This window comes from Pipra filicauda, unplaced genomic scaffold (genome assembly GCF_003945595.2).
Source record: "Pipra filicauda isolate LSUMZ 115617 unplaced genomic scaffold, ASM394559v2 scaffold275_size1018216_pilon, whole genome shotgun sequence".
In the NCBI taxonomy this organism is placed as follows: Eukaryota; Metazoa; Chordata; class Aves; order Passeriformes; family Pipridae; genus Pipra; species Pipra filicauda.
In genome coordinates this window covers 1-231,043 of record NW_024104393.1, presented here as the reverse complement: position 1 = coordinate 231,043, position 231,043 = coordinate 1, and the positions used below count along the sequence as shown (strand labels likewise).

The following is a 231,043-nucleotide window of genomic DNA, read 5'->3' as shown; positions in this document are numbered from 1 at the left end:
GAAGAAAAAAGCACACACAAGAGCAAACCCAAAACTTCCTGCCCTGCTTAATAATCGAGTAATGAGTCCAACTCGGCTGGGAAAGTCAGTTTATACCGGGTGAGCTCTTAATTAAAGAAGGGCCAAGCAGCAGCTCTGCTGACTTTTACAGCCACACACATCTTCCTGCTCTGAACAGCCCCTGCGAGAGGCGCTGGGAGCTGGACGCCCACGGGCTGGAGGGGGATCAGAGCTGGAGGGTGCCTGCTTTTATTCCCCGGTTGGAAGCAATGTCTGGGAGATAGCACTAAGGAAGTGCAGGGGGAGAAGGACAAAACTGCATCCCCTGGGGGAGGCAGGCAGCAAGCCCGGCTGCACTGTCCCTGAAGCACCCCAGATTTGTAGGAGGCTGGGAAGTTGCAAGGCAGGTGCTTTGGGGCATTGGGAGTTTCATTATGGAAGTCCTGGAGGCAGGTATGGAGGGGGGATACCTCGGAGGACCCACCCCTTGGTGCCCCCCATGTATGGAGGCACAGGGACAGCCCCACCTGTGCTTGCTGAAGAGCTCTGGTGACAACAGGATGGACACACCTCTGCTGCCCCACCACCCACATCGAGTCGCCCACCAGGAGGCTCAGCTCCCTGAGGCATCTGGTGCTGGAGCCATCTCTGGGGAGGCTCAGGATCCTGCCAGAGGCAGTCCCATCATCCCAGCAGGGGCACAGACCTGCTCCCCATGCTCAGAGTGCTGAGGCTACAGGTGCTCCAGCAGTTCCATGAGGAAGCTGGCACCCACCTGGGCAGGCTGGGAGGGACAAGGCAAGCCATTGTACTTTCCCACACAGAGCCTGGGAGATCCTCTGCACCCCCAGCCCACATCACTGCACAGCTGCCCCAGCCCTTTGGCAGGAACTGACTCAGCCTGACTTTTCCTCTCCAGAGAAGCAACTGCTCCACAGATCCCTGCCTGCAAATGGCACTTGCCAGTCACCTGCAGCCAGAGGTAGAAGGAGAGCTGAGCCCAGCCCCCTGGTCCCCAGAGCACTGCCCCCTCACAACTGCACGTTCACCCCAGGCACCCACAAAACCCTATTATAAATTAACCATTTTATTGAATATCAATAAACTGTATATAATTATATAAAAAGTTTCATCATTACAAAATTGTGGCACAAAAATATAAATACCAGTGTACCTTTGAAATGTAAACATCCTCTTTGTAATGATTCCATGAAAACAATGTCCAAAGAAAGATGCATTCAGGAGGCACCTGTCAATACCCATAAATAGGGCTTTTGGCACACACCTGTCGATGGGCAGCCTTGGGACAGGCCACCATTGTATCAGCTGACAAGTGCCTGCTATTAGTCACAGTTCTCTTGAAAAGCAGTTGTTAAGAGTCATATTAACAGGTGCTTGAGTGCATAGCTGCTCTGTAAACAGGGCTGGGGTTTGAAATGGCTACCCCTGCCTTTCATGGACACTGTTAATCTCGCAGGCATTGCAAATTGTCATTGTGCTGGGGAGAAGCAGCTGCTTCACAACTACTGGGATACTGTATTATTGCATAGTTACACCTTCTACAGGCAGTGTATATACACTTGGGGTGGGGGGAGAGGCAACGTTTTGTCCTTCATTAAAAAAATATTGGTTTTTAGAAGTTACCAAGTGGTTACGATGTTAAAAAAAAAAAACAAAAACAAAACAAAAACCCAAAACAAACCAAACAAAAAAACCCCCACCAACAGAAAAACCCCAACCCCCCAAGCTACATGGTTGCAGTGTAAGGTACCGGCGTGGGGCCAGGGTGCAGGTCCAGCCCTGAAAGGTGCCTCTGGCAAGAGGGGGCACCTGCTGAGGGGCTGTGGCAGCAGCAGGGCAGGCTCAGGACTGTGCCCCCCGAGTTTCACACACTTGATTTGTCACCCACACTTGCCACTGAGTCCAGTCCTGCACCCCCAGACGCCAGGATGGGAGAAGTGGTCAAAGCACCAAGCCTGTCTGAGTTCAAGAAGCATTTGGACAATTCTCTCAGGCACATGGTGTGTGATTATTGGGGTGTCCTGCGTGGGGCCACGAGCTGGACTCGATGATCCTGATGGGTCCTTTCCAACTCAGGTTATTCTGTGATCAGGCTCTTGGATTGCACTGGAGGCACCGAGCGAGGAGTGTGAGGGTCTCAAGGGCCAGAGGAGCTGCGTTCAGCCCGGTGCACACTGCAACGGCGATGGAGGAATCTAACTCCTACAGAAACTAGTTATAATATAGGTATTTGTGATGCGAGAGGCCGGGGGAGTGGAGTCCAGTCCTCAGCGAGAGCCGGAGCAGCCTGTCTCCTCATGCTTGTGGAGCAGCGACATGCGGGAGAAAGTCCGGGAGCAGGTTTTGCACTGGTACTTCTTTACATCTGAATGGGTCTGCAGGTGGGCACGGAGATTAGAGCGGTCAGCAAAGGCCCGATTGCAGTGTGTACAGGAAAAGGGCTTTTCACCTATGGGACAAAGAGAAACGCTCCCAATTAACCAGTGCATCAACACATGAGGAATATCAAAGAAGGAGCCATTCATTAGCCAAAGTTTGTGCAGAGCACAGTGAAAAGAAGTGCTGGCTGTTATTGTTCAGAGGGAAAGACTGGTATGTACAGCATTGCTCGGGGAAGAACCGCCGGCTTGGGAATTGCCTACTCCCAGAAAAATCTCTCCTGTGAACCACGGAAAATTAATGCTGGAAACATCTGCAAGCAGCAAGGCTGTTGCACGTACAAACGAAGACACGATACTCGTCTCCTGCCCGGAGCCAAGCAAGGAGTTTGCAGCGAGGCAGGAAAGCCAAGCGCTGTGTGTTAATTATATCATAGCAGGCAGCGGCTGCGAGGCGCCAGCCCAGGGTGAGTGGAGCTATTTCCTCCGCGCTCCCCCTTCTCCTGCCCAGCTCGCATTGAAAAGCCTGGCCAGGGCGAATTCCTCCCAGAAAGACTCTTTTGGAGGAAACAAATGTGTATGCTCAATTTGGAAAGCACAATCAAGTCTACCAGGCTTCCTTCAGCCATCATCTTTAGCACGTTAAGAGGGTGTGAAATCAGTGCCAAGTCACAATTACACTGTCCCGCAGCCCCACAAAGGATGCTCGGGAGATGCATTGTCGGGGCAGCGGGGTGGGCTGCAGCTGCGGCACCCGGAGCCGCGCCAACAGGTGCCTCCAGCACCTGCCCACAGGCCTCGCCCAGCCCTGCACATCTCGGCAGCGGGTGTGCTTGGAGCCGGGCTCATCGCTGCCAGCGGTGGGCAGCCGGGACTGGGGCTCTGCCCTGGCCGGGAGGGCTCCACCACTCTCACAGCTCGTTTATGAAATCATGGTGAAGCGTGTGCTGTCGCACTGCGGCCAATGGGCCAGCTCCGGGGAGGCACTGCAGCTGCACAGGTTTACAGGCTGGGCCTTGACCCTGCGCTCGGTTTCAGCCAAGAGGATATTTAAAGGACATTTTAGAGAGATGTGCCAAGGGGGTCTGGGAAGCCCTTATCTTCCCAGATAACAGCCGGCCCGCCGATTCGCTGGGGGCAGCGGAGCAGGGAAGCGGGAGGCGATAAGGGAGGGAGGGAGAGGGAGAAGAGGGGACCTTACCGGTGTGTGTCCGGATGTGGCCCTGCAGCAGCCAGGGCCGAGAGAAGGCCTTCCCGCACATCTTGCAGACGCAGGGCAGCGTGTGGCTCCGGATGTGCATCTTGAGAGCCCCCAGGCTCACATACTCCTTCTCGCAGTATTTGCAGCTGAAAGATTTCCTGGCCTGGGCGTCGCAGTGCAATTGCTTGTGCTTGGAGAGCCCGGCGAAAGTGGAGTACGCTTTGGCACACTGGGCGCAGCGGAAGCGCTCGGCGGCAGCGGGGGCCGAGGCCGGGCTGGGGGGCCCCGAGCTCTTGCCTTCATCCTCCTCGCTGGAGAGCGCCGTCAGGTCCAGGGCGGGGGTCGCGCCTCCCGCCGCCTCGCTGCCCGGGCCGCCCGGGAACAGGCTGGAGAGCAGCCCCGCATCCCACACCACCGGCGGGTAGTAGGCGCCGGGACCGAGCACCTCGGGCGGGGGGATGACGGGCAGAGGGCACGTCTCGTACAGCAGCGGGGCGGCCAGCACTGCGGGAGGCGGCGGCGGTCAGTGGGGCCCGCGGCTCGGGTAGGAACGGCAGCGAGGGGCCCCGACCCACCGCCGCGGGCTCCACGCCCAGGGGCGCAGGGTGCCCAGCCCACCCGTGGGAGGCTCAGTGGGACCCGATCCCAGCCCATCCGTGAGAGACCCGCGCCGCACCCCGGAGTCAGAGGGGCAAAGGGATCCCAGCCCGCCCCATGGAAGCCCAGAGCCCCCAGCCCGCCCCGGGGCAAAGAGGACCGACCTCACGTCACGAGGGTCCGCGCCCCTGCCCGCCCAGCCGCGAGGGATGGGGCGAAGGGGACCCCATGCCCCTGCTGATTCCCAGCACGGGAAGCTCCCAACGCACCCATGCCCAACCCGCGAGGGAGTCCCCGGTGCCTCCGCCCAGCCCAGGGTACCAGGAAGCGGCTCAGCATCCCGGGACAGCAGGAAGCGGCTCAGCATCCCGGGACACGGAGGATCCCGCGCCCAACCCCATGCGACGTGCACAAAATTGAAAAAAACCCACAACAACACCCACCCCCCAAAGTCCCACAGCTCCGCAACCCTGCGAAAAGTCGGTCAATCCCAGCCCGTTCCCGTGTGGAGCCTTAGGAAGATTCCGCACAGGAGCCCCCACCCCACCCCGCGGAGCGCCCCACGTGCACGGCCCGTCCACGCACCGGCCTGGCTCTCCAGCTCGCTGTAGTTGGGCTTCTTGCTGGCCGAGAAGTGCTTCTTCACCAGGAAGGAGCGCGGCATCTTGCAGCCCCGGAGCCGGCGCCGCGGGGCGGCCGCGCTGCCGCGCCCGCTGATATGTGCGCGGGGCCGGGGGGGCGGCGCGGGGCGGGGAGGGCGGGGCGGGGCCGCCCCCGGGGGCCGCAGCCAATGGCCCGGGCGGGACGGGGCGGGCACCGGGCAGGTGTTGGTCCTGCCGCCGCCGGGGGCCGAGCCGAGCCTTGGGGAAGGACCCGGGGGCTGCTCCCGCGGGGCGGGCGCGTCGCCCGCCCGGTGCCGGAGTACGAGCGCTGGTGCTGATCCAGATGCAACGGGCCGTTCCCGGCTTCTCTCCGAAGTGTTTCCCCGTGCCGCGCTCCCCGCGGGTCCGGCCGGTGCTCCGGAGGGAAGCGGGCAAAGAGCCGTGCGGCTGATCCACGGCCCATGCCCGGTCCAGGCAGGCCGGACGCGGCGGGGCTGAGGAAGGCGCTGTGCTCAGGGGGGATTCCCGGGCCCCCCACGTTTGCCTGTCCTTCCCATGCCCCACGGCTGGGGACTGCGGTGCAGGTTGGGACGAGCCTCCGCCCTGCCCCGCTGGGACACAGTCCGGCAAAGAGCAGGCTTCGCCACAGGTTAATAAAGGTTAATAATCATCCGGGAAGAGGCAATGACTTGCAGAGGAGCAGGATGGATCCCGCACGGCCCTCGGTGACTCCCTCCCTCTGGCAGGGGTCAGGAGCACCTGTCCAGACATGCAGGGAAGGTTTCGAGCAGCAACCGCCCAGCAAGCTGCCCTCTGTTCTCTTCCCTCCTGCCTTCACCTGACTCCTTCCCACGGGCAGTGTGGGTCAAACAGCCCTGTTGAGGCACGCGCTCTGTTTGGCTTCCCCCTTCCCAGGAAACGTGTGCTCACGGGAAGGTGTCCAGGCCTTGCTAGCAGGTGCTGGGGCAGTGGTGAGCAGAGCTATACCAGTCCCCCGAGCCTGGCAGTTAGAAAGCTCAGCCCAGGCTTCCAGCTTATCCCATCCCTCTGGCTCACGTGGGGTTTCCCTGCTGGAAGGGCTCAGGGCACGGGTCCAGCCACCTGCTGCAGGAGCAGCACTCAGGTCCAGGCCAAGACAGCTGCTGGCGGCAAGGCTGCAGGAGGAGGAGGAACAGGTCCTGCTGGGAATGCCTCCTCTGGCCCTGCCACTCGGAAAAGCACCGTGTGCTGGGCCACTTGTGACTCAACCCCTGCTGACCACGCGTTACTCTTCAGCCACAACCACATGAAATGCAGAAGTGGGAGCAAAGCTTTCCACTGGCACGGCTGCAGCACTGAGCTCACTGTCAGCTTTTCCTCAGGGCAGGAACAGCTTGGAAAGCCTGTCCTGCCAGCCATGCGCATCCTGCCCAGACCAGACGCATTTGCAAACTCTTACCCTGCAGCCACGTGCTCTGGAGCTGGATCATCCCTCCTTGGCTCCGGAATTGCCCGTGGCTTTCAGCAGGTGTTTATCTGCAAAACTCATCCCTGAATCAGCCTGAAGTTCAGGGGAAAATGTGCCCCTGAAGGCTTTGGGGGATGCAAATCGCAGAGGCGAGGTCCCCCCCTTTTCTCTCGGGGGTCCAGAGGTGCAGCAGCCCCTGGGGCAGGGGGCAGCAGTCCGGGTGTTGTGCAGGTGCCTCCCCCAGCCCCTCAGCAGTGCCCCCCCGCCATCCTCCACCTGCCACGGATGTGGTTACACTGGGGACACTCATACAAGGAACACAGCGAGGTGGTTTTCTTTCAAGAAGCAAAGCCTGCTCCTCTGTTCTTTCTGAAATGGTAATAATCTGTTCCAATCACTGCATGTGGAAAAAACTTGCCTGTGCTAGGGGAAAAACTGAGACCAAGTGACCTGACCTGCCTGTGAGCCAGGATGCTACAGGACAGAGAGCAGGACACAGAGGGGAGGGGAAGCTCTGCAATGGTTCATGGGCTGGAAGTGACAGTGGTTTCTCAGCTGTCCCACCCTGCACTGAAGTACTGGGTTGTGGCAGCAGCTGAGCCTTAGGGCAGTCAGAGTAGACTGGCCACCACCCTGTGGCACAGCTCCAATCCCAGACCCACATGGACTGGCCCAAGGAGCTAACATGTACACTCCAACCACCTCCAGAGCAACAGATCTGCTACAAATTACTTATTATTTATTACTTCTTATTACTTTCTTTGGCCCCATGGCTCTGTGAAGCATCTCGAATATCTGGCTGCAGAGCAGAGCACCTGGCACCAAGGGAGGCTGTGGTGGGGTGAAGGGAAGCTCTGACCATGAGCTGTGGGGATGGGGTGTGAAACCTCACTGCAAGGCTGGAGAAGCTCCCTGGAACCCACCGCAGCCCCTGAGCCCGGTGGAGGAGGCCGGGGCTGAGCACAGGGCCGGGAGGAGGGAGCCTCGCTCTCTCCAAGATGCAAGACCTCCCTCTGCTGTCAGCGCTCGCCGAGCGGCCACCGCTGCAGCGAGGCGGGGGAGCTCATCCCCTGCACTCGGGTTGGGGGACGGACCGTCACTCTCTGCAGGGGGGACTAAAGCTGCTCCCAGAAGCTCCACTGAATTCTTTGTTTAAACCAAAACGTCTGAGTACCGGGTAAAGACAGAACAAATGTGAGAAGAACTAGACCCAAGTCTGTAGCAATGACACTAATTTTTCACTAAGTGCTAAGTATTTTCTGGGGTTTTGGGGAAGGAGTGAGGAAGGAAAAGCAAGGTTTCATAGTGGTTTCAACAGTCCTGTAGAATAATGGAATTTGCCCATAAAACAGTGAGTTGCTTTTGATGAAGCACAGACCAATGCAACTGTGACATGAAGCTCTGCATTAGGAAAACAAATAAAACCCCAGCCCCAAAAGAGGTAAATGCCCTGTTATAATTTTTAGTATATTAAAAAAAAAAGAAAAAGCTTTAGGACTATGAGCACATCCCTCATTTGCTTTTCCATGACTTAACACAGCCTTGGTTGATTAATCCTTCCTGCATTGGTCTCACCAGTACCTGTGCAGGATAGCTGCCCAAGGGCCTCAAAGGAAATTTGCTATTCTCTTGTCAATCAGGTGACATGAGGACCTGGAATATACCACCAGTGCTTTATTATGAATAGGATCCTTGACAAGATCTCATCCCCACAGCATAAGGAGACCATGGGGATTTACCACTGTAATTCCAGATGAAGCAATGCCTGTGCGTTAGGCAATTAATGCCGACAACAATTTGTCAGACCTATTAAGGCCAGTCGTTAGCTGGAGAAAGATGCACTTAATAAAATAACTCAGCTGCTAGCCTGTCTCCTCCCATCCTGTCTCTCTGTGCTAATTGTCCTATTAAGGCTGACTCCTTGTGCCAGACTTGGGGAATTTCACAGGTCCGAGCTGGCCCGATTGCATTATCACCCACAATGGGCGCTCAGGGTTTGCGGCAGCACGATCAGGTGCTGACGAGGCGACAGCAGCTCTGGCAGAGCACTTCACTCTTCCGCAGGGACACTCCAAGGGTTTGGAAGCCCAGGCCGGCTTGTTCTATACTAAGGATTTTTTAATGACCCAAATGAGCTGAACGGCTTTACATCAACCCACAAGTATCATCAGTAAGACGTACCCCAGCGAGTGCAAACATGCCTGTGTGTGTTGATGGAGTCAGCAGCGTGGAGACACAAGGCTCCTCAGCAGCTGGGCTCAGTGGAACTCTATCTCAGGGCGGCCCGATGGGTGCTCAGCAGATGGGAAGCAGTGCTGTCCACGCTGCTGTTGCTCACTCCTCACTCCTGGAACCAAACCTCAAGCACAACTAGCATGCATTTTCCAGCCAGTACTCAGCTATGGCAGCTGCAGTGGTCTCCACAGAAAAGCCCTGCTGGACTCTCGAGAGGTTGTTTCCATGGATTACAGGAGGATCCCACCCAAGGCTGCACCTGCAGTGCTCTGGTCAGCTCTAGCACAATTTTATCCACACTCAATCTGAACTGTTTTTCATAACCTCCATGGTCTGCTCTTTGAAAGATTATAAATAAAGTTCCAACTAATCAGTACAAAATATTTAATGGAAGCCAAAAGTTAAAGTTCCTGCATTTCTCAACATCTACTGTGCTCTCTGTAGAGTTATGCAGCTGGCAAGAAGAGTTTTTCAGGAGGTCTTCCATGAGGAAGAAATGACAAGGGGTGACACAAAGATAGGATTTTATAAATTAAATGGCCTTTATTTGTAACTTGTCTCCAAAAGTCAAAAACATGACAAAGTAATTGCTCGGAAGCTCTAACTGCTCCTTAAACATTTTACCAGAATTGCGTGGAAGTGCACTTAGAACAGTAGCAGGAATCTGGATTCCTGGCAATGGGCATCACCAAACTGCACTCTAGCCAGAACCCAGAGATCCCCATCCAACCCCCAGTAAATTGTCATCTCTTTGCAGGTCAAGCATTAAAATAACCACCTTCAAACACAGTTCCTTTCCCACAGAACCATGAGATCCACAATTCCCACCCTCCAGGACTGAGCTTCCAGTCCCCATGCAGACACTTAGTGATAAGTCTGTAACAGCCCATACCAAGGGGAAAAGACACTAAACCCAAGTTCAACTGATGCATGTTAGAGGTCTGGCTGGACACAAAGTTTGATCAGAGGTTTTCGGTGGGGTGGTTTCATTATTTTCAGGGTAAGGCTACACTGCAGTCTGAAGAGCATGATGAGTAAGGTTACTGCTCAAATAAATTAATTAGTGCTCAGTTCTGGGGTGGTGCAGGTCCACTGCTCCAATTGCAATGCTTACATTAGACATCTCAACACTAAAGTGATTTACAAGTTCTGGTCGGGTGTCTTAGACTGTTACATCTCAACAGCTTGTCTGTGAAGTTACTGAAAACATCAAATTAAAACTAAGGAATCTCTGTGCTAAAAGTGTAGGCTTGAAAACAGAGTATCCATTGACCACAGACTGGAATTGTCATCCTGCTTTCAGGGTTATATTTTAATTTTTCTTGAAAGCTAGACCTGACTCTACACACATACTGCTAGCTAGATGGAAAACCATCCAAGTACAGCTTCAGCTGCTGTGGGAACATTTATATTAAGAACAGGAATTCAAAATACCTGATTAAATCTGTGATGCAAAAAGAAAATGCTGTGAACTACTGCTAAGTTTTGCCACCAGCTTGTCTTGAGAGATGGAAAAACTAGGCATATATATGAAAATTTTAGTTTAAATAGAAAGCAGAGGTATTGAAAAAAACCTTCTGAATTCCCCTGTCAGGATAAGGCTTAAAATCACTAGAAAACCAGTTTCAAAGCCACCAATTTAATCATAAAGCCAGCAATTATGATTAATATTTGCTAATATAGTTAAAATTATGTGTTTTAACTAAGACCAACAATTAAGTTAATTTTACAGGCTAGAAATTATAGTAAGAGTAGGGAGGAAAGTAATCATCATGCATAGAACTGAAGTATTTTGGACTAGTTGATTACACAGTGCAAAGATTTGCTAAGAAAGTTTACAGTTTGAAGATTCATACTGAGGATATGTTTTCCATATAGTTGGGAGGCTGCCTGTAAGGACTGAAACACTGGGAAACATTATGGAATCACAGGTATCAGAGGTCACTTTAAATGAGAGCTGGTCTGACAGTTACAGTTAGCACCTGGAAGTCTCACTAAAGGGAAACAGAGCTACAAATACACCTCACATACTATCACTTGGGATATGTAAATGAGACTGGGAAGAGATATTTATTAACTAGTTCAGGCCACTCCATTTGGAATGTTTCTGTTTTTAGACAGTCAAAGGAAAACAACTGCCAAAGAAACCAAGAAGTGGGCACAGGGAAAGGAAAAAGATGTGGTTCCCACATGGTGATCTACAATTAAGCTTTGTGTGAAGCAAGTAGAAAAATGGGGCTGATAGGGCTGAATGGCAAGAGACCATGATACCAAAATACTTGAGTGGTACAGAAATATCAAACCAGGATTTGAAACTGAGATAGGATTAAAGTCTTCCATATTTCTGGACGCCTGAGTTAATCTTGGGATGTGCAGGGAGAAGTGCAAGGATGCTGGGCATTTCCCCCTTGTGGAAGCTTGGTTTTACAGTTAATCTTCTAGCTGGATCATTTATCCCTCAAAGAACGCATCAAAACCTGTTCCATCATATCATCTTCATCAGCATCATAATCCTGTGAACAAAGGGCACAGAAATTCTTTATTGCAACAGCCACGCTGGTTAATACAACAAATAACAGCAGCAAAAGCTGTCCTTCCCTTTGACTCTCCAATTCCTCCCAGGACACCATGTGCAGGGTGGGGTTTCACAGCAGTGGCCATGTCACACAGCCCAGGTTTATGAGCCATCAGGCTGCATTCCAAGGGGGAGGATACACATACCACAAAGGTGTCATAGGAAAAGCGGTGTCGCCTCTGCAGATGCTCCATGAAGTTAGCACTCCTGTAATTTGGATCTCCCCACGGCATTGAGGCACAAATCGGGCAAACCTTCAAGAAAAACCCAAAAAAGCCAATTAGGCCCCAATGGTTAAATCCTTTTACAATGGCAGCATGGAGGGCAGGGCAGGGACAGTGTGGAGGACTGAAGTTCAAGGTTTGTGCTGCCACTATTTTATATGCAAAGTGCTGCCCAATACCTTGCTGGGACATTTGGTACAAAAGCCTCAGACAATTTTAATTGATGTCGTAGATCCCTGAAATGGAACAGCTTACTCTTCTCCCACATTCAGAAAATCAGAACTCACTACTCTCCAGGAGAAAAAAGGAACTTTTTTTCCTGACTAATTTGGAATTCCAAAAAACTTCCCAGAAAAACGAAAGTTTCAAATTCAGTTCCACGTTTTGCAATTCCTCTTACATAAGAGGAAGTATCACAGAAAGACTACTAGAACGGTATACTATTTTTTGCAAGCATTTTCCCCAGTGGCTTTTAGTATCTTCTTGCTGAAAACAGCACAGAGGAAAGTCAAATGTACGACCTTTTTGTAAATTATATTTTATTAATTTGCTGTGTCCAATTAACTTTGAGTGTCTGCCATTTTTCAAATATGAAAGGAGGATGTGGCCCAGCTGCAGTCAGAGTAGAGACCAGTCACCTCCAGAGAATGCACTGAAAGCCAACAGCAGAATTACGTGAGAGTTAAAGGCATGACCAGCAGAGCCACACTGGACTTAACAGAAATAATTATATGCACTTAGTTCAAGACTTAGTTCAAGAGTAAGTCTCTAATTCACTGTTTCAAAGGGCTTTAAGACTAGACTTCGTTGCAATTCTTGCACCAAGACTCTTTATTACCACTTGTTTTGCATCCATGCTGTGCAGTGCTTTGCAGTGTTCAACCAGCCCTTCCTGATCAAAGTTTTTCTCGCTGCAATACGGACAAGGAAAGGTGAAGCGATTTGGGAAGTTCCTGGTTGAGGGGGAGGAGAAAAAGAGGTTATTTACACATACAAATTATTCAAAGCAATAATCTTACTTATTCAATTAGGACAAGCTAATTTTAACAATCAGTTTGTAAACTCCTAACAATAGCTTAAGGAACTCAACGTTGTCCATATTAGACTGATCTACAGTTCTTCTACAAATGTTCCAAGTGCCAAATGTTCTCTTTAAATGCACAGGGTACCACACACATGAGTGCATTGCAACCAATTCCTACTTCCCCTCATCATAAGTGAGTACAACTAAGAGACAGACAGATAGAAGCTTCTTTTAAAAACCCAGCCACATTGTACAGAATACCCTGATCTTAAAGATGTCCTGTGCATGGACTAAGCAGAAGCAGCACAGCTTGCCTGGGCACAGTCAGCTGCAGGATTAAGGCTCAGTTTTTAACTATATAAAAATTAACACCCAAACCGAGCGAGGAGGTAAAGTCTGCTCGTACTTTAAGATTCCTTTTTGTGACAAAAAAAGCCAAGCGCTTCAGAGCAGAGCTGTTACCTGGTGTTGTGGAGGGGTTCTTTAGTCACAGCTTTCACACCTTCCATGATGTAATTCTGGTACTTGGAGCATGAGGCCGCGTGGCTGCGCATCTTGGAGAGGTACATCTGTGCAGGCAACAATGGCACAGCACATTAACTCAAACTACCTGCACTTCCTGCTACACTTCTAAGCAGAAGCAGCAAACATGTAACCCAGAGCAGCTTTCTGTACAAGTGTTAAAGCAGAAAATCCAAATACTTCAGCTGGTGAGGTGGAAAACTTTTGAGATACAGATTAGTTAACCTGTAACTTTGCTGCCTGTACTATGTTACACACACCCCTGCTCAGGACAGCTCACTTCTCTTTACCTATACTACATACTATTTTATATACCATACTATAGTAGATAAACAAAAGCTTCCTATAAAGCCAGTTCACCTGGTCACTGAGGAGAACAGTGTATGGAAAATAACTCGGCTTTTAGGACAGCTCTTGGTATAAACTGATTGCTAATTGTTCAATCCCATTAATGAAAACTCAGATTTACAACAAGGGAAGCTGTAACTCAAGACACTGCAGTTTTCTCTCAGCTGGAATGAAGACAGAATGAAGAAATGACCCAGAAATAAACAGTGAAACTAACTGAACCCTTACCCTCACCTTAGTTTGTCTAATTATCCTTTTCCTGTTGCTCTGTCATGTGCTAGGATATTTTCTTATACATTCACTTAATGTATAAGGGGCTAAGCAGCTCAACTTCACCAAGGGAAAGGGAAGCCCAGGAAGGATGTCACACAGGCATTCAACATGCAAGACACAACAACCAGTAAGTCCATGGAATACACCAGCCATGCAAGACAACTCTGACTCGTGACTATTGCAAAAAAAGCAAATAAATTTCTGTTAAGGAGCCAGAGCTCACTCTCTAACCCCCACAGGCACTGTTTCATTACACTGTTTCATTCACAAGGACATTGCCACAGCAGCAAGGTTTTACTGTAATTTTAAAATCAGCCTCTTTCATCTGAAATTCACTTCCTGAACAACAAAAAAACTGTGGAAAGAATGCCAACATTTGGGTGCTGCCTTTATCAAATACCTTTAGAACATATCAGAATGAACATTTTGACCTGATTCTGCCGAAAGCTGAGGAGCAAGCACTTTATTTCCCTCTAAGCAGTGTCGCTGAGCAGGCACACCTCAGGCACTTAACTCCCAACCACCTTCATACCTTTTTGTTGCAGCCATTGCAAGTGGTCTCTGTGGTTTCAATCTGCTTTTCCAGGTCCAGAGCTCTGCTCCCAGGGGACAGGGTGCTGCGGCACACACCACACACTGGCTTTTTGGGCTTGAGACACTCCTGCAGGCACGGCGTGCAGAACCTGTGGGGGAGAAAAACCTGTGGTGGGCACCAGCACCACACCCACTGCCCTCCCTGCCCCCTGCCCGCAGGGATAACCGAGTCCTGAGACATGAGATCGGGGAAAGCAGCGGCCCGTTGGCACTCGGGCTCCCAAGGGAGGAGCAGGAGGATCCCAGGCCATCCTGCCCAGCGTTATTTGCTGTCGGACAGGGCTCTGTGCCCTCGGTTTCCGCTGAGAATTGATGCCTTAAGCCCCTAATGTTTTTATTTTTCTAATACTGGTAAGCCTTATAAGTTTTATAAGTGGATTTTGAAGGCAGCAACCCTCCCTCCTTTGTCCCTTGTCCCTTTCCCTTTCTCTCTAGCACCCTTGTTTACGCATTCCTTAACCCTCTTACCCCATTCTATGCTCCCTATATCAATCCTACTCCTGAAACCAGTACAAATGTTTAGTCTTTTGTCAAGGCAAGGCCTAGATTGTTGGCAGAACAGCATATCAGGGCCTAAACCACAGAATATGGTCAAGAATTGGGTAACTATGTACCCTTTGTGCTCTGAGGGAGAGGAAGATGGGATGAACAGGGGGTCCCGAAAGCCCCCTGATTCAATTCTCAGGGGGTGGACCCGGGGCGGACCATTTATTTATTTATTTATTTATTTGAGATAATTTTTTTTTTTATTTTTCTAATACTGGTAAGCCTTATAAGTTTTACAAGTGGATTTTGAAGGCAGCAGAATCATAAAGTGGTTTGGTTGGAAGAGACCTTAAAGCTCATCTCGTTCCTACCCCTGCCATGGGCAGGACACCTTCCACCAGCCCAGGTTGCTCCAAGCCCCGTCCAGCCTGGCCTTGGACACTTCCATGGATGGGGCAGCCACAGCTTCTCTGGGCAACCTGTGCCAGGGCCTCCCCACCCTCACAGGGAAGGATTTCTTCCCAAAATCCCATCTAACCCTGCCCTCTAGCAGCAGGAAGCCGTTCCCCCTTGTCCCGGCGCTCCGTGCCCGCATCCTTCAGCAAGGTGAGGAACCGAAAGTGGAAGAATAGCGGCTTTATTTCTGCCTCTGCTTTTCTTTAAATCTCTCTTTCACGGACGCTCCAGGTCACCCCTCAGCCGCTGCCGAGTCGCAGAGCAGCCCGCGGAGCCCCTGCCCGGAGCCCCTGCCCTCAGCCCCTGCCCTCACACCGCCGCCCCCCTGAGCCGCCCCTGCCCCCAGCCCCCCCCGAGCTGCGGCTCCTCCGGAGGCCCCGCAGCCCCCGCGGACCCAGCCCCGACACCTTCCCCCCCGCCCCGTCCGCCGGCGGGCGCTCACACGTGTCCGCAGGGGACGCGCATGGGGCTCTCGAACACCTCGAGGCACACGGGGCAGGTGAGGCGGGACAGCGGGTCCTGCCGCCGCTCCGGGACCCGCGACGAGCCGCCCGCCGCCATCTTCCGCCGCGCCGCCAGGGGGCGCACTGCGCACGCGCGGCCCCGCCCCGCCCCGGGGCGGGACCGGGCGCTGTGGGCGTGGTCATGCAAATGAACGCGTCATGGCTGGTGGGAGAGGTCACACACCCTGGGCGTGGTCGCTGCGATAGGCGTGGCCCGGCGCGGGGGCGTGGCCCCGTATCCCTATTCCCGTTCCTGGCGGCGGCCGCGGGGCTGCGCTTGGGTCCCCAGCGCGGCGCGAACCTCGCTCCCGGCACCGCGTGGGCCCCACGGCCGGTTCCGCCACTGCCCCGCAGACATTCCACGGCCGCTCCATCCCCCGCAGCCCCAGGGGGCGCGGCCTTGAGGGCTCCGCCCCGTGACGTCCCGCGGCGGAAGCGCCGTCGCCGCCGTTCAGTTCCGGGTCGCCGCCGCCGCGGCCCTGCCCGAGCCGAGAGGGCGGGCGCTCCCTGTTCCCTGCGGGGCAGCGCGCCGGGGGCCGCGCACGGGGTACCGGGCGCCGCCGACGCAGCGGAGCGGTGAGTTTCGGGGCAGGCCGCGGAGCAGGGGCTCGGCCGGGCGGGCGGGCGCAGCGCGGGCTGTGCGGGGCGGGCGGGGGCGGCGGCGGCTCCCGGAGCCGGGGCTCGGCGGGCGCTGGGGAGGCCCCGGCGGTGCCCGGGGGCTCCTCGCCCCGGCTCTGCAACAGGTGACCGGGCACCAACCGGCCCCGAGCGGGCCCCCGCCCGCCCGTCCACGGCGGACAGCGCTCGGCGGGGCTCGGGGGCCGTTGGGAGCCGTTGTGTCCGGGAGCCTTGTCAGGTGTTCGGCGACAGTCTGGCGTTCCTGGTGCTCTCGGCCACGGTAGGAGCAGTGTGTGTGTGCCTCGGGAGGAGGGTGTACCTCAGTGCCCGTCTCCTGCTGCTCCCGTGCTGCTGTCAAGGTTTTTGTGCAGCCGAGTGATCCAGCGTGGTCGGACAGTTGGTTCCCTCGGGTGAGGTTTTGGCCCTGGAGATGGGTCGGAACGTTCTCTTGTCCCACCGGCAGACACTGGACTTTACTGTTCTTGCATCTCCAGGAAATCTTGAGGTTTTCAGTCAATAATTTGCAGCAGAAAACAGCCTCGTTCCTCGCTGTGCTCTGTCACCAGTGCGCTGTTAAGCCTATATTTATCCGTGCCTGCTGCACCGCGCGGCTCTCGAGCCTGTAACCATGGCTGTGCTGCCGGGGGGCTGGGACGGAGCCCGGGGGGTTTGGTCTGTCCTGATTTGCAGTTCGACCCTGTGAGCCCTGACCTGTGTGCAATCCCCGGGGCAGAGGCAGGGCTGGCAGGGGCTGCCATCTGCAAGGCCTTGGTGAAGGACTTTTTATCTGGGAACTCTCCTGACCCTGACATCTCTCACGTGTAACCGAGTGCTTTGTTTGGTGGGTAGTGGCAGTGGGGGTGGTGGAACTCTTATTCTGACTCCGGTTCCTTGTCAGCACGGGATCATTCAGTGTCCTGGGGGTGTTTCGCTGACGTGCCAGACAAAGATCTCTCTCTGCAAGTCTCCTGTGCAGCTCTTCTTGCCAAGGAAGAGGCTCTGCTGTCTTTGTCCACAGATCCATCCTGCACAACTTGGGGGAGGAACGTGGAGAGAGGGGGAACTGCTCCTGGCCCTTATGCTGAGATGTAAACTTAGCACTCCACATTTCCTGTGATTCACAGCCTGTCTTTTGACACCAGCACCGTGTGCCTGGGAGCAGAAACCGAACTGCTACTTAACTTTCCCCCTACGGGGCTGGCATTGAGCATAGCCTTTCATCAGGGAGTGTTAACTGCTAGGCTGGTGGTTTTGTTTGTTTGTTTTCCAGGCCTCTTGGTTGTTGGTATTTTGTGTTTTGGCTCCTTTTGTTCAGTTAATTTTGCTCTTAGCAGTGATTTTCACTGTAACAGAAGTGGGGGGAATTGATCGCTGTTCTAGCAGCTATTAATACTGGGTGAAAAGTCTTCTCTGAAGTGCAGTTTCAGACTGACTACAATTGAAACACTGCACTGATTTCTCCCACCTCCCATCGGTTCAAGGGCTGGGTTGTCTTTTTAGGTGAAGAACAAAGCCTGTGGTCTGCTTTTTGATCACAAGTTCCTCGGGCATTCGAGATGGAGTCACTTGGCCTGTTAATTACCAAGGTTTTGGTAAAGCAGCGTTTGGGAGCTTCTTTTGTTACCAGCTGCTTCAGTGCAGTGTGTGAGCTCAGTGAGGTGAAAATCTAGATCAGTGTGCCCATAAAAGCAACTATTCCTGCCAACAAAAGCACATGCTGGAAACACAGAAATGGGTTTTGCTCGATTTCAATAAAGCCGTTGAAGGCGGCAGGTGTAGCTTTTTTGCCTAAAAGATGTCAGTTGTGTTTGCAGCTGCTAGCATTCAGCTGAAGCTTGGGCTGTGGTTTGCAGGGGAGAGGGCCCTCTGGAGATGGCTGCAGAGCTACCCCAGCACGGGCCTGGACTGGGAGTGCCAGCACAGGGAATGTCAGTGGCCATCAAAAGCCTAGAAAATGCTAGAAATCGAAAGGCAAAACCCTCTCAGTTTAGGGGCAGTCCTGTGCCACAAGAGGGGAAAAAAGTAGATGCTTTACCAAGATGAGCAAAGTGAAACTTCGTTGTGGAATTTTTTTAAACTTTGTATCACTGTGCATGGAAAAAAAAAAAGGGACAAAAACCCCCCAGGGACTGTTTAAAATAATGTTTAAGTTTTGCGAACTGAAGGGGAAAAATAAAATGGTGAGAAGAGACTCTAAAAATTCATCCTTCTCCTTGCAGTTTTTTGCTGTGAGTTACTTCTCCCTGGGTTCCCAGAGCCAGGGAAGCCTCAGTGTGGGCTGGAGCCTGCCCAGCTCTGCTGTACCGAGCTCTCGGTGTTGCCTGGTGGTGCTGACTTGGCAGGGACCCGGGAGAGGAGCAGGGAATGACAGTGAGAAGCAGGACAGCAGCATTTCTGTGGCCGCTCGCGCTGTTCTGGAGTCTTAGAGAGGCTGTTGTGGGAGCTGCTGCTCTGTGAGAGCAGGATTACAGAGCTCTGTGGGGCAGGGAGATGCTGTGGACATCTGGGGTGTGGGCATCTGGGGTGACCTGTCTTTGTTTTCGGTTTCTGCTCCAGGAGAGTTGCCACTGCTGAAGATTCTTGATGCCAGACACTCAACCTACTGCCAAATAGCCATGACAGAGACGAGGTAGCTGCCCCAGCGCGAGGGAAACACTGATTTCAATGGATACAAAATACAAAGACGATTTATTTCGGAAGTATGTACAGTTCCACGAGTGCAAACTGAATGCCTCTGACAACAAGCAGCGTCCTATTAACGATGAGTACTTGCGAGTGGCAGCAGCGGCCTTACTTTGCCTTCCCAAAATCGATCCCTTTTATAGATTCCGGTTGATTAAATTTTATGAGATGGCTGAAAACTCACTGAGATCTGTGAAATCCTCGAGTTTACATTGCCTCCACAATGCATTCAACATGCTCGAGACAGTTGGAATTAATCTCTTTCTGTACCCCTGGAAAAAGGAGTTCAAAAATATCAAGGTAAGACATTTTTTGTGTAGCTGTAGTGAGAACATGATTTGTTTTCCTTTCTGTTAACACATTTCATGCAGTTCCTTTAAAGCCTTCTTTTTTTTTTCTGTTTGTTGGCATGATATATATGTTTGTCTATATACAGTTGGTGAACAGAAGCCATAGGAAAGTTTCTGTGTAAAATAAGTGAACTTGTGCTGGTGAGAGTATCCCAAGAGCAGAAGTACAAGTACTACCTGAAGTTATAATGTGTATAAAATAGAAAAAGAGCTTGTTTAAGGTTGTTGTTCAGTCTGCCTTGCTACACTGTTTTATTTCTACTTGGAGATGCTTTCACGAAGCTGAGCCCCTGAGCTGGGTTTAATTTCACTCAGAGTTAGATTTCTGTCTTGCCACAGCTGTTACTGGACACAAGTACTAAGCCCAGTGCATGTGTTCAAGTGGATGCTTTGCTGAGCTTCACACAAATTGTATGATAATGGTGAAGGAACATCTCCAAAAGAATTGTTTTCAGAATATCTTTTATCTGCTTGTCAGTTCTCAGTTCATGAAGTTTTGATTTTAATGTAGTTTCAAATGTATCTTCCTATGCCAGGATCTCAGAGAGAGAAGAGGGAACTCACACACTGCTGGACTTGGGTGCTGGAAATCACATAGGGAGCTCTCTGCTGCCTAGTTTTCTGTTTTATCTTTTACCTGTTCTTAGATGCTTATTCAAAGCTGCTGCGATGTTTCAGTAATGAATGCTGCACCTGAATTACAAGAACAGTTTTGAGGCCTGAAAGCTGGATAGACAGACTGCTGGGATTGGTGTCTGCAGTCCTTGGCAGTTGTAAAAAGACAGTTTCACTGTTTAGCAGAGAATTTGGACATTATTAGAACATTTGAGAGTTCTCTGTTTCCCCAAGGGGAAACTGTCTTTCTTCTGGATCTCTCTGTAAATCTTCATTATGATTAAGTTCTGGTGCTGCTCCTGCCTACAGTCCAGAACAGGCTGAAGTGGGTTAAGCACGTCCCTCAGGTGTGCCAGGTGCTGAGGGTATTTCAATTTGCAGAGACTTGTGTCTTCGCTTTTGGGGCTCTTTTAGTGGAAGTTTTTTGAATTAATATTAAATTAAATAGAACTGATGTTTGAAACTGTTTAGTAACAGTACAGAAAAAAGTGTGCACCTCAAGTCCATTTAAAGCTGAACTGTAGAGAAGTTTGGCCCTCTTGCTGTAATTCTGGGTTCCTCTTGCCTCCAGCTTGCCCCTGGCTGGGGCAGTTCCCGAAATTCCTGCCTTTTTGCCTTTCATGGTAGACTTCCTGTAATGCAGACATGTCCGGTATGCATAAAAGTTAATGTCAGTGCATAGCAGAGTGATTTAAATCACCAGGGAGGACATTATGCTAATCAGGATTTTAATTTGAATGAAAGCTCTCCTACTTTGAATTTGCCTCATGTGGAATTTCCATCTGCTGAACAGGAGGGCTGCAGAAATCGAGCTCATCTTGCCAAGGGAGTTGCATGTGTTCGCAGTCGTTATTATTCTATTTAATTATAATGCTCTCTGTCACTGAATTATCTGAACATCTAGTCCACCACTGAATTTGTAACCTAGTTTTCCTTTTATTCCCCTCCCCTCCCCCTTAGACCTACACTGGACCCTTTGTTTATTATGTAAAGTCTGCTCTAACCGAAGATGATGTAAGGCAGATTCTGAACTACATGGGCTATGTCCCAGAACTGGGAACAACCTATAAGCTCAAAGAGCAGGTCGATGCCATCCAAGTGAAAATGATTTCATTTGAACTCTTTTTGGCCAAAGTGGAATGTGAGCAGCTTCTTGAAATTCACTTGCAAGTGAAGGATAAAGGTTATTCAGAGATCGATGTCATAAACGAGCGGAAGAACAGCAGCGAGGACGTGCGAGGCTGCTCCGAGGCCATGAAGCGGCGTGTGGAGTGCAAGGAGAACTTGAACACTTCCATGGCACGGATGGTGCTCCAGAAATCGGCCAGTGAACGGGCCTCTAAAGATTACTTCAAGCCAAAGGTGAGCAAGCCTTCCAAGTCAGTGGATACGTATGATAATTACTGGGAAAGTAAGAAACCACCTTTGATGAGCTCCCTGAGCCTCAGGAAAGAGCCGATTTTGGTCGATGCGGAAGATGACATTAAAGATGAGATTATCCGCCCGTCGCCCTCTCTGCTGACCATGTCCAGCTCCCCACACGGGTGTTCAGACGAGTACTTGCCAACTTCATCTCATCACAATGGCATGCTAAGAACAAACGTCCCTTACAGCTCCTATTTTTCTGCTCAAGAGGACTTAGATTTATATACTGATCACGATTCTAGAGGTATGTTAAATTTTAAAAGACAAGAATCTATTAAGCCTGATGTGTGGCTGTTAAGAAGCGATGCCAACCCCGTTTACCACAAACGCACCCACCTAGCCAAAGAGACAGCTTCCCCCAAGTGCCAGAACTGTGGTGTACCCTGCGGCACTTCTGTTTGCCAAAAGTGTGACAATCTGTTCAGCTCGAGGCAGGAATACCCAGCGGTGAAACAGAGCACCTACTCAATCAAACCACTCCCGAACGACAGCTTGTCACCTGCGTCTGCTCTGAGGGAGAAGTCACAGTACACATCACAGACTCAGAGCCAAGACAGAGCTGCTCAGTTCAGCTCCAAATCCAAGCCTTCGGGCACTTCCCGCTGTGGCTTCTGTAACCGCTCCGGAGCTGCGAACACTTGCACGTTCTGCTCAAAAGTCTCCTGTGACTCTTGCCTCAATGCTTACTATTATGACCCCTGCTGTAGGAAGAGCGAGCTCCACAGGTTCCTGCCTAACAACCAGTTAAACTATAAATCATCCCAGCTGTCCCACGTGGTCTATAGATAGACCCGCTTAGTCTGTTTGGGAAGGAAAGGGGAAGGGGAAAGGGCTATCCTAACTAATGTTCTGACTCCACACTGACCTCTTACCAAAACCACACGTCCAAATATTTGGAACCACGGTTCAGTGATCAGGTGCCAGTTCTTGGTTTTTGTGGCTTCATAGATGCTGCAGATCCATTAGATTTCATGCTGCTATAATTTAGGTAACTCCTAAATGATCATCGCTTTTCAATTTAAATGGGGGAGAGAGCACATTTTTCCTTAAAACTTGGCAGCTGTTGTATTTTTTAAAAGTGACATCACACTTTTCTATTACATCGCAGTCATCTCCTGGCCCGAACAAAGCCAGGTAGGGCTTGAAGATAAAGCCAGAGAATTAAGATTCTCATTTTCTATGAGCGACAAAACTGCCGGTTTTTGATAAAGTATGACTTCAAAATGTGCAGGAAATATGCGAATGGCTTGTTTTGCCAACAAGGACTATTTTTTGACATGTGTCTGCATTTCTTGATCTCCAAAATGCAAACACCACAGCATCTCTTCCTTTTGTCTTTGTTTCCTCCTTCTCCCCTTCTCTCCCAGTTGTTTATCTCAAGTTTATGTAATCTGAATCTGGGTAATACGTGCTTTATTTTCCGGTGTTGCCAATATCATCCTTCTGGATTTTACAGTATGGTATTTTAAAGAGGTGAACGTGTATCTGTGTCACTCAGATGATGCCTGGAGTGTTGTCCTCTCAGATGAGTATCCATTTTCTTTACTTTCTGTTGCACATGTATTAAGTACTGTTCTTTGTACTGTAAATAGGTGATTTGGAAACAGTTTATTTTTAATAAATATTTAATATGTTGAGTTCTTAAAAGTGGTAGAATCATTATAACTATGAAGTCTCTCTGGGTTATTTGTTCAGGTGTGACCTTTTGTTTTTCCTTGTACTTTATTTCATAGCTTATTATAGCCACTCTGGCAGACTGATGTTCTTGGCTCTGATCAATTCTTGGTTTTAATCTGCCTTTTCTTTTTTTTTTTCCCCTCTGATAAGACTAGCACTAGTCTGAGTGGAGTCTTGTCTAAGAATTGCAGGATTTTGCTTCTCAGTGCACGCTTTTTCTTTGTGGTTATGGAAATTGTAAGTATTAATGTTATGCTTGCTTCCAAATTCATTGCCAAGTCCGTAGTGTAGTCCAGCAAGTAAAGCACTGGCCTGGTTAAAAATCAGAGCTCGTTTGTGACTCCTGTTCAAGTGAACCCATCAGTTATGGATGTGAATCAGATAATAACCCTTGTCTATTGCTACAGTACTTGGGAGCCCTGACTGAGAATCAGGACTCCCTGGTGCTGGGCTCTGTACAGTTTGACCCCCAAACAACACCTGGTTATGAATAGACTTTAGTTTTTTATTGAAAGGAAACCCATAAGAATCCTAACTCCCTTATTCCAACTAGCTAGTTAGCACAAAGTATCAGGCAACCTAATCTGATGTGCAGAACTAAATGTGTTCAAAATATCTGTAAAGAACTCTAGCTGAGATGTAAACTATGTAGTCCACTTTGCACTGAAATTATTCACTTAGGGGTTTTTAACCACTGTTAGAGTCTAGGCTTCTCAATTCAGTGTCCATCAATCCCTGTGTGACACAAACATGCATGAATGATTGTTTGTCTTACATTTTTTTGGGTGGGGGGAGGGCTTCAGATAGGTAGAAGGGGAAATTATATAGGCTAATATTGTAAAATAGCTAAAATAATTTTAGCCGTAAATGGGTGTCAGAAGCATAATGGAAATAAGATGGAACCTGGGTCTTACAGAGGGCTGAGAACAATAAGTTACTGTCCAGTTTGCACTAAGAAACAAAGTGAATGGTGTGTGTTTAACAATCAGGGACTGCAACTGAACATAATGTCAAGGTCAAGTACTGCCTTGCTGACCCTAAAGGTTGGGGTGAATGTTGTTTAGGTGAATGATTTTAAGGTTTTCAAACTCTTGTATGTTTTTTATAAATATATATATATATATATAAATATGACACAAATGTAGATACATTATGTATATAGTGAAGAATTTAAAAAACAATTTTACTATTACAATGCAGTCTGAAGGTGGTTTTCCTTTCGGTGGTTATTTTGGTTTTGTTCACCTTCTGCAGTGTCATGCCTGTTTGGCTGCTCTACAGTGTATCTTCTAGTTCACGAGTTCAATTTCCATATGGCTACTCACACTACAGTGAATAACTAAAACTGTGATGCCACGTAATTTTTACGGTGACCAGAGCAGGGACTATGCTTGCTCTGAAAAAAGAAAAGTCCTCTGTATATATGTCATGGAATCCTGTAGTACAAACCTGTGTTGAATTGAAGTGATACCATGCTCTATTTTTGTGTATCTTACTGTATGAGGTTGCTGTGATTGATACAGTAAAATATATGCTAATTTAAAATGCAGGTGTTTTGCATCTGATTTGTTTAAATTAATTTATGTTTTGAAGGAATTTAAAAAAATAAAGAGGCCTTTAAGAAAAGGCTTAACTCTTTTCTTAAAGTCGAGTGCATGTAGCTGTCTGTTCACCACTGTGTTTGCATGCAGCCACGATGAGTTGGTGCACAAAGGGGGTCTTGGGCAAACGGGCAACAATGTCTGTATCGTGGGCCTCAGCCTCCCCAGACTGGGTGTGCTGCTTGCAGAATGCAGAGCTTTTTAAAACCCATTTATTTTCCAGCCTTAGCAGCATGACTCAGAGCGTTCCATGGAGCATGTGAGCCGGGATGTCAGCAGTCTGCAGCAGACTGAGGTGGGGTGGGAGCAGGATCTGTGTGCCATGTGGAGCTAACCTCCATGGATTCCCAGCCTTGGCTCTCCATGACACTTATCTAACTAGCTTCCTGATGGAAGCTGCATCTCCCAGAAGATGTGTGATACCACTGAGGTACATTTTGGCACTTGAATTAGGCCACCTGGCTCCTTTTGCATCCTGCTAGCTCCAGAGCAGGATAATTTCTCAAGTTCCAAACTAGATCATTCTTTTTGTTTGTTCCTTGTGTTAAAGCATGTCAGGTGAATGCTGAAATGCCTGAAGTGCCTTTTCTACAAGTCCTCTACTCAGATCTGCCGAGATTACCGGAAGTACCAGGGAGGATTATAAAAATCAGGCTCAAGGTAACTAAAATATTCTTGCAGGAAATCTTCCCTCATGCTGTGATGCTTCTCCTGCTGACGTGTTTCTGGTGCATATAAAACAAGCCTTGGTGCTGCCTTGCTGTCTGACGTTTCTGATTACAGATCTATAAACTTGTTTTCTGCGTCTTTTGCTCTCAACAGAAGCTTAAAGGTTCCATACACCGTTAAGTAGTTTAGATTTGGTGGTTTGAACCCACAGCTCCTTGAAGTTGTTTTTTCTGGAAGATGACTCTGGATTACAAGCGTTTAGTACTAATTATGTGTTTAGTGCTAATTATGCTGTAGACCCTCTTTAGGGAAAAAGATTCACCTTTCCAGTATTTGTTGAAACGGGAGCTATTCTGAGCATGGTGATAAATGCTGCCAGAGTGACTGAGAGAAAAGCAGGAGGTGACTGCAAGTTAAGGTACGTGTTGATGAACCTAGTTCGGCTCTCATTTAGTCGCTTCTCTTAATCAGTGAGAGTGAATTAGGCCTTTTAGCATAATATCTAAGTATCTAAGCAGCAACCGAGTTGGGCTGCAAATGTCTCTGTCTGTTATTTGTGAGGGGTGTTCCGTGATTCCTTCTGAACATCATGGAATGTAGTTGTGTTTATCTAAGATTGTAAGTATGTAAATGTCTTAGAGCTCTTGTGTAACATTAAGTAAAATTGAACGTTGCAGTTACTTTTAAGTACTTTTCTACAGTTGATGTATTCCCCTAGAGAAGGTTTTCTGTAACTTGTCTTGCCAGTCTGAAAATGTAGGGGCAGGGAATCAGTAACTAAGTAGGTTTGTGGTTTTGTACTCCTACACCCCTGCTGTGAAAACCAGACTCTGAGGGCAGCCTTGTGCACTGAGCCACCACATGAAAATGAACACAGTGCAGCACATCTTCCACAGTGCCTGGAGGAAGGCAAAGGGTTAAAGCATGTGATGTGGCAGCAGCTCTTTTACCTCCCAAATCCTGCAGACATGCCACATAATTGAAGCTCCTCCATCTGAGGAGAGGTGTAGGAGAGCCAGGGAGCAGCTGCTCAGTTTGACAGGCTTTCTGTGCAGATTTCAGTGTGCTCCTGTGTGTGAAGCAGGGCTGGTCCTCACGGCACCAGAGCTCAGCACTGAGGAGATCCCAGCATGGTTTGTTCTGTGTGGATCAGTTTGTGGGTCATGTTTGTTCCTTGGATCAGATGGGAATGTAGATCCCTGGATAAGGCAGATGAGGTGCTGGTGGGCAGCTGTGGGCAGCCAGCCCTGTGCCAGAATCGGGAAAGGCAATTCTGATCCCAGGCTGTCCTTGAAGAACTGTGGGGATGACTGACCTGTAACCAGGGATTAATGGCACATAGCACTGCCCAAAGTGGACCAATCCATATCATTCTTTGTTTTCCCCCTCCTGCACTGCTTGTGCTGCTTTCACAGCGTGGGACAGGCTATGGGAGCTTTGGCTTTGCAATGGGTTGTTGCCTTTTTGGAACCAGCTGCTTCGGTGCTCTGACCTCTGCAAAAGGAAGAGTCTGCCCTCCTTAGGAGTCCCCGAAGGGACAGCCAGTTGGTTCCTGCCATTTGGTAAGGCAGAGTCGCTCCAGGGTTTTTCAAAGGCAGGCAGGATGTTTTTCCCATCTGGGCCGTGCTGCCTCAGATGCCTCTGGAGAGCCGGAGTTGCTGTTCCCTTACCCTGAGGAACAGCAGGGTCAGAGGCTTTAGTTACTGCTGGGCCACGGCTGCAGCCAGCCACCCCTGCTCCCCATTCCCTTCCAGCTGGCAGCTGGAGAAAGCCCTGGCTTTCTGCTGCTGTAGCAGAGCAAAGGGGCCATGAAAATCATCTTGACACTCAGCAGCTTCCTGTGTCACCTGTACTTAAAGCCAGGCATGGACTTGCACTGAACTTGGAAAGGCTTTGTGCAGAAAAGAGGTGGGCAGGTGGAAATGTTCCAGATAAAAATGAAACAACCTGCTCTGATTATTTTTTTTTTCCTTAGCCTCAAGGAGAAATCTCTCTTTTAGCTTTCAGAGTCTGGGAGGCACTGAAGTCATATTGCAGAGAACTTCACATGAGGTTAGAGATTGTTTTAATTACTGATATTTCTTATTGGTAGGTTCTTTTCTGAGTGCTGCAGATCCTGAGTGTGAGTGGTGGTGGTAGTTCTGTTGCTTCTGCTCAGACTGGGCTCTGTCATAGGAGTTCCTACTTTGAGATAAGCATGTGAAATACTTTCTGACTTGGGTAATACCACTAATTTGTTTTTTTTCTGTCTTATCTAGGCTTTGAGTTAATTCTGCATTGTGCAGTTTTCTGCATTGAAGAGAGTGTCAGAGCTCCAATAGCTTTTAGTAGTGCAGGACCAGACCTGCAGCGTGTGGCTGACAACTTGTGTGGCAGCTGCTTCTGCTGTTGTGGGTGTGGGACTGTCATGCTTCCTGCTTTAGAAATCATTCTCATGATAGTCATACTGTTCTGAGATTTTTCATCATCAACCTGCTTTAAAAAAAGAAAAAAAAAAATCAACCCACAACTGCTCATTAACTCCTTAGTGAAAAATGTTGCTTTCTCCCAAAGTAAGTAAAATCTGCTCTGTAGCTTTGTGTGCAATGTGCTCCAATTTAACTGCCTTACCTGAAGTCTTCACAGACCACCTTTTTAAAGCATGGCCAGTTCTGGTGAGCTGTCTCTGCCAAAGCTCTGCATGACTCTCCATCATTGCACACATGTAAGCCCCAAACACTAAGACATGAACTGTCAATGAAAATAGGTGCTGTCATCCAGCAAGTCTGAAAAGGAACAGCCTGTTTACATGTCTCAGTGCACTTATGCTCACCAGTATGTTCATGGTGAACCTTCCCACAGGGCAGTCTGGGGGGGGGAGGAGAGGCTTCCTCCTCTCCCGTGTCCCTCGTGCCCCTGGGAGCTGTGGGGGTGTGTGTGGTCCCAGTGGGGCCGTGGCAGCTGGGAGGAGCTCACTGATGGAGAACAAGGATCTGTGTGGTCCCTTGAAGGGTGCAGAAGAACCTGTTAGATACCCATGTTAGCACCGGGTCAGAGGATCTCCTGAAGACCTGGGTCCTGGCAGAAAGACCCTCTGTGTTCCTGGGTGGAGCATGGCTGGGTGGGAATGCTGAATGCAACTCCTGCCAGTAGAAGCCAGCAGACACCTGACAGTGCTGTGCTGGCTTGGTTGGGGCATGTAGGTGGGCTTGTCCTGCTCTGGAGTGATGGGGTCTGTTTGGCTGGGTGGTTTGGAGATGTTCTCCTGTACAGCCAAGCGTTGTAATTCCTGTAATTCCTCTCATGGAGAGGGTTGTGCTGTGACCCCGAAGGGGTGGCCGAGAGGATCAGCTGAGTGCCACTGACAGCTCTCTGTGCCTGGCAGCAGCAGTTCCCAGATGTGCCCATGGAGGAGGGGGCTGTATGGATTTACTGGCTGTACCAGTGCCCAGGTGATTTCATGGAGGTGGGGGCTGTATGGATTTACTGGCTGCAGCTTGCACAGGCTGACTCAGTGGCAGAAGCAGACAAAGATAGCACCTGCCACATCACCTGCTCCAAGCCTCTTTCCTCAGCTGCAGGGCCAGGGTTGGCCCCATAAGCCTTTCTTTCCAGAGGGGTCAGCTCAACACCGCTGTGAAACACCTCCCCAGGAACATGGTTTCCCTTGGGTGGCCGGTTTCCCTGGTGGAGGTGGCTCATTTATTGGTCCTGGGATGTGCATTGAGGGGAGAATGCCATTTCCATCTCTTTTTACTTTATACTCGGTTTCTGACTCTAAAAATGCTAACGTGCTCCAGCCTCATTTCACAGGTACCCAGCCTGGTTTATACGCTGGCTTTGGGCCACCTCAGCAGAAATCAGTGGGCTGTGTGCATATGTTCTGCTTCTCCTTTTTTGGGGAGAGTGGGGGAGAGGGGCTTAATTCCCCACGCTCTGCCTCTCCCTCCAGGAGAAGTAAAAGCCCTCTTAGGGCAGCTACTGTTGCATCTGCTGCTGTGACTAAATTCTCTTCAGACCTTAATGACAGCAGCTTTTCTGAGGGATATTCCTAATGCCAGGAGGGGAGATGAGCGTGCCTGTGTGTTTTCTGCTGTGCTGTGAAGTCCTGTGAAATAGCCATAGATGGCACTCTGGGGCTGGTCACTGCCTGTGCCCGACTGGTTTGTGCTGGAGGACAGAGCACAGTGAGACTGTCCTGGGTGGGGTAAGATGTGCTTGGCCAGCTTTTGAGAGGAGATTCATGTACAGCTGCTGCAGCAAACACGGGGGGGTGAGCAAGGCCATAGGTAAAGGTAAGAAGGGTAGATATTCGGTGTAAGGAATAAGGTGAAACCTGGTGGCAGAACAGCATCATGTTACAGGAATGCTGTTTTCTGCTAAGCAGATTTTTACAGAGGGTGCTTCCATGCAGATGATCTGGCAGTTTGGGTCTTGTGTTGATAAGGATCTAAGGGGACTTTTTATACCTCGTTTAAGGGCGTGTTTTGTTCAGTGTCTGCCCGGGCAGATACTGTGTCTGCAGGGGTTTGGGTGTCCTGCGGCTGCTCCAGGACAGAACTGGGGAGGTGTTAGCTGAGCAGAGGATGCTGCTAGACTCTGTCTCCCACTCCTAGATCTCCAGTGGAGAATTTCACCTTGAGAACATAAAACCTCTTCATGTAAATCAGTAACAGAAAAAAGATTTAGAATGGGTGAGTACTTGAGGGTATAAGGAGGTGTTTGGTCTGTGTGTGGCCCTCATACCACCTTGCATCTTCAGAGCTCAGACTTGAAAGGTCAGTCTCAGGGATCCTTTTCTTTCCCTTTCTTACTCCTGCATTTCAGTATTCAGGTGGAGAAGCACTGAGTCATTTGAAATGTGTTCTCCACTCCACACATCACTGCCAGGCTCTGGGAAGAGTTGCCATGTCTAGTCTTTCAAAAACACCCTTCACTTGGACTCTTCTAGTGACTTCTGCCTCTTTCAGGAATCAAAGTCTGATTCACTTTCCACTGTGACTTGTAAAGTCTTGGACTATTTAGAGGCATATCCAAAATTAAAATAATCTCTTCTGACAGCACCAAAGCCTGTGGTGCTTGAATCTTTGATATGAAGATTTCTCCTGCTTGGAGAATAGTTCATTTTTAATGCTGTGAAATAGAGCATGATAACTGTGCTGCTGTATATACTACAGTGAGCATTATGTGCTGCTTAATAAAATGATGCTTATGTCCAAGAGCTTCCTTTCACAACAGAGAAAGGTGCAGTATTCAGATGCTGGTAACTCACACTGAAAACTTTTGGCACAAATTTGTCTTCAGTGCAGATCTGCCTGCAGCTGGAGTTAAATTATTTCTCCCTGGTTCAGTGCTTACAGCTTAAAATATGGCCTGTTAAATGTTGCAATGGTCTAGATACCTTTGGGACCTGGTGTCTGTCTGGTCTTGCTCTGCAGGGAGTTGAGACGTGAAGACGTGGTGTGTAGCCATCATCCTACTTGGGCTTAGCTGCAGTACAATGAAAAGCTGAGGAAGAAAACAACCTGTTTTCTGTAAAATAATTCTTGGGATATGTTGAAGCACTGTGAGATCTATAAAAATGATTTGGGGGAAAGGAAGTTGAGGGACCCTAGAAAGCATCACATAGCTGCAGAAGTACAGTGCTTTGCCACCAAGAACTCTGCTTGCTAGGAACCATCAAACCCAAATGTTCCTGCTGTGGTACAAGGTAAAATCACTGGATTTTTGCCTCTTGGCTGTTCCTGAGTCTGTATCTCAGGGCCTGTTGTGGGCATTTTCTGGTATGTTTCAGTGTTTGATTTAAAAATCCTCTTTTTCCTTTCATTGTACTTCCTGCTTTTCAACAGGCTCAGAGCCTGTTGGCAAAATGACTTTTACTGAGCACAAGTAGGATGCTCACATGTCTTTGGAGTGAATGTGGATTTGACACTGATTTGATTCTGCTTTTTCTGCCTGCAGCTTATCACTCAGGCTCTCCAGTGAAGGACACTGTTTCCTCAGTCAGATATTTTCCATATGACTAGATAATGGCTGTGGGCTGTGATTTTTTGTGTCAGTGCTCGGCACTGTGGGTTTCTGTTCAGAGTTTGTATGGCCATGTGAGAAGGAGCCCTAAAAACAAGCACTGTTTTGTTCAGAGTGACAGGATAGAATGAAGTGATGGGGTATTTTTGTTTCCCTGGCACTTAGTATTTGTCTTTTTTTTTTCCCCCAACAAAGCTTGAAGAAGGTTCATTCATTGTCAGCAGGCACCTTCCCTGTCAAACTGAAAGTCGTGTCCCAGATTCTCCATTTGTACTCCCTGGAACGTGGTGCTTGTGAAAAGCACCAGCTCATCTGCAGGGGTGCTCAGATCTCCCCTTCCTCCCCCAGGGGCTGTAGCTGAACAGTTTTCCCCAAGCACTGACATCAGGACACCCAACAGCTTTGCCCCAGGAGCACCTTTGCGAAGGGGAGCCCGATTTCCAGCTGTCTTTGGTCAAGAGCTCTCCTGTTGCCAGCAAAGGCGTTTGTAAGTGGGTTTCTGGTTAGGGAAAATGTTCAGCTAGAAATCTGATTGAGACCCCAAGCTGGTTATGCACCAGTCCCAGGGCAGTGTCTTTAGACCACGACTGACACAGTTTTATACCAAAAAACAAAGGCTGGTACCGTAATCTTTGTGCTGGTTTAGGCTGGGCAGGACCACTGATTGCAGTGTGGTTAAACCTTATCTGTGCAACAGGGAGAGGAACTGAGGGGACAAAACCACAGGTGTGGAAGGCTCATTAAAAACTGTCAAGCCACGAGTAAAGAAATGTGGGAAAGAAATTACACCTGTGCCAAGGAGTGGAATGAGTAGGAAGATAAGGGGAGAAAGTTATTGGCCTGACAGTCCTTCAGAGAGGAGGAGGGAAAATTGACTTAAAAATTGAGCCTGATAATGAAGTGGTGTCTGATTACTACATATAAAAGTGACTTTTCTTTGAAATACTATTTTTATAGTCTAGTGCAGAAAATGTGGCAGCAAAGAAAGTTGATAGATTTCAAAGGGAATATTAATTAGGAACAATTTGAAAGTCCAGCTAAAGATCTATTTAAATTGATGCATTTTAATGGAAATTAGTCTGCCATGTGTTTTCCTGAAATAAAATAACTTGATAATATACTACCTGTTTTCAAAGTAGACTTTGAACATTAGAAAAGAATAGACCAAAAATTAAAGGAATTCACTCCAGAGTGTGAGGCATGTATTGGTCTGCCAGTGCTGGGTGAACTGGTTCCACTTTGCAGTGCACATGTGAGCTGGGGTGGATGTTAATGGATCTGCTTGTTCACTTGCAGAGATTTTTGCAGAAAATTATATTTATTGGTCTAATGTGTCCAGTGTATGATGGGAGCCTGAAGGTGAGCCATTCTTTTTGGTTTTGTTGGGAAAAGCAGGCATAAAGGAGACACCACAGTCGAAGGCTGTGCTATGTTTGGCTACAACTGGCTGAGCAAAAGTGCTCTTTGATCTCAGCACATCTGTTCCCTCTGAGATAACTTCAGGAAGCACAGGGACCCTTTGCAGTGTTCACACCACCCAGCCCTTATCATGGCTGTGGGAGAGCCATGAGCAGGAGTTTTTTGTGGTGATGTTTAAAGGCAGGTATCCCACTGTGGCTGGGATAACTGCAGTCTCTGTGGGTGGTTCTCAGCTGCTCTGAGTGTAACCTGCTTCTATTTGGGGTTTATGCCCTCTGCTTTTCAGGTTTTTAGCCAGGCTTCCTCCACAAGGCCAACCCTTGACTCTCAGCATCAGAGCCTGCTTGAGGACCATGAGCTTATTATTCCACATTTCCCTGCTTCCATCTGCTTCAATCTCTTCCCTGAACTTTGCTGTGAAACCATGGCAGGAGGTGAGATGCTCTTCATGGCAGGGGAGGGTGAAAAGGGAGCACCCTGTTTGCTGAGTGGCTGCTGTTTCCTCCCAGTGTGCTGACCCTGGGTGGGATCCAGCCCCCACAGGGCTCCCAAGGATACTTTGCAGTGTCCTGTCAGGCTGTGGAGCTGAGCAGGGCTGACTTGGAGAGAGAGCCTGGGAGAGGATCCTGAAAGTTAAGGGTTAAGCTCTGGCCAGCTGGACTTTAAGTAAACAGGCAGCACTCAAAGCACAGTGGACAAGTGGGATGTGGGAAGCCAGAATATGCAGGCAATGGGAATTGTGGGTGGCACTGAAAAGCCAAATACAAGAACAGAAACATACATTTTAATATATATTTCCATTACAGTCACAGGCACAAATTGTGAGGGGGGGAAATGCATCTCAAGAGCAACATATGTGTTACCTCATGCCTCCACCTAAGTATACAAGCATGGGATTAATGTCTATTGAACATAAAGCTGAAAGTTTGGTGTACAGATGGTAGGAAGTTGGGCAACAGCATGTGTAGCTTGTAGCTTAGATCTGCCTTACATGAATGCCATCACCCCTAGCGTTGCTTCTCACTAAATATTACCCTTCAGATCCATCCCTGACCCATTTGCAAAGATGCTGAGCCGCCTCTTCAGCACAGGAGTGCTCAGGAAATTATGCGCCAGTGCGTGTGACCTCAGCTGGGCTAGGTGAGAATCTGGTGATGATAAAATCAGAAGAGAACATAAAGCAGTGGGAGAAATGTGAGTTGATAAAAATCAGCTAGTGGGGCTAAATCTTGTCAGACAAATGTGGTGGGGTTTCTCCCCTCCCTTTAAGGTCAGATGCAGGAAGCGATGGGCACAGACATCTGTGAGTCACTTGACAGGCACAACAGACTGATGGGTAGGATTAGTGGGTACAAAATGTGCCTGGGAGATATACCAAAGGAGAAAATGTGACTGGCATGCTGAAGAACTTGTTGTATGCAGATTTCAGAGCCGTACACAGACAGGTAATGAGCAGAACCTCATACCACGCTGTGTGCAAGACAAATACACTAATGCTGTTTGCAGGTGAGAGACAGGGGCCCAGTGAGATGACATGATTTGTGAAAATGAGCACAACAGAACTGGAAGTGATGCTTTCCAGATTAATTTCATTAGTGTGATATACTGTGACTGCTTTGGTACATCCCTGCTCCAGAGGGTAGTGAGAGAAGGGGGATGAGGCTTTACAGAGAACCTCACTCTACATTCAGGCAATTTTGTTTCAGAATTTTCTTCTGTGCCTATTTATGGTGATTTTTTTCTTTGTATGTGTGCGTGTTTATAAATCTGACCAAGCACATCTTTCAGTCTGTTGTTACTGAGGCCAAATATTAGGAGCATGCTTTTAGGGAAACATTTGTGACCTCACTGATTGTGTTGAGATCTGTTTGTTCTAAAGCTTGGGATGCTGTCTGCTTTATGAATGCAATTGAAATCAGTGCTTTTAGTCTATGCTGTCTGTTTGCTCTCTAAAATTAAATGCTCTTGTGGCCTGAGTGGAAGCCAAGAGTGGTACTATGCAATGCTTTAGTTGCAGCTGGGCTGACTTGGAGACCTCTCAAACTGGTCTTCACAAGTTTTCTGCCAAGTGGGGACAATAAGGCTTCACTAAGACACCCTGCTCATGCACGGCAGTGGAGCTGGGCTGAGACTTACAAAGTATCTGCTTTGTTTAGTCTGTCTGGACCTCTCTGTAAGGGGTGTAAACCAGCCACTTGAGCAGCATCCAAAGCCCTCTCTTCAGTTCCACACTTTTGTGTTTGGTCAGTACAGAAATTCACTTCAGTTGCACCACAGGAACAGTCTGTGAGTAGGTGAATGATTGTTTAGGATGGCTTATTTGGTCTCACGTGGCCTTCTCTACACATACAAAGTGCTGACAAAGGAATGAGTCCTAAGGATCCTACCCAGAGCCTCTCCATTAGTTCCAGCAGGTTTGGGCTGTAGTTGTGCTGGTGGCCATGCAGGGAGAACATCAAATGAGCAGAAGTGAATCCCTAGCGAGGATGTGGTGCAAGATCCACCCTTTGGTTTGACTCTGGGCAGTGCTGTGCTGTGTTTGTGACTGGCCAGGAGGGTGAGCACTCCCACCTGCACACTGGGCCTTTCTACCCCACATGTGGCAATTTCGTTGCTGCTCATCATGTTTAAAATGGAGCTGTTTCTTAGGGATCTCCCCTCCCTCTGGCCACTAACACTGACCTGCAGGGTGGAGATAGTGTTTGCATCTGGCACTGAGCCTTCTGCTCCTGCAGATATCCTCAGTGCCAGACACAGCTGTGTGGACTGGTCTCTGAGTCATTAACCCAGGCGAGTATTGAGATTGCTTCCTCCCAGTTGTCTCTGTGCTCAGTGTGAATACATCCACGGGCTAATGTCTCATTTGGCTGAAGGCTGAGGCTCCTTTCAGCTCCTGGACAATGCTGGGCACAGCAGCCTTGGCTCAGGCAGCAGAGCTGGCTCATGTTCCTGTGACCACCCAGCGCTGATGATGGGATGCTTTCATGGGGCTGGGCTATTCATAGTCACTCTCAGACTCATGACTGTCCCCTTTTGCACAGGAGCTTGAATTTCCATCTCCTGCTGACATGGCCTGCCAGAGCACTTTCTCTGGCTCCTCATGCTGTTCCCCGAGCCTCCCACTTCCCAGGTGAGTGACTGTGGGGCATAACAGCTCTAATTCCTCCTCTCCATCCCATTACCGTGCTGCTCACCTGCCTGGGAGATGATGGTAAGGACACAGCTCTGAAATACCATGAGGACAAGGCTGTCCCCAGAGTCTCCATCCTCCCTGACCAGCACAAAGTGGTTATTAAAGCCTTTCTCTTTCATGAATAGTTTTGATAGCATGTCTTTTGAGCACAATATCCTCAGAGCTGTTTTGCCACTTGAGCCCTGGCACCTTGCTCGCTGTCACTTTATTTTTGCCTCTCCTGGCTTGATTACTGATGAGAGCAATTTGCAGTCCGTGTTGCTTTATGCATCAGGAACAAACCAGGGGTGCAAGAGAGAAAAGTATTCCCATCCTCTCTGTAGGAGATTGAGCAATGTGCTTCCAAATCTCTGCACACCTGTGCTGTCACTGATCCATGTTTCAGCTCTGTCATTTGCATACAAACGACTGTGGTCCTTCAGGCTGCAGCTGGGCTCCATGTTCCTGCCGTGGAACATGTTCCCAATCTGTGTCTGTCACTGCTCCTTAATGAAAAAGCTGAACATCTCTTCTCTTGAAGGCTCCTCTAATGGTTCAGTTTGCACTTGCGTGTTGCTGACTGATTTTCTGTTTAGACTATGATAAATAAAAATGAAGCATTCAGAACAGATCTCTACCTAGTGATGTCAACACATTTTGGAAATTTAAGTTGTGCCTCATAACATCCCTGCGATCTGCTTTCTCCTATGAGGGAAACTGAGGCAAGCAGAGGCAACCAAGGAAACCGAGAGTCCTAATGCTGAAAGCTTTAGAACTCTCAGGCTAGACTTTTGGTTATTGAGGAAATTAATGGCTAATTAAAGATTTTTTTTTTTTTTAGTTAGATTAGTAGCAGACATTTCACAAAGCACTGCTATAAACATCTGTCCAGCTGCCTTAGTGAATCCAGTTGGATAATGCAGACTCATGCCTGTCTTCAGTTTTAAAAAATATGCTTGGCAAAGTTTTAATTTTTGGATGAAGTTTATGTAAATATTAAAAGACTTATCAGGTTAATAGGACTTCACAATAAGCCCAGAACTATTCTACTTCATGGATACAAGTACTACCTTTGTATCTGCAGCAGCAGCCTCTGAAAATGGATGACAGCTCTCAGTGTGATTGTCAATTACATGTTTATACTCTGTTTGACAGATAATTTTTTCATGTTGATTTACTCTTCCTCATAATTAGATGTAGCAATTAGAATATCTTATATATTATGCTTGAATTTTCTTCTAATGCTGCTGTAGCTTGATGGTCTCCCAGACACCTGTTCCACAGCACAGTGAGCATGGGAATTAACTCTCCACCACACCAATCTGCTTATTTCTTATTTCTTCCTTTTATTTTTTCCCCCTTTTGAATAATTCCAGTCTTCTGGTATTGGGGAACTCAGAGTGTTTTTCCAGGATATTCTCTATCCCCAGTTGATATTTACTTGTCTTATGAGTATCTTAGTTAAGTTCTTACAGATCTGATTTGCTAGTTTGCTATCTCAGAAACAGATGCTTTGCTATGTCCCTTTGGTACCCCAGGAGTGCTTTTCATTTTGCCAGCAGTGCAAAAAAGTGGCCAGAGATCGTCCTACCACCAGCTTTCCCTGCTCACTGTCCCTGAGCACAAGCTGCAGTGAGGGGAGAGTTCTCAGCAGACATCACTGCGGGGCAGTGTTGGGGCTGGGGGGGATACACAGGACAGAGGCATCACTGTCTGTCTGCTTTCCATGTGCAGTTATTACACACTGAAATGAACTGCAAACACACGTCTCCACAAGCAGCACTTTTGTGTCAGTGCCCCTTTTGTGTGGAAAAGGTGGTGGTATTTGCACATATGAGTTGGGTGCACAGTTGTTGGAGTTACTTACTGACTGCACTGGGGCACTTAAAAATTCTTGCAGCCAGTGCCTTCCAGCACAGGGGCAGAACCACAGGGCAGGAGATCTAAACTCAGCCAGACTAGTGGTTCTCAAAGTCTCATCTCCTCCTTATCTCTGACGCTGCCAGAGCTGTGCTGCCAGCATTTTAGTGGTGTGGTCCCAGGAAAGGGTCCTGTGTCTGGTGCTGAGCTGGTGGTTTCTCAAAGGCAGAGGGATATGAGTTTCAGGTTACTTCCCACCATCTGGAGTTCAGAAATGCTAAGCTGAGGGTGGGCAAGGACACTCTAAAGCACCTCTGACAGGGAGCAGCTGGGCTGCACTGTCCCTTCTTCACCTGGTGCTAAAGTGATACCCACATCCTCACAGAGCAGCTGGGGAACAGGAGAGCTGGCAGCGTGTGGAGGAAACAGCCACCTGCCCTGGGAGGGAAAGCCTGAGCATCCAGCACTGAATATAAGGTGCCATTGGTGCAGCTGCACAGCCAGGCAGCTCTCTGGGGCTTTGTCACTGTGTGCAGAGCTGGCTGAAGGCTTTAGGAGGTGAGCTGGGTTACCTTTTGGCTATAACATGACTTGCCAGGTTCCTCGGAACAGGTTTGGTTTTCTGTCCCTTCACCTCCATCTCTTCTGAGAAATCTCTTGCAGACAAGAAGGGAGGCAACAAACTGTCTGTGCCTCCTCTGTGGCATCTCCACTGAGCTTTCTCACCTTCTCAGCCAGCTCCTTTGAGTCTTGCCTCATTGCATAAACCAAGTAGGAACCAAATTGTCTCAAAGACTTCAGTCCCTCTTCCAAACCTGGATGAGATTGGCTGACAAATGAAATGCTGTTGGGGAGGAGCAGTGTTGCTGAGGAAAGACAGACTGACAGGGAGGTCAGTTTCCAGAGGAAACTATGCTAAAGAAATAATGCAATTGTGCAAACATGCTCACAAAGTTTGGTAACTGTTGGCAGCACAGTGTGGAGTGGAAAGTGCTGCTGCTGCTCTTTGAGCTTGTGATGCTACTAAGGACTCTCTGTTCCTTGGGGTGTCATGAATGTCGTCCCTCAGGTCCATTCTAGGTGAAAGAAGGAAAAGGGGCACATCCCTGATGGATGTTGGGCTTTTTGGGTTAACTCTGGCCATGTGGGGGGGGCTGTACAACAGAGCCTCAAACTTGGCTGAGGCCTTTTGTATTTCTGGAACACAAACAACAACTAACTTTCAGTTTATAGCAATCTCAGTATGTATCTATTTACATAGCTGGTGAGTCCATAAATGATTCTCAGGGAGCCTCTTTCCAAAGCACACAGAGGACATAAGGCTACTGCTGTGCATTTCTCCAGGTTTGGGGTTCCTTTCTGAAGTAAGTTTAAGCACCTGAATCCAAGCTGACAGTATTTGGAGCTCTAAAAATGAATATTAAGATTTTGATGCTATTCCCATTTCTAACTGGCAACCAGGGGAAAGCTCCTGGTGTGGAGAGAATTGACAAAATGCTCGTTTAAGTGATGGTTGTGGCTTGTGCTTTGCCAAGCAGAGACAGGTAAAATGCTTTGGGTGGAAAGCAATACCCAGCTCCAACGGCAACAGGCTCAGTGCAGTGATCCCCCTCTCCTTGTGCCCCCTGTCACTCCGAGCATGTCCTTGGAGCACCACACAGGGCACCGTGAGCTCCTGCCCGGTGTCCAGGCAGGTCTGCAAGGACAGGTGAGTGAGTTACCGGCTTGCCTCCCTCGGGAGGAGGAGAGGGGGCAGCCACGGGGAGGGAAAAGCGAGCCTGGAGGTGCTGAGGCCGTGGAGTGCTGCCTTAAACGACGCTCCTCGTGCCTCAGTTTCTCTTGCTGGGAAAGTCGCGGCTCCGAGGCCGGTGAGTGCGAGGGGAGCGGGCTGGGCTGGGCTGGGCGCTGGTGGGAGGGGGTGCGGGGGAAGGGGGTGCCCGGGCTGAGCTGCAGCGCGGGGGCCGTCCCGGATGCGGGGACGGTGCCCCACAGTCTCCCCAGCACCGCGGGCAGGGCGGGAGGGACAAAGCGCGGTGCGGGCGGAGCGCGGTGCGGGAGGGACAGAGCGAGGTGCGGGCGGAGCGAAGTGCGGGACAGAGAGCGGTGCGGGACAGAGTGCGGTGCGGGAGGGACGGAGCGCGGTGCGGGAGGGACGGAGCGCGGAGCTGTCCGTCCCGGCGGTGCTGAGCGCTGTGGCGGATCCCGCGCCGTCCCGGTAAGTTCCCGTCGGCGGGGAGCGGAGCGGGCGGCGCCGGGGGCTCCTCCAGGAGAGGTGAGGGGGACCCGGCCGCGGGGGAGCCGCTGCCCCGGGGGGACGCGGTGCCCCGAGCACCCCTGGGCGGGGGGAGGACTCGTTCCCGCGGGTGCCCCGGGTGTCCCCGGCTGCAGCAGGGCGGGGAGCCCGGCCCCGCGGGCCGTGGATGAGCCGGGGCTGCGGGGACATTCCCGGGGGTGCTGGAGCACAGCGTGGGCAGGGGGTGTCCCGGGGATAAGGGACCGGCAGTGGCAGCCCGGGGTGCGAGCGCTGCTCCCCGCCGGGGCCACCACGGGCACGGTGCGTGTGAGTGAGAGACACGCTTGGGGTGTGAGTGGGGTTGCACCCCCGCAAAGGAGCTTGCAAGAGTCCCAGGTAGGGAACTGAAGCAAAAAGCAGATTTTACTGTCTGTAGTCGGTGGGGATGGGCAGCCCCGGCAGAGGAGAACTCCGTGATTTTGGGTAGGGGTCCGAGGGCTACCTGTCCTTCAGATCCTGAGCAGTTCTCGTTTGTGCTCTTTTGCTCTTTTGTGACTTTTTAAGCCCTACACTGTTTACTAGGCTGGCAGCAATGTCTGAGCTTCCCCTGTGCTGGGAACTGCAGAAATCGATTCCTGCTCTTTACTGTTGAAGGAGTCTGGAGGTCAGTGGAGTTTCCAGGCCCATCAGATTTCCTTCTCCTCTCCAAGGCAGACATGGCTTTGTGGCATGTTGGCTGAAGAAAAGCAACTGTCCAAGTCTGAAGGGGAAATGGGCAAACTCGATAATCACATGAAATAAAATCTATGATCTTTCACGTAGACAGAGTGGCCAGGATAGTCCAGCCATGCCAGTGCCCTCCCAGGTGCCAGACATAGACGTGGGATGTAAGTCAAGGTTTAGGTTTGATTCTTCCTGTGAACACAAGAATAAGGGCTGGGATGCAGAATACAAGGGTTTCCTGGTAATGTACCTGTGGCAGCAGCTACTTGGAAAACTTCATCTCATTTTGAAGTCTGATTAAATTGAGGGGAAAGCAGCTTTCACAGTCTGTCTCTTCTCAGAACAGAGTCTGAGCAATGGAGCTTAAATCAAATTCAGCAGCAGCTCTGTATGCCCAGAGACTACGTGGCTGAGCAGTTTGATGTTAAAGGGCTGTGCTGTGCTGGCTGGCTACCCTGAGGAGACAGTCTCGGCTGAATCCCTCCCTGAGGAGCCACAGATCCAGTCTTCATTGAGCACAGTCATGCATTTGAAATGTTCCTGAGTTGGAAGAAAACTCCTGTAGCTGTTTCTGTCAGAAATTATTGTGAATGTGTTTAATACCTGCACTGATATTTCTGCAGCTTGTCACTCCATCCACTAAAGTTGACAGCAGAGAGGGAGGCCTGTGCAAGCTTCCCCCATCACATGCTCACCTGAGGGAGAACCTTGGTGGGAGGGGAACGTTTGGGCAGGTTTTCAGTGGACAACAAGAACCAGAACAGGTTTGTGAATTGCCAGGGAAGCAGACTACTCACTGTCTTGCTTCCACAAGGAAGAAGACCGTGTAAGCACCTCCTGGGGCCAGGTGAGAAGAGGTCCCAGCACTCCCCCCTACAAAGGAGCTCAGACAAGTGCACCACCTCCTAATTTGTTGGGGGGGGGGGGGGAGGAGGAAGATTTTACAAGCCCTCAGTGAAAGCAGCAGGGGAAAGTCTGAGATTTTTCACTAATTTCTGTACTGATCCCAGCTTCACTTGCCTGTCTGCTGCACAGGCAAGTTTACAGGATCCAGTTTATGATTTACTTTCGGGCACAAAAGTGATAGCTCTCCATGTTTCTATAAAACTAATTTATTGTCTGTGTGTCAGTGACATCAGCACATCGATCAGTGCAAGAGGTGCATTTTTATCAGTTCTGTCTTACAGGGAGTGATGTGTGCTTTACAAGTAGCTTAAGCACAATCATAAAAATAAGGCCTATCCCAAGTAATGTCAGAAATAGAAGTTCCTCTCCTTCAGATTATTATCCCTTTTTGCCAGCTTGATCTCACAGGACACTTGCAGCTCCCCTGACGTATTGCAGGATGGAGACCTGCCAGGGATCTGAAGGAAATAAAGACCTACAAGCTTGGCCAGTTCTCTTCCTTTTTGCGTGTGTGCCTGCATGCTGAGGAGCAGGAACAATTCCTTCCAGACTGTTCGTGGTGGGCCTTGCCCTGTCTCGTCCCCAGTGCAGCTGTGTGACCACAGTCCCTCCTTTCTCCCTGGCTCTGTATTTATAATGGATGCTTTGCTAAAGCCTCTCAGAGAGATCGTGTGCATGTGCTGTGTTCAGCTCATCTGCTTCTAAGGACTCTTGAGGAAGATGAAATATGGCCTAGGGAAGAACTGTGCATTATGAGAATTCAGGAGTGATTTGCCCAGCCCTAAATGAAGGTTGTTTCTGATTAGGTTAATGAAGGACGTTGTCCTCATGGCCAGAGTCACTTGGTCTGTACAGGGAGGTATAAATCACCTGTCCCTGCATGTGGAAAATCTCTACCCTCTGAACAGCATAGGAGAGGAAAGGAGGTTATTTCTGCTGGGTTGTGAAGCATTGAGCATCCAGGATGCTCTGTGGAAGAGATGAACCCAGGAGCCCCCTTTCACCCCTGGGACTATGTCCTCCTGCCCCCATCATACTTGGGGTGTGCAACCTCCAGCTCCTCCACCTCCTCCTCTCCTGCTGGACTCACTCTCCTCTGCACCACCCTTGCTCCCAGGGTGAGTGGCTCTTCGGGGGCCTCCCTGGCGTCTGGGACATCTCTGCAACCCTCTGACCCCTCAGTTGGGTCTCACCCAACTTGCACCATTGCAGGGCTCTCATCACCAGGACCTGCAGATCCCTTCCTTGCAGTCTTGCAACAGAGATGGGCAGAGCAACAAGTGTCTCAGTCCCCCAGACAGAGCTATAGCTGCCCAAATGTGTGTGTGTTTATCCCAAAGGCACAGGCTGGTATCTCAGTGCACACATCCAAAATGTGCCTGTGGGAGCTCTGCACCATTTTTATCTGTTTGTTGTTGAGGGGAAAGAGTCACTTTCTCAAAGAATTTTGAAGAGAAACTTAGAAGCTGATGAGTAAGTAGCAAAACCTCCTCCCTCCTTCCCTTTCCACAGGGTTGGTGCCACAGGCAGGGTTAGCTGGGGCTGGGGTTCCACACAGCTGACCAAGAGCTGTCCTCCCAGAAACCAAGGGAGCTGGGCACACCTTCATTTGCCAGAATTCACTCTCACTTGTATGTGTACCTTGCTTTGCAGATGGGAAATGTGTCCAACATCTCGGTGTTCACCTCCACCTTATCGGAGAGAGAAGACCTGATTTTTGGCACACTCTATTTAGTCTTTGGTAAGGAAAGGCCTGTTATCCCTGTGTCCCTGCTGCAGGCAGCCCAGGTGCTGCCTACCTGCCTTCCAGAGACGTCCAGGCCTTTTCAGCCGCTGATGCTTCCAGAAGTGTCCAGTCGTTAGCAGAATAATTAAGCTGACCCTTCCCACATTACTCAAAATGATGATCTGGCCAAAGCTTGGTGACTGCATTCCCCTCTCAGGGGAACTGCAAGTGCCTGCTATGGTTTCAAATATTTGGAAAGTTGAAGAATAACTTCTGAGGAACGTGCTGTAACTCCTATCACAGCCACCCAATGTGAGATGGGCAGGGACTCTGTTGGCATCACCAGCTTCATGTTTGTTGAAGGGGATTTGGACCTCGAGCTGGCCCTTGCTCTCAGCAGAAGCTGCTGGTGAAGGTTCTTTGATTTGGAGTTAGTGGCACTGAAAAGCCAGCAGGCAAAACTGAGGGGCTGGGCCTCGCTCTGAGGTGGCCCAGACCTGGTTGGTGTGGGCCAGAAGTGAATGATGGACAAAGAAAAGCCTCCCAAGTCTTCTGAGCCCTGAGTGAGTTGTCTCCCAAATGCTAGAAGAGGTTTTTACGTCTGTGAGGACGGGGAACCCAAAGGGTTCACACCACTGGACTGACAGCAGTCCTGTAGGCATCTACAGCTGATAAAATGTGCTTACCACAGATGTGAGACTCACTCTGTGGGAAAAATGCCTTGTGAGGCTAGGAAGAAGGGTAAACATCTCAGCATTCTGCCCTCCAGCAACTCCAAAGCCTCCAAAGCTCTGTATTTGGCCAGGTCCCATGTGAGAATCCTGTTCCTGAGGGGAACTTTATTGTTGGCCATTCAGCAGCTTTGGAAGCTGGTTCTTACCATGAGATTTAATTTACAGCCTAATCCATTAGGGAGAAACTCTTATCCTGCCCAACCTGCCTAAAGAGCAGCAAAGATTCCCCTTCTGAGGACACGGAAACCTCTTTTCCATGAAAGCACAATTACATAATAAAAAGAGAAAGCCCTTGTTATAAAACTTTAATCACCACTGTTGATTTAAATACACTAATAGCAAACAGAGAGCCTTCTTTTGTTTAGTCTGGATTTTCCTTGATCTTCATAGTTCCTTTCTTCTTGTTTGTTTTGTTACCATGATATTGGACAGCACAGAGTCACAGGAGTGACATTGCCAGGAAGAAATTACGAAGGGGAAGGGGCCCAGCTCCTTGGCCTCACATCAGAGGACAATTGCACAAAGCCCCTGTTATTTATCTAGCTGGAAGGAAGTGTCCCCCTTGCTCCTTCCAGCTGGAAGAAGTGACTTTGGCCAGATCCTGCACCCGGAACCCACTGCAGTCCCATCCCATCACTGCCCTCCTACCAAACGCCTCTGTAGGATCTCAGGAAGGGGAAGGGATCAGATCCAATGTAAAGCAGCTCCAGATGTGCTCACAGAGCTCTGCGGGTCCCATGGGCTCCCCTGTTCAGCCCAGGGTCTAGAGAGGGAAGCCTGGAGCCCTTTCCAGGCTCCATAAAACTTCTCTGGTATTTGCTTCCAAACATCTCAAGATGCTCCTTGTTCCCTTCCTGGCTCTGTTACACACAGCACTATTCCTCTGCCTTCTCCACAGGCATCATGTCCTTCTCTGGGAACTCACTGCTGCTGCTGGTGGCCTATCAGAAGAGGTCCTTGCTGAAACCTGCCGAGTTCTTCATCGTCAACCTGGCCATCAGTGACCTGAGCATGACGGTGACGCTCTTCCCCTTGGCCACCTCCTCCTTCTTTGCACACAGGTACCTCATGGAAGTGGCAGGGGGCAGTTTGCAAACCTCGTCTGGAAGTGGGGAGATCCCTTATAGGGGGCGCAGGGGGGCCCAGGCCTCAGCCTGGTGGCACTGGGGCACTGTGTAAGCTCCCAGACATCCACCCCACCGCGGGTGCTTTGCTGCTCCCCGTCCCTCTGGTTCCTCACACAGACCTGCTGTAAAAGGGGGGGGGTGGATCTCTGAGCTGGCACCACGTGGCACAAGCACTGCAGTGGTGTGTGCCAGCATGGGGCAGGGCAGCTCCTGCACCTGTGGCTCCATCTGTCCTTGTCACTGGGGTGCTCAGAGAACAAATTAGCAGCGAGATCACGCCCATGTTTTCTCGGTCAGGTGCTGGTACCTGTGCAGCCCATTGGAGCCACCCCACATGTGCCCAGCTTTGCTCCTGGTGTGGGACCAGCAGCTGGGAAATTCCCAGCCTCCCTGCGGAGCAGGGCCCATGGAGATGACTCCTGTGGCAGGGCTGTCATCCAGCTGCCCTGGGCAGGGGGAGGGATGGGTTCACTTGCAGCTCTCCTCGCAGGTGGCTGTTTGACCGGGCGGTTTGCACCCTCTATGCCTTCTGCGGGGTCCTGTTCGGGCTGTGCAGCCTCGCCAGCCTGACGGTGCTCAGCACGGTTTGCTGCCTCAAGGTCTGTTACCCAGCATATGGTAAGTGCTGGGATGCGTTACCTGATCCATACCTACACCCCTCTCTGTCAACAGAGCCCCCTTTCTTTTTTTTTTGCAGTGAGTCAGATCCACCTCTTCTGGAAAAGTTTTGCCCGGAGGCAACCCATTCCCAGTCAATGCACTGAGTCTTAGAATCACAGAAACAAGTTTAGATTGGAAAAAGTCTTTAAGATCACAGAGTCCAGCTGTTAGTCCAGCACTGCCAAGTGCATCACTAACCCATGCCTCCAGGTGCCACATCCACACAGCTGTACTAGAGCAGGTTGCAGATTTTTGAACAATCGTTCACAGACTTGAGCTTAGACCAGGGCAGACTCTACATCTGGGAAGCCACAAACTCTGGCAGAGCAACAAGAGCTGCTTTCCCCAGTCCCTGGTGAGAGAGCCATAAGCCAAATGTATATAATTCAGTGAAATAATTAATACAGGAGGGCTGGGTTTGCAGTGTTGTAGCTCCTGTCTGTAGCCCTGTTTCCACCTGGATGTCCTCCACAGAGCTAAGGTGAATGTTTGCACTGCAGAGAGCACCTGAGGAAGCAAGGGGGCCCAGGGGTGTTCCCTACTCATTCCCTACACAGCTCCTCCTCCAGTTTGGAGTTCTTAATTTCCTCAGCTCAGCTGCTAATCCTCCTTCTAGCATACATCTTCAGAATACACTTTGCATGAAAGACCAAAAATAGAAATAAAATGGGAAATCTGATGCAATAGTTTGATTTGCAGCCCAGCACCCAGGGTCCATCCTCTCCCCTCTCTCCCAACTCACTGCCAGTCTGCCCTGAGCCAGTGGCCACTGCAGGCCACCAGCATGCTTTGTCCCCAGCAGCTTTCAGTGCCTCAAGGGCGATGCTGGAGCAGAGTCACCTTGGTTATGTGCCAGCACAGCAGCTCAGGAGGTGACTAAAAAGGTGGGAGGAAAGATAAAGATGAAAGCTGGCTATTGAAAGGTAGCCCAGGTGCTGGTGGCTTTTCCCTGAGCAGCTTCTGCTCTCCATTGGCCTGTGCTGGGCAGTCTGACGCAGGGGGCTTATCTACAGCCCAGCCCACCTTCTGTGAGGAAATGCATAATCAAAATGTGCTTTTAGTTGCTTAGTTTCAAATAAAAATGTTACTTCTATGTATGGTAGAAGATTTAGCGCTTTATAGTGAGTTTTAGAAGATCAGAGAGTTTGAGATGTGATGGGGGAGATGGGGGGACCAAAAGTTAAAAAGTTAAAAAAACCCACCTCTGCTAGAGTTTCAGTCTAGCCCTGCCCCTGCCCCATGTCCCAGGCAGGGGCAGCTGCCCAGCCACCCTGCTGGCTGCCCGTGGGCTGTGGGTGCAGTGTGTCCCCACGTGTCACATGCAGCCCCTTCCCAGCAATTCCCCCGGAGGCTGAAGGGGCTGTGGCCAATCCTGCTGCTCACTGCTGGGCTGGGGCCAACCCTGACATTTGTCCCGGCTCCTTGTGCCAGCACCTGCAGGTGTGGGTGGCTCGGGGTTGCAGTCCCCTCTCTTCACCATGAGAAGCCACCCTCACCCCAGTCCCTCTGCCGCAGGGAACAGGTTCTCCCCGAGCCACGCCGCGGTGCTGCTGCTGTGTGTGTGGGCCTACGCCCTGACCTTCGCCACGGCCCCCTTGGCCGAGTGGGGCAGCTACGGCCCCGAGCCCTACGGGACAGCCTGCTGCATCACCTGGGAAACCTCGAGCAGGGAGGCCACGCTCTACATCCTCGCCCTCTTCATCTTCTGCTACCTCCTCCCCTGCCTCCTCATCCTCGCCTCCTACTCGCTGATCCTGTGGACGGTGTGGGTGTCCCGGAGAGCCGTCCAGCAGCACACGTCCCCCCGGCGCAGAGCCCGCAGCCTGCACAGCCTGCTCCTCAAGGTAGGGGGGATTGGGGGGCTGCAGGGCCTCGGGGTGCCCCAGCCCCCCACCCCGTGGGCAGGTGAATGCAGCAGGGCCCCTCCTGCCGCGTGTCTGCTGTTCCTGATAAATTCTCCAGGTGTTTGTGTCAGCGTGGGTAATAACATATTTCTCATTTAAAGCCATCAGGTGGAGGAGTTTTCATTTTAAATTACATTGGAAAAGATCAGAAAGGAGCTTGCATGAGTCATTGTTCCCCAGACTACAAGCTAATACTATAATTTACCAAGGATATGTCAAAAAAAAAAGTGAATACCCTTTTAAAAAAAACACAGCATGAAAGAAAACAGCTTGCAAGCCTGGCAAGACTGGCAAGCCATGTCCGATCAGGGGAGGGGGGCTGAGCACAGCCCATTTCCAGGCGTCCCAGTCAACCCACATGCCAGCACACAGATTGCTGGAGGGATTTTCAATGCTTCCAAAGGCTGTTGGGGTCCAATGCTGACCTGGTCCCAGCAAGGTGTCTGGGTCCTTTGTACCCATCTCCTGTGGAAGGCTGAGGCAATTCCCAAGTTTCCCAGGTGGGACAGGGTGTGAGTTGCCTGAAGTGAGAGGAGGTTTATGCATGGGGTGTGCTGAGTTGCTGCCCTGATGTCTGACATCACAGTGCTCCAGGGTGACAGGTGCAGAGGTCCTTTCCCTGGGGATGTGAGCACTGTTTGGGGTCCAGCTGCACATGGCTGAGTTTTGGAAGGGGTGTCAGTGTCCCGTGTGTGCCACAGGAGGCTCCTGGCACCACCATCTCCATTTCCTTCTCTTCCAGCTGAGCGTTGCCGTGTGCCTGGGGTTTCTGGCTGCCTGGACCCCCTATGCCGTGGTTGCCCTGTGGGCACTGCTCGGGGACACCAGCCAGGTGCCAGCGCTGGCCTTCGTGCTGTCGGCCGTCTTTGCCAAGTCCTCGACACTCTACAACCCGCTGGTGTACCTGCTCTTCAAGCCCAACTTCCACAAGTTCCTCTCCAAGGACAGGGTGCTCCTCCAGGCCCTCCGCACCCTGCTCTGCTGCGGCTGCCCGAGCGCGGCGCTCCAGCCCTTCCCGTCCCCGGGTGTCAGTGACCACGCCGGGGCTTGCAGAAACTGCAACGACGCTTTTGAGTGTTTCAGCAACTACCCCAAGTGCTACAACCCTCCCCAGGCGCCCAGCAGCTCCCCCCTGCACGGTCCCCTGGCCATCCTGGCCGATGGAGCTGCTTGCCAGCCGGGGCTGAAGAGGACAGTGCAGGTGATGGTGCTGGTCACACGGAAGAGGTCGGGCCTGGGTGCTGTGAACGTGGCAGGGGAAGCCCTGCCATCGGCCCTGGTGAAAGACCTGCTCTGAGCCTGGCTGTGCCCAGCTCTGTCCTGCCAGCACGCCGCAGGACAAACCCAAACACAACATTCCTCTCACCCACGTACCCAGCGGGTCCCCAGATGTTCTGTAGGTGAAGTGATGTGAAAATGTAAGACCAGCCTTGCCTCCTGCTCTGGTTTGGCTCTTGCAACTCTGAGCCTGGTCTTTGCACTTGAGAAAACAAGGACGAAACCAGACCCTGAGTGCCTGAGATCTGCTCACGGTGCAGCCCAGGGTAGTCTCTCCTGTCGTTTGCTCTCTGGGCCCTTGGCCTTTGTTTTTCATCCTGGTGCTCTGATGACCAAGTAGGAACTTGGTTGTCTTAAAAACTGTGCCTGGCAGGGCAGGCTAGGGGCCAAGAGGCCCTGAGGGGCATCTACCTTCAGTGTTGGCTCCTACAGCCCCCACAACCATATCCTCTCCTGCTGGGGAGCAGGACCATGTCACACAGCTACCTCACTTGGGATTATGAAGCACCTCCCTATAGCTCTCAGGGACTGCTCTCTGTGCCCGCTGTGCTACCCCACTCCCTCCATTTGAATGAAACCCACCACTCTCATGTGTTTAGAGCAGGGATTTGGGGTTACAGTAATCCTGGAGTGACTAATGGCAGTCCCAGGTTGTGGTCTCCAGGCAGGGATTGACAAATCTGTGGCTGAGCAGCATCCTGGAGATGGGGCTGTGGCCACAGGGTATCCCTGGCACAGGAACAACAGGGCAGCAGCTGCCAGGGCAACAGCATCCTGCAGGATTGAGTTGGCCCTTGGAGGTCAGTGTGGGCAGCACACCCACGGGGAGGGGTTGGGACAAAAGGGACCAAGAAGATGTGCCAAGGGCCTGATGCAAAGCCACCCCCACAAGAGCCCCCCCAGCAGCTCCCCTGCCCCGTCCCAGGCACTGTCACACGAGGGGATCCCGTGGTGTCCGTGCTGACCAGTCACCGTGTCCCAGAAGTTGTCCATTTCTAAAGTAAATTCACTCATGCAAAACTGGCATTTGGCTCTGTTCAGCTCTGTGTTGGCAGCCACGCTCTGGGATGGATGGGAACAGGGATGGGAACAAGGATGGAACAGGGATGAGGGAATTGCTGCCGTGGCAGCCGCAGGGAGTGGCCCGGACTGGACCGTGGGAGGGCTTGGGGCCACATGCGAGTGATCAGAGGGACAGGGCACGGGGACACGGGGCAAAGAAACCTCCCCCTGCCCGTCAGCCGAGCCTTCCTCCTGCCGAGGGACGCAGCGACGGCGTGTCCGGCAGCAGCAGGACCTGCTGCACCCCGTGTGCCCGGGCACCCGGACTGGCTGTGCCCTCGGGCTGCCCGTCGGCCATCCCCGGCTGTGCCTGCTGCTGCCCACCGAGAGGAGCCTCCAGAAAGGGACCGAGGGCTGATTTCCCACCGCAGGAAACGAGCACGAGGAGCTGCTGCCACCTCCTGGGGGCTGTCGGGGCATGGTCACCCGGGATGGACGGGGACCAAGGACTGACCCAGCCAGGCCGGGGACTGTGCTGGGCTCAGGGACACGGCGGGTCCAGCCACCTCTGCTGGTTAAAAATACTGGGGTTCAGAGATCACCTAAAGGAGACAGGGAAAAAAAAAATCCTCGGATCGCCTCAGGTCCTTTATTACTCCCGGAAACCCCCAGATCAGTGTCTGCATGTTCAGCTCGATGTGAGAACAATGCCCAACACTGAGAGCACTAATGATGGGAGTGCTTTAATCTCCATTCCCGGGCACTCCTGCTGCCCGAAAGGGTAGAGGCGCTGCAGCCATTCAGCAAACCCCAACCAGTTTAATGAACTCCCTGCGTTGTGGCCAGGACGAACAGCAGGTCCGGGTACTCCTCCCTGCCAGGCTAGACCCAACCCCCGGGGCACGGCACGGCTGTGGGTGTTTAACCAGCTGGGAATGGGGCCGACAGCTGCCACCAACTACTTACCTGAGGACTAGAGACAAGCCCCTCCCTGCCAGGGCAGCCCCGGTGGTGGCTGGTAGGGGGTGAGCCTGCGAGCAGGGTGGAGGTTTCACCCTCGAGGCTGAGGTAGGATCTGCACCAGCTGCTGGGTTGGGCAGGATTTGGGAGGGGGTTCCTGGTTGTGAGAACCAATTTCTTTGGATTTGGTGCTGCTGACGTGAGTGGGAAGGGGGTTGGGGGCTGCAGTGCTGTGTTGCTGCTCGGTGAGAGCCTGGTCCTGGTGCAGAGGGGATTTGATGTGTGAGGGCTGCGCTACAGGCACTGTGTTTCCCACTCACTTGGGGGTCTGAGGGCACAGCAACACACTCCAAGGTGGCAGGGAAACAGTGTGTCCTAGAAAGGAAAAATGGGGAATAAGGTGACTGTGAAGGAAAGCCAGCAAAACTATAAAATGAATGTGAAAATCAGTGGTTGACATAGCAGCTGAAATTTCTTCCAATGGTTCTAAACCATGGATGTTAATGTGTAGTTTGAGGGAAACTGAAGTCTTAACTTTAATTGTGTAAATGTAGCGATGTTTTAGTGCAGTTGTTTTTTAAATAACTTCTTCCACCCCCCCATTCCTCCAGCTTCTTTGCCTCAGATGATTTAATTCCTTCTGGCTGTGGTGGTTAATTGAATGTATAAACCCCTCCAGCTGGGGCTCTTGTCTGTTATCTTGGTGTTATCCAGGGGCAGGGCTGGGAGGAGGACCAGCCTCTCCAGCAGCTCCATGCTCCAGCAAGGCCCACAAAGCTCATCCATCTCCTGTTCAAATCTGAAATGAGAGCCCCTGATGAAGGTCCCATCAGTACAAACCAGAGCTGCCCTCAATAATGCCCAGTGACCCCTTGCATCCAGACCCTTCTGTACCCCCAAAACTGGCTGTTGCACAAAGGCAATGGTGCACGTGCCCCTGTGCTGTCACCCAATCTTCTGGGCAGCCTCAGCCTGTGCCACTGATCCTTACACGCAGCCCCACAGGTAAAAACCTCCTCTCGGGTGGGTGACCTCACCTGTGGGGCTGCACAGCCATGGAGGAAAAGGTGAAAGGTGTTTAACCAGCACAGCTTGGAGCCCTGCTCTGGCTTCCCAAAGGCTGAGCTCCTAAAGAGCAGGTAAGGACTGTTGTTCATGGCAGCTTTAGGACTGGGCTCTAGAAACAGCCCACAGATGCTTTAGTGTTTAAAATAAATGAGCATCTCTTGGTGTGGTTGAGGTAAAAATAACGTCTTCACCGGGATGGAAGGGAGGCAGGAGAGCCGGCGGGTCCGCTCCCGTTGGGTGGGTGAGTCACGAGCAGCGGGGCCGGGGCCCACCCGGGGCATGGGGGGGGCTCCGACCTGGGCAGGTGGAACATAAACCAGACCCTGTGGCAATGCCCACTGTGACTGTCCCACAGCTGTCTCGGGGAGCAGGGTGCCCCCAGCCAGGCCGCTTGGGTGGGACAGGAGGGGTGTTTGCAGGGGACACACAGGAGCCCATCGCAGGCCCCGCCGTGCCTGTGTGAGCCCCAGGAGCTCTCCCTGGCCCAGTGTGTGTGGCAGCTGGCACAGGGAAGGGGTTGGGTGTCCCCCTGATGAGGGACAGGGAATGGGGTAGGCAGGGGCACCCCCGCCCTGCCTGGCACCTCCTCCCTGCCTCCTCCCTGACTGCTGTCACTCTGGCCAGTCTGATGTGGCTTTAGCAGCCCCCAAAATCAAGCTGGGTGGCTCTGCAAAAGGCATCTGGGCTATGAGGAAACTGAGGCACAGAGCAGGCCTGAGAGCTGGCAGGGGCCACACAGCAGAGTGGGTTTGCTGTCCTCTGGAGCAGTGGAGCGAGACCTATTGGTTTGGAGAATGGGATGGGCTGGACGAGGTGGAATAACTTCTGTGAGCTGGTAGAAGCTGAGCTCTGGGTTCCCCTGCCCCTTCCAGGCATAGCTCCTGGGCCGGGAGGAGCAGCCAGAGCTCACAGTCCAGCAGCACCCCAGGGCTCTGCAGTCACCAATGTCTGTGTTCAGCTTTGGGGGGTTCCGTAGCCAAGAGCATTAAAAAAATCAAGTTTACTCTTGCACTGATTTGCAGATGAAACAAAGTTAGATGGGGCAGTTATTGCTTGTACAAAGAGGATTAGAGTTTTATATTGGTCTGATAAAATAGGAAATTATCCAAAGTAACTGCCAAGCAAGTCAACAGATAATTTTTCTTTTCTAAGCATATTAAGTGAAGAACTCCAACCTGTGAAACGACTGAGGGAAAAGCCAATGTATTGATAACTGAATATGAGAATGGGTCACCTAGGTAAAAACTTCTTTTTGTTCTAGAATAAGGAAGTCAGACAGCTGTCTTCTCTCAGAATACGCACTTCATTCCAAGTTTTGACAAGTGCAGTATTTTCTTAAATTTTGGAATAGCTGCTTTTAAATTAAGCCATCCAAAATGTCTTCGCCCGCATTGCTTCAGAGCGATTTCCCCCCGCTCCAGCTGCACCAGGTAATTGCTCCGATTCCCGGTGGAATCCCTTCCCGGGATGTCCCGAGGGGCCGGCGCGGTGCCGCCGGCGGCCGCCAGGGGGCAGCAGCGCCCAGCGCACCTGTCGGCAGGTGCGGGGCCGGTCCCTCGGAACCGCCGCGATCCCACCGGGAAAAACACAGCGACCGGCGGCATTTGGGACTTCAGCGTGGCCCAGGCACAGCGCTAACCCCGGTCTCACAGCAGCTCCACCCACGTACCCCTGCGGGTGACAGCAGATGCTCCCAGGGCCCTTCCCACCAACTCCTGGGCTTAGGGGCTCAAGCTGAGAAACCCGGCAGGGCTGGTGGGTAACTAAAGGGTAATTCAGGCCACCGGAGTCTAGAAGGGTGCAAAAAAGCACGATTTTCACACAGATTCTCCCAAGAATAAAGGAAGCCCTGAGTGCTTTCATGCCCTGCTCAGACCCACCTGTGCATGTTCCAGCTCTGGGATGAGTAGTGGGGCCCTTTGAACCGGCAGGGAAAGGGCAGCAGGAAAAACTGCTCAGACAACACGGGGTCAGGCTTCTAAGCACATTTCTTAACTTTTATTCTCCCAGCAGGTAAGCAGTGGTTAAAAAAACCTCAGTAGCAAAACCAGATCGAAAGTGAGTCTCACACTTTCAGAAACAAACATGTGCATTTGCATGTCAGATTTGGGTGCTGAACTACAATTCACATCCCCACAGTGGATATGCAAATGACCAAGGAGGAATTTGGCAGTGAGAGCAAACTGCTGCATGTGTCACCATGGCGAATGTGCAACTAACACGTGTGTTCAAGTGTTGGCAATGCTGAGCAAACACTGGGCCGTGGAGAACCAACGCAGTGATACCACAGATTCTGAAACGGTGTAGGCAGAAGAGAAAAATCTCCTTAACAAATGGGACAGCACAGTGGAAGCTGTTTGGCACTTCCCGGCTGAGGCTGCTTCAGCCACGTGCAATATTAACCTTTCTGTACTTGGATTAGATTTTGTAGACTCTTCTCCCTCATGTACGTGCTGCTTTTGCTTCCACAAAAGATTAAAAATTCCACTGGTGAATTCTGGGGGGTTAGGAACACTTCATGAATTAGGAAATATAAAAGCTGCTCTTTTTTAAGATTTGAAGCCAAAGTGCCAGCAAGGAGCAACTGCCAATTACAGAAACCCAACTGCAACTGGCTTTAGCCAAGGAAAAGAAACAACAATTTCAAACACAGTTCTGCACTGTGTCACAGTACCCACACTCCCCCAAACCATGCTATAATCAGTACTGTGGATTAGATTCCTCAGTATAAAAACAAGAAATCCCACAAAATAGAAATCAAGAATTTCTTAAGTGACAAAACTATGTTTTCAGAGGTGCTTCCCTGTATGTGCAACATCTGCTTTTGTCAAGGTATGCATCTTCTCTGGGTTTATAATGTGCAAATCCCATAAATTATAGATTTATTCCAGTCAGATTCCCTTACTAGTGCTGAAACAAATTCACAGTATAAACTGTCAAGACTCTCCATGCTGTGAAGGAATATATATATTTAAAAGGTAAAGTGCAATTTCTTCTGTTTTGCAGAGCCACTCAATGGCTTGGAGTGCAGCGTGTGGTCGCAGCAGGTTTTGGAATGGGAAGAAGCCCTTCCATTAACCAATGTCATCATTTCATGGCAGATGGTTCAGCTTCTCAACAGGCTGCAGGAATTTGCTATGCAGTAAAGTCTGAACGAAGGGTTCTTCGTTCAGGCCATCCAGTGTCCGACACGTGTGGGTTTCCCTCCCTCACCAGTAACAGCAGAGCTGTGGTTTTTACCTAAACATGTAGCACAAGACGTGTCTGAAATCTGAAAATTCATCCTTCTCTTTCCAGCTTTTGTGCAGTCGGACTCTGGGTACTGGACCCTCTCTGTAAGGCTCTGACACGCCCTCACCGCACTCCTGCCCCGCTCTGCTGCAGCAGCTCTTGCTCGTCATCCTCCGACCCCGAGGGGCCCTGTCGTACCTCCTCATACCACTTGTTTGTCAGGGTTTTCATCTGGATGCGCCCATCGTGCAAGTCCTGAGGCAAAGGCAAACCAGAGCACTTTGTTATTTGGCCACACCACCACTTGTGTGTTAGAGCAAAACAGAAAGACTAGTTGGACGTATTCCTCAGGAAATAATCTGCTCCTGGTCTCTACACATGCAAAGCCATTCTGCTTCCTACTCGAAAATATTTATCAAGTGCTCAGTCAGTAATTATTGCCACAGATGATAAGTTTTGATGAGGGGTATTTTTACCTGTGTTTTTAGACAGTCCTGCTCTTTGTGTTTCAACAATCCTAATGCTGTCTGGAGGACCTGGCTTTGACTCTCCTCCTTGTGTTCCCAGGCACACTGGGAAGCTTGTGGCCTACTGTGTTGATTCACATGCTTATTTTTCCAGCCTTTGGTTGCCATCTGGATGGCAGCCTGTGCTTTTGGCTACCAACTACAAATCAGACGCTTACTCTGGTTTCTTGATTCCTTTTTGGTTTTGCGAAAAATGCCTTTAGTTTTTGTGGGAAAGTGCTGAAAGGGTACTTTTGAAAAGAAGGGTACAAAACAAGAGGAAAAATAGTACTTTTGAGAAGGCTAGGAAGACGAAATGTGCACACTTTATGTAAAATTATCAACTCCACAGCCAAAACGCTTAATTCTATGGCAAACTGGAAAATGGGTGAATTATGTGGCTAAGGAGTCTAAGGTTTCTGAGGCACGGGAGTGAAAATGACACAGCATTTACACCTCTGAGAGCCACTCAGTGTTAAGTTACACTTTCAGTCAGGTGTCATCTAGCACTTATGGCCTCACAGCTCTGGTATCCCAGTGGAGCAGTCTGAAAAGTGAAGGTTGTAATGCTGGTGCGTATTTCCAAGACAGAAACTGCACAGTCCCAGAAGTCACAGGACCATTGACAGTAAGAGGCAGGAACTGTGTGTGACAGCACTTTAAAAACTCTGCCTGAGTTGCAGCAGGTTTTTCTAGCAGCAGCAGTAACCAGTAACTCCTGATACCCTTCCTGGTTCTCCACTTGATTAAAGGCGAGCTCAACAAATCCATACACTGAGTTTAACTGGGGTAGCCCTGAGATGCTCATTTAATCCAACCTGTGCTTTTACAGTGCAGCTGTTCATTACAGCTGCTCTATCTATGCATGAGCAATACACAGATGTCTCACTGTCCCTAATGCACAAGCTGTGTGCCTGCATGATGAGCCCTGCGTGATACCGAGGGAAATAACCAACTCTAGTTTCTTTTCTTCAAGAAAATGAGAATGACTTACTTCTTGCGTGAGTCTTCTGGTGAAGAAAGGATTCAAATACTCAACATCAAGCCGCATAAACCCTTTGAGGTTCTGGCGTTTTATGTACTGGGCTTCATATTCCTCCTCTGTGAGCTCTGATAAATGTTCGGATTCTATGGTGTTTCCCTAGAAAAAACACAAATATTGGAATAACCTGAGAAAAGTGCCAGTCATCCCTCCAGCCTGCTTCAGCCCTTGCCCAATGCTCTCCCTTCTCACAACCAGTTCCCACTCTGGAACAATACAGAAAAGCCCAGCCTCCCTGGGCTTAGGGCTGTCTGAGTCTGTTCAGCTGCCGATTCCCAGAGCCCCTTGGCTTCCCTTTCCACGCTGAAAGGGAAAAAGGCCTCAAATGTTCCATGTTTTGTATTGTCACTATTGCTGAGAACAGGTTTCCAGTGTGCAGGTTTTCTCTTGTGAGCTGGACAATGATTTTATCCAGCAAGCACCACTGATGTCATTGTCCCACTGCAAACAAGCTGTGTCAAACACGGCCTGTCCCTGCACTTTTCCCATGCACATCCCTGCGTGGACAGTGCAAGGTAATTCTGGAGACTGCAAGCAACCTCATGCCACGAGAAAAAACGAGTTCTGAAGATCCTACAGAACAATACTCTGCATATATTGTTCAATGGTTTGGGGAAAAACAGGCAAAAAATGGTCTGGGATACATTATTTTCTCCAACCTTTTGCACAAGACGTTCCAGAAACTGGCTGTTGGTTTTGTCAGTTCTGTTACTTTGCCAGAAATTGCTTTAAAATAAAGTCTAGTCAGAGGGGGGCTGCTGTTACCACCTTCTCATGGCCTTTGCTTTGACTTTTTCAGAATAATTTCCATCTGCCTTTCATGATTAACTTCTGTCTCACACTGTACTAACTACTTTCTCGCTGTATATGACTCAATCCTCTATCATCTGCTTTATGCTTTTGCAGGGATTACTTTAATTTGTATGGATCAATTTATAACTGGATTCAGTTAAGAGACTATTTCTCCTCCCTTTGTCCAAACAGTTATTTTGTGTAAACATTAACCAAACTCTGTCTTTGGGACATTTTAAAATTATATTGCTTGGCTTTGTTCTACCACCTTGGCTTTTTCCATCGCTTTTATTCTACTTTCTTGTAAAAAATTATGTACTAGCCCTGAAAAATGTTTAAACTGGGGAAAAAAAACAACCAAACAACCAAAAACCCAGCGATCCTCTCGGTAAAAGAGGAGGAACAAACCATCTTCTCTGTCTTGCTCAGATTAACGTCCTTCTTGTTCCTCTTGCGTGGTTTGGAGTCCTCAATGTCCACGAGCCTGATGAGGGGCATGGTGCCCCCTCCCAGCAGCAGGATGGTGAACAGCACGATGATGATGGTCGTGGTCCCGATGAGCTGCCGCTTCTCTATGGGCTCCAGGCCCAGGTGGAGGCTCAGGGCGTAGGGAATGGCACCACGTAAACCTTATTGGAGAGAGCAGCACATCAGTGGAGAGTGAATCAGCAGCAGCACTCTGTCCTGAGCACCCTGAGAACTCAACGGGAATTCCCCAGCTTCAAACGGTGTTTTTACAACCCTAGGGCGTGTGTTTATCGATCACTTGGTTCCCACCCTATAACGAGTCTAAGAACTTCAGGCACTGCTGTTCAAACTGTGAAGCTGTTAGGCCTAGAAAGATAAGCAGCCTCTTTGTAGAAAAGCTTTGGTGGGCTCACCACTGCATAGTCCTCCAGCACAAAGGGGAAAGAGGACATTTCTGTCCCATTTGGGTTTGAGAACAGTGCAAGTGTTCAGTTGAATTCTCAACTAATGGAAAACCAGTTCCTCTTAGAGTGGCCCAGACAATGGAAAAGATAAAACATTTTTTTCTGGTTCTCTATATTTTGAGCTTTAACTTACCACTAAACCACATGATAAACATCATTTTGGGGGTGATTTTATGATCACGGAAAAAGTTGAGTAGGTAGGAAAGTGGAAAAATATTCACTGCTCTACCAAACAGAACCAGCACCTGAAAAACAGGAATAAAAGCAAAAGACCATCGGATGTGTTACATGCATGAGGCCCCAGCTGCAGCTGCCTTTAAAGGAGAAGGTGAATATACTTTTTGCTCACAGGCAGGTGAGCTGCTGAATGAACACAGAGAAACTTCTCAGCATAGGGTATTGTGGAATTTAACTCTTGAAAAATCTTGTCTGCTTAACTGAAACTAACCCAGACCTGTCACTAATGGAGACCAGGTAGCTTTACTTACAATAACTAAATGGAACCCAAGAGGCATTCCAGGGACACTAAGAATTACTTTGAGTAAAAGTTCTCTCCAGTTCAGTCTGTTCAGCTCCTTTAATCATTCCCTTGGCACAGCAGCAAAGAGGAAATAAGATATTTCTATTCTCTCCCAGTGGACCGGTTCCTCAGAGAGAAAGGCCAGAAGCCAAACAAAAAGCACACATGCTGATTTCTCAACACTTCACTGGGTATGGCTATAATGCATACCACACACTGAAGTAACATTTTGAGAGGGGAAAAGAGAAAAAAAGGTACTATTGTTTTAATGGCAAACTATTAACACAGTGAAAACATTAACTCAGAAAAAGGCACAGTTTCCTCAATGCACTGCTTTAAGCTCCACCACAAACAGACCTTGGTAAGGTAAATATCCCAGAATTAGTCAGCAGGATCCTTGAAGGGCTGTGCTGTTTTCCTTTATGAATCACCCCAAAATTACACAATTTGCATTATGCCTGAGGGGGCAGTGCTACACAGGAGGAAGTGTCACACCTTAGACACATAGATAGGGAAGTTGGGTGTAGTCCAGGGAGAACAGTTCCCTGTGCTGATATCCCTATCTGTAAGTTGTAGATAACAATTCTTCCCTTGAACTATGCACTAAAAAGGGCCAGTGTATGTTGCTGTAAGCAACTGGAAATGGGTCCCCATTTTGTTCATTTGACTCTACTTTTGAGATATTAAACAATTATAATAGCAACAGATGTAGGGAATCCCCATGTGAAACATAATTCACTGTCACTCCATAAAGCCACAGTGAAATACAGATTCAAAGACAAAGAATTAAGAAAGGAGTCCAAGACTGAACACACACTGGAGAAGGTCTGAGTAAGGACTTCCTCTGAAGAACTCAGAGGGAAGAAGTGATGCATGGACTAAATTAGTTTATGTAAACCAACTGCAATGATATAGGAGAGAAAACTCAAAAGCTGCAATACCGGGGAGATGAAAGGAGCAGAATTTGATACTGGTTTGCACTGGAGTTGCTATGAACTGTCCATCACACAGACCACTCATGGGAACCTAAAGATAGGTAAAAACTCAGGACTGTTCTGATAAAATGACCATTTTAGATAGAATGGTTATGGATACTAATCTCAACATCTTGTGAGACTTAATTTAATAAATCTAATAGTGTCCAAACAAGCAAGGTTCTTTTCCTTGTTTTTACCAATCTTATACAGAAGGGCTTCAAAATAAGAGCTGAAGGGAATTCCTTAAAGACTGAAGTATTGTACATCAAAGTGCTGAGAACAAGAATAATAATTTCATGCTATTAGAGAGAGTAAACTTTGTGCAATATACAAAAATATAGAAGTATTTTTATAAAAACCTATAAATCATAACAATTATTGTAAAATCTTTTAACTGTAATGTCCCTTCCCCAGTAAGAAATATTGCAAAATGCATCTAAAAGGTATGGAAGAAAGTAAATACCTACTATGCACCAGATGACAAAGGACATTTCAAACTTGTGAGGAAAACTAAAAATTGACAGGCCAAGAAATGCAAAAACACACGTTTCTGAAAAAGAGAAATCACACCTTAAATGAACAATTCTAGAAAACCTTTTTTACTCCTATTATAAATTGCTACATACAGTACATAAAGTGGTATTTCCTGACTTTTGAATGCACAAAATAGGCCCAAATACTGTGATGCAAAAGGCCAGACTCTTACTCTTGCTGGCAGAGGACAGCACTTAGTCCTGTGTGTAGGCTTTTTTCAGCTGTAAATTACCAAGGAGTGAGAACAAAGCCAGCAAAACCTCATTCTAAAGACCGAGGAACTTTTAAATTGAGCAATATAAGACCTATATTTTATATATATATATATAAAAATATATATATAAATATTTATATAATTTATAAATTAAGCTGCTGACCAGGAGCTACAGAAGTTGCACAGTTATTCATAAATAATTCCTTTACAGTGACTTGACTGAATGCAGGCTTTTTTAGCTTTTGTAATAGATTCAGACTAAACCCTGAAGAGCTGCTGCTGCTGCTCAGGTAAGGAGTGGTTAAGTTCGGTTTGCAGCAAAGCCATTCCCTGACCACATTGAAACTGCATCCTCCAGCAAACAATATGGAATTCATCCGTGGCATCCCCCCAAAACACAGGGATATGTTTGTAACACAGAAACATGTCGTTTCTTCAAAGGTTTGACTTGCAGAAGGAACTGGAAAGGCTCTGGGACTGAGCTGCTCGTACCACTACTTCCAAAAACTTCTCCATTTGTGAAGCTATTGTTTTTGCAAGTAGATTTTTATACACAAAACCATTAAAAAAATAGTACTCAACCCCCATTCCTACAACTAAAAATAGACCAGAGGAGTACAGGAGTCAGAGATCTCTATTGGGTCATCAATCTTGTGGCAAATCTTAGCAGGAGCCTGCAGGATGGGAGAGAGAGATTTACTGCACGTTTTATCCAGTGTGGCAGGAAAGGTGACTTTCGAGTGCCTTCCAGCCTCCACTATCAGGAATTCTCTTGAAGACAAGCCCCATGGACATACAAATGCCTAGAAGCAAATTCACACCTCTGCTGCTCCCCAGAGAATCACCATTTCACGTGAATAAGATTTTACACTATTAATACTAGATATTAATAGTAAGCAGCACCTACCACACATGAAAGCAACAGTTCTCAGTGTCTGCTGCATTAAAATCTGTGTGACTGGGGACAGGTTATGGTGTGTGTAATGAGACATCACGATGCCAGAGAAGAGGATGGCCATGATACCTGTAGGAAAGAATGTGGCAGTAAACAGAAGAAACCAAAACTGAAATCACAACCCAAGAGAAAAAAACCCAAACCAAGCAGAATCCCTAGCTATTAGAATTACACTAACTGTGGCATCCCTTCCCCCTTTCCTTTGGGAAATCAGACAGGAAGACCATTGCCTTAAAACTCCCACTTAAATCAGCAAAGGTCAGAGACATTGGTCATCCAGGTCTTTGTACTTGCTCCTACAGAATGCTGGGAGAAGTTCACCTCTTCTCCTGGCCTTCAGCAAAACCTCTGCCAAGTATTCAGAGACACACACAACACTCTGGTCTCAGCTGATTTCCCCAATGACACTGAGGACAGGCAGAAAACCACCACAGGGCAGCAGGCTGGGCATGATCTAAGTTTGCTGAGGTGGCTGAGATCTGCAGCGTGCAGCTGAAACTTTAATTCTGTGTTGGGCAAAGGTAGCTGGGGACAATACCAGTATTTACAGTGGCTAATTAATGCTGATGAAAGCTGCAATTACCTCTTTTAGCTTCTGTAATATGAAGCAGAGAATAGTGCTTTTTTAAACCCAGTCAAACTTAAAAGTAAGAACAAATTAAATGACAAAACACCAAAAAAAAAAAACAAACGCCAGGGGCCCTCTGAGACATAAATAATTCCTACTCCCTATCAAAGAAACTTGCACAGACTCATTTTGCTAGTCACCTGAGAGTGAGATCCCTTCTGCAAGTCCATAAGGAAGGTAAGCAAAGATAATCATCATCCCAAACTCCAGGGAGGGTGTCTTCCTTAAATCAATGTGCTTTAGCACGTACACAGGGAAATGTTATGGAAAAATGTAAATTAAAACAAACAAAAAAATCAAAGAAATATTTGCATCTGTGTCATTCCATCACAAAACAATGATTATGTACTTCTCTACTGAATAGCCAATAAAATCTACACATTGGCCTTCAACTCCAGTATGGAAGGATAAGTAATTCCTTATGAGGAAAGTTTGATATAGAAGCTACTGCTGGTAGAAGTCTGTCAGAATGGACAGAGATAGAGACAAGAAAGATCTGCTACTGATGTGCCTCTACAATACTGATAATAACTGGTAAATCAAATATTTTGAGGCACAAATTACAGTAAAAGGGCAAATAAGCTGCTTTTCTTGAACATCTGTCTCCCTCTTCTGTGGCGATATACGGAATAATTTAAAAGTTTGTTGAATCAGGCTGCTGAACCAAGAGGGAAATTTCTACATTTAATCAAACATTCAGCTCTTGTTGCTTACAAAGTGCTTGCCAGTGTGTCCCAGCTGACATGAACAACTGTTGTACAAGCCCAGATCACCTGCAGTGAAGTCAGTGTTAACATTAAAGCCCTGAGAAGTAACAAAGGTGTCTGGACTACAGCAAACAGCCTTCCTGACCTCAGCAGAGAAGCTTCTGGGTTGTTTAGCAACCAATTCATGGAAGTGGAAGAGGCAAAATATAACCCAGTGTAAATCCAAACAGAACAGTGTCTGTATTCAGCTGCCTGTACATGATCCATAGGGACAAATGAGCTGGGCTGACTCAAAGGCCCTTGGGAAAAGGAGCTTTTTTTTTTTTTTTCTTTTTAATTAACTGTTTTATGCATGTAAAAAAAAGGAGCCATATGCTTGTAAAAATGGCTTGGTATTGAAATGGAATTAATATATTTTGAATTTACAAAACAATTACCATATCTTATAACACTCCAATGCACAAAAGCTATTATACAGCATTTCAGACCTTAATTATGTTCATAAAAATTTGATGTGACTTTTTAATGCACATTCATGCACACTAACATAAAAATAAAATGAGCATGACAAATTCCTCAGCCAACAAAATAATGCCTCATAAGAAATATCCCCTAAGAAATGCTGCAGAAGACGGGAAAGAAATATACTATTAGAATGTTGAAGTTCACCAATTTATACATATGTATCACCAAATGAAAAAAGGATATTAATGCAGAAATAAGACCAGTAAGTGTGCCAAGCGCTGCAGAGCCAAAGAACATTTTAAGAAAGTATCCCAGTGCCTGTAGGAAGGTTTGCCATCCACTTACATCTGACATATTTTCCCTTGTCAAACCTTCTGCTGTGCTAGATACAATTAAAAGAGAAATAAAAAGAAATGGTTATACATTCCAAGCCTGGATCCAAAAATATCAAACATCTTTTGAGCACAACAACAAAAAAGACTCCCATTTCTTTGTTGCTACCACTCTTAAAAGGCTTTTACTGTGATATATATAACAAGAGGAATGTCAAAAGACGTTAAATCAAGCCTTAGTGTAATCCCCAAAGGGAAACCTAATTCTGCTAAAAATCCAGCAATGCTCCTCTGAAGAATCCCAGAATGGCGTAAATAGGCTATGGTGATGCCCAGTATTTCAAAACAATGTTCCAAGTTTGAAAAGGGAAAGAAAACACATTTTACAGAGGTAAAAACTCATGTGATCCTCCAAGAAGAACCAATGAACAGGAAGAACTCTCATCAAATATTTAGGTGTGGATGAGAGACAAGAAGGTCACCGAAGGAAAACAAAGCGGCCCTCAGGAGGAAAGGGGAGAAACCTCTTTGAATTTCAGGGATGTATTTCATGGAAATTCTGTGCAAAGAAGACATGAATTCCAACCAGCGTTCCTTTCGGCTGCTGTTAGCCTTCAGGGTCTTCCATAAAAGCACCACAACTGTAGTCAAAGCAGTTAGTTCATTGGAAAATGACTCTGACTTCACTACCTGCCCGCTATATCTGCTCCTTCTATACAATCACAGTCACATCTGTTGACTTCAGCAACAACACGAAGATTTATCCATCCATCTTTCAGCCCCAAAGAATTATTGTGGGCAAAAGACAAGGATATTGGATGTCCTTCTTTCCTGTGACAGCCCCCACATAAATATGAAACCATTGCATGGATGTGGATGTATTCCCCCCCAGCTGCAGTGGGACTCTGGGCATAGGCCAGTGACAGAGATGCAGCAGCATATTTGGCAAGGGGAACATTTCTGTGCAAGCCTGAAAGGTGATGTGTTGGTTTGCTGTTGTCAGGAAAGCAGACAGACAGAGAGCTGGTAAATGAATGGAATTAGATAGCAATCAATTATCTGGGATCAGTGAGATAAGGCACTGAGGCAGTGGTAATAAGGCATCCATTTACTGTCTTCTGCCTATGCAGTTCATGCTTTTAACAAAGAAGGACCACACAAAATTCCGTTTCACACCAGAAATACGTGATTTGTTCTAAATGGAGGTGGCAGAATTACTGTATGTTTGAATAACTAATCAACAGAAAACAAAGTGGTTGCTGTTTCCATACACATGTGTAGTTCCATAGCACTCACTTGGTCAGGACAATCGAGACTGCATCATTGAGAATGCTTTCTCCAAAAACCAACATGTTAAGCACAGGATCCACATTGAGGGCATTGAAAATGGCAATAGTAGCCACAGGGTCAACTGCAGATATCAAAGAGCCGAATGCAAAACTGGGAGAACACAAAACAAAAGAGAAAACTAGATGAAAGAAAAATACATACCTAGTAAGTTGTGTGAACAACATGTAACAAAGACCTTTTGTGTTACAGTTTCTACACAGTGGTAAGTAATGCTCTTTTTCCGTTCCTGAGAACTTGAACCTTTGCCAAGTTCTTGGAAAAAATCTATGTTGATACTGAAAACTCAATCTGTCTTTTAAGAGAAGATTTAGACGAGGAAGTTATGCCTTTATATTTATTAATAATACCAACTAATCAAAGTTTACAAATCTTAACTTTAAAGTTTGGTTAAAATACCCAGTATCTGTCTAGAAAAATCACTGAGAATAGAATAGAATAGAATAGAATAGAATACAATACAATACAATTGGGAAATAAGGGTGTAATAAATAGGGTACAGAAGTCTTTGATCTATTTATTGGTTTCATATACAGTGTTGAACCTCAGCAATCTAAACACCAACCAGAAGTTGGCCAACTGCAGTGCATTTCCCATTTATAGTTATCTGGAAGAAAGTTTCATATACTACACCATTTCCCCAAGAGCTTACCTGTCCGTCATGTTGAGTTTATAAATTACATCAGCCTGAAAGAATAGGTAAAACATAAAAATCACAATCAACTGTGGTTTTCTGCTGTTTTTAAAAATGAAACTATTTATCAAATCCCAAGTTCATTATCAAGAAAAAAAATCACAGTAGTGATGTTACTCAGTTTAACACTGCCCTCCAACAGTGATTTACTGCTGCAATTCTGGTCAACCAAGATCAGGGAAGACCAGATGGAACTGGACCAGATTCAGGTGAGTAGAGTAACTAAGGCCTTCAAAGTAATAGAAATCTGAGGGGCAAAGAGGAAAGTATGGAATGCTTTGCCTACCAGAATGAAGTCTGAGAGAAAAGATAAATATCTGTGTCTATATGTAATCAGTGGGAAACACCAAACCACAGAATCAAAAAAAAATATAGAGAAGAACAAGTAAGTTTAATATTGGAAAGCAGAAGATGGCTCTAGAGAATACAGGTTTTGGAACAGCCTTGTGATAGGAAGGCTGTGTAAGTTAAAAAAAGTAATTGCTTTCCACATGGAGCATGCTGTGTCCCAGAATCACAGAGAGGTTCAGGTTGGAAGGGACCACTGGAGGTCACCTGGCCCACCCTTCTTGCTCTGCAGGGTCCCCTGGAACACAGTACTTGGAATTGTGTCCAGACAGCTCTTGAGTACTTCCAGGGAAGAAGACTCCACAGCCTCCCCAGCAATATCCATGGAAAGGGTTGTAAAACATTGCCTTTGTGAGAGCAGAGAATTGGACTTTGTGACTCAGGAATTCGCTTTCACTATGTTTGTCTGCTCTTGAAAAATAGACTTTCAAATAACAAGCCAGATATACTGAAGTGCTTCAAAGCAGTAAGTCTTACCCGGCCCAGGAAATAGATTCCTCCACCTACAATGAAAGCTGATATTGCAGTGCCAAATACAGAGAACAGAATGATGGAACCAATGTTCTGAAAAAAATTACCCTGGAACATAATAACAAGTAAATTAGTGAAAATTGCCGGAGGGAAATCTCATGTTTGGGTTTGCATCTAAATTAGATTCTGATTCACAACTGGGTTTCCAGTAATAGCCCCCTTGGCCAGGACTAGTGTTGTGAGACACGTCCATGGAAACACAGGTTCCCAGGCAAGGGGTGAGAACCCTCGGAAACCTTTTCTTCTCCTTTATCTGTGGAATGACGTCACCTTCCCCACTTCTGATCCTACTCCTTCCCAGTCTGGCTCCTTCACAGCAGCCCTTGTACAGCTCTGCTGAGGTAAGAAACCTCTCCAGCCAAGGAAAAGCACAAACCCAACACCTTGCCAGCAGTCAGTTATCAGTAACAACCAATGTTCTCTGCACTCGGGGTTGAAGAGGCTTAAATTTTGCACTCTCAATTCCCTAATGGTTAATACAATGGAATTTAATGCAATTATCCTAAACTTCATGAAGATAACTAAAAGCAGAATGTGTTCTAAACAAAATCTCAGCATGCAAAATGAGTTTCTGGCAGGGGCTGACCTTGTGCAGTGAATATCCAGATTCGAATATAATAGGTGGAAGCAAAAGCAGAAAAAACATATTTGGACGAAACATTTCTTCTTCCTGAAAAACAAAAATGAATCATAATTTCAATGATATCATCATCATTATTGAAATAATACCAAATCTTCCAAAAGGTAAATTATTAAAAAATATGTTGGAAAATGAAAATGGCATTAATCTTTCTCCCTTCCTATCACAAAGTAAAAGACTGAAGAACAGTAAGCTATTCCAGGGCTGCTACTTCTATTGTTCTTTTTCAACCTAGTGACAGAAATCTAGGAGTTACTTATTTTAAATTACTGCCTCCAAATAAGCCACAGAGAAAACAGGTTATTTATGGCAAACGAAAAGTCTTTCTGTTTCCACAAAAAGTATTCCCATTTTATCTCACAGTCTCGAAATCTGTACAGACTGCCAAGGAACAGTGACTTCTTGGACACTGTTTGAACAGAACAGGTTAACTGGGACCAAGGAAAGCTCATCACACCATCACCTCAGTGCACCTGCAGGAGACCAGGCTCACACCACTGGGAGGAGTCTGAGGCTGGACTCTTCTCAGCAAACACAGTTTCTGTCTGAAATTCAATGGTGCTATTCTTGATGGTTCCTTTTTGCCATCACAGTGATATAAATGGCACCCAGGATGAGGCAAGATGTTATTTTTCGGTGCCCTCACTCTTTGTCACCTATTTCATCCCTTGGCTAATGCTGCTCATGGAGCTGAACCCCCAGCCTGGCACACTGGTTTTTCTGCATGCAGACTAAGCAAAGAAAGCAAATTATTCCCAGCTGAGTGGGCCTCTCTCTTTACCCGCCTGTTGTCTCCCTCCTGGCCTCCCAGCAGAGCTTGTCACCTTTGCAAGCACCAATTAACTTGTTTAAATCCAGGTTAAACAGCTGATGGACTGTTCTGTTCAAACCCCAGCTTTCAAAACAGAGGTCCTCATCTCTTTAAAGTCTCGTTCCTGCCTGTACCACAGATAATCATCTTAAAGGATTTTGGGGGCTTAGAAAACAAAACTCATCCTTTAGACTGAGATGCTCTAGTCCAGGATTCTGCACGCACAGCTCCGTGCGTGGATGGCTGACACTGCCTGGTTCTGTCAGCACAGTAACTGCACTGGAACAAACTCTCACCCATCTGAGCAACTATACCTGAAACCAGAGCTGGACAAGGAGGCAAGAACAATGGAAAGGAAGGACTGCATTTGTGGTGCATGGAAGCAGAGACCAGGAAAGTACAACATGAGGACTGTGATTATCAGCCGTGGTAGCCAAGAACCACCAGCAAACACAAGGTCTTAGTGATGAACTTGAGGAAACACTGAGTAAGGTATGATCATTAGAAATTACATTACAAAGTTCCTAGGGCAGGGATATGATCCAAGCTTTGCCTTGTACAAGGACATAGCCAGCAGTTAAATATTCTATTTTTAACCATGTCCGATAAACAAAAAGTATCTAGTAAATTTACAACCATTTAATAAAGTTCATAATTACTATTGACTAGAACATTTCACATCTGAAATTATGGCAGCCTCTGTTAAAACCTAAACTTGATTACAGTGAAATTAACTTAAATAAGCAAATAATAATGTGATATCTGTGACCTTTTACCTTGGCTGACAATGTGAGCAAACCAGACACAGCTCCCCAGTGCTTCCCAAGATGTGACCAACACTTCCCAGATAATCACCATGTAATTCATCAGCTGGGATCAGTATTTACCATGTTAACAGAATGAGTGCTCAGATCAGAGCCACATTTTGAGCTTTCTTCTTTTTTCCTACATACATGATCTCAGTCAGATTATTTTATTTAACAAATAAGAAAGTATTTTAAAATGCTGATTTTGTGGCTGTTTAACTGACAGTTAAACAGTTCATTGCTTTGACAGTATGGATAAAATGTAGGAGGCAAAATCCTTGTTTCACTGTAGACTTCACCTCTTGGAGACACTTCTGCCAAGACACTCTCTCTAAAAAATCCTACTATTACAAGTAGTCTTTTTTAAATGTTTAGGGATTGTTCTACAATTAAAAATTAATTGTTTCAATTATACCTTCCAGTTGGCCAGCTTTTGAGCCTCTATGATTTTTATAAAAGCTCCCATAAGGATACCTAGGAGAGAATGAGAAAACATTCTGAAATAGCCACAAAACACATCACTGTTTATCAGCTCTCTAAGTTTTAAAAGTGCAAACAAGGCAAACCATAAAGCAGCAAGTCTTTAACTCCTAAATCACAAAAACACAAGGTTGTTTTGGTTTCCATATCCAAATACCCAGTTTTCAATACATTACATAATTCCAGATTTTTCCTGACACAACAGATTGTCTCTTGGGATATCCCAACCCAAACACTCATACTGAGAGTGTGATGCTTAGTGATGCAGAAAGACAACAGGCTTAACTACTCAAAACCACTTCTCATCTAAGCTGCATTCAAATAAAATTCCACCCTTCTTGCTGAAGAGTCAGGAAGTTATGAGTTAGACATCTGTGCTTCATGTCACTTCAATGCTATTTGCAGTGTTAAAGCAGCTTAAATGACATCAGTCCTCTCCAAAGAAGTGAATTTTGTTTGAATGAAATCACAGCACTTTCTGGCAGCAAATTCCGATCAGGGTGGAGACACTGTCAGAACTATTTCCCAAATGAATTACACATCTTTTAAGTCATGTAGAAATACTAATTTGAGTATAAAAGAATTTTATCAAGGCTGCTGCAAACTCAATGGTTAAAGGTTATCATGCTCTTTCCTCCTATAAATCTTCAAACATGTAAGATGTAAGACAAAGGTTTCTTCTGGAAGTCAAGAAAATAACTCACAAACTGTTGTTAAAATGTTTTCAAGTAGTTACGAGGAATTTGTCTTTAGTCAGATCCCAGATCTGTGTTTCTGCATAGCTGTGTTTTATTATTTACAGAATGGAGACTTCACAGTCAAACACTGTGATGTAGAAGAGAAATACACAAAATTAAAGGTAAAAAGCGGCTGAGAAGCTCTAAGTACACTTTCCTGTACCTCAGGAGCCTTTATTCTCTCATGCTGCAGCTAACAAAGGAGTCTTACGAATAGAATCACATGGATTACTCCTGATGGATGTGTCACACACACAAAGCCATGAGGCCTAAGCCTTCTTTCATACAAAAATCTGTGAAGGCATCAGTCCCTGAGGATAGAAATAATTGTTCCATGAAATTGTTTATATGGAAAGGAAGTGCAAAACATTAATGAAGGAACATCAAAGGCCTGCTGTTCCTTGAAGGACAGAACGCAGATACAGCCACTCACATGCCACACAAACATGGGTCTCAGTACTAAGTTAGGCCTCCCACCCTGGGATGGCAGCTGGGCCAGAAGCCAAGGCCTAGAACATTCCTAATTTTTGCAGAGCAACAACACTATCTTCAGCTGGTACAGTCAGTACTTGTATCACTTAACAAAAAGTCTGTGTGGGGAAAAACCAAATGACAAGACCCAGAGCCCATACACCTGAAGGCATGGATGTCAGGAAGTGTGTGACTTCCTGAACTGATGCTCACTGTGGTGGGACTCAGTATGGAGAGCCCTCACACAGAACCAGGTTTAGATGGGATTTAAAAGAGAATCCCTTAACTCACTTCTTCTGAAGTGGAAGGGCTCCAGCATGACTTTGGGTAACTGGAGCCCTGAGTAGGCCACCCATGGCCTGTGGGCTACAGGCTGAACACCCCTATCCTGAGCCAAAGGCTTAAGCTAAAGGTTGGCTCAGTCTCTTTTTTCAAGGAAGAGTTAATCACAAGATGATTCTAACAGCATCACAGACAAAAAAGGTCCTTGCATGATATCAAAAATGAAATAACAACAATTTCAGTGGAGAGCAATAGTAGAGTTAAGGGGACAGGATGGGCCTGAAAACAACTTACACTTTTACATAGCAGAAGTGACCTCTACCTGCGTATTACACACAGCAGTACTAAGATTATGTCAAGCAAAGTCATGAGAGACCTGCACAAAATAATGCATCAACAAGAGGGTTTAACAGCAGCAGAATCAAAGTTTGATGCTGATTTTTAAAACCTGTCCCATACATCTTTACTCTTACTTTATTACTAGACAAATGAACACAGTTTTTGATCAGCTGGTTCTATTAAATCAGGCAGATCAGTTTTGTCAAGGAGCTAATTGGAAAGTTAAGTCTGTAAGAGTTAATCTAAGCCTCATTCTTTTGAAAATTTTACAGGAATCTTCTTATTACAACCAACCTTTATTTTTCCTGAGAAGTCGTTAAAACTCAGTAACAAATCAAAGAGAAAAAACTTTTCTGGCAACTATTTTTACCAATGAGATTCCATCAGCTTTCAAGGATGAAGATCAAAATCCAGCCTCAGAAAATATGTTCCTGCCCTTTCCACCAGGAGAGTCACACGCCCTAGAAACCATAAACCAGAAACTTCCGAGCAGCTTAGACAATGGGAGGAAAAGCACTTGCGAAAATCACACCTATCTTCTCTGCTGTCACTTTTATTAGCTTTTAATAACTTCCTGAGAACATTTGCATAATTTACAAGCCAAAGCAGGACACACCTCACTTCTGGCACTGCTCACAAAACTGGATACTTGAAACTCAAGTTGAGTGCTCTTGCAGCTGTGCAGAGCATTCCCAGTCCCAGGGGAACACCGAGCAGCAATGAGCTGCAAATTCCAGTGATTATCCCGATGCCGTGTCCTGTCACCAGCACCAACAGTAGTTCAAGTGAGTCTATAAACTAAATAAGGCTGAAATGACACAGGACATCTGGGCTGCTACTGGGTATAACACCCTGCTGACTTCCAGGAACTGCATGTGCTGGTATCATCTCGCCTGGCTGGGGGACAGACTGCAGCTCTGCTGTGGTTCACCCCAAAACCCACACGGGCAAGTTCCTGCACGGCCTCTAGGTGAGAACACAGCAGGTGCAGCTGCTGACCCAGCCTGAGCAGCAGCAACAACCCTGGTAAGAAACCTCCCTGTTTCATAAACAAGCTTTGGTTGGGACTGACAGGAGCGCAGGACACACCAACGCTTAAATCCAACAGCTAAAATCCTTCTCTTGCTTCTGAGATGCCAAGAAGAAGAAACAGAAAGAGGAGAACGTCTGTGCCTCTGCTGCTCTGCACAGCTCAGCAGGAGCAGGGACACAGGCTGGCCCAATACCTCCACTCTGCACTGCCCAGGACGTGGCTTGTGGCAGGATATACAGAATGATAGCCAAGAGAATCCAAAACTATGCCAGCAAGAGCAATCAATACACTACTGAATTTTATATTGGGAATTATGCTTAAATTTAGAATAGCTGTGGTAACTAACCTGATTTGAAGCCAAATCAACACCTTTCACCTGGGTTTTTGTATACAAAGAGGACGGATACTGAAGGGATAGCAATGTCCTTTTGGAACCTTTTAGGACACTGGGAGATACATTCACCAGACACCTCACCTGTCCACGGCAATAAAATAAGGAGGGGGAGAGAGAGAAGTGTGTCAATAGTGAATCAGGTGCTGGGAGGTTTCTGTGGGGATGACAACATGAATCAGGTGAGTTGCAGCAGCTCTGATCCATGTCATGGACAGAAGCATAAAAGCATGAAAGTCTGAGGGATGCTGCTGCTATAAAAACACCCAGGAAATCCACACCAGCACCAGGACGGGTTTCTTACAGGTCTGTTTGTTTTTCAGCTGCACAGAAACAGTGGAACTCATATAGGGCCTTGCAAGTGAATGTCATTTGAATCTTCAAAAGCTTCTACTATGTGAGTAACATGATGTGGTCTGCACCACATACAGTCATCTACAAATGCAGGGAGTTATGCTGCCAGAAAATATGCTTCTCTTTCTACTGAGTAACACCTCCAAGATTTTCTCAATCTAGCACGCAAGATGCAAGAAGATCCCTTTTTCCCAGAAAGCATAAGTTACTGACAAGCACCAGAAAGCTCATTTCCTTCCACTGAGAACTTGTGTAAAAACACACTCAGGAAAATATGAGAGAAGACACCAGCCAAGCCCAGGAGAAAGTAAAAAATCTACCTGCTCGACTGGTTCTATGCTCCTCTGAGCTACACTGGGATTATAACTAAGCATCTTTGTCTTCTTGTGGTATTTTTAGAACAGCTGTCAGTGAAAGTGTCACTAGTAATAGAAGCAAAAATATCACAGAATCTTGCAGACAAGTCGGAGACAGCTGAAAAACTGCTGCTGGGAATACTTAGAACAGGCTCTTCAAACATTAGACAGCATGTAGAGAAAATGGTAAATGTATATGGCCTGATTTGCTCCTCATTCACAAAATCAGGAGCATAGCATACAAACACATGAAATTACCCTAACATACAACTACAGGCTTAGGAATACTCCAAATTTAATTCAAACAAAATTAGCACCTAATCTCCATGAAGGGTGCCATTGTTATAGCTCAAGTCATAGGAAGAGCTCTTACCATGGGTACTGCTGGGATAGTTAAGGATCTGGCAGTCCAGGCAAGTTTTCAGGATAGTTGCAGTCCCCAGCTACATTAAAATCACACACAGAAACATAATTCTAACAGCACTAACACAAACACATGTACCACTTCAAAGGGAAGGCTGGAGCCTCGTGGCCAGAGAGTGCTGCACACCTCCTACAGTAAGGATGCAAAATCAGAGGAAGATGCCAGGTAGTGACATCCCTGTGGGTGTCATTTTCCTGGGCCAGTCTCTGCCTGTATGCTCATTTATTTCTTCAATGAATTCAACTCTATGAATTCATTGTTTTCTTCACTGCATGCAGTTTGCTGCATCTTTCTAGTGATGGTTAACACACAACAGAGCATTATCTCCACTACAGGCTACTGACAGTCCCTGGATTAACACAAGTCCAGTATAAAAATGTCATGGTTACTCACCTAAAGACACAACAGCCACGCTCTCTGGTAAAAAATGAAGTCGGTATTCTATCAGTAAATGCACCAATATGATGCAAATAGCTATGAAGGGGGAAAAAAAGTAGATTTAGATGTGTTAGAGGAGAATAAAATATACTTTTAAGTAGTATTTCTAAAATACACGCAGCAAAACTTCTCCCAATGATTTAGCAGACTTTGCTTTGGCAATAAACCAAAAAGCACCACAGTCTCAGCAGTAGCTCCCACCACCATAAATATTAAGGCAGCCTGGGATGTTCCTGAGCTGTTGGTCTCCATTCCTTGTGTTTGACTGCTCTGCTTGTGTCTGGCAGCACATCACATGCTCCAGGCACCTGTCAGGGCTACAGTGACAGGTACAACTGCTGTGCCAGGCTAAGGGACACCTGAGTGTCCCTCAAGGGAAAGTAAAAGCACTACGGCAGCAGGGAAGCCATGGATCACAGGAATGTGGCACAGCAGGGATGTGACCCTAACAGTGGTATCTGAACACACAAACAAGCCATAGAAACACAGGGTTGGAGATCAGGAACTTCAGGCACTTTACATCTGGGGCTTGGCTTTGACACAACACAGAACCAACCTGCTTCTGGGGCTGTTCCACTTCAGAACATTCGTAAAGGCCACTTTCCAGAGTGGGGCCCCACACATTCATGTTCACCTTCCAACCCTCTTAAATGAGAGATTATGAATGGGAATAATGATGAACAATAAGCTTTCATACTGGCTTTACTTTGTTCAGGGAACCCCCCTGTCCCCAGGGTGATGCTTTTAAGATCCATTACGTTATCAGACTGGCATACAGACTGGAACATTGCCAAAAAAAATCACAGCTTGTTTGGTAATTCCCAGGAATGCAATTTTACCATGAATGGTCCTTTTAAAATCCATGAGACACACATACTCTGAAATACTGCATTTTGCTTTGGTCTTTCTTTTGTTCAAACCCAGTATGTCAGTGAGCTCTGGGAACAGAGGAACCCTCTCTGAAGACACACAGGTACCTCAGAAGTAAGCAGAAGCCTTCTACTTTTTGCTGCCCTTAATAATAGTCCTAAATAATTGTCTTAAAAATAGACATTTTTTTTTAACCTTAAATGACCTGCAGAAGTTGGCACACTGCTGCCAACTCTATACCTTTTATTTCCTATATTTGCTACTGGAAAAATCACCAGTCAGAAGACGGGGTGACCTGTCTGCCCCAGCAAAGTCTCTAGTGCTTTGGAGGAACCAAGAACAAGCACAGAAAGGAAAACAGACAAACCTTTCACCCTCCTGAGAGTTCTGTTATTGGTACAGTTCTGGCTCCAGCACTGCTCTAAGCAGAAGGTGAGACAACTATATTCTCTTGAAGAAAGACAACAGCCCAGAATTACAGAAAAGTCTGGTGAGCACATGCCACCCAAAATGCCTCTATCTGCACAAGTGTCAATGATGACACTCTGCACATTGTCATCACATCCCTGCACAAGTGTGAGAAATTGAGGAGACCCCCAAAAACAGATATCGAAATGGAGTACTTGTGCTTGTAAATCTGAGTGTCATCCACTGGCTCTGGGGGCTTCAGGAGGGCAGGACTTGTTACACTGACACCTACCAGTGCACTGTTCTCAAACTCTGCCCAACACCATGGGCCATCCTGACAATGTCTGTTCCACACATGAACAGTGCCAGGTGCTTGGTAAAGAAGGTAAAGACAATTAAAACATGTTGTTTGCACTTTGAGACCATGGTGAGAATATCTGCAATGGTCCCCAGCCTTCCACAGGGTTGGGAGGGTCAGGCAGTTACACACCAAACTTCTCAAATCCCTGTGCAGTATCCCACAGCACAGAGAGAACCAAACTACTATGCCTGTGAGTTGGCCTCTGTCCTCAGGCACAGAACACGTTAACAGAGATTAACAGACTCTCAGTTCATCATTCACCTATAACAAGAAGACTAAAAAAAATCGTCATGCCACTAGACTGCTCCTCTTGCTGTGCTTGGACTCCAGTCTGGACTGGCAGGATGGGCTTGGGAGGTGTGGGTGCCACCAGCTTGGTCGTAGCAGCCAGCAGAGTGTGGAGGGTGGCATTGATGGCCTCATGGGTGACATTTGCAGACCTGTCAGGATAACAGAAGATGTGATCATAGTGGATGGGAGCAACTCAGCCTACTGAGGACATGCACAGACCAACCAGCCACCAGATCACACCGAATCTGTGCTGCTGACCAATTCGCTAAAAGTTATTAAAAGCAGTCTACGGTCACAAATACTGCAAGGCCAGGTTAACGGAGCTGATTACCGCTGGGTTGCCTCGCGCACTGCAGACACCAAACCCTCGGCACCGCACCCGGGAGCGATGAAAGCTGACACAGGGCACGAACAGCCCGCCGTCAGACCAATCCCACCGCGGGGCCCGCGGGCCCGCACCCACCGGCTCCTCCCGCCGCCCTGGAGCTCTCGGCGCCGCGCGGGGCCGCTCCGAGCCCCTCACCGCACCCCCGCAAGCTGCTGCTGAAGGAAAGGTCTCCCCGGCCGGCACGGCACGGCCCGGCCGTGCCTCGCAGCCCCGCGCTCGCTCAGTCCCGCACTCACTCCGCCATCTTGCCGGCCTCAACCTCCCGCCGCAACCCGCGCGCCGCCACTTCCGGCGCGCCCGCAGCCGGCGCTCTGGCGACCACCTCCGGCAAACTCTATGGTGGGTACGGGGATGGCCGCGGGAGCGCGAGCGGGGAGGGAGGGAGTCACGTGACAGCGAGGCCGGCCCCGTCACGCGCCGGAGACGTCACGGTTCCCGCGCTGCGGGGGCGGGGGGCGCGCGGGGCGCCCCCTGCCGGCAGGGGCGGAGACTGCAGCGCTCCCTCCGTCAGGGTCGCCATTGCTGCCAGGGCTGGCAGTGCTGCCCCTGCTGCCAGTGCTGCCCCTGCTGCCAGTGCTGCCCCTGCTGCCAGTGCTCCTTGTCCCTCAGGGTTGCCAGGGCTGCCACTGCTGCCACTGCTACCAGTGCTGCCACTGCTGCCAGTGCTCCTTATCCCTCAGAGCTGCCAGGGCTGCCATTGCTCCTTGTCCCTCAGGGCCGCCATTGCTGCCGGTGCTCCTTATCCCTCAGAGCTGCCACTGCTGCCCCAGCTGCCGTTGTTCGTTGTCCCTCGGGGCTGCCATTGCTGCCCTTGCTGCCCCTGCTGCCAGTGCTCCTCATCTCTCAGGGCTGCCATTGCTCCTTGTCCCTCAGCCACTGCTGCCATTGCTCCTTGTCCCTCAGCCATCGCCACCAGTCACCATGTCCCCCAGAACTGCCACCCCCCAGTGCACCTTGTCCCTCATTCACCATGGCCCTGCACCTTGTCCTGCTGCTGCTGTTGTCTGCTGGCTCCTGCTTTCAGCCACCACCGCCCAGCAGCATCTTTTGTCCCTCAGTGCCACCTCCCAAGCTCACCAGTCACCCCAGTGTGTTTAAGGACAGGCTGAGGTCGTGGTGGCACGGGCTCGTTTTGGAGGGTGCTCTGGAAACAGGTGTAATGTCTGCAAAGGTGTGCTGAAGCGTCACGCCAACACGCTCTGTGGTGCCTAAAAGCAGGAAATGGGTCCTGATTTTTTAAATTAGACCTGTCAGATCTGTCCCCTCACCCTCTCCCACTGGCTGGGCAGACCTGGGTGAGGGCACAGCTGGTCCATGCACAGCTCTCACCACTCAGCCCCACTGGGGGCCTGGCCTTACAGCAGGGAGAAAGTGTCAAATGAGCCCCCGTACCACTGAGCTGAATCAGAAAGCATCAAAACTTTCATAAAAATGCTTTTGAATGAAAATATCAGGGAGTAATTAATTAGCGATTTTGATCAGTGAATTAAAATAAAGCTTAGACTGGCTTTATCTGGTCTAAGTTCAAACGCCCTCCCGGCACAGGCTGCTGTGGTGCTTTGGGTCTCTAAGCTCTCCCATGCACCAGTTTTTACCTGGGAAATGAGGCTAATTAGCACCTTCCAGCTTAGGAAGCCAGTCATGGGCATACATACATCCAGTCTGTGCCAGTTTGAGGAGCTGGGATGACAGGGACTACGGAAACACAGCGTCTAACAGCATCACATGCATTTCTGTTTATTTCTCGTTTGACTAGCTCAGAAAATAAAATGGGGGTTGTACAAACAGACATATTGATTTGAATACCTCAGGTCGTTTTAAAGGCCCTCTAGAATATCAGCAATGAACTTAATGAAAATGAAATTTTAGACTTGCGGCAGACGCTGACACTCGTGATCCATTTACTTAAAGTGAAAGCCACTCGAATAAGTGAGAACATGCCTGACTTTTAAAAAGCAGTGATTTGAGCAGCAGCTGTTTTTTTCTCTTTGTGTCACAGACAGGGCAGAGCTGGAGAGCGCCTGGTTTCCTGTCAACAGGCTGAACCTACACCTCCTTTGCTCTCATCATCTGATGTGGTTTTGTTGTGACCTACTTAGATAGTCTTACTACAGTTATGACCAAGAGGTTTTTTCCACACTAGCTAATTTCCAACAATCTGCAGTTTGCTAATCCCCAGCTGCTTTAACTCATTTTCTCCATCCCAGTAGTGTTTGGGACAGAATGCATGGTTTCAGCTCATGGGGGGCACTTAGAGTTCACAGGTGCCAGTGAAAAGTGAGGCTGGACTTTGAAAGGTGGTGCATGCTGATTTCCAGAGTGATGTGCACATCTTTCTCCACAGGGAACCTGAGGGACTGCAAGCCTCCACCACATCAGAAACTCGGGCACTTCTGCTTTTTGATCTCAGTTTTCACGATATACTGGAGTGGAGATTATGAACAACACTTCATCTGTAAATAATAAAGCTTGATCCAGAACTTAAGCTGATGAAACACAGGAAATTTCCTTGTGAATACTCGCTTCCTTTTTTCTGTGAAAATTAAAATTCAGAGTTTGCCAAGGATGTCTGGAAGTAGTTGGTCACTAAAAGGTGAATCATCAGTGCTTCCATTGCGAACATGTCTTAAAAGAAATCATACTTCTGCAAATTTGCGTGTTTTTGGCTCATAATAACTTTTGGCAGTTTTCCTTGCTTTTCTGGGAAGCCCCACGAAAAAGCAATAAGTTATATTGAATGGGATCGAGGGAGAGTGGGTGGGAATGTGGCAGAGAAGGATGGGGGGGCCTCTCGGCTCTGTGCAGTATGGCTCGTGCTCTGGGTCACAGGACAGGAAAAAGCTCCCCAGCTGTGCAGCTCAGCCCTTGACTGGCCCTTATCCTGCCCTCACAGGAATCAGGAAAAAAAAAAAATCATTGAAAGGCACCTCCGGAGAGCTCCAATCCAACCTCTGCTCCCAGCAGGGCCAGCTTGAAAGTCAGAGGAGGTTGCTCAGCGTCTTGTCCAGAGAAATTTTGAAAATCTCTGAGGATGGAGTGTCCCCACTCCATGGATGGAGCATGGTGGAGCTGCTCTGGGAGACCTGTCCTCATGCTGCCCCACTCTTAGGGTAAAGAACTTTTCCCCTGTTGAGCAGCTGGAAGCCCCCTTGTTGCACTTCACAGCTGGTGCCTCTTTTGCTGCACAGCTCTTGCAGGAGCCGGCTCTTCCTCCCTGTAGCCCCTCTCCTCCACACCTTATAGCTGCTCTGAGTTAAAAGGAGTAGCTACATCTATTCTTGATTTCTTAAAATCTGCTCAGGCAATGGTGGAAAAGCCATTGCAGCAGAGTTGGTCAGGGGAAAGGGCATGGCTGGAATCCCCTGTGAACTTCGCCTGTGGCAATGGGCTCCTGCCTTTGTCACCAGAGCAATGTTCAGTTCTGTACCAGGCTGGTGCAGAACGTGGAAAATCTTAAAACTCTCTTTCCTATTCACTCGAGTTGTGCTTGGCATGAGGAGCAGGTCATCTGGTGTAAGAATGAAGGCAAAAAATTGTGCTGGTTTGCCTTCTCTTTGCTTTTGTTTTGTTTCGGGGTTTTTTGGTTTTGGCCTTGGCCTCGACCTCATTTTTTGAGTTGTTTTTGTTCCTTAAATCTTTCAACTGGCATGATCAGGAAACTCCACACTTTTGTTTTACTGGCCTTGTAGCTGTCATGTGCTTTTAATCACGAGGGACGGAAAAGGGATGACTGCAGATGTAACTCTTCAGGATGTGAGCGACCTTCTCCTCTCTGTGCCTGCTGGCCCCGGCCAAAGGGGAACCACAGATGGATTTTGGGAGCCATGGGAAGGGTTCAGGAAGGGATGTGGAAGGAAGGAGACTTGAGCCAGGAAAGTAGAGGCCTGGGAACATAGAGAAACAGAATCCTGGGATCAAACCTCACAAAAAAAAGCCAGGATCCAAAGGGAAAAAAAAGAAAAGGAAAAGGGAAAAGATAGAAGGAGGACCAGGGTCCCAGAGAGCCCTGTTGAAGGTGGGGGCATCAGAGGCACCAAGGGCTGCTGAGTCAAGTGAGTGTGTGAGAAGTGGAAGCCACAGGAACCAGGGGGTGCAGCTGGTCAGCTGCTGTGCAGTGTGTCCTTCCCACTGAGTTATAGTGCTGTCCCTCGGAGCAGCGCACTGGGGGGGAAGTAACCACAGGTGATATCAAATTATAATGTCTCAAACGTTCTGTGCAAAGAGATGGTGATTTTCATGTCTCATCTCTGACTCATCAGCAGGAAATACCACTGCTTGTTTGACCTGTTGGTGCCAGTGAGAAGGGGCAAGTCCATCTTACTGCCACTGAGGTAACCACTGAGCCAAGAATCGCTCTGGCATCGCAGTGCAGAGGGGTTTTCAAGGACTTGGTCACAACAGAAAGTAATCATTTTGGCAGGAGGCTGTTCAGGCTGCTTCTCACTTGTGGTTTTCTGATGCACGGCTACTGAGCATCTGTTGATTAATGCATGCACTGAATGTTGCTTTTAATAGATCCCAGGAATTTCACAGTTGTTTAAGCTCATCTAAGATGATGTGGCTGTAGGTAACATAGTGTTTAGTTTTAATTCTTAAATTATACAGAGCGGCCTAAATAGATAGCTATGTAGAACACTGAGGGCAGGCACAGATGAGTAAGTGACCAGATGTAACCTTGTGCTGGAAATGTAGGGGAAGGTGCTAATTTACAGCCCAGGACTTGGTTCTCGCTTAGGAGTGGAGGCTGTCAGCTCTAAAGAGCAAGGGCATGCCAGATTTTCTCTAGGGAGTTGGTTTAGCTGTTGTGACAGTCTTTGGCCTTGGAGACATTTGGGTTTGCCTTTTAGATTATCTACAAACACAGTGATCTCAGGCAGGTTGAAGTCACCCTTGAGTCAATTCTGTCTGAAACACTGAACTGCCTCCTGCAGCAGGGCGCAGTGGACAGTGGGAGGAGGCTGGAAGCTGGAAGTGCTTCACCTAGATTTACTGTAGAACTATCCTACAAGTGTTTAAATACATCAATCACCTTTATAGCTTGGGTTTATAGTAAAATAAAATATTTCCTGGGGTGTGGAGAAGGTTTCAGCTCTAAACTCACCTGAAGCCAGACTCTGATTCTGGCATGGAATATGGTACAGGCCATAAGTAAGGGGATTCAAAGACAAAATCAGCACTATTAAGAACACCAAAATCAGCACTGGCCTTAAAATGGCAGTATCTGTGACCTGCACGTGAGAAGGAAATGCCTATGGCTGCAGCACCAAAGTGCCAATAGGACAGTTACTGCTTACAAAAGACCTGCCTTCTGGGCACTTCATCATCCCCCAGGATTGGTCCCATCACAGCTTTTGAAGATCTTGGCAGGCTGGGATGTGAGTGCCGCATCGGCCTGAGAACGACTTCTGTGCAAAAGGATCATCTTCTCCCACTCCCTTCTCTCAGTATGAGACTGAGACAGAGAGAACTGATGGCAATGTCACAGGAAGGATGAATGACCTTTGTTATCAAACTCAGGACAATTTCTGTATTACAGAGGCGAAGGTTCAGCTGCCACTAAGAAGGCAGGGAAAGCGTCAGCGTGTAATTTGCTTGCTTTATTGCTTGGGGGCAGATGGGAAGGATTCTCTTAGGCTGACTGATGAAATGCTGAAAACTCTTTTTAAACCCTTCACTGTATAGATTTGTTTTTCTATCTTCTTAATGTGCCTTAGTATATATAGCATTTTATTCTCTTGTTCTCTAGCTACGTGCAGTAGGCATATGCCTGGGTACATATATATACACACACTAGCATGTATAAATATAAACAAGTACATGGGCAGGCAAATTCCAGGCACTCATTCTCAGCAGATAATGTCTCTCCTGTTGCTTTGGTATCTTCTGTTTGAAACTATTGGATGCTTGGTTTGTTTGCTTTTCATTGCGTGTTTAGTCTGGTTTTGACATGCTCAATCTGGAGTTTATCCAGGAGGAAGCAGTGACAGCGGAAATCACATTGTGTGCCCAGCAGGATGTGCCACTGTAGCCAGGCACCAAAGGTTGTGGTTCACCTGCCATGCAAATGGGATCAGCCCTTGGAAACAGGGACCCAAAGGGCACTGGGACGGAGTGTTCCCAAGGACACTGTCATGTCACCTGCTGGCACTGCTAGTGAGTGGTGGGACTGAGCTCCTCCCTTGCCTTGGACGTGGGGATGGGGTGAGGAGGACCTTGTTGAGAAGCGACAGCCAACTTCTCTGCCCCTGTTTGCTTTTCAGGGAAATGCAGTTCTCCTGACCCCAACCCCATGTCCTCATTTTTGGCACGGGATGCTTGTTCGTGCTGGCTTGTGCCCTGCCACGCACCAGCAGCTGCTCTGCCAGGTAGGCAGACACATGGGGCTGTCCCCATCCACAGAGCTCACTGGCTTCCCAGCAGACAGGCTCTGCTGGATGCATAGTTCAGACACTGACAGGTAGGGCCAGGAGGTGCTACCCCAGAGACAGGACATAGAGGAATTGTCCCCTCTTGTTTTTGGTTTTAAACAGTGAATTTTTTTGACTGCGAATTCAGGCATTTCATGAATTTCAGAGCTGGTGCTGTGCCGTGACTCATCGAGTCCCCTCTCACAGCAGTGTGTGATGGGCCTTCTGTCTCACAACGTGACTCTCCCAGCACAAATGGGCTATGTTTAGTGACAGGCTTCGGCAGGAGGCAGTTGCTATTTTACAAATGCCTAAACTGAGGAAGAGAGAGGCTGGAGAAATGGCCCCGAAACAGACAGCAAGTCAACGGGTGAGTTGGGAAGCATCTCACGTGGTCCCCTCCACCTGCCCTCTGACCAACACTTCATCTCGAGACCCGCAAAGACTGGGGAAATCTGCTCCCACTTTTTCACCCTGGTGTCCCAGTAAAGAGATTTTGGGTTGTTTACCAGCACAGACGACTCTCACTAACACCACTTACTTATCTGCCCTTTCTGCCCGCTGCAGGCAACCAGCCAGATGGGCTGGAGCTCCGTGGTGCAGCTCCACAGCCATGTCTTCTGCCAGCCCCAGGGACACAGCCACATTGCACCAGGCCAGTGGGTCCTGCAGGCCCTGAGTCTTCTTCCCAGCAGTGGCCTCTGAGTGCTTCTGCACACCCAGGAAATGAGGTAAGAGAAGGCTGTGATGACTAAGTGTCTCCCTTTCCCATTTCTTCCTAAATGTCTTCCTCAAGTCAATCTACTTTATTCTTTAAAGGGATGTTCGATCCTTCATTTCCAACCAGCATTGCTGGTTCAAGCCTCCCCCATCCCCCAGTTTAAGTGCTGAATACCTGTTTCTTGAGGGCAGGGTTTAGGTATTCTCTGGATTACATTCTTGTTGGTATATAAATCAAAAGTTCTTCCTCCTTCCTTATTACAGACTATCCCAAAAGTCCTTTTGTCAGAGGGAATTAACAAATCTTTGTGACAACTCTGATAAACAATGTTTGGTTAGCTGGATTACATTTACTGGTGCCAGCCCCAAATGAGTCCAAGTATCTGTGAGGTGCATCTGCTGTGACATGTCTACAAACAAATGGCAATGGGAAAAGAGAACAACTGAACAAACAACTGCATTTCTCGCTCACGGCAGTAGCCTGGAGCTGCTGGGCACTCCCAGGACTTGTCGCCTCATGCTCACGTGAGCAGTCTGCTCTCAAGCTGCCTCCAGAGCTGCCAGCCCTTGCAGGAGCCCTTACAGGGTCCTTCCAAGAAAGATGCCAGTCTTCTCTGCCCTTTGCCAGTAATGGGATGGCCTGGCAAAGGTAGCTGGGACACAGGGAAGCACATGGGGTGAGCACTCCAAAGTGTGATTTAACGCCAGTGTGCACACAGATGTCCCAGCTCTGCTCAGCAGCCCTGCTGCAGCCAGCCAGAGATCTCTGCCCATTGCTGTTTAGCAGATTGCTGAGAATTCAAGCAGTAGGACCTAGAGTTTTTGGGAGGCTCTGTTACCCTGTCCATGGTGCCTCTGCTGAGAGAGTAAATTTCACAGCTGAAGTGATGTAGGTATCCAGCAAAGTGAGAGCAGAGAGAAAAATTATCACCTGAATGTGTTGCCTCCTGCTCTGCCTGGTACACCACACACTCTCACTTCTCCTTCCTGTCAGAGGCTGCTGCTGGTGGTTTTTATGGGCATTCTCTGAAGTGTCTCCCTAAAAGAATGTTCTGCTGCTTCTGTTATCTCTGCAATCCCTCATCGGGACAGAAAATGCTTTGTTGATAAAGCTTTGTGAACAGCTCCTGTTCACACCTACTCCACAAATCACTTTTGACACACAACACACAGGCCCCATAGGACACAGAGGGACATCCCTTCCCATGGCCCTGTGGCCTGTCTGGCCCAGAATAGAGACCGTGGTTCCTGCAGCTTGAAGCAGAGATAAGGGGAGAAGTATAGATTTGAGAGAGGCAAAGTGAAAAAGCAACAACAACAAAGATGTAACGCTGGCAGGAGTGGTAACTATCTCGTAGGAAAGAGGGGATATATTACAAAAGAAACAGAAAGAACTAATGGGACGAACTCTGTCTAGCTGTAATGGGCTGTTAAGCACTCACTCAGGTGCTCACTCCCCTCCAGTCAGATGGGGGAGAGAATCAGAAGGGCAAAATCGTGAAAAAACTAGTGGGCTGGGATGAAGGCAGTTTAGTGAGTGAAGCAAAGCTGCACAAGCAAGCAAAGCAAAATAAGGAATTCAGTCACCACTTCCCATCAGCAGACAGGCATTCAGCTGTTTCTGGGAAAGCACATAAGGGATACTTGGGAAGACAAACACCATAACCTTGAATATCTCCATTTCCTTATCCTGTCCCTGAGCTTTTATTGCTGAGCATGATGTCCTGTGGTGTGGAATATCCTCTGGTCACTGGAGGTCAGCTGTGTGTCCCCCCCAGCCTCTCACCTCCCCAGCCTCCTTGCTGCGGGGGCAGAGTGGGAAAAAGAAAAGGTCTTGATGCTGTGCCAGCCCTGCTCAGCAGTGGGTAAAGCACTGGGTTGTTATCAATGTTGGTTTAGTCAGAAATGCAAACCATAGCACCCGACCAGCGCTGCTGCAGAAACTCCGCTCCACCCCAGCCAGACCCAGTCTGGAGGAGAGCCTGGTGAGAAAAGAGCAAGACCCAAGGGCAAGGGGATTACTTCTTTCTTGGCAAGGCCATTCTGCTGGGATCCTCCTCTCTTCCCAAGAAGAGATCAGCTCTGCCAGCCTCCTTTCACCCCTGCAATAACTCTTCTGATAGATCCAGCTGCTCCTCTCTGCCACATCCATCCAGCCGTGGCACAGGGATTGAAGTGGGTGCCTTGCCCATTGCTGTAGCGCTGCTGCCTGTGTCTGTCCCCAGCTGTGGGGTGAGATGAAGCTGTAACCAGCAGCTCCCTAGGCTCTGAAAGCCAGGGAAAAGCCCGAGGGTCAGGCCTTCGGCTGGTACTCCAATTATTTCAGGGTCATTGCCTGAAAAAGAGTTGCATGGTCTCGGAGTTCTGACTGGGATGTATAACATCACATCCCTCCATCCCAGCAAAGCGGTGGTGGCTCAAAGTGATCTGTGCTATTCTAAACCCAGAAATCTGCAGCGCCAGGGAAAACATTAACAAAAAGCTGCTTGTTTAGTTTAAAATACCCTTACAAACTAAACAGCTTAAATTCCAGGTTGTGTACAATGAACTGCACAGTGTAAAAATTTTTTCTTGGTTTATCTGAGAAAAGTATGCCAGTGGCAAAGCCAAGCCTGGTTTGTTGTTGTAACTAGGCACCGTTCTTAGCAAACTCGCCTGCTAGCTGCAGTCGTTGTGAATAACTAATGGATGTTGCATAAGAAGAGAAACTCTGCAAACCTGGCTGAAACCAGCTGTCATGCTGGTAGTGCAGGGAGCACCTCTTGAGGTGGTGATCATTTGGGGACACAGCAGCTGGGGCCAGCAGACCCATTGGGTCATCACAGCCAGCCACCTCTGTATCACAGACCACGCAGTATCATCTGTAAAACCCTGTAATGACCCCCACAGCTTGTACTTCAGGGAGGTGGGATGTGTGGCTGACACTTAAATTCCACGGAATTACACTACTTTATTGGGTGACAGCAAGACATGAAGAAACTATCACTTCCACTTTTGCTCTTACAAAATTTAGCCTGACTTTCAGTTGGAACATTTCTGGCTGCAGTCGTGTCATGTGGTCACTCAGATGGTTGATAACATGCAAATAGGAGCCCTGGTGTCTTGGTTAAATTCCAGTTTAGAGAATCATATTCTACTTTGCCACAGCTTCCACCATTCCTGTACTAGCTGGTGATGCTCTCCCTTTCCTGCCCTGCCCCACATCCCAGGGTTACTCCACCCTGTCATCTGCAGACCCTGGCGTGGGCTTGGGCAGAGATCCTGAGGTTCCCAGAGAAAATACCAGAGCAGGGTCAGCCTGATTGTGGATTGCAGTCCCTGCTCCTGTTCCAATGGCACAAAAAACCCTGTCACACCAGGGACATGGTGTCCCTCAGGAAATGCTCTGCCTCTCTCAGGGCCCACCCTGACAGGACTGCTGTCTTTCCCTGGGGGCAAACAGACCCGCTGCCATCCAGTTCATGGGGTTGGGGCTGGTGCCCTTCTTTGTGGCTTTCCTGGGCAGATGGTTTGTACATGCTCAGCAAATCCATCATGCCCGAAAGGTGCTGACCTATCACACGCACACACACAACTGCACAGCACCTCCACAATGAACCTGATGCTTCCAGAAGGTGTTGGTCTTGCAGCACATGGACTGTGTGATGGACCAAAAAACACTGTTCTTCCTGATTTTTGCTGTGTGACAGCACAGCTGGGGCTGCTGTACAGTGCTGCCAGCCAGCCTGCACATCCCTGGCTGCTGTAAATATCTCTTCTCTCCAGGTACAACATCTAGGCTGAAAAGGAGCAAGTATCTGGGGAAATGCTGGCAGGCAGCAAGCTCATCTTCAGGGATGGCTGTGGTTGCAAAATAAGTCACTTCCAGATGCCTTATGATCCCTTGCAGTGAGGGCACTAAATCAATACCTATTTCACTCCTATAGGCAGGGTCCTGCTTATGTCAACAGCTGATGCTTCAAAGCGTTAAGTAATTACAAAAATGAACTGCCCTGCAGAGTGAGATATGCGGCGGAGTAAAGATCTCTTTAGACCAGATTGTTGTGACTGATGCTGTGTAACCTCCGAGGACGCTCGAGAGACACTTTGCCCTTGAATTCTGTGGAGAAAGAAGGACAAGGGATTTGTGTGTGGCACCTCCTGGCACTTCCTTTCGTGAAGGTCACCGGAGGGATGATTATGGTGAGCATTTTCTGGAATCAATGCTGTGAAGACAGGCTGTGAGCGGTGGTGCAGGTGCTGCAAGGTGCAGGTGCGTGCCCTGCCCTTGGTGGCAGCTCAGGTCTTTGTCACTGGCCTTGTATTGTTGCAATCACTCATTTACTCTCTGTAAAGTCAAGCCAATGTCTAGGAGCAGGCAGTGCTGAGCGCTTTCCCTTGCTCCACTCTAGACTCCTGCAGGCAGTGTCGGCATCGAGCCCTGAGTGCTGGGGACCAGGGGCAGTCTGTGTGTATAGTTTGCAGCCCCAGATTCAGAGTCCTACTGGTTTGGCTGTTACACACTCAAACCCTGAGTATCCCTTTTCCCTTCACGCTGGGGAATTTCTGGTTGTTAATTTTGCAGAAGCACCCAGCGAATCTGAGTAATGCAGGAAAGCAATCCCAGGCTGCCTGAGCATGGAGGAAGCTACACATTTGGCATTTGAGAAAATGTATGCAAATAGCTTTTCCAAGGTGTTCTCATCACCATCCACGTTTAAAGCAATTAAACCTCCTTCAGAGTGACACTTCCATGCAAAAAACATTATACAGCACGCCGCCAAACTTCAGCACAGCCAAATAAATCATTGGAGGCAACGATTCTGGGCTCTGAACTGTTGTTCTCCAGATGAGGAATAAATCAGCTGCAGCAGCAAGAGCAGCAGCTGTTTTTAGAGCTAGTAAAGGTCTCTTTAGCTTGACTTCACCTTCTCTGCTCTCAGTTGCGCTTGCTTCTGCAAAGATTTGACAGTCAGATATTTATAGAGCGACAGCAGGAGTCCCACTGCAAACAGGATCAAAATCAAACATGAAAGGAAATCATCAGGATTTCCTCAGAATAAAATAAATATAGTAAAGGTGCAAATGTTCCTTCAGGGGAAAGTGAAAGCACACGGCACAAATGGTGCCAGTGCCAAAAGCAGACAGTAATTAAGCCTAGAGGAGAGGGAATCTGGAAGGGCGGCGGTGCTGGTTCCAGCAGATCACTCTCATGGGCTGAGCTGCTTCCTAAGCCTTGATTCAGCACATGCCTAACCCCTGCTGAGGTCGGGGACTTTTAAGCAGGCATTCGAGTGCTCTGTCAGATTGCAGGTTAGGGGAGGGGAAAGCGATTCGTGGCTGAGATGGGCGCCTCTCTCACCTGGCGCCGTCACTGACGTGCAGCCAAACACAGCGTGTGTTGGTGTCACCCGGCTCGTGTCAGCACCACATCACTGCTCTAACGGGAGCAGAATGCCCTGAGGACGGTCCTGCCTGGTACCCAGCTCCCACGGAGCTGTGCATGGCCGTGACCAGCGGCTCTTTCCAGGCTGCATTACAGCTCATCACAGCAAACGTTGAGCCAGGAGGGCGCTGCCCAGGGACTGCTGCAGGAATCGGCAGCGCTACGGCAAGGGGGGACAGCAGGGAGAGCTTTCCATCCTGTGGTCTTCATGGGGACATGTGTCATATGGGGACCTGGAAAACAAATGCCCAAGCTCCTGTTGGCTGTGGAGAGCAAGGCAAGCCTCCCCTCCCTCATCTGACCAAGATGAGCAGGAATCTGTGCCATGTTCTCTGTGAGGCTTCTGAGCCAGAAACCCCAAAACAGAGCCTGACCTTGCTACGATTTTAAGAGAAATGAAAGGCTGTACATGTTTTAAGAAAGTCCTACAAGCCCATTCCTTGTACATCAAAGGGCAATGACTACAGAGGCAGTGCCTGGGTGGTCAAGAGGTTCATCTCTTTGCCTTTCTAATTAAATATTTATTCCAGTTAATCAAAAGGTTAAGATGGGAAGAAGGTTAAGATGGCTGGAAGGCTTCATACTTTATTCCAGCAACATATCCAAATATATTCACAGAATTAATTAGGATTTTGCTGTGTGCCTGGGAGTGCCAGGAGGGATTCAGAATAGAGCCATTCCATAGGGTCACCTCGGCAGTTTGGCACTGGTCAGCAACTGAGTGGAAATGGTTAAAATCCCCTTGGTTGTAGCTGTTGAAGGAAATGGGCATTATTTTGCTGCACAGCAGAAGAATTTATATTCTGCATTTGAAATGCCATATTTATTGGGGCTGTGGAAGGTTCTTATTCACCATGCAACCATCTTCTCCGCTTGGGAATCCAATTACGCTGTTGGCTTTTGTGAGTTAATTTTGCATTACATAATTATGAGTTAATAGAAAGTAATTTCCTCTGAAACGTTCTTTTGTTCCTGGTTGTCCTTGTCCCTGGATTTATGGAAGGCAGTCACATTTCTACATGGTGTGAAGGCGTGAAGTCAGGTGGCTTCAACAGAGGGAGAATTCCATCTCACCTTCTTGCCTCTGCTGTTAGTTTTGAAATGCGGCTGTGTGTCTGAAGAGTCCAGATGTTTCTTTTCCATCCCTGCCCCCTGGTAAGAGTTAGGCAGGGTTTCACCTCTGCCTGCACTGCCCTTTCATCTGGTTTTGCCTGATGTCCCTCACAGACCAGGGAAGCGCAGTACTCTTCCACTCCATCCACAAACAAGGCTGGCCCCAGTGGAGAGCTTTCTGGCATTCTTCTCTTGACCTGCTGGTGTACTGGAAATGGCCTGTTTATTTTCTGACTCTTGCGCAGCTTGTGCTATTTGGCAGTATTTTACCCCAGCCATTGTCACAGCTTTTTGAGAGGGACTTTGTTAAGTGGTATTTTAAAATCTGGATAAATGACTTGCATTGAATTACACAGTAATTCTATCTCTTGGCTGAAATTTCCTTCCTTGGGAAATTTTGGAAAGTAGGGCCTGATGTATTCCCTTGACTGAATATTTAGATCTCAAAGGCATTTTATGAGTCTTTGCATAAGTCCACTTTGTCTGGGAGAGATGATCAGCCTTCAGAGGTGGGCTGACGCAGAGGCAACGAAATCACTTGAATCTCTTCAATGTGCCATGAGAAGATAAACATTTTAGCCTGTTTCTCTGATGAGAGCTACCTTCCAAGTGAACATGGAGCTCTGCAAAATCATTTCCGTGGATAGTGCCTCCTTTTGGGAGCTATGACACATCTGTTGCCTGTGGTAGAATGAGTCATCCCTATGGTTAGGCACATGTATAGGTGCTATTAAGATCAGAGCCCTAATAGCCTTGTTAGAAAGTGTAGTGGGTGGCATAATCTGAGAACTGGTCTACAGCACTCCTGCGTGCAAGGAACACCTTTCAGCGTTCCGTGGAGTTGTTCCATCCTAATAAACAAATACCTGCTTTTGGTTCCCTTTCTGTTACTGCCGACACGTCGATGTGAGCTAAAATAGCTGCACCCGTGGGTGGCAGTGGTCTAATACCCAGCCGAAAATGCCAGGGCCGCTTAGGTGTGCTCTTATTGCCAAATTAAGTACACACCCTGTTGTGTCTTTCTGAAAACCTGCTGCATCAATAATTATGTCTCTGATCTGGCACATGGCATACGTTGAGTATTTATTGCACACGCTGGGGCTGTGGGTGTACATGTAAAAAATATTTACATTCCTACTGTGCATGCATCCTCTGTGTCCTGCTCCTGCTCAGAGCCTGGGATGACACTGTGTTGCCTTTAAATAGAGCTGGAGCAAGCCCCATGTTACAAAGAGACATTTAGTGAAACACAGAGGGGGCACATTGCTTTTGCAAGGCCGAAAGCCGGTCAGCATCCAGTCCATCCCAAGTCTCCGTCCGTCTCTGAGCGACACAGCTCAGGTTCCCACTTCGCTCACAAACCATCTGGCAGGAGAAACTCCAGGGAAGAGCCAAAGCAAGCAGCATTGCTGAGCAGCTGGAGGGCTGACACGGTGCGATGCTGCTTGTCCTCACCTTTATAAATGGAGCCATTTTCCTAATCACAGGATGAAGTCTATTCTGGAAAGTCTCTACCATTGGGGCTGAAGGTATCAGAAGCTGCAGAGTCCATGACAAAGACTGTAAAGCTGGTGAGGGCTGTGACATCCTTGCTGCAGCCTGTCCTTCACTGAACAGGCATAACAAAGATTATCTGCCTAGGTGAGATAGTCCACGTGCAGTCTCTGTGGAAAGCAACAGTAAGAGATGGGCAGTTAAAGCGGAACAGCCCTTTAATGACTGTTTCAAACTCCAAACCGCAGGATTATGTGCCAGCCCTTTTACCTGCTCTGGGGTCATCTCCTCTAAGGGTCTGCTGCTGACCCTGCCAGGCAGTGCTCCCCAACCCTGTGTCTCTCTATGGCCCTTGGCAGCACGTGGCACTGCCCATCCAAGGCCCAAGACCTTGGGGCACTTCCCAGGCGGATGGCTTTGCCCTGCTGTCCCACGGCCATTCCGTGGCTGGGTGCAGGATCTGGCCTGCCCCGCTCTGCCCAGCCCGGCCATGGCCAGTGTTCATCAGGAGAGAGCAGTGACAGTGCCACGTTGGGCTCCCACACCCAGCACTTGAGCAACCGTGTTGGTGCCACTGTGAGGGTGCAGCTCCAACCTCCCCAGACTGCACATGGTGCAATAGCGTCCGTACCCTCCCTCCAAGCACCGCACTCGAGCTGGGGCACCCCGAGCCATCAAAACAGCTCTCCCTCCAGTGATGCAAAATGCCTTTTATGTGGAGACATGCTCTAAGGGTGCAGCTATGTCTCCTCAGGAGTGTAGGTGCACTGGCAGGACCTGTCCCTCCATTCCTGCTCATGGCCACGCACCTACAGACCTTGCCTTCCCCTTGAGGCTGTCAGCAAAGCTGCTCACACAAGCCTTCCTCAAAGTGTCTTGGGCACCACTGATACCTTAAACTCTGAAGAAAGCGGGACTTTGCTCATCCCCCTGGGGTGGGAGGGCTGGAGCGTGGCAGGTGGGGGGCAGTGCCAGGGCTCCCCAGGCATGAGCCACCCGCACACTCCCTGCAACAGCCCTGCTTGGGAGTGCTCCCACCCCAAGTCCTAACCTGGCCATGTGGAACGATCTGAGACATTGAAACCTCTCCTCCTGTTTAACTTCATTTTATTTTATTGCAAGAGGGCAAAGGGAGGGAGAATAGCTTTGGCTGGTATTCCTAATCCCTTAGCTGGGTGCTGTGGAGAGGCAGGGCAGGGAGAAGAGGGGAAGAGACCAAGCAAAATAAAAGGGTCAAAGTGAAGTCGGTTGACTGGAGCTGAGTGGAGTCCTGGGAAAGAGAGAGAGGGGAGGTGAGTTAGAGCAGGGCAGCAGGGCAGGTATGTCCCACGTGGCTCCAGGGCTTCCCTGACTTCACTCATCTGTGACAGTCCCCATTGCGGCACCCAGGGCCTAGGAGCCAGTTTCTGGGTGGCTCCTCCAGCAATGTCATTGCTAATTAAATACGTTCTATAGGTTAGATTGGTTGTGATGATGTCTCACATTTGACCATGTCTGCATCAAACAAATCATAAACTAAGCAAGAAATCTTCTTGGGTTTCCTTGCCCAAGGCATCCTTTTAGGAGTTGGCTAAACACTATTTTGTGAACAGCAAATCCAGCTGCCACTTGGCCATGCAGTTCTGCTGCAGTACTGTATGCTCCCAGAAATTCATAGGGCTCAGGATTTAATTTGTTTCAATGAAGGTGGTGGTGGAGTGGCAATCCTGGAAAACAAGAACAAGTACCAGTTTCCTCATTCCTGAAGTTAATGCAGCTCATGCAGCCTCTCCAGGGAAATCCCTGCTTTCCTGCTCAGCTTCCTCAATCTTGAGGATCCTCTGCCCTCGAGATCCTTCCGCTCCTTAGTACATTAAGAAAATTAATGCCTTACCTTTTAATGAGAGATTTCTACTTTTCTGCTAAAACCTGCTCTTTTTTTTAATCTTCATTTTTATCTCCTTCCTCCTCTGAGAATCTGTGTATCTAACAGAAACACGTTTGTGTCCTGTTTGTCAGATGCAGGAACTGTTTTCTTCATGTGCTCTTACTGCATCCAGGCTGTAAGGGGGGCTAATCCTTCCTGGGATTACTGTGACACACAGCCATACCTGGAGAATCCTTTATCCCAGTGTCTGGCCCCGGGCTAACGTGGGGCTGGTGCTGGACAACACCCAGCCCCCAGCCAGGCAGTCATCATGTTGCAGGGTCCAATGTTTGGGTTGAGCAATGCCTTGCTCCCTGCTGGGGAGAGGCTCATCCTCAGGATGTGGGAGCAGTCCGGGGGGGACACACCAGACACATCCTGGCAGATGGTCTGTCCCCACCTCCTACCCCAAAGACCATTATTCCTGAGGGTACTGCTGCCTTCGCTGCCCACCCTGGGCGGAGGCAGCTGGCTGTGCCTGGCCCACAGCCTCCCTTCCTGCCTGGAGACTGGGCTTGGTTGTCTCGGCACTATCTGCTGTGAAGTAAGAATTACCTCTCCCTCCGGCCTCCCCCGAGCAAAGTCAGCAATCATAAACAAGGCAAAAAACAGCGCTCTATGGACTGGGCTGGGCCCCATCTGCTCTGCAGCTACTTCTGGCTCCCTCGATGGGGATGGTGTTTCTGGTCTCCCATATTTTCATTTTCAGGCATCTCCGCATCTCGTTCCAACTCCTCCTACACAAAATGGGGGAACTGCCCACAAATGTGTGCAAAACTACTTAATTACTCCGTAACCGACTGGGCTGCTGGTTGCTGGTCGTGCTGATTATTGTGCTGACAGTGATGCCTTCGCCCCCTCTTCCCTTCCACCCATCTGTGCCCATCACCTCCTCTCCAGCTGTGCCTCCTCCTGCACCATGTCCAGGGGCACCCAGCACTCGCCCAAACAGACCCCTGCTGCTTGGTGGGCTGGGGCACCAAGGGGGTTCAGCCCTTGCTCTCCTGGTGCTGCGTGTCCTAGGTGCACGACTGGGTGTCCCAGGATCATGGCTGGGTGCCCTGCACCATTGATGAATGTCCCAAGGCCATGGCTGTGTGTCCGGGGCCCGTGGCCAGGTGCCCTGAGCCACTTCTGAGCGTCTTGGGGCCGTTGTTGGGTGTTCCAGGAACGTGGCAGAGTGTTCTAAGCCATTGCTGAGTGTCTTGGGGCTATTGCTGGGTATATCAAGAGCATCAGTGGGACGCCCCAGGACCACGGCCGGGCGTCCTAATGTCATTGCCGGCTGCCTCAGGACCCTCGGTGGGTGTCCCAGGACCACGGCCGGCTGTCCCGATGTCACCGCCCGGCACCCCAGCTCCACCGGCGGTGCGCGGGGCGTGGCGGGGCGGTCTCTGCCGAGGCCCCCTCGGTGCGGCGGGGGTTCGCGGCGGGTCCCCGCCCCGCGCCGCGCCGCCCGCCCCGCTCCGCCCGCCCCGCTCCGCCCCGCCCGCCGCGGCACATTCATGCGGCGGCGCTGGGCGCGGGCGGCGGCTCCGAGCGGCCCCGGCGCGGCGCCTCCCGCCGGGCCTCGGCGCATGTGAGCGGCGGAGCGGCAGCGGCAGCAGGGCGGCGGCGGCGCCGCATCGGCCATGCGGTGGCCCCGCGGCCCCCGCGGCGCCTGGCGGCTGCTGCCCCGGCGCTCGCTGCTGGCCGCGCTCTTCCTCTTCTCGCTCTCCTCCTCCTTCCTCTACTTCGTCTATGTGGCGCCGGGCATCGGTAAGCGGCGGGCCGGGGCCCGGGGCGGGGACGCGGGCACGGGCACGGGCACGGACACACCGTCTGCCTCTGGAAACGCTGAGTAATCCGCGCCCGGCCGGCCCGGGGCCCGCGGCATCCCCGGCGAGGGGCGGCCGGGCCCGGCGCAACCGGCTGCGGCTCCGCGGAGCCCCGGGCTGGGCGCTGGGCAGCGCGTCCCCGGTGCCCCCCGGCGTGCGGGTCCCCCCGGCGTGCGGGAGCCGCCGGCCGCGCTCCCCGCCGCGCTCCCGGGCTGGCGGGGCCGGGCGGGGGGCAGCGAGCGCTCTGCCCGCCCGCCCCAGAGTTTGTTTTGAAGAAGTGGAGTGTTGTCCAAATGCTTGTGGTCTGAACGTGTTCCCTGGCGGAAATCCTACTCTTTTTGTCAAGTGGGAAGGTGAGAAGTGTGTGTTTTAGAAGGCAAGTGTACTCGTTCCTATGTTCCCTGTCATAGCTTCGTGGGGTCTCGAGAAGCCGTTTATCAATATGGCCAGCACCCGGTGCTGGTGGGGCTGTGTGTCCATCTCCCATGAGATATAGGAAGACTTGTGCTCGGAAAGCATCTGTTCCTTTCATACATTGTAACTGATTTCTGTAAGGAGCCAAGGCTCGAGGTTTGGCCTTCAACCAAACTTTGGCAACAATTTATTTCTATAGAAACAGTCCTTTCCAAAGGAATTGTGAGTTTCTCCTTGAAATGTCATTGGTATTGCTCATGCCATTCCTAGCTTGGACATCCCAAGGAGACCTCTGTGTATTTTCAAGGTGACTTCTGCGGGTTTTTATTTACAGATAGTGTCCCGTGGCTGCCACTGGGCTTTGGGAGCCTTTCCCAGGGCTGAGTAGGGGTTGGCTGGTGTGTGAAGCCCAGCTCATGGGGCCTGTGACCTGGGCACAACCTCTGCATGGTGGGCCTCGCCATGGTGGCCCAGGGCTTTGCTGTCCCCCAGGCTCCTGGCCACTGTCCCACAGGCTGTCCAGGGCTGCCGAGCCACTCTCTTGCATCTGTTGGAGGAGTTTCACACTGGTGTTAATGGGAGGTGCAGCTGCTCCCTCTGTAAGCACAGCCTGGCTCATCCCACTCATGTGCTGCCATGGGGCTGGCGGCCGTTTCATCCAATGCCTCCAGCAGCCCTTTACAGGGCAGGCACAGGGAATGTCTTCTCCTACACTCACGGCATGGCTGTGGATGGGCTTCCCCAGGCCCAGCTGGAATAGCTGTACAGTTTAAGAAAGAAACTTCTCTTGTAAGGATGGTTTTGTTCCTTTTTTAGAGTGTTCTGATTCATCTTATGCTGCTTCTGCATGGTCACCAGTCCTAGAGATGCTGGAGTTGCTGTAGGGTATAAAATGCTGTTTAAAACCAGCTCTATGCACATAGGCCTTTCCCTGTGAAGACCTCAGATAATATGGTCACATCCCACCCAATGTTCTTGCTACCTGTGATGCCGAAGAGGAGGCAGAGAGGTGTCAGTGGTCCCTGTCCCCACTCGCCCATGGATGTCAGTGATGTTCTGAGTCATCTACTCATCAGGTGACAGAAGAACTGCTTCCTTTTTTTTTTTTTTCCTTCCTCTTTCAGCCAAAAATGTTCCGTCATGAAAACCCAGCCCAGTATTCCCAGCATGGCTGGGCTGATCCTCCCAGCACTTGGAGGGAGTTCGTTTTCAGGCCAGAGTGGTGAGGAAAAGCTTGGAAGAAGAGCAAGTGAGATAGGACTTGAGCAGACTGGGGATTTCAATGAATGGTTGGTGTGCGGGTGATGGAGAGATGCTGTCACTGGGGCGTTCTGGGGCCTTTGTCCTGCCCACTGCCGCCTTGGGGCACCAGGGTGGGGCTGGGCTGGTTTTCTGTGGCCACTGAGGGGCCTGGGGAAGCCTCTGCCCAGAGATCATCCCTTGCAGGGCGTGCTGGGGAAGTGGCTGAAAAAGAACTTGCATTTCATTGGCTAAACTAGGGGCAGGAGAGTGATTAATCCGTTCCTTGATTGTACCTCATTTGAAAAGAATAAAATCCAAATAAACAGGACCTAAAGCTGCAAGTGAGCTTGAACCAGCCGGAGCCTGGAATGGCTGGAAGAGCTTTTGTCTGCCCAGTGCCATGGGCTGCTGGGAAGGGTCTGCTTCAGCCAACTCCGCTCGTGGGGGTCAGCAGCTGGAGCCACCCTGCCCTGTCCGGGCAGCATCAGCCCTCTGGGCTGTGAACAGCCCCACGGCAGGACAGCATCCCCTTTGCAGGGTGTGCTGTCACCACGGGTGGGAACCTGTCCCCAAACCCCACATCTGAGGGGGAAAATTTCATCGGCATTGCTGAGGCGTGTTGTGTTTGAGCAGTTGTGCGCCAGTGCCAGGAGAAAACTGGGACAGTTGCACTTCTGGGTGCTGTCTCAGCGCATTGGTGTGGAGCTGGCATGCTTGCTGGCTGGAAAAGCTGGATAACTGCTCCTGGTGCCCTTTGGAGGTGGAGAAGGGTGCCCACCCTGGGTTCTGGGGTGCCTGCCACCTGACTGATGCTGGTGTGTGGCTCCTCATAGCCCAGGTAACCCAGCAGTCTGCTGCAGACGGAAATGCAGGAAGAAATTGATGTTTACTGTCAGCAAATAGCCACGCTTGGTCCCTGCAGGGAATCCAGGGCTTTTGGGGCTTATGTTTGTGTCGTGCCTGGGTTTATGTGATGCCTAGGGTAGCTCCTTGTTTCTGTCCTTCACCAAGGTTTCCTCCTACAGAACTGAAATGTTCTTGTGGCCTCAAGTTTGCGCAGAGTGATCCAATGTAAACAGCCAGTGCTGCCTCCTTCCCAGCACTCCCATCCAATACCCGTCTGTCCTCCCCACACGCCACCCTGACAATTAAATCCCTGGGCTCCTGCAGCCACCTCGGGAGGTGGATTGCCAGGGACCCAGCTGATGGCACAGATACAGCAGGCTCTCCTTGTATTCAGCGCTGTTCCCTGGCGCTCTCTGGCTCTTGTCCCTGCCATGGGGTGATTATGTGGGCCTGTCTCATCGTGGCCATTGTGTGCGGGATGAGGCAGCCGATTGTTCTGCTGGCGGTGAGCTGGGGGCGAGCCGGGGCGAGGCACGGCAGGGCTGGTGGGGATGCAGCGTCTGGAGGCTCCAGGAGATGCTCTCCTATCCACACGGGTCCCACTGCGAGGCAGCAGGTACACAGCGATGTTTGTGCTGGTGGGGAGGTTGCTTGTGCTCCTGCTGAGGTCCTGTGAGCAGCAGGCTGGGCTTCCGCTGCGAGAAATCCCACTGGCCTCATCCTTGGAACGAGCAGAGCTTGGCACCAGGTGAACAGTTTTGTCCTGTTCTGGAGGCCAGTGGGCACCTCACAGGTTTTTTTGCAGGGCTTGTTCTTGGTACTGAGGCTCTTGCCCTCCTGGGACCAGGTGCCCTTTGTGCCTCTTGCCTTCTCCAGAAGGGATGTGCAGAAATGGGCTTGCCAGAGTTACTCTGTCCATGCCCAGACCCCACTCTTGGAGCAAGGATAATGCAGGTGCCAAGAGTGTGCTGACTTGGAGGTGAAACACCTTGAGAAACTGTTTCTGTTTAGTCCTAGTTTCTGCCTCTGAATTCATTCATGGCGTTGTGGGCCCTCCTGGGAGCTGGGCTCAGTCCCTGCCTGTCCTGTTTTCATGTAGTGGTGGCTCATATGGTTCTCCTAAAAGTATATGGTTTTATGCTTTTTGAACAGGGCCTAGGAAATCAAGGGAATTCCTCCTGCAGTTGAAGGCAGAAATGCTTTTTCAAGCTGCTTGCACTGCAAGTTGCTGTTTCATACTGAAAACTCTTCTGCAACAGTAGGAATTTCTCAGACCTTGGACTGGGTCCTGGGGGAGAGGGCGGGCGGGGGCTTTCCCTGGTGCTCTTGGCTTTTCCCTTGTTGTCTCCAGATGTTGGACTCTCTTTATTTAATTTTTTTTTTTAACTTAGGTTTGCACAGGAGCAGTACTTGGTTGGATCTGATGCAGGAAAATAATGCAGAGAATTTAAATTATTGGGTGAAAGATTGTTACCTTTGTGAGAGAGCTGTAATTCAGTCTGACTTTACTTCCTCAAAACTTATCAAGAGTTGCTCCCAACCAGTCATACGGGGCATGAGGTAGCACCATTTGCCCTGAATTACATTTGTGATGCAAGAACTTGATGTTGATAGGCAGGAGTGCTTTGAAGCACTGTTCTGTCACGCTGTGTGCTGGTGACCAGCAGAGCAGCACCGTGGGGACCAACAGCTGCCTTTGTACACCTCCTTTGTCCCTTTTGGTCTTTGGTAGAATGTTATATGGCCAAAGGTGGTTGATCCAGTGCAATTATTTGATGCATCAGCCTGGTAGATCCTGGCACAGAGGAGTTCGGGGGGGGATTAATGGCAAAAGATTTTGCTTGTCCCCGATGGAGGGACCATGGGATGGGAAAGTGGTTGAGTTGCCCGTGATGGTGAGGAACAGAGGAGGTGTTGGTCCCAGACAGGGGGATGGCACTGTGGAGACATGGAGCTGGGGCTGGTGAGTCTGGGTGAGGGGATTGAGGCAGTCATGTGTGAGAGTGAGGTTGCTGCTGATTTTTGCCTTCTGTGCACTTCTGGGGGAATGTGGGCAGAAGGAGCCTGGTTAGAGTCAGTGCTGGTGGAGAGGAAGGCAGGAGGGACCTGAGGGAGGGGCAGGGAACACTGGCCATGGTGGGGTGCTGGTGCCCAGCTTGTCCAAGGATCACACTGGTGAGCTGTGGTGGCTTTGGCTTGGCTGGGCAGAGGCCGGGTGCAGGTGCCCCTTCAGGTTTGCCAGCAGCTTGTTGGGTGTCTGGACACTGCCTGAGCAGGGACAGAAGGTGAAGGTGCAGCTCAGAATAACGAAATGAGGTTTGTGCTGTCATAGCCCTGGCTTTCATCTCTAGGTCTTCCCCCTGCAGCTCAAGGGAGTGTGTGTTTTACTATGAAACACCGGCAGTGCTGCCCTCTTTCCCCCTCCTCTCCCCGAAAGTTCTGCCAGGCAGTGTTTCACAACCTTAGGAAGGAACAGCCCAATTCCACAGCATATCCCACGGAGGATATTGCAGTCATCAGATCTGACAGTGACTGGGGGTAGTAAGAAACCCTCAAATGCTCCTTGATTCAAGAACTTCAGCTCCGAATCGCCTGTGCTACCAGCGGAAGGAGACTGGTGGCAGCTGTGGGAAATCACTCCTTTGGCAGCACCATGTTCTTCCAGCACTGAGGCTCCTACAAGGCACATCTGGGCAGGAGAGCAGCCCCATTCCACCCAGCTACTCCTGTGCCAGTGCATCCTAGGTACTGGTGATGCAGAACATTGTTTGGAGACCACCTCTTGCTCAAGGCTAACAAATTACAAGGCTTCTTTGAGGGCAGGTGAATTACTGGGTTTTCTTTGCCTGTAAGCACCTGTGCTGTCTGTCAGGCACATCTGGTTTGGGTTATTTTGCTGGTGGCTTGCAGGGTGTTGCAACTGCAGGGAGTATGTGAAGAGTTCATGTTTCATCTCTCTATCTCTGGAAGCCTGGCTTGTGGAAGCTGATCAGCAGACACAAAAGCTTCCAGGTATTGGTTCATTACTGCAAATGGAATGCTTCAAAACTTCAATGAGCTGTAGCAGAGCAGATTTTAAAGCAAAACCATCAGTGCTGTCAGCCCAGGAGACATGGTCTTCATGGGTTTGGGAGCCTGTGGAAGGCCAGGGCCTCAGCAGGCACTCGGCCACTTCAGGTGGCTCCTGACTGATGGAGATAAGGGCTGTGACACTGCTGCTTTGTTTCCTGAGCTGATCCTCTGCCTCTCTTCCAGGTGGACTCATTAATTGCATTAAACTCAGGCAGCATCTGCTCTGCAGGGGCCGATGAACCCCCCAGGGACCACTGCAGGGAATGGAGATGAGCAGTGTGGGGAGCTGTACGTTTGCACTTGATCCCTTTTGAATGCTGTTACAGTTGGTGGATTTAATATCCAAGCACATGGAGTCTTTAAATACTTAATTTTATTGAAACTTCTGGGAAACCTCACCAGGGTGGCACTGGTGACGCTCAGCCAGTGGTGATGGCGTGGTCAATATGCTGTTGGCCAGGTAGGGCCATGCAGAGCCCTCTGCTCTCCCTGTGGCAGCAGCAAGGGGCGACTGATCTGGAAGGGAAGCTGATATGCAGCTGTAGAGAGTGAGAAAAGCTTTCCCTGAACAGTTTTATTTTTAAAGCATCATTGTCACAATAAAATGTGTGTTTACTTTGACAAAACCTTTGCAGGGTTATTTTAGTAAAGTTTATTTCCATACAGGCTTTTCCTTCTCCGTTGCATTCAGACTGTTCTGGCTGTGGCTTTGGCTGGCAGCATTTTGAACACGGGTGCATTAGGGTGGTTAATGTGCGTTTGAAGGTTTTCTAGCACTGGCTCTAAATACCGTGGGGATTAGCCCTGTTTGGAGAGATGGAACAGAAAATGTACAGTGGACTATGCTGTTGAAATGCAAAATCACACCCACCACCATCTCTCAAAAATTTCTGATTTGGGGTTATTTTTTGGAGAATGTGAAATAGGTAACAGTAAAACCACCAGGGCTTTCAGCATTACCCTGGAGCTGCTCTTATTTTGAAAGGAAAGGTGGACTGGAAAGCTGAGGGTGATGTCAGTGCCCGGCAGGAGAAGTGCCCTTGGCCATCCTCATCTGCTGCTTGGAAGGGTCCCAGGGGTGACAGCAGGACAGCACGTGTAGTCCTTGTCCTGGTGGGAAGCATCCTTGTGGGTGCAGAAGTGGTATGGAGTGTGACAGGCAGGGCTGTGGGCCTCTTTTTTCATTACAAAGGGAATTTTCTGGGGCTTGCTGGTCTTGCTAAAGTGAAGGAGGGACCTGGGGGGAGGCAGGTTTGGGGGATCCATTGTGCTCCATAGTGACTTATGGGTGTTTTGTATAAAGCCACAAACTTGGGTGCACCTTATTTGATACTGTGTTTTCCCAAAGCATGTAAATACTACTCCAGGGGTATGAGAAGCTCAGTCTGAGCTCCTGACTACATGGGCGAGGCGAGATGGGTCAGTGCTTGCTTGCTGGGGCTTTAGCTGAAAGTGTGGCCACATTGTGTGTGACTTACTAAAGGTCATTTTTCTAGGGTTTTGTTTGAGGTGCAAAACCAATGGGTTCTGCCCTTTGCAAGTCTGTGGTTGTGTGTGACATCCCCAGACTAAACAAACCTCTCCAGAGCCCTTGCCCTGAACAGGGTTTTTGTCCTGGGGCCCCTCTGAAGATGCTGTTGGGATGCTGGCCAGGCACCCTTGCAGCACAGGGGATGCAGGCTGGGGTGCCCATCTCTGTCCCCTGGCCCATGCAGCAGGGAAGAAGCTGCTTCCAGGGGATGTGGTTTTTTTCTCTTTGTCGTGCCTCAGTTTCCCTGCTCAGTGGGAGCTCATGCTGTTAAACCTGCTGCTTCCCTGCCCCGATGAGCAGGCGTGTGCCTGGGCGGTGCTTGGGCTGTGTGTGAGACAGCACCTGTAAAACTGTTCCCTCGCTGTGCCTTTCTAATCCAAAAGGTAAAGGTCGAGAAATATTTCTTATGGAGGATGCCACTGGACGTGTCACGAAAGAAAGCAAATAGAGGCAAAGCCCCACTGCACCGCTGTGGGTTGGGCTGTGGTATAACCAGTACAGGCAGTGTTTGTTTGCATGTCTAGGGAATTTTATGGTGGAAAATAATTGATTGGTTGTATTGAATGCTATTGCCATACAAACAAATCAAAGGAACCTCTTGAAAACCTGGTGCTGTGTTAGCCACCTCCTTTGCTTTGGAGAGGCTGGGGACCAAGTGTGCTGAAACTTTAACTGTGCTCATATGCTGCCAAAAGGCTCCTGTGTGGGGCTCGGGGGGTTCTCTGCACCAAGAGGACAGGCTGTGAGGGCTGTGGGATGGCCACGGAGGACAAGCTGGTGAGGGCTGTGTGATGCCCATGGAGGACAGGCTGTGAGGGCTGTGTGATGCCCATGGAGGACAAACTGGTGAGGGCTGTGGGATGCCCATGGAGGACAGGCTAGTGAGGGCTGTGTGATGCCCATGGAGGACAGGCTGTGAGGGCTGTGTGATGCCCATGGAGGACAGGCTGTGAGGGCTGTGTGATGCCCATGGAGGACAGGCTGTGAGGGCTGTGTGATGCCCATGGAGGACAAGCTGGTGAGGGCTGTGTGATGCCCATGGAGGACAGGCTGTGAGGGCTGTGTGATGCCCATGGAGGACAGGCTGTGAGGGCTGTGGGATGCCCATGGAGGACAGGCTGTGAGGGCTGTGGGATGCCCATGGAGGACAGGCTGTGAGGGCTGTGTGATGCCCGTGATACAGGAGCACATGTTCTTAATTTATGATGTCTCCCCATAGCAGCAGGTTGGGATTTTGGATTCAAAGTGGACTAGGCAGCTACATGAATACTAATGTTTATAAAGTGGCTCCAAAAAAGCCTGTGCAAACCATTCGGAATAGAAGAGGAAAGCAAACACTGCAGTGCTCCAGGTAGTCAAGTGCGAACTGATGTTTTTTCCCTCCCTACCTGGCAGGAAAAGGAAGGCGTTTCAGTCCCTGCCTCCGTGCCCTCTGCGTCAGCGGGCGCTGGCAGAGGCTGCGGGCTGTGGCTCAGAGCCCTGGGCACCTCCTGCAGCGGCTGCTCCAGCTGGAACGCCCGGCGGCGGGGCCGGGGCAGGGCCACGGGGCTGTGGGCTGGGATGCAAAGGGGGGAAGCTGCAGGGAGTCAGCAGGTGATGCCCAGACCACAGATAAATAAACCTGCTGGAATGGCTGTGTGTCGCGGCAGGAAAGCCCAGAGCTGCTGCAGCTGGAAACTAGTGCGGGCTGTGCCCAGGGCACGTGGTGGTTTCTGCATAGGGCTGCAGCAACCTGCATCGAGGGAGAAAGCAGTGGAGATCACGTTCCTGTTGGCAAATGGGGGGTTTCCTTGGAGCTGGGCCACCTGGAGGGGCACAGGGTGGTCCTCAGCCACAGCAGCTCCTGCAGGAGTGTGAAATGCTTCCACACATGCAGCTTGCTTTTATTCTGCAGTAATTTTTTTTTTCCCCTCAGTGTTTTTCCAACTCATGTCTTGCTGCCAGAGTCCATATTAATAATGCATGACTTTTTTTTTTTATGGTGCTTCCTTCCCAGCGTCCCTTTCAGTTGCTGAGTCAGAGAAGATTGTTATAGCAGCAACCTCTGAAGCGGTGAAATGCCCCTGCAGTGCTCAACTGCTGTCATTTATCATCCCTGCTCCTCTGCGGGCAGCTCGTTCCCTTGCCCGGCTGGGGAAGAGGATCCCAGTGCCAAAAGTCTGATTCCTGCTGTGCCAGCTGGTGACTGGTGAGCTGAGCTCTGCTCAGCCTTCCTGGCTAGCATTTGGTGAAAGCAGATATTGCCTCTGTTGGCTGCTTTCTTTTGGTTTGAAATCCTGTGAATTTTTTTCCAGATCTGCCTGAGACTGTGCTTTGTGATTGTGCCCAAGACTTTTTTTTCTCCCCTCATTACTAATTTTTAAATCGTTTTTTTCCTCCCTCCTATACTCCCCTCGAGATCTGTACCTGGGCTTTTTAGGGTAATTGGGATGACAGAAGCCCCATAATGTGTTAATGTGGTTAAATTAACTTAAAATCCTTCCAGTAGCTGTTGAAACATGCCTGGCTGCTGCAGGAAGCCTTGGAATTGCTAATGCAGCATGGAACAGAGGTTTGTAGGGCTCCTGCCTCTAGGTTGGGATAAGCCCCCAGTGGATCACCTCCCTGTAGAGCTGGTCCCCACCTACTGGGTCTGAAACCCAGAGGGAAGTAGGCAGCAATAGCACTTTTCAGAGAATTTGTCTTCTAATGACTTCAGTAATACCTGCACTGTAACCTCAGGAGCAGATCTCTCCTGTCTCTCCCAAAGCATAGCTTTGGGTGGAAGCTGTTGGGGTACTCACTGGTGGGGAGTGGGGACACGCAGCCTCAGTGCTGGGAAACAGCATCTTCATAGTCTTCCCTCGCTCAATGTTCTGCCTCTTTGGGCTTTGAAAGACTCACCTGTAAATTTTATCCCAAAGCCAAGCAGGAGAGGAGCAGGACTCAACCTGGTGAAGAAGGGTTTCCTTTTCCCAGACTTCTCAAACTGCCTCGTTCCCTGTGTCCCACTGTTGGGGATGGCAGGAGCACATGTGGGGAATGCAGAGGAGTGGAGAGAGGTCCGGGGCTGGGAGGGAAATGGTGCTGCTTTTCCCTGCTTTTCTCAGCTGCTGGGAGCTGACCGGAGCAGCCGGCTGGCGATGCCACCCTTGGGAGCGGGGTGTGTGTGAGGCTGACCCTGCTGCACAGCTGCATCTTGCTCAGACTGGGCTCTGGCCTGTCTCACAGTGGGAATGGTTGCCCTTGTCATGGTGTGCTTCCCACTCAGTACCAACCCGTTCTGCTGAGGCTCTACAGTCCTGGGCTACTGATTCATTCCTTCTGAGGAAGGGGAAGCTGCTGTGGTGTGAAATTCTCCCAGAGCTGCAGTGCATCCTCTTTCCATACTGCAGCCTGGCTCCCTCGCTCAGGATCAGGGATTTCTCTTGTCCTGGATTTTTTTAAGGCTTTGCTGGCTGTTGGGTGCCCAGTGCCCTGGCCTGGGGAGGGAGCAGACTCCTTCTGTGAGTGGCTTTTGTCTGTTACAGGGGAAGCTTTGCAGAAGGATCCCATGAACTTCTGGGCCTTGAATCCATATGGCCTTCCTGGAGCAGCCTCACTGGGGTCACCAGCTGCCCCAGTGCTGCTGCCTGCCCCGAGGGGCACCTTCATATTGCAGCAGCCCCGCTTGCCCGGCAGTGACACACAGTGCCACCCACAACTAGTGAGACGAGCAACTTGCTTCTCGGCTAACAAGATTTAGGTGGATTATGCTATGTATTTAATCAAGGGCTAAGCTGATTGCCTTATTTGGCACGGATCAAAGCCCTTGAAAATGCCAGCCGGGAGACCAGCTATTGAGTGGGAATATTCCTCAGCCGTGTGCCTGTGTGGCAAGGCTTGCTTTCGAAGAAGCTGAGGAGGGAAGTTCAGCAGGCAGGTTTCACTGCAGCAGTGCCCAAATGCAAAACCAGACAGGAGAAGTCTGAGGCGATGGGGAGGTAGAAGCGTGTGAATGTTGTCGGTCACTGACCATCTCAGAGGACTTGCGGGAGAAGGCTTCCTTTTTCTAGTTTTCAGTTTGAAACCATGTTTCTAGATACATAAAGCTCCTTGCTGACAGGTAAGGGAGATGCTCTGGCGTTTGGCAGTCCAGCTTCCACCTTCTAGAAAAGCAGCTGTGACTCTGGAGTAAGCTTGTATGGCTCTGCAACAGGGGCTCCAATGCTTTCACAGAGAGCCCTGCATCCCCTGCAGTGGGTGCCACCAGTGTTGGAGCTCACAAGGGTCTCATCTCCCCTTGTCCTAGTCCCCACTGCAGCATTGCCCTGGGACCCTGCGGGATTTCGGCCGTGGTGGTGCAGGAGCTGGTACTGGTTGTGGAGGAACAGAGCAGAGGATGCTCCTTGCTGCTGCCAGCCCAGAGGTACTCGCTCCTTGCTGCAGCCTCTGCTGTGCAGGGGGAGCCCACGGTCAGGAACTGTCACTACAGACAGGTATGGAGACAAGTTTAAAATGACTTTCCAGTTAAGAGCTGTTGTGCTTGTCAAGGTCTACCTGAAGTGGCAGGGCAAGGGCATTGTCCAAGGTGTTGTGGTGTCTCTTTCCTGCAAAGGTTGAGAGATGTGTTGGTACTCTTGGGTGCCCTGTCCCCATGTCTGATCTGGGAACATGCTCTGCACTGCTTCACCTGCATGCAGCAAGATGTCCCAGCCAAGCAAGCTGTTGAAAATACACTGGTTATTCAAAACACCTTTTCTCTTTCTTAAAAAGAGAGGTTTATTCCAGGAACCAGCCTCTGTCTCGCTGTTTGATGCAAGGAGGGCAACCACAGCTCATGGCTCTCATGCTTGGTGAACGTGACAGTCAGCACTGCCTGTTGTAGAGCAGAAAATACCCCAACCAAAAGGCTCAGCTGGAGGAGACAGAGACGGGCAGCTTCTGCTTTGAGGTGAACCAGACTCTTCTCAGGCAGCAGCAGGTGCTCCCCACAGCATCACTGCTTCTTCCCCTTTGCCCACAGCAGCACTGGGGCTTTGCAAGCACCTCTCCCCTCTGACTCTCAGACCTTCTCGTGTCTTTGCCTGAGCACATGCTGCAGCAGGAATAACCCTGGAGCAAATGCAGGGACATACTCAGCCATGTCTTGCCTGTGCCGTGGGCGTGGGGGTCCCTTGCCCTGGCTGCCCTTTCTCTCCTGGATGTAGCCTGAGCCCTGGTGCAGGGCTGGCAGAGCATCTTGTGTGACAGCCGGGTGTAAAGTGTTCCATGTTTAATTTATTGCTAATCAAACCTGCAAATGAGGCGCTGCCTCAGTTCTCCTCCAGCTCAGACCCATTATGCATCTTCCTGCCCTAACTTGTATGTGTAATTACAGGCAAGGATTGGTCAAGCATCCCTTTGTGTCTCAGAGGCCTGGGCAGGCTTGCTAACATGCAATCATCCTGTCAGCCCGGCTTTTCGGTGTCTTGGGCTGTACCAAATGGTCTGACAGTTTCTAGGCTGCAACAGCAGGGTCTCTGCTGGTACCTGACCCTCTTAAGCAGCTCCAGGGCTGGTTGTTCTGTGCATCAGGCTGGGAAGGGCCACAGGGCAAGAGCAGATGGAGGGAGCTGTGGTGAGAAGGGGGGCGGGGGCTGCCCAGCTTCAGGGCGCTCGAAGTTAACCCTGCTTTCACCTAATTAAAATAGAAAAACTGCCAGTCAACATGGTGATTGTCTGGTTTGCTGCTGCACTGCAGAAAGCTGATGGCAAAGCAGGGCTCACGGAGGGTGCTGACACCAACCCTTTTCCCTGTGCTGCCCTCCCCCAGCAGCTGCACATGAGGTGTCCAGCCTGGCTGGGGAGTGGGTCACAAATCCTCACGTTATGGAATGCTGCTGGAGAGTGACATGGCATTTATAGGGCTGCCAAGGGCTCGGCTGTGTGGGGAACGGGGGCAAAGGGGAGGATGGTCTTTAGCTGTAATACCTTAGGGAGGCAAACACAACCTGGACAAATTGGGTAACTTGAGTGGATAAATTGGTGTAGTCTAAAATCCCGTTATCCAGCATGGAAGGAATGGCTGGTGCTTTGGCTGGGAGGAAGAGGAGGAGGGTGGGCTGCTGCATGTCTGTGGACTGGTGCCATGCCCAGTGGGTTGGAGGGGTAATGTGAGCAGGGTCTGTGGAACACCAGCCCCAACCAACTCCTTCCCCATGGGGCTGTTCTGGCCCGGAGGAGTCCTTCCTTCACTGCCTGCCCAGCCCCTCTGGCTGCTTGATCTGGGAGCACTGGCCTCCTGTTCCCAACGTGTTTATCTTTTCCAAGGTAGCTGAATGTCTGACTCGTGTTTGCAGAGCTTGACTTCTGGCCGCAGACAGGCTGGAATTGATTGGTTTATTATTTTTCCCCCCTCTGCCCCATTGGTCATATTGATGAACGAGTGGTCAGATCCCTCAGCAGACACTCAACTCTAAGTCTTAAACTCGAGTTACTGTTGTGTGAGAGGAGCTTAAAGGTGTTTCTATGGGGGAGTGGGACAGAGTTGAGGGGATGTTTGCTGTTCCCTGATGTGCCCCTATGTGTGCTCATCCCTCCCCAGGGCTGTGAGGGAGTGATAGGGAAGAACTTTGGCTTGGATGCCCCCAGGCAATTGCAGAGCCAGAGGGCTGGTGGCACGAGGCAGGAGAAGGCAGCGATGGCTGTTCCTGCCCACGGTGGGACATACAGGGCACCTTGTGCCCCAGGCAGCTGGGAGTCCCGACAACCTGCTCACGGGCAGCCTCCAAACTTGCATCAGGTCCTTCCCCTGTTTGTATAAACCCAACAGAGCCTGTGGGTTGGGAGTCTGGGGGCCACAAGCTTCTTGTCCCTTGCAGTCAACAATGTCCTGTCCCCCTGGGGTGGATCCTGAACCCCGGTTACAGCTTGGGGCTTCGGACAGGCTGATCCCTTGCTGAGCTTGCTGGCTCAATAGCCTTGTGGCTGCTTATCTGGGATTAATGTGTAACTTAATGGCAGGGCTTAGGCACAGCTCTGAGCGTGGTGCTGTGTACAGGGCGGTGCGAATCTGCTTTCTGATGCCAGGGCACTTTAATCCCCCTTCCCATGATAAGGTTTAGGGTTTTCCTGTGCCTGGCACCAGCGTGGACACACTTGGTAAATGTTGGCCATATCAGGACAGGAGGGACGAGTCAGCAGAGGCAGGAGAGGAGGGCAGTGCTGGGGGGAAGCCACGAGGCACAGCACTGCTCTGCTGTCCCTGCAAAGGGGTCTGTGTGTGCTGAGCCCCGGGGTCTGGTCCCCAAAGGGACAGGTCTGGGGGCTGAGGGAAGGAAGGGCTTTTTCTCTTCCCCTGTTCAAGGCATGCCAAACAGACTCAAGCCATTGCTTTTTCTGCTGACGCATAGGAAGGCGTCACACAGGCTGTGATTTGATAGGCAGTCTCAGGTATTAGATAAGTTCATAGATACAGGGATGATTTGTTTTTAATGAAGTCATTCCCTGTGCTGATAATGGAGTCAGTTAATTTATTTACAGCAGCTGTATTACCAGTTTGTCAGGCAGAAGAAAATCATATAAAAAATGTTAGATATTCCAAGGCTACATAGTTCCCAACAAAGCTAATAAATGTCTTAGGACATCAGAGTTCTTACAAAATCCCATAGGTAATGGCCTGTGTGTTGGAAGTTCAAAGTTGCACCCTCTCTCTGATAGCTTTTCTGTTCTAATAAAACACAGCAGCTGGAGGGACCGTTTGCAGTGCAGCCTTTAATTATTGCAGACAAGAACAACTCTGTAATCTGACTGTGGAGGCCAAGCTGCTGTGGGTCTTAAATGGAACTGCATGGTGAGAGTACCCTTGGCAGGGAGCTCCGAGCTGCTGCCTTTGAAAATCTTGGACAACAATAATCCCATGTGATTGAAGAATTCCAACTTGGAGAATTTTTTAGGAGTTGAAAGGGCTGACAAGCCAAGCAGATCCATAGTGTGGAGGTGGGGCTGTGGCTGGTCCTTCCCTGGCTGCTGGTATGGCTGCTTTCCCAGGGCCTGGCAATGTATGGAGAAGAAACCACAACAGGGACAGTCTTGGGGTATTGCTACGGAGGGATCTCTCCTTACTTGCAGTCTCCATGGTACAAACTGTGCTTGCTGCAAATCAGCCTTTATACTGACAGGGCAGAAGCAGCTGTGGGATGCTTTATTCTCACTAGCTGTGATATTGCAGTGTGTTACCTGGCTCTGGGCCTCAGTGAGGAGTGGGAATGCCCAGGCTCAGGTCAGAAGAGAGCCTGCAGTTCCTGTTGTCCTGCTGATCAGGGCAGTCACCGTGGTGCCTGTGTATGCCCAGGGTGGATGCCTGGGCATGGGCGGAGGGTGGCACTCTGCACCTGCCCTGGGGTGGCCGTGGTGTGTCCCCAGAGTGCTTCCTGCCCTGCCGAGGTTGGAGGCACAGGGACAGCCAGTGGCTCAGCTTAGGCCAGCCCTGTCTTAGGTTCTGCCATTCCCATGGCAAGAAGCAGGTCCCCTGGGACCCGTGGGCAAACCAGGCTGGGAGCAGGGCTTTCCCGTGGTAATTATTTTTTTTTTCGGAGACAAGATGTAAATAGGACATGCTGGACCATGCTTTAGCCATAAATGGCAGTGGAAGATGTGCTGTGGGTCTTGCTGAATTGAGCAAAGAATGACTGCTGTCCTGATGCTGCAACCACAAACCCTGCCCCGCGTTTCTGCCAGCTGGGCAGCCGTGCTGCCTCACCCGAGTTAACTGGGATGGTCCAGCCTGGTGTGAGAGGCAAAGCACTGACCTGGAACAGCCTCTTGGACCCCCCCCCCCCCTTTGGAACAGCTCTGTTGCAGCAGACATGAGGCTGTACATGTGATAACCCTTTTTGTTCAGCCATGCTGAACTTGTAAAACATGCTTGAAAAATCAGGTCTTTGGTTTTTTTTTTGGGGGGGGAATAGCCTAAACAACAGAACCTGTTCTCTTTTTCTCTATGAAAGTCGGGGCGTTAAAACTCCAGATAGTGCAGTTTGCAGTGTGTGAACTGAGTCAGTAAATCCATGCCTCTTAAGTTGTTTTTATCTTGACCATTTCATAATCTCCGATGGGTATAGTTAATCTCCTAATTTGGAAAACTAACAAATCAGTGATTTCAAAATCTAGTTACCTGGTGTGTGATGTATATAGAAATTTTAAATCCAAATCCCACCTGCCTCCTGTTCTCTGGTCTGGCTGTATTCTAGATTGCTTCAGTTGGTGAAAACTCCCTATTGACTGCCTTTCCTGGGCAGTACCACCCCATGTGTCCCCTTTTTCCTGCATGTCCTACGACTGCCTGTTTGAGTAGGATGCCCAGGTTGGTGGTGGGGGCTGCCTACAGTAGAGGATTTCCTTCCTCTCCTGCAGCCGTGCCAATTCCCACGGCCTGGGAGATGAGGAGCTGTCCCAAGCAGCCCATGTCCTTCCCTGCCCTCCTGCTTCAAGGACAGCGCTGGGGAGTATCTGCCTCTCCCTTGCTTGCCCAAGCGTTCACTTAATTCTTTTTTATTATTTTTCTTGAGCGAAGCTCTCCCTCTGTTTGTTCATCCTGCTCCTACATGAGCACTGGGCTCAGGCATCGGGATTCCTGACGCTTTGAGATGGTGTCCAGGATGCAGGAATTCCCACTGCTTTGTCTCCTAATGAACCAAAGGAACAAGCGCCGAACTGTAAATGTTTGGAAGTGTAAATGTTTGCTGTGGCAGCAGCAGCCGGTGCTGCCAGCCCGGAGGTCGGTGTCCGTGTCACTGCTGCTGAAGAGCCTTTGATTGCGCATTTCGCTGCTCGGTGCCCACAAGTGCCCAGCGAGTGCTGCGTGTTTGTGCTCTGCGTGCACAGAAATCTGCTGGCAGCTGATGCTCTGCTTCTCCTTGGAAGGGTTTGAGCTGACCCTGGCGAAGGGAGCGGGATGGGGAGAGCTAAGAGGGCCGGAGAGCAAACAGGAGATGCAGTCATGTGCAATCGCATCTCCTGAACAATTAAAGTAGGAGAGCCTGAATCTCTCAAGGAAGGGTAATATTTAACTTGGGCAAATGCTTGTTATGGTCTGTGCTCCAGCCTACATGTGTCACTACGCCCTTCCTTGAAAAAGGAATTGCAGCAGAGCCCAGGAGTTCAGCTGCTCTTGGGATTTGCAAAGCCCCGTGTGATTCTGCAGCCATCCTTGGTGTTATTGCCCTGGTAAACTGTCCTGGGTTTCTCACCTGCATGGAGCTGGGCTGCCCACTGTCCCCGTGGGTGTGACTGTGCCTGGGTGACGTGGGGCTCAATCCCACCACCAGCCCTGCCTGCTGTCAGGGTGCAGAGCTCCTTCCATGGGTGCTTTGATGCTGTAGATGCTACGTGAGTTCCCTTGGCCTTCTGAGTTTTCCCATGTATGGCAGAGCATGTCATGCTCCTCTTGCTGGATATCCCAAAATCAGTGCAGTGCTCTTCAAAGTGAGTGGCACAAACACCTTAGCTCAGCCAGCTGGGGGGATTGCAAATGAAAGTTGCCACCCTAAACGTGTACAATAAAGTTTAGGCTCTATTAGAATAGTATGGACTTTCCTCCCCTTGCTGAGGCCTCCCCAGGGTCACTTTTCTCTAAGACAGTTTAGATGCAAATTCCCCATATTGAGGTTTTGACCGAGTGTCACTGCAGCCTCCCATCTTCCCATTTGCTCCGTGCACGTGCAGGCTGCCAGCTTGCCAATTTTGGGCACAAGTGGTTTGTAATTACCAGCTCAATGCTGCTGCTGCACTGTTAATTCTTAAACCATTTAATGTATCAAATTATTCCTTCCTGTGCTATTTAGAGGCGAAGGGCTAAGTAACAGTGATGGCATTAATATTAAATTCTCTAAAACTAATAGGAACCTCTTATTTAATTGTTCTGGCACTCGGCACATCTGGGGAATACGGTGCCACTGGAAAGCTAATAGAGACAGAGGTCTCGGGGTGTATTAGCGCTGGGATGCTGCTACATTCCTAGTTGGGTTATTTACAAGTTAAGACTATCCTAACTGTCTATCTGTGCCTTAGAGGCTTAGTTTGATTAAACCCCTTTGTATTGCTAATGCTAATGGAGCTGGATTGATGCTGGGGATCTGCTGGGAGAGCTTAGCAAAAGGCTTAACGTAGACATGACTCTGCTGGTTTCACAGTCTCTGAGCCCCGCGGGAGGTGTCTGCAGTGGGCAGGATCTCCCCGCCCTGGCAGGGTGCTGGGGTGACCTGGGCACCCATCCCTGCTGCCTGCGGGACCATCGCCCCTCCCGAGTCTGTGCCACACCTCCCACATGAGGTGTCCTACAAGCTCTGCTGGCTTGTCATGCCCACTCCGAGAGTCTGGCTGAGTGTTCAGGGCCAGTTTCTCTAGCTGGGCACTGTTTTGTGACTGTGTTGGTTGAAATGGGGGCTCTGGGGGCTGGCAGGGGTTGCCCTTGCTGGGACTGGGCTCTGGCTGCCAGCGGGAGAAGGCTGCACATGGCTGTGAGACCATGATAAACTCAAACAGCCCCTCTGTGCTTCTGCAGCGTGGGTGGACTAATGAACCAGGAAAACTGCTGAATGTGACAGAAAGCTGTAAATCTCAAGCAGAGGAAGACCTGCTCCTTCCTCAGGAAAGCCTGGCTGCCGTGCTGGGTGCTGATACTGCTGCAGGCATGCAGGGCTGCTGTGAGCCACCCGGCCCCTCTTCCTGACCCCAGCCCCAGTGACTGTCCCTCCCAGCATGGGGCTCAGGATACCCTGCCATCCCCCCTGCCAGGGGCTGCTGGAGGAAGGTCCTTTCCGCAGGCGACGGAAGCGTGTCAGGGTCAGGAGCGAGATGTGTCAGGACTGTCCCTTTCCTGTGTCTGTAGCCGGCATGGATCACACTCAGTCCTCTTCCAAATCAACTCCCAAGCTGCAAATTACTCTGTTGCCTCTTCTAGTACATATCATCATGACAAAACTAATTTTCCATGAGAGAGTCAGCTGTTTCTTGATTAGAAGTGCTCCAAAAATACTAACAGAGAAATGATTACAGGAAGATTTCAGCACTCATTTATATAATTGGACTTTACCTCCCAGGCTGAAGTTGTTGCATCCACTCCTGGCTTGGGGTGAGCACTTGCCCTCCCTGTTGCTTGTGAGCAGGGGAGCTGGGGTGCAGCATTCCGAGTGGTCCATAGCCCTGGGGTGCAGCTGTGTGCCTCTGCTGTAGTTGCTGACAAGCTGTCGTGGTTTCCATGTGTTTAAATCACAGTGGAGTTGATTTGTCCTTTAATGAGTCAACAAGAATAATCTCAAGGCAGTCATTTGGGCAAATGGATTCTTAAACTCTGCTCATTTTCTGTGTGGGCAGTGAGGGTCTGCTGGAAATTGATAGTCAAAGGGCCATCTCACCTCTCCCATCACTCTCCTGTCCTTGTCCCATGGTTATAGCTGGGCTGTTATCGCTCTGTGTACGTGCTCTGAAGTGCTGCATGCTCAAAGGGAAGAAAGGCAGAAGGCCAGTGTAATTTTGGAGATCATCCTGTGTGATTAGATTAGCAGTATCTCACAACACAGCTTTCTGTCTGAGCCACAGTCCAGGCCCAGTGCATTGCAAGCCTGTGTCTGCAGGAGCCGGTGCTCAGGGGTGATCGGCATCTCCATCCCTGCTGGTGGTGGCTCTGGGAAACGGTGGCTCTTGGGTACAGAGGCCCAGGGCTCTCTAGGGTCAGCCAGGTCAGCCTTAGTAAATTTAAAACATGGCCAATTTGCTCATTAGAAGTGCAGTAAATAGAGGAGGGGTGAGGTTTGAGCTCCGTACAGGAATTCCCAAATGTTGGTGCAGACCTGGCCCTGGACACGGCATCCCCGTGGAGCTGATCTAAGCTCCATGTGCACACGGGGAGTGAAATGTTTGCAATAATGTGTTTTAAATCCGATTTTCTGACCTGAATGAATTGCATGTTCTGGATAAACATGGTGTTTGTGAAGCTTATCTTGTGCAACCAGTTTGTTTCAGGGGTAGGAGAAGGAGCTCTGGCTGGGGTTGGTGGGGTTATGGGGGGTTCTTGGGTTTGTGGCATGTTGGTGGCACAGCTCATCCCTGGCCGGGTATCTCCTTAATCACCTGCTTAAAGGGGTTCACACGTGAAAAGGCAACTGCTGCCTGACACAAAGCCGGTGTTGTTCATGCCTATGCTCCCCTGGGATGGTGGCTGCTGTGACAGTCTGCTCAGGATTCCTGCTGCAGCTCAGAGCAGCCCAACCCAGCGAGCCGTGTCATGTGGCTGTGGCAAGGCCCTGCTCCGTCTGCCCGGCGTGGAGGGGAACAAACGGCGCTTTCACTGCACCCGACAAACCTCCCTCTTCCTCAAATTAACCAGGGATTGGATGCCGATTTGTCTCTCTTGTTCTTTCATGCTTCACCAAACCTGGTTCTGCTCTACCCAGCAAGTCGAAGCATAATGAAGTAAAAAGTGAAATTACTTGATCAGCATCAGTGAGTTGTGCCTTGCCGCTGACTCCAGCTCTGCACGAGGCAGAAGGTGCAGGATTGCTGCCCCCCTTCCCTTAGCAGCAACCTGAGCCTGATAAAGCATCTCAGTTGAGTGGCTTCAGCCACCCTTTACTCTGTGCAAAGGAGAGAAGCTGTGCCTGGCTCTTGACTAGCACCTTGGTTTTTGGGCTGCTGGTGCTGGGAGGTGATACGGTTTTGTGATGAGCTCTGAGCTGGAGATGAGTGTGAGCTTGTGAAGGTTTTGGGACTGGATGTAAGGCTTTGCATGGGGAATATCAGCTATGTTTGTTTCTGGCCTGTGGTGCCACATCAAAATGCCAATTTCTCCTTGAGCCTTATCACTGGGCATCTGCTGGAGCAAATTCCCTGTTGTTCTGAGCAGGAGCAGCACTCTGTACCTCTTGCTGTCATTGAAACAGGGAACTGCACCAGAGCACAAGTTGATGTCATAGCTGTCACCAGCTGACCCAGTGTTCACTCTGGGTTGCAGAGCTGCCCCCAGAACAGGTGGGTGAGCAGAGAGGTTTTGGGTGCAGCTTTGGCTGAGGCATTTCCTGCTCCTTGCTGCTGTAACTGCTGGCTTAAGGCGCCATCGCTGGCCCCACTGTGAAGGGCTGGACATGGACATTTAAAATCACATTTAAAGACAGTTGTCAAGCACTTCATGCAGCTGACCCCCTTCTTGCTGAATATCTGGTGATTCCCCATGGCTCAGAGACAGGCTGGGCACGGGCAGCAGCTGGGCGTGGCATGGGGCTCTGTCCCCCTTTCAAATACTTTACCGTGCAAAACCAAAATACAGTTGGGATTGGGATATACATCTGGACACCCCTTCCAGAGCTGCCAGATGGGTGCAGAAGGGGAGAGCAGGTCCAGCAGTGTGTGTCCCCCTGGGCAGGGTGGGGGACCCTCTGTGGTGGCGGTGCTGCCTCCTGTGGTGCCGTATCTAATCTGTGTTCCCGGGGACTCCAGCTGTGACTGTGCCTTCCTGGCACTGGCACCGGTTCCAGGCTGTGATATGCCTGCTGTAGAAGTGACCTGTCTGTTATGGATGTTTCCTGGTGACATTACATCAGCCACTGCCCTCCTCTGAGCAGGGTCTCTGTTGTTTCCTTGGCCCAGTGCCCTCTTCATCCCTCCTGTGGTATCTTTTGACCTGTTTTTTTTAATTACTAGTGCAGAATTGCCCTTCCAGGTTACCCCTCCTCCCTATGTGCAAATCAAGACTTTTCTTTTTTCCCCCCCCATTTTATTCTTAACCCTAAAACCTCACCGAGGGGCTGTGGCTGGCACAGTGATGCTGCTGAGGGGTGCTGTGGCGTGCGTGGTGGCCATCCTGCTGTCCGTGTGGGTGGCCATCCTGCCGTCCCCATGGGAGCTGCTGATGACTGCAGGGCTGTGCCTGCTGCTGTTTGCTTTGGGGCCTGGCTCTGCCAGCAGGGTGTCAGCTTAAACTGAAACCTAAGCAGGCTCAGCCTGAGCTGTGCCAGGGCACGGGGTCAGCAGGAAAGAAGAGGGGGAAGAAACCTGGCTGGGGGCTGCCCTGGGGACCCAGAGCTTGTGCTGCTGCCTGCCCCAGGGTGTGTGGTGTGCCAGGGGCTCAGAGCCTGGTGCAGGGATGCTCTCTGTGGTGCCTGTTGGGGTATCTCTGCCAAGCAAGTGTCAGCCCTCGGTGCTGCAGCCTGGGAACGACTGCCCTTCTCCAGGCACGCAGCTTGGTTTCCTGTTATAATGATATTTCCTAATTAAGCCTCCCTAATTAAGGAGCAAAAGGTGCTGTTGTTTAAGCTGCAGTGCTGTGTTACAGCCTGGTTGTCAGGTCTGGCTGGGTACGTTCCCTTGTTAACCAGCCGGGTTTCCAAACGTGCCTTACGCCTCCGCTTCCTGACTCCATGCCCTTCCCAGCTCCCGTCGGGCAACCAAGGCATGTGCAACCCAAGGATCCTCCTGGCAGGAAGGAACTGAAACCAAACAGAAGGCTGGGATTGGTTCCAAAAGATGCTGATTTCTCTTTCCTACAAAAGCTGATGCCGGTGGAAATATTCCTTTATTTTTCCTCCCTTGCAGTGAACACCTACCTCTTCATGATGCAAGCCCAGGGCATTATGATTCGTGAAAACATGCGAACTATAGGAGCTCAGGTGTATGAGCAGGTGGTCCGCAGTGCCTATGCCAAGAGGAACAGCAGCGTGAATGACTCAGGTATTTCTTGAACGATTGTGATTTTGGTCAAAGGTTCCGTTTCCATTGAAAATTTAAGTCGAAGGAATTAATTTATACTGGTAAATGCAGGGTGGGAACTTGGATTAATTGTCTGCCTCTTTTATTTTTATATATCTAAAAATAGATATGTAACATAAAAATACCTAATATATGTATGAATACTATGTATATATACGCTAGATATATAAATTATGTTTATTTCTGTATATATAAAAAATTCAAATTCTTGTAAATTGTATAAGGGGTGAAAATCTGAAATGATGGGATTTGAACTGAAAACCTTTTTGCTTTCCAGGAATTCAACTTGTAGCTTCAAGCAGTCTGAGGGCAAACACTTTCAAATTCAGTGCAAGGATCAGGTTTCATATTTAAAAAATTCCTTCCCAGGTGTGCGCCTGCGCAGAGCTCTGGCTCTGTGCACGTGGAAGAGCCTGTGCTCATAAGCTTCACTCTTCCCATGCAAGGATGAACTGAGATGACTTGGCTGGAGATCTGCCACAAATAATATATTGAACTTTGGGCAGGATGCAGGGAGCGGAGGCACAGGCTCCCCCTCCCAGCCTGTTCATCATCCAGATATGTATAAACAGGGTTACAAGTTGTGGTGTAAATGTGGTACAGTGAAGCATAAATGCTCGTGGCTGTGTGTAAGCCAGGGTGAGGCGTTGCTGCCGGGCTGGTGACACCTTCCCTGCTGGCCTGTCACCTCTGCCCCACACTGGTGCTGTTGCCATCAGGCTGTGGCAGAGGGTGGGGGAGCTCAGCTCTGCTCCTCCCCTGTGAGGGTTCAGCAGCAGAGGATGACAGAGTTTTACAAGGCAGGATTATTTTCTGGCCGTGTCCCTGCTGCCCAACCTACTGAGGAGCTCATGGTGTGGTCACCAGTTCAGCTGTGCCCTGACTGGGGACGGGCACGGGAGGGGAATTGTTGACTTATGCAGGAGATGGACACCCCGGGTCACCTCCTCTCCCTGACGAGGTCAGCCAGGGCAGCCAGCCTGGGCTATTTTTAAGAGTGGAAACATCAAGTAAAGCAGAGGCAGGGTGAGGGAGTAGCTGATCCCCTGAAGGGACGAGGGTTGGACACTCCATCTCTGCTGCTTACTGTGAGGGGAGCCTTCATCTCACTGCAGCCCTGGCCCATGGGGCTCTGAGTTCTCCAAAAGGCTGCTGTGTGCTCCTTCAGCAGGCAGAGAACTGGTTACCTACCCTTTCAGTGCCAGTGATACCAGTGCTGCTGCTGCTGCTTCTGAAATACCAGGTTTTGCTCGAACCTCATACCCGTCTGTCCCAGCTGCAGAGGCACGTGTTGATACCCCTCCTGGCCTGAGAGCTCTGGCCACGAGGATGGTTTCACAGGCAAGCACTACGCACCGTCCTTGGCAACCTTCCCTGGCAGGCAGGTCGGGCAGACTCAGGATGGATGGCAGTGACATCTGGAAGTCACTTGGTGCTGTGGCCACAAGGATTACATTAACACTGGGAGCAGAATCTTCCCTCCCTGAGTGTTTTTGGTGCCTCAGTGGGATCTGGGTGGGTGGCATTGCCTGTTTAGTGTGCTGTCCCCACACTGCCATGGGCAGTGAGGCAGTGTGACAGCTGGGAGAGGAAACCTGCCCAGTACAGCTGCAGGGAGGGACCCAGCAAAAGCCTTGACCATCCTAGCAGCTCTGGGTTGCTTCTGCCCCATCCTACCCTGCAGGCAGCAGTGGGCATTCTACCCTGCGCATCCAGGGAGAGGGATGCTGCTGCTCGGATGAGCTGGCACAGGTCACAAACCAATTTGGGCAGTAGAAGACCCTGTGGCCCCTCTGATTGTCCCTGCTCCAGCCACATGGGAGCTCTGGGAAGGAGGTGGCTGCCGCTGCTTTCTGAGTCACAGCCTCTCCACACATCACTCATACCCCAGAGAGGGGCTGCAGGGAGCAGTTCTTTGTGCAGTGCTGTCTTGTGTGTGTCCTCCTGGGACCTGGGGCTTTGATTTCTGGGCAGGTTCCTTAAAAATGTGATATTCTCCCCTGAATGGCAAGGTAACCAAGCGCAGGGTGGTTTGCTGCAAGCACAGTGTGCTTGTTCCCATCCATCTGCATTTATTCTTTGCTCTTGGTTGTTTTTTCCTCTTTTTTTGAGGAAGTAAGTTACAACTTTTTCAGCATTTCCTAATAGATGCAATAATAGGTTTCCTGTTTGGTGAGACAAAGAGGGGTCACTTCTATGCTTCCACAAGCAAAAAAGGCAGCCCTTAGTGCAAAACAGGGGAGTTGAGCTCCAACATGTAGTGTCAGATGGGGTGAGTACTGAGAGTGTGCTCTGGTGATGGGAGTTTAAGGGGAAAATTGCTTATGGAAATTTACAGCAGTATCAAGCATCCAAAGTAACATCTATTGTACTTGAAAAGCCCTCAGGTTGTGTTTACAGTCCATCTTGAGTCTCAAGATAGTTTGGGTACTGCTTATTTGAGGCTGGAGGGGCATTGCCCAGGAGGTCAAAGGATGCAGGCAATGGGGAGGCTGGAGAAACATGCTGGGCACTGCTGTGGCTGCTGGGGCACAGGGCCTCCTCTGCTCCTGCACAGTGCGAAGCAGAGGAAACTCTGTGTGTAACATGATAGTTTGTATTGATCCTTTGAGGAGGATTCCAGACAGGATTTCCCTGTGTAGGATACTGCACTGACAGTCCTAGTTGGCATTGCGTCCTGCCTGTGGACTTCCCCCTCTCAGCTTTTTGGGAAAGGAGCACACTTGCTGGAGGACCCCTCTCTTTGTGCCATGGTCCTTCAGGGACAAGGTACAAGGTAGCTTTGACTTCCAAGAGCCACGTACTCCTTTGCTTTGAACTGTTTGTGATATCTAAAGGTGGTGCTCAAAATTCTTCCTTTGTCCAGAAAATGCAAAAGTTTCTTTGATGTGGTGCTGTCTGAGGCAGCCAGGCTTCTGCAGCCACTTGTCCCAGGATGAGGATGAGCACCCAGCTGGGCTGCAAGGCTAGAGCACATGTCACTGGGGACACAGCTGATCCACTGGGAACATCTTCAGCCATGGCTGACTTTGGAGTCTGCTCACAGTGGCATGGGGAGGTGGATGGAAATAGCAGACCTACAGCTCGAGTATAAACTTTTCTCTTTTTTTTCCATTCCCCAGATTATCCTCTTGATCTGAGCCACAATGACACCTTTCTGCAAGCCACAACGTTTCTTCCTGAAGACTTTACCTACTTCCCCAACAACACCTGTCCTGAGAGGCTCCCTTCTATGAGTGAGTAGCATCCTGACAGCCCTGTGCCCCTATCCTGCTCCCCCTGAAGTAGTGGCATTCCCAGTTTCACCAGTGTTGCACCTTTCCCTGCCAGGCACCTGGGGATGAATGGAAGTACTGTTTGGAGCCCAGTTCCCTCCTGGGAAATCATTGTTTACCCACTCTCAGGAATTAATCCCTGCTGTGTTGGAGGCTCCTCTCCCTGCCGAAGCAGGAGCCCATTGCTTGGCAAACACAAACAAAAGAGGGATTGTGTGCTGGGAGCTGGTGAAAAGGCTCTGCCAGCCCTTTTCCAGGGCCAGTGGCGGCAGGGTGGCTCCCTTGTGCCTCAGCAGTGCTGCCAGTCCCAACCCCGAGCTGTGCCAGGTACAGCTGTGCCAGGGCTGGTGTGGGAGACAGTCTGGACCCCCCCGCAGGGAGCTGCAGCTGGGAGAAATGCTTCCACCAAAGCCATCCTGCAGTGGGAAATCAGGCTTTTGAGGGTAAATGTTTCCAAAGAGGGGGGGAAATGCTCTCTGCTGAGATGTGTGGTTTTCTCTGCTGGAAACCTGTACAGGTAGAGGGGTACCTGGGCTGGGGTGGGTCTCTGCTAGGGAGCTGCATAGCACAGTGGCTACAAAGGCTGAGCAGAGCCCAGCTGCCAAGGAGGTGGAGGTGTTACCATCAGCATCATTTCCTGATTGTTTTTGCTGGTGCTGGGGAAGAGAAGAAGCTGCCTGCACTGAGTGCTGGGGATGGAAGGCAGCAATGCAGCAAAGTGCTGCCTCAAGTGCACCGAGCCACCCCAGGACCTCAGCAGTTCCTCACCCCCCTTCTGCTTCTCCTGCTCTGCAGAGGGCCCCATCGATGTAAATATGAGCGAGATCACCATGGAGGACATCCACCAGTTCTTCTCTAAAGACCCTTCCATCAAGCTGGGAGGCCACTGGAAGCCGAGCGACTGCCTGCCTCGCTGGAAGGTAACGGGGAGCTGGGCAGCCCCGTGTCCCTGCTGAGTGGGGGGTGGACAGGAATCCCCGGGCAGGCCTTGGGAGGAAGTTAATGGGAACACCTCTGATGTGCTGCAGCTTCAGAAGAATGATCTGAGGAGCTCTGAAATGTGGGGCTGCAGTGCCCAGGGAAGAAATGGTGAACTCAAGGGCTGCTTTAGTGTCCCCACTCCTGCTGTCCCCAGTGCTGGGCAGAGGTGACAAAGGGGCACTGCAGGTCTCCCTTTCACTCAAGGTGATGTTGAATTTTTCCAAATCAACAATCTCTCAAAAAGTGAATAGGAAATTCATGCTGTGGGAGTTGAAAGGGTTTCACGCTGCTCAGCCCTACATGGGAGAGCTGAGACACCTTGTTTAGTCCTGCTCCCCCTCCTATAACCCCGCACCAGCCAGTGCTGCTCCCCAGCCCGGGGGTCGGCAGTGGGAGCCACTGGTGCAGTGCAGTAAGAGCCGTGTCCTCTCCTCACCAGGTGGCGATCCTAATCCCATTCCGCAATCGATACGAGCATCTTCCTGTCCTCTTCAGACACCTTATTCCCATGCTGCAGCGGCAACGTTTACAGTTCGCCTTTTACGTTGTGGAACAAGTGAGTGACCCTGGGGTGGTTGGGGCAGCAGCCACTGGGGACGTGCTGCACTAAGAACGTGTCTGCCAGCGCTCCAAGTGTGGCTCTGCGCCGTGTCCCAAGGAGTTTCCCTGCCAGAGCATATCTTTTAACCTTTGGCACGTTTAGGGGTCATGTTGCAATATGTAAGTTGTCCCGTTTCAGCCTATAAGTGGCACAGCTAGGAGATGTGCCCAGAAATGTCTGGTTTTATCTGAAAAACAGAGATACAGTGATTTGGTTTGTTGTTGTTTTATTTTTTTTTTTTTAATTCTGTTTTGTGGGAGTTATTTTTTTAAAGCAGCTTTGGACCAGGTATTTGCAGTTTAGACAGTGCTGCGTTGTTTTTGTGTATCCCTGCAGTAGTTCAGGGAGCATCCCCTAGCAGAGTTAGACATTTCTTATTTGGGCAGCATGTAGAAGACTTCAGTGAATGTAAAACATGACTATCATTGGATGTGTACATGAACCTGTCACTTAAGCTGTTTGGCTCCATCCACCCAGTAAACATACCTCCATATTCAGCTCTAGCTTAAAAAGATTGATCAAAACTGGGGATTTTTTCAAGTGTCTGAGTAATAAGACCTCAGCTCCTGTACTGTAAAGTGAATACTTTACAGTGTTGGTTGATCTCACTAGTCTGCTCCAACACATCACTTCCTTTTGTGGTGCGGATGTGGGAGCTGGTTGCCCTCTGTGGTTTTATAGACAAAGCTGAGAATGCACAAACTGTAGGGACTCCCCTTGAGAAGGAACTTTCTGCCTCCTAGGCTGGAAACCAACCCTTCAACCGTGCCATGCTCTTCAACGTTGGCTTTCGGGAAGCAATGAAGGACTTGGACTGGGACTGCCTCATCTTTCACGATGTGGACCACATACCAGAGAATGACCGTAACTATTACGGGTGTGGACAGATGCCGAGGCACTTCGCAGCCAAGCTGGATAAGTACATGTACCTGTAAGCAGTGTTCTTCCTCCCTGCTACTGTAACAGCTAAGGAGCCAGTGTTAGATTTTATTTATCTTTTTTAAAGGCAGAGGATGAATCTGGGTTTGTTCCCAGGCTTTGTGCAGAGGGAGAAAGAGAGGGAATAGCAGAGAGCATCCGCACGGCCTGGGCTTTCCCCTTGGCAGGCGGGAGAGCTGCGGTGCCGGTGGGCTCTGCACTAACCCCTTCCCTCCTGCTCAGGCTCCCATACAACGAGTTCTTCGGGGGGGTGAGTGGCCTGACTGTCGAACAGTTCCAGAAGATCAATGGATTTCCTAATGCCTTCTGGGGCTGGGGAGGAGAAGATGATGACCTCTGGAACAGGTACGGGCTGGGCGCAGCCGGTGTCCCTGGGCTCTGGTGGTGGCTCTGTGAGCTGAGCCTGGCACGTGCTGTGGGGGGACAATTGTCATCTTTGGCACAGGTGCTGGCCTTGCTGTGCCTGTGTCCCCTGGGCTGGGGAAGAGCCATCCCAGCCGTGGTGGCTCTGTGGGAACAGGGGCTGCTCCAGCCTGCACAGGCAGTGGGTGGGAAGCAGAGAAGTTCTGGTTGGGAACTGGTTGGTTCTGTGCACATACCCCACACTGCTGAGCTCAGGCTGGTCATGGCTGAGCGGGAGCCCCGAGGTGCTGGGAGCTGTGTGACCTGCCCAGAGCCCCTGCTGGAGTGGGGGGTCTGCACAGCTTCTCTGGGGGTGGGAAGGCTGAGCTGCAGCCAGAGCCCCAGGAGCACTGACGGTGCAGCCCTGGAGGTGCTGCCAGCACTGCAAACACAACTGGTGATTTTGTTGTTGTTTATTTTATTTTATTGTATTTCTCCCCTTTCTAACGCAGAGTGCAGTATGCAGGCTACTCGGTGACTCGACCAGAAGGAGACACAGGGAAATACAAATCAATTCCCCACCACCATCGAGGAGAAGTGCAGTTCCTAGGAAGGCAAGTAAATTTTTTTAAGAATCCTAAAGCACTTCACAAAGAGTCTTTACCATGTAGGAGGCTCCCTGCAGCTGTTTGAAGGCAGTAACAGCCTGAACTCCTGAGGGAAATTAACCAAGGGAGATGAAAGCAGAGCATTGCCTGGATTCCTCCATCCCTACATTTCATACCCCACATCCCTGTGGCAAGGGGTCCTTGCTTTGTGGTTTTGGCTGCCTGAATGCCATCCAAAAGGGGATTGTCAGCATGGCAAGCTGGGGCCCTGTCCCGTATCTGCAGGGGAATAGGGGTGGATAAGGCCAGATGTAGAGAAGCTTCAGTGTTTCTCCAAGTACTGTTGGGACCATTTTGTCTTTTTTCTCAAAAAGAGAAATTCTCCCTGGAGCTCTTCAGGAGGGCTCCAACCCCTTTTTCCCAGAGCCAGGGTTGTTTTGGAGAGTACAAGGCTTGACTGACTGCTTTTGCCTGAAGACCACAGTAGAATTTAAGTCTTCTGAAAACTGTGCAACAGAAAACCAGAGAAATACCTTTTTCACAAACAACTGCAGGTGTTTGTAACACCTGCTAACAAACACTTGTAGGTGAGGATCTGCTGGATGAGCAGTGTGAGAGCTCTGTTCTGCAGATGGGCTCCAGGCTGCTGCTGGCAGAGATTTCAGTTGTCTGCTGGTCTTTTTTTGGAGAAGATTCATTTTTAGGGGAGTTTCCATTTGAGACTCATCTTTAGCCCTGCTTTTCATTCCTGTGTTGGACAGGATGCAGCCAGTCAGAGATGCTTCTCTCATTTCACTCTTGAAAAAGAGAAGTTGCTTTTTGGCTTAAAAAGCCATATTTAGTCAAACCCTTGGAGTGTGGCAGGCTGGCAGTGCAGTGGGATTGAGCTCTGGTTCCTGACACTTCCCTGGTCTCTTCCTGGCCCCAGCCAGGAGCCCAGGCTCCGTGCCAGCAGGAGCTGTGAGTCCATGTGGTGGGAGGGAAAGATGGGCAGGGCAGAGTTCACCTGGTGAGCCAACAGCTGCACCCACTCTTACCCCTTATATCTCATCATGCTGCCCCTAAATGTGATTGAGGCTGTTTCTGTGCACCAGCTGCAGTTTCCTTCCCCAAACCATCAGACTGTTACTTTTACTTCCTCGTCCCCCATCCCTCGGACTAAAGCCATTAGTTCTGCTCTTGTTTGTGTCCAGTTTCTTAAAAGTGGACACAAAGTGGAAAGGACATGTCACCCATCAGCTGTGTTTTTCTGGGATGGTGTGGCTGGTAAGGGTTCTGCAGGATGCCTGAGCTCAGCTCCCTCCTGGGAATGGGAGCAGGCTTTGGGCAGGAGTAGTTTTGGTAGTTTTGGTAGCTGAGTGCCTGCTGGTGGCACAGCAAGCATTTTGCCCTTCATCAAGTGATGGACTTTTCTGGCATTTTCCAATATTTACCAACACTGAGTACTTAAAATGTGGTGGTTCCCTTTATTAAGGGCTCAGAAGTTTGTTGTTTTGTAGCTGCTGCTGAGACAGGCTCTTTGAAAGCTGTTCTGGTAGCATTGGGAGGAGTTCGCAGGGTGCTGTGGGACAAGTGGAAGTGACTCTGGCCTCTGGTTCTCGTTGCACAGGTACGCCTTGCTGAGGAAGTCAAAAGAAAGGCAAGCCCTGGACGGCCTCAATAACTTGAACTACTTTCCAAACGTCACATATGACGCCTTGTATAAGAACATCACTGTTAACCTGACACCGGAGCTGGCTCTGGTGCCCGAATATTAAGAGGAGAAAATAACTTTGCTCTGCCCTTCACCAAGAAAGCACCACGCTAGACTTTCTTTTCCAAGGTTTATCGAGGACAAGCAACACTTTGTCTAATGAAGGATCACAGTATTTTGGAGAATGAGGCTGAAAGTGCACGCACAAATTGCCCTAGCTGTACCAATCCAGCCCGACACCCGGGCAGCGAGCTCAGCAGTCTCTTAATTTTTTCTGCCACTTGCTTTCTGGGTTTCAGGACAACAGTTCGACCTGCTGCTCTCGTCTCCACATTCCTCCTCCAGCAATCTCTGGCACTGGGACTCGCCTCCGATGCGCTTTCTCCTCTGGGAAGCGGCTCAGCTGAGGGACTCTGGCTTCTTGACGGTGAACGTCGGGAGCAATTTGGTTGGCAACTGCCCTGGTGGGAGATCAAACGACTTCTGATGCCGTTCTATGTCTGTGCGGTTTTTTAAATGACCTGCTTGAAGTATATACAACAGAATCGCTTCTTAAAGAAGTGTAAGTGTAAATATGCTGTGTAAATCGCCCCTTTTTATTTTTCTCCTATGGCTCAAGTCCAAGCTAGAGGTTTACATGCTGTCACCCATTTTAGTCCTGAGTTCTGTAAACACTTGTGTGTGCATCACTGTACTTGTGCAAGGTGTTCCCTTTTAAGCCAGTGAGACTGCTTGCATGATTCCAGCTGTGCATATGCAGAAATGTTTGTGGGACAGGGCCCTGAATCTTCCAGTGCAGTGGGTTAGAAATACAGCTGGGTCACTGCTCATTCCAGACACCACAGGGGTGGCTTTTTCCAGGGAGAGTGAGGAAATGGGAATATTTATGAAAAAATTCCCTCTTCTGTGACTTTTACAAGATGATGTGCAAATGAATCCAAAAGCCATATGGAATACAATCCCCTGCCTGTTGCTCTGTATCCCACGTGGCAAGTGTGAGCCTGGTTGCTGAGGACTCCCATCCATGGTGCTGGGGGAGTGCGGCCCCCGGGCCGGCCGCCCCTGCCCACGTGCTGTCCTGGGGATGGAGCAGCTGCACAAGCCCTCTCCAGACAGCAGCATCCTGCCATCACCCCCAGTGTGTCAGAGTGGTGTGGGAGGTTGGTTTAGTCTGTATTTATTGTGTAAATCCAGCAGCACACTGAGGTGCTGTCAGAGCCAGGCAGTGCACAGGCAGTAGCACAGGCACAGCTGGTGGGGCAGAGGGTCACAGGTCAGTGAGAGGGAGAGACATGAAGGACACATAAAAACATGAGGACTGGGAACCAGAGCTTGGTCTGACAACCCATCCAGCCATCCAATGCCATCCCCCCTTTCCCCACAGCTGCCGTGGGCAGACTGGGCTCCAGGCCCTGTCCCCAGGGACACAGTCCAGCCCTTACACAGCACTGACACAGCCACTTTCACTGGACCTCTCTGACTTAAAAGTAAATACATTGGGCGTTGTTTTGAGTTTGTATTTCCACACAACAAGGGTGGGTACTTGACCTCTGAAGTACTTTAACTCTTTCCATTGCGTTGTTTGCCTTCGGTTCCCTTAACTTCTCATGGTTTACATTGTTTTCTCAGTTCCGTGGACGTATGATCCCCATACGCATCTGTGGTGGGTGTGACTGCCCAGGGCATTCCTAACCTGTATCCAGAAAACGTTAGTTTAGACAACACGAGTTCTTGTGTAGATCTTATCGGCCGGCATGAGAGGACAGCGAGCCTGCCCTTGAAAAGCGCTGATGAGTTTGTAACTTAGGTTTTAAAGTCTTTGAACTTACATGTGCTTTAAACTTGCTTCCCGAGGGAATTCAGCCTGGTTATTTATAGGCAGAGGTGAGGATTTGCTTTTTCTGGCGCATACAGCAATAAAGACTTTTGCTTCGGGATCTCGATCTCTTAATTCACGTGGACCCTTTCCGGATGCTGAACCCGCGTTGCCCCGCCCCTCTTTTCTTTCATCTTGAGACCTTGCTAGAAATCTGTCTTTGTTTAATGGTGCTTCAAACAAGGAATGTATTTCAACTAGTCCAAGTTCACTACCCCGGAATCATGCATGTGTGTGTGAGTAGGTGTTAAACTACCTTAGTCGGGATCCTCAGCCTTCCATGTCCCTGACACCCGTCGCACCTTGTGTGGAACAAAAGCCGTTACCTCTGCTCAGAACTGCATTCTGCGGTTGGCACAGAAGGGTCCATCCCCAGCAGCATCCTCTTCGTTGTTCCTTCGTTCTAATCACGTTGAGTTGTTTTGGTTTTTTTTTTTTTTTCTCCCCTTTCTAAAATGTGGATTATCTGAAAATGTGCACTGTTACTCTTATCAGCTATGTCAAATACTGTATAGTAAATGTAACTTGTTAAAAACATACTGTCGAGCGCATGTGCTGTTATGGTGTAAAAATTCTCGTATTAAGGAGAACTTGTACATATTCTGGCAGCTGAAGTTCAACAAGGCCACTCGTTCGCCCCTTCCACGTCAGCGCCGTCAGCCAGCCCTGCTGGAGGGCAGGTCCTGGGCGATGCTGATTTCTTTTTTTTTTTATTTTGATTTTTTTTTTTTTTTTAATGAGCCATGTGGGTTTTATTTGCAAAACTATTTATTGACAGTTAATTCTCTGTAAAGCTCTGCTTCTCTAAGGGAGGTACCGTTTGAGCAACGGCTGCGCACTTCAGGCCGCTCACCATCGGAAGTGGCTTCAAACTCTCAAGTAGCTTTCCATCATCATGGCTTTTGAGCTTACTGTTATGTTTTTAAGAGGTGCCGGGGGGACGTTTTTGCACTGAAGATTAGTGTTTTACAACACACACACACTTCTCAGCAAAGCAATCCTTTGTGTCATTACATTTATTTACCCATGTGTTTGTACATTTTTGTATTTGTTAATTTATGAATGATTTTTTCAGTAAAAAATACATATCCAAGAACACAGATTGCAGTGGTTGCCTTTTTTTTTTTTTTTTTTTTTTTACAGGAGGTTGGGGTGTGCTTTTATAGTAGGAGGTGAGATCTTCTGAGAGTTTGAGTGGAGAAGGGTGAGCCCTGGATGCTAGAGCTGGTTAGGAATTTCTCATTAGGGGTGGATAGGAGTAAACTGAATGTGAGATGGGGATGCTCCCCAAACTCTTCCTGTTCTGTAGGTGCTTAAGCCTTTTTTCCAAGCATCTGCTTCAGTGTGGTTCTGATGAGGGGGCTGGCTGCCTTGGGGGAGTGTGTTTAGGAAGAACTTGGCTGAAGGTGATGCAGGGCTCGGGGATGGTAATTGGATTTTTGATCAACAAACCCAGGCAGACAGACGAAGCTTCCTTGCAGCAGCTTTAAAATATCTCTCTCCTGCTCTGCAGCATACAGGCATGCTAGAATAAATAGCTGGCAGCCCTGGGTTGTTCCAAGCCTTGCCTTTTTTTAGCTCTCCGTCTTCTGGGAAGCTTCCTCCCACCCGCGGCGCTGGGCTGGAGCCTGCGGGGTGTCAGGCTCCTTCCAGGCACTGCTGCCCGTCCGGCGAGGGCCTCGCTCCCCCAGCGCTCACAGGATCGAGGGGGGAGCCCGTCGGACTCCTGGCCGTGCACTGGTGGGAGTTCCTGACCTGTCGGGGGAATCCCCATGGCCGTGGTCCTCCATGGGTATCCCAGCTGGGGGGGGGTTCATTGCCTGTGTCACCCCCGCGGCGGCTGGGCAGGGGCTGGAGGAGATGGAAGTACGTGGAGAAAGTTGGTGGTGCCCCTACACAGGAAGAACGAGAAGGGCAGGGAAGCCCCCAGCCTGTGTCCCAGGTGGGTGTGTGGGACCCCCTTACCGGGGCCAGCGGCAAACGAGAGCTGAGAGCAAACCCCCTTTGGTGTGGGCTGTGCCGGGAGGGTGCCAAGGAGAGGAGCCCTGCGAGGGACCGGCACGGCAGCACGGCTCCGGCACGGCCACCGCTGCCTCCCAGCAGCGCAGAGCCCCGGCATTCCTCGGGAGCAGCCCCCGCTGCGGGGGAGAGCACTCCCGGTGCGGGCTGAGAACAGCTCAGCCTTCTGTGCTGCAAAATCCCCGAGCTTCTCTGCAGTGTGTAAAAAAAAAAACAAACCCAACCACCAGAGCAGGGGGTTTCTCCCTCTTCTTTCCCCCTTCATATCCGTGTGGCACAATCAAGCTGCCCGGGATGGCCTGGGCTGGCAGCCGGAACCACAGACATGCTGTGGGGCATCCCTGCTGCCTGGAGCAGCCCTGAGATGCTGCCCAGGGGGATGCCCTGCTCAGGAGCTGGTGGAAAGGCTGAGCAGATGGGTTGGGAGACAGTGCTGTGAGTTACCAGCCACACCAGAGCTTCAGGCCACCATGCCCTGGCTCTTGGCTTGGCCTCTCTCCCCTGTGCAGAGGGAAAGGTGCTGCCCCCCTACCAGTGGGTCCTGCTTGCCCCCAGAGCCTGGGGTTTGCTGCTCCAAGAGTGCTCTCCGTGGGAAGGACAAGGTGTCTCTGGATATTTATTCTTCCCTCTGGTGAGCAGTGTGACAATATTGACTATTTTTCAAGAAGGGCTCTTGATATTCAAGAGGTAAGGGGAGAAGTGAGCAGGAGCACCAGGGGCATAGAGGATTAACTGTAGCTCTCAGGCAGCTGTCTTTAGTAAATCCTGCTGGGGAGGGCTTCCCAAAAACCCCTTTCCTCTTAAGGACTCTCAAGAGATACCTGGCCAAGGGCTGTTCTGCCACAATTGGTACTGACAGCAGCAAAGAGGGGGAAACCAGTAACACATCCAGTATCAGCTGTGTGGACCAAAGCAAACACTCCCCTGTGGGCAGCAGGAACTCAGCTGGTCCCTTACCCCACTGACACGGCAGATGCCACCCCCCCCGGTTCTGGGGGGGATGCAGGATGAGTGGGTGGGTGAGTGGGCCGTGGTGACTGGGCCAAACAGGCAGGGCTGGTCAGCCGGGAAAACCACGGGATGCCTGGACACGCGGTTGAGAGAAATCGTCTCCATCAGCGCAGCCTCGAGCCACAGGGATAGCAGCAGGGAGCGGGGCCGTCTGAAGGCCACGGATGCGGTGGCACGGTGAGGACTCTCTTGCACAATCGCCCACATCGCTGGGGGCACCTGTGCGGCAGGTTCCCAGTGGCCATAAAACCGCGGGTCACCTTGCGATAGGTGCCTCGCTCCGGGGCCAACGTGAGCCGCGGCAGCGCCCCGCGACCCACCCAGCACCAGGCAGACCCTCCGTGCCCTGCTGTGCCCGGGAGGTGCCCGGGAGGTGCCCTGCTGTGCCCGGGAGGTGCCGGGGGAGGCAGTGCCTCCCTGGGAGCGGCAGTAAAACCGGGGGCCTCAGCGCGGTCCGTGCGGCCACATCCTGGCCCTGCTGCCCTTTGCATTTGTCCCGGGACAGGCTGGGGACCCGGGATGGGGGTGATGCGGCCAACCTCGCGCTGCTCAGGAATACCTCCCGGGCATCCAAGCTCCTGCTTCCCCACCCTCATGCCAGCACTGCTCCTCTCCGATTGTTATTACAGCAGCTAATCGCATTGCTGGGGCGATGGCCGGGGATCCACCCAGGGTACATGTGCTGGGGGCTGTGCCGTCAATGGCTGCCTCCAGCACATGGCCGAGAGCTGATCCCTGAGCCTGAGCACAGCCCTGCCTTTGACAAAGCAGATTCATTCATAATTCAGAGCCACTTCTGCAGCTGGAAACCTTTCACAGGTGACCGAGCTGAGAGGCTTGGAGACGCCTGGCCTGGCTTCCAGTCCCAGGGCACAGTGGGGAAGAACACACCATCCTTAACAGAGCTCATTCCTCGTGGGGTTTAGAGCCTGTGTAGAGGGGGTCGGGTGAGCCAGGGTCGGGGTTTACGGCAGCACAATGGCCGGTAACTGTCCGGCACTAGGCAGGAAGGGAGCTCGGGGCTCTCTGCCGGGGGGCACACCAGTGTTACTTGAACACAAGGTCAGCCCTTTCACTTGAGGGAGTTCCTGCCAAGCTGCTCTCTCTGCTTCAGTGCCGATGAAAGCACCACCCGCTCTGCACGAGGGGGCTGCACCCCCAGCCACGACAGGCACGCAGGGGCTGCACCTGCATCCAGACCTCTGTCAGTCGGGGTGTCCCGGGACGAGGTACAAAGGAGAAGCTGCAGAGGCAGCGCTCAGCCCCAAACCAGCAGAGCAGCCCCCAGGCCCTCCCAGCTGCAGCCCTTGTTTCAACAGGCTGCGAGCGGGCGGGTGCGACCCAAACCAGGCGCTGAGCAGTGGGGCCGGGGAGAACAATTAGCGCTTCCATCGTGATGAGGAGCCGTGCCCACGGGTCCCGTCCCGCCCAGAGGGGAGAAGGGCGATGGGGCAGGGCCCCGCAAGAGCCCGACGTTGTCCCCTCGCCCCGGGAGAGGTGTTGGTGGGGCCGGGGGAGAGCCCCAGCCCGAGTGCGGGGACGGGGGATGCTCCTGCGGGGCCGTGCGGTGGCGGAGCGCGGTCCCAAAGCCCCACCTGGTGGCGGAGGGAGCGATCCCGGCCCCGGGGACACGCCAGACCCGCGTCCCCCTCCCCGGGCACGGCTGCGGGGGCATCCCCGCGTGTTTCCCCAAGGACATGCCAGGGACAGACTGCTGCGCAGGGTCCCTGTCCCTGGGGAACAGGGATTTCTCCTTGCTTGGGGAAGAAGTGGGTCCAGTTCCTGTAAGAGGGTGAGAAATCCCAGATTTTCAGAGATATCAAGTGCAGAGTGACAGAGAAGTCTCCAAGTGCCCGGGGGAGCAGCCGGCAGGGAAACAGCTGGTGGCTATTGCTTCTTGACGAAGCCTGGACTTGAAGGTGCTCCCAGACATCTTTGTGACATGCTCCCAGTTTCCTGGGGTGAGATATCCCTGCTTTTGCAGCTGTTACTTTCTGCCAAGAAGAAACCATTGTAACTGTCTTCCAACTGTTTCATTGCTTTCTTCTGCCCAGTGCCTGGTGAAGACCCCCCTTCCCACTGCCTCTCCATGGAGCAGGTCTGGGCCTGCTGGGGATTCTCTTGTCCCGTGACCAAAACCAGAGAAAGTTCTGAGCTGAAGAGAAATATTTGTCTTCAAACTCAGAAATTATGTTTCAGGTTTGTGCTATTTTACCCTTCTGTTTAATCCTTTTCTCTATTAATATTTATCAACACAACATTTTTCTTCTTTTAAACAATGTCAAAGCTTTGTTTTAAGGAAAAAAAAAAGTAGGATAATTTTTTTAAAAACTTGGACATTTTTCCTCTCCCCCTTTTTTCTTTCCCTGCCTCTTTTGGCCCAGACTGCCAGGTGTTGGACTGCACAGGAGGAGGTTGGGATGTAAGCTGGGACAATCCAGGAAGGCATTTGGAAAAGAAGACAGGTGTTTCTGCACATCCCACGAGTCTATCTTTAGAGGTTTTTTCCCTTGTGGGAAGCTTGCAGGGAACAACGTGTCTTTTGGAAAACTAAGGTGTCTTGAAGGCTTAACTCACTCATCCCTGCTCCCAAACCCTGTGGCAGCAGCTGATCCCTTGGAAATATCTTCTCTCCCTGTGTCCCACCAGGTGCAGTTCAGGATGTGGTGAATTTTTAAACCTGATGCTGGAGTCCTTTTGAGCTTGCTCTCCTCTTGAGACACTGCAGTCCATGTTTTGCTTTCATATCATGAACATTGCAAAGTGTGCCCGTGGTTTATGTTGGCGGGTTCCCACTGCCCTCGTGTATCTGCCATGTGTGAGTTGGATGATGGGAATCAGTTCTTTGGGTTTTTCGTGTTCTTATTTGGTAAACTTGGGTTCATGTTTTGGGAAACTCATCCAAGTGCTCCCACATGATCTGTGGGTATAAAGCTACCCTGAGCTAATGCTCAGTGCCAGCATTTTTCAAAGCAGATATTGAATGAGAGAGGTTTTTAGTTAATATAAACCAGAGTCAATTTACAATGACAAAGTATTGCTAGATGTGTCAGGGAAGAGACAAGCTGCTGAAATGTTTGGCTAAAGTCAAGAACTGGAATGTTGTTCTTTGTTCAGTGATGTCCCAAAGCCCTGCTCAGGCAGGGGCTGCCTCTGCCAGCTCCTGGTGGTGTTTTGGGAGGAGGATGGAGACTGACACTTCCAAACAGCCTTTGGCAGTGAGTGGTGGATAGGGCCCTTCTGAAACTCAGCTGCTGTTTTGTTGCTGGGGTTTTTGTTGTTTGGGATTTTTTATTTATTTAAGACATCATGAGAATGGATACACAGTTTTCCTGGTTGCTTTCCGGTGGCTCAAGGACAGTGGTTTCTCCTGCTGGGATTTGATGATCCTTATGGACCCTGACAGGGAACTCGGCTCTCGGATGTCACTGGTTTGGGGATTAGTGTGGTCTAACACCCACAGATATTTTAAACATTCTCAGCTTTTCTAAGGCGGAGCAGTGTGTGGGTGAACTGGGAAGTTTCCCTTATTCCCGGTGGGAATTAGCCTTTTCTTTCTTCTCCCTCCCTGCCCCGAGCTGGCTCTGTGATAGAGCCGAGTGTGGCAATAGATGGCACTGCTGGGACAGGCTGGAGCCGCTGCCTCGGTGCCACGGCCCGAGGGGCATCGCTCTGCTCACATCAGTCCCGGCTCCCTGTCCGAGCTGTGGATCCATAAACTGGGCAAACCTCGTGCAAAGTGGCTGCAGCAAGACTTTGCATTCCTGGCCGAATTTCTGCTGCAGCAAGACGTTATGTCAGCACCTGAATTTCTGCTTCTGTTTCCATGCAGGGCAGAAGGAGGCTGCCAGCATCAGAGCACCTCTGGAAAGTTGTCTGAAAAGTCAGAGCAGCAAAGCAGCTGGGAAATACCCAGGAGTTCTGGGAGCAGGAGGGGTCCGTGCAGGTAGATCTGCTCAGCTGGGCAGAGGGGAACACGAGTCTCTCTTGATGCTCTGTGCCCCCAGACTCATCTGCAGCCTGTTCCCAAGCAGCCACTGGCCATCAACCGGGTTTGCAAATCCTCCTTCACTCTCACCTCTCTCTGGGCTGCAGGTTCCCAGCAGGGTTTGGTCACTGGGCTGGTTTAACCTAGATGTTACTTTCTTAATTTTCACTGAAATCCTGTGATTTATGTGCTTTGAGGCTGGCTTAGGTTGCTTGGTGCATACAGAACCCACGAAGAGACCCATGGCCACCATGAACTGTAAAAGCACCCGGGGCAGAGCAGCCCCAGGGCTATGCAGGTAAAGCCTGGTTTCACAGTGTTGGGCTCTCAGGATTCAGCAACTTAGGGTAAAAATCTAGAGATTCCCGAATAATAGGTGTTGGGTGCTTTTGATTTGCTTCCTGGGCAGCAGAGCTTTTTTTGTGTTGGAATCTGTTTTATGGAAGTTACTGCTCAGACCAGGGCTGTGGTTCCCAGTATGCTGCCCCTGCCTAGGCCAGGTCCAGACCCATAAACCAGCTGGGAAGCTCCCACTGAGACAGAAGTCTGGGGAAAGAGGGGGAGGGCTGTTGCCTGCAGTGTCATTAGAAAGAAAGCAATTCAGCCCCTTGAAATCATCTGCACTCTGGTTATCTGCCTTCATAATATCCCAATTGCTGGGGAGAACCTGATTTAAGACTGGCACTGAGGCAGGTTGCTCTGCATCACATTGGTTCTCCAGCACTTTGTTCTTTTTTCATTTGACCTCAGCAAATGCACCTTCCCAGATGACTTTGTGCTGCACAGGAGATGAAAACACACTCCCATCACAAGGCAGACTTCCTTGCTCTTTCACGGCCCCAAGGTTGGCTGGCTCTGTGACCTACAGAGAGATAAGAGCTGCTTTATTCTTTCTCATGCATGACCAAGTCAGCTCACCTCCAACATGAATGATTGAAGACCCACGTGCATTTGTAATGACTATATTCTAATTAAAAAGCAACCCCCTCCTTGAAAATTTAGGCAGCTGAAGTGGCATTGTGCTTACCAACAAATAATTAATTATTTATATGAAATGCTCTGCTCTTTAAATTACTTGGGTTTAATGTACTGCAAAGGCATTTGCAGTATCGATAACAATGCTATTTTGCTTCCACTTAATCATCACAATTTTATTTATTTATTTATTACCAAGAACAAAAATACCCCAGCTGGTCCATCTGATACTGTGCTGTACCACTGACAGGCTGCTTTTCCTCCCAGTCTTATGTTGCAATAGTTATGGTTTTGCTGTAAAGAGGCTGTTTCACAGCCCACTTGTAGGACTTGGTGCTGCATGTGAACCAGGATTTATCCACCACAGTGCACTTGTCACCATGGTGGTGCTGTCACTGACCCATGTGCTGCTTTATGGGAGTTCTGCTGGTTCCAGTTCAGCTATTTGAACAACTCTTGAGTCCTCTCAGGTGTCTGTTGTTAATGGTGATGTAGTCCCTGTGGTTTTTTGGCTTCTCCTATTTCTCCCAAAGTTCAAGCAGTTCAAGGTGAATTAGAAAAAGTGACTGGAAGCAGAGGACAAGCTGCAAAGCTGATCCTTGGGTGTAGCCAGGGGGTGCTGGACGATGCAGCAGTTCTGGGCTGGTGTGCCTCTTCTGCATGTTTTGGTTACCAATAACTCTTCATTTTCTCTCTTTTTCAACTATCAATATTTTTTAAAAAACATCTGCCATTCAAATCAGTTGGGATTCAAGCTGCCCTGTTGCTCAGCATCCTCCCCACTGGGATCGATGTGTTGGTGTTAATGTGCCATTAATTCCAGAACAGGCAAGACCATTTGGCAGGAGCAGCTTAGAAAGCCCGGAATTGATGGGCTGCGGGAAGGTGTTATTGCATCACAGCCATTTCTAAGTGCAGGGTCGTGCTCAATAGACTAATAACAGATTTGCCAGTTTAAGGTGAAGTGACATCCGCTGGAAGAAAGTGGAGCAGAGACACGTGAGTGCTGCTGCTGGGACACTGAGCTCCCAGGCTGGGGTGGCCATGGAAAGGCAGGTTGAGAACTGCTGAGTGTGTAACGTGAGGTGGGTCCAGGGTGACACTGAAAACCTTTGCTGCCTTCTGAATTACCAGACCCGATTCCAGTCACCAAGATGACTTTGACTGTTCTAAGTGGCTGCTGGGGGTGTGTAATTATAATGCACATGTGAGGTTCTCACAGAACAATCACAGCTCTGTGTGGCAGGAAGGGACACGGAGATGCACCCTAATCCATCCTTCTGTACCAAGCCACGATCAATATGTCTAGACCATCCTGACAGATGCTTAAGGATCCTTTTCTTGAAAGTCTTGATGATATCTCTACCCCTCAGTCTCCTTGGGCAACTACCCCAGGGCTCTACTCTTTTTTTCCCAACAGTCATCCTAATTCTCCCATCCTACTATTTTTTGTCTGATTCCTAGCAGATAAGGAAAGCAAGCCACTGCTCTCTTCTACAGAAAACTGTTACCCCATCTCTCCTCTGCCTTCCACTTTCATGAGTTAATTGACCCATTTCCCTCTACCTCTCTTCAGAGGCTGTTTTCTAATTCTCTGGTCACTCCTATTGCTGTCCTCTGGGCTCCTGCCAGTTGGGGCCTGCCTTTCTTGATGAACAGTGCCCAAACTTGGATGCAGGACTCCAGCTGAGGCTTTAGTAGCAGGGCAGTGAAGGTTTACTTCATGTGTCTCACATACAGCTTTTCTGTTTATGAATTCCAGCATGATAGCTGCAAAAAAAAAAAAAAAAAGCAAACAATGTCCTGGTAGCCCTTGAGATTCGGACACAGTGGAGATGAGGGCCATATAAGTACATAGATGGATGCAGAGATGAAATGCAGACTTTCACTAGTCAGACAGAAGAAGCTGAGCTTAGGAAGTGGCACCGTGTCTGCTGCTGGTGTGTGTGTGAGCCTCATGTCTGCCCTGCCCAGCCGTGGGGGGAGGAGGGAGTCATTCCCACCCCACCGGGACACACCCCATGCCCACATCGGGAGCCGTGTGGTTCCACCCCCTCCCACCCGCCGGGACACACCAGGGGTGTTTTCATGCTGGGGGCTCCCAGCCCCTGTGGGTTCATGAGCTGAGAGGGTCTGAACCTTTCTGCTGCTGGATTTGGCTTTCGGTGCCTCTATCCATAGGTGTAGTTATTTGAGCTGTTCTCCTTTGCTTTCCACGCCTGGAGGAAAAAGCGCTCTGTGAAAAGATGAGTTGCACATTTTTTCCCCTCCCCTTCAGCCCAAGCCTTAGGCAGGAGGCTGGTGCGTGATGCAAAGTTGGGCTCTGCAGAGGATGGAGGGGAGGCGTCGGAGGAGCCCGCGGTGGTGGCTGGAATTCCTGTTGCCGTAACAACCCGATGCAGTCCTTAAATATAGAACCGGTTTTACCCCATAGCCCGGCTCTGTCCTCTCCTCTGTAACACAGAGGAAACGGGCTTTGCTTCCTCGTTGCTGCTGCCTGTTAGAGTCCCAAAGGTCAGAAATGTAAACCCTGGTGCAGTGTGTGAGGTCAGGAGACCCACTGATCATGGGCTTGGGGGTCCTGCTCCGTTCAGACTTTGGTGTGAGGGCCCCAAATTCTGGTTTGACCCAGTGAAAATCCTCAGGGAGGTTGGACTGAAAGAAGAGGTCCCCTAGAAGAGTAGAAAACATCTGGCTGCTGGAGCAGCTGCTTGACTGCTGCAGTTATGGCTGTGGGGTGGGAGGGGAGCAGGGCTGCTTTGGGGCTGGGCAGGGATGGGGACAAATCACATCAGAGCATTACATCACCCCATGCAGGGCATTGCTGTCCCTTTCCAAAGGAAAGCTTCACTGTTTTTCTGAGCTTTCCCCAGACAGACCAGTTCTGTTTGAAGCAGGGAAGAGGAGACAGGTGACTCTTTATTCCAGACCTAGAAAGACTTATTTTTCTCTGAGAGCCAAGCAGGACTTTCCAGTGCCCTTGGTAAGCCTGGTGGCACCTAGCACAGAGGCACTGAGGGACTAGGGCTTACTTTGCCTGTAATTATGGATGTTTACAGGTGTCCTCCTGCAAGGCACTGGCTGGAAGGTACATCACTCAGACTGCAGCTTTCCAGCTTCTCAGTGCTGCAGTTTTCTTTTGGAGGTGCTCCTTCAGGATCTGAGAAGACTGAATTTAAACCTGGAAACACTGAGCAGCCTAAAGGATTTGCCTGTATCTACAAAGTCACCCCCTCTAAAATGTACTTTAGTCCGTATTTGGGCTGGAGCATCACATTTCTCCTGATCAAGCAAATGGTTGGGAGGTTTGGTCTCAGATTGCACTGCAAAGACTTGTAAAGCAAACCACTGAAGTTCTTGGGATGGTTCCCCAGACAATGCTGCTTGTTTGTTCTTGTTCCTATCTAATTAAACTTTTTCCACTGGGAAGCTCTTGTTTTAGTCATTTTTTTGCAAAATTGAACTGGCCTTTCTTGGTTTACTAAATTAAAATCCGCAAAAGCAGATGCTTTAAGAACAGATACTCTGAAATCTGTTGTTCACATCATTGATTCTGTCTTTGCAGCAGGAGGACAAGTCCTCTGCACACACATTGGTATGAGATGAAGCCAGGGACTTCAGAAGGCAAGGAAGGGACCAGAGGGACAGTGATTCTACTGTCACTTGCTCAGTGGTCTGGGACTGCCAGGCTGAGTTGTACTTGTGCAGTGTTACTTCAGGTCTTTGCACAGCTGCCATAGAACTTGTTCCCGAGCTGAGAGGGCCGATTGACAGGTACCTTCTACAGGGACCCATCAGTGGCCAACATCATCTCAGCATCCGGAGAGAAGAGGTGGAGAGGAGCTGCAGGCACCCAGTGATGGGGCAGCAGAACACGTCAGATACTCAAGGTTTTGTTACAGAAGCTCCAAGCAAATCTAGTTTTCATTGAATTCCCCTGTCTGCAGGGGTCCTGGGGGCTATTAGCTGCTTTAACTGGAAAAGCAGCTGCTGGGACCATGGGCATTTGCTCCCAGGGGCGGCACATTCCCTGCAGCTCTCCAACCCCTGGGATCTGCTCAGCCCACATCAGCCTCCAAACTGCTCCAACCATCTCCCTTTCCTTTGAAAGCAGAAAGGATTTGTGCAGCCACATGTGGCACCCCAAAATTCAATTCACATTTTAACAGGACTTTTACTGCAGAAAGGAGAAAAACACCGATGCAGAACCAGCAGATAAATTGTAGCTGCTTTATGGAGCTTAAGATCCATTGTAATGATACTTGTTGTTGTCCTTGCTAACCAGAAGAGCTGTATTGCTGCGTGGCTTCCTAAGCCCCCCTGCACAGCCCTTCCTGAATCAAAGGGATTGGTCTGGGCAAGGCAGGCAAAGATCATACACTGGGCCTGAAGAGGAAGCTTTGAAGTGTTGCTGAGCAGAGGTATTTAATTAACCTCCTCTATTGATTTTGATGAAGAATCACCTTCACTTTTTATGTGCAAGAGAAAAAGAGACTGTCTGAAGAGCAGCCACGTGGAGAGTGGCCAAGTGAGTGCCGGGATGGGCTCGGTTCTTCACCTCTGGTTTTCCTGTGCAAGACTGTGGTTGACCTGTGGGAACATGCCAGAAAATAGAGACAGGGTGAGGGAGCTGAAGAAAAGTGAGAGAACCTCTCCATGTGCTGTGTGTGCCTCCAGCACATGGGGTGATACAGGGGATGTGCAAGGGGTGGGGAAACACCCCTCTCCTGCCAGCAGGTGAGCAGTGGCCACTGAGAAGAGACAGCACATGCAGAGGACCTGCTCTGTGGTGGAAGGGGAAGTGGGGAGGCTGGTATTTCCCGGAATCATCTGCCAGGGCAGAGGATGTTGGTGCTTCTGGCTGTGGCGAGGTGGGAGTGGGTCACCCCTCAGCAGCCTCACACAGCCCCCAAGGGCCAGGGGCTGCCCAGGGCCATGGCAGGGGTTCTGCCTTGTTCTGCAGCCCATCAGAAGTGAGGAGGTAGGTTGAAAATGCGGGCTAAGCTTGAACTTGAAAGGCCATCAAAGCATTTGGGAGAACAACTGTGAAACACTGAAATGGCTGCTTGCTCTTCAAACATGATGGTTGTTGAGAAGTTTGGGAGTTTGCTGGGATTTCCTGATTTACTGGGGTTTAAGAGCTTGAACTGAGGGCCTTTTAAATTTTGTTTTACGTTGGCTGGGTTGTTAATATTTAATGTATGGAGAAAGACAAAGGTAGGTAGCTGGCAACTCTCTTGATAAAAATCTCTATTATGATAATCCTGAGGAATCTTTGTATTGTTGTTATTTGTGTTACTGGAATGACAGAGCACAAATGCTAGAAGGGAGGGAAACCTCGCCGTGCCCTCATGTGGATGGGGGATTGTCAGAAGCTTGCAGTCTGAAAGACAGGCAGGACTTGGGCACAGGAGCTGTCCCCAGGTAGTGAAGGCTGTGACGGTGTCAAGTCCCCACATCTCTGAACCAGCCCCCTGTGAGGTGACTCACTGGGCTGGGTGCTCGTGCCCCATGGGTGCCACATCCTCTGCAGGGCCCTGTGACCACCGTGCCCCTGCACGAGGCTGGGAGGCTTCCTGAGACTGGGCTCACAGTGACGCCTTTTAATTCCCCTTCCCACCCAGCAGACTTGTGAAGAGCAGGTGGGTGGGAGCTGCTCCCTGAGGGCCCTCACCCTCCAGAGCCGTGGGAGCTTGGCCAAGCCCCATCACTTCATCTGCTTCAAACCAGGTGACAGTGACTCACTGTCCTCCACAGTGATCTGGGTTCTGCTGAACCCCCTCCAGAGCTGGCAGGAGCACAGACCCACATCCTCTGCCCTTTGCACAGAAGGAGCCTCATGTGCTTTACAGGAGAGTTGCATTGCAACTGCTTTTTGCAGAAAATGTGTACATCAGAATTCTGTGTTATCATGAGGAGTTTGGACATAAAAAAAGCTTTTTAAAGTACTCCAACGCTGGAACTCAGAGAGAGTAGAGATTTCCAAGCTGCTGACCTTTTTAGATGTTTAGTCACACTAGAAAATGAGTCTCAGTGGGGCACGGATGGTTGGGTCAGACACTGGGGTAAAGGTTTTGCTGCAAGGCTGTTTGGAATTTTGGTGCCTAAATCTGAAGCAACTGGGGACAGGGAGGCCATTGAACCTCTTTGTGCTGAAGGACTTGAGCAGGGGTCTCTGCTATCTGGACAAGTGCTCATTTCTGGGGTATTTAAAAAAAAAACGAAAAATCTACTGCGTTCCCACCTTGTTCAGCTGCACCTTTGGAAAACAAAGTGACCAGCCAGCAATGCACTGAAAGATGCAGCACACAGAACTGCCTTTAGGAGGGGGTCTCAGGCTGCAAATCCCAAGGGAAAGGAGAAATGTCACTGGCACTCTAAAGAGGGGCCATCCAAGAAACCAAAAAATTTGATCTTCAGATGGTTCTGTCCTCCAGTTTTCCTCCTGGTCAGCTCCAGGCAACTCTTTGCTCCATTGCTGGCTCTTTCCAATCACAGTGCTCCCCATGGGCACTCTGCAATAGCCCAGTGTCAAAATCAGCCCTGCAGCCCCCTTTGAGCTGGGACTGGGCACTGCCCTCAGCACCCTCCACTGCTGCCCACACCAAGGAAGTGAAGCTGCGTTTTCAGTCGGTTTTTGCAGCATTCTCAGTCTGTGCAATTACACCAATTTGTCCTTTTTAGGTTAACTGGTGCTGGATAATGTTCCCCTGCAGAACTGATGCGTGCAGTGAAAAGGGCATGGTTGGAAGAGCTCATCAAAATTCGTGGGGAGTAGTGCTGTCCCATGTGAAGAAGTTTAATCCAAGAGAGCCTTCAAGAAAGGCTTATTGCAGCCTTCTGTATCACCCACAAACACTTTGGGGAAAACAGGGAAGGAGAACAGTGTTAGATAAGCTTCTTTAAAATGATCTCCGTAATCCTCCAAATTAAAATGTGTTTTATTAAAGGCAAGCTACAGATGAAAAACAACCCAAGAAAGGCTGGAAGTGACCCTTCCCAGAGACAATTTATGCTATTGCTATGCTGTGAGTGCATGTCACTGAGATCAAAGCTCTCCCCCTGCAAGGAGCCAGCCCCATCTGTGGCACAAGATGCCCAGCCTTTCCTCCATCCTTGTCCCCAGGGAGCAAGGCTTCCTCAGCACTGGAAGTAACATTAAGTAGTCACTTGAAAATCGATTTGACCCCACTCCATGTCCCTTCCCAGCCACTGGCATGAGGCTTCCTGACCCCAAAGCAGCTCCAGCTTTTACTGTTGTGGAATGGCATAAAGGAGAGGAGAAGGAAGAGTGCATTTATTCAAGACTCAGGGCAATTAAGATCAGGGAGTGGTCAAGAAGGGCTGCTTTTATGCAACTTTTTCAAGTCCTGCCTATTTTCTGCCTGTTTCTCATATAAGATGAGCCACAAAAATCTTGACCAGTTGTGTACTCCCATCAGCCTGATTCTCACAGAGACTCTCGTGAGAGCTTCTGCCTCCGATGGCAGCAGCCTCTGACAACGTGCTCCCTGTCAGCAGCAGTAACAGCAACAAGGCAAACAATCTTGGTAGGAATCACTAAAGGATATCTCTTCAGTTTTAAAGTACATTTGGCTGCTCATTCATCCCCCACCCCATGCTGCCTTTGGCAGCTTGCTTTAAACCCTCTCAGTCTCAATTTCCCTTGGTCTCAAAGGGGATATTATGGTACTTTCCTCCCAGGAACCATGTGAGATTGCTCTCACTGCAGAGTCCTTTTAGAGCCCACATATGCAAGAGCAGAGCAATTCTTGCTTTCATTATCCTGAGGAAACTCGCTGGCTTCAGGACATTCAAATGATGGCATTTTTCCAGCATTAGACCACAAAGCAGAGTTTTGTCTGTGGCTGAGTTTGGTGTTTGATTTGCCTCCAAGGCTGAGCCCTCAGCCTGTGTTTGTTAAAGAGGAGTTGGGCAAGAGATGGAAATCAGCATGTGTGCATGCTGACCGTGGGGGAGCTTAGGGAGGGCAGGCAGGGCCTCCTGCCTCTGAATTCCTGGGAATGATACTGCATCCAGGACCTGGACCCTGGCTCTCCCCAAAGACTGCCCAGTCTGTCTGCAGCCATGGGGGTGCCACAGCCCCAAAGGGTGTGAATGGCTGCGGGGCACTTGGAGTCCTCAGCAGAAAGTGGCTGGATGGAGGAGCACTTGGTCACCCCTGTGAGAGAGGCCACATCTCCACCGCTGTGAGGACTGGCTGACCCCTCCAGCTCTGCTGCCCTCCCTCCTGAGTGATGATTAGTGTGAGCCTCCAGCCCTTCAGGGGCTAATAAATCCACAGTTGCTGAATAACAAGGCAAGTCCAATTGCTTCCCAGGGCTCAGTGCTTCAAGCTAAATGTTAGATAACATATTACAGGTGGCTATTTCTCCCTCAGTGCCAGCCCTGCCTGAAGAGTGAAAGCTAAGAGGAGGAAACATCCATCCCCCAGCTCCTCCATGGGGTGCAGGGGTTGGGGGAGTCCTGCTGCCACCGATCCCTCCTGAGCAGGACAGGAACCAGGGGCCCTCAGGTGTTTGGCCTATGGGGTTGACAGGCAGGAGAAAATTTCTCAGGTCCTTTTGCAAATTCCCTAGCAGCTGGGTGACAGGGACAAATCGGCCCACGGGGGGATTTTATTCCTCAACCAGAGAAAGGTTTGTGCATTTTTCCTTCCTGAAGCAATTGTATTTGTTCTCAAACCTGACGTGAACAAGACAGATGCAGCCAGGAGGTGATGCTTTACACACCTTAGGGAATAGGCTGGTGCTTCCATAGCTTTCAGCCAGTCTCCCAGAATCATCCTCATCAAGATAAGAGGAAAGGTGGGTCTGATGGAGCCATCCTTGGGAAGAGGAGCCACGTGGTCTATGCTTGTGGTCAGTGAGCACAGAGAGAGACTGAATAGATGCACAGGAGGAAATGCACATCCTGGGAAAGGCAGAAAGCTGGAGCCAAGGGGGATGGCTCTGAATGTGCTTTGTGGGAACCTGAACCAGAAGCTTCTCTGATAACCAATATGCACTGGAGTGTTTCCTGCCCTCCTCCTGAAGGCCAAAGAAGCCCAAGGTTGACTAAGCAGCAGGAGCTGTTGGCAGAGCAGTGCCAGGAAAGCAGGGATGCAGCTCTGGTGAGCTCCTCCTCGAGGTAGTAGGAGGGAGGGGAACTTGCCTGCAATGGGGGGGCTTTGGGTAGTCCTGGGACTTCAAAATGCATCTGAAAATTTTAGGTAAGCTGAAAACTTCAACTCTTTACAGGACAGGGTCCCCCTGTGGCTACTGTCCTCCCAAAACCAAGAGAGGGCTGCCCTCACCTGTCTTTTCCATAGCTGAGACAGCCTTCAGAGACTTTGCCTTCTGCCAAGGGGCATTTGCTCCCTGGTTCCTGCTGAGATCTCACTGCTCTTCCTCCCTCCATCTCTCACTTTTGCAGATATCCAGTTCAGCAGCCCAGCCCTTGCAGATCCTTTGGGGCTTCTCTGAGAACCCAGAGAGCCTGGCAGAGGTGAGGCTCTGCCTTCTGGACCGATGAGATCTTATAGATTTGTAAATATAAGTAAACTGTTTGGAAAAGGCTTCCTTTTACCCTGGTGAGAGGAGAAGCTGGTGGAGGGCAAGAGTGTATGGTGGAGCAGGCTGGGGACCAGGGTTCACCCCTTGCAGGCAGAACCCACTCCCTCATAGCAACCACAGCTGAATTCCCTCAAAAGGGGCTTTTGGCAGGGGAGTATGCGAGGATGGAGCTCAGCTGCTGCTGGCATCATCCAAGTTCTGCCTGGGATTTTTGAGGAGACTCTTCTTTTTCTAAAGTTTGGTTTTGGATTGTACTTTGCTGTCTGCTTCCAGTATTTTCCCCTGGTATTCGAGTATTTCCATGCTCCTGGGCTCTTGGTAGCACAAGCACTATCTATCTCAGTTCTTTTTGCACTTTTCAACACTTGTTATGGATCTCTGCCAGGAAATCTGATAATTTTTTTTCCCATTTAAGGGAAAGGATTTTGGACCATAAAAGAAATCTCCATTGTACCTAAAGTGTTTCCAGTCTGGAAAGAAAATCCCTGGAAACTAAGGGAATCCTTAAAGGGGCATAATAGGAAACACTCTGTAACAGAGACAGCTTATTGTGCACGATTGCCTTTCCCACTCCCGAGGATAAGTGCAAGGCCCTTGGGCTACAAGAACAATATGGGTCATTGTTACATCTTAGAGTTCATTTTAAAATGTGAAACTCAGCAATGGGGAACCGGCCAAAACTCAGGGGCCACCAGAGGGGCTGTGCCCCTCTCTGTGGGAGACCCTGTGTCCCTCATGCCACCACTGTGACAGCGCCGAGTGCTGGTTCACAGGCGAGCCAGGAGCCTCCCTTTTCTCACAGCCCTTTGTTTTCCTGTGACCAGTAAAAGGATGTAAAGCAGCCTCCCCTCTTGCTTCGCAGGATGGACAGGAAGATGCCAGACTGCTGTACAGGCATGGGTGTTTGGGAAGATGTGATACTTTCCCTTATGCAGGCAGAGGAGTCACTGCAGATCAGCAGAGGGATAATTCCACATTCAGGCTCAGCCTATTTCCCTTTAATGTTGTAGCTCAACAAACACTGCCTTTTCTGCCTGGCAGTGAAATCCAGATGTCTATTCCACTGACTGCAAGCCCAGGAGAACATTTATTTGCCATACTCTGTGTATTTCCTCTAAACTACTTGGGGTTTAAGGTGTTTCCTTGTCAATAACTGCTGTAAAACCTGGAGAGAAACAGGGTTTGCCACAAACTGCATCCAATCATTTGGCTGGCTCCATAGACTGGGGAAATAACAAACCATAAATTAAGTTTGCAAAACTCAGAGTACAAAAATATCAATTGAAAGGTGTATCCAATCCAAGAGTGGGTGAAATAACCTTGAAGAAGAGCGAGCAGGCTGCACATTTCTGAATCCTCAGGCCTGCACTGCCCCTTGCCGACAAACTCTCTGTGTGGGACACGACATGCTGCAGGGAACAGCCATCCTGGGGGTGGAAACATCCTATCCTCTGCCCAGATTCCTGGATTACCCCAGGCACAGACAGCTGGAGGGGTTGCCCTGGGCAGGGCTCCCTCTCCCAGCTTCCACCAGTACCATTTTCAGTGCTGGCCCATGTGGAATTGAGAGCTCCCAGCAGTGCAGGAGCCTGTGCTCCCATGCTGCCCCTCCACGGGGTTCTCCAGCCTCTTGGCAGGACACGTGAATGGCAGTGGCAGGGGAGCAAGAACTGTGCAGGAGGACACAGATGCCCTGCTAATAAACCCGAGTTGCCTCTCTCCCAGTGATTTAACTGTGGTGAATGTGATGCATCTCCCTGCATTGGGCTACTTGTCATTCTCCCTCCCAGCATCCTCCTCCCGTGTTTGTCACGAGGGGAGATAATGTACCCGTAGGCCAGTGCTGACAAACAAACTCTTGTTCTCCTACAGCACCTGCCAGCTGGAAGTTTCAAAGCACTTTGTAATCATTAACAGATTTAGCTTCCTAGCCTTGATCAGGGGCTTAATCTCTGTTGTAAGAGGAGTAAAGTAGGGTCTGGAGGTGAAATGATGAAAAAGCAACACAACAACTCTGGATACTGTCCTAATGTCTGTCCTGAACTGGAGGTTTTGGTGGGGTAGGAGCAGCTACTTCACTAGAGGAGCACTGGACTGGGATTAAGCTGATCAACAGGTTTTATTCCCAATTCTTCCTTCCACCTCCCCTCTGGGTGATCTTGCTTTTCTCTATTTTAATTTCCTCATCTCCAAAAGGAAGCTAGTGAGCCACTTCCTGTAAGAAATTTCTAAATATATAGATTATATGCAGTTGTGAGAGGTACCGGAGAAAAACGAACACTGTTTGGGATGTCAGAAGGTGACCTCTAAAGAAGATGTGGACAATCAAACACCAAAGATAACATGTAAAGCTGACAAGGTGTACACTGGGCAACAGGAGGCAGGCAGGGACTAGGGAGATAAGCACAGAAAGTGGGGGAAAGCAGCACTGAAAGTCTTTTTTTCCTAGTTAATCACATAAAATCAGACACCAGGCTCCTCTTTCAGAAACGTTGTAGCGGGAATTGTCGATAGAGTCCAAGAGCCAGGCCAGCCTATGCGAGAGAAGGGGCTAATCAGCAGAGCCCTGTGCCTGTGGTACCAGCCCGAACAGGTGAACTGCATTAAGTGATGCTAATTGGTACTAATGGAGCTCCGGGCTCCTAGTGAGGGCCATTTTCCTTGGGGGGAGTGAAGGAGGGAAGCAGGCAGGAAGCACGGACGGAGTGGCAGAGGAGCACTTTGTCTGCTGTGTGCTTGCCAGGAAAGTCACCGTTTTCTCCATTTCTGCTGTGTTTTCAGGTTAGTAAATGCTCCTTTATGTTATATTTATGGTCCTAATTGGCAGTAGAGATCCACTACTGTTCCTCCTCTCTGTTTCTGCAAATATCTGCAACCGTCCCGCGAACAGTCTCGTTCCTACAACGAGGGGCAGCCAGGGTGGGAGCGAGGGCCCGGTTCGCCCTCACCCGGGCGATGAGCAGCCTCCTTGAGCTCCGCTGCTCCCGGCTCAGCGAGGAACCGTCTGCGAGGCAACGGGGGCCCTGCTGGGCTGACTGGCGCTCTCCGCTCATCGCTTTTCTGTGGCACCAGCCCTCGCTCCTGTTTTCACGGGTGATGACACCGGGAGCTGGCGGCACAGCCCTCTCGCCTTAGGGAGGGAGGCTGCAGGTCCCCGGGAGGGTCTGCCCGGTGCCCCGGTGCGGAGCGGCCCCGGGGCGCTGCAATGCTGGGCTCCAGCTCACGGTGGAGCTGCCCTTCCTCCGGTCCGCCCCGAGCCCGCCCGCCCGCCCCGCGCCGGGACAGCCGCGCTCGGCAACGCCGGAGCTCCGGGCTGCACTTGTTGATCTCCGTTCCGAGGCAGCGGGAGGGAGCACCGGAGCTTTCCTTTGTGTCTGCACGGAGAGCGGGCTGGGGGAGGGGGCAGACGCGGCTCCGGCGCTGGCTGTAGGCAGGAGAGAGGAGCCGCAGCCGAGGGAAGGCCTTGGAAAGCTTCCTGCCGAAGGATACGATTTACCTCGTTTCCCTTCCCCTCCCCCTGGGCTCCGCGGACAGCCGGGAGCGCCGCCGCCATCCCTCCGCCTTGAGGCTGCCCGCGGGGGGATGCGAGCGGGGCCGCCCCTGCCGCCCGCCCCGCCGCAGGATGTAGCCGCCCTCGGCCCCGCACACCCCGCACCGCCTCGCTGGGAGCCCGCAGGAGGAGGTAGGTGAGGGCTGGGCTCGGGCCGAGACAGGGGAGCCTCTCCTCGTGTGCGGCGGCGGCGGCCGGGAGGCAGAGGCGGGGGGTTCGTTTTTGGGGCTGGGGGGACCTGGGTCGGCGGGGACGGGGCCGAGCCCCGGGCTGTGCCGGCTGGGCACGGAGGAGCCGCTCTTGGCTGCGCCGGGGTTTCTCTTCGTGCCATCTTGTGTAAGCAACAGTGCTCGGGGCTGTCATGAGCCACCCGGCTCCCCAAGGCAGGCTCGGGGTTTTTCCTTATTGCCGTTTTCGTTGCTTTCCCGGTTATGCAGAGGCCGGCGTGGGGGTGCGAGGGGAGTCCCTGGGCAGCCCAGAGAGGCAGAGCGCGTCGTTAGAGTGGCTGGAAATCCCCCCCCTTTTTCTTGCCCCAGCTCTTTCCTCGGGAAATCCGCAAGGCTGGAGTTACTAAAAGCCTCCTCATCTCCCCCCCCAGCCTACACGGCAGGGCGGAGGGCACCGCCGGCTCCGAGGGAGGGGGCTGGCCCGCGGGGTCGCGGGGGCACCCGGACTCCGGGATGGGGGACGCGGTGCCAGCGCTCCCCTGGCTGGCGGCCCGGCGCCTTTTGGGGCGCTTCGCCCAGCGGTGCTCGGGGCCACCCCGTGCCCGCCCTGCCAGCCAGCAGAGGCTCCCGGGGCCGTGCCCGGTCTCCGCATCCCTCCCGGACGGGGCGTGCGGGGACCGCCGGGGCGGGGGGACCCCCGTCCGCCGCCCGGGGGAGCTCGGCGGCGGCGCCCGGCCGCACGTGGGAGCGGGCGGGTCGGCCGGGCCGGGCGCGGTTCAGCACCGGCGGGCGGACAGCGCCGCCGCCCCCCCGCAGATTAGCGGGGCGGGCGGGGACCCACGCGCGGCCTCTCTTGCAGCTCTGGGGCATGGAGGGGAAGGAGAGGTGAGCAGAGCCGGCCCCCGCGCCCTGCCCCGCGCCGCACCTTGGAGCGTCCAGCCTGAGGGGGACCAGCGATGCCTCTGGGGATGAATAAGCATGGATCTCGCTCTACTACCTCTTTGCCTCCGGACCCCACCGAGATCGTCAGGAGCAAGGCCTGCTCCCGAAGGGTCAAGCTCAACGTGGGGGGGCTGGCCCACGAGGTTCTCTGGCGGACCTTGGACAGGTTGCCGCGGACCAGGCTGGGTAAGCTCAGAGACTGCAACACACACGACTCCCTCATGGAGATCTGTGATGACTACAACCTGGAGGAGAACGAGTACTTCTTCGACAGGCATCCCGGGGCATTCACCTCAATCTTGAACTTCTACCGTACTGGCAAGCTGCACATGATGGAGGAGATGTGCGCCTTGTCCTTCAGCCAGGAGCTGGACTACTGGGGGGTGGACGAGATCTACCTGGAGTCCTGCTGCCAGGCCCGCTACCACCAGAAGAAGGAGCAGATGAACGAGGAGCTGAAGAGAGAAGCTGAGACCCTGAGGGAAAGGGAAGGGGAGGAATTCGATAACACTTGCTGTGCTGAGAAAAGGAAAAAGCTCTGGGACCTCCTGGAGAAGCCCAACTCCTCCGTAGCGGCCAAGGTAAGAGTTCCACGTTTGTTCTCAAGTCTTGTCTCTACTGGCTTGTGGCTGGTGGTGCTTACATGAAGTGTTGTCCTGCTGCCCTTGGTTTAGTATCTGGGTTCTTGTGGCTGACCAGATGCTGCAAGTGAAGGGGAGAAAGGCCTCTCTGATGCAAACGAGTTTTATTGTATCTTTTTCTGGGTAATTTGGAGGTTATCTGGTTTAAACTTCCCTGGGACCGCCTGAGCTGCTCAGTGTGGGGGAAGCTCCACTGAGCAGTGGGTCAGCAGGCAATGATTGCTGTGGCTGGAGATTTTACACTTGTTATCCAGTGGTCTGTTTTGGTGCACTTTGTAGTAGAGATTTCTTTGGGCCTAAAACAAGCATGTCTCCTGCTGCTCAACCAAACTGACCTTCAAGAAGAGGATATCTGCTCGAACTCTTAGACCCAGGTCCAATCAGGAAATAATGCCTTCCCTTCTGGGCTTAATTTAATTTTTTTCTGGTGAAATGCATCTCTTTAGTTATTTGTATCATGCAGTCCTAAGCTTTAGCAAACCCGCAGCCGGTGTTTGAATGTCATCCTTTACCTGATTCCAGCCTATTTTAAGTCTTCCTGTGCAATACTGATGCAGTTGTGTCTCTGTCAATAGCTGAAGTGCTGCTTACTTTGAAGTTGGTACCAGTGCAACAGATCTATTTGAAGGCATTTTGAAGATAAGATCCATGTTGGGAGAAACCAATGTCAGAGTTGGCTCTGATAATTTAGCTGCCTCATGTTAGTCACATTTTCTTTAGTGAGGAAAATCTCTGTGAACACAGTGATTCAGTAACCATGGGGACAAAAGTGAAGGGGGAGAGGTTGAAAACTGTGGGATGAATAACTGAAAAGCATGAGAGACTGAGCAGTAGGGACCAAAACTTGAATTTTCTATGTACCCACGTCCTCACCGTATGGCAAAGTAGAAAGAGGCCCCAGCTACCTCTGTGGTGCATCTCCCTGTTGCAAGATTTGTGAACACAAACCTTAGCTCTGTCCCTCAGGAAGTCTGGCTTTGGTGGGCTTCTTGTGACAACAGACTTCTTTCCCTCTCTTTTTCTCTTCTCTGAATGCTGCTCGTCATGAACCAAGAGCGTGTACGAAAGTTTGGGGAAGGGATTTTATGAAGTGTGGAGCTAACTTGGCTCATCCTGGCAAGGGATGGGAGAGGCATGGTCTGCCTGCTGAACCCATTATTACTTTTTTAATGACAAACGGAGCCCCAGAATGTCTTTTTCTCTCCAGTGGCACAGATGACACTGTGCTGAATGCATTAATAATTTATAAGGCTCCTTTGGCACGGTCCTGGAATCCTGAAACACAGGCCCTGGGCTTCACTGTCTGTGGCACTGACTCAAAATCCATTAGAGACTGTTGATGTTCATGATTTATTGTATATGAGCAGGGGTTATTCTTGCCAAATAAGTGTCTTTTGTGATTTATAAATGAAATACACTCTAGCTTCATTTTCTGAGAAAATTCTCGGAGTGAGTGCACTCGGCATTGCAGGCTCTGGATTAATTGAGAGCGAATGGTAATGCATCATTACCTTTAGCATTTAGAGCTGCCATTCTGTGCCTTCATTACTGCAATGAAAGTGATGCTGTATGTTCTCAGACCTCAAATATTCCAGCAGTCCCCAAACACAGATTCCCCCTCATCTCAAGCGTAGCGGGGAAAACGGGCCTGAGGAACAATTAGCTTAGCAGGCAGGGACAGAAGCGTGGCTAAGCCTATTCTTTATCCGATTTGCTCCCTGCTTGTGGATAGCTTCTCCCTCGAGCCAGAGTATGCCCTTTGCTTTGATCACCTTCATGAAAATTCAATCCACATATTGAATAGGTTGGACTCACTCTTCAGCTTCTGATGGAAGGACGTGGGGAGAGGGACTTGGCAGCCTGACCTGTTATCTGACCTATCCAGCTGTGCCCAGGCTCCCTTTTGGGCTGCGTTTGCTAAATCTGAGCCTCTGCCTGACAGCTCCTGGCCAGCTTTCCTCAGCTGGCACTGCGTGGAGCACTTTCGCTGAGGGCATGGGCCTCCGGGAACTTCTGTCACCTCTCCTAAAGCCAGACTTCATCTGCTTTGCCAGGTCTGAGAGCTCAAACTGTTCCTGTGGAAAGGGAACAAAGTGAACTGTTGTGAGGTTTAATGTCACACGAGGGCCTAAAACCACTGTTGGGGAAAGCTGAACTACTGTTGCTTATTCTTTTTCTTCAGACTTGTGCAACTCAATGCAAAGGTATTTTCATGTAACAAACGGAACAAATACAAGATGCTTCTTCTCTTTAAGAAGTCAAGAAAATGGCTACAAATGCAGATTCTCCCCCAAAGCCATCACAGTCCCTCTATAGTTGTGCCTGTTGTCTGACTCCTGCTCCAGCATGGGGGGCTTTGGCTGTCAGCACTGGCTGTATTTTAACATTTTCTGCACAGCACCTGACCTGACCCTTCCATACCAGCTTACTGCAGAACTTCTCAGGGTTACAGTGGAACCAGTTAAATGCTGAGTGAGTTGTCTTCTATTTGTATTTGCATTTTAGGTGTTTGGTTTTGCTGCTTTTTTGTTGTTGTTGTTGTTCTTGGGCTGGGGTTTTTGGTTTGTTTTGTGGATTTTATTATTTACTTAAATGGGATTATATGTGATGTACCCTAGGGTGGAAAACAGCATTCAAATAAGAAAAGAATCTCCCAGATCTTAATTTTTGTTGCTCTCTTATCCACTGGGGATTTACCTGTATCTTTTGACTACTGTGTCTGGCTTTTAAACTATCCACCTCACAGCAGGCAGGGTCTTATTTATGTGTGAGGCTTAACCCTGTACGTGACTTGAGAGAATACTCTTGTATTTTGTAACACCCACTCTTTGAGAGCCTCTAGATTTCTGGAAGAGGCACTGGATGGCTGTTGGAACCCCATCCTTGCTGTCACCCCCAGCACTGCCAGAGGGGTGTTTGCTCTCCCACCCTGTACCTGCAGCTGCACTCTCCCCGTGTGAGGTGTCAGGGCAGCACCCCAGCCCTTCCCCAGGGCCAGGCTGTGCAACCAGTGCCCAAACCACTTCACCCACCAGTCCACCGAGCTTGGAAGCCCTCGCTGTGCTGTCCTCCCCTGCACTCACCTTGCCCAGTGGGAGAACCCCTGGGCACAAAATTGAGAACTGAGGGACTTGCCCCACACCAAATGAAAAAATATTTATTGGGCAGTTATTTAATAAAACTCTCCATTCATTTCTCTCTAACCTTAGAATATATTTCAAAGGGTCTGATTCTCCTGCTTCCTGTGGCTATTTGCCTGTATATCTCTGAGAAATACCCACTGGATGCTTCCTCCTCTTCCTGCAGTCACTGTTTTTGCATGTTCATGCTTATTTTTATCATTCTCCCAGTCTATCTTGATAGTTTGGTGGTTGATTCTTGTTTTTGTTTTTTTTTTTTTAATGTTATTCTTCCTGTACTTTAGTGTACTCCCAACATCCATTTTTAACCACAGATGACTCTCTAGTGCTCACTTCTGCTACCCTAGAAGAGGATGAGGTACACGTATTTTCTGGAGAAGCTCTTAGATTTTGTTGCATGGTAGTTTTCCTTTTCCTTTCCTCAGGGAGGAAAAGCAGCTCTCCAGAAGCCAAGCAGAACTGCTGCTTTTCCCTGAGGCTTCGTGTCCATGCCAGGGCAGTAGTGGCTAGCAGTGCTCCAGTGCTCTGGTTTGGGTTTTTGATCCTAATTGCTCTTTCTCTTGCCAAGACTAAGCCTGGGCAGCTGGTTCCTGTCACCCACAGCCCAGCTGGCAGCCCTGGCTTGCCAAAGTCCCTCCTGAAGCTGTTGCTTTCTACTAACCAAGGTTAGTTATGATCCATGGGTCTCTCACCAGCTTGGTGAGACACTTGTGCCCCTTGGGAGAACCAGCCTAGCTGGAAGTCCAACTAGACTTCATGTGGTATCCTGAAAAATCACAGACTGCAGTTGTTTCATGTTTTCCAGTATAAACAAATAAAATTTAGACCAACTGAACATCTTAAATTAACTTACATGGTTTTGGAAATTCTCTGATCACCTGGACCTTTCTAGCAACTCTGCAAAAACATTACCCTTTTTGCCTCTTAAGAAGAAAGGATTTCTTTTCCTCCTTTAGTCCTCACAAATTATTTCCCCGATCAATATTTGAGCAATTAGTGTTGCACAGAGGGGAGGGGGAAAGTCTACTCGTCTTACAGACTCCTCTGCATGTGCTGGTTTCATCTATTTTTCTCTTGCTGTCCTGAAGGCTGAGAAAAACACGATGACATCACCCACTTTGCAAAAAGCTTCTCTGCATATCTGCATGTCAAGTAGGATGTGCACTTCCTCTCCTCCTCGCTGCCTCCACTTCCCACTTGTCCCTGTCCTGTTAGAGCTCAACTGCAGCAATCCCTCCCTTCTGACAGGCTATTTCTCATCCTTTCCCCTGCTCCTGCAATGCCTTTGCCAGTGCAATAATATCACATTTATCCTTGAAAACATGCAACTCCAATTCCATAATCTCATTATGCATGCCTCTACATTCCTTGAACAGCTTTTCTCTGCTGCCCACTGCTCTCTGCTGCTAATCTCTGGATGCATTGCTAAGGGATTGGGGAGGCTGCTCTGTAAGCTCTTTTCTTATTATTGTTGATAGTAGTGACAAAATAAGAATGATAAAAGCCTCTTGGAAATGCATTTGCTACATCTAGAGCGTTCTTCCCCCACATGGGCTTTCTATTCCTGGCCGTCCCTTATGGTGTGCAGTTTTCATTCATCTCTAAACCTGCCTGAATTTAGCATTCAGTAGAGGAAACCCCTCTCCTGAATTGCAGGGGTCACATCTTAGCCATGTCTTGTCTGTCTCTGAGGGTCCCACCACAGGGCAGATGTTGACTTTGACTATTAAAGCCAGATTGCCCATATTTTGCTTGTATCTGTGACTTACTTTTTTTTGTGTGTGTGTGATGCAACTGCCTTGGCTTTTTTGCTATATATAGGAGACTTTTTTCCCTTCATCCAAAGTGAACTCCTGTCTTCAGAGATCCTCAAAAGCAGAGCCTCATTCCAAGTCCCCTGGGTTCAGGGATTTGCCATTTTGGTATATAGCTTATTCACTGGGTTTCTAGCACAGCACTGTCCTGTGGACACACAATTGACTGCTGTTCTGTATCAATCTCTTTTCATCCTGCAGCTCCTTTCTGGGTGCTTGTCCTTCCACTGGACTTAAATCTTCAGTCTGGAGAGCCCTAATTCCTACGTTCAGTTCCCTGCAATGTGTCCTCTGCGTCTGCCTCAGGAATGACCTTCCCCCACAATGTATTGCTGTGCTGACAGTTCCCAGAACTCCTCTCCATTACAGCCTCCACAAATTCCAAGCTGGGGGAGAAAACCCCCTCCCAAACCCCAGTAATATTGCCTGCCTATTAGCTATGTCCTATGATTCTTCCCTGGCTCTAAAGAGTCTTCCTGGAAGTCCTTGTAACACACCCTGGCTGATGGCATTGCATCCTGCATCCATCCTGCATGGGATGCATCTGCCCATACATCTGCAAACTCGGTCTAAGCTCTCCAGGGATCCTTACCCTTTTAAGGTGATCCTTTCTCCAGACCTGTTACTGCAGCCCTTGGATCCAGGCAGGAAGTTGCCAGCACTTCCTGCCTGAAGATGGTTTGAGTTCACCAGTTTCCAATCCAAGCCTGCAGCTCTGCAGTCCCTAAAGAGCTTTGTAAAAGGAAAGCTAACTCTTAGACCTGGTTAATTCGATGTACTTGCCCTCTAGTCCCTGAAGTACAGTATGCAGGAACACATGTGTAGGCATCCTCCTGGATTTTTAACTTCTCTGTGACTTCCTGCTGGGAGAGCCTGGAGTGAGTTTGGTCCTCCCTGAGCCTGAGCATCCGCATTCACGTGAGCCTGCCTGCCTCAGGAGGGAAGGGACAAGCTTACACGCTCCGACTGAATTCCCTGGAGGACGTGTGCTATAGAAGTATAGTCAATGCTATTTTTAAAGCACCAGCTCTTCATTTGTACCTTTGAAAAAAAATCTCCTCAGAGAAATTAATTTCCTCTTCTGCTCAGCATTCTCCCGTCCTGTTCAGCCTGAGAGCAGATGGGGTTTGAGGTGCCTGCATCACCAGTGAAAAAGTAGGAAATCTTGCAACAATGGAAAATCCCTGTTTTGTTCAGCTGTAACTGCAGTGGTTTAGTAATAATGGGATTCAGAAGAAAAGTACTGGACCTGATCCCCCCAGGAAATGCTGGTGTGGTGTAGTGTGTACACCCTGACTATGGCAGTGTCAGAGCTGCCTCTGCACAGGCACTCCAGAGCTCTCTGGAAAAATCCATTCTTTTCACTTTTTAAAAATACTTTCTTAACTCTTCTTACACAGTGGGATAAATATTCTTGCCATCACGTTCTTCCTTTCACCCATTCCTCCAATCACAATTCCCTTCTGATTTCTCTTGACGTGAATGACCCCATGGAGAGGAATAATCCAATGTTACTTTTACAGCATGAGCGTTGCTATTTGTCATTGCTAATGGCAAAATATTTATGTCAAAGAAAGTTCACAGCTGATCACTTAGTTCTTATAATAAACACAGTCAATATGATTTACTCCATGGAGAGATCTGGCAGCAATAGAGGCACAATGTGGCCAGTGAATGTGAGCAAGGCATTAATAGGAGCCCTCTCTCAAGAAACTGTGCATAGAAGCTCTACATTGTCACTGCTTCTGCTATTTTCAGGCAGACAGGGATCAGGCCCTGACTGTGATGAGAGTTGACCAGTTTGATTCCTAGATCTAGGGGCTCAGCTCCACCATGGGCTGGGTTGGCTCCCTGTGTTGCAGCAGGACTGGGAGCACTGACACTGTGGCACAGCTGAGCTCAGGGGTCTCTGTCCTAACGGGGCAAAACTGCCTCGAGGGCTGAGGAGGTGAATTGGCTCCTCATTGCTCTGTGCCAAGGACTGATGAGCTGGTGACAGCTCAGGGATTCCTCCCCACACCTCACTGCTTGACTGGCATTGCCTGAGCTGCTTTAGCTTTGGCACTCTTTATCCTTAAGATGACCTTGCCCTAAGTTTAGTCTCTGAGGCAACAGCCACATGTTCACCTCCTGGCATTCTCAGTTATTCAGTACAACAAAAGTAAACCTTTTGGTGAGCTTTCCCCGGGTTTGCCTGGTCTCTGGCTTCTCCCCACTGTCCTAGCTTTTCTTCTGGCCTCTCCTGTCTCCTAAACATGTTTACCAGTAGGGACTGGGTGAGGTCTCATTCTGATTTTTTTAATGAAAGTTTCTACTCTATTGTAGAGTGAACCTGGAAGAGTGCTGAGCATCCCTAGGCAAGCACTGTGCCTTTGTGCCTGCTCTGGCCCCTCCCCAAACACTGGATTCAAACCTCCCAAGCACATTTTCTAAGTCCCCCAATAACAGCAGCAGACCAGTCGTGTTTCTGTGCAGAGTAAAACTCCCACTGAATGTAACGGGAGCAGACAAGTATTATAATGTCTATGCTCATCAAGCAAAGCTCTGAAAGTGCTTTGAAAAGGTGGATTAGTTAAGGCCAGGACAAACCTGTGATATATGTATTATCCCCATCTTAAAGTGAAGAGGTGACCATTACTCAAGGTCAGTGGGGCAGACCAGGGCAGACTTGGGGGGATGGACACTGGATTCCTGGTGTCCCATGTCACCAGGATGTTTTCATGGTATGGATGATCTTCCAGCAGTCCCTGTGCCTGCTGCCGACAGTGAGATCTTACAGAGGGAATGGTGCTGGAAGCTCTCTGGCAGTTTATCCAGGGGGATGGAGTGAGAAATCAAACCTCTCCCTGTTTCAGCACAGGTATTCCTACTGGAATGAGTCCAGCCTGCATGGGAAGGTGCTGTGAAGCTTTGTCAGTTTTGAGGGATGAGTGGTTACAGAAAAATAGCAGGTTTTGCTCTGGTAGATCTAAAAGCAGAAGGTCTGTAGCGGGGTGTTTTCCACGTGCTCTGATGCAGCTCTGGCTCTAAGGAGGGGATGCTGCTAAACTGTTTTGAATAGCAAGAGAGTAAATATGTCAGACTAACAAATATAAAAAAAACCCTTGTGTTGTGAAATGATTAAATAAATCATAACACCTGTCCACTATAGTATATATTGATATGTATGCACATATATTAAAACTGCTCTTGTATATGGGGATTCCTTTGTATCAAAATTAACCTGTATAAGGAAGGTATTTATCTTCAATTAAGAACTAATCTGAGCAACCAGCTCCACTTTGAGCACAGCAAATGTAATGAACATTTGAGTGTTACTCATCAGGAATGGAGTCTCCCCAGACTAAGCAATTGCCACTCTTGGTAGTAACAGCACCAGTGTGAATGTGAGGGGCAGAGCATGGGCTTTTGGTAGCTTGGGAGCTCCCTTCAGCCTGGTCTCGGAGGTGTACCTGCATTTTTAGGAGTGTTCCCCCTTTCTCTATTCACAAGTCTCTCCCAGACCCATTGTGATTCCCGTGAGTGTTTTTGATGAGGTTTGCAGTTATTCTGCTCCAAGCATGTGGACCTTTGGTCCCATGGATGTGGGTGATTTGTGACCCTTCCCCTGAGACCTTAGCATTCAGGCTCTTGGTTGTGTGTTTGAAACCTGGGTTTGGACAAGAGAAATCAGTAGCAAAGCCAAAACTAAAGCACTTGTTGGTATCTTAAACTCATATTGACAACATCCATCTAATCTGATAAAAAACTTGTCACTAATAAAAGCTGGTGAACAGTCAAAGCAAATGGAAGGCAGAATTTATTTGAAAGCTTTTTTTTCCCCTACAGTACGTAACAGTTCCTGTTATTATGAGTTGAACTTATGCAATACTGCTTGGACTAGGATTCATGCAGAGTCTCTAGCCAAAAGGACAGATTAGTTTGGTTTTATTTTCTTTAAGTCTATTTGCTCTTGCTCATTTTTGAACAGAATGGAACTGTAAATCTCATTTGCAGTACATAAACAGCATAAACACCAGAAATGCTCTATCATTGGTACTGATGGGCAAAATGTTTCCTAAAACATGATTATGCTTACCAAATTTTATTCCAGACTTCAGATTCCTTCTGGGTACGTCTTTAAAAACCCCTCATTTTGCTAAAAGAATAAGCTGAAGATGTGAGCAAAGATGCCTGTCAGAATGTCACCACTTAAAATCTTTGGTAGGGGCAGGAACTGTAGTAAGCACACTTTCCATGACAAGGAATCTCTTCCATGTGCCAGCTGTGCTTTGCTTGGCTGGTTTCATTGGTATCTGATGGGAGTGTAAACTGGGAATGGAAACATGTTCTGGCACAAAGCACCAGGAGCAGCAACTTGGATCCCTGAGGACCCTTTTGTGTGACTGTGTCCAGTCTTTTCTTGTCCTTTCCTCCAGTGATTTGGTGTCTGTCCATCCCTGACTTTCTCTGTCCTGGCATCTAAGCGCATCACGTGTTTGTCCTCTGAGCTGCCTTTTCAAGGAGATTATCCTGGTTTATTTGGAGAGGGTACAGGGGGACTAACTGGCTTCTCAGGGTTGGTGATGGAGCAAGGGACAGAACTGTAACTCACCCCTAACCTCTGGACCACCTTTTTCTTTGGTGCAGCTGGATTCCAGCCATAAGTGTTCAAGTGGCAGCTGTAGTACATAAGAGTTTGCTGCTTCCATGGAACTGCCTAGGAATGCCTCTGAGATGGGATTTCTTCACATTTCTGGGAATCTTGTTTGCGTCTGGCACGTTCTCAGCTCTGAGAAACTTGGTTCACACAGCTGTGACTTTTCTGTTTGTTTCAAGAGGTCCATCTCTTGCTTTGCACACATCATTGCTTCTGCAGCACATGTTTTTGTCAGCCATAGTGATCACACATTAAACAAACTTACTGCTTCTTGTAATTGATGCATTTGACTGCTTCCACTATTAGCAATGTCTGTAACATCCCTGTACTTTTCCATATCTGGCCACTCTCAAAAACTAGGGATTCATCAAGTGTCTGGATAGACAAGGAGTGGAACTCGCTTTCTGAGGCAGTGTTTTGCTGTCTTTGCCAGAACCACCCAGCCTCCCTAGTGGAATAAGGAGCTTTCACTCCTTGTTTACTTACTTGTGAATTTTTGGTAAATCTGTCCTTCATAGCATAAAAGTTGAATCTTTTTAGAAAATGAAAGGATTAAAAAAAAAAAAGAAGTGTTGTCTTCCCTCCTGTCATTGTGCCAGAAGTTTATTAATAATACATAATAATTATACATTGCTTCTTAGCTGCTTTCATCTGATGATCTAAAAGTGCTTCACAAACATTAATTAAGCAATCCTCACACCTCTCTGGTGCAGTGACTATTGCTATCAATCTGCACTGAAATATGACAATGCAGAAGAAATAGTAAATAAGAAAATCTCCTAGAGACAGGCAAGAGCAAAGCTGGTCTCGAAAGGTAAAGCAGCTGGAGCAGATGCCATCATTCTGTGGCTGTACTTTGTGTGAATCCAGCAGTTTGCCTCTGGAGCTGAGTGGTGTTGGACACAGGCTGAGCACAGCAGCTGGGAGATTTTCTCAACCAGTGCAGTGTTTTCTCTGCTGGCAAGAGGAAAGTTGTGATTGGCAGCAGAGCTGACGTCCTGGTTGAAGGCAGCAGAGCTCACGTCCTGGTTGAAGGCAGCAGAGCTCACGTCCTGGTTGAAGGCAGCAGAGCTCACGTCCTGGTTGAAGGCAGCAGAGCTCACGTCCTGGTTGAAGGCAGCAGAGCTGGTGGCAGCAGCCTCTCCGACGCAGCCTCAGTGGTGGGATTTACTGATCCTCGCTCCAGGAGAACTCTGTGTTATCCTGAGCACGAGGGGTCCCCGAGGGGCAGCCCAGCAAGAGCGTGTAGCATCCCATGAAGGGTCTCTCTACCCCTCAGCTGACATCCAGAGGACTTTCACACTTCAGTGTTTCATCTCTGAGTGCTCCCCTGCTCTTGGGCCATGTTCCAAGGAGAGCTGAAGACCTTCTGGTACCACGAGAGCTCTCAGATACGTCAACCTCTAGTTTCTCCTTCTGGAGGAGATGCCAAATGGCATAACTAGCATTTACTTTTGCTTTGTTTTGACAAAGTGGCAGGTTTGCAAACTCCAGGTATATTGGATCCAGCTTACTGTTATTTTGATCCTTCAAGGTAAATTTGAAGCAGGTGAAGTGTAGCCTGGAAAGGCTGATTAATTCCTAGTGGTCAGGGCCCTACTAGCCCTGCCTTGGCTGAAGCAGAACTTATCAAAGGGAGCTTTTCAGGAGCAAGAACCTCATGAATCTTTCATGCCACCCAAGGTACTGACAGACCCAACGCTCCCTGTATGTGTTTTGACCCTTTCCTAACTCCAAGTTCCTGTATGTGGCTCAGCAGGACAGGACAGGACACTTTTGGGCTGTCCTGGTAAGATATTTGCACCAAACATAAGATGTGCTGCATTCTAGAACATGCCAGGTATCAGAGTGCATTTTGCTAATTGACATGTTTGTGCTCTCTCTGTCTGTGTTTACACACAGTGTTATTCTATAGGTGTAACTTTAGACCTCAGCAATCCCAGGGAATGGTCTCATTTAACACCCGCAGCCCTGGCCAAAGCTCCAGCACATGCCTGCTGAAATATCAGATTTTCATCGTGCTAGGCAAGTGCCTCGGGTCCCACCAGAGGGATATCTGGCCTCTGTTTCCTCTCTGCTGAACACTGGGGCAGGTACAATTCCATTAGTTTTGCATGTTCATTAAACTAAAGAACACATTTGCTGAAGTTTCTGGCTATGAATGAATGTCCACAAACAAAACCCACTTGACTTAACAGTTATTTTTAAAGATGCTCTTAAGAGCTTCTTGTAAAGAGGCTGTGAAATACTTTTTAGTTTGCACTATCTTCTGCAAAACTTGCTTCGTGGTCCAGATAACTTGGGCATGGCGCTTCCAGAAGTTATAGATGTAATTTATTTAATTCATAAACTTTTTCTAGGAAGTTCTGTCTTTTTGTTCGGTGTTTATGTAGCACTAAGTGCAACAGGGTCCTGACTCACAGCTCGTGTACACTACCCCAAAATGGGTCATAAAAATGTTTTACAGAGAAAGTGAAAACTGCTGTAGAAAGGTATGGGATTAGTTTCCATAATTACTGATCCCATTAGCAGTCTGGCCTGTTTCCTGAGGAGGAATGGCAGAAGGATGATGTGCCTCTACCTGCTCTGCCACTGTGCTGCTCACCTCACCACCACTTCCCTACTTAAACTGGGATCCCAGTTTCCAGCAGGGCTCTGAACTGTTGAGAGGAGGGAGGAATTGCAGGACCCATCTGCTCAGGGCAGTGATGTCCAAAACAGGGAGTGGGGCAGATACGGACAGAAAGTTACTGCTTTGGCTACCCCTGCTTCACTCACCTTAGCTTGTTGCATCACAGGCTTTGTCGCTATAAACTAATCTGGAGCAACTGGGAAGCTTTCCCAGGGGCAGTCCATGGGTGCATTGCTGATGCTTCCCTGGCCTTGGTGTGAGCAGGCTGAGGGGGGTGTGGTGTGTGTGCAAGGGAGGGAGGAGCAGCCGGGTTGTACACACAGTTGCTGTGATTTCACATGCAAATCAGGCAGCTGGATTATGCAAATGTATCTTTCAGTTTATACAAGCAATTACTTAATCTGTGTGTGGAAAAACAGGATAATTGTGTGCAAATTATGGATATCATTGCATGAGGTGCAGTTGTGTGTTTAAATGGTCAGCAAATCAGAACCTTTCTATCAGTAATTAATTACTTTATATCCTAACAGAACTCAAGTACTAAATCTCTTCCTAACTTTATTCTTTTTTTCTTTTCCACCAGGTCTTTAAGCAGTTCATATCTTTGCTATCTTATCATCCCTTGTTCCCTACATTATCACCTACCTGCTGGAATATTTCCTTTCCTTAGCCTTTTTTGGGTGGAATAAGCCATAACACTGGTAATAGGCTCCCTCTTCCTGCCCCCAGAATGATCTGTTGCATCAAAGGTACATTGCAACCCACTCTTTGAAAGCCTATTTCTTTCAGTAGAAGTCCTTCACCGTTGACGTCCTTGGTGCCATCTTTCCCAGGATGTTTCTGGTGAGTCCAGAAGCTCCATGTTCTTGAACTCGGCCCCATGGTGTTGCACTGCTCTGGTTTGTGTATCCTCCACACAGGTGGGATCAAACCCCGAGGAGAAGTGACAGCCTGCTGGGCAGTGCCATGGCTGGTACCAGCACATCAGGGTCATGGCTTTGCTCTGGGCTTTCTGCACAAACTCCAAAAGAGGATTTTTGTTTTCCCGTGCCTCTGACCAACATCTGCAAAAGATGGAAAATCTCTCTTTGCTTTTCCCATGCTTGTCTTGCTAGGCCATAAATCCTTTGGCCACCACTCCTTTGCCCTGTACTTGTACACTGGAGCCCTAATTCAAAGGGCAAACCAAACACAGTCTGTGTTTTCACTGCCCTGCTGGTACAGCACCATTTCTGCTTGTGTTCTTCAGAAGGAATACAGATAAAGCTGAGTTTGGCCACCTGTCTCCTTTTTGATTTAATGTCTTAGGTGGTCGACAGCTAATGATTAATCTTCAGTGTCACCTCTTTTCCTTTCAAACTGACTCCTTAAACTGTTGGGATGTGTGGGTATGTTTTAAGTAAAGCACTGATCCCTGTGCCAAAGAACAGAGAGCAAGTGTGGCAGCAGTCCAGCTTTTGCACCTGTTCCGGTTTGCTCTTTGTGTGAAGTGCTGCATAATTGTCTTCTTCATTAGCTGCCTGCTGAATTCTGGTGTGTGAGGGATTAAAAACTCTAATGAATATGGATTATTTCAAATGTTTTCCTTCGGGACCCAGTAGAGAATGGAGATTTTTGGAGCTATATGTTCATACAATAACAAGGAATGGAAGATGCCTTCCCTCGCTCTTTTTCGAAGTTGTCTCTTAAGAGAATCGGACAAAGCTGATCCTCCTGCTCTGCCCAGAGCATACGTGATGCTTGGACCCAGCTTGACCCTCTGATTGCATCTGAGCAGAGGTGAAATGAAACCCCTGCTAAGAGTCGGAAACTTTAGCACACACCTGACTTTCAGCATTTGAGTAATCTCCTGGAAGTCAACCAGTCTTAAGCATCTGCTTAACGTTAAACATGTAGCAAAGAGGGAGCAAGTTATGGTTCAATTAAAGGACCCATTTCACTGAGGAGGCCAGGAGTGTGTGCTGGCAAAGTTTCTACAAAAATAAGGACATTTTCCTCCTCCAGTTAAAATTCTTAAGTGCTTAAGGTTAATGTGACATCTGCAACATCCAAGAAGCCTACAGAGATTGTTTCTGTGGAACAGATGTTCAACAATCTGAATTTTATTTTATGTTTTCATCTGTGTGGACACTTTCTTACTTCTGCTTGCAGATATTAGATCCTTCATACCTACAGGGAAGGTTGTTCTCTGCCCTGGTCTCTGTAGTGTCCCTCACGAGGGAATCACGGTGCTCTGCAGGTGTCTGCCTTGCAGACAGGGAAAACTGAGGCACACTGAGACACAAGCAGCATTCCCAGCTCAGGTTTGAGCCACAGGCAAGTGCTTCCCACACCAGGTCAGCCGTGCAGGCAGTGCCAATCCACCTCCTGACCTGGAGCCCGTCAGCCGTGTGCTGTGCCCTTGGCTGGGGCTCAGAGTGGTCACACCAGTGGTCACACCAGCAGTCACCTCCCTCAGCTGGACACTGGGCTGCTGGGCTGCAGTGAAGGACCTCATGGCCCAAGCCCTGTGTGACCATTAAGGTCTCATCTGCTTTTTGTGCTGTAACTGTGGCAGTGCTGGGTCCAGGAGCTGTGAGGTGTGGCTGACACAGGGAAGGAAACATGTTTTATCTCTAATTCAACAATCAGTCTGCCACCGCACATTCAGCTGGAGTCCCTTCCCCTCCCTGGTGAAGCAACAATTGGATTCTCTCTCCTGCTGGCATCCCAGGGCCAGTCTCATTGCAAGAGAGTGGGACAAAGTGGGGAGAGCCTCTTTTTGACCTCATTGTGAAGTACCTTCCTAAACTCCATAGCAACCCCCTCTCAAAGCAGAAGTCCATGTCACAGCAGCTCTCTGATGGGCTGGGTTCTCCCCAGGGCAGGGGGTGGGATGCCCTTGCAGGAGCTTGGTTAGCTCAACAGGCTGGTAGGGGTAGGGTGGCTTGAAGATTTCTGTTATTCTAAGACTTTTCTGCTGAGGAAAACAAAGGGATAAAACTTCTACAGGAACTTGTGACCAGCTGCTGAGCAGGGGTCCCTCTGCAACCGGGCAGTTCCTCAGGGAAAACCTCCTGTTCCTGGGAATGCCACAGCCACTGGCACACACGGACACTGCCCGGCCTGCGGGAACATCCAGAGCTATTTCGCCAGATAATAAATCTCAGCCCTTAACTGGCTGCACAGGGATATTCTTCCTCTCCAGGTGAAGAATCACATGGCCATAAAATTTTGTAATATAAACAAGGCAGACGTGGCCAGAATCCTATTTGGACAGATTTATAGCCTGACTATGGAGCAGCAACCTTGCCTGGGCTTTGTGCCACCAGTAATTAATATGCATCCAGGACTCTGTTTTCCTTCTGGACAGTGTCCTTCTGCATGCTGGTGTGTTAGGCTGGAAGCATGAGAGTCTGCTGTCTACTGAGAATGAGACTTTCCTGGGGAAGCTGTATTGGAAAACTGTTGCCCTGCAGATTGTGTGGAAGTGTAAGATAGTGAATGGCCAAATCTGAGAGAGCAGCACTTCTCCAGCACGTGTAAAGCCTCCAGGTAGCTGGTGCTGAGTCTTTGTGCAGTAGTTATCATAAAGACAGTCAATGTTTGCCATAGTTTCTGCCTACACTGAAATGAAGGGATTGCTGGAGGAACCACATGTCTGTTGACATTGGACAGTGATCTCCAGCTCTCTGCCCAGTCTGTGCCGTATTTGTTGGAAACAACAGTAGTGTAGACTTGCCATTTTTCGTGCTTCACCCTCAAGTCATCTCTTGGGCATTCCTTTGCAACTCTGCACTTTAAAAACATCAAAAAATAATGAAAGAATTAAAGGAAAAGGCAGAGGGGTGAGACACCCATATCATTCCAGAGGCTGTGATCCCAGCACTGGATTTGGGCATAAATTTTCAAGCGTGGTCCCCCACATTTGAAATCCCTGCTCAGCATCATCCAACCAGACACTTCTTGCCGTAACTCAGTTTTCCTCCTTCTCACATGACAGCTGTTCCCTCTTCACTACCCCTCCATCTTCTGTGGCATCCCCTCACAGTGCTCATGTACAGGAGAGTTTGGGCACTGTAAGCCCCCTCCCTCCTCTGTTGGTAGGGGCACAATACAAAATTTGTCTCTAATTAATGACTAGTGACCTAGTGCCATTCAAAACCATCCATCAAGCGATGAGCACAGGATGCCAGCACCTTAAAATCCATCACCTTCGAGATCTGAGTTTGAAACAAGCCCTGTTGCATTGCTGGGTTATTTCTTCTATCATTAACGAGATTTCTCTGCTCTTTTCTGTCTTTGTTTGCAAAACACATCTTGGTAGGCCAGCAATCCTAGAAACATAGGCCTCAACAAGAAAATCGATATGGTTTCTTTAGACTTTAGCGCTTGGTGTGCAATTATGTTATTTTCTCAATAGCAAGTGGCTGTATTGGCTCGGGCAGCGATAAGGGCTTAGCCAGGCCCTTGCTGAGGCTTCCCGGGTGGAAGTGAAGCTGGTGGAAGCCAGGGTTGGCTTTACCTTACTCCAGCTTGCACTGACTCCCTGGGTGATGTTTCTGTGTGTGTTGTGTAGGACAATTTAATCCTCGATTGCGTATTTGAAGCCATGGAGACTGTGGATGGCAAATGATCCCTTGTGTTTGTGATTGAGGTAGTCACTGAGGGCTGAATGAAAGCCTCCTGCAGCAAATGGTTCCATTGCAGGGGCTCTGTGACCCCACCACACATTATCCCAAAATAACTCAGTCACGGGGCGGTTTTACAGCATCTGTACGGGCCAAATTACTTCTTTGTGAAGAAGCAGATTAGGTGAAAGGACCTGGTTTTCTGATTGATGATTCAAGTTGTATTAACCAAATGACAACTACTCTGAAAGGCTGGTTGCCATGGGACTGTCTGATACCTCTGGCGGGGGTAGGGCGAGGGAAAGAAAGCAAAATAGTTTCTTTGGGTTCAGCAGTCAATGGTACGGCAGTATTAATGCTAAGGCTCGTGGTTTGGTCTTGTTTGTACTTCCCCTGCTATTTACAGAGGTCTCTTGTGGTTTATGAGGTTTCATGTGAGGTGGTAGGAGGCAAGTGTTGCGCTGAGATGCTCTGGAGTGCCATGCTGATGAACAGCACTCCATGTGCTGGCAAAGCCCTGAGGAAGCTCTGCACTGATGGGCAGAGCTGCCAGCACTTCTGCAGCGTTTGATCAAAGTCTTCAATTTGAGCTCTGTGCTGCAGGAATAGCACAAGGAGCGGGTTCTCTCCTTTCCCTGCAGCCACAGGTTTGAGCGGCTGCTGCCCGAGCTGAGCTCATGACCAGGGCTCCTCACCAGGATCCCCAAAGCAGTCCAGGTCCATTGTCTGGAACCACACAGGCAGCCAAGCTTCTAAGCCTTTGGAGAGGTGCACAAAGTGTGGGTGGAACGGCAGGTTATTTGCTATTTGAGGTGAACAACACACGCTACATTCAAAATGACCAAACCGGTCTAATTATAGAGCTAACAGCAGGGCTATAATTGAGATTTCTGTGCAGATGCTTCCCCCACTGCTGGGGGAAGGCCATAAAAGCGCACAAACTGTCAAATTTGCTCCTTTTAAATTTGTTGAATGATACGAGGAGGTTTGTGTGGAGTAAGGTGTTTACATTAGTGGCATTAAGAATGGTGAAGGTCACAGGTAACCTGGAGACGTTACCTATGGGATCCACCTTTAATGCAGACCAGCAAAGTTCTAAATCTCTTCCCACTGTCTTCTTGTCCTCTTCCCATTATTAACATTCAGGGAAGTTCCAGGGAAAGGAGTACTCTTAAAATTCTATACTCTCATATAGGTGCAAGTCATTCCTGGGGCTCACACCATAAAAGAGATGCTTGCAGTCATCAAGATGATGGATGTTAAAGGCTCCTGAGCTTTTCAGAGGAGAGCTGCTCATTGACTGCAGGACGAGGATATGCAGAAGGATTAACACTCAGTAAATCCATCACAGGAGAGTACCAAGATGTTATCATTTGGGTTTGGAATATCCTGAAATAGCTCACCACCTTAGCAATTTTGCATCATTGATATACTCTCAGCTGGGTAATATGACTTTCTAGAAATGGAGTCGATAAACTGAGCTGTTTTGAGAGGGTCTGTCTCTATTATTCACATGTTTTTTCAATTTGCATTCCAGCAGAAATAATAATATTCCCCAGGGGCACCACTCATTCATATGTTCAAAACACAGCGCCAAATGCAAACACCAATAAAACTCAACATTTTCTTAATTAACAGCCTCAGAGAGCACAACATCAGGCAGGTACTACCAGCACTTTAGAACAAAGTACACTTGGAACCAGGTGCAGCTATTTACCAAAAGCTTCCAGAAAGCCAGCAGTAAAACTGTTTGTTTTTCCAGCACATGTTGTGCATTTGCTGCTATTTCTCTAGATGGAATAAGCAATCTGAGACAGTAAAAATACACAACTTAGACCAACAGAGCGTAATAACAAACAGTAACTCAAGGAAATCTTCCTCGCTTACAGTTTTATATTCTGGGTGAGGCAGAAGAGGTTTTTTAGGGCAGGATCTGATTTGAGGGGGGCACTGGGCAGTGTTGCACAGCGCTCTGGGTGTGTCTCTTCACAGTGAGGACGCATCTCACAGCCAGGTGGGACACACCAGGACAGCTGCCCCTGAGACCTGGGCGATGAAATCTGCCCTTTGAGGTGAACTCAGCTTTTGTAGGAGCCAGAGGGGAGGTGCACTGTGTGCTTTCCCTCCTGCAGTAACGTGTGGTGCAGAGCAGAGAGCTGGAAATGGAGCGTTGGAGCCCAGGAAGGGCTCTTTGCCTTGGGAAAGCCTTGGGGGCTGGTGCCAACAGAAGGCAGGGGAGAAGGCATGTGGCTGGAAGTGGGGCTGGCAGGGGGGATCAGGTGCATTGGTTGTGTTGAGGACAGGCTGCAGAGAGGCTGCGAGGCACAAACCACATGGATTGTGGACCCGGGGCCATCTGGGCTGGATGGGGAAGGTCCCGTGGACTGTCACCTGCAGACTGTTAGTTGCAGTGGTGACACAGCCCGGCGTTGTGTATGGAACTGCAGCTCCAGAGTGGCTTTGAAGCAGTAGTGTTCCCTGTTTCAGACCCAGGGACAATGGAAAAAAGTCACTTTTCCTAAAATAGCTGGCATGTCAAAACTTAGATTTTATTTATTGACCTTTCCAAAACCCCATAAAAAGAAATCCTTTTACAGAAGTACCCGCTGCCTCGTGCTTGGCCCCAGAGGCTCAGGAAGCATGTGGGACCCACCATGGCCACTGCTGAAATCACTGGGAGCCTGACATGGGATCTGGGCCCTTGAGTGTGGGCTTGTACATAATTCATTGGCGTGTTTTTTTAAAAAGACATTCGCTCTGTCTTGTGTCAGCCACACGCTTCTGACTCAGTTGAACTGCTTATTCTTTCACTTAAGCTCTGCCCTTGTTGTGACAAAGGATTTCTAGTAGTTTAGTTTTTGTTACTAACAGCCTGGTAGAAAGCTGTAGACGCAGATGTTATTTTCCTGGTAATGCAGAATTTCACTGTGCTGGGGTTTTTTTTTCAACCTGTCCATCAGACAGGTAACACAGGCTCCTTTTTTTCCCTCCACCGTCAGATTTTTCAAAGGATCTCCCAAAGCAGGTGCATAAATTACAACAAAATAGAAGTCAGAAGTCAGAGGAAAACTCTTAAGTCTGCACCCTACTGAGAGGGATTATGGGGAGTGGAAAGTATGAGTCATGGCATGGCTACTCCTTTTAGACAGAGTTAATGCGGCTCCCGCCGAGCAGGGGAGAGTCCTCGGGAGGGGCAGCCTGTTCTCGCCTCTTTAAAACCCATTTCTACTCCTGCAAATTTGATCACAGTTTAAAAAAAAATAAAAGGAAACACGATGGTGAGATGTACTTATCCTTTGATCTTTCCCCAAAGTCCAGTTTCTTGGCCCGATTTCCAAGTATTTCAGTGCTAAGAACATGGCAGTGCTTTAACTCTGTTTTGGCAGTTCAGCCTCTGTGCCCCGGGATTTATCCTGGCTGCCCTTTATCTCTGTAGCCACACGTGCACATGGAGCCTGAATTAAATGCCCAGGGCTAAAACTCTGCCTTTGATGATTCTCTCATTCTCTGTGTTATACTGGTGCCCCATCACAGGGAGGTGGCCAGTGCCTGGCCCACAGTCAGAGCTGCTCTCCTGGATGCCCCACGGGCATTCTTGTTAATATTCCTCCCCTTGCACAACACTGCACAAATATTGAGCTGTATAAATATTAACTGAGAGGGTAAAGGAGCCGTGAGGCTGGAAGTCAGCTCCCATAAAGCTCTTGTAACACTGAATCGCTGTGTTTGGGGTTGCATTTATCTCCCTCAGCCCCGGGAAGTGCAAGGGATTTCTGACACATCCCATGTGGGCACACATGGCCCCACCCATACCCCTCAAACAGAGCAGCTAAAACCTGAGCTTGGAAACATTCGCCAGGAAATTGGCCTCTTTTTGTTCTGTTCCCCTGCAATCCTGTTTTCAGCCTTTTTCCGTCTATGTGCTGCTTTCCCATTGGGAACCAGTGAGATCCCAGCACACAAAGCCTTGGATTTCATAGCTCTTTGTGAGGGGGAAAGGGTGAATATGGCAATGGTCACTCCAAACCAAGGGCAGTGGGGCTTTGCTTTCCTACCAGCTCAGGTTGAGTTTAAACCTGGTTCCTCAGTGGAGGGCAGATTTGGTTCCCTGTGTGCCCTGACCACAGGGGACCAACAGACTTAGGGTGAATTTGTGTTAGAAAACAGCTGAAATGGACGCTTTGGCTAAAAGGTTCACTTTGGCCACTATAGTTTTTGAATGTTTTGTTTAGAAATGAGCATAATTATGGGCAGGACAGCCTTGTTCAACAGTTTGTTGCTGGTCTGGAGTTTTGGTTTCAGAATGATGGTCTGTAGGTTTCCACAGCATCTCAGTCTTCCTCATGTGCATTTTGGATTTCAACAGGCTTTTTCTGTAAGGCATAGATGGTGCCTCCAGTTGATACAGCTACATGCAGCATCAGAAAGGTGTCAGCAGACTTGCTGAGTCCCAGAAGTCCCCTCAGAGTTGGACAGAGAGGTCCTTAACTCTCCATCCTTCAGCAACTCTATCAGAGTTGGGGGCCACCTTGTAATGTCCTCATTAAAAAATTCAGGATCTGCAGACCAAGTGCATTGATCACTGTGTGGTAAGTGAACTGCAGATGAGGGGGTACTTGGGGCACTACCAGCTTGCTGGCATCAGTCTGGACCCTTTGTCCCTCCCAACAGGGTGTTCTGAAGAGGCGGAGAATCAAAAACCCATGGACAGTCTGTACTTCTGAAAATTTCTAAGGGAGCAGGTTAACAAGGGCTGTCTCACTCTCAACTTTCACAAAGACAGGTTTAATGGAAATGAGAAAACAAAGCTTGTTTGTAGGGTTTGTGTTTTTACCCCAGGCTAAAGTGTACAGGATTAAACTGAGGAATGCCCTGTTCTTAATTTTATTCTCAAAATATAACATGCATCCAGAGGGATATAATTTTTCTGTTAAGTTTCCCACACTAGCTTTGTTAGAGTCATTCCTGATGATTCACTTGTCACAATAAGAACCTCAACTAGGAAAAAAACCACTGCAGCTCCTGTGCTGCCCCTCCCCTGCCCTCACCAGTGCTGGGCTGCAACATCTGGCATCACCTGGGAAAATGGTCCCAAGGCACATGGGGAGTGGGTGTCCCAATCTCCCGTGACCTCTGGGGACCCCTTGCCATTAAGGTGGTCTGCTTTGGATGGCTGTTGGAGCATGCTTGAATTCCAGCTCTGCAATGAGGAGAAACTGCTCAGCCTAATTCTGTTTTCCATCCCCTCCAACACCTGGTTGACTGTGCCAATGGCAGCGAGGGAGTGATTGCCCTTAGAAGAGAAACACTCTCTTTTGCAGCAACAGCTTCATTGGCCTGACAAGTAGAAGATTTAAGTGCCAGTTACCCAAAACCCAGGGGTTTAAGGTGTTAAATTATGTGATAGCATGAGATGACAGTTGTGGTGTCTCCCTTGTAGTTCCACTGACAACTCCTCTGTCCATGCTGTCATGTTTATTTTCCCTTGATTCTCCTCTCTGTTCTCCCACATATGCATCCCCTTTATTTCCATCTGCCCAGCCCTGTTGTGTGTTCAGGTTTATGTTGACTGATGCCAGCTCAGGGTCTGGCACAACATGGCACCGCTTAGGTAGCTGGAAAAAACGTGTTCCTTGGTATCATTTTCAATGAGATGGTCAAACAGTTCAAGATTATGATGAAAATAATTTTCTGCCAACACTGAAATCAGCCCTGCTGAGTTCACACGTCGGAGCAGTTGCGATGATTTCCTCCGTGCTGACTAACACGATCGTGAAGGCTGTGGCTGGTTCCACCTCTTCAGGACTTTACTCACCAGCTTTGTTCAGAGGATCAGTTGCTGAATTCAAAGTTAGACTTTATGAATCATATTTATTTATATTAAGGTAGTGCTTGGGAGGTCTAGTCCCGGGCCAGAAGCCCGATGCACTGGGAGCTGTGCAGGCAGCCCGGCCCAAAGGTTTGACTATTGACAGCTTCAAAGAGAAAAGAGAAGGGAAGGCAGGTGAAGGAAGGAGTCACCCAATGGAGACTGGGCAACACCATCTGTCTTCTTGCCAAATCTTCATAAGGGACGCTAGGAATGAGAGACAGCTTTTACTTTCCTGGATAGGGGAGGGGATCACACCGCTGTGCTGCAGAGAAAATATTCCCTCTCCACGCTGGTGCTAAAGCCAGTTATAAGTGTAGGATGGATATAGGGGTTTGGGTTTTATTGACTTAGAGGGAAACTTTCACAGCAAAAACTTCTTTGTGAGGAAAAGATAAATGCTCCCAGCATTAGCAAATTAGTGCATTATCCCTTAGAGTAATTACTGTAAAGTGAAATCAGGTGCTCATTATTTATTCAAGGCTTCACTAAAAATCCCTGGTGGATTCAGAGCTCGGAGGCCTGACTTGGTGCAGAGGAAAGGAAGGACAGAGTCATCGAGGTGGGGTGTGAATAACCACACTGGTCTCTGTGTTAGTGAGGAGCTGAAGGGAAAGGAAACGGAGCAGCTTCCCCACAGGGAGAGCAGGTCGGCCCTGGGACGGATCCACACCCAGTGTGGGAAGAGCCTGTTCTCGCAGGGAATCACCACACTTTGCTCCCACTGCTGACACTTTCTCACACATGTCATTTCAGTGGCATCTCCGTAGTCTTCTCCGTGCCTGCAGGCAACTCCAACTCCTTTTTTTCCCCCTCAGTAGTAGTGAAAACTCCTTCCTTTTTAACCAGTTAACTGGCCAGATCCCCCCTGCTCTGGCAGCTGTGCTACACCAGCGTGCTCCCAGGCTGCCCTGCGGTGTGACGCTGATAACCAGCATTTTCGCATGGAAAAGTATGTAGAAAAGTCAAATCTTGTCACACGTGTAAAGCCACCAAGTTCAGCAGTGCCAGGGCAGGAATGAGCTTGGCCTCAGGCAGTTATTTCTGCAGCTCTCCCAGCCTTGTGCAAAAAAATCAGCGGGATAATTGACAGGTCTGGGTGTCTGCTGCCGCCTTGTTTGCTTTTGCCTTCCATGCCTGATCGTGGCTTTGAAATGCTAATTGCAAACTTTATGTGGTCTGTCAAAGGGAGTTTGAGTTATTTTGATGTATTTTTGATGCGCTCTGGAGCATCACAATCAAACTTTGAGGTTTACTTAGGAAGGTAAGAACTGCTCCCCGTCAAAGATGACAGCTGGAGGCAGCACAGGAAGGGGCTGAGGGAATCTGCAATGAGGGCTGAAAGCTGAAGCACCATCATGTGGAGCTTCAGAGCTCACCAGGAGGTTCAGGCATCAGTGTGTGGAGGCTGGGGAGGTGTCACCTCCTCAACCCTTTTCTCTACTGGTGTTTGCCTGGGGATACCAGGAGTTGGTTGGCTTTTATTTCATCCCCCGCTGCTGCTGCAGTAGGACATCCCCCCTTTTGCCTCTGTGTGTGTCCCCCTCTACATACTGGTCTATTTAAACCCTGGGGTGAGGTAGGCAGAGCTGGCCCCATATGTGGTGGGGAGCACAGAGCCAGCCCTCAGGCTCTGGGGAATATTTTAGGCACTGGTGTAAGACAAATGAGAAGCGCCGTTCCTTCAGTGGGCTACAGAAACTGGGTTGTATTGAAAGAAATGTTATATAAGGGGCTAAAATTAGCAGGATGGAAAAAGAAGTCTGCTAAATACTCCCGTCTCTCTGTTGACACAAGCAGACTTCCACCAGAAGGGGAGGGCTCCTTAATTATAGTTTTCTGACGTATTCCGGAAATTAGGGATTGAGAGAGACCATGAGCTTGTGTTGCCCACCCCAGTGAATTGCTGGTGAGGGGATGATCCAGGCAGCCCTGACCCCTAGCTCCTTCTCCATGTAGGATCTGACTTTCCATGGCACAGCACAGTGGGGTGGGAACAGGTCCTGCCCCATTGTCCGTGGGAAAGAAAATCTGCCCCTGACACAGTCGGCATCCAGCAGGCAAACGGAACTTGTGTCAGTGGATTCTTTGGAGGTAGCAGTGTGGGAGCCATTAACTACCCCCCAAGACAGGTTAACCATGGGTGAGCATCCCTGCTGGAAGAAACAGTGGCCCATTTGGCCCTGATAGGCACCCAAGCAAACCGATTTTTTTTTTTTTTAAGACCCTGCTGTTGAATTTGAGCCTGTTGTGCAGTACGGTTGTGGTTTGTTCTCCTGGCTTTTGGCTCTGCCAACAGACTGGCTTGTTTGCTTTTCGTGATTTATCCCCTAAGCCATAACCTTAGAGACCTTCTTTGCCCTGTAAATACCAGTTGTCTTTTGTTCTTTATCCAGAGAAATGGTCCGGAGATACGGGGTGGGCTCAGGTGGGTGCCGGGGAGAGGTTGCTATTTACACTGCTCTCCGGTCCGGGGAGCCGCGGGCTCCGCACCCAGCTCAGCCTGGTCCCTGCCAAGGACCCGCAGGGCACGGCGAGAATTTGGCCGTTTCCTCGAGCTGTGAACAGCTTCGCATCTCGGGGGGAAGGAGGGGATCAGAGCAGCGAAAGGGCAGAGGAAAGCAGACCGTCTCCCGAGGGATGTTCCAATCCCCGCGGCAGCCGCAGCATCCCCGGCTCGTGCCGCCTTCCCGGCGCTGCCGCGTGCGGGAAGCAGACGCTCACCCCAGTACTGTCATCCCTGACAGAAAACATCCATTTCGCTGACACCCACACGCTCGGCATCACAGGAAATCAGAGACTTTATATAGAGGTGGGAACCACACTCCCCATCCGCCCCGGCGCCGAGGGGTTGCCTCGCACATGGGCTCCCAGCACCTTCCCAGGGGGAGGAGGAGAAGCTCTGGCTCGCGGAGCCCTGGGCAAGTGGCCCTTCGCAGGGAGCTGCCCCAAGCCCGACGCAGGGCAGGACCCGTGTGCGGGCCCTTCCCCGCACACAAAGGGGCCTCTGGCCCGCGGTTGCCTCCCGCTGGCCGCAGACCAGCTCATCAGCCATTCCAGCCCTTTCCCAGGGCCCCTGGAAGCACCACTGTTAGAGCTACAGCTGCTGGAAAAACGTCCAACTGAAAACTGTATTTCAGCAAAATGAAGTGGTTTGCTATAGATCACTTGGATTCTTTCTTCCCCCCCTCCCACCCCCCCCAAAAAAAAAACCTGAAATGATTTGGAATTGCTTTTGCAGGGATTCATGGGAATTGTAGTTCAGTGCCTTGCATGCCAGTTTCTCCCTCTGCTCTGAACCCCCAGGATAGAAGATACTTTCCCTGATGTATCACACAGGTTTTTGTAGGGAGGAAACCACGTAGTAAGTGAAGTTTGTTCAGGAGCCGTGGTCCAGAAATGAAGATTAAATTAAGAGGTATTCACACCAAACCCCGCAGTAACTGGGCTTAGATACCATAGCTGAGAGAACAACAATCCAAAAGCTAAAGCTGTAAGTTATTGTAACTTAAACAAAAAATTGCTTGTGTTTCTTGGGAGAGTCAGTAGTAGAGCCTTGCTTGGTGCATGGGAGGTCCCAGTGTCTTGTCTGAACAGAGTTGAGCGTAACATCAAGGTGTCTGTGTTCACAAGTTTAACTGTAGCCATGGACTTTGATTCCTCTTTCCCCCACTGCTTTGTTGGGATATTGCTAAGAGCAAAATGGGAGATTCACCGATGAGAATGGGCTGAGCTATTTTTAGCAGAGGCTCATAAATCACCTAATATCTCAAGTTTTTGCTTTGCGGTTTAAATTCAGACAATGGAAAATAGGGCTCCCAGATCAAATAAACATTCTCTTTCCATTGACAGAAAAATAAACACGAGCGGCTTAAATATCTGTAGAGCATAATTTATTAATCACATGAGAATGAAAAACACAAGCTCACTGTGATCCCGAGAAAAGTATGAGTCTCGGGAGTGTACGAAAGGCTGGGAGAGGTCAGAACTGTTAGAGCTGGAAAATGAAGCAGTTGTGGTTTCCAGGCTGGGATGTGGCACGCAGAAGGTTTTAGTGGCTCCAGACAGCAGTGGATAGGGTATTGCTTTGAGGTGGTTCATTGTGTAGGAACAAAAGAGTCCATATATATATTTACTGGGCAGGTATATATACAATACTTGTATTTTTAGGCTTCAAATACCTGGCTGACCACCTCCTACATATGGGCTCTCTTCACCCACTAGATCTGCCTGATAGTTAAAGACTGCTCCTGCAGTGCAAGCATAGAGCTGTTTGGAGCTGCAATTGCAGATTTATATGGATATGGATATTTGACCAGCCAGGGTAAGATGGGTTCAAAATTGCAAATGCTTTTTGGCAAGAGAAAATAGCAGTATTTCCAGTTTGGAGCCGTTCAACTTTCTGCTGGAAGCGTACGCAATGTCTCTGACGGACTGCATTGCTCCATAATTTTTAATTATCGCTCCCAATCACCACTCAATGGCTGGGAATCTGTCACAGGATCTTTTCTGCCTTTGACTGGTGTGCTTGGAGCTACGGCCCTGTGCTGGATCGATCACATCCTTCCCAGTGAAAATCAACAGAGCTTGTGAGATGGGAGCTGCAGACTCAAAAAGCAGAGCCAGAGAGTCTCAGAGCCAGTTCTGTGCTCCCCGAAGCACAGCCCAAGCTCGGCAGGGTGTGTGGGACTGGGGGCAGCACGGAGGTGTCCGAGGGGAGTTGGGACTCCCATCTGCTCACTGCATCAGGCTGCTTTGTTCGTGCCAGTTTTCAAGGCTTTTTCTTTCTGAATCACGGGAAGGCCAAATTGAAAAGATATTTTATCTGCAAAGAAGACTCTTAAGAAGTGACTAAATCATGGGTCTGTTGAGCACGTGATCACAAGCATATAAATCCATGAAGGAAAGCTTAGGAAAAACGTGAGTTAACTCTTACAAACCTCACTTTTCCATTTCCCATGGTACTAGCATCAATAAATTTCTGTTGTACTGGACCACGTGGAAAAAAATCACTCAATCCCTGAGAAAATAAATCAAAGTTAAATTTCAGGTGCTTTGCTTTTGTTCCTCAGCAAAATCTCTGCAGAGATGCAGCTTTAAAGCTTTCTTTTGACTTCGGAGAGAACCAATTTAGAAAATAGCTGGGAGGTGATCTCCAGTAGCCATAAATCCAAAGAGCTTTGACAATTCAGTCTTTTCAATTACAAGATGAGACTTCGCTTTGGTTGTGCTTACAATCAAAATCTGAATGTCCAAGTACCTTCTCATTCCAACACTTTGGCAGTCTCTTCAAACAAAAAGGCTCAAACTTAGAAGGCTCAGGAATTCTACCAAGGACTGTACTGCATTCCCAGCTCACCCTGGCCATGCCCAGCCACCTGCCACTGGAAGGAACCTGGGAAATAGGCTGTGATATTTAGGAAAACCCAGCATTTAAATCCTCACTACTCAAAAGGTAGAGATTGAATTTTTTTTTTCCAAAACTAGAAGAAGAGACCGTGAAGTCCTCTGGCTGCCTCCGAGCTTTGCTCTTGCTGGGAGGGAGGGCTGACCTTTCCATGCTGCCCAAATCTGTACTCTTTCATAGAAAGCTTCTGCTTTTCTTCAGGCTCCAGCATCTTCCCCAGCCCTCCTTTGCCCTCCCACTATCAGCAGGAGCCACATGCACATACCGTCCTGCTTTGTCTTTTGAGCAACTTCAGATGCAGAATTTCAAAGGGAAGAAAATGAGTTCTCTCAAGCTGGACATCTCTGTGACCTTGAGTTAGTTTAAATAAACAATTGTCTTTTAAGGTCTTACCACCAGTGAAAACTTGCCTTTCTGTCTGCCAGTGCAATTCTTACTGCTCCTGGTTTCACTTCCAAAAGTCGACAAGCAGAAAAACAAGCTCCCTCCTCCCTTCCCTCTTCCCCCTCTGTAAGTCCAGGCAGTTGCAGGATGGCTGAATTCCCCTTGCAGGCTCTTCCAGGGGGACAAAGGCAACCTTGGATGTTATTTGGAGATCCTGGTTCTAGAGAGAGACACCAAGAGCCTCAGAGGGTCTGGGAATGGCTGTGTGTGTGCAGGGCAGTGGACAGTGCCAGCTGTGGCACAGCTGGCTGCACACGCTGGGGAGGTTGTTTCTTTACAAAGTCCGTGGTTTCTGTCCAAACCAGACCAAAATTTTCTTGAAGGCTTTGTCATGCCCTCATTTTTAAAACGAGAGAATGTAATTCAAAGGGAAGAAGTGACTCACCCCAGCCTGCACTGGTGGGAGCTGTGGGGTCGGTAGGAGCTGACCCCTTGGTTTTTTGCCTCTAAAATATGTCCCTTTACTCCTGTCTTCTCACTGGTACAGCTTGAGGAAAGAACCTCCAGGCAACTGTTTGATGAATTTTCATCAGTCTAGGCGAGAGGAGAATAAAGAATGGAGACACAGAGACAGGGAGGGGAATAAATCAGGAGGGGCATCCTGGGGTGTTATCCCAGAAAAGTTTAAAAGGAGCAGTTAGGGGGATTAAGTCTTGCCTGACGCATGCCTGGAGCTGTAGGAAAGGAAACTTTACTCCTGTTTCTTTTCAGGGAATCAGGGCTGTTCATTCTGCATAAATAAGTAGGATTTCATCAGAGAAATGCCTAAGTCTTTTGTCAGTTTTTCCTATTAATTGGGTCATCTGGTGGGGCCCCAAACTTTGATCCAGATCAAACAGAGATAAGTCTGGCTATCAGAAGCAGGAGCTGGTTTCAAAGGAACAAGCTGTGAGCTGGAATTGCTGCTGAATCTGATGGAGCAAATGCCCGAGCCGTGCACAGAGCCCAGGACCTTAGGCCAAAAGACTTTAAATGAAGACATAAAACAAGAGGTGAAGATCTTGCAAAAGGAATTAAAGTAGATCTAAGGCAGCTAGAGACTTCGCAAAAGGAATTAAAATAAGATTAGAGCAAATTCTAATAAAGAGCTGTAGGCTTCAAAAAAAAAAAAAAAAAAAAGAGTTAAAGGAGCATCTGGAAGATTCCCAGAGAGGCTGTAAGGAGGTCTTGCAGTCAGGGATGAAGTTTGTGCTGGGCTGGGGAGCACAAAGCATCCTGGCAGGCAGCTGAGTATGGGTGAAGTTATGCAGCCCTGCCTGGGGACTGGAGAGTCACGAGACCTCTGGCCACAGTAGAGCCTGGTAACCAAGGGGAGCTCCAGCATGAAGGGGCTGAAAAAACGCCTACTAAAGAGAAAGAAAATAGGCAAAGAGCACTCAGGCTGAAACTGAGCCCAGGAGAGCTCTAACTCCAGGCCAGGAATTTGTTGCAATTTTCTTTACTGCCAGCCCACAGAGGCCTTGAGGAGAGGTCAGACTGTCTCCATTCAAGCAGTCCTTGAGGGAAAAAATTCCTGAGGGGACTTATTTGCTCAGCTCAGGAGCACAGAGCACTGAGACCATTCCCAGCTGCCAGTGCTCCAGCTTTGCTGGTCCTGCAGAGCTGGAGAGACATCTGATGGAACTCCAAGCTTTGGAGGTTAAAAAGAGGGAGAAAAGCAAGCCCACCTGAATTGCTGATATTTCCATGTGCCCTCAGGGGCTTCCCAAACAACCTGGCATTTGATCAGCCCCCTGAACACGTTTGGTGGGTTTAGGCTGTAAGTCAAGAGGCCAAAGGAACCTTAGAGCACATGGGATCTGCAGTGAAGCAGGAACATCCCTCTCCTGGCAGCAAGGAGCTGAACCCTGAGCCAGCCTTCGGTGCTCCAGGAGGCAGGGAGGGAGGGCTCTGCTGCCCACTTTCTGCTTTGCTTTAGTTCTGCTTGGAAAAACCTGCATGTGAAAGGACAGAAGGCTGGGATGTGTGACCCTGCTCTGCTCTGCGTGGCTGCTTTTGGGTTGAGTGCTGGCTGCAAGCTGTGGGAGGGAAGAAGCTGCTCATTGCTTTCCTCAGGTACAGGATGGGGAACATTTCCTTGTAGCTGAGCAGGTTTCCAAGACTTGCACACTTGTTATAATTAAATGAAGTGTCAGGGAGGACTGAGGTAAACCTGGGCACTAAGCCTTGGTTATTCTGTATGTCCAACATACACTATATTTTGATAAAGATATTAGCAACTTCTTGATTTTTGCTGGTAATTAGATGCCAATCTTGTACAAGGTCTCTTCTTCTGTGTAGTGAAATTTCATGTTGTTATCTTGCAACAAGGGACCATCTCTGACTGACAGCACAAGAGCTTTGCAGCAGCAAGAACTGGTAGGAACTTGGCAATTAAAGCCTATAAATGGCATCTCCCTTGAATGCTGGATAATTTAAAGTGATTAAAGACAGATTAGCCAGACACAACAAGTCAACAAAGGAATGGGTGGCCGGGGCATACCCCAAGCTGATGCACGGCTGCTGCAGGACCCTTCCTTGTGATGGTCAGGAGTGAACTGGTGTTTGAACACCAGGCTGGAGCCCTCTTGGCACAATGGGATGAAGGTAAATGGAGAAGGCTGAGGGGGTCAATGGCTAAATCCAGATTGATAATCTGTCCTCAAGCAAATGAAGGCTCTCTCCTCTCCCTTCCAGCCTTCTCAGCTTTGCCTGCAATGTACTCTGGCAGCACTCATGCGTTGTTTGGTCGAAATCATTTCTAGCTGGCTTGTGAAATCCTCCCTCCTCTCATCAAGGCAAGTCAAATGACCTGAATACCAAGCAGAATAAACCCAAAGCCAAGTCATGCAATGAATAGCACTGTACAGTACTTTCGTAGCTCTTACTTCTACCCCACCTCTGCCCCTGTTTTTGCTCTCTGGGCATGTCTTGGACATGGCATGCTGTCTTCTGTGAGAGTCCGACAGCTCTGGAGGCCTCATTCCCAGGGGCTGGTACTGTTCATTAATCTTTAAGCTGTCTGATAACTCTTGTCGCAAGAATTGCATTTGGTTGCTTATCAGCCTGTCAGAATTTCCCTTGATGGCTGCTTCAGTTAACTCACACAGATCTTATCTGCTGTTCTTCCTTCGGCCCCCGCAAAACTTATTAAAACAACAAATAAGCTGGGAAATTCAGTGTAAAAGTTGGGGTGGTTGGTGTGAGAGCATGGCTCTGACAGCAGGGACTCTGTCAGGAGGCTCTCCAGGACTCAAGGGGAAGTTTGGGTCTTTGCCTTTCTGAATCCTTTTCCTACTCCTCAAGGGAGCTTTTGTGTGCCCAGAGCAGGAGTTGAGGAGCCAGGAGGGCACCTCTGCTGTTGGCAGCCTCCTGTCAACCCAAGTCCCTGACCCTGGGCCAGATTCGGAAAGGTTCCTGGGTACCAAAGGATGTACACTGATAATGGTTGTACTTAGGATCTCAGGTAGGTTAAGTATCTGCTAGTTTTTCTTAAATAACATTTATGGCCCAGTAGATTTCAAGCTGCATCAACAACACCTAAATTTTCAGCAAGTCTGAGCAGCATGTGGGGTTTCTGTTGCACTCGTGCTTCGGGATGCTCACTGAACTCTTTCAAGCCCACACTGTCACCAGCACTAAAGAAGCTCTAGGTTCTGAGGGCTCCTGCCTCCCACTGCCTCGGTGCAGCTCAGCACTTTCTCAGCACAATCTCCTGCCTCTGTTTGCCCATCGGCCTCATTCAGTGAGTGACTTGTGGCTTATTGACAGTGCTTTGGGATGCCCTGATCAAAGAGAGACGTGGGCGGGAGATGATTTGAATTGTCAAAAAATGGAAATATTTCTCTTTTCCTTGCAAGTCTCATAAGCACCAGGAAATACCTTTGTGGCAGCAAATGTCATTGAAGGAAACTCATTAGCCCAGGACAGGAGTGAAATATAGTGGCGTATATCTGGATTTCTTTGAATTTCCGGCTTATGATCCTTTTGTGCCCAACCTCATTTGCAGTGAATTTGCTCCACAACAGGTTTCCAAACCATTTATCTGAACGCTGCAGGCACACAGAAGATCCCACAAGGGATAGCAGGGGTAATTTCCTAGTTGTGTGTCTTGGGGAGGGAATGCTCTTCAACTGTGTGTTAGGCAGCCGCTGTTAGAAAAGGGCATTTGGAGGTTTCCATGGCAGCTCATTCCCACTGCTGGAGCTGCAGGCTTCGACTGGGGACATTTTAAAAGCACAAGAAGGAAAATCCAGACACCCCACTCATTTGGAGCCTGCAAAGCCTGCAGGGCCATTAGTGGACCTTATTTTGTTCGTGGTGATCTGCCAGCTCCCGCTTTTGGAGCGTCTGGGAAGGGCTGGGAGTGCAGGAGTCATGCTGGGAGATGCGAGGCCGTCGCTTCCTTTGGAGAGAGGCTGGAGTGGACCCACAGCCGGGGGATCCCCAGCCTGGGTGGAGGTGGAAGGGGGCTGTGAGCATCCCTCCCCTGCTGCGCCTCCGAGTTATCCCCTGACAGTGGCACAGCAGCGTCACGTGTGCGGTACACGGAGGCGAAGCAGTTTGTCAGTGCCACGGGCACCCAGCGCCAGGAGATTACAATGGAAAAAGGAAGCACTGAGCATGAAACAGATTTACTGGGGCTGCTGCAGCTCTTTTATCCCCTCATTATTCATTAAACTGGGCCCTCCAGTGAATATTTTTTCACCCACGGTGAGTAAACATGAGATTTTTCCCTCTTTGCAGCTCAAAGGGCCCTTGACGGCTGGTTCAGGGAGCTCAGTGCCTTGGCAGGCAGAGGAGCAGCTCACCATACACTGCTGGGCAGGAGGGGGAAAACCCTCTCGAGTCCTTTTATAGAGAATTGGACACAATCTTTCAGGAGCTCCCATCTGTCAAAACCCACAGTGCCGAGTGACCAAACAAATCAAGCCCTGCTTTTCCAGCCCATCCCTGTTCCCTCACTGCTCCTGCAGCCCCGTGGTGTGTGGGGCCGGCAGCTGGACAGGGCTGTATTTACAAGCTGGTGGAGTAGCAGCAAGGGAATGTACTTAGTGGCATTGCATAAGCAGGGTATTTGCAGACGCAGGCGAGTTCTCGAGCTGATGTCAAAGAGCAGAGCTCAGCTGGAGTCAATGCAAATCTCCACCTACTAAGGATCAACCCATGGTGCCAAAACTCTGGAGTGTTTTGTTTTCAGGGCACCGGGAGAATATTTCAGGGTTGTTGGTTTTTTGTTTTTCTTTTTCGTGCAGTTGGAGTGCTGAAGTAAATACTGGCGTGAAGCAGCTGTCTCAGTGCTAAGGGCTCTGCTGTAGAGGCTCTTTGGCAACTGATGAAATCACGAGGTGTTTCAAGGGGGCAGGTTATTCCAATGCATGAGCCATGGTCACAGGCCAGTTTTAGAGACCCAGTTCAGATATTCAGGTTGAGACTTTCCTGATGTGAGACCGGGTCTGATGCCACTGCAGGCTCCTGTAATGGTGATCACAGACCATCTGGGCTGAGGGACCCCAGCAGTGGGGAGGGGACCTCCTGCCAAAGCTGCTCTCTGCCAGGTCCCCTGTCCTCCCAACCTTGTGTGTCTTAAAGTTTCCTGATCCCTGCTTGTACATCAGCACTCTGCCCAGCCCGTGGTTTTCCTCACTGTTAATGGATTACCCAGATGTTGGACAATGAGCTGTTGCCTGAACACTGTTATGGGTTATGAAATGCAGTGCCAGCACCTCGTTACCCTCTTGTGCTGGTGCTGTGCTGCTGAGTCAGGATGCTCTGGATGAGAGCTCTGGGAGGTGGGGTGTTCGTCATGTGTTGGCCTTTTCTGATGAGCATGGGGATGTGTAAGGTGGCCAGGGAGGATGAAGGTCATAGGTTTCAGAGCTTCTGGGGAGGGTGTCAGCAGCCTTGAACAGGGAGAATGCACCTTGCAGAAGCTCAGAGCCTGACAGCACTTTTGAATGTCACTGTGAGACTCAGCCATGCCGTAACATGTAAGAAGAATGGTTGTTTCCCTAACAAGTGGGTCTCTGGCTGTGAACTTCAGCCTCTTGGCAGGCAGCTGCAGTGCAGAAGCCAAGGACCAAGTGGATGGCAGCATCCAGGTACATAACGCATGTTGGATTGGGGTAAGAGAAATTCACTCTCCAAGGGTACTTTTCCAGCACAGAACCCCTTTGAGCAGCCATGGTGAAATGTGGCAGCCTGACCAGAGCACAGGAGATGTGCAGGCTGGGCAGCAGCTCCCATCTCCACTGGAAACTTCCCTTGCCCGAGCCACAGAGAGGTCCTGCCTCACATGTGCCCCAAAGAGCACACACACAGGAGGAGGGTACTGCTACCCTAAATTCTGGGCTAGGAGAACTTCAGGGCAGGGCCCCTCTGCAGTTTGGTGCCCATTGGATCAGCCTCTGCTGGCCTGCCCACCTCTCCTTGCAATAATTACTGTTGAAAACATGTCCTGTCTTGGGGCTGCTGTCAGATCTCTGGGTTCCTCTCCTTTCCTTCATCCTCAGAAGGGTGGATAGTTGACAGCTTAGGAGAACCCCCCACGTTTGGGGGGAGGGCAGCGGGAGGCAGCGCTCCATCCTCCTGACCAAATTCGAAAAAGGAATTATTTATGTCTCCTGCATATTTCTGGGCTTGACTGCCAAAAATGGCAAGCAGCGCTGGGGCACACTGGCAGTGCAGGGGCTGGAGCAGCCCCGGGGGGAAACAGGCAGCCAGAGACCCCAACCATTCCCCCATCTGCTAATGGTGGGAAGGGGCAGGCAGGGGGAAGGGTACTGAGTGCTTTGGGAGGGACGAGCTGCTCAGAAATTACTGAAGGATTCAGTGCAGAGTTTCTTTTCCCCTGAAGTACTTCTTAATAAAAGAAAAAAAAAATCAGCTTTTTTTAGCTCTCTGTAATGGATAAAAATAGCGGATATGTTATAAGAGAGGCAGAGGCGTGCCTGCCCCAAGGATGGCTGTCCTGGTTCCCGTCCCGCGATGCCTGATTGCAGCAGCCCTGTCAGATGGCTGCTGTGGGAGGAGTTGGCTGTTTTAGAAGGAGGGATTCAAAACACCAAAGTGATTAGTGGTGCTGATCCCTTGAGAGGAGAGCAGAAAAGATTCTGGGGAGAAATTGGATAATGTTTGCTTAAAAAATGTGGGTTTGCTCCATGTTTTCAAGTAAGCACGGGCCTGTGGGACAGCAAAGCAGGAACAGAGACTGCGCTTCCACTGACCAGGAACAGTCCTGGGTTTTGGGGATATTCAGACCTTGTCCAGTGTTTTGTTAGGGTAGGACTGTGCCCCAGGAAAAGTGATTTTACTGTTGAAGTCACGTAACTTAGCTAAAAACTTTGGATTTGCTCAGAAATCCCCCAGCAGAACCATAATATTTCAGTCATGCTCAAATTAAGATGCTTTGTGGGCTGTTTTAATTTTGTCTGAATTCCCCACTGGAACAACCCAAATGAACTGACGGTCTTGTTTTGTTTAATTTTATGTTAAATACAGATATTGTATTTAACTATAATTTCCTTATTATAGTTAATATTCATATCATGCATATCAATCTGGTTAAAGCACAGTGTTTCAGTGACTCAGCTTTTCCCTCAACTTCGCTCCGTAGGAAATTTCAAGATTTGGAGCTTTTTTCTCTCTCCGAGGCAGAAGGATTTTATTACCTAAACCGGTAATAACCCGGATTTCCTGTGGCTGGCAACTGTGGTTCCTGCCCACATGGCATTGTTAGGCCCCAGCTGCAGCTGAGCTCCTGCTGCTGTGCCAGGGCTGTGCCAGAGCTGTGCTGGGGCAGAGTGGGATGGGCAGGAGCGGGTCCTGCAGTGCTGGGACACACACCTGCATGTGCAGTTGGAGGTGTCATCCCTTGTGGCTGGCTGGGTTTGCACCTGATCACCCCACGTGTGCCCAGCGTGCACTGTCAGGGCTGTTCTTGCTGTAGGGATGTGTGGGGTTCACTCCCTCACTTCTACACACCCACCCCAAACTAGGGACATTCCTGTTGGTAAAGCCATGCCATCAGATGCCTTTGAAACCTTGATTCAAGGACCTCATGAACAAGGCACTTCGCTGCCTGGACATTCATGATGGTGAACTTTATCCTTTCCCTTTTCCTACAAATGAGAGTCGAAAATGCCATCCCCTGAAATACTGCCGAGCGTCAGGGTGCAGCACGGCACTGCGAGTGGAATCACTAATAACCTCCTAATGAGGGAAAATGACATTAGGCACTCTTTGGCTGGTGCTTCTTTCGGATAATATAATCCAAGTGTGCAGGCTGTCAGCCTGCAGCCTCACCCCGCTGCCACAAACAGGGAGATTCATTGTATATATTGGCATTTATCTCATAACAGAATTTATCAACGTGCAGAGTTTCTATGGGCCCGTGCTGCAGAGCCTCTGTGGTGAACCCTGCTGTGGCTGGAACACTAACCCTGCAGCAAGGGTTAGTGCCAAGGCACAGCTCCCCTCCTGCACCTGGACAGTGCAGTCCCACAGGGAACACTCTGCCTCTGGTCACAGATGAACGTCCCATTAATTTCCACAGCCCCAGAGTGTGCACAAAAGTGCTTCCGAGGTGCTTTCTTTGCTGGACTGACAATAATAATCATAAGAATCATCATAATAATAATGAAATTACCTGGGAAAGTTATTAAGCAACGGCAGGCACAGGAGACCTTCAGCAGCAGGGGAAGGCAGGGTGAGGGGTTGGTGCTCTGTCCTTGGTCCCCGACCATCAGGCTGGTTACTGCCTGTGGTCTGTGATGGGACCAATGTATCTGCAGAAATGTTGTTATCTCACCTCAGGGAGGGGGACCAGGCACCAGTGATGGCTTTGCCACGGCCACCTGAGGAACCTGGCAACGCATGGAAGGGCCAGGGGTGCCCCGAGTGCTGGTCCTCCCCGGTGCTGCCTCAGGGATGGCAAAGGAGTAACATTTAAATGAAGAATAATCTTCTGCCTGAAAGCACAGTTTTGTTGGGTTTGTTTTAGAGACACACAAGTCAAATTTGTTTTTTTGCACTTCTCTTTCTCCTTCACATCAGATGAACCCTTTCCATTGTTCCCAGAGCGAGCAGTGTGGAGGTTCAGCGTGTTTATTCCCTCGGCTGCTCCAGCACTGGGAAACAAACTGATGTGGCATTGCTTTAACAAACCTTTCTGCATTGCTGTTCTGGGTAAACTTCAAAAATGTTGTTTCTTCCTTTCAGATCGAATCAGAAGTTCCATTTTTCTAATCTGCCCTGTTGTTCTGATGGCTGAGGGCACATCTGATTCCAGAGAGCCTGTCACTGTGGCATCTGGGCCTGAGAGAGAGAGACCTGTCTTAGATAACAGTGCACAGCTGTAATTATTTTTGGCTGGCATGAACGGCCTAATGCACTTGCAGTGCTTCAGGACTATTACAAGATCAAAATCTGAGTGTCAATAAACCAAATCCCCCCAAATTTGAAGGCAGCCCAGGGTGCCTAGCAGGGCCCAACCGCTCCGCTGGGGCTGAGCTTCTGCGCCAGATCCAAGCAGCAGGTCCAGCCTCAGACCAACCAGATGGGTTCCCTGGGCTTTTGAGATGTGGAACAGAGAAATTTTCATCTCCAGAAGCAAGGGGAACATTCCACAAGCAGCCTCGTGGCATGGCAGAAGTCTGGTCTGCTCCAAGCAGAGAAGAGGAAAACAATTGCCCTTGAGTTTCCTCCATCCCCCGGGGAAAAGCAGGGCTTCTAGAGGAGGGCAGAGCTGTCCCTTCTCCTGGGCACATGGCATGACACCTTCTCCATGGTCCAGGGCTGGGCCCGGGGGTCCCTCAGAGGTGTGTGTGAGCATCCCTGGCAGATCCATGGGGATATGGTTACTCTGAGGAAAGCCAAAGATCTCGAATCCATAAACACAGGGATGCACAGCTGTGCTCTGGCACATGTGAACCTGTGCACACAGGCTTTCACACACGTGTGAGTGTGCACATATGTGTCCACATGCACAGACCCAATCCTTCACTCAGCAGCTCTTTTGATGGTTTTGCAAGGCGATTTCTGTGTTTACTTTCAAGTCTTGTATTCATCGTAGCAATTTATCTGATGATCAGTTTTAGCTTGCAGTCTGTTGCTTTGTATTGTGGATTTCTGCCACTTCCATTTATTGGGATTCTGTCTCCTGTTAACAGGTTATTGCAAACCATCTTTCACTGTCAGGACTCACTCCTGGAGCTGTTACTGTTAAAAATTCTGCAGATTTATCCTTCCTTGCTATAGTGACTCAAAACAGCACCAGCTCTGGAACTGACAGGGGAGTGGTGAAATTTATTTGGAAAAGGGATTTGTTTGTTTAATTCTGGAGAACATGTATTTAACCATTACTTGAACCAATCAATCTGGAACCTCTCCATCTGTGGCTCCTTTTGCTCTATTCCCAGCATTCAGTGGAACGTGCTTCAATTCTTTCTTTCCCCCATAAGATGCTTAGAACTGTTCTGCTTGAAAAATGAGATACGAATATAACAGTATTCTCTGCTCCCTCATGAGCAGGGAGGTGCAGGATGGCTTTAGTGGAATACTGCTCCTGCAGCTGGGTCAGGAGCAAGTGCCACATGCTCGGAATGGGACCTTTGTCTCTTTGCTGGGGACTTCTGCTCAGGACAGAGGCTGAGCAGCCCCACAGAGAACCAGAGAGATCTTGCCTGGCAGTGCAAGGGAAGCATGGCCAGAAGTCACTGCTGGTCCCCAGTGTGAGCTGGGCATGACCAGCTGGAGCTGGGAGCCAGCACTGGCTGAGCTGAGCTGACTTTCAGCTTACAGCTGAAATAGCTGTAAGCTGTACAGCTATTTTGGCTTGCCCAGTCCCTGTTCGTTCCCCACCAGACCAGTGCAGACCAACATGGGGAAATGCTGAACACCACCACCCTCCTGGTGCTGCTCATGGCCCAATGGGAAATTGGTCCTGGGTCTCTGCTCCAGTGGTTCCACATGTGCCTTGTGGTGCCAGTGCATGAGGAGTCTCCATCCAGCAGTTCCCGGAGACCTTCCCTTCCCAAAATGAGGGCTCAGGAACTCAGCAAGCAAGGCTGCCCAGGGAAGTGGTGGAGTCACCATCCCTGGGGATGGAAGGCGTGTAGATGTGGCACTTGGGGACACAGGTTAGTGGTGACCTTGGCAGTGCTGGGTTAATAACTGGACTCGATGATCTTAGAGGTCTTTTCCACCCTAAGATAGTAAGAAGCAGATGTAAATAGAAAAGGCAGACAGAAATCCCATCAAAACATAACCGTGACAGACAAGCTAGGAGCAGCAATGAGGCTTTATTTACATGCTAATCAAATCAATCCCGCTTTGTCAGCCACATTATCTGGATTGAAAGAGGCTATAAATGCACAGGAGCAGAAAGAAGCTCCAGAGAAGAACACATCTAATTCTGATTTGGTTTTGCCATTAATAGAAAGATACATGCTCTGTACAAGACCAGGGGAAGAGTTTCTGCCCCTACAATGCTCAGATGGCTGCGCCTCCAAACCTCAGTTGGGACAGCTGTGAAGTGTCTCTTGTTATTTCCATTCCCTGGCTGTTTGACACAGCACTCTTGTGACAACCTGTGTCATCTTATGTCAGATATGTTGTGTTCCTGCTTCTTGTTGAGCGAGTTTATCACTTGCTCTGACACGGCGTGACTCCCCACGGCAGCCCCGGTGCGTGGGAGCACAGGGCAATGTGGAAATGGAAATGCATTTCCCTCCTTCCCCCTTTATGCATTTCCATCGTCACTCAAAAAAAAAAAAAAAAATAAATTCAACACTACAGGGCTTTAATGGGAAAAGGATTTTCTGAAAAACAGTCATTGTGAAAAAAAATACAAATAGAACTGGGGACATGGGAGGAACTGGCTGTGACCGTAAAATGGATGGGGTTTTTTTTTTTTGCAATGGGAGATTTTTGGATAAAATTTTAACTTCTTGGAGAATTTCAGTATTTGAAAAAGGGCATTTCCCATCAGGATATGTTTCTTCTGCTCCTCTCCTATCGTATCTATTCCTATCACATTGGCAGACTAAGTACACAGGATGTAACATCAGGCTTTGAAATGGGTGTTTTGCCTCAGTTTTAGTGGGATTAAGACTCCAGCTTTGATTTTGAGGAAAGCCAAGCTAAAAGGCAGTGGTGGGTTCTGGTATGTAACAGGACAATTTTAAGATACGTGACAGAAGTTCATTTAGATTCTACATTTGTTGGAGTAACAGGAGAAAGGCAGAAAATTGGTGCTTTGTTTGAGAAGATATAGTGTGACTCACCGTGTCGATGTCCTTTAGGCACAGAACAGTATGTGTTGGGTAGAAACAAGCATGGATGTCCTGAGAGACAGCTCCAGAACCTGTTTCAGCTCACTTGTCTCTGCATGATTTTGGCGGCAAGTAGGTGGGTGGGTACTTTACAGCTAAGGAATGATCTATCAAGCTATGGGAAAACAAACACATTACACAGCAGTGGCTCTGTACAAATGGACTAAGGACTTCAGTGCAAGCTGTCTGCTCTCTCGGTCATGCTCTCTTTGAAGGCTCCCGTGCCAAAACTGTGAGTACATAGAGGTTTCAACTTCATTTAAAAGAAGAAACTACAGCATCAGATCTTCATGAATGCACAAAAATACTCCCTAAAAGTTAAAAAAAAACAGAAGGCAGATAAAAAGCCTGAAAAAACCTATATTTGTACTAGTCTCATGATGGGACTGTCTAAAGTCAGCAGCGTGTCCCTCCAGCTGCGCTACACCTTGACCTGGTGTGTGTGGCTGCCTGGAACAGCAGCACTCACACTGTCCTCTCATCCACTGACCTCGCCAGGCGTATGGAGGGCACTGACACTGCTCAGCCCTGGCCAGGGGAAACTTGAGGCACTGGCTGGAGAGAGACCTGCCCCCTGCCCCGGGACAGCAGCCCTGAGGTTGGAGAGGAGCAGCCCCGAGGTTGGGGGGCAGCCCCGTGCACTCTGCAGGACACTGCGTGTGAGCCTTCCCTGGGCAGTCTGGAGACTGGCGCAGGGCACAGGAATCAAGCTGTGTTTGCTTCAGCAGCACCTTCCTGACTTCTTCACTGTGTTTCCTAACAAGGGGCCAGGCTCTTTTGGAAGTACTTTGTGCATGGTCTTGCAGCCCCATGAAATTGCCCTTTCCCCTATTGCTCCATGGATCAGAGGGCTGGAAGCCCTGGTCCACTGACATTTTACCCAATCAAAGCTGTGGGGAGGAGGACAACTGTGCAAATACTACTCAGTTAGGTACTTTTCATGCACATGCTTGTGAAATTAGATCCTCAGGTACCCATCCTCTTTCTTCTGAGAGTGAAGGCTCTCTCCATCCCTGAAACACAGACTGACTTTTACTTGTATCTCTTCTTCAAAGGGCTTGGCTCCCTGGAGCTCCAGTAGACATCCTCCAAGCCCCTCCTCCTCCTCCAGCTCATCTGCAGATATTTTTTTCTCTGCTTGCTCTAAATAAAAATAGGTCAGTTGTAAGTAATTTATTATGTGATGATTTTACTATAATTTGCCAGACATAAAAATCATACAGTTGTAGCAAATTCGAGTTTTAGACAAGTAATGGTTCCACTCCAGCTGTTACAGCTCTTTATATAAGTTGCTCTTGAACATTTTTCAGTGCTCTCAAATATTGTTCTTCCTGAAATAAATGAGCAAGTCAATGAACTGTCTCTTTTTCTTTAGGAAAACCAAAAAGTTAGAGTGTGACAAAACTATTAAAAGATAGTAGAGATTTGCATCATAAAACTGTCTTCCAACTAAAACTCAATCAAACTTCCAATTTCTGTTTGGGTAAGGCGAATGTTAGGGCTACCTACCTTTGATCTTAATTTTAAGAGCAGAAGCATTAGAAACAGGAATCTGAGTACCAGTGCCTGCTCTTTTACCTGATGGTGGGACATGGTAGGACACACGAGGTGATGTTTCTGCTCTACCCTTTTGTAAGAATGTGAATCACTGTCAGTCCCAGCGACATTCTCTGTTCTGAGCACAAGTCGTGTACTCTGTGAATAGGATCAGTGTTTCCTTTCTGGACTGATTAATGAGCACAGGCAGATGAGAGAGACTCAGACCCAGCCCCAGGAACCAAAATGTGTCCATCTTTTCTCTCTTCATCTCTTGCTTCACTTGCATGAACCACCTCCGCACCCAGAAACATATTTGCAAAATCTATTTTCAGCCTCACAAGGCAACATGATCCATATTGGCTCACATTTGTCAACTGAAAAGATGTTGATTGGTTAAAAATTACAGAGCAAACCTTATTGGAAGTAAACTGTGAGAGGTTTATAGCCATTCATTTATACTGTCTACAGAGCTGATACTATTTTTACCACTAGATATCAAGATGTTCTTTAATGCATAGACCATGCTAATGCTCATGTGCAATTACTGAGAACACAGGCAAAGGCTGTTTTGTTCTGCAACTGCTGTAATTAAATGCGCATAAATTAGGTACATTTTTGGGAAACAGGCATGTTTGAAATGAAAGTTTTTCACCTCTTCATTAGTAGAAGCTCAGATGGCTCTTTAGGGCTGGGTAACTGATGTGTGACAAACCCGTTTTTACTGGGGAGGAAAAAAAGGCTGGGTTTGGTTCTGGGAAATTCTGTTTTGTTTTCAGTGCTGCTGATCAACGTTATCATTTGGAATTGTGGTGAGGATCCCCTTAGGGCTCTTCTGCTGTCACCCCACAGTCATTACACCAGTGAGAGATCGGCTTCCACCCTGCCCCACAAAAATCGTGTGGGAAACAGTTCAGAGACTGAGCTCTCCAGGGGGCTGAAGGATGTACTGGTGAGGAAGAGGAGGGGAGCAGCACTGCTGGTGTGCCAGGGGCTTTCTCAGCTGGGTAAGGGCAGTGAATGCACTGTCCGTGGGTCTGGTGCCCTGCACAGCAGCCTGCAGCAGTGCAGAGCTGGTGTTTTGCAGAGAACACATCCCTTTTTATGGGGAAAGTGAGTTTGCTGTCCCCTCAGACACTGCACATTCAAGCAGCAGATTGCCAGATGGTTGTAGCTCATTGTCAGGCTGGAATCTCTCATTTACGTTGTTCAGGAAAGGTCAGTGGCAAAAGAGGTTATATATAGCCTGTGTTGGTCCAGCAGTAAATTCTTTATTCTGCCTTAAACATTTTGTTGCCTTTGCCTCTCTGGAGGACTTGGGTGCCTTCTGGAGAGCTGTTTGCTCACTGGAAAACAAAAGTGTTCTTTTCACACAGAGACAATAGGGCTTCAGGCTACAAATTATAGTCAATAAAAACGTGTCTGTAAAACATGCATCATGCTCATCCAGAGACTGAGGAGCACTGCTGTTATGGACAAGATTGCTAAAATTACAGTTGGCTTTTAATCTCATGCTCTTACTCTGTAACATACTCTTGTAATATCATTTGATTTTAATGTAACGTTTTATGGTCAGTAGTAGTGGGCAGTCCCACCAAATTAAAATCTCTAGAGTAATAAAAACCAGCTTTGTTTTATTTTGTTTTAAATGTTATTTCTTACTTAATATAACAAACAGTGTCCTGGGAACAATATAGCCAACACATCCACCGTCACTGGATAAGTCATGCAGTGCAAACCAACAGTCCATCTGCTTGCTCTGGACAGCTGGTTGGGGACACAGGCAACCCATCTCCAGCAGAGAGAGGTATCAGACACCATTTGGGTTTACTGGGAGGGTAATGGAGCAAGAGAAATTAAGGCTGCAGTGCCAAAGAGCTTTGACTTGGATGTTCCTGCCCGTTGGTTTGTGTGTGGTGCTCCAGTCCACCCCACCAGCATCTGTGAAGTCAGTGGGTGGTCGTGGCTGCCTGGGGACCCCTCTGCTTTTGGCAACTCTCAGTTCCCTTGTACTCTTCTGGCTATTGGCAGCACTGGAAATCATTCTTGTGTGCCCTGGTTGTTGGTTACCTATATGAATATACAGAGGCTTCCCGATGCATCTCTCTTGGTTGAATCAGTCTTTTGCCTTGCTCAAAGTTGAGTAAGCAAAACTGGTGGAGTAGCAGGACAAGTCAGGGAGGGACCATGCTATCAGCCAGGGTATTGATCTAAGAGACTCAAGATCAAGGCTTGATTAAAAAAAAAAAATGCCCTGTGTATCGGTTTCCTCAGGTGTGAAACTCAGATACTGGCACTGGTTTTGCCTAGCCTGAAAAAATCCTACTTGCTCCAAGGGAGGTGGGACTACATCCACAGACTGTGCATGGCAAAAAGGTGAGCAGAGAACTGGCCTGTTCCTCCCTGTCTGCCTTTCATTCCACCCAGGCTGGACCAAGCTATTTAAAGAAAAACAGCCTTAGAATATGCATGCTTTTAAAGGAAAAAGTAGAGCAGTAAAGCTGTTCAGACACAGCAAAGTGTGCTCGGTACACGTTGTATTTTGGGAAGGACAACTGAGCTGTGCTCGGGAAGGCTGCTGAGCTACAAGTCAAGTTCAGGAAACTTAGCTGCTAGGAAACATTTTAGTTCTGCTTCCCATTTAAAATCTTGATAGATGGGAAAGGGCTCTCCCTCCCAGTCCCAGTATAGAACTGAAAAGCACCACCACACTTTTCCAATGTGCCCTGGCAAGAGCCTGTGGGCCTGTGCCTGTGCAGAAGGGAAGTTATCTACAGAGATTCCTAATTTTTTTTCTTCAAGGAAACACAGGCAAATGATAAAAACTGTGTAAATTTTTGGAGAGGCTGCTGGGCAGCAGTCAGTGTTGGAGAACTCTAAAGAAGGGACAGTTCTGGAGGAACTAAGAGTGACATTAACCTCCAAGAGATTTTGTGCTGCTAATCAGGTTCTCCCTGCCAGTCTCTGAATCATTATGATAATAATGTAGTAATAATAGTAATAAACTGTGACCATCTGCAGAGGAGCATTAACCATTTATCCACTGTCTTTATTATTTCTTCTACAAATTCATCATTATGGCAAGAAAAGTCAAAAATATTCTCAGGTCATTAATTTCATGTTGAGATCATTATTCACCACTGTATTTCCCTTAAGGCCAGAGATTTTTGCCCAAAGCAGTCCCATGTGTGTGTTTCCCATGAGTTTACAAAATTGTTAATGCCCAAGGGATAAAGCAGTGATGTGGAAAACATCCATCCCCCATGTGATCTGTTCTCATGATGATGCCACAGGCTTTCTGGTTCAGTGAGGATAAAACAAATTTTAAGTACAGTTTTGAAAAGCTCTAAGGGCCCTAATTCCTATGCAAATGCCTAACAGCCCATATCTATTAGTCTCCAACTAGGAAATAACTATCTAAATATTCTGTTGTTCCTTGGCATGTGGATTTGACTGTGGCTCCCTGCAGGGCAGAGCAGAGGATGGTGAGGAGGCACCATGACACCTTAGTTCTGGGCAAAAACAGGAGCTCAAGCATAACCTTTTCTTTCTGTGGAAAACTTCATAATCCTCTGAAAGACTCAAACATACCCGGCAGGATCTGGCTGTCTGACCTCCAGTTATTTCAGCTGCTGCCTCTGAGGATTAACTCCTGTATTTTGCTTTGGGCTGAAGCTGCTGTGAAAAGCTGGAGCCTGAAGTCAGGAGTTGTTTGGAAGGAGGATAGTGCTGCTGAAACCCCCCCAGTCACTGTGGGTTCCATCTCCTCTCCCAGCCTTTCTTCTTCTGCAAGAAAGGAATGAGGTCAGAAGGACCCTGGATGTTTTCATTTTTTAGCTGGCCAGGAGGTCACTGCCCTTTCCATGCAAACAAGGTTGTGGGAGTTGCTGGCACAGAGTTATTTTGTAAAGCTTTTGACTAGAAATAGAAAACTCAGATAGACCTGTTCTGACCCTGATCCTGTGTTCAGAGAACAACTCTGGTTTCCAGAAGAAGGTGATGGGCCTTTTCTTTTCCTTGTAAAAATGCCTCTTACTCAGACTACCTGGAGACTGTGCAAAACAGAGTCACTTGTCAGAGGGCAAGAAATTTCTGTTTGAGTTTGGCTGGAGGACAGATACGGGGTCTGTGTGTGTCTTCTGAGCAGGCGCTTCTGAACTCGAGTGAGGGAACATGTTTGAAATCAACTCATTTTCATTTTCCCTTTGAGTGTCCTGCCGTGGTCTTACTTTCAGTGTCACAGCTTAAAGAACATGTAATGAATCAGTGAAGACATTCTTGTGTCTGGGAAGATTTGAAGTTTTTGGGATTAAGTCCCAATCCAGTTGTTCTTTGTGCTGGCTCACAGGGCCCCATGGCACCATGATTTCATCACTCAGTGCCATGGTGTGGCTGTGGGTGGAGGGATGCAGCTCCCTGGTGCAGCCCAGAGATCCCAAATCTTCCAGAACAGACAGAAGGGGAAAAAAAGGTTTTGTTTAATGAAAGACAGAAAAGGAAACTTCCAGTACATGATTGCTGCCCGATTTGTATTGTTTGCTTTATACACTTAAAGCTTGTGAAACTCCCAGGAGGGGAATGCGATCAGTGACTTGGCTGTCTTGTACCATTTTGGCTGTCCCCAGGGCTGCAAAGGAGCTGAGCTAACAATGAGATCCCACTGAGTTTCCAGGCAGTTCCATGGCCCGTTGCGCTGCCACAGCAGGGAGCACACAGAGCCTTGGGAAGAGCACACAGTGCCTCAGTGCTGCCTGGTGGCCCCTGTTCCTCTACCCATGGCTGGGGGCTGAGCACTAAATCCTCCCTGTCCTGTAACTCCCAGGGCTCGTAACCACGCCCGGCACAGATCCGCTCTAGTGGCCTGTTCCCGTGGCAGCCTGTGCGTGTGGTTTGTGGCATCTCGTGAGCAAAGCTCACAAATTGTCATGAAAGAGGCAGAAGGAATGAGGAATTTATCTTATCTTTACTCAGAGCACTCACTACGTTTAGGGAGAAAGAATGGAGGAGGCAATGGAGGAGGGAAATCTACAACTTTCATCTTCAGAAGAGCAGGTTAGAGGGATCATGTAGTTCCCTGGCTCACAGCATCAAGGTATGAAGAGTGCTCTGCTCAGGGAATTAGGGTCCCAGACACAGACTGTGCCCAGAGAGCAAGCTCAGCTCTGCCAAGACACCAGTTTTAAATGGGCAGAACCGGCCAAGAGCTTCCAGTTCCATCTCTACTAGTGTTGGGCCCTGCCATTGCCAGTTCCCATCCTGGAGAACCTCCCATAGAGCAGGCACGAAGTGGCCAACAGGACCAGCTGGAAGCAACTGGTGAAGGTGGAGGCTTTCCAAGGGGGAGCATTTCCCTGAGGACTGGAGGAGTGGTTTCCCACAAGCCTGTGCCGGAGGGTCCGGCAGGTGCTGGGTGGCTGCAGTGACCCTGTGCAGGGACCACCGTGGCTGTGTGGTGACATGTCCAGCTGCCCTGGAGGTGGCTGGGACCTCTGGGCTGCAGCAGGTGGATCCTGGAGCGAAATGTTCCTCTGGTTCCTCTTTGTTGCCATGAAACAAAGCCCGATGCCAAAACTCCTGGAAAGGGAGAAGGACTCCCACTGCTGATCATGAGCTCAGGGCTGGGTCACCACGGGGAGGGAAGAGCTCATGACTCTGCTTTCCCTTTAAGAAGAAAAGTGTTTATGACTGAGAAAGACTTTGGGATTGATAACCCCAAGTCTCCTGTTTTAAGATCAGAGGGCAATGCTGTGGTGTAGAAATGCTGTTTTGGAACTTTCTGGCTAAATATTTTTGTTAGAAGATGACTGTTGAAGCTGAAGCTGATACAGGAAAGTGACAGTTTGCAGGGCTCCCCTCCTTGCAACAAATTTAAAACAGGAGTTTAAGAGAAATTTTCTGATGTGTGATTCAAAACAGCTTTTACAGTGAAACTTCAGCTAATTTATGCTAAAAATATTATTAAAAATGAACCATTTTTAATCCTACAAAAATATTTTGAAATTATAGACGTAAATAATTTAGATTATCCCACTTATATGGACTTCTAAGGATTTTAAAATTTTTTTCTGATTTGGACATAAAGTTTCCATCACTCTCCAGTGCAAATCTAGTCTAGGAACCAGGCAGGGGTGGAGGAAGGGGGCACACATTTCCTGCCAGTGCAGTTCCTTGGTGGCTGTCATCTGCTCCAAAGAAAAAGGGGTCTGAGTCTTCTCAAGCCCCTTTGTGACTGTGCTGCTCTCTCACACGTGACCCAGAACTCCTGATGTGTGGCAGTTTGGCACTGGGATTTGTGTTTGTCCTGTGTTGGGAGAATCAGTAACAGCTACAGCTGAGGACACAGGAACAACACTGTGTGTGACTGCACGTCTGATGGGTGGGCTTCAGGGAAGCTAAAAGACTGTCAAGGCCAAAGGAAGAACATTTTCTCCTCCTGAACACAAGTGTGAGGGTGTCCTTAGGGAAATGATTCACCCGTGCTTGCAAACACTTTGTCATCCCGAACGCCAGCCCTGGAAACGCCACTGCTGGCCTTCAAGTACCAAGACCAAGGAGACAAAGTGTGACTTCATGTCTCTAAACCATATCATTGTGGTGTATTGTGGGATAAAAAGGGTGGAAAGTTGCTGAAGATTCGAACAGGTTTCCTCCTTTCCGTTCCTTGTGGGAAAAGCAAGTAAAATCCCATGCCAGCCCCAGGCTACAGCCTCCTGGGTATGTGTCCATCTGTTCCTAATGGGACACATTTCCTCAGGACCTCTGGAGGAGAAAAGGCATTCATATACCTTGATTAATAATCAACCAGAGCTCTTTGGACCTGTTTCCATGGGGACCGCAGCCCGGCTGAGGCTTATCTTCATTGTAGTTAATGTGTATAATAAAAACACTGAAGATGCTGCAGAGCAGACTCCCAACCCGTGCCCCTGGGAGTGGATGCACCATGTCAGGGCTGTTTCCCTCCCTGCTGCTGTTGCTTATGTGAAGGACAGGTCTGGAGCTGCAAAGGGATCCCTGACAGCACGCTCTGAGGCTGTGCTTCCAAACCCCAGGAGGGCTGGCACAGTACCAAATGGTGGAAGGGACATCATTTGAAGGATGCAATGAATAGGCAGCAATGGCAGAAGGTCTCCAGGGAGTGAAGCTATTCTGCTGCTGCTGCTGCTGTGCTGTGATGGCCTTCACAGGAGCTCTGAACCTGGAGGCTCCAGGCTCTGTCTCAGCACTGCAGATGCTTCTGAGGTGCATTAGCCGAGGTGGTTCAGGGCTGAAATATTTAGCCAGATGATAGGAAAAACTGAGGAAAACAGGAAGATATTCAAGAAGTCTCATTTAAAACCTCTGCTAAGACCCTACTGAATGCCTGAAATTGTATCCCCAGATGAAGAGCTCTGGTATGGTTGGAAACCCAGCAAATAAGCAGAAGTACTTTTTAATAGAGGTGAGAAGGAATGAGCACAATTAACAGCCACTGCCACAGACCCCCTTGGTTGTCAGCTGGGTGTCAGCTCTGTGTATTCCAGGTGTAGTTTTGTAAGCAGAATGAGAAATTCTGCTTATATACCATCTATATGTTAACTTCCATTCATTTCTAGAAACAATATAGTGTCAAATCAGGTTTAGGATCTAATAGGACCTCTTCTGGTCAGAGCACAGGTGAGATGAGTCAAGTTTCTAATCCTGTTATCCAGGACCCTGTTGTTTTTGAACAGTTGTCATGTGTGAAGAGCAGATGAAGCTCAGCAGATGACTAAAGCTTTGTGGAAAGGAGTTTGCATTGTAGAAGTCGTGTGTGTTTTCTACTCTCCCCATGTTATTTCCACATCTCTTTTGCAAGGCACACGAGATATTTAGCTACTGTATACAACATATATTGCACTGAAGACCATTGGATAAGACTCACATCTTCTTCTAGAGAGGTAAATATCATCATCTCACCTTCTGTCTTGAGGGTGAACTGATCATATTAGCAGCGAACTAAGTAATAAAACGCATTCTATTTTGGACAGTCTGGCTCTTCACCATATTTTCCAAGATCAGCTCCTTACTCAAGGCCTGGGTAGCATCATGCAATGTATTCATGCCCCTAGCTTTCCAGGAGCTCCCACATAAGGAAAATAAACCAGAGAGAAAACAAAACAGGCTTGTTTTGAGTCCAAGTGCTGCAAGGATTACACGTTGTACAGCTCCCAGCACAACTGGAGCACGTATTTGGTTGAGGGGCTGGGGGAGTTATGGCAACAGAGAAAACAGAACAGCAATAAATGCCTTCTCACATGCCCCAAGCTCACATCTCCACAGCTCCACTGGCTTCTGAAGAACTGTCCTGCTTCCACCAATGTGTGAGAGGAGACCCAAAGCTGGAAGAACCAAAGTGTTTCCTTTGAAAGGGGATGTGAGGCAGCAAGAGCAGCTGGCTTTGGCAGTCAAGATAATAATAAGTTCGAGTGGTAGATTATTTACAGCATTTTGGCTCTGAAACAGCGATGAATATAATCTGAACACTTATGCTGGGCTGTGCTGAAGGACTGGCAATGGCTGCTGCTTGTTAGGAGAGGAGCATACAATGTGCAACAAGTAAACAGGGAAAATCACTACACTGCACAGGATAAAATGTTCTCATCCCACTCCAGGGATCCGGGAAGAATAAGTGTCTTTTTCTGCTCAGGATTAATGGTGTTATTTGGGCTAATTATTCTGGATATTTCCCCTCTTCTTTTTTTAGCTTTCTCAAATAAAGGAAAAGAATTTTTATCTGATAAAATGTTTTCATTTGAATCTTGGCTTTTTCAGATATTCATTTTCTACTCCCACACCTCCATAGTTCATGTGTCATTAAATGAGATAATGAAGCCAGCGTGGCTTGTTATCTAATGATTTAAGGGCTGGCTCTGACCTCACTCTTACACCCATTTTCTCTACCCTCTTTCTGTTGACTCCAGCACAGTCAGTCCCTCTTGGTCTCATGGAAATGGTAAGAGAATCCCTTCAGACCTTATCCCAAGTTGTGCAATGAATTTGCTTTCAGCTACTCTGAATGGTTCTGAGCCAAGCCCTTGTTTGGTTCCAGCATCTAACAGTTCCTTTTAGAAAGCTGCCCCGTAGATCACCACGTTTTTTAGTAAATTTATCCAAAACTATCCCTTCAAATTAGGAATATAATTTTTCCCAAAAGGTTTTCAGTGTTCCTGGTTTTCAAACATGGTTCTGAAAAGCTTTGAGAACAACTATGGTGATTCAGCTCAGATCAGCCAGTTCTATGGGACAAAGAGTTTTAAAAAATAATGGTTGTCATCGTTGTCTCATTCCCTCCCCCTTGAGCTTTTTCCAAACATCAGCACACTTTTGATTTAATTAGAAGGGACCCATTTATTGCCAAATTACTTGATCCATGCACAAGCAATATGGGAGAGTGCCAAAGGCCCTAGGGTTCAAGCTGTGAAAATTGGCTTTTTTCCCTGTGTCCTGATTCGTGTGTAACTCCTGTGCTACAGGAGGATAAAATTCTCTTTCTGTCAAAGAGAGATTTTGCTAGTCCCCTTTTTTTCTGCAGTGTTTGGGGATTAGAAATGAGAACTGTTAAATAAGTCATTAGTTGTTATAACTAGGAGCACTACAACAGCTTGTGGTTCTAATTCTGATTAATACATTTGGGGGAGAAGACTGAGGACCCCAAAGTGCTACATCAGTCAGTGGTGTTGGTCCTGCACATGGCAATCCCATCAGGCTCTGAGAGAGGACAGCTATTGACATGTTATATAGCTATGAAAATACCAAAACTTGAATATTATGTGCTTGATCGTTTACTTTGGACCTGTGGATGTACTCAAAAGGCAAGTCACGCTCTCTGGGAATGGAGAAATCCGAGAAAACACCTTTCAGTCAACTTCCTTGGCAGGAGAGTGAGTCTGATGGGAGAAGTCAATGTACCGTGGGGGCCCCTGGCACAACAAACCCCCGCGGTCTCACAAACACCCGCTGAGAAGTCAAGTCACAAATGTGATGAGTCTTCCTGAGCTGTTCGGCCGAGGGGAGCGCGGCGTGGCCGGAGGGCAGGGCTGACCCTCACGTGTAGCTGGAGTAAGGGGGACACAAAAGCAGGCATAGGGGAGGGTGGGACCCTCTTCAGGTCCTTCCAAGGGCTGTTTAAAAGACCAAAGTAAAACCCTAAGGAAGGGATTAGCTCCAGAAATATTTTATGTTCGTAGGCTCTTTCTGTGAGTGTGTTTCCAGTTGTATAACTCGACCCTTTGCAGCGAGTTTATCCTGCAAAGTGTTTGAAGTAAAAACTCAAATGAATCTGTCAGGCACAAAGTGCTCTGCTTTCCTCAGAGAATGTCTGGATAAAACTGAGCTGCAGCACATTGAGGTACTTGCAAACCAAGTCAAACGCGAGGGTCTCGCAGGTTGAGATGCACCTCTTTTTACAAGAGTGGGAAGAAACTGCTAATGTATAGGATTAGGTTTTGGTGGCGCTGAAGAGAAGTAATTATCTATTGCTAAATAGTGACATTTGGGACCCCCCTGGCAAAAATTTGGCAGTGAGGAAACAGTCTGAACAAATGTGATAAAAATGAGTGCGTGAGGGGCACTGAGCTGAAGGTTGTTCATTTGAGTCTGAATGCTCAATAGAACTGTGTCACAAATATTCGGTACTCTTGGGTCAGGCCTCCTTCCCACAGTCTGTCAAATGGTGTCATATGGTGACTGTTATGAAAACAAACTTTGTTTTCATAGAGGTCTTCTGTTTTATTCTAAGGCATTGTTTTGCCATATGTTTTCATAGCTTCAGGTTAGCATCTATTACAAGGTACTGTGAGCTCCAGAGATCATATTGTCTCATGTGCCTCATCAAACAAACAGGATTGTAATATTGATGTGTCATTGCCATGTCAAGGCAGTACTCTGAAAACTCATTTTTTAGTGAACAGCACAAGAGGTACTTATTTAACCTTATCCTGGCTGATTCTGAAGTGTCCAAGGTTTCATTAGACCTCTTTGAACTGCTGGAACAAGAGGGAAAATGGGAGCCTCCTCCCTGCCTCTTCTCCACATCTGCCCAATGAAGCCCATGACACAAGAGCACAGGTCAGACCTGTTTGCCTGTTCACATCAGGAACTCCTTTTCGCGTGAAACTTTTCAAAGTTTACTCTTCTATGGGTGTAAAACCCCACCTCAGCATGAATGTGCTTCAGGCAGGAGGAGGCTTCTCCAGCCACCTGGAGCGAGGCACCAGCATCCCTGGGCTCAGGGACTCCAACCCAAACACTGCTTTGAGGAGGGATCAGACCTTCCCTTCCCACACTGTCACTGCTGGAGCTGCTGTTCTTTGCTTCCGCCCCCGGCTGCCTAAACCAGCTCTGGGATCTCACAGTCAAGGCCCTGTGGTTTGAGCCTCTGGAATTGCTGAGGTCAGTGAGAAGGAAGCTCTGATAAACCCGGGAGCTGCCGGCCAAGTCCGCACAGGCTGCGCGCTCAGCCGGGTGACATTTCTGGGTCTGTCTGCTGCTATGTATGGAACGAGATACATTTTTAATGCTGTATCCTGTCCAGGAGGGGAGGGAGATGGGGAGCTCCTGTCATCTGCAGGAGGAGAGCGCTGGCCTCCATCTAAGGGATGGGAAAGGGAGCCTGGACACGGCTGTTTCCCAGCGGGATGCAGAGGTTGTCACTGCGCTGTGCTCCGACACTGCTGCTGTCCCCCAGCAGCCTCAGCTGGACCCTGGGGGGGCTTCAGACAGGCTGTGTGAAAGGACTGTGTTCAAATGAGTTTTCCTCTCCCGTTCTTTGGGCGAATGGGCTGGAAGGGACACAGCACGTCACTTTTGGCCAGGCTGTTTCTTTAGCAGCCAGACAGAGAAGGAGCCCCAGAGCAAGGGGGAGACTGTCTTGGGCTGCAGAGGTAGAGAAACAGCTTAATTGAGTCACAGCTGGTGTCTCTGTTGTGATAGTTAAACAGACACTGCTCTGTAAACAGGTGGCAAACACAAGTTCCCTGAAGTCAAAACACAAAAATCAGGGTTTAAGATTTCTCCTCCCTAGAATATTAAAGGGCAGACCTAGGAACACTGAGCATTTTTGAACAAAATCACATAATAATTGATTTTGACAACTAATTCTGCTTTTTATTCCACCTGTACTGGGGAAGCCTGGACTGAAAGGCTTTTAGTACTTTTGGACTACATTATCTTGTTTTCTAACTTTATTAAGATACCTCTTGGATACTGGATGAATCAGATGGAATAGGTGGTTCTTGTTTCCTTTCTTAAGTCTCTCATAAAAACTCCTATAGGATTTTACAAAGGATAATGTTCTTTCTTAAACCAGAGTAAAAGATGATCTAGATGAAGTATAATTCTCATCTGAATCATGTAAGTCGCTGCATAAATTCCTCCATAAACTTTTTATTAATGCCTGCAGCTTCTTCAGATAATGCTTGTAGCAATGGAACTGATTTCTAAGCACTTTGTCACCACAAGTATGGAAGAGACTTTTTTTAGGGGGGAAGATGGCGCAGAGCATGGATGGAACTGGTCCCCATGGAACGGGAAAGCGGGAGACTCGCGCTCCTCCTGAGCAGCCACTCGTGCCAGCAGAAGGAGCATTGGGGTGCATGGAGACATCCTGCTCCCCCACGGAGCTTGTCAGCCCAGTTCCAGAGCTGTGCATCCTCCAGCCTCCCAGGCCCCTGTGGTGACCCCCACAGTGATGTTTGGGTCTGTGGGATTCCCTGCGCAGCACTGGCCACCCCGCGGGGTCCAGGGACACGAGGAAAGGCTGCAGGAGCTAAAGCACCCTTGGAGGAAGGACAGACAGCCTTGCACAGCCTCCAGAATCAGTCCTGGCTGGAAAACCTGAGCCATTTTGTACGGGCATAGTGGTTTTCCAGTGAGCTGGTACAGAGCCAGCACATGGGCAGGGAGCAGGAGGTGGGAGCCAGGGCGAGAGGGCCAGGGAGGTTCCACATGGGAGGGTACAGGGCCTCCTGAATCCTCCTTAAATTAGAAATGTTTCACAGAAGCGTGTCAGTACTGACTAAGTTTTGATGGGAAGTGTCAAATCATTTTGACTTTCTTGTTTAGTTTCAATAACATCAAAGGTGTTTAATTTTGCTGAGGTAAAAATGTTTCCCTTTGATTTGATCATTTCAATTTGTGTCATTTTGGCTTCTGAGGCAGATGAAAATACAAGCTTTAAAAAGAGAGTGTATAAGAGTATAAGGTACATCTGCTGTTTAGTTTTTTATAGTGGATTATGACTTTGTAGTTTTAGCACAAAACATCATAATTCAACATTATCAAAGCCTGTTATCTCATGTTCTCTCTTCCATTGCTCCAAAGAAAACACAAAAATGTTGGTTCTCCAGACTATCAAAAGTTTCCACAAAACAGATTTTTCTGATTAATTTCGCTAAACTAAAGATAAATATAGCATCATATCTGTTGATTTTGGAGAATTGAAAGTTCTTTGTTGTGCATAAAATCAGGGAATACCAGAGTGGGAAATGTGCAGATTCTCTCCATTGTGGTTTATCTCTCAAACACACTGAGCATTTTTAGCACAGGCAGAGGAAATGTTCATATGATTAACAATTAATAACTGACCATCCCTCCCAACTGCAGCTCTGATGTAACCATGAGGTGTGTTCACCACTTGGTTTCAGCTCATTGAGAACTGATGATTCTCAGGTTAATTCTTCTGTGTGCCAACCTTATCTTCTCTCTGAAGGAAATTATTAATAAATTCTTGCCTATCTTGGGGAAGCCATTCCAGATTTGCCTTTTTTTTTTTTTTTGAGTGTACATATTCTCTCAAGGCCTTTCAGTCTTATCTAAACAAAACATCCCTGTTGTCATACCAACCATGTAAATTTGTGTTCACATATCTTTCTGGTTTTCTACTTTGTTTGTAGCTCAACTTGTATCGCTTCAGAACATAAATTCCTACAAAATAGGACAATGTTATCCTGGCACCTATCAAAATTATTCATTTCATAGGTTGTTTTTTTCAGGAAATGGATGGTTCTTTAGCTGCCAGGCCTCCAGCAGCAGAAAGGTTTAGAAAAGTTGTGAGAGTTTTGACTTTTGGTGACAGTGAGGACCAGGGACAGGATGCCCAGGCTATATTCCTCCAGAGCATCCTCAGACTCTGGTCAGCCATTCCCAGCTGGTCCATAGGAGAAACTGGTTGCAAAGAATTATTATAAAAGCCATCTTAAAAGCCACACAAACACATGCTGCTGCACACACAGTCTAGGAAACAAATAAAATCAGAGGGATAAAAAAAAGTGAGCATTTGGGATTTAGCCGTGACTGTCTTTTGCAGCCATCAATGCAAACCCGTAAGGCAACACCATAAAAGCACATTGTTGAGCTTTTCTGTAAAATTACATTACATCTACTTTGATGGGAGGCTGAAGGTCCTCAGGGCTTGACCAGGCAGCTGAGAATTGAGAACATGAGGACTCTGCTCTGAGCCAAGGTAGAAATCCAGATTCCAGGGTACCTAGAAGGAAGCAGGTAATCAAGAGTAGTGGAGTCTTTATGAATAGGACATTGATAAAGTCATTTAACCTCTGGAAGACAGAGTGTCATCAGTGGTCAGTTTATCTCGGCCATAGATGCCACTTGGTGACGCAAAATGCAAGTGATGAAAGGTAAGACCTGGACATGTGGCATTAATAGGGTGGCAACCTCCAGAGGAAAACCCACCTTTTCAGAATAGTGCTAAAAGAACGGCATATTCAATTTGCTTATCTTAATAGGCTGAAACTCAGTCTCCACTGTTTAGGGCTATGTGTTCAGAAAAAGTATTTTTAACCTCCCCTCTGTGGCTTGCCTGCTTGCACGCTGCAGATCCACCAATGGCATGAGTATGAAAAGAACACAGCCCTGAAAATAGCATTGCAGGTCCCAGTCCTGCACCACAGTGTGCTTTGCTGGCTCCTTAAAACCAGTCAGATCTTATTTTATTGCTGATATCAGCTGTGCTGGCCAACTTCAGACTGACGTTCTGAGGCAGACTGAGGCCTCAGAAAATATACATCTGTCTTTCCCTCTAAAAGAAGCCTCTGTTCATTCTGCCAGGATAGAAGATTTGTTGATCTCGTTCCTGTTGTGCACATTTGTCCTGCCAGTGGTGGGATACTGCCTCTGTAGAAAGGGACTGTGGCTTGGGGGTAAGGCAGGGGGATTTTATTGCTCCATATGAATTTGTGTCCAGACCTGCTTTGTCCACCAGGGATTGTTTTGGGTTCACATAAGTCTTTGAAATGGTTCTTGGCAAATGTGGATAAGGAAAATGTGTCCCTTTGGACATGAATGCCATTGCAGGTTTGCAGGGTGCTAACTGCCAGCAGTGCTTTGCAGAGCCTGGTAAGTCAAGGCATTTTGGTGGATCTGGTGCTCGTGAGCACAATCCATCCCAGCTGGCTGGCACAGTCCAGCCCTGGCTGCAGTGGGCTTGCATAGAGCAGCCATGGATAGAAACCAAGTAGAAATGAAGTGGAGAAGGGTGAGACACTTCTTTGTAAGTCAAACTTCTTGATTCACGTGCCAAAAGGGAGTGACTGAGATTTATCAATAAAACCTGGGCAGTAGCAGAGGGACAAACATGTCAGCTCAGCCCCTTATTGCTGTCCTTGGACAGCCAGCTATGGGTGGGTCCAGCATGAGGTCTGCATTGAGACAGAGGCTCAGATGGACGGACATCAGGGTTTTCTGGGCTGTGTCCTCTCCCTTCAGTGTGAAAGCACGAAGCTCTTACCCGGCCACACACATGGACTGTGGGTCCTGTCCTCTCCACTCTACCACTGCTTGTCTTGGGAAGTGCAGACATCTGGCATGGACCATTTGAACCAGAATGGTCTTGTCTGAAGGCAGGATGTTGAGAGCCAGCACATCTGGGCTCTGGCCCTGGCATTGCCACAGCAATTTAATTACAGCTACACTAAGTGTCACATCCTGGTTCTGCCATTGTCCAAGCCAAGAGCATGGGCAGAACACCTGTAGCTCCCTTATGTCCTGGGTGGTTGAGTTTTAATTGTTCCAAAACCAGAATATACCTGCACATGTATACATAAATGGCTTTCAGCCTTCCTCAAATGTGAGCTTTTGCAACTGCTTGTATAATGCAATAATATTGATAAATATTGCAGTCACCTGGCAGCGTCCCACCCCAGGTTTTACATATTATCAACCAAATAAGCATCACCCAGGGTAGTCTGAATATCTACATTCTGTCCCTTCCCTAGACAGACACCAGTAGTCCAGGGAGTGCTGGAAACTAAGCAGGAGCCAGTCAGCAGGTGAGATTCCATAGGCAGGCAGGTAGTGCTGGGGATCCATGGATCTGCACCTCCCAGTGCTTCTCAGAATACCAGTTTCTTTTATTTCACATACTTCAGTTGCAGCCAGCCTCTCTGTGGTATTGTGAGGTAATTAATCATGTCTGTGCTCATGATGCAGCAGGAGTGTTGGTAACTGCCCATGGGAAGTTTAGTAACTTTGAGTACCTGTACCCGTTTCATCTCCCTAACCCAGCAGGTTCTGTCACCTGTGCCAGGGTCAACACCAGGACTTGTGCAGAACCCGTGCCCTGGTCAGTGCTGACACACCCTACAAAACAATCAGAAACTCAGCTATTGATTTACATGAAGGCTGATCCAGCAGAAAATTAGATTTTGCTCACGTTTGTTCCCTGAGGCTGCACTGTCTGGTCCTGGCCGAGACCGAGGTAGTGCTGCTGACAGCGAGGATGGGCCCAGGAACTCTGGGGCTGTGCCAAGACACAGTTCTGCTGTCTGGAAGTTAGTCAGAGGATTAATATGATAATGGATGCATCCATAAATTACTTCCCTGAGCTGGGTCTGCTAGTTTTTGGGATATATCCCACCATCCTGGAAATTCTCCACGTGGCAGAAGGACTGGTTCATCCTGAGCAGTGCCACAGACAACTGGCCTATGTCTGCTGGGTGGGAGAGAAAGTGGTCCCCAGGCCAGGAGCTGGGCATGGCAGCCAGGCTGACCTGGTACCACGTGGGATGGTGAAGTTTTGGAGAGGTGAAACATGGAGAAATAGATAGATATTTGGTTCTAATTTTTTAGAAGACTGAAAAAATCTTAGATTGTTAGAAGCCAAACTGTTTCTCTTCCTAACCCTCCTTTACCCAATTTTCTCTCCCTCTTTTCTTCTCTCTGCCATTTTTCATCCTTTCCCCCCTTGTTTTTTTCCTTATTTTTAATGGGGAAATGTAAGGGATATGCTCAGTGGAATTATAAAACTTATCAAGAACTGCATGTGCTTTATAGATGTTATCATAAAGAGACGATGGCTGCAACAGAGTGCTTGAGAGATGAAAACAAGAGTGCCATTTCAGCATCTTCCATAGCATGAGTCAGAGAGATTGATAGTTATCCTCTCGCAATTAGAATTTTTATTAGCACGCCAGTGGCCTTAGCATGCTGTGAATGGATGCCATTTTCTTGGAGTGTTTAGTCTTTCATAATGCTTCAGGGAAAATAAAGATGGGCTGGAGTCACTCACCACATAATGCTGTGGGGAAAATCATGTTTTATGCTGCCTCAGGCTGGGCTTTCAAGCTCCACACACCAGGCATAAAACCCATTAGGTGTCTGAATGGAGCAAAGCTCAGCAGAGCTTACACATTCCCAGGGCTCCGGAGCACCAGGACTGGACTGAGGCTCAGGAGCCAGGCTGAGCCCTCCAGAGGGATGGTCCAGCTCTGCTGCCCTCCCCATTCCTGACCATTTCTGGTCTGAGTGCACAGGGAGGCACATCCAACACAGCCTGCTAATGCCCAGTGATCTGCATCAAACCAGCCATTTCATTCCCTACAGGAACTTGCCCTTCTCTGCTTCTTCTTTCCTTGGGGCAGACACAGACCCCAGCCTGACCTGGCGAGTGTTAAACAAACCATGGCACTCTTGCAGGAATTTCTGTGTTTAAGGAACTTCATGAAAATCCTGCTATCATCCAAAAAAATTAAAATTTTTTTGTTTCTATAGGATTCATATTACTGAACCTGGGAGAGTCTAACATCTGTGCCAGAGCCAAAGAGCAAACTGGAATATATTTTTCCTTTGAGGCTTTCCCCAGTGCTTTATGTATGATGTTCAAAATTCAGCTCCTGAGTAATGCAAGAGGCTGCTCGGAGCAACTTCTCATTCACAGAGGGAATTTCTGAGTCTTGCCCCAACATTTCTGGGAAGCAGGGGCAGCAGTTGTCCATGAACCACCTTCCTGGAGCTCACACCAGCCTAGGGAACACAACAGGGTGTTCTCCAAACCTGCCAAAAGACACATCCTGGGGATCAAGCCCCCACGGAAGGCCTGTCTTCCCAAATACCTCAGGCTCTGGAACACCCACTGGAAGCAGGTGTTCTGAGCACATCACAAGCATTTCAGCTGCTTCAGAACTACTGCGAGGCAGAAATGCTGCACCTGTGGTTGGATCTGAATCCCCTTCATCAGTGGGCTTAGGATCTGTTTGCCTGTAGCATTGCAGTGACCTGCCCCACGGTGCCTGCGCTGCTTGTGAGAGCAGGAGGGCTAAATCCAGCACCACAGTTGGCTCAGCACCTGTGCCTGTACCCTGTGTCACAGGTCCCTGGGTCCAGCCGTGGGTGTGATGAGCAGGGCATGGCGGGGGAAGGAGCCCCTGGGCATATATGCCCACCCAGGGGGGCTGGATGCAGCCCGGAGGTGATGGATGATGGATAATGGATGATGGATAATGGATGATGGATAATGGATGATGGATGATGGATGATGGATGACCACCCCCCAGTAGTGACACCCGCTGAAGTGTCATGCTTGTAATGTGCCAACCAAGCCAGCCTGAGCCGAGCATACAGACAGGCCACTTGTAATTCAAAACAAGCCTGATTTTTCCTTTAAAAACCCATAATATGCGGGTTTATTTTCTGCAACTCTTCCAGGCTGGTTACCCCAACTGTTGGCAAACTGCAAGGATGGGGTTGCCATGGATACGCTCCACACTGATTCACATGAAATACATCATTGCATTATTCCCAGAGTGGTGAAAGCCTTTCACAGCTGATAATTTTTAAGAGAATGATTCATCATTAAATATATCATGGCAGCTCTGCATTGTTTGCTCTTCCTTGGAAGCATAATCTGGAAATAGGCAGCTCCTCGGATGCTCCTGAGGCCGGGAGCAAGATGGTGAGCAGGATTCCTGCTGCAGAGTGCAGTGGCACCTGGATTTTGCTCAGCCTGTGCTGGGAGCAGGAGCAGGTCCTGTGGGCATGACTGGCCACTTGCTTGGGGCTGGTTTTGAGGGAGAAATGCCCCACTCTGCACCACATCCCACCAAACCCATGGGAGCTGCCGAGGTACCCGCTGGAATGGGTGAGTGGGGGACCACAGTTCAGCCACGTGGCTGTGAAGGCCCTGGACTGTAACAACTGTTAGGACTTTTCACGTTCACCTCTCGAGAGACTGTTCTGTACAGCTGGGGAAAAAGCAAAACCCCCATTGGTGCTCGGTGCCTGAGAGGGGCCTGTCTCTCCTTTGGGTGCTGTGTGGCATCCAGCCACCCTTAGCCCTTGGAAACCAGGGTGCCATCCATCAGAAACAGAGCCTGGATGAGTCCATGGCTGTGCACACCATGGGGAGCTTCCCCTGGCCCCACTTGCCTCTCCCAGCTCCAGATCCCCCATTCTAATGGAATCACTTATGTGATATGCAACCATTTTTCAGGCTCCTTAGCCCACTGTTTACAAACTACTTAGATGCCTAGGAGTGTTGGAGGATTCACATATGGATTTTCAGAGGTGGAGGGGTGGAATACAACTCCAAACAGGGTTAAGTGTCCTCTGCAGGCACCTGAGATCTGTGTGGTGCCAGCCCTGCAGCTGGGGAAACAAGCAGGACGCTGCCTGCTCTGGTTTTGAAATGGTGCATTGAAAGAATCTGCAGAGAACACAATAACTTTCTTTTCTGTAGGAAACAGGCCCTCGTCAAACAGCTGCCGGCACTTAGAAAGAAACCCAAAACCAACTGAAATGAACAAAAACTGGGCTGTGTGTTCTTGATGCCAGGCCAAAATAATTCTCAGTTATTCCCAAGACAAAACTGTTTCCTCTGTCCCTAAAAGCCAAAGATGTACATTTCATGCATAATTAATGTTGGATTTTAGTATACATCAGAGCCTAGGGTTCTGTGAGGCACAAATGGGGCTTTCCAAACAAGGCTTTTGATTACCAGTCATTTTAAATGCAGGAAATAATGGCCCTTCTGAGTTCTCCAAGCCCTCAGAGAGGAATTTCTGTCACAACTGATGGTTCCTGCTATGTTTGGGCTCCAGTCAGGATAGCAGCTTCCTCAGGATGGATGGAAACACCAGGAGAGACTGGAATAACTGTCAGACCCCGAGCCCAGGAGATAGATGCTCTGCCATTGCCCTGCACCACCCGCCCTCCCCACAAACCAGCACGCACCACGAGTATTTCTGTAGCACTAATACCCAGTGAGTTTTCAATCCTTTAATCCCCGTTTCCATTCTTCTTTGAGAGCAGCCACTAACGGGCGAGGGACGAGCATAACAGTTCCCATTTGTGCCCCACTAACACTGCTGCTAAACCTCTCATTCCTTGAGTCAGACATGATGAACCGGCTTTTCCCAGGACATCTGGAAAGAGCCAGCCCTGCCTTTGCTGAGGTCAATAATAACTCGATATGGCAGTGGTGGTGGGCAAAATATCCAACTCCGTTGTGCTGGGCACAGATGCCACCCCAGAGCCTTCTCCTGACACCCCTGGTACATCCAGGGCTCAGGGTTGTGGTTGGTGCAGTGAGGCTGGTACCCTGCAGAGAAGGCTGTGAATTTCCCATATCCCCGCTCCCATCCACACCGAGTTTGTAAGGAAAACACTTTGTCGATGGACGGGTCTTCCAGGCCTCCTGTATTTTCTGGGCTTTCATTATAGTACATCACATACTACAAAGCCTGTAGTGTCCTCTGGCTTCACTTTCTTTAGAGAATGGAGAGAGGACTTCTTTTCATCAAAAATGAATTTTCACCTTTTGCCCCCAAGCCTTGGAGCCACAGCAACTCAAAACACAAGAGGACCAGCAGAAGTGAGAACTGTGGAAGGTGCCAGACGAGTGCTACTACATCATGGCCTTGTCTTTGGGCTTTGGATTCATTTGAGCCCCTGCCCCTGCTTGCCCACTGCCTGTCATTATTAGCCAAGTAAGTGTTCCAACCTTTCCTACAAGGTTGAGAGCTGGCGGTCGGCGCTGCGTGTGCAGGCAGGTGCTGGCTGGCAGTGGCAGCCTGGCATGGCAGGGCCTGGCATGGCAGGGTGCACATGTGCTGCTCTGGACTGGAGGGCGATGCCCATGTCAGCACCTCCCGGGGCCAGCTGGGCTCCCACTCCACACACTCGCCCCCTTCCCCGGCAGCCCCCTGCCAACAGCTTTTCACCATATCACAGGTAACCCTCCCTTCTATCCAGGCTCATCCCAATCCTTATTAAGGCTTTGTTTCAGATAAGAGCATTGAGAAAACATGATCTCCTTTCCCCTTTCTTGCTCCCTCTCAATGACACTGTCCCCTTCCCAGTGAGAATGTGCTGTCTGTAAATCCAAATCCACCACCTGCGCTGGGCTCTGTCCCCCCAGACCCAGGCACACGCTGACCCCACGCTACCTCCCCTTCCTCCCTGCCTAATCCTCTCTGCCCTCCAGCTATGGCACAGACTGGTCACCCCCCTCCAGACCTCCAGCACCCCCAGCACCCGCAGCATCATGGGATGCAGTGAGGCTTGGGTGTCACCTCATGGAGCCAGACGTGTGGGGACATTCAGCAGGGTGATGTGGACGGGGGAAAAGGGAGCTGCTCCATAAATACATGGTTTTCTTCCAGGCCAGATGAAGCCAGGTATCCCTAATGTCATGTAGGGCTGGAGGCTGAAACAGGCAGCCCAGGAGCCAGCCCAAGGTGGGCTGGTGGTGCTTGTCCACTGCTGCAGGTGAAGGCTGGAAGGGCTGGGGGTCATGTCAGAGCTGTTTGCTGCAGAGGTGGACCTCCCCAATTTCTCAGCCCATGGAGGTCCAATGATCAGTAGAAACAGGATGGAAGAATTTGAGGCAAACAATGGTTATTTAAGAGTCACCTGTGCAGAAGGGAGACAGTGAGTGAGAGCTGCAGCCCCTTCACCTCCTTCAGTCTCTTCTGATTAAGAACCAAAGCCATGGGATTTTAGGTGCATCTCCACTTGATGTATACCCATATTATTAATGCTCTCACCTCTCTCTAATTCCCATCTCAACTCAGTGAGGTTGCAAAGAGCCAGGCTGTGTTAGGCCTAATCACCCCTGGATTAATAATTGATTTATGGAGGGAGATGTTGACATGCACAATGCTGAGAATGAAAGTCATCCTTGAGGCTGGCGAAGGGAGGAAGAAGAAAGAAAGAAAAAGGTTTCCTTCTGCATGGAGCCATTTAGCATTCTGGATTTCAAAGGCCCTTCAAAAACTTCCATGAGCCAGTAACAAAAAAGCAGGTCACAATTAAGCTTTTGCTTTCCAAAGGAATCTGCTTGGAATGATACCTGATGTGTGGGGTTGTACCAGGGACTGACTGTGCTGCAGAGCTGTTCTTTGGGAAAGACACTGATGGTTATTGTGCGCTTTGCAAAGCTGTGTCTGCAGTGGCCAGGGCACCTTCTCTCATCCCTTATCCAGTGGCACTTCCAGATTCTGCTGGTAGGAGCCACGAGGATGAGCAGGGAGTTCAGACTGTCTGATCTGCTCAGTCTTTGCTGGTTGGCAACATCTACTCCTGTCAAAAACTGCAAGCTAATGGAAATGGTTAGAGCAAACAGTAAATAGGGTTACTGCGAGATGGGTTGCAAAGAAATGAGGTGGAGACCTCCCCTTCATCTCACAGAAAAACCCCATGCCATTGTATTGAAGCCAAAAGATTCCTGCAGGCCATCACCACTTTGGAGGATCACGTAATCCATGTCCCAGAGATGGAATCTGCTTCTGGACCCAGCTAAGGAGGGCTTTTCTCTGCAGGGAGCTCAGCAGGCAAAGTCAATAGGAAATCAATACCTTAGTGGATAAATAAGACCTGGACTTGATGTGCAGTCCTTGCTCAGGACCATGGTACAGCTTTGGTCAACTGCAGCTCATGTCTCAAGGGGTGTTTCATCTCCCGTTTGCCAGGAAAATGAAACATCTCTGGAGGGGCAGCACTGTATCAGGCTGTGCTTCTGGGAGTCAATCCCCTAGTAAACAGCAGAACACATCTCAATATGCACCAGGCTGCCCAGGGCATTTCCCTGGCTGGCACTTTCTCTACCTTTCAAGCTCAGCTAGTTCAGGGGACAGAGGGATTTCCAACAGTTCCACAGGACTGCACAAGTTCTTCCCAAGGGCAGGTCAGCACTGGGTCAAAGACAGCACATTCTGCTTCTGGAATGCAACTTTGCCCATACATATCTGTTTATACCTGATCTAAGGGGCATGTTTAACCAGTTACACATCACCTGGCTTGTAAATTAGGCTGATCAATGAGTACCTGTACTGAGCTTTACACCTACGCTTGGCTGGATGGGTGTGAGAAATGGATTTCGAGGGTCAGAAGGGGTGCGTAGTGAGGAGCACAGCACTTACATTCATATAACCAAAATCAATTCTGTGGTGGTTCTACCTCAGTTAAGGGACCTGAGGGAATCCCTCAATTAGGACAATTGCTGATGCAGTTGTAACACCCCAGGTTCTCCTTTTGCAACCCATAACTTGACATTTTCAAGCGTTCAGAGTCAGACCACGGGTCAGTTGGCTTTGCTTGGGCCCTGAGCCACATTATCTATTGAATTCCTTAATGTTGCCCTGCTTTTTCTCTTGGCAAATTCAGTCAATAGCATTTTGACCTGTTTGCTGATGCATCTTACTGCAGCTTCACAACATTACTGGATGGTACAACATAGCTCTGAAGTGCTCCTAAACCTGCAGGACAGCAACACATCCGAGGAGCAGAGGTGAAACGTGGTCATTAGTGGCTCCAGCTGTTTTGAGTGAAGGAATTATAAAACTCTGGAAACCAGGGAGGAGCAGAGTGCTTCCTGCCCAGATCTGTGTTGGCTCCTGTCCTCTGGAATTCATGCTAAAAGCAGGTTTGCTCTGTTTTCCTGCACTCTTGTGGCTCCTAGTCTGGGGATTAGTTTGGGCTGATTGTAGCTCACCAAGAAGCAGGTCTCAGGTCTGTGCTTGAAACTGAGGCCAAGGAAATTTGGGTTGCACCCACTGCTGCTCTGTGCTGGGGCAGCAGCTCCCTGAGGGGGGATTGCAGGGGGCAAGGTGGGTTCCTGCTGCCCACCAGGAAATCAGCAGCTCCCTGAGGAACTGCTCCCTGCACAAGCACTGAGTTACCCAGAGGGTGAGGTGTTCTACCTGCCTATTCTGGAGAGGGGATATCAGCAGAGATGTGTGTTATGGAAGGAAACAGCAAGGAAAATACTCTGTTTGATGAAGTTGAGATGGTCCAATTTTGATCTGGTTTTGGAACGACTTTTCTCTCCAAGGTTATCCTATTTTCTATCATGCAAGTAACAAAGTGTTTTCTTAAGGTCGTGATTGGAACAAACTTTTTCAGTATTCTCCAAATGTTCTTATTTATCTGAAACATGTTATATTTTCAGAAATGTTGTCATGCAGAAAATGTCAAAATGTCCTTATTTCCTATGGGAAACAAAACAATCAGCCTCTTGACAAGCTCTAGTCTTAGGATGGAGCTGCTTGGTTAATGGCAAAGCCCTGAGGCTGCATGCTGAAAACCTTCAGCTCACTTCACTGCCCACCAGAAAATTACATATAATTCCATAGAGCTATTGTATGGAATGACCCTTAGTCATATTGTCTAAGCTGCTTATCACCACAGAAATAAGATGAATATAGTAATCTTCTTATACTTACTGAGAAACCTAAACAAGGCCAGCACTATGGTGGGGTCACTTGTCTGGCTGTAATAAGGTTACTGTACAAGGATATATTAATGTTGGAAAAAGCACGCTGGAGATTTCCCATTTAAGTCAGTGTAATTATTTCTGTCTTGAATAGGTGAATGTAAAAGGTTTCTTTAGTGGTTCATGAGTGTGTATCCACCTTCCAGTAAGGGAAAGGAATGAGCAGGACATCCCCACGGGCTTTGTAAGCCTAAATGCCTTGTACAGCCAGGGTGGTACTGTCCACACTGTCTTCTCTAAGCAATCCTGCAGCACCCACCAGTTGCTGCAGCACTACCAGATCGTGCTGTCTGACAGAGAGGTGTGTGTGGAGTACGTGCTGAGCGCTGATTTTCAATAAAACTAAACGTGGAGATACAAGCTGGGAATCACAGACTGATATTACATCCAGACCCCCCCTTCCATTCAAAAAAAGTGGCCAAAAAGGCCATTAGGGGTCTCAGTATGTTCCTGTTCCCTCCACAAGCTCCTTCCAGAGGCTTCCTCTTGCACATCTCCCCAGCCTCCTCCAGCACCCGTTTGTCTTTAAGAGACAGTTGAAAAAACAGGAAGAGTCAAGGAAGAGTCTAAAAGAAAAATGTGCACGTCGCATTTGGAACTCTAGTAGTGAAGCATCTTCCTCTAAACAGAAAAATTGTTTCAGAAAAAAAGCCTTTGTTTCTTTCCCTGGGGAAAATATATCCTAGTCACACTAGTAATTTCCAAATCTACAGAAGGCCTGTGGAACACTTTTGGAGTGGTTCCTTGAGGGGCAGAAGCAGCCAGTGAGGGAAATTTTCTCTCACATTACTTTGCATGGAAAATTTGGAGTCATTAGTTCACATAAGAGGAGTCACTTTCAGGGCTCAGCTTATGGGTGAGGTGCCCTCCAGCAAAGGCTATTTTGGGCCCCAGCAGGGAGCACAGGAAGGGGCTGGGGCATATCTGCAGCAGGAATGACCTGCTGGCCTCTCCTCCATCTGGGACCAGCAGAGATTTGCACTGGCACCAGCTGATTGTGCAGTGCAAAATGTTTTTTAAAAATAAACTTGGAAGCAGACAGCGGCCAGTTCACCAGCACTGGACATGATGGTTATGGAAACAGTCTCGGGAAGGGAGAGCAGGAGCAGGGGAAGGCGTGCCACAGTGATCCTGTTAACACAGACATCATTTTCCAGAATCACAAACCTAAGATTGAGCAATACTTCTTTGGGATAAAACCAAAGCCATTAATCTTAGTTGTACTGAATACTTGCAGATCATTTTCAAAAAATGGAGAAAAAGTCCCTGAAAAAGTGAAGATGGGGGGGGCCCTCTGCTGTGCTTTGTCCTTGCTGCCTTGCATATTATGTGTGAGAGAGATTTCTACCAGGTTTTTGTTGATACCATGCCTATTGCTGCCAGTGTGGAATAGCAGATCAGCTCTCCTGAAGTAATGACCTGGGACATTAAGCTTATTAGGCATGTGTCTGGAGACAGGGAAGGCAGGGGAAACCTGATCCCAGAGGTGTTCAGGAGCTAAATGGTCCCCTGAGCCAGCAGAGGACCCCTCACTCACTGGAAATGCCTCATCCAAGATTGTCACTCGTTAGACTTTGAAAAGGCAGGATCACCAAGGCAAAAACGCACCCAGAGCTGGGATTCAGCAAGGCTGTGCATCAGGCAGAGCACTATTTCTGTGCATCAGGCAGAGCACTCTTTCTGTGCTCTCCTGGTCTGGCTTGATATCTGGAGGTTCGGAGTTTGATAAAGCACACACACAAAGTGAGCCACAGCATCCACCTTGCAATTTCTCTGTCTCGGAAAGATGAATCTTCTGCAAAAGGCCAGTTCTCCCACCACAAAGTGTCAGTGACCCCATCTTCTCACTGCACTGCCTCTCTCTTCTTCCACGGGGTCTTGAAAAGCAAGAGGCAGTTCACTGCAAACAAAAGGGAGAAATTGAGAGTCCTCATCTGGTTTTGATTGCACTGAGAGATGATGATGAGTTAGACCACTGGGATGATCCATTGTGTAACTCCTTTCTGTTGGCATGGGCCAAACCTGCCCCTGCTGTGTCCGTGCTCACAGTTTGGCTCTCCCTGCGGTGTGTGAGTCACTGTTCATTCATGAAAGTCAAAAATGGCACTTGGGAAATGTGCCAAATCTTTTAGGAATAGCAGCTCCTCGATTACTGACCGGTCTCACAGCAGCCATGGGGCAGGATGGGCACAGGACACACACTGCAGTGAGCCCAGGCTGTCAGGGCTGTGGGGGATGACACGATGGTGCTGCATCTGCTCTGCCACTGTGTGTGCATCCCGTGTGCTCCAAGCCAAGCCTGTGCCTCAGAGACTGGTTTCCTTCCAAAGGCATAGTGATGAAATATCTATTGTGCTCAAAAATCTCTTTAAAATCCAAAACACATCTATCCAGCCCTTTGCCCTTTGGCAGGTGACTTGAGCTCTTCTTCACCTGGTTAACCTGGAAGTTTCATTTTATGAGCAGGGTGTCAGTTCTCATTTACCTAAAAGCTCTCAATACTAAGCTTGCAGATACTGCTGCTGTCATGGCAACAAGGTTATTTATGCATAATAGATACCTGCTTTTCTTTTTTTTTTGGTTTTTTTTCGATGTTGCTAAGTGGAGATAGGGTCAGAGGGGCCATAAAATGGAGTGGGAACTCCCAGCCTCACACACGTGTAAATAAGCCCTCCAGCCCTCCTTCCTCTCCACCTGGCTGACATGGTTCAAGTCCCTGTAACTCTCCTCAGTCCAGCCCTTCCTCCAGCAGGAACAAGTGACAGCAGAAGGGTTGTGTGGAGATACAACCAGAGATGCCAACTTCCCTTTCCACGCAGGCTGGGATGGGCTGTTCTCCACAAAGAGCAGTCCCTGTCAGGGATCAGGGGGCCATCCAAGCTGCCTTTACCCACCTGACACTTCCCTTAACTTTGTAATGTGTGCTTTGTTAATGCACTGCTCAATTATTTAACAGCCTGGCCACCACAAGAGCAGGCTAACAAACAAGGTTCTAGGGCTACAATTTCAATTTAGTTAAGTTCTCCTTTAAATTCTTTCTGGGTTTCATCTGTCCATTTTCCATGGCAACCAGCAAGGACCAGAGGTCAGAGAGAGAAAGAGAGAGAGTCATTTCATTTAAATTAGATGAAGCTCTGTCAGCCACCAGAGCACTTCTCATGTGAAGGGTTTTCTACAGAAAGAGCCCCTTGCTGGAGGAGAGACATCACGTGTGCCCTGGCAAACCTCCCTCTGCAGAGCTTGGTTGTTTTCCTTCACTGAGCAGCTTCTTCTCCAGATAAAAATCAGTTCTATTTACATGTAATATTGAGTACGAAGAGTGGAAAAACCCTCCACAGAAAGAAGGGAGTAAGTGGCTGCCCAGAATTCACTGTCAGATCTGATCTCCCGACAAACCAGAAGCTTCTCTTCCCAGCTCACAGGCACTGCCTCCCTTAGCCCTGCAGGTGCTGACAGCTGCCTGCTGCCAAAAACACCTTGGTTTTCCCAGGTCCAGATGTTGTAAGGCTGAGTGACGCCGGGCAGGTGTGGTGGCAGTCGCACCAGAGCCTCCCTGAGCCCAGCACACACACGTTTGCTGGGATCACCCAGAGACCTGCCTCCGCCAGGCACGGGGCGCCTTTGCTGGTGCATTTCTCGGTGCTGTTTGCTGGACCCACAGCACCAGGGCCTTGGCATGTAGCTGAACAGCGCTCCAGGGGTGCACAGCCCCTGTCCCTGCCCGGGGGGGGGAGTCACGCAATCCCACAAACTCCATCCATCGCCGTTTAAAACCCACTCTCAGGGAGGCTCGGCGTCTGTCGTGTCCAAGTGTTGGAGCAGGGAACTGCAGGGAGTTTCCCTGTCCTGGGCATCCTGGTGAGAGGGGGAAAGGCGAGGGGCGGGGATGAGCACGCTGAGATCAAGTGAATCCTCCCTCCCCATCCGCATTCCCGCAGATCCTCCCTCGCCGAGCCCCCCAGAGCAGCAGTTCAAGCGCTGCCCACGCCTGCAGCCGCTGAGCAGGCAAGCGAGGAGCGCTGTCCCAGGAAAGGGGGGCACGTGGAGGAATAACAATACTTTCCTCTTATGTAACTCCTGCCTAAAATACCTCAAAGTGGGCTCGTAGATAAATAATTGAAGATGATACAGAATTAGCTGTAATTTTGTGTGTCAGAAAGTAACATTCTCCATTGCTTCTGTGCCGGTGTGGAAACCACCCTGGCTGTGGGCTGAAATGAGGCCACGTGGCTTCAGAAGCTGCCCCAGAGCACAAAGTATGCTCACATGCGCTGCAGCTACTTGATGGCTAGGGCAAAAATTATTTGCTGAGAAAAATTCACAAGTAATTCTGAATAATGAATAATTGAAAAAATTCTAATTTGCCCACAGGCAGATCGCAAGGGTGGGGAAGGGGGAGGGGGAAGCAACATTTGTCAGATAAATTATTTGTGAATTAATCACTCTGATGCTCTCTGAAGTCGATGGGGAACTCGCATAAATAAGACTATTCATGGAGAAGACCAAGTCTTTAGTGGTGCTCTGAGAATGGTAAATTCATTAGCTGAAAGCACTGATTATGATTCAAAGGGATAGGGAGGGGAGAAAATCAAGTCATAATTAGTCACTTAAATTGTATCAAGTAGCAAGCAACTGATTTTAAACTAGTCCAAACAAAGGGAAATGATTTGTTCTGATTAAGTCAGTCTCTCTTGCCCTTTTAAAGATTTATAAAGTAATGTCAATAAATTATGGTTCTTGGGACTCAACCTATAAAATCAGCATAGAAATGCAATCTAATACAGCATCAGACAAGTGGGTTTGACACAGTGGATCAGAACTAAATGCATATTTATTAAGGCAGTATATAATAAGTCTCGTGTCATCCCTATATTGATCAACTGTCTCTTGTCTAAACTCTCCTCTTCACTCCTGTTGTTCCCAATTGTGTCTCTGGCTGCTCCTCTAATGCTGAAGTTGGCCCCAGTTTGCTCACTGATAAGCTTAATTACTCTGCGGAAGGACTCCTTGTAAAACTACGTGATTTGGATTAATTATGGTGCCAGTGAATTGTGCAGCACAGGCATAAAGACCCATCTGGAGTTTCCCCTCTGTCCCAGTGCAGCATGTGATCTGGATTTCCTAGAGTACAGTTTTCAGCTGTTTTCCAAGTGAAGCGGGGACAGGGCAGGTCTGTGGTGTCTCCAAGGCAATGATTTGAAATGATGGTATAGGAGAAGCAAACACTTATTTGCTACAGAATGGTAAATTCAGTCACAAGGATTTTGGTGCTGGGGAGGTGGTGAAGGTGTTACTACATTATTATAGTTATTGCTATTAGGAAAGCATCAGCAATGAATTCAGGGCTCTCTCACACTTTTACCCAAATTCTGTCATGGTGGGCTCTGAGCTGAGATAGAAATTAGAAACGGGGGTACACTTTGGGAAGGACAGACTACATTTAAACTACAAAGTACTGAACCTCTTCTGGGGTTGATCCAGAGCTAGCAGAGCTAACAGTGCCTCACAGTTAGCAGTGCCTGGACTTTTGTCCAGGATTTCCCAGCATTTTGCATTAAGGAAGAAATGTTCTTGTGTGTGTCTGGGCACTGGGAGTGGCTGAGCTCAATTCAGCAAAGTGATGGAACAGATGCTTCAGCTTGGGTCCATGCAAGTCCCACTGAAATCTCTGAGTCTTAAACGCAGACTTGGGCTGTTTGTCAGAGGCTGCTGGGACTGTTCAACACGCAGTGTGTGCGCCGGGGTTCCCTCAGCTGGAACCTCACCACTGGGAGCTGGGCACTAAAGCTGGGGAAGGTTTGGGAGCAGTGTTGTGGTGCTGGCATGGGGAGCAGCCCTGTGCAGAGACCTGCCTGCTGGGTCAGGTGAGCTTGTGACTCTGTGTGTGAGGAACTGAGCTGAGATTTGCCAGCTCGTTTCTCCTCTACCCAGCAGACCCCACTGGAGAGGAGCTGCAGGGTGCACCAGCACCTGCCTTCCAGGTGCCAAGCCTCTGCTTCACCAAACTTCTCCAGTCACTCAGTCCTGCCCTGCTCTATTTTCAGTACCAATAAATCTCCTGTAGACATCCCCTTTGTCACAGCCTGTTCTCCAGCTCCGTAGGCTCTTCACTGTTCCAAATGTAATTGCTCTTCATCCTTTTTTCCTGCTGTCTGGAACCATAGCTCATCATCCTACACTTCTCATTATCTTAATTAAACCAGGGCAAATCAAGGGCCTGTTTTATAACCTGACATTACCTTGTACAATTTTTTAGCTCAAAAGATGTGAATTAGTGCTGAGGTATCTTCTTGGAGGAAGTTGGCACCCCAGCTCCCTCAGTGTGCAGTACTGTGGTTATCTGAGGAGGGCTGAGTGAAAACACATCCACCAGGTAAAACTAGTCTTTTCCATTGCAGTCCAGTTCCTGCCCACTGCTTCTGGTGCTCCTGGATGGCTGCTTTGGGTAATTGTATCTTGCAAACCACTAGAGCTACCTCCTTATTGGATGCAGTTCTCCTTGATTCAGTTCTGTCCTGCTCACTGTTCTGGCTGATGGTTGACTTGTTGGTTTTATCTGTATTTCTACATCCCAGGAACTGTCTGCAGAGGCAGCTGCAGCACCCAGGAGTTGGGTGAGAGCACTGAGAGATGTCCCCAGCAAGCGATGGCAGATGGAGCAGGGACAGTTCATGGTGGCTTCCCCTCCAGCCTCTGCAGGATCAGGGTCTGTGGGTGATGCACGGGGCACAGCTCATGCCCTGCTCCAAGCCATGGGCATGGGGAGGTACAACCTGCCCAACAGGGAGACTTCTTGGTCCTGCTGCAGGTCCAAAGCAATGTCTCTTGAGCTGATTAATTCTCTTTCTGGCTTCCTGCTGAGCAAAATACTATTTTATGTGATGTGGCACCTGAGGGCCATTGCAGGGCACAGGACTGGCATGTCTCTGGTCCACAGAGTCTCATGTTTTCAGTACAGATTTGCTGCTGACCTAATAATGTTATTATCTGGATAGAGGTAGTTTAGCTTCTCTGTATGGAGTTAGATGTCTTCTGTCACTAGTTCCTAGTCCTTTCCAGAGCTTAGGTTCAGGAAGGATTGGAAGGAAAAAAGGGGAATAAAATAATTTAAACCAACAATTTGTGCTGTTTATGGCCCATGACCCTCCTGTTCTTTACACCACTAGGAGTAAGAGAATTTGGATCCCTTTACTCAGGTGTCTCATCATGCTGGAAGTCCTTGGGTAATGCTTCCAGTTTCAGAATGGGGACAGCAAAATGAAGAGGGTGTAGAGGTACAGGGAGCCAGGAGAGAGTGCTGGGAGCCAGGTACCATCCCCACCATCCCCCGGATGGGCACCCACATCGACACATCAACCTGGTGAAAATATGAGCCAGTCGTTACATCTCCATTCTGCACGTGTAGATGGTGGTGGTGATAGTGCTGTCCAGTCCTTTCAGGAGAATTATCTGCTGCTTAATTAGGTAATGTTTGTACAACGTCTGGGAAGGCTCTCTTGCAAACATATGGTGTTGCATCTCGGAGAGCCTCAGTGGGGATCCAGCTCTTGTGCTGTGCTTCACTGTCTTGCTGTGGGATGAGCTGGAGGAGAAGGGAGGCAGTACCATTAGCACATCTGGCTTTCAGAAAGAACTTTGGATTTACCCAGCTCACAGATCTCCTGTGGGCTTGTGTGTCCTGCCTCCTTAACCCAAGTCATTTCTCTGCATATTGAACAGTGATGTATTGTGGTGTCGGGATGGACAAGGGCTTTGAGACAATAGAGACCCCAGAAGAGAATAGTCAGAGAGTTTATAGCTTTGCTCTCCTTGTGCTGGGGGTCTTTATGCTCCAGTTTCAGGGTCTTATTTTGGAGCTGTCTGGCTGACCTGCTAGCACAGCTCTGACTCTGGGCAATGTGGAGTCTACCTGGGAACTCCAGCCTGGGAAAGGCATTGGGAATTGTACTCAAGGACTTGGAGTAGCATTAATGTGGTCAGCAAACACCTTTCCCTAATGAGCTTCAAAAGTAGAGCACCATCTGGCCTCACCTTCAGCACCTCAGTCCCATGAACACCCTGCAGCAGCGTGTTGGGGTGCAGGGGGGAGGCCGAGACCTCCTCTGGCTTGGGGGCTGCACTATCCAGGGGCTGCAAGAGCAGGAGCATCAACACCTGCTGGGAAAAACATGAGGTCTCAGTGGCAGCGAGGAAAGTGCTTAGAGACAGGCTGTGGTTCAGACATCTGTACCCCTGAACAGCTGGTGGGGAGCACCAGTGCTGAACACAGAGATTTGCATCCACCGAAAGTCACATTTAAAATCCCATGTAAAGGAGATGTTAGTTCCAGGAGCAAACTACTAATTGCTCTGATTTTATGGGAAGGCAAGAGATTCAGATGGTATTAGACATTTTTTTCATTACAAAACACTGGCAAAAACTTCCCCATTTTTATTCTGAAGTGAAAATATATTTTTAAAACATGCCATCCCCCCCCTGTCTGGCCACTGCAAGACATTCGGCAATATTAGCAAAGCCAATGGCTGCTAAATGGCCTTATTTCCAACAGTAATGAGCTGCATTTAATAATGAATTAAACATCATTAACCAGGGAAGTTTTTGGTGAATGCTTCTTTAATATCATTGTGCACAATTATCACTGGAGTGAATAGCTCAGCTCTGTCCAGCTGCACCATTTGTCATTATTTGGGGGAGCAGTAGAATCCCTCTGGTCCAGGAGGGCTTGTAACATTAAGTGACACTGAGTCAAGTTTAACAAGTGTTTCTCTTCATCATGCAGATGAGAATAACTAATGTTCAGGAGCTCAATCCTGCTCCACCTTGTTTCTCTGTCTGCATGACCCAGCTAGCCTGGCTGTGTTTCTGCAATCAATGAAAGTCCCTCTCAGTAAGATCTAATTCATAGGCACATGAAGTTTCTTTATTAAAAATTGATACACACAATTAAACAAAGATAAAAGATGATAATGGGAGTAATGAAGCTGTTTGGTATTTGCAGTCTTTATTATACAGTGCCATTCCATCCTAATGAGACCTTCCAGACTTATTCATCATGTCTAGTTAGAGGGTCACATTCATGAAAACACGGTTGATAATTTTCCAAGAATTATTCTCCTTAAAATGATGGACTCTGGAAAAAAAAAAAGACTCTGGAAAAAAAAAAACAAAAAACAAAAAAAAACCAAAAACCCCCCAAACCAACTATTTGCCAGTATTTCTTTGCTGTTTCCCTACTGCCATAGCTGAGTGATGTATTTTTTAGCAAATCATGTAGTTGCCAAAATATTTCTTTTCAGGAGGAGAGGAGACATTGCACAGCTTGCAGCCGGGGAACAGTTCAGTCTGCAGCAATGAGAAGTGTGACTCAGGGATGGCTTTGGAAGGTGAAATACTAGGAGGAAGCTCTAATGTGGAGGTCCCTCACATGGGCCTTTCTTCTCATAAGCTGTGCAGGGTCGTTGCTGTGGGACAGGTAAAATCACAGTGATAACAGGTATTTCAAGCAGCAGCTGCTCCTCAGGTTTGTACCTTTGTGTATTGGTTAGAAAGGATCCCACTGCATCCAACAACTCCAATCACAGAGCAGCTGTAGCAAAATCCAGCACAGGGCACAGGTAGCACCAGCACGGTTATGGATGTAAATGTGTGTGATTTCATTGATGTGTAAAGATCTCAGACAGCTGCAGCTCCAGGCTGGCCACAGCCGTGAGCAAACTGTCTCTGTAAAACATCACCAGAGGGTCAGATCATTGCATGAATCACTTGCCAGACTTTAGCTGATCTCCCATAGGGAAGGTGACATGCTGGTGGTCCCACCTGAGGGACCTGCTGGAAACTGGATGCTGTGGTGGGCCAGGGGGCTCCCCCAGGGCACCGGGGCTCCCCCATTCCCAGGTTGTGCCGAGTGCTCCCTTTAGTGCAGACATTTGCAGGACTGATGGAACTGTTGCTCCAGATTGTTCCAGTGGCAATGCAGTTAACCCCCAGGAAAGTGTCTCCATCCTCCCCCACGTGCCCATCGCACACTCAGGGTCACGGCCCGTTACTCACCGCCTTGGCTCCACCAGCCGAGGAGGCCCCTGCCAAGGCTGTGAGTGCTGAACCACCACCTGGGGCTCTGTGAAAACACCCATTAGCTCCCCGCTGGTCTCGGCCTCGAGAACGGGCTCATCAGCTCCTTCTTCTTCCTGCTCCATGATCAAAATATTTACGGCTCAGTGAGTGGGGCTGGCAGCAGCCCCAAAACTTTGCTCTTGATAGTAAATGTCACATTTAATATTGATGATGTGGGCTACTCAAGTCACACTTGGATGAGTTATTAACCATTGGGAATGACATCTATAATAGGAAACTCCGAAAATATGAGCTCCCTTATATGTGCACGTGGCTTCTTTTTTGTAAAAGATATAGAAATCTGAGCAATTCAGTAAAATTATAAGGATGCTGTTTGTTTTTCTAGGACTGGGACAAACCAACCTTAGCCAAGCATAAAACCAGCCTGTACCTGGGGGGGGGGGGCTCAGAGTTGTTGTGTATCACCTGGGTAAGCAGAGCAGTGCTGTGACACTGCAGAGGGTCCCTGCTGCCTGTGGGACCCACGAGCTCTGCTCCCCTGTGAGCAGTTCCCACTTGTCTGTTTGGTGAAACAGAGGATGCCTGAGGCTGATGCTGCAACATTAGTGCTCTTGGATTTTCTTTTTACTGTGCACTGAGATGAAAGAAAGTGACTTTGCAGGGATCCAGGCCAGCACTAATACACTGTGAATGAGTTGGGCTCTGCATTTTCACACCACTAAGAAATAGTAGGGTGAGTAGTAGAGTGAATTCATATTTAGTCTTCTGTGGGCACTTACCATGAAAGAGACTCTGTACATTACCAATATTACAGGAAACAAGAAGTGAATATAAAGTTGCACAGAACATCAGCATTATAGCTTGACTTAAAAGGTAGATAAATTCTCTACTTGGGTATATTAGTGCAAATGCTGGGTATTTATAGAAATTCAGTACTTTGGTCAGACCATGCCATCAGCTTCAGCTGCCTTGTTGATTGTTATGTGACTATTCCACATCCCACTGCGTGATGCTCACAGTTACTCTGGGCTGGAGGGCAGTTAAAATGAGTGCTCCTGGTTGCTACAAATCCATTCTAGGTACCAAAACTAGACAGAAAAGCTCTGTACAGAGCTGTATTGCTTGGACTAGGGAGGATTGTTGTGCATTAGGAATGACATCTTCTGTAGAAAAGGGATTGAAAAAGTGGTCAGACCCAAACTGCTGTATTTGGTGGGTCATTGCATCACCCTCAGCCAGCTTGAAAGATTCCGAGAAAGTACATCTACTGTGCATTACAGTTAGGTTGAAAAAAACATAGAGGAAGTACAATATTCCACTATTCTTCCTTCTTGGCCTGGCAGCTCCTCCCGCTCACACTGTGGGCAACTCCTCTGGTCAGTGGTGCACCGTTGATACATCTGTGATTAACACCTACCTTAGGTAAAAGAAATAGTCATTATTTGCACTTTTTACCTTCACCGTGTCTCTTAGTGCATCACAGACTTGCTGTGCCAAGGTCTGCCCTGACTCATACCTTCACCTAAGCCAAGAAAAGCCAACTTTTCTGAGAAGTAGCTATTAACCTTCTTTTACAGATGAGGAAACTGTGCACAAAGAGAATAAATTATTTACCCAAGGTCGCAGAACAAATCCAAAATGCTGTAATTGGGAAAAGGAGCCAGACTGCCTAATTCCACTTCCTGTTCTTTAACAGCAAGTGCTGTTTTTCCTCCTCGCTGTGACTTACTCTCCCCTGGGCACTCCATCATTCCCATCCCCTCATACCCAGTCCCTCTCTCATTGGGTTCCCACCCTGCCTCTTCATTCCTGGCTCAGCAGTGGCACGCTGCACACCGACGTACTCGGTCTCAATGCAGCATCACGTCTGGCAAAGCGAGGTTTGTGTTTGACTCTGTAACAGTCTAAATGCAAATTACACGGTTGTGTTGAGGCACCGATTTATACTAATTCCTGCTTTGTGTTGGGAAGAGCTACCTGAGAGACTACAGCTTTTTTTTTTAACCTTTAATAATGACAGGGTTTAAAAAGCTTGCTCTGTGAAGTAGTGGGATTGATTGTTTCATCAGCCTAAATTGTGGCTGAGATAACTTCAGTCTATGAATACACTGAAGTCCTTCAATCTCTGATTATCATGG

General features: G+C 49.1%; 7 protein-coding genes across 10 annotated transcripts; 4 read left to right on the top strand and 3 right to left on the bottom strand.

Moving 5' to 3' along the window:
* Positions 1-1,722: 1,722 nt before the first annotated feature.
* Positions 1,723-4,861, bottom strand: SNAI1 (snail family transcriptional repressor 1). The gene is made up of 3 exons (XM_027751892.2): positions 4,783-4,861; positions 3,601-4,104; positions 1,723-2,470 (listed from the first exon to the last, which is right to left on the bottom strand). Exons 1-3 carry the CDS (start codon positions 4,859-4,861, stop codon positions 2,289-2,291), a joined length of 765 nt encoding a protein of 254 aa, XP_027607693.1. The 3' UTR covers positions 1,723-2,288.
* Positions 4,862-8,999: 4,138 nt separating this feature from the next.
* On the bottom strand, positions 9,000-16,072 carry RNF114 (ring finger protein 114). Of its 2 annotated transcripts, XM_027751905.2 has the most exons (6): positions 15,426-15,587; positions 13,980-14,130; positions 12,767-12,873; positions 12,119-12,233; positions 11,203-11,310; positions 9,000-10,994 (listed from the first exon to the last, which is right to left on the bottom strand). In XM_027751905.2, exons 1-6 carry the CDS (start codon positions 15,542-15,544, stop codon positions 10,929-10,931), a joined length of 666 nt encoding a protein of 221 aa, XP_027607706.1. In that variant the 5' UTR covers positions 15,545-15,587; the 3' UTR covers positions 9,000-10,928. The 2 variants fall into 2 exon arrangements, with proteins under 2 accessions (XP_027607706.1, XP_039238529.1); XM_039382595.1 differs by lacking the exon at positions 9,000-10,994 and having other exon boundaries at positions 11,229-12,233; positions 15,428-16,072.
* On the top strand, positions 15,747-24,499 carry SPATA2 (spermatogenesis associated 2). Its single transcript, XM_027751902.2, has 3 exons — positions 15,747-16,062; positions 18,661-19,086; positions 20,712-24,499. The coding sequence occupies exons 2-3, from the start codon at positions 18,769-18,771 to the stop codon at positions 21,963-21,965; spliced, it is 1,572 nt and encodes a 523-aa protein (XP_027607703.1). The 5' UTR covers positions 15,747-16,062; positions 18,661-18,768; the 3' UTR covers positions 21,966-24,499.
* Positions 24,500-25,107: 608 nt separating this feature from the next.
* On the top strand, positions 25,108-49,876 carry LOC114004154 (opsin-5-like). The gene is made up of 6 exons (XM_039382605.1): positions 25,108-25,114; positions 43,096-43,183; positions 44,801-44,963; positions 45,520-45,647; positions 47,205-47,533; positions 48,336-49,876. The coding sequence occupies exons 2-6, from the start codon at positions 43,096-43,098 to the stop codon at positions 48,888-48,890; spliced, it is 1,263 nt and encodes a 420-aa protein (XP_039238539.1). The 5' UTR covers positions 25,108-25,114; the 3' UTR covers positions 48,891-49,876.
* A 3,995-nt stretch (positions 49,877-53,871) lies between these two features.
* On the bottom strand, positions 53,872-76,833 carry SLC9A8 (solute carrier family 9 member A8). 2 transcript variants are annotated; one of them, XM_027751883.2, is made up of 16 exons: positions 76,773-76,833; positions 76,119-76,297; positions 74,174-74,254; positions 69,329-69,387; positions 67,243-67,326; positions 66,603-66,704; positions 65,736-65,770; positions 65,033-65,176; positions 63,648-63,786; positions 62,373-62,478; positions 61,557-61,673; positions 60,369-60,451; positions 58,538-58,649; positions 57,881-58,101; positions 56,633-56,779; positions 53,872-55,387 (listed from the first exon to the last, which is right to left on the bottom strand). In XM_027751883.2, the coding sequence occupies exons 1-16, from the start codon at positions 76,778-76,780 to the stop codon at positions 55,256-55,258; spliced, it is 1,749 nt and encodes a 582-aa protein (XP_027607684.1). In that variant the 5' UTR covers positions 76,781-76,833; the 3' UTR covers positions 53,872-55,255. The 2 variants fall into 2 exon arrangements, with proteins under 2 accessions (XP_027607684.1, XP_039238531.1); XM_039382597.1 differs by lacking the exon at positions 76,773-76,833 and adding an exon at positions 76,612-76,701.
* A 6,766-nt stretch (positions 76,834-83,599) lies between these two features.
* On the top strand, positions 83,600-129,633 carry B4GALT5 (beta-1,4-galactosyltransferase 5). Of its 2 annotated transcripts, none has more exons than XM_027751904.2 (9): positions 83,600-83,674; positions 118,052-118,186; positions 121,348-121,461; positions 122,296-122,420; positions 122,921-123,037; positions 123,826-124,013; positions 124,244-124,366; positions 124,876-124,977; positions 126,581-129,633. In XM_027751904.2, exons 2-9 carry the CDS (start codon positions 118,069-118,071, stop codon positions 126,726-126,728), a joined length of 1,035 nt encoding a protein of 344 aa, XP_027607705.1. In that variant the 5' UTR covers positions 83,600-83,674; positions 118,052-118,068; the 3' UTR covers positions 126,729-129,633. The 2 variants fall into 2 exon arrangements, with proteins under 2 accessions (XP_027607705.1, XP_027607704.1); XM_027751903.2 differs by lacking the exon at positions 83,600-83,674 and adding an exon at positions 95,242-95,359.
* Positions 129,634-149,365: 19,732 nt separating this feature from the next.
* On the top strand, positions 149,366-151,348 carry LOC114004150 (potassium voltage-gated channel subfamily B member 1; the record flags this gene model as incomplete). Its single annotated transcript, XM_039382596.1, has 2 exons — positions 149,366-149,790; positions 150,685-151,348. A coding segment is annotated over exon 2 (567 nt), but the record flags the coding sequence as incomplete, so codon positions are not given.
* Positions 151,349-231,043: the final 79,695 nt, after the last annotated feature.

Bases quoted from the DNA above. Each gene is read 5' to 3' on its own strand.
- RNF114 (XM_027751905.2), bottom strand. From the start codon at position 15,544: ATGGCGGCGGGCGGCTCGTCGCGGGTCCCGGAGCGGCGGCAGGACCCG. The intron at 12,234-12,766 runs GTAACAGCTCTG...CCCCTCAACCAG, and splicing joins GAACCCCTCCACAACACCAG to GAACTTCCCAAATCGCTTCA. The intron at 11,311-12,118 runs GTAATAAAGAGT...TTTTTCTTGAAG, and splicing joins GCATGGATGCAAAACAAGTG to GTTTGCCCGATTTGTGCCTC.
- SNAI1 (XM_027751892.2), bottom strand. From the start codon at position 4,861: ATGCCGCGCTCCTTCCTGGTGAAGAAGCACTTCTCGGCCAGCAAGAAG. The intron at 4,105-4,782 runs GTGCGTGGACGG...CGCCTCCCGCAG, and splicing joins CGAGCTGGAGAGCCAGGCCG to TGCTGGCCGCCCCGCTGCTG. The intron at 2,471-3,600 runs GTAAGGTCCCCT...TTTGTCCCATAG, and splicing joins CCACATCCGGACACACACCG to GTGAAAAGCCCTTTTCCTGT.
- LOC114004154 (XM_039382605.1), top strand. From the start codon at position 43,096: ATGGGAAATGTGTCCAACATCTCGGTGTTCACCTCCACCTTATCGGAG. The intron at 43,184-44,800 runs GTAAGGAAAGGC...CCTTCTCCACAG, and splicing joins CACACTCTATTTAGTCTTTG to GCATCATGTCCTTCTCTGGG. The intron at 44,964-45,519 runs GTACCTCATGGA...CTCTCCTCGCAG, and splicing joins TCCTCCTTCTTTGCACACAG to GTGGCTGTTTGACCGGGCGG.
- SLC9A8 (XM_027751883.2), bottom strand. The intron at 65,771-66,602 runs GTAAGACTTACT...CTATTCTTTCAG, and splicing joins GAATCTATTTCCTGGGCCGG to GCTGATGTAATTTATAAACT. The intron at 58,102-58,537 runs GTAAGTTAAAGC...CTCTCCAATAAG, and splicing joins GTTTATCATGTGGTTTAGTG to GTTTACGTGGTGCCATTCCC.
- B4GALT5 (XM_027751904.2), top strand. From the start codon at position 118,069: ATGATGCAAGCCCAGGGCATTATGATTCGTGAAAACATGCGAACTATA. The intron at 118,187-121,347 runs GTATTTCTTGAA...TCCATTCCCCAG, and splicing joins CAGCAGCGTGAATGACTCAG to ATTATCCTCTTGATCTGAGC. The intron at 122,421-122,920 runs GTAACGGGGAGC...TCTCCTCACCAG, and splicing joins ACTGCCTGCCTCGCTGGAAG to GTGGCGATCCTAATCCCATT.
- SPATA2 (XM_027751902.2), top strand. From the start codon at position 18,769: ATGGATACAAAATACAAAGACGATTTATTTCGGAAGTATGTACAGTTC. The intron at 19,087-20,711 runs GTAAGACATTTT...CCTCCCCCTTAG, and splicing joins AGGAGTTCAAAAATATCAAG to ACCTACACTGGACCCTTTGT.